Raw genomic sequence first — 226,462 nt, 5'->3', positions numbered from 1 at the left:
CTGAACTTTACAGACAACACTTTTTTGACATTAAGGACTCAATTGTCTACTAATGTTTCTGTTTCGGAACGGAAGAGCTGCTCTTTGCAAGACTGAGAAGTCAAATATTTTGCAGTTCCCATTTAAAAATGATAATGGCCTTCAATTTAAGTACCCAAGTTTGGCATGGTTAGAAGAGAAATGTATTATAGCATTCCCAGCGTCTTGTCAAGAATACATGCTCATCTAAATTGGTAGCTTTACGTGGAATTAATATTTTAGTAGTTGAACTAATCTCTTCTAGAGATACAAAAATCTTATCTTTTGCTCCTTATTGTAGTTCGGCAAACTGAATTTTGAAAAGGAAGTGGAGAGAGAGAAGGTAATTAACTGATGCAATCCAACTCTCTGAACAGAAAACTGCCCCGCAAGCCTTTTGCTCAGTTATTGAACTTGTCCTCCAGGCACAAGTTTATCTGTGGGGACTTTTTTTTTGGGGGGGGGATGTTTTTTTTTTTTTGTACCTCTTGGGAAAATATATTCTCTCCCCTCCTAGTATCTGCCTTTGCTTGCAAGGCTGGGGGAAAAATGCCCAGGATTGAGTTTCCTGATGTACTCTCTTGAACCCTAAAATGGAGAAACTTCCTCATGCTGCTGAATTTGAAGCTTTTTGTTCTGTATACATGGCTTCTGAGCCAGCATATAGAAATTTTTCACCATACACTGAAAACTAATAAGAAAAAGTGTTTAAATTTAAGTATCAAAATAATGGTTAACTCCCAGATTTAATGGCAGAATAACCTCCATTTCCACAACAGTGATCAGCAGAGAAACAGACTGGAAAATAGTCTATCCAAGAACAGGATTATGTACATATACGTTAGCTGGTCAGTGGCATAGTAGTCAGCAATCACAAGGCCAGCAGCTGAAATTTGCAATGCCTACTGTGAAGTAAGAGGCCTTCATCTGGCATTGAGCATCTATCATGAACAAGGAGCTGCCTATTGCTGACAGAAGAGCCCCCTGCCCACGAATGCTATTTTGAGTGTGTAAATGTTGGTATGGATCCCAAGTGAAGCAACGGAATGGAACATATGGTGAAGATGCAAGTGATGATGAATGTCAGCTCATGCACTTTTTCAATAGAGGGTATGTTTATACAGGAAAAAAAAAAGACCTGTGGCAGCGAGTCTCAGAGCACAAATGTCTACACTGCTATTTTTAGCTTGTTTGTGTGAGCCCTTTGAACACAAAAGTTGACCTAGGCTCTTAGACTCGCTGACATGCATTATTATTATTATTATTTTTTTTTTTGGTGCATATGGGTATCCAGAGAAATAATCAACATTTATATCAAGCCTAAACTCCCTCGCAGTTTAATTCTCAAATAAGGGTTTTAGTGCATCATTTAAACAGAAATTTAACAATACCAAACATTAGATGGCTTAGAAAGGGAAGTAGTGAGGATGCAAGAGCCTTCCCCCATTGCACTGTATGTGTAGAGGCTTGCTATAATTGGAGCACAGAAAGCAGACAAGTGTCACTATGATTAAGCTCCCTAAAGGGGATAGAATGAGAGCAGGATTATGCCCTGCCATCTCTCCCTCACATATGCCAGCTAGCAAAGCATGGGTGGATGGAAGATTTGGGTGGGGAGCTGGAAGGGAAGAAGCAGTTGTAAAAGGGGGGGTAGAGTCCCCACTCCCGCACATGCTCCCGTAGAGCACATGGAAAAACTCTGACTACCTCACACCTTTAGGGGAGGATTAAAATGCAGACATTTTTCAAGTGCTCCAGTACATTTATACTGCTTGCCACAAAAATAATTAACTTCCATAATGCCAGGAGCCGAGATTTCTTGGTGAAAAAAGCCAAAAAGACATGTCAGCACCATAGATGTTGTTAATACATGCCACAAACACAGCATACAAGAAAGTTTAATTCAATTTTATTTTCCACTTCAACAGTTTTTAAATGATACATCATGCAGTCTGCCAGTGTATCCATACATCTTTAATAGATAGTAATTTAGAACCAAGATTAAAAGATTTAGCCATGGAAGGGGGAGAGGGGTTCAGATCTGCTGTTAAGAGTTTAATACATTACAGCATTATTTGCTGTAGTGGCAATTTATTCCCCTGGTTACCACCAAAACGTGTCCACAATTTAATTTTTCCTAAAATGAACACTACTGTACAGATACACAGAGCCCAGAAAATACACATCTGCAGTACACATTACACACTTTACAAACTAGACACGTATAATTCTACAGAATGCCTCAGTCCCCATAGTCCTCCTGAAATGAAAAGTATTTCAAATTGACAGACAAAGTTGTTTAAGACAGACTCTAAAGTGTGGTTTCTGTAGTTGTTTAGCAGATATTTGTGTGTTTTTCAGTTCATAAAGTCCTTAAAGCAAAAATATCACAGCAAAGGTCAATTAAGATTATCCTGCTAGTATGATTTAATGATTCCCTTTCTTGTCATGGGTATCTTCTTTATATTATAAAAAGTTATTTTCTGCTCCTTGCTGTCCCCCCCAAAGGAAAATTACATTCACACTATTGTATGAAGCCACAATCCTCAAACACTTATTCCTTTCAGATATATGGAATCCAAAGAGTGATTTGGTTTAGTTAGAGATTTGTTCATATTTAATGAACTAATGAGGATTGCACTCTATTTCACATATTCTACAGTTACAAATCTACCTGAGAATTGCAAGGGTACGTTAATTCCTGGTTCTTCATGAATTGAAGTTTAAAAAAGTCACTCAGAAGTCTGTTGTAGACAGACATTAACGTAGTTAAGAATCTATTTTTAAAAGTTTCCAATACATTCAAGATAATCTATTCTCACCCTTGTTTGGTGAAATACACACTTGGTTGCACCTATCAGCCAGGATCTTTCAAGCTTTTAAAGCATTCCTTACTTTCAGCAAAAACAAAAACACATTTCAATAAATAAAAGATGAATTTGAGGATAAAACACAAGATAATAGAACTCATTAGTAAAAAAAAACAACTGAGCAGAACATGCTGTTAATTAGTAGCAAAATGAAAAATGTGCACTTTAGTTCCGTATTGCAAGTCAATCCATGAAAGCATCTCCATTACCTTAGTAAAACTTGTCCTGTGTGAAGTTTTACATATGAAATTTAATCTAAATTATTTAAATCAGTTTCCTTGCAAACAAACATCTAGAATAAATATGTAATATGACATTCAAAAAGGAAGCACAACAGCATTAATTGAAATAGCAAAATACAGACTTTTGAGCTCTGAGTAGCAGAGGCGTGGTTTCCATTTGTGTATAAAATATGTAAGATACTGTAAAAGTAGTACAAAAATGTTGAATGCAAATTATGTAGGATGAAATTAAACCGTTACCTAAAACAGTCTTAAGAATGGAAGATACTAGCAGCAGCATAAATTATAGCAACACATTCATGAGTTCAAATTATAGAAATTTTCAGTCCTCCATTTTGAGGATTACAGTATAATATACCTCTTCAGCATTTCAGTGATAAAGTTATCAAAGGTAGGATCTGAAAGTTAACTCTGAGGCGCTTAAGTGATCTAAGCTAGATGGACTGACTGGCTGATCAGCACTAGCATGATTATCTAAGAGACATCAGAGTTAACTCATCAATGAAACTGAAGATAACTATCTAAACTGTTATGCATAACAGGATGATTTTGCTTTTTGTTCTGATGTGGAACCTGGGCTTTGTTTTTAAGCTAGAAGCAATTTTTAAATATAGCTGTGTGACAGATTTCAAATCAAGGATACAGGAAAAACATATTCTACAGTAGTCCAGTTATACGACTTCAGCATATGAAGAAACAATACAGAATGTTTGCTGTACAATAAAATGATAGTAATTCATAGTTGGCATTCCACTCAGACAACGGTTTTAGAAACAAAAGAAGAAGAGAGCTGATACTTTGTTAAATATACAAATTTTAGCTATACGCGGCTATTAAGATAGCACAGGGTAACTTTGAAATAGTCCCATTACTGGAAATCGCATATGACAAGTTCACAGTTCATTTTCCTGGTGGTGCCTGTGCACATATTTTAAAGAAAAATAAAAAATGAAACCTAGGAAAATACAAAATAAATTAAATGCAAATTTGCAGTCTTTATTAAATACTTTTAACAAAATGCTCCCCAAAATAGTGCAACATTTAAAAAAAATAAATTAAATCCAACTTACTGTGCTATAATTGAGAGCTTTCTAAATAATTTTTGTAGAAAAAAAAGTCTGAAGTCAATTCAGAATCTTTAGATATTCTCCATAGCAGGTTAAATATTTTTAAATATATGTCTACCAACACACAGGACACATTCAGAACCCCCAAACTAACCCTAACATTAAATAAGAATATACAGCAGCAACCAAGACTAAAGGGGTATACTCTTGCTTTAGTCATCTTGAAATCTATACTGCTTTAAGACAGTTTGATATGCACATGTGAAACAAAAGCAGTAGGCATACAACGTAAGAGCTTTGACTTTGGCATGCTAACCTAGCTTTTCCATGGTGATTCCAGTGCCCCCTGCTGTGAAGATGGAAATTTCATATCTGGCACTAAAAGAGAATCCAAAAAAGGCAAGTAGTCTCATTATTGGTTGAATGAGCTAAAGTTATCCAAAGGCAGACTTGCATATTATCCAGTTCCAGTATGAATTTATTATTTACATTCTTTGCCCCTGCACAATGCTATATTAACATGTTCCATCTTCCTAAATTCTCTTTGCACAGCACAATTGAAGTATGTACCCCCATACTCTCTTAGGAGCACTCAATAGAATTTTCTCTAGGTACCCAAGAGACTATTAGCTCCCATTTCTGAATTCCAACATGAACATATCAGGGCTTGCCAGAAAAATGATGGAGGGGGAAGCATCTCACTTTTTTTCAAAACAAGATTTCTGCAGCATTTTGAAAACTTTCCGAATTTCATGATGAACAATGCTTATAAACTCAATGGCTAGCTATCAAATTCAGGGAATACCCATCTCATCATAGGCAGAATTACAAGCAGATCAGATGTTAAGATAGTTGGTGTGACCACTGAACTTCAAAATGTAATGCTATACTAACAGATTTCTCTCCATTCCATAGTTTGATCTTTAATAGGTATGATAGTAAAGGATATTTTTATACAGGTCCAAAGATTTTACCAGGATATTAAAAATGCTTCTTTGGGGAAATTTACTTCAGAAAATGTGTTTAAACTATTTTAATAATATAGCAGCACATTTTCATCCCCTAAAAATATAAAATAATATGTATATTATACAGTAAATCAGTCATGATAGAACACAATCAACTGCCTTTGATGGCACTTGGTCAATGAATGATTAACTCTTTGATGCCAGAAGTCAGGATTTACTGATGCCACAGAGTACTTCAAACAGCATCAGTGCCAGCAGAGAAGCCCCAACTTAACCAGCGCCAAGGGATAAAATGAAGTCAATGGAAGATATTTTAAATGGCAGACCTTCTATTGTTACTTAGATGGATATGTTACAGATATTGTACATGTTTCCAAAGAAGAGCTGAGCTGAACACACTTCTGTACACATGGACATTCTATGAAGCTCAAATTATTTGAAAAAAAGTGCACTGCAGATGGCTGTAGAAAGTACATGATGAACAGGACGCAGAGCAGGTTGAAGAAGAAGAAAAAAATATCAGTGAATTAATGTCTGTCTTTTAACATGCTACGTGGAGCCTGACCTGTCAAAAGAGGAGAAGAGAGAGAGAAAAAAAAGTTAGTGAACATTTAGGTCAGCAAGGGAACATTTATTGGGTCCAATCCTGTAAACACACTACTCACATAAAGAGCTTTAAGCACGGGAGTAGTCCAGATATCAAATGGAATTACTCATATGCTTGAAGTTAAACATGCGTCTAAGCGTTTGCAGGATGGGGCCTTAGACAGTAAGCTATGAGGGCAGGGAATTTTTTCGTATCTATTTTTAAAGCCCCTAGTTTTGGCACAATTGGCACAATACATTAATATTAATAACCATGGTGAAAATCATTCTTTTCCATCTAAAATGTAATAGGGTGTCCTTATTTAAATATGTCCCATTGGACTATTTACAATCATAGAGTACTTAATTGTTTTTTTCCTCCTTTCCCCTCAACCTTTTAATAGGGCTTTCCCTCTATTGCTAGGTATATGGATATAACAGTAGAGATGTACAATTTCAGAATGGGATATATTTAAAGGTGGTTTTAGGTAGCGAAATATCTTTACTATCAAGCCCATTTGTCTAAATATTATTTAGTAAGGAACATATCTGTATTTGAGTTTGTAACCACAGCAGGATGTGGATAAAGAAAAACAAATCACATCCAAAGGTTCAATGTATGTCTTAACAAAGAGATACTCATCTGCTTGTACAACCTACATCGTTCTTATCCACCACAAATAATGGAAACAAACAATTTTAGGAAACAAAGTTCAAGGTATATAAAACAGCCAAGTACAAGGGGAAGCTACTTAAAGTACATTAAAATAATTTCACAAACAGCAACTTGGAAGAATTTGCTTCCAAGAAAAATATTTGATTTTAAATCATGTCACAGGCTTCCCATTATATATATCTCATCTCAAAATTCCCTGTTTCATTTGCCTATCACTAAACAAATTAATATATTTAATACTTTTCTGCATGGCTGGTTATAACAATAATTGGAGATTAGAGGAAGATCAAAGTCTTGCTGCCAGGCAATCCAATTATTTACTTTTTCTTGTAAGTTTGTTATGGTAAATAAAAAAAGAATAAATGCTGTTATCCAAAACGCAATTAAAAAGTCAATGGAGCCAACATTTATTTTTACTTGTGTTTTCAATACCAAAACACTGAATTTTTTTCTTTAAGTTTGCTTTGAAACAAATGCAGGGACAGTATGTCAGCTTCTACTCACTCTGCTTGTAAATTCTTGCCAACTAACCAGAGCAGTTTTTAATATATGCTTTTTATTGGTTGATTAAATAATGTTCTAGCTTGCGTAAGGATGGGGAGGTGCTGGGAACATACCATAGATTTCAGGATTAGGAAAAGGCACAGATATACATGACTAGCCTATGTTTACACAGTATTTCATTTATACAGATCCCAACACATATTGCTTTCATAATTTCAATAGACCACGAGTGGCATTACTTCTATTGTAAAAGTATTTCCATTTGAATTTCCCCACCTCTTACTAAATAAGGTGTCATGCAAATTTCAGCAAATATCAAGTAAGAGTAGGAGGAGCAGGGAACAAGCCTCTTTGAAGACTGAAACATGAAGACATTCATATATCATCAAGGAAGAACTGAATACATTTGTAGGCTTCCTACCTATCATTGGCTAGTCTGTTTGGTATTTCCACACAGATAATGGGCTCCAAGCACACCAGCTTGCTTATTTGTATATCATTATCTGGATAATGATTTCCAGGTTGCAGGTCAGCATTTCAGAGTAGTGTTGCTGGAGTGCTGGTAGCAAACAAAGTTTTGGGGGATGCTTTTGTGTTCATTAAGCTTCTCTCTAACAAGGTGGTTTGAGAGAGAGAGAGAGAGAGTTGTGAAAGGCTTTGGCTTTCCACACTTGACCCTCCAAGGCTCAGATCCTCAGCTGCACCAGAGCTCTGCTCAGTGTTACTTTTCTGCTCCCCCGATTCCTGGGACTGTGGAGGCAGGTCCAGCCCCAGCTATAATTAGAGCAGGATCACGAATGCTTTAAACTATGCCTGGATGTCACAGCCCCCCAAAAGCCACTGAGCAGCCATGAATGGCCATAGTGCCCACTGCTCTGGGCATGCCCCCAGAACAGGAACTGCTGCATTTTTTTTCTCTTCTTCAGTACCCAGCTCAAAGTCAACAATGTGAATTACTACGGTCACACTTCAAGGATCAGTCAGGCCCTGACTTTGTGTTTTATTTATTCACTTTTCTTAAAAGCTGCTATTAATACAAGTATCAGGGGTAGCCGTGTTAGTCTGTATCCACAAAAACAAAAAGGAGTCCGGTGGCACCTTAAGGACTATCTGATTTATCTGGGCATAAGCTTTCGTGGGTAAAAAACCTCACTTGCATCTGAAGAAGTTTTTTGAAATTCAAAAAACTTGCATCTGAAGAAGTGAGGTTTTTTATCCATGAAAGCTTATGCCCAAATAAATCAGATAGTCCTTAAGGTGCCACCAGACTCCTTGTTGCTTTTATTAATACAAATTATTTTTATAAAACTTAAAAAAAATACATGAAAACAACTCATCTAGGTTTGAGCATTCCCTGCAGTGTTTGCAACTAGACATTTGTATGACAGCATGAAAAGCAGAAAATGAAAACTGACTACTCTATTTGCAATGTCCAAACCGAACAAAATTCAGCAACCTCCTTCTCACCCCCTGCACCATCACTTCTCCTCTTCACCAGATGAATGGTGAAAAATAAATGAGCCATTTGAAATTTGCAGTTTAAAAAGTTTAAGTTGCATTTAGTAACACAAGTTGACTCTTTTCTTTTAAATGTAGTTTTTAACTTGGCCATGTATCTTTACATTCCCTGGCTGAGCATCACAGAAACTAATATGCTCAACCAAATTCTGGTATTTGGGTGTGATTTGCAGCTAGTCAGAAGGAGACTGTGTGTGCGCGCACGGGGAGGAAGAGATTTTTACAGCTAAAACAAAAATCTTCCACCACACACTTTTCTCCAAAAGTCAAAATTTGTAAATTCTAAAAATTTATTTGAAATTCAAAAAATTTTGAACAGCTTTAGTTTATCTACTCTGAGTTTGTAATGATAAGAATTGGTTAAAAACTGGCTAAGTAATTGTGGAACCGAAGTAGAAATTTAGAATTCCTTGATGTTCTGTCTCCATTAGACACTGGCACCAGAGTAACTACATTGATGTACTTACATGTGGGCCAGCTTCTAATGCAGACACAGTTTACTTATGTGAAGTGAAGATGACACTGGTAAGATTTATCTAGTAAATTAATGGAGTAGCCACACCAGCAAAAAACCGCACTTTATATCAGTGCAGCACATCTACATTTGAGGTTTGCACATTTTGCAAATTTCTCTAATGTGGACAGGGCCTAACACTTCTGACATGATGCTTATGAAGCACTTGACAATGGTTAAGCAGCTGATCTGCTATGACTGCTATTTATGCCAATTATTTCCCTGTTCCCTTCTTCTCCTCATTCCCCATCTTTCTTTCCTCCACCTGCTGTCTTGTCATATGCTAAGTTCCCTGAGCTAGAGACGGTCTTTTTACTAGATGTGTACAGCTCCTTGCACAATGGGACCATGATGGGCAATCAAAGTCTTGATTGAGTGACTTGGTTTCTTTGTCTAGATCTAGCTTTTTATATTTACAACTGCTTATCCAAGTCTGTGCACCATTGGAGCTAGTAGAAATGGCAAAAATAGCACTGACTTACTGACAAATGCGTTACCATGTTGTGATTAATAAGTTAACATAAATGACCAGACCAACAGCAATAAAGTGTGAAATGATCAATGGGCTATTAAGATAACTTCCCTCATCATATCATAAAATTTCCATTCTGGAGATAGGGTAGACTACGCCACTTGACAATAAACAGTCCATGTAGGAATCTCATTCCTGTTTCATTGCTGTTGAGAAATTATAAAGAAAGTTCAGCAGGGCACAATTTTATTTCAGGAGTTCTAAAACAATTCAAATGATGGGGTGCAATGGTGATGACTTATTAGCTATGCTGTGAAAATAATCTGTGAGAGTATCTGTGCAAGACACTCCATTTTAATAATACACTGACAGTTATGCAGTGGCTTTCATCCAAAGATCTCAAAGCATTTGGACTACTGTATCTAGCCAGGGATCACTTGCTCAGCCTGGTTGCAGAGTACTGGCCCTTAGCTGCAGGGCCAACGTAATCTCAGAGAGCAAACAATTCAGTAAATTGACCAAGGCATATTAATGGACTAGAGAATGAAGTTGCCCTCCTAGATTTTGGCAACATAATTGAGTTAAAAAGAAAAAAATGTAAAGCATATAGTTATATTCTGAAGTAGCAACTCTAAAAATAGTAACATGAAGTTCCATATTTATTGTCAAAAAGAACAGGAGTACTTGTGGTACCTTAGAGACTAACAAATTTATTAGAGCATAAGCTTTCGTGGGCTACAACCCACTTCTTCGGGTTGTAGCCCACGAAAGCTTATGCTCTAATAAATTTGTTAGTCTCTAAGGTGCCACAAGTACTCCTGTTCTTTTTGAGGATACAGACTAACACGGCTGCTACCCTGAAACCTGCCATATTTATTGTATCAGTGACTTTCAGATCAAAGTTAATCAGCTGACCAATTGTTAACCACCATATTCTAGGATCTGAAATTCAAGTAATGTCTTTTATGGCCGAAGCATAGTGATCAGTAAGAAATATTCCCCATATCAAAAACTACCTTATATTACACACGTACCATTTTTAATAGGGTTGCATAGATGTAACAGAGTGAATTTGGTCCTGCAACTGGAAATTAAATAAAAAAAAAATCTATGGATGATGCAAGTACCAAAACAGAATCCAGCTTATAGCTGTGTTGGTTTTCTGTTCTAGTGGGATTAAAACTTGAAAAAAATTAAGTATATATGACAGGTTTGTCAAAAATGCTGATTTGTTGAACCCAGAATGTTTTGTGAAGACAAACTTTCAAGAATCACCTCAATTTCATGCACAGCTGCTGATCCAGGGGACATGTTTCATTTCAGAAACATCATGTATCAGTGTGTCCGAAATTAAAAAATTTCAGAATCTTTGGTTTGCAGGAAATTTCCAGTTTCAGACAGATTTAGTTCCAAGGTCTGTTGATACAGGGTGTTCAGCAACAGTGTGCTCCTAGAACATGGAAGCAATGAACAGGGTGTCTCTGAGAAGATGATCGCTTCTGCAGTTCTGTTTGTTTGAGGGCTTCCTGCACCTGCTATGTAGCAGATTTATTTTGCCATTTATTATTGTACTTTTGTGCAGATGATTTCCTAAAGGCACACTCAGTATATACGGATACAGTTTATTTTTCCCAGTATATTTCTTGTTGTAAAACTTCTTATATGCCTCTTACTGTACACTTTTCCTTTGTAATTATGTGTAGATGACAATACAATGAAGTTCTTGGGTTATGTTGCTGGCAAGACCAAAAAGCAAACTTCAATTAAGAATGAGCTAATACATGAAAAACCCCAGCAAAGGCTTGCCCAATTCATCTATAGCAAAAATATGCTGCCTGTAGCAACAGGGCTCAAGTCAAACACAAGCAGCAAAAACAACCCACACAGGATATTAAATAGCGTGAATGTGATTAGACGGATTGTTTGCATGCATGTATGACAAGACGCATTCTCAGCAAAAAAACACACAGTATCCAAGAATGCTTAGTGCCTAAAGGAAACAGCAAACTTTCAAAAAAAGAAACCAGAGAAGAGTCACAAAATAGCAGAATAAGAACCATCCTTAAGGGAGGGGAAAAAAGTCAAAATCACTGAAAAGAACATAACCATCCCCCAGCCTCTTTCACCACTGACAGGCACCTGGCTAGAGTCCAAGTCATTTTAGTCAGTGCGATGGAACTGTACAGCTAAGTAAAGCTACTAACTGCCTAAAATAATAATTAGAATTTTAAAATATTGAAGAAAGAAAGCACTTTTAGGAGACAATGAGTTACAAAGTAAATAATACACGAGAGAGGATACATTGCTGGTTCTCCCAGTAGAAGCCGCTTTGCTCATTTGAAATCCTCGTGACTAATTTAAACTGTTAGCTAATAGTTTTTCAATTGAAATCTGCCCGGAAAATGTAGAAAATATAAAAAAGCCAACAATATGTTTACAAAAAACTTCGGTATTAACAGCAACATCAGCATGGAGTTAACCATGTGAAGTCAGCACACTGTTCCAGTGGTAATCCTGGCCACATTTACTAGAGATGATGAATCTGCTGAGAAAGGGGGATAATCAGATGGCTAGGAATTTCCAGCCTTTATAGGAAACAAATTTGTGAAGCAGTCATGCACACAAAAAGGGAGTGTGGGGGCGGGGGGGGCTCCAACCAACCACATTTCCTCCCTTCATGAGCAATTCCTTTAAAAAACAAACATTCTCAGGAGCGTCACACTGGCTCCACCTGGTGCACAAATATTGAAGAACATTCATGGTTCTCACTGCTTGGCAAATATTTTTAACTAGCTTCACATTCAAGGAGCTAATGTAAATCAATAAAGAATGTATGAACAAACTACAAACTATATCAGAGTTGGGATATTTAGCCACAATCTAAATATACAGAGAAAAATTCCTAGATGAGGAAAAAGCCACCGGAACATATCAAAGCTGTACATGGAGCCGATGCTTAGGCAAAGCTGAGAAAACAGAGAGGAGAGGAAACATTTAAAGCCAGCAAACTGATTAAAGGATTAGGCTTCATAGATGCATATATTTTATGGTCAGAAGGGACCACTGTGATCACCTGCTCTGATCTCCTGCATAACACAAGCCATAGGATCTCCCTGAATTAATACCTGCTTCACATCCAATAGCTAGAGTCGAACTAGAGCATATCTTTTAGAAAAGCATCCAGTCTTGATTTAAATATTTCCAGTGATGGAGAATCCACCACAGCCCTTAATTAGTTGTTCCAATAGTTAATTATCCTAGCTGATAAAAATCTGTGCCATATTTCCAGTCTGAATTTATCCAGCTTCAACTTCCAGCCATGGAATCTTAGTATATTTTTGTCTGCTAGAAGGAAAAGACCACTGTTCCCAAATTTCTGTTCCCCAGACAGGTATTCGCAAGACACTGATCAAGTCACCCCTTAATCTATTTAGCCTATCCTAGAAAAGGTTAGGCTAAACAGATTGAGTCTTCTGAATCTACTATAAAGGCAGGTTTGCCAATCCTTTAATAATTCTTATGGCTCTTCTCTGAGCCCTCTCTAATTTTTCAACATTTTTCTTGAATTGTGGACACTAGAAATGGGCACAGTGATCCAATAGCCATCATCAACAATGACAAATGCAGAGGTAATATAACCTTCCCGTGCCTGCTCAGTATTTCTCTGTTTGTACACCCAAGGATTGCACTGTGGAGCAGATAGTGCGTCTCAGTGGACAAGGCACGGGACTAGGACTTGGGCCAGTTACTTCACCTCCTTGCCTCAGTTTCTCGTTCTGTAAACTGGGGATAATGACACTGACCTCCCTTTGTGAAGCACTTTGAGATCTACTAATGAAAAATGCTATGCAAGAGCTAGATATTATTAATATAATTATTAGCAACCTTTTTGGCTAGGGCATCACATTGTGAGCTCATGTTAGCTGATTATCCACCATGACCTCGAACTCTTTTTCGGTCAGTGTTTCCCATGAGAGAGTCCCCCATCCTGTAAGTACGGCCTATACACTTTCTTCCTAGATGCATGATTTTACATTTGACCTTAAAACACAAAATGTTTGCTTGCACCCAGTTTGCCAAGCACTCCAGATTGCTCTGTATCAGTGACCTGTCCTCTTCATTATTCACCACTCCCCCAATATTTGGGTCATCTGCAAACTTCATCAGCAATGATTTTATGTTAGGTAGCATAAGGACAACCAATCTCCGAGGTTGGACACTGCATCTAGAAACACTCAATAATAATTTCTCATTTACTAGAACATGGAGACCTATCAGTTAGCCAGATTTTAATCCACTGGACATGTGTCATGTTGATTTTGTATTGTTCTAGTTTCTTAATCAAAATGTGCATGTTTTATAAATAAATCTGTGCAGATAAACAGTGATGCCTTCAAAACACACACACACACACACACACACACACACACACACACACACACACACACACACACCACAATGAGATGGAGGGAAAAACACATGAAAGAGATGTTCTGATTCTGCAGATAGTGTATTAAAACTATAGTGATGCTTGATGTAGTGTAATTGCCTCTATTGTATATCCTGAATGTTGCTTGTATTGTATGATCCTAGAGGGGGAAAAAGCCTTCCCGAAAGCCAGCTTTGCCATTCACGCCTTTGTTTACAATGCAGTAAGATCTTCACCACCATCAAATATCAATGAAAATCATAATACATGAACTAGAGCTGGGCAGAATTTTTTTTTCTAAACACAACATTGTTTCCATCAGAAAATGACAATTCATCAAAGCAACTTTTTTCACAGGAAAGGGTCGGTTTTAATGAAAAATTTTCAACTTAAAAATTTTGAAGTTATCGAAATGTTTCAATTTGACATTTTCAAAACAAAAATTCTGTTTTTCTGTTCAAAACATCTGCTAATTACAGTAAAAAAAATGGTCAAAATCAATATAATACATTTCAAAACTATCAAAACAAAATGTTTTGATTGACCTAAACCAATTATTTTTTGGATTTTTGGTTTGTGAAAAATTTGCAATTTTGATTTTGCATCCCAAATTTGACATGGGAACATTTTTTTAAATCTCCAACATTTTTGCAAGACTACAAAATTGTTTCCCACCGAGTTCTAATATAAACAACCCAACTCCCTTTTCACTTTCCTAGTAAAAACACAGAGCTAATCTCAACATGTTGGCCAACACTGATTCCTTTCCTCTGGCTAAATGGCAGTGTGGCTGAGGCATCAGCCCACTGACATATTGTTCTTCCTTCTGTTTACTACAACTACCAGTGCTCTTGCTGCTCACGTTATTGAGTTTGGTAGAATGTGGCACAAGAAATTGAACATTGCTGCGTAACAGGCACATTAAGTTATCCAAAGAAAGTTTGCAAGGGCAGCCACTGTGCATGGGGAATCTTCTCCATATAACACAGGTTTTACTTTTGTACATTCCATATTTCAGCCTATATTTGTAACAACAGTTCAGTTTACATTAAAAACATCCACAACGAGAAGGTTGCTTGCAGATTGTTGTAGCTGTGTTGTTCACAGAGAGACAAGTTGGGGGAGGTAATATATTTTATTGGACCAAATTCTGTTGGTGACAGAGACAAGCTTTTGAGCTTCAGGTCTGGATATAATGAAAAAGGACAGATAATCTAAACCAGCAGCTTGCAAAGTGTTCTGACAGTGCATTCCTTCTCACTACAATGGTTATTATTGTTCTTCATAACTAAACCACCAGAAAAATAGATTCCATACAAAAGCCTTCACAGGTTTTCTAGAAACAAGAATGGGATATAAAAAGAGTGAATGTTGAACAGCAACAGATTTAAAAGTCATGTTGAACTCACTTACTGTTTATTTCATGTTCTGGTAGTAACTGGAGTTTGACATTCCTCCTCCTCGGATAACATGAACAGCTGTTGGAGAAGATGCTGGGTAATGGCCGGGACGGATAGGCTTGGCTGTAGCGTGAAAATCAAAACAAAATTTAGCACTCAGAGAAGCAATTGCACCTCACTTTCTGCTCTAGCACCTCACTGTACTGTTATAAAAGTAACGGTTCTAGGCATTTCCTGACATCTACAATAGTTTGGACCAAATTCTGGCTGTGGGCAAAGTGACAACTTCCCTCACCCTGCCCACATACACATGCTGCAAAGGTGATCACTTGCACCTGCTTTCTGCCAGCGATCATCCCTCTATACAACCACCTCATACATTCTGCTTCTGGAAAAAGGACTTCTCAGTGCAGCTGAGTGGGGAAGACTGTACGTGGTGACCACTGCTTGGGTTGGTCACGTGACCCAGGTACCTGCATATGCCCACTTTCCTCCCTCTACTATGGAGGAGATGAGAAGGCATTTTTGGGGGTCTTTCTGGAGGAAGCAGAATGAAAGCATTTACGTATATGTGCTCCCTGCTGCCCCCCTCAGGTTTTCCGGTGTGCTCCACCACAAGATTTGAAAAAAGTTCCACAATGAATTCCACTTTAAACACTACATGGCTGATGTGCAGTCTGTCCAGTGCCCTGGTAGCACCAGACATCCCTAAGCTGCACAGCAATTACATTTTAAAATAAAGTGTGTACAGAAGTGAGAGGATGAGAAAGGGGGCAGAAGAGGGAGGAAGAGCAACAAGGGGAATGGAAGAGACAGTCCAACTTAAGAAAGGTCATTAGAAGTACACAAGACACATTAAGCTATTTAAATCAGTAAACAAATATCTGAGGAGCTTTATCCTTCAGGTGGGTTATGTTCTATAAAAGTGAGGTCCCTGAAGTGGCCATGGGTGTGGTGTGCACACCCTGTTCGGGGAGGCTATCCCCTTGCCCCAGTCCTTCAGTCTGAGGCCCTGCCCCACTCTGCCATAAGCTCCACTCCCACTCCTCCCACCCCCAAGCCTCCCAGCTGGTGCCCAGAGCAACCCAGAGCCCCCCCGGCCAACCTTCTGGTGCCCGGAGCAGTCAAGAGGAGCCCTGAGTCCTGGCCACCCAGAGCAGTCTGAAAGAGTCCCTAGCCTGGGCCACCTGGAGGAGCTGTGAGCCCAGCCATGGCCTGGCCCCAGCATTAGCGGAGGTTTGGAGAGGCTTAGCCTTCCCCAGCCTTCATTACCGGCTGCCCATGGGAGTGTTTTTCCTGTAAGGAAGGGTGCACTGGCAAAACACAGCTGGGAATCAATAGTTTGCCCTGGATGCCTTCTACTATCACAGCACTTTTAAAATGTACACAAAGTTTGTGAACAACCCAATACCTTGTTTGCTTTATGTCCTTACCAATCTGAGCAGAGTGTGCTCTCCTTGCCATGTTCTTGGCTCTTACAGCCTCTTTAATGCGATCTACCTCCTGCTGGTAGCGTTTGCGGTCCCGCATGGCGTTCTCCTTGGCTTCCTTCAGTGCACTCTCCAGAGTCTTAACTCTCTCTGCTGTAGCTCGAAGTCGTTTTTCCAGCTTAGGAAGCTCACAACGAAGATCTGCATTATCACGTACCAACTGTAGTAGGAAGAAGAAGAAATGGTATTACTCCTTTTGCAAAGCCATGTGGTCTAGTGAATAAGCCATCATGTCCTGCAGGGATAGAAGATTTCACTGTCATCCTTACAGAAATGTACTGGGGTGAAACAAATAGGGTTCTGTAAAATTCACTGTAAAGTACACAGGAAAGAGGAGGTTTATTCAACTATAATGATTTAGGAGATGGTATTCCCTTGTTCTTCCACTGAAAACCTGAAAGTTTTGTATGCTGTGTTTTAATAGCCATGTTGGTCCCAGGATACTAGCAAGAGAAGATGGTGAGGTAATATCTTTTATTGGACCTACTTCTGTCACTGAAAGAGAGAGACAGAGACAGACAAGCTTTTGGGCTACACAGTGCTGTTCAAAGAGAAGTCCAGTAATGAAAGTTTTGGATATACAAGGAAAGCAAGAGTCAAACCTCTTTCAGTGACAGCTGTATTTAATTTGTAAACCTCAAACACTGTATTTAGGAAATAAATCTGCCTAAATTGAATTTCAAAGATAAATAAATCCATAGCTTGTTGTCCAGATTCATACAAGATCAAATTAGAGATGCTCTTTGTGTTCCATATGCTTAAACTTCATGCTACTAACAAGACTGCTTCATGTCTTAGACTGCCTTCAGCACTACCTTCTTGAACTATACCATCATTAGTGGTTAAATGCATGTGAAACAGAGCCTCGTCTCCCATTTCCTGTCTCTCTTCCTACTTCAGTAAGGATTTACAGCTTGTTGAATCAGTCTGCTACTGCTGAAACCTCACAAAGGGGAAAAAATGATCAAGCAATAATGAATTCATTAACCCTCAGAACACTGACTACCCACAGATATTTAACATATTGGGGGAAACAGCTAGTTTTCTACAGTTTCAGATGAACTACTGGAAGTGAGTGGGCATTCCCCATCACAGAGGGAAAATGGGTTTCTGGCTGCCAGGAGCTGGGCCAGCATCAGGACGCTTTGGAGGAACCAGTCCTTAACCTGAACAGAGAACCCTACCTCTTCTCTTCCATACTACACTCCACTTCCCCCTGCTGTCAGTTCCCAATTTCTCCCTCAAGCCATGAACCACTGTTGGCAAGAGAGGTCATACCCGCAAACCCGTTTAGAGACAGGAAAGAACAGTCACAGAGATAGCAATAGAGGAGAGCAGGGGGAAACAAAGGGACAGGCCCAATGAGGGATGTGTGTGTTTGTGTGTGCACGCAAAAGGGGGGCTTTATTCATCTCTAGTACCTACATAAAAGGGCACTGAAGATAACTAACAGTTTTGGTTTTTTTAAATGTTGTACAGACACATTGATAAAGTCTTGCCCAAACAATTACCAAAGCACATTAGACTGGCATAAATGTACACAAATGTATATTTATGCCAAGCATCACATGTTCATGACACATGCATTCATTACACAAACATTGTGAGTGCAGGAGACCAACTCAGACTCCGATTTACTCCTGATGCAATGAATTTTAACTGAATATCATGGGTATTTTGGCAATTTAAACATTATTTCAATCAATCTAACAATATCTGAGGTAAATTACCTTCAATAAACTATCCTGGGGGTAATTATATAGCTAATTAGTCTCAATTAAATACAAATTCATCCATCAAAAAGGTCAATTAAAATGTGATTTGGAATAATATAAAATAGTAACAAGTTAACAGGATTCTCCTATGGCTAGAATTTCAGCGAAGACCATGGTTAAAAATTAACTGAAGAAAACAAACTACCAGACTAGCCCACTTTCTTTTTAAAGAGTGTCTGCTAAAATCGAAGCCAGAGGTATTAGTCCCACCTGTTTGTGAACCTTTGTAAGCTGCTCCAGGTTGTTCTCAAGAAAGGAAATTTTCTGCTTCTGAGCAGCACTTCCTCCTCCATCATCGCTGTCCAGTTCAACACTCTGTACAGAGAGCAAATTATAGAATTAGAGCGAAGACTTTGAACCCAGGGAGAGGGAAAAGCTAGGGTTTTGGGGGGTCTTGTAAGCTCCCCAAAGGGAGACTACTTCTCAACAAAAGGTCAAAAAAGACATTGCTTTTTCTGTTCATTTTGTGTTCTCAACAGCTACATTTCCTCAATATGGAAATTAAACAAATAAAAACCTTCACAAAAAAACCTTAAGGATCCAGAAAGGGGAGTGCCATGCAACCTTTTGACTAGCTTTCATGTTGATAAAAATTTCAGTTTGTCTGTGATAAAAAAAATACCTTAAATTCTGCTAAAAATCATATGTCGGAGGTGCACAATGAATTTCTCAAATTTATTTTGCCTGGGGAAAGGATGAGGAGTTTTGAACCATAAAAAAGAACCACAGCCCACAATTACGGCTCAGGTCAGCACAAGTTTTAGGTGTGGGTTTGGGTCAGTTCTGGTTCACTAAACTCTGAGTCAGTAACTGAACTGATAAGTGAGATCAGCCCACTTCACTGAATAACTAGTTAGAGGGAAAAGCCTCAAAAACAGGAGCTGAAACAGAATTCAACTTTCCTAGACAGAGCTGAAAGCACTCCAAATCTCACTCCCCCAAAGTACAACCAGCAAGCTCTCAGGCTCCCAGAAACCAAGGTAATTGGGCATGGTATAAGAACATTGATAAATAAATTACAAGTCTGCTGAATTTATATCAGGAATTATATACACTACGCAATATAATAGCCTGGCAAGATTTTTACTGGGGAAAGGGGGTAGATTGTGTTAAAATAAAATCCAGGTAATATTTGAACTTACTTTTTTGACTCGAGTGGTGAGGTCTTGAACAAAGAGTTTTCGTAGGTTGTGGAGGGTCTGAAGTTCTCTTGCCTGGAAATAGAATTTAAACAAAAAGTCAGTAAAATTTTGCAGACACTGTTGTAAAATTTCTCCTCACATAAGAACATGTAGAGTACATTATCTATAAGTATATATGCAGGTATGCTTGAAAACATACATATATCATTACTGTTTAAGTAACTTTAAATTAATGAATTGCATCAGTTGACAGAAGGGCATGAATTTGGGATGTAATTGGTGTGTGGAAATCTGATGGTTTCACAAAGGTGATTATCTAGTGTGAAACAGTACCTCTATCACACCTCACTTTACTGTCCATAATCATTTCACATCAGCCAAAATTGAACTGATTGTAAAACCGGGGGGTCGGGGGGGGGGGAAAACATCACAATGAGTTAAGGCTTAGTTCATGTGACTAAAGGCAAGCAATTGTAATTAGCAAAAAACCCAAACCCTTGTTTGTATATCTTCTGTCTCATTCAGTCACATCCCCATAGTTCATTGTTTTTGGCTATGCGTCTGCAGTGAAGTTCTCTCTGAAAACACATCTAACACACTGAAGAAAAAAATAAACCAACCAGAAAGACAGTCTCAAAAGCTGGCTGTGGTAACGTCCCCAGCTATTAAATGACACTTAAATCATTGAGCCTTGAATTCATGCTATGACAATTTTGCTGACCAAACCTATGCACTGAAAGATGGTGACATTATATCACAAGGTGATAGGTGCCTTATAAATACCACAGGTTCATTCCTAATCTTTCAACACTACTTAATTTTGCTAAACTTCAGCATAAGAGCCACTTTATTCAAAGAGAAATGCGAGAGGCATAGCACAAAAAGTCTTAATCCTTTGCCCATTCTGTGAAGGGCAGAGAAACCAGTTACAGGAAGGAAATGTGCATAACCATTTGGATAAACAGTGAATTCCAACCCATTCTCTACTTTTTATATGTTGCACTGGTATGAAGGATATGCCCCAAGTTGATAAGTACAACCTTTGCTTTTCTATCTTAGTGTTATCTTCTCACACAGAAATTTGAACTGGCCACTCAATAAATCAGGAGCGATAAGGCTATAAGCTTTTGGACTGCCACTTCTTATCTTTATCACTTAGTGGGGAAAACTAGAAAGCGATTCTGAACCCAAAAAAGGAGGTGCTACTGCAAAAGGACGGATAGAAGTGCTTACTTCCAATTATCCACAGACACCCAAAAAAAAAAAATCTGATGTACAATTATCCACATATACTGTTGTATTCATAACACATACCTTACACTGTTCTAATACAAACATACAGATGCACATTACTACTCTCAGAAGGGAAAATGTAATTTAGAGCTAGACAGAGTTTATTCTCACCCCACAGCTCTTATCCAAAGCAAGGGGCAGCATGAGTCCCAATTCCCTCCCTGGTTCCATCCTGAAACTAAGCCATCTGCTCCTGATTACTTCCCTCACCACACCGGCTCAACTGTGCTGGCAGTCAGTGGGGGGCCAGGTCAAGGCTATGCCCATTCTCCAGCCCTGATGGAGACAGGTCTCCTGCTGGAGACCTACCTGCACAGGACAGGGAAATAGCAACCCCACGGAGACAGCTCTCTCCACCACACAGTGACCTAGGAGGCACACCATGCTTGCAGAGGTTTACACTCCCTTACTTCTCTGTGCACACAAGCAAGCCATGATCTTGGACTAAAATGGCACATGTTGCATGTAATTTGTTTTACTTGATTTTTCCTCCTGCTGCAGTAATTACCGACTGAAATTTTGATCATTGCTAATATTTTAATATAGCTGCAGCAACACCTTCTGAGATGCCATGGGAATGAACAAAAGAGTGCATGAGTGTACAACAGTTTAAGTAGGTCCTTGATTTTAAACAAAAACACCATCTGATATAGTCGGTGCAAAATATCCATGTCCTATTGCTTAAAACTGAGCTCCTTACTCACTGAATAGGACAATATCATCACAGGTTATTCTTAGAATTCATGAGCAGTATAGCTGCAAGAGAACTCATCTGAAATCAGGAGGGTAGTTAAACACTTTTTCTAAAAATCAGGAAATGTTTCTCAAATATATATATTTTATATATGAAATCTGGGTGCCTAAAGTTCAGCTCCAAATAAAAATAGCCTGATTTTTGAGACTGCTCCCAGGGTCAATACAGCTTTAATTTAAAATTATGCTCCATATGAAAAAAATAAATTAACAAAATATGTAAGCAATTATGCTTCTTGATTAACTCTCTGCAAAATATTATATTTTGAATTCAACAACTTATACAGTAACTGGAAGAATTACTAAAAAATGAAGTTCTGAAAAACTTTAAAAGATAACGTTTGAATGTTTTGCTCAAGAAGGTAAAGGAAAAACAAAACTGGCTAGAGCCAGACAAATTGTTGGCAAGGGCTGAACAAGTTTCACCATACAGCTCTGAATAAACACATCTTTCCTGAACTACCTCGGATATTCCAAAGTTGAGCAGAAAAAACTCCCTATTGTGTGGTAGTTTGGGGGCACACACCAATGTCCACCTGGGATTATGAGAAACACCAAATTTATTTTCCCTTCAGATTCCGTTTTCAGAAGTAAAAAGCTAGCATGTTAACCTACCATACAATCTACTCCTCCTTCATAGGCTAATACAAATGTAGGGCAGGAAGGGACCTCAGGAGCCCCATGTTCTGAGGAAGGGCCAAATATATCTAGACCATCCCTGACAGGTGTTTGTCCAACCTGTTCTTAAAAACCTCCAATGATGGGGATTCCACAACCTCCCTTGGAAGCCTATTCCAGAGCTTAACTGTCCTTACAGTTAGAAAGTTTTTCCTAATATAACACCTAAATTTTCCTTGTTGCAGATTAAGCACATTACTTCTTGTCCTATTTTGAGAGGACATGGAGCACAATTGATCATTTCCCTCTTTATCACAGCCCTTAACATATCTGAAGACTTATCAGGTCACCGCCAGTCTTCTGTTCTTAAGACTGAACATACCCAGATTTTTTAACGTTTCCACATACATCAGCTTTTCTAAATCTTTTATCATTTTTGTAGCTCTCCTTGTGACTCTCTACAATTTGTCCATATCTTCTTAAAGTATGGCACCCAAAACTCAACACAGTACTCCACCCAGGGGTGAAACTAGAAATAAGGACTTACCAGTACGGGGCTGCCGGCCCACCCTGTACCGGTAAGTGCCCTCCCTCTCCCCCGGGCCCTTTAAACCGCTGCCTGAGCCCCCGGCTGCTGCTGCTACCCCAGGGCTCTGGCAGCAGGGCTCCAGGGGCTATTTAAAGGGCCCAGGACTCCCCTGCTTCTACCTCCCCTGCCTTTTAAATAGCCCCCGGAGCCCTGGGGTAGCAGCAGCGGGGCTCCGGCAGCTATTTAAAGGGTCCAGGGCAGTAGAGGCAGCAGGAGCCCGGCCCTTTAAATAACCCCCAGAGCCCCACTGCCGTTACCCCATGGCTCCAGCGGCGGGGCTCTGGCAGCCGCTGCTGGGAGCCCCAGGCCCTTTAAATTGCCGCCTGGGGAAGCCGGGCCACCCCGGTACGGTATACCAGCTTACTTTCACCTCTGACTCCACTTAATGCCTCGCCAGTGCCAAGCAGAGTGGGACAATTAATTCACTCATATTGTAATCAAGAAGAAAATCACTATTGTTTCAACCAGCCTTTTTACCTCTTCCAAAAGTCTTGTATATTGCACAAAGTCAAAGTTTTTCACAAGAAGATTTCATAGCATTGATCTGAAGACAGCACTAGTTCTTCAAAAGAAGTGTCCTTTCAGTATGATTGCAGAGCATAATGCATTTTATACAGGATTATGCTGATTGCACAGTGATAAAGTACTAACATCTTTGAGAAACGCAATTTAAATGTATTAATGTAATACATTGGTTATGACATTAAATCATAAATATCAAATATTGAAAAACTTGTAGAATGAGCCATTGAGATGAGTATATGTAGGATGATAAGTAAACAGATCAGTAAAATAGCTTTAGGAAATTTAGAAATAAGGTGTAACCTAGATATGGGCAAAAGTGGGTTCGGTCAGATCCTAAACGTATTCAAATCAAGTTCAAGACAGAAGAAGAGTTTGGAAATATACTACTTTTTAAAACTTATTTCTCACCTAAGCTGGTCATTTTCTTGCAAAAACATTGTAGGCAACAAGCACATACAAAAAGGCTGGCAACAAATCACTGCCTAAGCCCTTGCAAAAAAGCTGATGTTTTAGTTATAACATACCACAGTTTCCTCCAGCCCTTTAAGATCTTCTCTTGCTTGTTCCCTTTTATCATTAAGCAGTCTAAAAAGAGAGACCATTATGTAAGCCAAACAACATACTGAAATCATGAAAATAAAAGAACATAAAACAGAATAGCATCAGTCAAAGTTTTCAGATTTGGATGGAACAGGTGTGCCCACATTCGCACATCTAAATAAATTGCACATGCAATTACCCAACTGCACACATATGTGCAGGCTTTTTCAGCAGTAATGACTGGGCCACCATCTCCATTTTGGCATGCAACTCTTGTAACTGTATTTGAAAATTTAATCTTCTATATTTTCAGGAAAGTCTGAGAAAAAGCCCAAATAAGCAACTAGGTGGTTTTGTTACTGGTGGATTGTTTGTTTTTACAGTACAAAAAGCCAATCTGCAATCTTGCAACGAGCAAGACATTTTCAGTTTATCTCCTTGCACAAGGTAACAAAACTAGAGCTCTGAAAAACTTATTTTGGCACATACTAAAACAACAAAAAACCATGACATAACCAATGTGGTGTGCGCTGTAATTTTTAGGGTAGCCTGGTTATTGGGATGGTGTCTTCTGTATGAGTATTTTGGTGTAAATGCTTCTCACTAGGAGACAATCTGGGATGAGTCAGGCAGGAAGGAAGACATTGCTCAAGATGGTCAGCTTCCACTTAAGAGTTGTTAAGGGACAACACCATAAATATTATCTCTGGTGACTCTGCCATAGTCCTGGACAACCTACAGAACTGGTCTGACCAGGACGGTTCAAAGCTGGCCAAGACTTGAAGTGGCCTTCTGGAAAACAAAGAATCCTTGTAGGGTTAAAAAGGACTCTCTTGAGGATATAAAGGGGGAATCAGACAGACACACACAGTCTATGCAGGTGTCCGAAGAAGCTAGGCCTGCCTCGATTGCCATTATGGGATGGTAATACTTTAGGTAAGATAGACATATTTACACGCTGTTGATTTAAAATCCGCTTTTCTCTAATGCTTTGATCCAATTGTTAAATAAAAATACTTTGTTTTAAGAAGGTTGTTGGTCACTGTGTCACTTGTCCCTGTAAGAAGGAAACAGGTGCCTGAAACCCAAATGGATCTGCTGGGTAATATTCCATCTTCTGTGGTACCTATATGGCCTTCTCCATTCCCATAATATCCAAGCACCTCAGTCTTTAGTGTATTTATCCTCACAACACCCCTGGGAAGTAGGCAAGTGCTATTATCCACATTTTACAGATGGGCAAATGAGGCAACACAGACAAAGTGACTTGTCCAAGGTCACACAAGAAGTCTGTTGGCAGAACAGGGAACTGAATTTATGCCCCCCCACCAAGTCCTAGGCCGGTGTCCTAACCACTAGACCATCCTTCCCCTCTAAGTGGCTGGTATACAAAGGGTAACAATCTCAGAATGGAAGAATTGTGTGATTTCACCCCAAGACAGATAAGGCCTATCACCTGAGCAGGTGCACTCAAAGAGATCAGAAAGGGATCAGAGGTGCAGCTAGCCCGTAAGTATGACAATATACAAGAAACAAAGCTTAAAGAAATCAGAGAAGGAGACTGTAAACTTACATGAGCTTTTCCAGTTTCATTTCTCTTTCCTGATCCTCTATTTTCAATTTATCATAATCAGAGCTCAATTTCTCTTGTTCCAATTGCAGCTTCTGGTTCATACTGAAATGAGAAGGGGAAAAACCTCGCCAGCTTGATACAGACCATTGTAGGTAAAACACTTAGAGAAACCTTCACATTCAGAACAGAGTTACCCACAGAGAATGAACCTGCAGTTCCACTGAGAGATTTTGGTATTTATACTAACCATGAAGGATCATTAACTGGAATAATAGCCTTCATTTAAATATTTTGGGGAAACAAAACATACAAACAGCTCTTGTCCCCTCCCACCACATACCCTTTTTATACCTCAAGGGCACAACCTGTACTTCCAAAACTATTCTGTTTTCACATTTCTCATGTTTCTGTTATCATGTCTTATCCCTTTTATAAATGCAGTGGAAAATGAGCATTACATTGGGATGAGACAGATTTAATTAATTGTTTACAGAACCAAGGGTATAGCAGTAAGGAGCACAGTGCCCCACATTGTACTTTACATCATAATTCTATTGAGAAAGAATTCCAGTGCAGAATCATGCACTAGATGTACAGACTTGGCTTCAGTATGTTTTTGGGGTACTTCATTAACCGATATATACTGAAACTGGTGATGCCAAGAAAACACACCCATAGTACTGTAACAGGAAGCAGCTGGAGTTTACTGGCTAGTAGTTGTTTGAAGAACGAGAAAGGCTGTGGCAGGACCAGTCACCATGACAGGTGTTCAGAGTCTTTATTTTTCCAATTTGTTCTCATCTACTATTTCTATTATCTATAAGCCTTTAGGCATAACATTATTGTGTCTTCCTCCCCTCCACAATTCTTTTTATTGAAGTAGATACATAACAAGGAAAAGGACAGTTTAATCCATAATATTCTATACTTTTCTGTCCCTTTATCTTCAAATCAGTACAGAATAGTTATATAGGGTACCTGTACATGCTGGTTTCTAAGGCCAGCAAGTGCTAGTAGAACTCTGAGATACATAGGTATGGATGGAAGAACAATCTTACAATGTCATTAGAACAGTATAGAAAAGAGCTAAATGACAGGGAAACAATGAGCAAGCATACTCTCTGATTTCATCAATGATTTTCTGCTTCTCTTCAATCTCATCTCGTAGCCTGGACAGCTGTTTCTGGTGGGCTTCCCTGTGACTCTCCATCTGCTGCTCCAGCGCTTTCTGCAGTTTGAAAAACAGAAATGGTGTATTTCAATAGTTTATCTGCTTTTGCTAATGCCTAATCCTCTCTTTTCTGTACATACAAGCTAAGTCAAACCTATAGTTTTAGATTTAAAAAGTAAATCACATCAGAACTTTACTCAATATACTGATTTATATAGACAGCGCGGTACCATCTATTGCACCGAGTGCTAGATTCATGACTATGCATCTGTCTTATGTGGGGAAGCCCTGATTTCTATTTTTGTGGCTTTGCAAGGAACATGTACAGGAAGATGGCAGGTGTGTGTTAGTAAGCATACCCCAAGAATTACAGCTGTTCCTGCCACCTTCTATACCATTGTACCCATCTGTTTACCAGGAAAAAAAATGTTTACTGCTTTAGTTGTGCAGATGAAGAACACCTAAAGGGCGGTAGTGGGGGGGAAGCAGCTTACTCATGACACTACTGCCGAACTCCTAGAGCTAGAGATATTTCAAGTACTTGGGAAAGCTATATTTTTATTCTCTCTTTTTGGCTTGATGTTACATAGGACATTTTTCCCTCACACCAGACATGGAATAATTCTGCATCGCTATTTAATCATTAATTTAGGTTTTTGAATCCGAGGTCAAATTTTTGAAGTTCAGTTACTATCCCTGTTAAACACAGGATTTTCCCCCCACTTCACACAAACTGTAATCCTCATTAAAAAAACATACCAGTTCTCTACATTATTGCTTAATATTTCCTCCTTGCATTCTACTTGCAAACTGGAAGGATAAATATCAGAAAATGTGTTTTGGCTTTATAATTCATTAGGTCATATTTAGGAGGAGGTTCTTTCCAGATGATTGGGCAATTGTTTAAATATGATCTGGCCTTTCCTTATTAAATTCCAGTATAAAAAAATCACATTGATCCATAAGGCCTGATTCACCACTTAAACTAATTTACTTCAATAGATTTCTACTGGTATAAAACTGAAGTAATGCAGGCTGAATGAATCAGGCTCATTTTTATGTGTGTAGGTAAGGAAACCATTTCCAATTAAAAGTACATCTCTACCTCAATATAATGCTGTCCTCGGGAGCCAAAAAATCTTACCGCGTTATAGGTGAAACCGTGTTATATCGAACTTGCTTTGATCCACTGGAGTGCGCAGCCCCACTCCCCCGGAGCGCAGCTTTACCGCGTTATATCCGAATTCATGTTATATCGGGTCGCGTTATATCGGGGTAGAGGTGTACTATATTAGGCACGGAATTTCTCTCCTGGGTTCAAATGAAGAAGTGGATTTACTAAAATCTTTTTGATTAAATTTGTACAAATCTTTCAACTGAATCTTTTCACCTTTTGAAGTTAGCTCAACTTCCAAACCATCCAACCATATTTTGGCTACAATGTACCTTTTTCCCCCACAAATTTACTTTATCAACGTTATCAAGCTCTTCCCTTTCAAATCAGGAAAGTCACTCCTACGTGGCATGTAGGTTTCCCAATGGAAGTTTATGGCTCTGATCGATTATAAAAAGTTTATTAAAAATGATTGGGCAGCACATGTGCATCCGAAAGCAGAATTTAGACCTAATTGTCAGTTTGACAAGTGTTCTTGGTGAGGAAAATCTATAATTGTGGCCTGCAATGCTACCTTCATTTCCTCTGCATCCTGAAGAAGGGTCAGATGCTCCTTCTCTTTATCCTGGAAGCTGACTTCATGCATTTTTTCTGTTAAGAGTTTAAAAAAAAAAAGTTAAGAATTAACCAGAGACTTACTCGACACACTGAATCTGAAACCATTACCAAAAAAAAAAAAAATCACTACAACAGCTTTTTCTTTCCAGAAGCAGACAGAGAACTTCAGCTCTCAATTCAAGAATATCACATTACCCATCTCCGATACATTTTTAATGGTAACAAAATAAATGGGCACACTAACAGTCATTTGTTGAAAGACTCACATATGGCTAGGCAGGGCTCTATCTGAAGTGACATGTGGATAACCCATCCATCACCTTCTCCACTTATCACCAGGCCAGACCCCCCATATGTCTACAACTCCTCCCCATTCCCAGCATCCTCATGTCTACTTGTGACCCTTCCCACTGTCCTTAGGCCTTGGTGACTTCCATCCTTTTCTTCTACCTTTTCAGAGGATCCAAAGCATCTGATGCCACACCTACCCCTAGGAATAGATGGGGAAGCCTGAAGGTGGAGCCAAAGCACAACTTGCCAGAATGTTAAATAATGAATTCTCTGACACAGCCTGCTGCTCCTGGACTACGAAGGGACCCCGAACAAGGAATATGGGGTGATGTTCTGAGTTGGCAGGTGTATGGTGGAAATCAGGACCCACAGTGGCAGTGTGTGCTACAGAGGCTTAAGAACACTAGAGAGAATTGCTCTTTCAATAAATTTTGCATATGTTGTCACAAAAACCTAATTTGCAATCCATAAAACGAAGCCCATGTATTTGGAGGATGTAACGTAGCAGCTACGAAAGAAGCATTTCACCCAGGATCAAACAGGGCACAGTCTCCCCAGTTGTAGAGCAGGCAACCCACAAGGCTTGTATGGGTCAGCAACTAGGGGGATTATTCCAGTTGGACTGGACTCGAAGAATAGTACAATACCAGGAGGGCCTGATGCTCCTTCAACTGCATGAACTAGATTGCTGTGGCTTAACTTTGAGTTTCATAACAAGCACAGTGTGTTCTGCAAGTCACTGAACTGTGTGATATTGACTCAGTTGTACTGTTCTATGACTGAATACTAAGCATGCAGGACAATTTATTAAGAGGATGGGGGAAATCATTTGTTGTAAAGTTTGCACATTCAGGTTTCCCATTAGCTACATCCATGCATCCTCTTCAGAGTTTGCTTTTGCTTCAAAGAGACCCTGAGCAATGCCTAGGATTAGGCAAGTGAATTAAAATCCCGACTATCCAATCTGGCTCAGCCGTGTCATCCTTCTAGTAATGGGAGGAATGAATAGCAGGTCGGCAGGGGCAACCATTATTTGCAATGAAAGCCACAACAAAATACAAGATCCCCAGAAGAGTTGTCAATGTGCCAGTTGGATAGAACTCGATTTTCTAGACTGTAGAGGTAAAAAGTCTAGGACTAGAGGCCCCCCACAATTAATTACCCTATTTTAAGTACAGTACCTTGAGCACGTAACTTGGCCAGCTCTTCATTAAGCGAGTCTTGTGACTCTTCTAGGTGCCTTCTCTTCTGTTCCATATTTTGCATGTAGTCTGTAAGGGACTTAATCTTTGCTTCATGCTTTAAAAAAAGTGAACAATAAGCAGATATAAATGGTAAAGCTTGTAATTTAGAAATTCAGGTGCTCTCTTCCTATAAAGATTAGGGACGTGTGAAAGCTCTCTGCATCCAGAGCTACCTACTAGGTGGACATGCTGTACAAGATCTACAATAGATGTAACACCAACACAATCTTAACTCTTTGTGGCCTGTGGTTAACACTATGCAGCATGACAAGTATTTCCACAATACCATATGGAATGTAGGACCAGCTTGTTATCAACCAGCAGCAATATTTTAAAGTCAAATTAATTTAACATTAGGATGGAATACATAATTGAGTAGCTTCCTGGGCATCTCAAGCTGTACTACTAGGATGCCAGATGTGTTGGTCAATAGCAACACTGATCATTTGCTCCTATTTTTTGTTAGCACGTCTTTAAACAAGAAAGGTCACTTTAATTAATAAAAATAGCAGCTGACACATTTCAAAGGTAAAAAGAACAAAATATATTTTATTTTGAAACAAATTCTATTCCTAATTTCTGAGTTAAGAGGGGCCTGTGTTGGGAGCTATTACAGTTCTACTGATGAGATCATTTCATTTTAAGAAGACCTGCCTCAGCATGGAGAAGAGGTCTAGATTTTTGAGTTCACATTATATTTCCGCATTAAGGGCAAAAGCTTGAAAGGTGCCGAGTACCTCCTAACCTTAATGGGAGTTGAAAGAGTTCAGTACTGAGTCTCAGGACTGAGTTCTCAATGAAAAGTACATGTCAAATGCCACATCTATCATGATGACAGTCTGCTAGATTACTAAGTTTGACAAGAAGCGTTTGGAATGCTCATTCCCCAAAGTGTGGAATTAGAGCAGCACATGGCAGAGATACTCAATTTTAAGGGCTCAATTAAACAGTTCAAACCTCTGTTAACTGTTACTAAGTTTCCTTCTAGGCTTAAATACAGAGGGAACCTCATCATGGTCTTATTCACAGGGCTCCCAGAATGACAAGAAAAAAAGTTCTCATGCTTGAAAGAATTAATCTGGTTGGTTTCCACACAGCACTAAAAGCATTCAAACACCAGAAGAGAGGTGTAGACCATCAGTCTCAGCACAGTAGTGAGTTCCACTCCCACTTCTAATCCCGCCTCATTCAACAGCCTCTGGCAAGCCACTTAACCTTTTTGCCTCAGATTCTCTATCTTTACAGGGATGTGGAGGGGAATAATTAGGTAACATTTGTTAAGTGCTTTGAACATGAAAAGTGCTATGTAACTGTTAAGTATTACCAGACTCCAGTATACAATTTTATTGATTAAAAAAAGCCCTGGGATAAGATCATTCACATGCATGGTTCATTTCACATTTCTGAACAAACGATCTATCCAGCCACAAATTGGTCTAGTGTCTTTCTGGAACATTTAGAAGCATGCTACAACTTCTGCCTTTCCTTATCAAGATCTACAGCAAGTTCAATGGATTGGAGAGCCACAGCAACTGCAAAACTGGGTCTGTCCCGACTTACATTTTAATGATAAACTCCAGTTTTTTCAGATTAAGTGCCATAAAATTACATGTGGTGGACTCTCAATTCCTCCCCACAATCAGGGAACATGGGGACCATGTGGAATCAACAAAACCCCAACATATTGGCAGTAGCTGGTATTCAGCACACTTCCTTTCCTTTTTCCCCTTTAGGATCACAAAAAGTCTGACCCAGAGGGGCATCCTCCAAGCTCTTTTTCTGGTCACACAACAGTCACCAGGAAACCCTGCTGCTCAGAATTATATGGCACCAGTCTCTATAGTGTTAACAGTATCATTTCATATACTATACCAGGGGTCGGCAACCTTTCAGAAGTGGTGTGCCGAGTCTTCATTTATTCACTCTAATTTAAGGTTTCGCGTGTCAGTAATACATTTTAACGTTTTTAGAAGGTATCTTTCTATAAGTCTATATTATATAACTAAACTATTGTATGTAAAGTAAACAAGGTTTTCAAAATGTTTAAGAAGCGTCATTTAAAATTAAATTAAAATGCTGATCTTACGCCACCAGCCTGCTCAGCTCGCTGCCAGCCTGGGATTCTATTAACCGGGACCCAGTCCTGGGGGTGGGGGGTGTTTCAGGGGTCAGGGCAGAGGGCTGGGGGAGGGGGTTCATGGCAGAAGGCTGGGTGTGTGTTGCGGTGTGGGGGGTTCAGGGCAGAGGGCTGGGGAGTGTGGGGGGTGCAGGGCAGAAGGCTGTGTGTGTGTTGGGGTGGGGGGGGTTCAGGGCAGACGGCTGGGGCTGTGGGGGTGCAGGGCAGAGGGATGGGTGTGTGTTGGGGTGGGGGGTGCAGAGCAAAAGGCTGGGATGCTCGGCTCGTGGGGGTGCTCCCAACCCCCTGCCCTGAGCGGCTCAGGGCAGGGGGCTGGAAGGGATATGCCCTGTTCCACCCCCTTCCCCCAAGCTCCGTCCCTACTTCTCTCTGCGTCCTCTACGGAGCAGGGAGCATGCTGCCGCTCTTCCCCCTCCCCCTCGCTAGGGCCATCAGCTGATTGGCCAGGGAAGGAGAGGAGGAGGGGCTGGAAAGCACCACGCTGGGGGAAGAAGTGGGGGAGAGGGGAAGCTTGGCTGCCGCAGAACCAAGCTTCTGCCTCCTGCCCCCGCAGGGGAGAGCGGTGGGCGAGGCGGGGCCGAGTGGGGCTGGGACTGCGGAAGGGAGCTGCGTGCCACTCAGAATTGGCTAGCGTGCCAAACACGGCCGTAGTTTGCCGACCCCTGTACTATACTGTATATTTGCTAATGGGATGAATGCCTCTCCCAACATGTTTTACAAATGAACTGGATATTAATTTTGTTAATTTCATTTGCATGTCATTTTTTAAGTTAAAGGCAGAGTGTTAAAGGTATAGAGTTGCAGAAATAAAGTTGTTTCTTCAACATGTGTGGATAAGCTGTACTTTACAGTATGAGGGAGATAGAAATCTACAGCCAAGCAGGCATGATCTCATCATTGAGAAGTAGCATGTTTAATTAGGTTGGGGGTGGAGGCAGGAGATTTCAAGGAAGAAGAGAGTAAATCAGTGAGACTTCTACCAAAGAGAGGAGGAGGAGGAGGAGGAAAGAGGCATACTTGTGAGATGAGGAGCTGGCAGGCTGCAAGTTCCCTCTCACTGGCATTCATCTTCCTGTTGGAGTCTATCTGGGCACTCTCCAGCTGCTTGCTGCGGTTCACCAGAGATTTCACCTCAGACTTCATCTTACTGATATACAGCCGTGCCATGGTGAACTCTTCCTCGATTACCCCGTTCACATCTGCTAACTAAACACACAAAGAGTTGCATTGCTTAATGCAGGCTTATAAAAGAAAATAGCCAATGCAGAAAACTTTCTACTAGTGAACCAGTTGTCTAGAGCTAGGAGATCTCAGTAATACACAGCACAACTCACAAGTCCTGGGTACAGCAGCTTGGATTTTTTCCCATTTACATTTCAAAATGTCATATCACTCAACCTCTCCGAAACTTCATGGATAAAAGTCAGACAAAGGCCAAAAGTTAAGTCTTCCTGCTCAGATTATAACCACTGATCCAATGACTCAACATTAAAAGTGGGAATAATTTAGAACACTTGCCCTAATTGCAGTGACACATTGCAGAAGAACTTTCCGATGCTGCTGGAGAGGCCACCCTTTTTAAAGTGACATTATAAAGCACCTTCCATTGTTACTTGTTTACACTGAAAACTGGCTTCTTAATTAGTACAAAGCCTCCACTAAATGGTAAACATCTATTTTCAAGTACTGTACCCTTTAATATAATTTCATATATAATTACATGACCACCAGGGGTTCCTGTAACATCTTATGCAAGATTCACTCTTGTACTACTAGGAAAAAAATGGTTAAAAAGAACTTCCAGATCAGATCACATTAATTTGGACAGAGCTCCCTGTAATCTTATATCAACCCTAGATTTACTGACTATTTGTATCAGCCAAAAACTGAAATGGCATGACCATTTATTTTGCTTATTTTAAGATTGCAACAGCTAGATTTCCAGAATTATCAAATACTTTAATATAAACTAATACACTACGGAACATTCAGAACCTGTGGAATCCAATGATAACAGCAGAATTCCAGGAGCCCAATTTTCTCTCAGTTCATTGAGCAAGGAATTCCTCAGCAAGCATGGATTTCCTTTCCCTCCCCTACCCAAACATGCCTTCTAGCAACTCTTAAATGAACAGTTCATACTCCGGGGAATAATGATGCAGGACGTGTCATAAGAAACACATTGCCAGACAGACAAAGATCATGTCCTTTGTAATCAGAGAGGAATTGAGCACTTGCAAATCCCTTTGACTTCAGTGAGAGAGAGGCAAGTGCACAACAACTCTCAGGATCAGGTCCAAGGGGTATATCCTGGACAGAGTATCCAGCGACACATACTTGTTTTTATCCTTGAAGTACGGGGAAAGAGTTTAAAAAGTAAGATGCCAGGTCCAATATTCCAAGTGAAGAAAAAAGGGGAAAGTTAGTACACTAAAAAGACAACATGAAATACTACTTGGAAATAGATTTGTCTCATGCAAACTTGCCGGAGTGGTCTAGCAACTAGACATAACTTTTAGTTTCAAAAGAAAAAAGTGACATGGTCAACAGTGTAAAGAGAATTCGTATCTCACCTACAGTGAATAGTTTGTTCAGTTACCTGATGCACAGTTTTAGCTAATGGCCATTAAAATACCATTTCCAATTGTTAAAATTTCCTTTATCTGTAGTGGGAGAAGTGAAAACCTTGAAGAACTTGGCCAGCTGTCTGTATTCAGAGGAGCCAGTCAGCATGCAAATTTCAAAGCACTGAGTGACGCAAGATTTCAGGTATCTCCAGAAACATTTCCACTCCCAGGGTTCTACTTTGTCAATAGCATTCATTTATTTTCCACTTTGTTATTCCACAGAAGAAGAAACCATCAATAAGTTTCCTCTCCTACATTGGCTATAGTCAGGCGTATGCTACAGCAATGCTGACATTTATGGGGTAATCAGAAAAATTCACCAATGCTGGAAATTGACAGACTTGAGTTTGTCACCAATACCTTGATTTCCCTGAAAATTTGTGAAATTTCTAAATTCAGCCAGTGTTTAAATGATAAGCCACAAACATTTCTCCTCACATGACTCTGTCCTGATCTGGTGAACGGGTGCTAATACAAATCCTTGACTTCTCAAGAACAGAGAGCGCCTATCACAATAGATTGCATAAGCTGCATGGTGGTTTTATGACCTAGAAAAACATCCACCAAAACCAAAACAAATTATTTTAAATTTGTGATCCAAGGAGGATTTAAAGATCAGACTACAGAGGTGAAAGGTTGAGGCTATAAATACCCATACCACCCATCCTCAGAACTACATCTTTATAGTCTTTTGAAAAAAGCAATATAAGATCTGGTTTACCGTTTTAACATCATTGGTACCAATGATTCCTCCAATCTCTCCCAGATCTTTAAGCAGTAAGTTCAAGATCTCTGTAGCTCTCTTTTTCTGATGATTACTGAGTTCCTGCAACTGACCCAGCTCTCGTTGGGTGGCTGTCAAAGCCGTCTGGAAAAGATTTAAGAGATGGGATTACAAACCTGTCCAATGATTCCTTTTATATAGAACAGCAACTATAGTTCAGAAAACTGACAGTTCATACTCTGAACAGAACAAACCCACATAGGTCAGTTTTCCTATTTCTACATTTAAAAGATTGTCTTTATATGGTTGTTTTTATGTCTCCCCTTTGATAGAGGTATAATTGTGACCCCACATTTCATTTTCCCTTGTTTCAGTGTCATTCCATGGTACAGGCTGTTCAATTATGGCTACAGGATTATTTATTTTATTCATCCTTTTGCAGAATTCACTTAGAGTCTGACATCCAAGTTACATATTAAACACACCAACATCTGCATCTTTCTAGTGTTTGTACAGTAATGCCTTCTATCTAACTGCCTGTCCTTATCACCAGTGTCCTCAGCAGACAGCCAGTATGCCTTTTAGCAAATAGCACAGTAAAATGAAAATTGCTAATATAATGTTAAAAATATTACCAACATGAAATCAATATTGTTGGTATCAGTTACAAAATAATGGAAATCAGAACCGGACAATGACCCAAATAGGCATGAATATCACATGCTCCAGAGTCTATCCTGCCTAACCCTTTGGTTAACCCTAGATTAAACCAAATCTAGATTTGAAACTCTTGTAGACTAGGATATAGTAGGTGATGTAATTTGATCACATCCAAGAAGCTAAGGTGTGTGTCATGGGAGAAGAGAATAAGAAATGAGTGAATACAAAATGTTCTTGTAAATATTTGCACTCTTACTTCATCCCCAATGCTAAGTTTTCTCTATTGCAGCCAGAGAAGTCAGGGAAAAGAAACAGTTACGTTACATTCTGGTGGGACTTGTCAAGATGCAGATTATTCCAACCTCCTTGAAGGGAGAGGGGTGAAGGAGGGAGATTTTCACCAACCTGGCAGTTTTAGGGTAGACTTACACTACTAACTGGATAAATTTCAGCTTGAAGCAACATACCCATGCTAGCTCCAATCAAGCTAGAGCCCTAAAAATAGAGTGTAGCTGTAGCAATGTGAGTGGTAGGAGGGGTTAGCTGCCCTGAGTACATACCTAGCATCTTGGATAGGATTGTACTCGGGCAGCTAGCCCATCCCACCACTCCCAACGCTGACCATATTCTTAGAGCACAGGTACCTCAATCAGAGCTAGTGTGAGTATGTCTCCTTGAGCTGGAATTTACACTGCCAGCCTGAAGCTTAGATGTACCCTTAGTGAGTGAGGTTGAGACACTGTAGTGACAAAGTAGATCTACATACCAGAATATTGGAAGAACAAAGAGAGAATAAAGCTAACAGCTGCTGAGAAGAAAGTCTAGTCATTAGAAAGAACATTACTATTGTGCTTTGCTCCTACAAATTACCATTATATTTTGAGTGTGGTATGCAAGTATCTGCCAACAATTACCACGCAGTAGTATCAGAGTCTACCACAATTTTATTCTTCAAGATGGGCGATACAAGAGGTAACTCTTGGCAAATGTTGGCCTTCTAATGTAATATACTTGACTAGAATATTAATAAAAGATTTATAAATTGGTACAGACTAGTGGGTATCTGGAATGCCTCAAAAACTTTTTCATCTCCCTAAAAATCAGTCTTTTTTGACAATGATAAACTGCATGTAAAAAACAGACATCAGATAGAGGAATAACCAGCAATGCTCCTACTGTTTTCTGTGACAGTTCATCAGCCAGCTGTTCATTGGCTCGGGTCTTGTCCTCCACTTCTTGTGATTTCTGGTCATAATTGACAGCTAATTCCTCCAGGGCCTGAAGAACCTCTTTCACCTCATCTTTTGCAGCCTCATTTTCAATCTGAAGACGAGTCAGTTCCTCTTGGATCTTCTCATAATCTCTTCTAGTGGAAGCCAAAAGCTGGAAATAGATGGCAGAGATCACAAGTAGGTCACTGTTCCCCCAAGAACTAGCTCAAAAGATTTAGAACATTGACTACAGGAGACAAGAGACCTTGCCACTCTACCAGAAACAATATAAGCAGCAGGTGGAATGTGCAAATATATCTTTGAAGAAACTAAGCAAAAAACCTTTGGACCTCATGGAAAAGAAAGCTTAATCAAATCCTATTATGCTACAAGATTCAGATAGAAACAAAAACTTATTTTGAGCAATTTCATAGCTTCAAATGCTTTTTCTACTCTGAATTCAATGCTATCCAAGCTAAGAACCAAAATGAAAAAGACTACAAGCCAAAGTGTCACAACTTTGAAGTGAACCACATAATAAGCTGTCTAAAGTAGCTTGGGGTGTCTTGTGGCATTTTGTTATAGGGAATATTTTAACAGGAAAAACAGTGATAAACATTTTAACTTGAGTTAAAAGAAACTATAGACAGACTTCTTTTTTAAAAATTACTCCTATTTGCAGAGATCAACTTAAAATAAGCATTTTTATGCACAAACCGTTGATTAATAAAAAGAACACAGGTTTAGCATAGACTGATGGCTGTCTCTAACCTTCCTGTTATATCCATCTAATCCATTTCATTTTCAAATAAGAAGGGACGTAGGTAAGTTTATAGGATGGCGAAGATTGTGCAGAGGTCAATTTCATATTCTACTCTCATATCCTATTCCATCTTAATAAAAAAAATTAAACCATGGAAAATGCTTCAAAATTCAGATTGCACACTGAACTGGAAAACCTCTCAAGTAAAGTTACCTGTAAGAGAACAGTATCAAAATAAAAGAGAAAACTGAAAAGTATCTCACAATATTTATTGCTAATAATACACTTTTGGAAAGTCACAAGTTGAAAAATCATTGTTTAAAAAAATAAAATAAGGCAAAAAGCAGCACCAAATAAAGACTACAAATTTAATCCATCAATTAAAAGAAGGGGTTATTGATCGGGGTCATCCTAATGGCAACATCCTGGACATTTATTCAGGAGATGCTTTTGTTTTTAAGGGTCTCACTTTATGGGTTGTCTGGAGCTTGAAGTGCTGTAGATGTAGTTCTCCTAGGCTACTCACAGCCCTTAGTGCCAAATTAGTAGTCCTGGTGGGGGCTGAAGAATTAAATCCTGTCCAGTTTAGCCAGAAGGATAATGAACATGCCATGGAAGTGGACGGTTAAAACAATTAAGAAAAAAAGTGGAGCTCTGAAAGATGGTGTGGTAGGCTCTTTTCTCTACTGCCACACTTCATAGGAGTGATAAAAAGTTAGGTAAGTATGTGGTTATCATCAGCCTGAACTACCACTATCCACTACCTCTTCACCCCCAAGCCTTGAGGAAGTTCAGCTCTAGATACAAAACCAGAACTGAGATAGTATCTCTTCTCTTTCAATATATTCAGCATCTAGAGATGTCTAAGAGGAAAGCTGGAAAATAGGAAGTAAGCAGGTTAGTTTCAGGACATTTGCCCCTGCTCCAAAAGTGTGGAAGAGATGATTCACCATTAGGGAAATGCACCCAGCTGGTAATACTGTATCCTCAAAGTGAAGTGTTAGTTAATTTATCAGGACCTAGGGATAGGAGATGATTTAAACAATAATAACCAAACACCTTAAAAGTATTTCTCTGCTAAATTGACATGGACTACTCCTTACAATTTATTTAAAGATATTTTGATGTGCTTACCACTGTGGTTTCACAATACCAAAAATCCATTGGTGCAATATACTACCTAATGTGTAAGTGGCAACACTACCCTTTACTTGATTGCAGGTGAAGGGGGGGTGGGGAATCAAGACTTCAGGAGTTTAGTTATCTCATTCGCTACCGACTGGTTCACAAAGAAGAGATAAGCCTTAATACTGACAGATAGGTGCAAGGAGGAGTTCTCTACCTTAAGGGGTACAGATCTGTGTTTCTGGAATTCTATTCCCCATGTTTCACAACTTTGAGATGTAAGCTTCACTGTGGGGGCTATTAGAAGCAGCGTATTTACTACAGAGGCCAAAGAGAAAAAAATCAGAATATATAGGAGCAAACAAGTTATTGGCAATCCATCCAAAGGACGAATGACTGAAATCTTAGGATGGTTGGAACACTGTGAAAGGTCAATTTATGAACACATACCTAGAAAGAAAGCAGACCAGAACAATTTATCTAGCAATTAAGCTTAATTTAGTACATGGAGTTCTACCCCTCATGTTCTAGTAAAGTTTAGGCATGGCCTTCCTGCGAAGATTCAGAACTTCATCTGAGAATACCATATAGCAGGATGTAGCTCAAGTGTATGTACTTTCACCTGAGAAAGAAATAGTTAACCCATGGCAAAGGAATTCTACTGGTATTATAACAGCATGTGTCCTATCCGTAACATGGTTTATAATAGCATTGAATCTACTAGTTTAATCAGCCAGAAATAAGTGCTCTGGCTAATTAGGGAGAACAGCCACGTTGCATCATATATCAATGAACTAATCACAAGCAGTAGTAGACCGCAGGTGGATCATTTCAATGAGAGCTGTGAGAAGCTCATGAAGTTTACAGACATGAAGTCAAAGCCTCAAAAACCTTAATTTCCTCTTTTAGAGAGTCAAACTAACAAAAATATTGCACTGGCCTCCAGAGGTGACAGACTGCCATCCCCATTAGAAGAGCCAGTAAAGCTTCTAAGCCAGTGGTACAACACTAGCCTCAGGGATTTTGATAATAAAGTTGGTGAAGCAGGAATGAAAGCAAAAAAGAAAGAAAATGGTCACCATGGCAGGGATTAGAGGCCACTGAAAACAAACCAATATTAAATAAGGATCCAGAGGGAGGCAGGAGATGAGCTAGAATACAGGAGACTCCCAAGTAAACAAACATCCAAAAGGAGAGGTTTCAGAGTAGCAGCCGTGTTAGTCTGTATCCGCAAAAAGAAGAACAGGAGTACTTGTGGCACCTTAGAGACTAACAAATTTATTAGAGCATAAGCTTTCGTGGACTACAGCCCACTTCTTCGGATGCATTTATTATGCTCTAATAAATTTGTTAGTCTCTAAGGTGCCACAAGTACTCCTGTTCTTCCTTATCCAAAAGGAGAGTGATACAAATAGCCCAAGAAATAAAGGTAAGAAAATATGCCAGAACCTAGGAGTACAGAAACTATACAAATGGGGAACTAGTGAAAATGAGTGAGATTTGGACACTAAATTAGACTTACAGACATTAGAGCCACAAAGGACTACATTCTTTTATGAAACAGAAGTAGATGGCTTAAAACCCTATAAAGTTAAGAATACACATCAGCAAGTTGTAGAATGTAATTGGAATATTATTGCCAGCAATACGTGAAATGCAACACTAATCAAGACACTCATAAGAATAGCCATACCGGGTCAGACTAATGGTCCACCTATCCCAGTTTCCTGTCTTCTGACAGTAGTCGGTGCCAGATGCTTCAGAGTGAATTAACCGAACAGGACAATTTATCAAGTGATCATTCCCTGTCATCCAGTCCCAGCTTCTGACCATCTTGATTCATAGCCATTGATGGAGCTATCCTCCATAAACTTATCTTATTCTTTTTTGAACATACAACATCCCCTGGCAATGAGTTCCACATGTTGACAGCTGTTCAAAGATGAACAGTCCCAGTCTAATTTCTCCTTGTATGGATGCTGTTCCATACCCCTAATCATTTTTGTTGCCCCTATCTGAACCTTTTCCAATTCTAATACATTATTTTTGAGATGGGATGACCAGAACCACATGCAGTATTCAAGCCGACCATGGCTTCACATAGAGGCATTATGATATTTTCTGTCTAATCAGCTACCCCTTTCCTAATGGTTCCTAATATGGTTAGCTTTTCTGACTGCCGCTACAGATTGAGCAGATGTTCTCAGAGAATACTCTACAATGTCTCCAAGATCTCTTCCTTGAGAGTGGTAGTTGAGATTATGTTTTCCAATGTGTATAATTTCCAATGTGCCATTTTGTTACCCAGTCACCCAGTTTTGTGAGATCCCTTTGTAATTCTTCACAGGCAGCTTTGGGATTAACTATCTTGAGTAATTTTCTATCATCTGCAAGCTTTGCCACCACACTATGTACCCCTTTTTCCAGATCATTTGATGATTATCTGTTCTGTTCATTCCCTCCGAAGCACCTCTCCTTGGCCACTGTGGGAAGACAGGATACTGGGCTAGATGGACCATTGGTCAGGCCCAGTATGGCCGTTCTTATTTTCTTATGTAATATGTTGAAAAGAACTGGTCCCAGTACAGATCCTTCGGGGACCTTCTGAAAACTGACCATTTATTCCTACCCTTTGTTTCCTATATTTTAACCAGTTACTGATTCACGAGAGAACTTTCTCTCCTATCTTCTGACTGCCTACTTTCCTTAAGAGCCTTTAGTGAGGGACCTTGTTAAAGGCTTTCTGAAAGTCCAAGTACACTAAATCCACTGGATCACCCTAGTCCATATGTTTGTTGACCCCCTCAAAGAATTCTAATGGATTGGTGAGACATATTGTGTTCATCTAGGTTTCTGATCATTCTTTTTTTACTATGGCTAACCTAGTGAGGAGGGTTTTAAACTAGATTTGATGGGAGCAGGAGACAAAAGCCCACATGTAAGTCAAAAACATGGAGATCCGGGACAAGGGTCAGAACCTAGGTGGAACATGTGCCATTACAGGAGGAATAAGGGCGAGAAAAGAAAGAACATAGAGGGGAAATCAAATCAGTATCTTAGATGTCTGTATATTGATGTGAGAAATATGGGGAATAACCAGGAAGAACTGTCAAAAAAGAAAAGAGGTGGGTGAAGGGGCAAATTTTGCTCTGTTTAACTGATCTCAGTTCACTTGCTGCACTGGTGTATCGGAGTTACTCTGTATTTACACTACTTTAGCAGCAGAAATTGACCCAAGAAAAGCTTAAAATATTTTTTAAAAGTGGGTCAAACTGCAAAAGAAAGCACAGCAAAAATAGAGAATTTAACTCGCTATGAAACATTTCACCTCCTCCAAATTTTCCGAAAAATACCACAACTACATTTTGGAAGCTCAGTAATAGTGATTTAGCATTTATACAGTACTTTACATCTTCACACAATTACTACTGTATCCTCTTACCATCTCTGTGAGGTAGGTAAGGATCATCCTCATTAAAACACACACACACACACACACACACACACACACACTTCTTTTTCAGACACAGACACTGATATAAAGAGATATTAACTGATTCACTTCAGGCCTCAGAGCACATCAGTGGCAGTGCCAGGATGAAAACTCAAGAAAAACTGGTTCCATTTCCCACATACACTCCACTAAACTATGCAGCCTACCCATCAGTAATGGCCAATCCTGGGCATTACTAATTCACCAGTAGTAATAATTTTTAAAGCGTCAGCATTCCCAAGGAAATCAGGTAATTGGCTAACATCCACCTTGGCTTGCATTTTACAAGACGAACATACTGAAAAATGTTTTACCAGCATTTCTCACTTTCAAAACCCCAGAGCTAGCATCCTCTATATAGGGGGGAGTGGAGAGGGGTGCAAACATTTTGGCCCGAGGGCCACGTCCAGAAACAAAAATTGTATGGTGGGCCATGAATGCTCAACAAAATTGGGGTTGGGGTGCGGGCTCTGGGGTGGGGCTGGGGATGAGGAGTTTGGAGTGTAGGAGGATGGCCTGGGCTGAGACCGAGGGGTTCAGAGGGTGGGTGGGGAATCAGGGCTGGGGCAGGGGTTTGGGGCGTGGGGAGAGGCTCAGGGGTGCAGGATCTGACCGGCGCTTACCTCAAGTGGCTCCTGGAAGCAGTGCCATGTCCCTTCTCCGGCTCCTAAGCAGAGACGCGGCCAGGCGGCTCGGCATGCTGCCCCATCTGCAGGCACCGCCCCTGCAGCTCCCATTGGAGTGCCGGATGGGGCCATTGGAGCATGTAGGAGCCAAAGCAGGGCCATGCCGCGGCTTTCAGGAGCCGGTGGTGCAGCCCCCGACCTTGCGCCCCAACCGGAGCGGGGCCGAGCCACGTGGTGTGGCTCACAAGCCGGCTTAAAATGGCTCGCGGGCTGGATCCAGCCTTCCGGCCATAGTTTGCCCACCCCTGCTCTATATTATGGCCCAGCAATACGGTGTATTTGAATGTGTGCTCATTTAGACTTCAAATTCTCAAGGTGACCAGACTAACAATTTAAAGTTTAAACCCTTCCATCTGTCACATAAGGCAACTGACCTCACACTTGGTAAGGCAACTCGCATCTTTTCGTGTATTTATACCTGCTCCTGTATTTTCCATTCCATGCATGTGATGAAGTGGGTTCTAGCCCACAAAAGCTTATGCCCAAATAAATTTGTTTGTCTCTAAGGTGCCACAGGGACTTGTCATTGTCATAACTGGCTAAAAATCTGTTGGATAAGACATCTAACAGCATAGCTAATACAGTAATGTTAAAAAACAAAAGCTCTCTGTGAAACAAAACTTTTGTAACAAAGGTTCGTTGGATATATTTTTTTACCTCATCTTGATCCAACATTTGTTGTTTTAGTTTCTCAGCCAACTGGCTCTGCTGGTTGATTTCATCATCCTGCAATTTAATAAAAAGATTTATTTCTGTAATTTGGATTTGAACCCTTTTCTTTTTTTTTGCAGGACCTGGACAACAGTAATGCCCCAAGATGCAAATGAAATGAGTATAAATATGGATGAGCAAAAGAAAAAGAATTATAAAGAACAGCTACATTAGTGATTAGATGTCTCAATAAAAATCATAACTTGTAGCTAAGCAGGCTTGCCTCAGATCATGACTAAGACACTGAAATGGCAGTAACTGCATCAAGCAAACAAACCAGTAACAGTCAATTTGTAATTGTATAACACAACAAGATCTTCAGTGCTAAGATTGCAGACTTCAGTTGAGGGCTTTTATATCTCATCTCTCCCTGCTTACACTGAAAGAGTTCCAAAATCTTGACAGTCATGGTGCCCCTAAAATGGAGGTGCTTTTATAGGAAAAGATCAGTCAGCAGTTTTACTGTCATGTTTGACTTTCAAAAGTTTAATTTAGCTGTGATAATATAGATATTATTTTATAAAAATGTCTGCCGCTCTACTCTGAAAGGAAATAGATTAGAAATAGGTTTATTAAACAAGAACTAGGGCTAGCCCTGAACTTCATTAAAAAAAAATACATCATAAAACATGGGATGTGTACACTTTGTTACATTTATATCTTTCCTTCCCTATCAAAGACCTTGAAGGAAACATTATCCACCTTTGTGTGTCTACTGCAACTCTAGGTGTTCAATTCTATTGACATTTCAGGTTTTTAGTTAAGACAATATCCTCAGGGTTAGAAATTGTTGTTGAATGCAGAAGTAGAACAGAGATGTCTGACTCCACTGAATATATTCTCTAAAAGCATGGATTCAGACAGACAGGTCAATCCTGGCAGCTGACAAAGTCACTCTCATCCACTCTTGTGAAAAGGGATGTCTATCTCTAAAGCAACTCAGCATCTAAGTGGCTGCTTTTGTGCCCCATCAAAGTCAATCAGAATTCTGAATTTTCCTGGCAGCCATCCTAAACAATAGATTGATTTCTGATGACAAGGCTAGCTATCAGGTACAGTATATAGGACACTTCACTCCCAACACTTAAAATGGTCTTTCAGATTTCCTATAAACATAAAATGTGGGTTCTTGTGAGTTATAAATGGGAAAGCCTTGTTTTTATACTAGGGAAAATCACCACCCTTCATATTCCCTACAATAGTGTAATAATGGATTGAATTGTGCATTCCTATATTTCCTGGAGAAATAAATCTCAAAAAAGTGCAAGTGACTAGAACAATCTATAGTTAGTCCTTTGAAGAATAATATAGCCTGTGTGGGGTTAGAGGGGACAGGGGGAGAGTAAATAGTTAAGTATTTTATGACTAGAATTTTTACCTCTTGATAAGCTATGTGGAATATCTGCAATTTCACCAAGAGGCTCAGATGGTATTTTGAAAATCAAATCAAAGATTAAAACGCTGCTTGATATTTCTGGGGTCAGACTGTGCATGGTCCTTGTCCAAGAGCACAATGAAAAGCACATGTTCAAGTAGCCCTAACACTCTCTCCCACTTCATTCAGGACTCAGAGACAACTGCACTCCCTGAGCTCTGCTGAGTCCAACAGCTTTTAGCTATCAGCAGATACAGAACCAATGCAGCTTTTTATGCATGATTTTCCATTTGTGTTGGACAATCCTGATGAAAAAATACATGAGTTAAAATGAAGTTTTGGTTCGGGAATATTTTTAAGCAATCAGTTTTTGCCAAAATGTTCTGATCTTTTGGCACTCCTAACATATATACTTACAGTTAAAATCTCCCGAACAGAAGTATTTTCTTTTGTCACCCAAGCCCAACTATTCAGAATGATAGGTGCCCAATAAATTGATCTATCATATATTTGAGAAGTACTGATAATGTATTGGACCTGCACAAGACAAATAAAAGACTCCTGTCCCGAGGTACTTGCATTCTAGGAGACTGACATAGATCAGACAAGATGCATTCATTAGAAGACCTAAAGGATAGTCTTAGATTTTACTTGTTAAATTAAAATCTAATATTTGTATCTCATGCTCTCTTCCCTCCCACCCCTGCCTTCTCCTAAATAATGTTGAGATGAGGTGGTAGATAACTGATGTGGGTTCTGGATCTCCTGGAAAAGGTGAGGGATTCAGGAGGAAGTGGGTCAGAACCTTACAAATTAATCTCAAGCTTTCCCTAGACTTCAATGAGAGCTGTATAGAGACATACATGAAGAGAGTGTGGAGTAAAATAGATGGATACAGCAGATCTGGTGGTGGAACTTTGAATCCTGGGTTGCTTCCTACCCACCCAGAAAGAAAATTCATGGGGCTCAAAATGAAAATATAGAAAATCTGTGACCACACTGAGTAATTATGTAAAATGGTGGATTGGTAGAGGTTTAGTAAGTTTCAATTATATGGCTCTTGTGCCAAAATTCACTAGATGTTAAAAATATATATTATATATATATATATATATATATATATATATATACACACACACATACACATACACATCAAACGGGGCTGGAAGGCTCTCCCCTGTTCTATTTTCATATCAGCTAGTGTGTATTAAATATCAAGCTGTAGGTATCAGATGAGCCTACTGTTTTTAGGATGATTCACCAGTAACGGAAAAGTCGAAGTCTATTTACTGTGCTGTGCAGTTATAGTCACAGTGGGACTGCATAAGGGGAAAAAATAATCCATAAGACCAGTATTTACCATAAACAGGGGCACTCAAGAGTAACAGCAGTGAGAACAAAGTTCCTATACACAACACAGAGAAATCCCTAAAGCAGTTCACAGTTCCACACTACAGTTAGACTGAAAATGAACAACTTAGAGCAAGAAAATTGAAGGCAGTTAGGATATGCTTACAAGCCAAGAATACACACAGAGACTAGTTTAAATAAAAGTATATAGCAGAGAAAACGTTTCTTAAAACTATATAAAAACTGGAGTAAGCCAACAGCCCCCGACCTGTGGGGAGGGGCAGCCTCATAGGTGCCTCTCCCCACTGTGAGGGTAGGCAGCCGTGCGCATCACTCCCAAGCTGTGAAGATGGAGGCAAAGCCTATTCTAAATAGTAAATAGAAAGGACTACAGTTTGAGATTTGGGAAGGATACAGCACTGATAATGCAACAGCTAGGTACATATACCCATTGACTGTTGGGAAGCAGTTTACGTACATAGAGCAGACTCAAAGAAACAATTTCCAGACCTTGTCATCCAGCTGTCTGTACAGACTGGTAATCTCTTCATCGTATTTCTGCTTCTCCTCAGTTGAGATGCTGGCAACAACCGGTGCAATGTTGTCAATGATGGGTGTGTTGTCACATGCCTCCAGATTTTTCTGCTCCTTAGCACTGATCTGCTCATTCTCAGGCACTGCTTCTCCTGCAGTGGCAGAGAGGAAACAGTGACAGGGAGCTGGTCATTAGAATCCATGAGAAATAGAGGCACTTCTGAAAACAAGGGTTAGACAAGAGGCCAGGAACTCAGCTGTCACACTGGTCCCTAGCGCAAGTCATAGGAGCCTGAAAGAAGAGACCATAAAAACAGCTATTCAGCCGGATTCAGGGACGGGATGGCCACACTCCCACACTGGCAATTAGGAGGAGGAGTTATGGTAAGTAAGAGGGGGAAAAAAATCAGACTCATTTTAAAGCGTATTAGACTTAAGTATCTATTTTCCCCATTTTCCTGTTGTCCTCTCCTTCCCACCCCTACGTATTGCTATAGGAATACAAAGATCAAACAGCTGCATGAAAACAGCAAACTTCCAGTACAGTCGCAGAGATTGAAACAGGAAAAAGCAACATGCAATTGTAACTCCGGGCATCAAAAGTGGAATAATTTAGATTGGTATGCAGTGGCAGAATAAAACTAGAAATGATGTTTTTAAACTTTTTTCTTCAGAAGAATTTTCTCTGAAGAATATTTTCTTTACAAAAACATATGTGCGTTCCAATTCCTAGTCTGTTGCAATTCATTGAAAAGGAACAGGCAAGTAGTTAATGCCAAAAATTGACTTGGTGTTCATTATAATCTGGTGGGAACACTCCTCTAGTTGGTAAATACTGTGTGTAATGTGTGGGGAAGGTTAAATTCCACTATTCTGCATGAAGATTTTTTTAAATCTAGAGAATAGCTACAGTTTAAGGCAGAGCCTACCAAATTGTTGTTCCATAGATGAAATAACTAGCAGTCACTCCTGTCAACTGTGCAGGCACTATCCATAACACTGCTAGGTAAAGTAAATAACGCAAATGTAACAAAACAAAAGGAGACATGGTAATTCAACCCTGGGAGAAAGAATAGGGCCTGGGAGTGTAATGATCAATGTTTCCCAGATGTAATCAGACAAAGTTAGTGAGAAAATAAAATTTTCAAGCTTTAAAAAAATTACAAAATTATTAGACATATAACACAAAATCAAGCACCATAGAAATCCTACATTAAAAAAATTCCTTGTCTTCATTGCTGATATCACTTTATACGATTAATACTGAAAATGTTAAATTTAATTTATTTTTCACCATTTATACTATTGATTTAGCTTTTGCATTTCGCTCATATTAAATAATGAAAGCCGATACTTTCTGGCCTTGGGAACTAGAACAGTGCTGTTACATTTGTAAATAACCTGTACAAAAGAAGTTCAAACATTTTAATTTTCTTTTTTCTTTTTAAAAAAGAAAAACTTTTTCATTCATGTTGCTTTGTGTGGAAAAACAACCACCACCAAAATTTGGATCTTAAAACTATATGACATTATCCTTCTTACTGGAACACACAAGTCAAATTCTGTCCTTGGGTACGTGCACACTTAATTGGCGCTGACTGACTGTCCTTGGGATTTGTGCACACATCTTTGTTTCTACTACAGCTTCATTTGGAGAGAAAGTCACCTTTTATGGAGCCTTCCACCAAACAAAGGTCAGACAGCCAGCCAATAATATATTTCTGATTGCAGTTAATCTGCTTGTAGGCCAGGCCAGTGAGACAGAATTGGGTTGAGAAAGTGCATACATTAAAAAAAAGACAGTTTGCTGTAAGAGCTGATTACTCTGCATACAGCCATGCATCTGTGTTCCCTTTTCTAAAATGCTACTGTCCTTCTAGGATGGAAAGGAGATTTGGAAAGTTACATTTAACAAACATAGAATCAAACATACAAGCATATTAGGAGACTATAAATTCCCAGCACTACACAAGACCCAACACCAGACAAACGGTCTCCATGGCAATTTCACTGCACTAATGGAGAAATATTCCCTGCACGGAAGTGGCCTGAGTCTCCAGAGATGGCCCAAGAAAGCTATCATTACAGTCAGTTGACTGTAATAAGGAAGACAACCACAAACAACACCTGGGGAAAGAGAGCATTTATATAAACGGAAAGGTTTGATTTCTCCTGCTTTCAGCAAAATCAAAAGCAGTTGCCTCTTCCCAATGAAGATTTTACATATGATGTTCAGAATAAGTGTAACTGATCTATCTTCGGACCACAAATTCAAAGGTTTTCATATCTGTCCATGCCAAATCACTGGTGTGCATTTACTTCAGATTACCAGCCTTTTTTGTGTGTTGCATACATTAACCTTTCGATTACTAGCTGCAGAAACACACAGGATTTGGCTGAAGTAAAAAAAATGTTTTTGTAATGACCCCATTCAAGTGGTTTTTCCCATAATTACAGTTTATTTTTAATAAGAAAAAAACTGCAGTCAAGTATTAAGTAAAGATAGTCACAGTTAACTATTTGTCGAAATGTCACTACTGTATTTGTCAGAATGCTGGAGTAGATAAAATCCTATAAATTAGCATTTACATGTTGAAATTTCAAACACAAAAACTATACCAAATTACCTTCTCTCCCGCTAAATGAACTGAACCCTATGCAAAGAATGGAATAGCAATTCCACTCTTTGTGCTACTCAGAACAGCACATTTACCGATCTCCACAGAAATTCCATCTGAAAGCCACAGGAGGGCAGGCAGGCAGGCGATCAGATTGACAGTCTCTAATGCAGTTCTAACGGATTGCTTATTCTAATGCCAAACTCACATCTAGGAGATATCCAGCTATACTAGAGGCACCAGAAAGTAGAATTCCATGCTGGAAAATAGTGATTAAAAAAAATAAAAATAAAGGTGAGAAATTAATAAGATCCTTTATAAATGTTTGTATCTCCTACTGTGCCTTCCTGTGACCCTATGTGAATTTTAGTACTTATGAAAGATACTGTAAACTGCTTGCAGTCTTGCCAGCTGAAATTATGGGTCTAGCTCCAAAATTTGCTGTGCAGCTTTTTACTTCCAGAAGCTGTTGATACACTGGAAGAGAACAGAGCTCTGTGCAATTAGTGATAGCAATTCCAGAGGCCAACATCTGCTTTCAGCTGCACCAGTGTAAATCTAAAGCAGCTCACTAACTTCAGTGCAGTTACTCCAGATTTACACTGGTTTAATTGAAAACGGAATTTGGACCTAGATGCCTTATAATAATAGTACGTATTCTTATTATGCTAGTTTAATTATTTTGTAACAAACCACAGTGAAAACCACATTAGAGAAGATCTCTTACAGGAAAAAAAAAATCTTAACATTACATTTTTTTGTTCGTAAATTTCACACTTATTTACCAAGTAAATGCTATATGATTTCATAACTACAACAGCCCAGTTACTCCAGATGTACCTCATTGAACGCCGTAGTAACAAATAAATTACAATATAATTTTCCATTCATTATGCAGTTAGACAAGCAACTGTGTAATTGCAGCTATCATATGACCATTTATGCTCTAGAAAAATTACCTGAAATTGTGTTCACTTGCAGTAAATGAATTCAATTTAGTGGTTAATATAGACAAAATCATTTAATCACAAATTCCTTCATTTCTTTTGAGCAAAGCCATTGGAACACACCGAATTTGCAGGTTAAAATTAAACAAAAGACTATTTTCAGATCTTGCTTCACAAAAAAAATAAAATGAAATAAAATAAAAAAAATCTATACCAATATTTTGCCCAATCTGGGTGTTTTTATCAACTCCAAATGCAGAAAATGATCTTGTCCTAAAAGTTATTACACACAAGCGTGAGCATGAGAGGATGACCAACATGTCCAATTCCAATATTATTAGTATCTGTATATAGGATTTTTTTAAAGCTTTGTTGAAAACTAGGATCTTCCTTGCATCTATGGATTTCCAGCAGCATGAACATTTCATCTGAGTGTTAAAGAGTCAGGAGATTTCTACCATACCAGGAAATGAGCTAAACCAGTGGAGGCTAGACTAGGATGAACCAGACAATGGCAGGCATTACTTTAGGCTTGGCTGCAAGTGGTTATAGCCTGATGGTTGGGTCAACAGTTCCAGTTGCTGTGAGGTGGAAGGTGCCATTAATTAGATGTTTGTTAAGTATGCTAAACTTAAAGCAATATTGATTATTTAGGCTTGGGGTGGTTTTGGTTTTTTATATTTTAAGTTTTAGTTCTCTATTACATATGTTCCTAAAGTGCGCAATAGAGACCTGAAACTTTAAAAAAAAAAAAAAAAACCACGCAGTAATTGATATTGCTTATATAGGCTCCTAAATTGTGGTTCATGGACTCCTCCTCCTAATTTTCTCAACTGCTAAACAGCATTAAGAGACACTAAAAATATATACTTCCTTAATACTACTTTTCCTCATAAGCAATGATGTAGTTGCAACAGACATTATGCGATCATAAATGTGAGGAAACAGCCCACATACTCATGAAGAGGAGGAAGCAGATTGTTCATGAGACTTTCTCTGTAAAATATGGCCCTTACTATGGAAGAGTTTGGGACCTCTGTTTTATCGACTCTGAATTGGATCGGTTTGGGAAAGTGACAAGCCAGCTTTTTAAGAATATTGTCTCCGTCCTCTCTCAAACCCTTCGAAGAGATTGTGACCACTTCTGACACGGAGATAAGCACAGAGGCAGCTGTGGCTGCTGTTCCCCATAAGGGCAATGAAGGCATCTGCGGTCACATAGGGGATGTCTACATTGCAGTTAGACACCCTCGGCTGGCACAGTGTAATTGAGATATAGAAATATGGGCTCGAGCTTCAGCCTGAGCTCTGTGACCCTTTCACCTTGACTCCAGTCTGAGTCAGAATATCTACAATGCAATTCAACAGCCCCTTAGTCCACTAGTCCAGGCTAGCCATGGGTTTTAATTGCAGTGTAGACATATCCCCTAAGGACAAAAGTGATCTAAAGATTCTAAGGAGCGATTAAAATGGCCAACTTTGCAGAGTGGTGATCTTGAAAGGAATTATTCTGCTTTAGCACAATGATTCAAAGTGGTAAGCAACATCAATTAAACAAAGGCAGAAGATACTGCAATACATCAATTAAGCTGCTATGCACATCCATCCCCAAACTCAAAGGCTTTAAAGTTTCTCCAAAGACACTATGGTGAAAGTAGGTACTCATGAAAGTGAGTCTTTAGCACTGTTCTGAGACTAGTACAATGCAGACAGACGCTGTACAAACTCCCTTATACAACTGTCACAACTGTCACTCCAATTCAATCCTGATTTATTACTTCCTATTCCTCTGAGCAAAAAACCTGCTAGTTATGGCAAATAATACAGCAGTTCAGTAGTCTGCAGTCTAATGGTGATGCAACTAATTTTTAGTTATGACAACTCAAACCCAGTCTTCATGAGGTGAGACTAGTGAACTAACTCACTAGGCCACCTTGGTACCCCAATGTTCCATTTTTTCTGATGCTGTAATATATATGGACCTAGTAGACTGAATAATCACTTATCATGGAAGTGTCTTACCAGTTCAACATAGTTCATCAACATTTGGAAATTTTGTATTTTTCTGTGTTGAAAACTTGTATGACTGTTTTGCAATTCAAAGAAAGATTTAAACATCTAGAATGAAAAATAAATACATATTTTGTTTCATCGTTTCTTACCATTTCTCCACCTATTCAGTTCCATCTCCAGATGCTGGATAACATTCTTCAAACTCTTGTTTTTGTCTTTTTCCTTCTCATATTTTTTCTTCCATTCTTCTGCAGTCAGCTCTAGATTCACAGAAACTGTGTTCTTAATAGTCTTGGCTCTGTGCAATAATAGGGAAGGCATGAAAATGTAAGTGATCATTAAATTGTTTTCATCACAATATTTCTCAGTGTAACATAGCAAGGATTCAGATTTAAAAAAACAGAACCAAAACACGAATGCCTGCACCTTAGGAAATAAAGTACAATGCCACAGTTCACTCTTCTCTTAAACACCTTGGCCCCTTGGAGTTTAAATATAAAAATGTTCACATAGCAAATGCAGCAACTGATTAGTAAAGGGATCAAGTCTCAAAAAGCAGAACCACTTTGAGGTAAAGAAGTTAAAAAAAAAATCCCTTTTATATTTAACAAAAAAAAAAAACACACCACAAAAACCATGCTGTGGAAGGTATTCAGCACCAGAAAGTTTTGCCTTGATGTTCTTCAAGTTAGTTAAAACTCATGTCTGTGAAGAATTCTCCCCCACAGCTTGGTTAGAAGAAGGATTCTGCATGTAGAGTTAGGAACAGATTTTCATGTACATTTTGTAATTCACCTTGGACAGTATAAAGTAACACTGTATACCACTTTAGCACAAAAATATTAAATCCAGCTGAATTTGCAGGGAGAGTTTAAGCAGGCAGAATGTAATTACCCAAATTGTAATGTGGTTGGGATGTCATGGCTAACCCTGTTCTCTCAAAAGGAGAGAAAAAAAATCTTTAGTGACCACAGCTAGTAAAAATGGATAACTTTACTTCCCCTTTAAAGATGGCTCCTTCAATGGCATGCTGCTCCCAAAAGCCATAATATGGCACTGTCTCAGAACTGAGTAAGAGTACCACTTACTAAAATCACAGCACAACTACATGAAGAATGCTGACCTTTCCTAGGGTGTCTCCCGTCCAGATTCTGACCAGGGCCAAAACTGCTGAACTTGAGAGATCCTGCCTGATGTGCTCCAAGAGAGATACAGGCCAATAATACTAATAATGTTTAAATTGTTGGTGCTTAATATCCAAAGGCCTTTGTGTGCCTTAGAAAAGCATACACAATTATAAACAAAACCATAAGCCTTATTATACTGCTAGAGTAGAAAGTAAGCAAAACCTTACTACACATATCAACAGTAACAATGAATGAAGTTGATTCAGTTGCAATTATTTTATCCCAGCAGTGATTGCAGTTTTGCACAAAAAATCCCCACAAAACCCACCACCCAAAACATGCAGGACAATTAGCAGGGCATCTGCTTTTGAATATATGTTTTCTAAAAATAAAATGAGTTAGGAATAGAACTGAGCGAATAACTGATTTTTCAGGTTGGGGGCCAAAGTGAAAAATAAAAAAATTGATTTAAACCTAAAATTGAATTTTTAGTTTTTTCCTCACCAGAAGGGGGAAAAATTGTTTTGGTTCAAACAAAATATTTTGTTCAACCATATACAAATGTCAGGGGGGTTTGTTTTATTTTGGATCGTTTTCAGGTGGGGTTGTTGTTGTTTTTTTTGGTTTGTTTGTTTTTAAACTTTAAAAAAAAATCTAAACTTGGAAACAAAATGCCACTTTGAAATGAAAAGTCAAAACATTTCATTTCAAAATTGTCAAAACAAGCAGTTTAGATTTAATAAAAATCCCCCAATATTTTTTTTTAGCTGAAACTATTTATTAAATGCAACTCAAATTAGCAAATAGTTTCAGTGACATGAAAAAAAATGCAGTTTTCAGTGAATTTACTATTACCCACACAAATATCACCAGCTCTAGTTAGGAAAGCTACAGTGTTGACTGCCCTTGGATTGCTCAACTATAGAGCCAACCAGAGTGAAGGCAACACAATCAGGTTAAACAAATTTCAAGCAAAAGAATATTAAGTACACCTAGGACAAGCAATTTAACAATCAAAAGATGCAATGTGTAAAGCACAAATGCAGAAAAGCTGATAAACTACTTTTCTAAATAGATTACTTCCAATGACTAGCCCAGAGACACAGGATAATTATTAGCTGAAAAGCCTGATTATTGTAATGCTTTTAACAAACTTTCTTCATGGCTCCATTAAGTGATTCTAAAAACATGTTTGATAACAAAAAACCCTGAAAACATTATGTCAGCAACCTCCATCTCTCGCACTGCTCCTCCACATCCCAGCCACTACACAATCAATCATTCTCACTGCAATTTTTACTGCATGTTGGATGCAGTAGTTTTATTACTTGCATCTTTGGCACAGAGAACTATCCTCTGCCCTTTTTACTATGGTATGCCTATGAATACTCCAGGGCTGTCTCCGAGCACTGTCTTGTTATTCTTTCAAGCCTATTTCAAATTTCCATTCCTATGGATTGTTCTTCACCCATTACTAGTGTCATACGGTCAATAAAAACAACAAGGAGTCTGGTGGCGCCTTAAAGACTAACAGATTTATTTGGGCATAAGCTTTCGTGGGTAAAAAAAACACTTCTCCAGATGCATGGAGTGAAAATTACAGATGTAGTAATATAATTACTTATTATTATACTGACATGAAGAGAAGGGAGTTACCTCACAAGTGGAGAACCAGTGTTGACAGGGCCAATTCGATCAGGGTGGATGTAGTCCACTCCCAATAATAGATGAGGAGGTGTCAATTCCAGGAGAGACAAAGCTCCTTTTGTAGTGAGCCAGCCACTCCCAGTCCCTATTCAAGCCCAAATTAATGGTGTTAAATTTGCAAATGAATTTTAATTCTGCAGTTTCTTTTTGAAGTCTGTTTCTGAAGTTTTTTTGTTCAAGTATGGCTACTTTTAAATCTGTTATAGAATGTCCAGGAAGATTGAAGTGTTCTACTGGCTTTTCTACCCTACTCAATATTGTAAGATGGATCTAAATAGATGACCTTTAATCCTAGAAAAGTAACCACTTAATGTAAAATGTTTTAAAGGTGGGAAAATGCGGCTTCATCAAGGATCTAACCAAGGCCAGGAGGACCCTCAAGAAGGAAACGTAAAAATTATGATAATCCATAAGCCATAAAATATTCAGCAACTTTCCCTTCATATTTAAAATCTTATCCGTAGCCTAATCTGCAAATAGCCCTACTGGAGGAAAAAGATGCACAACCAAAAAAGCGTTCTCGTTCTGGTTTCCTTGGTGACTGAAGGATAGGGATAGAAAATGTTCACTGTAAATATTAATATTCATTTACTTTCTAGAAAAGCCTTAGAGAATGCAGGGTAAAGATCCTTCTGTTCAGTTGATCTTAACACAATACAGCAGCAAACCTCACATTTGTATCTTATTGTTCACAGTGAACTGCTCCGCATTAGGGCCACTATAGCTCCTGTTTTAGTTCACTTATGCATTATTGGGGTGGGGGCAGTTAGCTGCCATAATGTATCAAGAGAGAGAAGGGCCATCTCTACACTACCACTTATGCGGGCAAAACTTTTATGTCGCTCAGGGGTGAGAAAAAACCACACCCCTGAGCGACATAAAAGTTTTGCCCGCATAAGTGGTAGTGTGCACAGCGCTATATTGGCGGGAGAGCTTCTCTCACTGATCTAGCTACCGCCGCTCGTTGGGGGTGGTTTAATTATGTTGATGAGAGCGCTCTCTCCAGTCATTGGAGGAAGGGAGGAGGAGACAAAAAAATCCTGGGATCAACACAGCTACAACACCACTGATTATAACAAGGGAGTATCCTGCTATTCTCCCAACACCCACAGCTGGGCTGGCATCCTGGCCCTAAATGAGAAACATTATAGATGATAAAAAATAAAACATATCTTGAGATAAAATTGCTTTCCCCCTCCTAGAAAAATACTTAGCATTTTTAGCATGGAACTTTGTTATTTCTAGTTTTACAGATGACATAGTAAGTGAAACAAATTCACAGCACTGCGTCTATTATTCATGCAGCAGCAATCAAGGCTCTCCTTAGCCAAGCTGTGCTGAGTCAGCCAGTTTCTAAAAACTGATTTGCCTTCTGAACAGAAGGTCCATTTTTGAATCCCATAGAGATGAAAATCCAAATACAGAAACTGGACTTCTGATGTTCAATACACTTCGTATAGCGGTATAAAATGAGGTTTTGATACATATATGGCACTATCTACACACAATGAATGTGCAAATCATTTCCAGTAATGTTAGAGGGGATTAAGACATGCTTATGAAGGAAAAGTACCTTTCATGTTCTTATAGCTTTAAAAATGTTACTCTATATTCACCTAAACTGAACTGGAAAATTATATGGTGTCCAACTTGGTGTGTTCTGACCTTTATCTGTACAAACAGGCTGCTCAGTGTTAACCTCATCTAGCCCCCAATCTAATGAAGCATTTACTCACAGGATTAAAGTTAAGCACCTATTTAACTGCTTCACTGGACTGAGGATCTATCCAAAAAGGACCAGGGACAAGCAAATTATTCAGACAGATGGAGCTGGCACAATAGGGACTATTTATTTTGTTATGTTATGAAGAGGTGTAAACCATTCACCAGAAGGAATTGAATTCAAAGTGAAAAAATTACAGCTATGAAGAGGACAGCAATGTGACCCCATCATACTGTTTAACAGTAACTCCCTGCTCCCAACCTCTAACAGTGGGCAGTATGCAAGCCAATAAGCCACAACTACTGACCCATTAGATAGCAATGTTTTTATAATTATTATTATTGCATCCTAATATTTACTCAGTTTCACTACTCAGTTATCAAGTATCAATAAGGAGCAAATGTCTCCAAGAAATGTAATTTAGTTTTGCATGATGATACACATTTAAATGAAAACAAAATTAATGAACAAGAAAATCTTAAATAATAATCCCTCAGTCTAATCACAGAAATGACTATTTCTCCATTTTATAGTGATTTTTGAATTATAATTTTGTCATAACTACAATGGGCCAGATGTTCCACTCCCACCAAAAACCCACAACAAAAGCCCCCATAAAATTCTCCCTGGGGAGTTCTTCCGTATGTTCCTATTCAAAGTGAGCAGTTGATGGTGCCACAGAACAGGAAGGGGACAAAGACTCTTCTCCAATGGCAGCAGAACTCACAGGAAGTCAGTCGTGCTTCCCATAGCTTGTGTCTGTTTTGCCATGTCTGGGTCCTACCTGCCCTGACCGGGTCCTAGCAGATGCCAAGGGCAAGTTAATACTGGAGCAGCATCAGAATGTCCATAAGGGGACCGTGCTGCAGAATGGCTTCACTCACTGTCACCTCTGGCTCCACCCACTAACTACCCCACACACCAAAGCTCCAAATGCATAGAGGGGTGCATTCAGTTGAGCCTTTTCACCTCCTCCTTTGCCCCCTCACCTGCCCCCGCCCCCCCCCCGATATATTGCACTCTTTATGCACCTGTCTATGTGCAAGGAAGGCATCATCATCAGGCACCAATTAAGAAACACAGGTCCCATCCTTCTCCCACTGAAGTCAATAGCAAAACTCCTATTAACTTTAATAGAAGCTGGGATGGGGCCATAATGAATAAAGGGTTGCCAGGTAAAACTTTCCACATTCTTATATCATCCCATGTAAAATGCTCCTTCAGAAGGGTGGGTTTTGTTGCAAATTGTTCATATCAGGAAACATAACCCAATTTCTGACAGATAAATGAGATTCCAATATCTTATACAAATGGTTAAGTAAATAACATTGCAAAGAGCAATTATTAGCACATATTGTTTTATCAGTCATACACTACACAAAGCAAGTAATTTCCAAAAGTATCAGAGACTCCACAGATTATAATAAAAACACTAATTATTTAATGAGTCTGGCATTCCCCCCCACCCCCACCCCGACAAACTCCCACCATGGACTTCATAGAACTGTTTCTTGTGGACCAGTGCGAGAGAAAGATTTTCATTCTGACCATTTCCATTCTTGCCTTCATCTCCAGAAATCTTTAAAAGTGGCAAGATCCCAGTTATGCAAAAAACCTACTGAAATAGACATTACACACAAATCCACATTATACTCCTCCTAAGTAGCGGCAGAAAATGTTTCCTTTGCAGTCCCGTCAGTTACATCAAGGTGTCATTCAAGGAAAAACTAAACCGTAAAAGATTCAAAAGCAGCCTCAAGTGAAAGCTTCCCAGATGAAGCAAAACCAGAAGTTGGCTACTGGGTTAGCTCGGGGATGAAAAAACACAGTGATGTTGCCATTTCCACAACATTTTAAAGTGATGCTACTGTGCTTAGTCCTTCCAGTGACAAGAAGTGGCTTTGAACTCTTGACCAGTGTTGTTTCCTGCCATTGTAACATTTACTTTTTCTTATAATCCAAGGAACAACGATACTACTTATATTTCTGTAGCATCCTTCAGGACAAACTAAAAAACTTTTTAACTGCAGTTTGTACAGAAACTGCAGCCTCCATTTAAAAACCAATTTCCACCTAACATAGTTCTCTTCTAAACACTCTGCAGTTCAGCTTGTTCAGAACATGCTGGCAGGGCAGACAGAAGAAACAACGTCCAGCCCAATGCTGGGACTCACCTTTGTCCAAACATTAGGGTAGACTTGGTTTCTGCTTCATTGAAGATGGAGGGAGAACAGCAAATAACAATGGTAGTTCTGCAGTTCCCACCTAGGGAGTCTTGAAGAATGCGGGTCATTTTGCTGTCTCGGTATGGAACATGGGTTTTCTAATTGAAAGACAGATAAATTACTCTTCAAACAATATTTTTTAATAGGCACATTAGAAAGAGCATGACGTACCAACAATTTAGACTTTACTGAGTTTGCAACGTGTGACATACGTATACTTGTTTTAATTCTATTAAGATGTGTTGTGCCTGCTAATAGTTGAACTGGTAGTCATTAGGAGTTAGTTTTCATTATATTTTCTAAATTAAATAGAAAAAGACAGTGCTATATTAGTTTACAGTTCAAAGCTAATACTCCCCTTTCTCCTTTCTAAGTGGAGATGTCAGCTTATTTCATGTCTCCATGGTAAAGAAAACTGATTGACAAACATACTTATTATTATTATTTAGTAGCACAAAAAGTAAAAAGGATTACTTACAGTTCCCTCTGCCAAGGCTGAGATCACGTTGCCCAGAGCAGACAAAGACTTATTGATATTTTTAGCTTCATCAAGAACAGAGCCCTCTGCTCCAGTTTTGCTGACCTACCAGATAGCAGAAACAAGTCAGACTAAACTGTCAATGAGAGCTTGTGCAAATAATATTACGATAAAGGAAGAGACAATGGAAAAAATAGAGAACCTTGGAAGAGAAAAAATATGTTACCCTCAAACTAAAGAAGTTATTTAAAAATGTATCTAATACTTTTAAAGCATCTTAGAAAAAGTCTATTTAATGGCATTTTCCATCTCTCTCTTGATTCTCTTCCCATTAGCTTAAAGAAGGAACACAGTCTATGGGTGGGTCCTTACTTGGTCAAAGGAGTTCAATGGGAATTTTAAGAAGTATAGGATCTGGCCATATATTTCTTTTTATTGTACCGCTGAAGGTACAATATATGCCTGATATTACTTCTGCATCCAGCCATGGGAAATGGATGCTACCTCACAGACAAGTGAAAAAATTTCCCATCCATGAACCGGCTAGCCTACTGAGAGGCTGCATAATTTCAGGGTTTTTTCTGAATGCCCCCAAACCAATTTAACAAATCTCAAATCTGTGAATTTAAGGATGAAGCGAAGCTAACTGGGAACTCATTTTCCAAACTGCTATAACAATATTCTGAATTCTCTAATAGACATAAAGAAATGTATGCATGAATTTATTTAAAGTGAAAGTGCTTTTTGCTGCCACAACGTAAAGGCAATCTCCAGTGGAATTATCAACCAATATATGAAGAAGGCTATTTTACCAACCACGCAATATACTGCAACACAACATTTATTTTACCCATTTGTCTCTAAAGAGAGAAAAATAAAGTCTATTACCATTATGGAAGAGCCATCTATACTATTTAAGTTTGATTATTTCTCAAATACTTAGTGCGAAGCGTGTGGGTGGAGAGCACGGAGAAATGCAATAGAGTCCTAAATTAGATCTGAAATAATCCTTCTAACCAAGGAATTTTTTATTACTATTTATTTACAGCCAGACATTCTGTCTGACAGCATGTTAAGAACATGCTTTGATGTTCAGATCAATTCTGGGCAACAAAATGGAGATTTGTTCCATTGTAATTCTATTTGGGCTCATTCTTCTGAGTAAAAAGATACAAATTTCATTCTGCTTAACATTTTTTCTGTATCCAAATGAAAGCAAAAATAGCTTACGCCATCAGTGTTATGAAAATTATCTGCAGGGAGCCTCAATAACATCCATGTAGCTTTCAGCTATACCAACTGTATTAAATACTAATGTCTCAACACCCTAATATGCTAAAAAACTGAAGCACTGTCTGAATTAAAATTACAGTAATGGCCCAATATAACATCTTACAGAAAGGTTACATGACCCTCTCCCCCCAAAAAAACAAAAACTGGTGGAAACTCTATACTCATGCCCATAACAGCTTTCTCTAGATGCTAGTGAACAAAACTGGCCTTTCATTACAGCAAACAGGAAGATACATGCTCCGATACAGAATGTGTCAATTTATATGAAAATTATGTTGTTGCAATTCACTCCATTACAAATTAACGACCAACTACAGATGCTGTGTTTTGCATTTCGTTCTAGTTAGTACTACTGACCTGTTGCTTTTCCCCACCTTGAACTCCAAACATGTCACAGATTAAGTTTGAGCCAATATTCTTAGTATCTACATACTAGACTTTTAATAATAAATAAGATATGCTGCGTTTAGTTCCAGAAGTTGCATAAAACTACATCCATAGATTTAAGCTGCACCAAAACACATTCAATTTAGGAATACAATAATACTTCTAAGCCCGGTAAAAATTACTGATAAAAACATACTCATTACCTTCTCACTTCCAGCCAAGTCAACCAGATAAAGCTTTCCACTGAGTTTCTTTTCAGTTTCTACATTCTCTTGTTTAATATTAATCAAGAAGATACTGTGGCTTCTAGAGCTGTGTTCATTCATATCTATAAAGAAATAATACTTAATAGTTTTGTTTAACACTCCCATTTGTAGAGATTTTAAAAATCTGCCAATATATGTTATTTCATTTTATCATAGTTGGCCTGTGATTAGTCAATAAGCATAGAAGCTCCACACAATAGTCTACTCAGAAGTATAAATTTCAGACAACTTCTTGAACCCTCCTGAAAGCAGTTGCCCCTCAAGAGTAGAGACAAACATTTATGCGGTCTAGACTGAGCTTTTATTTTCCATCTACATGGCTAAAAAGTTAGCCAGATTCATGACACATGACATGATCCTGGGGGGATAGGGTGGAAAATATGAAGCATTTCTTTAGAAGGACCCTCATCAAATAATTTTTCATAAACAGCATACACTTTGGGCCTAAATTGAGAATCCTAATTTGTTTTCACTAAAATAAAAAGTCAATGAAAACCCAAGAGATTTAGGAGTACAAAGCAGAATTACAGATGATATTCCTGTGATCAAAAGCACCCCTGTATTCACACCCTACACATTACTGTAATAATCTCTATGCAAAATATACCTTGTCAGGTATAATTTAAAAACTAACACCACACTGATCAATCTTCTTGTGTAACCTAAGTATGAGATGCATATTAAGAGTTATGAACATAAACTGAAATTATGACTACAGTGTGTTTACCAGACAAATCTGGGGAGGGGGTAAACAAAGGACAAGATGATGCCTCTAGCCAGGTGTCGTCAAAGCGGATTGGAAATCGCCGGTCAAGTGGCCATTCTTTGGCAATGAAGGGGGCAGGAACAGATCTATCTGCAGCTTAGCAAACACGGAACCTCTTTCTCTAAGAGACTTCATATTTCTTTTCTCACAGCTGGAATGAACTTTATCTAGGGATAATCCTCAGGAAAATTAATTTCAAAGGGTGACTGGACTATAAAAGTGAGGGGAAAAAACATCCCAAGCTCTCTCTCTCTCTCCTCTTACATAAGATGACAAAGGAACCAGCCCTTGCACTTTGGGATTGACTGATCCTGACATGAGAATTTGATTATCCCTGTTGCTGGGACCATGTAGTAAAGATTTTACCTTAACCAAGTTTAGCTTGTTAAGTTTCAGCTAGTAGGAAGCGTTTTATCTTTATTTTTTATAACCATTTCTAACTTTAATACCTTATACTTGTACTCACTTAAAACTTTTCTTTGTAGTTAAATAAATTTGTCTTATTTTTAATCTAAACTAATCCAGTTACCAAATAAAGTAGCAAACTGTTGAATATTGACTCTTTAGCAAGGGCAACAGAACTTTAATATCTAACCTGTCCAGGAAAGGGCTGGACAGTGCAGAACATGTTTTTGGAAAAATCTGGGACTGGGAGTATTTTAGGATCACCCTGCAAGTAGTAATCCAGGCTGGCGGAAGACACAGTTTGACTAGAGTGTTGCTGACATGCTGCTGGGGTTGGAGTTGCTGGACTAGGGGTGTAGCTGTACACAGACATTCAGGGTGCAGCCTGCGTGTTGTTAGGTTGTTTGTGAGCAGCCCTAGTTGGAAGCTACAATAGCAAAGCATTGTGAGGCATCCAAGGTTGTGGGGCAGATGGTGACACAGCCTCTTGCTAGTCTGGATTGCACTCCTGGAACATGACAATTCCCCTGCTGTGTTTGGTAACAAGTGCATAGCATGTGCACACACCCACACACAGGCTAGAAAATACATTATTAAAAAAACAGTACTGTAACAAGAGAATGAGTATGGTATATTGGAATGGGAAGGAAGTTTGTTAAGGTGTGGAGTGCAAGTGTTTTTGAGAATTATCATGCGAGTCATAAAGCATTTGAATTGAAATGGGTCTGGATGTAATTGTTGCCATGATGTTCATCAGAAACGCACAAGAGAATTTGTATGGGAAATTTAAAGTGATTTTTGTTGCTTTTGTGTCAGAGTGAGAGCCCTGGGGCCTGGAATCCTCAATTATCCACACAATAGGTACAGCATGGTCAGGCGCAGTGCAAGTTTCCATACAACATAAGCTTGGATCTAACCACATTGTGTTGGCGGTTGTAGTGAGATATCTAAGAGAAGATGTCAGACAAGAAACCACCTTCCCCCCCCCATCACCACTGACCTCATTACCATCTTTCTTCTCTCCCAAGCTTGCAATCTTTGTGTTCACTTCAGTTCCACTCTCTCTCTCTCCCCTCACTTTCTCTACAACATTCCCAAAGTTTTTCTCTTCCTCTCCCTACCTTCAACCCAGGCACTAGTTTGTTCTCTGTTGATTCCTCTCTGGACTTCTACGCCTTGGTGTGGGACTGGACATGAAGTTAAGAGTAGATTTGGGTGTTTAATCTAAAGAAAGTAGTAGAAACATGGAAGCATAGACAAAAGAAAGAAAGAAAGAAAGAAAGAAAGAAAGAAAGAAAGAAAGAAAGAAAGAAAGAAAGAAAGAAAGAAAGAAAGAAAGAAAGAAAGAAAGAAAGAAAGAAAGAAAGAAAGAAAGAAAGAAAGAAAGAAAGAAAGAAAGAAAAGCTGTTCTATAGAAGTTATTTAGGTGTGGTAAGAAAGGCAAAGGAAAACCAGAAGAGCACAGTACTTTAAAAATGGAAGGCGGTGAGAGTGTAGGGGAGAATGGTATTATCCACTGAGTAACAGCAAACTGAAGAACAACAAGGATTCAGAAGGAACTGCCAGAATTGTCTAGGAGGTAGTCATTTGCTTTTTTAGGAGAGAAGTTTCCAAGTATACTTGAGTAATGAGATATGTCTGTGCCAAACTCACTAGTTGCATCAAAGGCAGCCTATGCTATAGTCTGGGGACTGGGTCAATGATATCTGTCTTTTTCATCACCATGCCCAGCATAGTATAATGCACCATGATAATAGTTACAGATCTGGTATAGGGTGCAGTAAAAATACAACATAATAAATACATGTTTTAAAAGGTTTATTCGCTTTGAGGCTACTGGAACTCAGTCCAGGCCACTGCTGCAGTAGGATAAGGAAACAATGCAAAAGACAGCAGAATTATTTTGAAGGTCTGTTTAAACAACATTCTGCTGTCTTTATACGTTATTGTGACCAACTGATTCCTCCAGAATTTTGAATTATAGTACAGAAGAGGAAACAATTCTGCTTTTTAAAATCTTATTTGTTATATTCAGGTCTCAAAAATCTGGAATGTAGCCAATGAAATGTATGCATGCAAAGAAGCCCAAAATCAGTAGGATTTAAACACAGCCCCGTTTACTTAGTAAAGCACTTTGTGAATGTTAAGAATCTCATCATCAGCTAGGTAGGAAAGTATTATCTCTACTTTACAGATGAGTAAACTGAGGCAGAGATAAATCATAAAACTAGAACGAATCACAAAATTAGGGCAGGGACATAGTGGGAATATGGACAAAACCTAGAATTCACAAAATAAAACCCTCAGCCTGGAACCCACCAGATGCCTACATTCACATTTTCAAGATATCGGAGGTTTATTGAACAGCAGTAAACTGTGGACAAGCTAAAACATTTTAGAGCTGAAGTTATTAAATCTAGCATTATAATTTGGACTGATTTAAATTAAAATTTAATAGAAATCCCTTGCTCAAAAGTAAAATTACCTATTTTCCCGTGGTAAAAGCTTGGAAATTATTTTTCAGGTATAATTTATCACATCTTATTCAATAGTGACTGACAGAATAAACAAACTATAGTGAGCTATATGTAGTTAGTGCATCCATCCTCTGCTCATTTTCTTAGTGAAACACACATCATAACTAAAGTCAACACTAACAGACTGTCTACACAAGTCACCCACAATATAAAACAGCAATTAACAGTGATTTTAAATAAACCACTAGCTTGACAATATTTCATAACTTTTCATTCTATAACTTTTGTCTGCTAAAATAAATATTATAAAATAGTATTTAAAAATATTTTAATATGTTTTAAGACAATCTTAAAAAACAGTCTCCATGTTATTTTGAAAACAGTATCACACAAGCCATTCTTTAAAAAGTTATACCTTTTATGGCACACACATACAATAGTATATATCGCTGCTAAAAATGTAAGGAATCTCACAAAGCCTATGTCAAGAAATTGCAATGAATGCAATGCATGTTAAACTGAGGTACCAATTCAGCTCCCATTGAAGTCAATAAGAGTTTTCAAATTGTTATCAGTTGGAGCTGGATGAGCCCTAAATGTCTATTTGCACTTGATTTTCCCATTTGCTTTTTAATGGTCTCCAAGAGTCATTTACTGGGCCAAAGTTAAAAGATCTTCTCACATCACAGATCATCATTAAAAAGTCAACATTCACCAACTGTTCTAGCACACTGGTACCTGAGAGTGAGTGAGTAAGTAAAGTACTTAAACACATGCTTAATTGTAAACACACAAGCAATCCTGTTTACTTCAGCAGAATTATCCACGTGCTTTGATGGATTGGGATGTTATTTCCTAATTTAAGCAAGACACAAAATATAGGTACTAAGTGCTATTGTTTCTTTATATACTTCTTTGAGATCACTTACTTGTAACAGCTACATGGCGGTTTGCTTTCCCTTCATCAATGACATCCATAACTTCTTCAGGACTAGAGACAAACCTCTCTGTGCAGCCCTAGAAACACATAAATTCAGTACTTGGAAGTATAGAAAATGTGTCTTTGAACATTTTACATTACTATGAAAAGATTCATCTCTCTCAGGCAAAAATAAATATCCAATATGAACCTTCAAGAGAGAGATGGCCAAAATCTGCCCTCAAATTGATTTCAGTAGGGTTTATGGGGGGGTAACTTGAGAAGATTCTACTCTCAGATTGTATTAAAGGATCAATCAAATCAAACACTCCAAATAAAAGGATTCTATACAATCAGAAAATGCTGAAGTATCAAATAACTTCCATTAGAACGTCTAAATTCTTCTAGATTATTTTCCTCACAATTGCCTACATGTTCAGGGTTTTTATTCTGTAAATTCTATTGCCTTCACATGCACAAAGTGTCATAGGGATAGCCGCGTTTGTCTGTATCCACAAAAACAACGAGGAGTCCGGTGGCACCTTAAAGACTAACAGATTTATTTGGGCATATGCTTTCGTAGGTAAAAAACCCACTTCTAGATCTGAAGAAGTGGGTTTTTTACCCACGAAAGCTTATGCCCAAATAAATCTGTTAGTCTTTAAGGTGCCACCAGACTCCTTCTCCCCCCCCTCCCCCCCCCCCCCCACACAAACAAACTGCATGTTAAGGAAGGTGCAAATGGAAATCCCCACATAAAAGCAGAAGCTGGTTTAAGGTGGGGAGAAGGGGAAAATGAACTAAATCAAACATCTGAAAGTCTTCCTTATACCTTTACATATGGAACTCTGTTTTTATCCTCATGTACTGCAAGGTTCGTCTTTGACACTACAAGAAAGATTACATGTATTAGCAGTATTTCACTTACAAATTCTGTCAATTGTAGGAATGACAAAAGAATAATTTGAACACACTATAACAATTCATTACAAAACTCAGAATGAGGATATTTTTTCCTGTTCCTTACTTTAAAAGAGTTGCCCTCCCCTGAAATTAAGGGTTTTTTTAATCTAAAATGATTTTTATGGCTGAGAGCTTTTGTTGCACGCTCCAATCAATATAAACATGTATTGAAGAAACATGAAACCAACTTGGATTTCCTGAACAAAGCAAATATTTCAAAGGCTTAATAGAGTTCCCAGCCAACTTCACTGCTCTTGTGTTAATATTACAGTTCACCACCACCCCTCATCTCCAGACTAATTGAATAGGTGCAGGCTGGAACAGCAGTTGAAACAATCTATTTTTTTTAATGTTTCCAAATTCTTCTAACCAATAGAAACATAGGTAAAATACTGATTAAATCTTGGTCTATTCTCATACTCTGGGCTAAAATTTAACTATGTAAATCTAACCTAACTTCTGACAAATACTGTATAAAGTCTGCATTTCAATTGCAAACTGGCTGTAAGTCATGAGGTTTACATGTACAGCATGCATGAAAATAATGTTCGTTTGCAGGACTCAGAAGTAGTCTGGTTGGCAAGAAAGTACAAAATCTCAGAAGTCTCTAGCTTATAAGCAAGCTATGAATATCTACACTGGACACAAATGCACCTGTGGCACTTGGATTTTGTACACCACTGAAGCATCCTCATTTACACAGAAAAGCTGTGGCACACAGTGTCTCAACTATTCAAATGCCTCTTCTAATATCATAAAATAAAAGAGCCAGATAATCAGATAACCTAAACCAGTTTAAATAAAATTTAGAAATTCAGTCTTTCAGCTGTAAATGTAATTCAAGCTTTTCAATACAACAGCATTGAATCAATTATAAACAGGAAAGAAACACATTCCCCAAACTCCCCACAACCCAGCCAGTGGGGAACAAAAAAGCATGCTGTTACTTACCATCAAGTAAGTCCCTTATTTTGTCCAAGTAAATTTCAAAGTAAGAAACCTAGTGCAAAACAAGTATTTGTTTTAGATTTATAGCACTGACTCTAAACTATTCTTCTTTACTTGCACTGTCATATCTATGAAAATAAGAGGAGGCAAATGACTCAACTAAAAAAGTGTCCAGTACTACCCAGTGAAGAGTAATTTCACACTGGCCCATCAACAAAATAAGGTGAATAAATCTACCTTTGTTCTTTTCTTTCAGAAGTCTCTTGAGACATGTAGAATTGAAAATGCAAATTGAGATAGCAGAAAATTAACAAGCTCAAATGTTACCTTAGCATATGTAGTATAAGGTATCACTTTGACATTTGTAAAAGCTATATTGATGTACATTACATTACAAGAAGACACTTAGCAGGTTTAGTACAACATCTGTATTAAACTAGTTAATCCAAGTTAAGACCATCCTTAAAGTTAAGCACCTGCATAAGCGCTTTCTGAATTAGGACCAAAAGGAGGAGTGAGCTGAAGAGAAACAAATGCTTTGTTTAAAAATAAAAATTGGGAGAGACAATGTACAAAAACCTCAAAATAAAGGGCGAACTCAGCATTGGCATAAACAAGCAAAACCCCATTTAAGTTAATGGAGTTGTGGCTACTAGTATCTGGATTAAGTTTTGTCCAGTGAATGAGTATTTGTGTAGTTAGGCTCTGTTTTATCTGCATAAATTTTATTTTAAGGAAAAAATAAACTACACTCATAACTCTGTTGCCAATTTGTTTTAGCGTGACAAAAGTTTCTTTATCATTTACTGTAGCAGTGCTGCTGTAGGCAACTAAGGGACAACTTTATATTGTCAACTTATTTTGACATGTAATTATATCTATTGTAGGTCAGCTCCATTACATTTGTAATGGAACAAAATCTTTGTTTTCCTAGAGTTCACAACAAAGGCTAAAATGGTTAAATAGATGGCACTACTAAGTAGATGAGATTTAATAAGGCAATGATTGGCAAGAAAGAAGTCTAGAAGATATGCCATCATTCATTACAGGAGAAGACATGAACAAAGCTCATAGGTCTCAATTACCGTCTCCTCCTGGACACCAAAAAAGTTTCAGACTTACACATTCAAGTCAAGAGATGAAAGAGTGAAAAAAAACAACAGATTTCATCATAAGCAGCTGAGCTGGTTGAAGTTTTTTTGTTTGAAGTAATTTGTCAAAAAGCCCAAGAAAGTACCTACATTAATATTTCCTGTTTATTTTGTCAGCAGCTACACATTCAACTTCGTGTTCTATGGTTGATAAGCCATTAAACCAAATGTGAAGTTTTCAGAATGTGCCTCCTTATTTACTCTGTTTGACGGGATAATACACTACAATCCATTTTGTTAGGGTCTTTTTATTGCAGATCTCATTAATTTTTAAAATTAAATCTCTTTCAAAGTATTAGCTATTCAGGCAGGACAGTCAGGGTAGTTGCGTTATTGGGGAAAAGATTTTAATGGAATAATTCTTATTATTTAATGAAACCAGCGTACTGCATGCATTTTAAAACGAATTTCTGGTATTAACAGCCATTGGAAGATTCCATTCTAGGCCATTCGAAATCCTGTCCAACTCACTTGCTTTAAGGCTTTGCCAACACTAGCAATATTCAAACCCGTAAGTCACAACTCTACCACCTAGCCCACTCCATGCTAGCATTTTCATCATTGCTACCACTGATGGAGAATCACCAGTGATTAACTACAGGTCTACATTTTGTTAATGCAGTTGCACCCAAAGCTACAGGGATCCTACCCATATTTTTATACTATCCTATCACTGTGGCATGCAAGTGACTCTAATCCAACTCTGGCCCAGAATTTAAACTAAATTGACTTCTAGACACATTTCAACAAGAGATTGTTATAGCTTAAACAAACAGATTTAAAACTGAAATTTAGTGGCATGGCTTTAAGTGTCTGGGAATAACAAGAAGATACCTGTTTATATATACACACACACACACACTAGTCACTATGGGCTATGTGACAGCACTCCCTTCTGCAGTCTGCAATCAAGAGGAGTTTTGCCTGAGTAAGGAGAGATGACTATGGCTCCATGCTTTCCAAAGACCATGAGCCTCATGCCTCAAAACATTCACTTATCCCATGTCAAAATAAATAAATACTGATAATTTGCTATTGTATAACACCTATAATCAGGAGGACCTCAAAGCAATCTGCAAACATTAATGCTAATAAATTAATCCTTGTAACTGCACTGTGAGGAGGTAAGAATCCCTGGGTTAAAAAAAGGGAAATGGAAGCACACAAAGCTTAAACTACTTGCTCCAATCAGAGGCAAAGATGGGAGTAAACTTTAGGTTGCGCAAGCCCCGTTCTCCTCATTTTTCAGGCTAGCACTCTAATTGACACCATCAATCTGTTTAATAAATTTTTTACAAGTGATTACTGACATTACTGGGTAACTTGGATCACAAATTTAGGCTTTGAACAATAAAATAAATCAGAAAATAAACTTTTTAAAAAAAACTTTACAGATGTGTTCTCACAATAGTTAAAAGCATTATTTCCGCCCCCTACTTCAATTACTAGAGCAGCGCTCAAAGACAGATTTCTGCCAGTTAAATCTCTCAGACCTGTGATTTACTTAACACATTTACCAGAGTAGTAAGCACTAATACCAAGCTCTTATATTACACTTGTATTCAGTAGAACACAAAGCACTTTATAAAGGAGGTCAGTATCATTATCCCCATTTTACAGATGGGGAAATTGAGGCACAGAGGTGAACAGACTTTGTCCAAGATCATCCAGCAGCCCAGTAGTACAGCTAGGGAAGGGGGGCAGAAAAAGTGTGTTCCGGGCTGGGACCGAAGAGTTCGGTGAGCAGGAGGGGGATTAAGACTGGGGCAGGGTGTTGGGACGCGGGAGGAGGTCAGGGGTGCAGGCTCCAGACGGTGCTTACCTCAAACGGCTCCCGGAAGCAGCAGCATGTGCCCCTCTGGCTCCTAAGAGGAGGCGCGATCAGACGGCTCCATGCACCGCCCCGTCTGCAGGTGCTGCCCCTGCAGCTCCCTGGCCATGGTTCCTGGCCAATGGGAGCTGCAGAGCCGACGCTTGGGCGGGGGCAGCGTGTGGAGACCCCTGGCTGCTCCTATGTTTATGGGTTCCAGGAGCCGCATGGAGCCACAGCACACGCAGAGTGAGGCAAGCCCCCAACCCCGCTCCCCAGCTGCAACAGAGCAAGCCCCCGACCCCACTCCACAGGGGGAACTCGCGGGCCAGATTAAAAGGTCTGATGGGCTGAACGCAGCCCGCGGGCCGTAGTTTGCCTACCCCTGCTCTATAGTCTCTCACTAAAGTGCCATGCATATCAAATTGTTAATAACCAATAACAAGGGCTGATCTGAAACTCCATGTATTTGAGGTAGGGAAGCAATATAGAAAAACAGTGCATTATACTATTACAGAGATCTGAAAGAAATACAAAAAGAAAAAAAACTCAGCAAGGATATTTTCCATAGCCTAACTACAGCAGACACAACTATATCGGATTCCTGTACAAAAACCTATTTTATATTAATGGGTCTTTGAATCACCTAAGGAAAATGAAAAATCCTGCAATGAAATGTTACATTTTGTAACAAGATTGAGTTTTTACCATCCAGTTCCTTGTCTTCCATCTGACCCATTACATAACAAGTCATTTTGCATTTACCTTTATGTGAAACTCCAGGTTTTCATCCATGGAATAGATGTGATCAAAGATGTCATGTGCAATTCTTGGAATTATTCCCATTAACTGATGGTCGTGCAGCTTCCCCTAAAGACACAATGGAAAACTGTAACTTGAAAAGGGTTGTTTGTGTGTCAAAATAGAGAAGGCCTTCCTCAAATAAATCTTCACACAGTGGGCACCTCTGAACACGTCCCCTGCTCTCTAGGGATTTGCTTGATGTAAAACACACATTAAAAGGTGGCAGAGTGACTCAATGTGTTGGCACTCTTCACTCTACAAAGTGCCCACTAGTTTTGTCAGTTGCCGGCATTCTGTGCAGAATGCTCTCCTACTGCCAATCACACCATTCAACTCCGATTTAACTCAGAGAAAACACACAAACAAAACGCACACAGAAAATATGGAATGGTCTTCCTGGTTAAATTGAGATGTATGGAAACCTGCAGAAAAGAAAAACCTCCTGAAGCTGCATTCATCAGACTCTATTCTACCACTTCACTGGTTCAGGCAGCTAAAAAGGAATCTGGGAAGGCGGGTATTTTGGTTACACTGTGGCTTGATTTTGTTGGGCAAGCTGCCAAGATGCACAGTCTTGCAAACAGGACCATTCTCTTAGTGGGCACAGCCAGCTTCCTATGCCCTATCAAGCAGCTCCAAATATTAAGTAAAAACAGTTTCCCCTTTCTGTTGCTTTTCTTTATACAGATGAGTAACTTTAAAAGTGAATTATGATCAGAGCTTGAAACAAAATCTTTCTATGAAAATAGCAGAAAAAGATCTCACACCTTGTGCAGTCATTTACATTCACACATAGTTAAAGAAAGGGCCTGATGATACAATAGAAAGGATTTTTTCCAGTGATTATGAAATATTATTGAAACATATGGACTCAAGAAAGATATGGTCTGCAAAAACAAACCCCATAAAAGTGTTAACATCACTAATAAAAATGGTCAACATCAGAGAAGATGTTGATTTCGGTATCATACCGCTACTTTTAAAAATTGGGTAGATGTCCATGTTGCTATGAATCATGAGAAATCATTTTAAAAATATAGTCAGTAGTCATTTCTATGAGTAAAACCCATTTCAACTGTAAAAGCAACACACAAAAATCAGAGCAAGTTAGGAAGAAAAAACTGCGAATTTACAGACTAGTTATATAGCTTTTTAGACAATGTACAAATTTCTGGATCTTAGTGGTTTGTCACATACAATTGTCCTACCAATCAGTCAGCTATTATTACTGTTTTCAGATACAGTCCCTGTAGACACAACTTGCTGCATTTAAATACACTGGAGCGGGTGAAGTGACAGTCATCTTATAAACATTAAGCCAGTATGACAGAAATTAAACATGAAAACTGGTACGTTCTATATATAGCGGTCTATCTCAAGGATTTTGTTGAAAGTATCCACTAGTTTTCTGCCCTTGAATTACAGATCCTAGGGAAAAATAGAATCAATTATACTGCTACATGCCCCTTCCTAGAAAAGCAGAACTCAGCTATATTTAGACCATGAATAGTCAACTAATGTTAAAATGTGTATATGTTTTGGTATTTATACAAAGTTAACGTTAACCACTATATAGTTTGGCTTGGAAGAATTAGATTTTTACTGGTAAATGTTAGTAAACATGATTTCACCATACAAATACAAACCACTGTAAAAGTATTTCTATCGACAATAATTAAAATTTACAGATAAGCAAGCTAAGAAAAATGCTGCCTGACAACTTTGTGTTTGATTTAATTATATTTACTCTGTATATATTGACAATTTGTGATTTAATGATCATAAAGTTTGCAGTTTTTGAATCTCAATGTCTGTCATTAAATAACTGTCTCATCTCCTCAATTTCTAGGGCCAGGCCCTGTTTCCATTGAGGTCAATAGGAACTTTCCTCAATGGAAGCAATATCATGCTCACAAAGACAACATTTTTCCTCCTGCCGCACAGAAATACTTTTTTCAAGAGGCTCAGCATAGTGGGATTTATTAACATTTGCACATTGTGATGCACTGAAAGAGGAGAAAATTTTATTCTACTTCACTATAAATCGAGTTTCACTAAAATCAGAGTTCACTGAAGCAGGTTCCACTGTATTAGAATTTAAAAAAAAAATTCATATCAATGTTGGAAGGCAAGAGAAACCAAGGTGGCCTAGTCACACAGAAGTTAAAGCTACAAAACTCTCATTGTTCCAGTTGTAACCTCAAGAATGGTTTAGAGGAAAGTTCTACTGTTGCCATCCTGACAGTGCTGTCAGTGAACACACCAAAGCAGCAATGCTTTGCTCATTAAAACCCTTCATTTTAATAAGAACATTATTTCCCACGTTTTAACATGGGCGACAAGCAGCAGCTAGTGAACTGTAACACTGAGACAGTGCTCTTATTTCAGGCCGTTGACACAACAACAAGGACCTATGGCAGACTTGCTTCTGAAGAGTCTAGCGTGAGCTCAAAGCCCATATGAATCAATTGAATATAAACTTACGTGAGATTAGTGGACAAAAGAAAAAGGTACCTCCCTATATATGCAGATTGATACAAGTCTTATCTAGTTCAATGTGGCTTTCTCAGGCTTACAAATGCAAGACATGAGTTTACTAGAGGTCCATTGTACTACTTTGTCCTGTTAAGTGTAACACTGAAATGTGAGATATTTCACGTATATTACAGAAAATCCACCATAAAAGCTTCACCTTAAGGATTTAATATTTCTTCTATGAATTTCCCCCTTTAAAGTATTGTAATGGCATTACAAGAGGATGTTGGGTTAAAAAGAGGGATTAAAGCTGAAAACAGACATGATTCCTCTTTAAATGTGACAGGTGACTTTATTAATTTTTTTTTAAATAAAAAAAAGGGAAGAAAATGCCCCCTTTTCCACAGCAGGCAGTTTTCCTTATCAGAGTCTGTAATTCTGAATATAAATTGACTTGAAGAAATCTTTCCTCATAGTACGTGAAAGCACCAGCTCAAGCCCTGCAGACATTTTGATTTAATTACATTCTGAGCTGGTGGGATGACTGAATAATCCACCATCTGTGTGGATTGAGTTGATGTTTCCTCTCCCCTCCCAGCCCTCAATTTACAAAAGGAAGTAAGGGCAGACTTAATTAGACATGAGCCATCATTGCTCTGTAAAGGAGCAATTGTGGCAAACAAACAGCAATTCTACAAGCACCTGAAAACAAAACAAAAAAATTAAAAAGCTGAAGAAAACGTTACTGGCTTTCTCCCTACACCTTTAGGTTAATTAGGTCACTTGTATTAATTGTTCAGCAAATCTGCTTGATGCTGCTAAACAAGTTTGAGTAAGACTTCTTTCCTGGTTGGAGCTGCTTCTTTCACAGCCTTCTATTTACGGTTTGTAGCTTGAACTGAAAATATGCTGGAAAAAAGTTATCCAGCTTCTTATATACTGACTTTGGGAGGCTCTTGCTGTGAGACAGATCTCAGCCCAACACTCAGACTGCATCACGTGTAAGTAAACCCATCACACAATTAAATGTTTGCAGAGATTCAGAGGATTAGATCAAGAGATCAAAATATCATCTAACTGCCTGTGCTTGTAGGGTACCTTCCCCTTGTTAAGGGTAAGATGCCCTGAGGCTGCAGACCACATTATACTTCTCTATGCTGGAAACATTGATATACTCAGGACTTCAGCCTTTGGCCTTGCATTCCTCTCTTCAAGAGCAATGATTCAAATGCTCAGCTTTTTATACTGCAGCATGCGTGAGTAGAATTCCCGTAAGAGGATTGCAAGTGAGAAAAACAAAAATTGAAGGATGAATTTTCACAATGCTGCATTCAAGATGAGTACACAAACCCTTATTATTGCTTTTGTTTTGTGATTAACAAATCCCATTCTAAACCTCTAAAAATACATACATCTAACCTGGTATGATAAATCTGGAGAATCTGCAGTTTGCACTTGTCATTCACTGTTCCTTATGTCAGCTACTTATCAATAAAAACCCTTGAGAAAATTCTACACTGAAGAAATCTCTACAAGCATTATAAATAAGACATATGTAAGTCTTCTTACGTGCCATTTGTATGCCACAGAAGTACAATTCATTTTTCTAGGCATCCAGATTGTCTGTAGTAACCGATTCCATTTAATTCCCAAATTCCTACTCAATTACAATCAAATATTGCTAGTTTACCTCCATAGTATGTGTTTTTCCCGAAGACGTCTGTCCATAAGCAAAAATTGTTCCATTGTAGCCTTCAAGAACATCTGCAGGAAAGAAGAAAATAATCAAAATCCAAATTGTTGTCTTAAATACTGCATTTTCAGAAAAGTGTTTAGCAAATCACTATTTACATTGATCAAAATTCAATAAGAAAATGAAGAAATTTGTGGAAAGAAACAGAAAAGCACATAGATGTACCAAGTCACTATGTTAATGAAAAAAGTGGGATTTGATTTCTTTACAACAAGATCTAATTTAGATAATTAGAAAATCATTTGTACCCCCTAAATTTATCAAATACTGGAGAGAAAATGAAAAACTCAGATATAAGTTTGATACTACCATTTCCCATACCCATGGCATTGGCAATATTTACAGCTTCATTAATTTTCCAGGGAGTAGTGGGGAGGGGGCAGCCTGAGAGCTGGAGGATTTGGGGTTTATTTTATTCTGATTATATTTGCTGGTGAATATTTATCTGTTAAGGCAGAATAAACAATCCTTTATAATGTGTTATTAGCACTATGTTTTTAATTTATAGAATGGACGCCTATAGAAGTTTTTATAAAAACTAAAAAGAAATTAAAAAATGGAGTAACCAGAAAGTTCTAAACAATGAGTTATCACACAAAAGATAAGCACTCTAAAAACCAGAAACATACCGTAAGTATTAGTTTCTACAAATCTAAATACAGGAATCTGCAAGGAGTGTTAGCCAAGTGAAAGCTGATTTACCCATGAGAGTAGGAAGCTTTCCTGGGCAATGGCCATCTACTTACAGCAGCTTTTATTACAAAACACTAAAATATACACACCACCTATATTTCTAACCCTTATGGCTGCCAGTAAACAAGCAAACCAAATTATTGAATATGAATCGAGTACAACCAAATGTAGTGCTATCTTCCTAGGTCTCTGCAGAGGGACAGCGCCAGAGCCTCTGTGGCTGCTCAGAATTTCCCTATACTACCACAGAGTGAAAAATGAACATCTTCTCAACTTCTATTGCTGTACTTTCATTCAGCAGTTGCAGAGGCAGGCACTGGAGCCAACGTAGCCCACACCCTCTCTGGATAGTACAGACCCGGCATGGACACTGGGTACTCACTCTGCCTGCTAGCCTGCTCTGAAGCTCACACAGAGGTGTCTTCACTGCAGTAGGATTCAAGCTAGCCTGGGTTGGCTCACCTGTGCACAGTTTTTGCTGTGTAGTTATACCCTCAGTGTGGCACGGTGTCCCATTCTGACACACCTCTTGCCACTGAGGAGCAGTATAAAGTATCAGAGACATGCCACCTGCCACTGTAGCAGCCAGGAGGGGAGGGGGAAAGAGAGAACGAGAGAGAGACCGCGTATGTGTACACAAGAAATAAAAATGCTCCCCTACCCTTCTAGCATGCAGAGAAGGCTGAATGGAGACTTCAAATTGGTCAACCAACTATGAGCTGGAGACTGGTTTAAAAAAATAAAACAGAGTCCCAAGCAGGGTCCAGGGACAATAACTTGGTAGGAACTCCAGTACTCGGTCCTTTCTCTGGTGCATACAGGATGAGGGAAAATGAATCCTCACCTCGGCACTGCCCTTTGACAATGGGCCCTCCATCTTTCCTAGCAGTCTTTGGCTTTTAGGTTTAGTCCTCTCTGGCTATTAGGTATCTGATAAGATTTCCAACCTGTTTCTGTGCAGGTTGATGGGTATCAGGAGGGTACATGCATGGAGGGGTCCAGAGAGAAGAAGAGAGAGATTAACAGGAAGGATACATTAGGAGGGAGATGGAGATGAAGAGGGGAAAGTGAGACAAGAAAGAGAAAATACAGGGAGACAGTTGAAAATATAAATGAACAGGAAAGCAGGAAAAAAAAAAGGGAGGGAATAGAGACTGAAGACAACTCAAGCAAAGAGACACCATAATCTGATATACAATAAGATTGAAAAAGGAAAAGGAGCGAAGTTATATTTTTTAAAATATATTAAAAAGAAAGTTGATTGGTACAATGTTATAGTTCAATACAGCACACAACAGTACATAATTGTTTATTTACAATGTAAGCGGGATCTTCAGGCACGGGGGGGGGGGAATATACACAGGTGTTCCTAACACTCATGGATTTTTAAGAACTCAGGCTAGCAGTACTGGATAAATTTTTCAGGTCCTGAAATCAAATAATCAGATAATAATGCAGAGTAACAGAGTATCTGTGCATCAAGGTGATTAAAATACATTTGCACTCAGATCATCTTATCTCCTCTTTCCATATATAAAAATATCACAGAAATAAAATGTAGCTTTCCCCTTCCCTAGCGAGAGAAGGCCTGTAATAAATTCACAAATGGAAAAAGAGTATGAAAAGAAGTCTACTCTGGTATAAACAAACTAGTCCATGAATTCAGCCCAGCCCATTATATTTACCAAGGGGCCTCTAAACAGGTCCGAGTTTCTCTTTATTATTTCACAACATTCATTCAGAATTCCCTTTTGGAAGAAGCATCTTATTGATTTGCAGTTAAATGAAGCGTGAGCTCAGGCAGACAGAAATGCCTATAGCAGTATTAGCCTGAATATTATAGAGACAACAGCCTTCCCAGAGGTCTGGTTGCAGCTAGTTCAATTATTTATAGGCCTTGATTCTGACCACCATTATACCTGCCTACACCAAAACTAAACAAATTCACTTGTAATTTCCTGGGTGCGATTTTAATGCCACTTTTCTAGAAAGCTTGAGGCACATCAGACAAGGTGTTTAGAAGGTCTGATGGTTAGAGGGGGGATTCTCTCATTTAACATTTTCTTAACTTTTGTGGATAATCAAAACTTTAAAATGGCTTGCCCTAGAAACTCAAAATTTGAGTTTCTATCTGTTAGTCTAGGCAACCAACAATGCCTGGGGCAGCCTAGGAGGGCTGTCGTGGGTGGCTGGATAGGGAGGAATGCCTAAAGCAATGAAAATCTGGGAAATATCTGTGGTAGTAGTGATAGGGTTACCATACGTCCGGATTTTCCCGGACGTGTCCAGCTTTTTGGGCTCCAAATCCCCGTCCGGGGGGAAATCCCAAAAAGCCGGACATGTCCGGGAAAATTGGGACATGCGGGGCCAGCGGTGCTGGGCCGGGGGCCGGGCCGGCGGTCGGCGGTGCTGAGCCGGGGGGCCGGGGGCCGGACCGGCAGTGCGGTGCCAGGGGCCGGGCCGGGGACCTGCAGTGCTGGGCGGGCCAGGGGTGCTCGGCCAGGGGCCCGGGCCGGGGACCGGCACCCCAGGGCCCGAGCCGACCCAGGCTGGAGACGCCGGGGGGGCCAGACTGGGTCGCGCCTCCTCCCCCCCACACCCCCCTTACCTGCTTCAGGCTTCCCGCGAATCAAATGTTCACGGGAAGCAGGGGAGGGGGCGGAGTTGGGGCGGGGACTTTGGGGAAGGGGCGGAGTTGGGGCGGGGTGTGTGTGTGGGCGGGGCTGGGGGCGGGGCCCGTGGAGTGTCCTCCTTTTGGAGGCTCAAAATATGGTAACCCTAGGTAGTGAAAGCGGGAGGGAGAACCAGAGTTGACCTTAGGGGTGGGCGACAGCCCAGGGCGCCATAGTTGAGGTGGGGGGTGCCATGGTGAAGAGGCAAGGGCGGCGGGTGAAGCTTCCCCTGGGCCCCACCCACTTGGCCCCCCCAGCCACTGCTCGCAACGTCCCTCGTCTCCTCTCCTCTCTCTCCCAAGGCGGGGGCGGGGGCTCATAGGGAGGAGAGGAAGGAAATGGCAAGGAGGGGGGCCTTGCTGGGGAAGGGGGTGGAAGAGAAATGCAGCGAGCTGCAGAGGTCTCATGGAAAGGGGGTGGAGGAAAAGAGGGTCACACAAGGTATGGCTTGTGAGATATTTAAAAATTCAATTTGCTGAACAATAATATCATGCCAAAATACACATAACATTATCTCTAAAGTTATGAACATAAGCACGTTTCCAAGATAAGTCTGGGGAGAGGCTATGCCAGTTCCTCAGAGACAAAGGGCAAGCTGACGCCTCAGCCAGGTGTGAACAAGGCTGATGGACCATGATGTGCTAAGTGGCCATTTTTTGGCAAGGAAGGGGGCAGGGACAAAAATGTACATCTTAGCAAAAATACTGCATGGAGCTTCCTTTCTTCACCAGACTGCCTCTCCCCTTGACTCCCAGGTAGAACTGCTTCTGAGAGGGAGGGGGGACAAGACTATAAAAAGAAGGGGCAGACAGCCCAAGAGATCCCTCTCTCTCTCTCTCCCTTCCCACCTCATTCTCTTTACCTGTGAAGGACAAAAGGAAACAGCATTGGACTCTGGAGGAGGGGTCCTGACCTGAGAGCTTGGTCAGTAATCTGCTGCAGCATATGGTGGGAAACTTTGCTTGAATCTAATATAGTTTGTCAAGTTCAGCACTAAAAGACATTTTATTTTTATTGTAACCACTTCTGACTTGTATGCCTCATCACTTATACTAAAAATCCGTCTTGTTATAGTTAATAAAACAGTAAAACAAGTTAATCTAATCTATTGTGTTTAAATTGGAGTGTCTGGGTACTCTATTTAAAATAATAAAATAGCATAGTATTCCCTTAAAGGTATAAGGGACTAAATATATTTGTAATGTCCAGGAGAGGGCTGGGCAGTACAGAACATACATTTCTGGGGAACAGCTGGAACTGGGGGTATGTTGGAGTCACCCTGCAGCATAGCCAAGGCTGGTAAGAGCCAAGGCGTGGCTGGCTGCAGCACACAGCCATATCTGGGAGTGACTACGTGCTGGAGGCTGTTTGTTTGTGAGCCGTCCAGGTTGGAGGCTACAGCAGCAAAGCATTATAAGGGGCACCCCAGATTACAGGGCAGGGGTGACACAACTATTCATTAGTCTGGATTGTGCCCCGCTATGTCATAATGGTATATTACACAATTGATATGTAACCTTCACTGGCTCCAAAATTAAATACAGCATTTGCTTCAAGGGGTTGGTCCTGACCACTACAGCCCTGAAAGTTCTAGGTTCAGGTTCTCTCACACCACATTCGGATGGATGTGTGCACATGCATATATACACTTGGTTCTTATCACTTTCTATTTTCTCTCCCTTTCTCTCAATCTGTTTTCTGTCCTTTTGGCTTGTAATCTTCCTCTGCTCTGAGATAGAGCCTAGAACATTTAAGGTTCTGCTGCAATATATAAACAAAGAGGGTTTCACAATGGAAAGCTTTCCACGTAAAATGTCCTCTTCCTTTGTGAGAGAGATTTTTGCTTTGGCCTTTGTCAGTTATATTGCCTTTGGTGACTGCAGCTCCTGCAAAGAGTCATGGAGTGAGAAGTGGTCTGTACACACACACACACACACACACACACACTCGAGTGCCCCTCTTCTGAGTCATCATTAATTCCTGACCCAACCGGTCTCTATAAACACATTTTAAGTGTTATTCTTTTCTTCAAACTCTAAAATCCAAATGAAACTAATCCTTAATCCAGGATATCCCCCTGTACCCACATGCCTGCCCTCCCTGCTTCCCTCGATCGACACAGTGAGCTCAGCCATTCAGCTATTACGGTGTGGTAAATATTAGTACATGCTGACCACTGAGGATCAGGTCATATGGGACCACATTCTCTGGCCCATTTCAGTCATTTTTCTCCTTTGTTATCATTCCTGTCCTTGCTACTTAGCCCTCTCATACTTATACCCTCTCACAGAGTCTGTTTGTTCCTTTCCACAGTTTCTTTTTTTTTTTTAAAGCAGTGTTAAAGAATAGCCTGTAAAAAGAAACACTTAAACTTGAAAATAGGGCCACTTGTGTCCTTAAACCTGTTTGTAGACCCTGTTTGTAGACTCTGTATAATGAAAGTTTTCTTGCATGTGTTTTTAAATTTAAAAAAATTACTTCAGTGCTCCTATTTTCTGTGGAGAATAAATGCTTTCCTCCAGAATTCATGAGCCTTTTTTAATTAAAAAAAAAAAGGGTGGGTGGGTGGGAGGGCTTATTCTGCTCATTCTGTTTAAACAGGTTACTGGTATTTATATCTGATATAAGATCCTAAGGCAAGACTTTTAAACATTAAATATAATCTAAAACAATATACAGTTTTAAAAATATTGTTGAATCAATTATCCTAGAAGTAGGCAGTATAATCCAGTATTTCTCTTCCACCTACAATTCTATAATTAAATATTCAAAAAAGTACACAAGTAACTGAAAGAGATAGTCAATGGGCTATTCAATGAGAACTACCCAAAAAGCAATTACCACAAAGAAATCATTAAAACAATTCATTGTCTCTTCCTCCAAGGCTGCACATACACAGTAAAAATTGCTACAACTAAAAAGCAAAGCCCACTGAATAGCTAGTGTTGGCCATTACATATCGACCACGTAGTTTAACAACGTCTAGTAACCATGGTGTTTAATTCCTTTCAGTCAGCAGTATTCTTCCAATAGGACAGTGCATGAAAGACAAAGACCTCAGACCTAATCATCTCTCTGTATAGGAAAAAAGCTGAAGCCTTTTTTCTGATGATAAAAGACCAGATCAGAGTGGAAGGAACAGGAGGGCAGAAAATAGAGCAAAAGAAAAAAGAATGAATATACGACCCACCATGGCCTATTATAATCCTTCAAAAAAATGGATTTTACAAAAATCACCACACTGGAGAGATTAACAAATGCCTCTAAAATCTAGATTATTATACTACATAGATTGTTTCTGTACAAAAGTGTATGGTTTCATATGGTCCACATACATAGGGATATGAAAATAATTTGGCTTAGCTATTGCTGTTTATTAAAAAGGACTCATTTAGAAAATTCTACTGTCAATGCAATTATTATAACCATAATTTTAGAAACCAGCGGTCAGTCATTAAGACAGCTGGCATTCTCCACAATTATATTAATCACAATGAAACCACTGGGTCCTGTGAGAGTATATTTTGAATAAGGATGCAAGAGAACTATTGGAAAGCTACTTAAACATAAAAACAATGAGTCTGGCACCCAGGATGCCAGCAAGATAACATCAGTAAATATTTTCAATGGAATGCATTCAATCAGTGTTTTCCAAAAGCTTTTGAAAGCTGAGTCCCAGTTGAGGAAAATGAAACAAATCATTCCCCTACTCCTCCAACCCAACTCCCATTGTGTTGTTAAAGGCAGACCCTTCCTAATTTATACAATCCCTATAATTGGGCCCCCTCCTTTGGAAAACATTGGGTGTAGATCTTCATAGCAGGATACTACTTTTTTTAATACCTTGAGCCATGAAATAGTTAATGTTGACATTTAAAACAACATCATTGGCATCGGAGTTAAACCCCATTAAAAAGAATGAGGCAGTTCAGACCTCAGAGCTGTTGTTTCAGGCTCTCTATGAACTCAGGTAGATGGATATCCATCTGTTCAAAACACGAAGTGAGTGTAGATTTCCTTTGCAACCATAACAGCTGAAGACACAGCTTTAATTTTTGGGGGGAGAGGGAGAGGGAGACTCTGGAGAATAACAGAGGTGGGTCCACACTTCCCCAGCCAGCCCTTCACACCCCCAGGAAGCATGCCTCACACTGAGAGTAACACTGCATTAAACAACAAATCGATGCACCTCTGGACAGTTTATAACACCCTAAAGGAGTATTAAAAAGCTTTAAGCAAGGCTGTCACGTGCTTTCAGCATCCAAAAAGTGCAACCATCTGCCTTGGTGTCTTATTTGCCATGATGAAACAGATCTGGGCTGACCCTGAGAGGTCCTGAACAACTACATGGCCACCTGCTATTGCTCAGCCCCTCTGGATCACATCCTTAGAGGGTGTTGAATAAGTTCAGGGTTCTCAAGTTAAAGCATAAAACTGAAATGACTTATAGTAATTTTTTTTTCAGATACTGATGTGCAATCTGACCATCACTAAGGTATGTCTACACTGCAGCTTGGAGCATGACTCCCAGGCCAGACAGACAGACACATGCAAGCTCTACTTGAGTTAGTGTGCTAATGAGCTAGCAAACCAAGCTCAGGCCCCAGGGGTCAGGCATGCTCATAGTTTGGTGGCTAACCCATGCCACTGCCCATGCTTCAAAGTCCACATTGCTATTTTTAGCATACTAGATTAAGCAGAACTAATGCATGTCTGTCTGCCTGGGCTGTGAGGCATGCTCCCAGCAACAATGTAGACGTACGTTTTTTGTGTGTTTAGCTTCCTTTAATGGGTGCTATCTGTGCTCAAAGCAGCAGCAGAATCAAGCCCTTCGTGTTCTCTTCTTAGACCAGGGGTTGGCAATGTTCAGCACGCGGCTCGCCAGGGTAAGCACCCTGGCGGGCCGGGCCAGTTTTATTTACCTGCTGACGCGGCAGGTTCGGCCGATCGCGGCCCCCACTGGCCGCGGTTCACTGTCCCAGGCCAATGGGGGCGGCGAGAAGCGGCACAGGCGAGCGATGTGCTGGCCACGGCTTCTCGCCACTCCCATTGGCCCGGGACGGCGAACCGCAGCCAGTGGGGGCCGCGATCGGCCGAACCTGCTGCATCAGCAGGTAAATAAAACTGGCCCGGCCCGCCAGGGTGCTTACCCTGGCGAGCCGCGTGTCGAACGTCGCCGACCCCTGTCTTAGACAATAAACATCTTTGAAGCCATAAACTATTGTAGTAAAGTACCTCAGCAGCAGCTGATCTTCATCCTTTTAGCAAAACTGAAGTTTCTCATCTTTCTTGAAGCCAGTCTATCATCTTCAGTTGGATAGGTGACCAGGCCCTGTCCTATGGTCCTACCCACATTTAGGAAAGTTTTTAGAAAGCAGTCTCCACTACTGTTTTGTGGGATTTTTTTTTTCTTTTTTCAAAAAAAGGTTCCTGCTAACATGGGTTTAAAACAGTTTCCATAGTCACAGTACAGCAGACAAAAACATGTGAAACCAATCTTAGAAAGCCATTTTCTAGATGAGGTGCTTTCCTATTGTTTTATCTAGTGGAGGAAATAGTTTCTGACAGGGTTTTAAAATGATTCCACACTTACTAAACAAACTGTGTTTAACCCACGTTAGCAGAAATTGTTTTTAAAACACATTTAAAAGCTGGTTCCTACCAGAGGATGAACTCCAATATAAATGGGACAATACAGCTTTTATAGTTAAATCCAGAAAAAAATGTAAGGTTTACATTTGGTGTAATAGAGAGCAATTGTGACATCACTTACCTTTAACAATCTGCTTGGCACAGGCATTATAAACTTGTTCCTGGGTCGTGTTTGGTGGTAACACTCTATCAAAGACATAAGGTTTTGCCTGCTGAAATAATAAAACACAAAGTAATGTTTTAGAAAATGGTAAAAACCTATAGCCAAAGCAGTAAGAAGGCAGAACCCATTTAATAGGCACCCTGATAAAAGGCATGGCTGTTTAAATTAGGGAAGATGTTCAATGCAACAGAAATGATGTATTTCAGTGAACAAACAATGAATAAACGACACATCTGGTGTTGTCTGAAAATCTGTTCCCAGTCATTAGCAAATATGGAGTGGCACATGTTGCCCTCAAATTTCCTATGTATTTAGCTCATTGAATTGGATAAAGTTAAAGAAAGTAGAAGGAAACAATGGGCTAAAATGTGACCAATGTAATCCTGAGCTCTTCCCCATCTCTTCCAGAATTTAAGATAGAAAATCCATATTTCTAATCTATGATTGAAAAGGAATCTGTGTCAAAGTTCATCACAACTTTCTACCATTCTCACTGTAGGGGTAAAGATCACTGAAGACAGACCAAATTAATTCAAATTATCATCAGTTTTAAAAGCCCTGCTTTGCTGTCTAACCAGCCCCATATCAATCTTGAGTGTTGTTAGCATATTTTGATTATTTGGAAAGAAAATAGCTGGGCTTCAGCTAAGTGCTGAAAAAGCAAATAAGTTGAAGCATAGCCGTAACCAAAGAAAAGAAGCCAAGGAGTGGAAGGCCTAACCAGTTAGTAGACTAGTCTTTTACTCAAAGAATTACAAAGATTTTTGGCTTGAACAATATGAATGCTTTTTTGTGCACTAGAAACAAATATGATTACAAAGTGAAGCACATGTTTATGAAATGAAACAAGAACATTTGGCTTAGGGGATTTTATTATTGGGATTTTCTCAGGTTGCAGAGGATGATCTTACCACAGAAACAAAGTTAGCCATGGATTCTAAATACCATGGCAAATGGTGCACTGAAAAGACATGAATAAGTAAGTGGAAAAATGATACATGTGCATTAACGAAGTGGAATCTGCTTTTCTTCTTTCTGGCAGCAACATGGGATTGGTTACAAAGAAATACATGCCAGCTATCCTGAAATAAACCTTTGATGTGGAAGATATTAAAAGGTAAATAATTTTTAAGACAAAAGCTTAGATAGCATCCTTACAGATCAGTAAAAACAAGCAAATGCTAAGCTATCTTCATTTAAAATAAGATTTCTTCAGTTAAATGCCATGAAGAACAGAAGCCAATTCCTCTCTCTCTCTCGTTTTCCACCAAAGAATGCAATACCTCCAATCCAAAATACAATACTTGTTCTGAAACAGCATTACAGGGATTTCCAAGTAACTGATTGATGGCTAAATCTGCCATAATGGTCACACTCTTGTCAATCGTGCAATCACATCTGCCATCTGTAGCCAGCTGTTCAAATATTTGTGCTTGACTCACTATTTTCTTGTTGCACTCTGATTTATTTTAAGCTAACTATGTACCTGACACTTCCGTAACTCTGAACATTCACTTCTTAAACTACAGTAAAACACATACAAGCAAGATAAATATAAAATATATTAGAAAAAGCTCATCCTTAAGATATGAAATACTGTAGATAAGAACATATATTACCAACTTTTTTTTTTTTAAAGTTGGAGGCACATAAAACTATGTACAGTCCTGTTGTAATAAAGCATGTGTGGTATATTCTCAAAGCACAGATCTCAAGTAGCCTATGTGAAATGAATTTAGTTGCCTTCATCCAGTTCCTAGTTAATAGGTTTCCATCTCTCTCTCATGCACATGCATGATCCCCTTTTTTGATATCTTAAGGGCTTGTCTACACTGGGAAGTTATTCTGGAATAGGGTAGGGTGTGAGTTTAAAGTGCTATAGCTATTCTGGAATAATTCCCTGAGTAGAAAAAAGAGCATCTTTTCCCACTTCAATTTAATCCACAATAGCTATCCTGGTTAATTTCCCCATGTAAGGCAAGCCATGAGCAGAAAGCCCAAGGAAGGACTGAATGTACATGGAGCCTGAACTACCCTCTCACCCACAGAGACATTTGCCCCAGGTTAGGGGTGAGGCACATTAGCCAAGCAATACGGCAGACCTTGCACCATATTGTTACCATGTACACAGAGAACTTCAGTCTCCAGGGCAATCAATCCAGATCTTTCATGAGCACTCAACAAGAAAAATGCCAGAGATCTTCAAGAACTCAGGTAGATGATCCATCATAATTCTGTTGTACACAGCTGAAAGGGTAAATTTCACAAGCACTATCTGCAAGTTACAAACATTAAATTGTTTTATTGATCAAACTAAAAAGTAAAAGAGTGTGAGCAAACAGCTCAAAAAATGCCATGTAGGTTAAATTACCTCATACAGTTCTTTTGAAAAAAATACCAGCTAATTTATTTTATATCACTTCTAGCAGTCTCACCACATTAATTTTCAACCCAGATGATCACTTGCATTTTAGAAAGGAGAGCTTCAAAAATGATATACTAATAGCAACAATAACTAACTAAGGAAAATTAGACTGCAAGATTCATCACAGCTGTCTAGAACCATTAACTTCTGACCTTATGAGGCATCCCTGAAATCACACACTAAAATTAGAGATGGACCCAAGGCACAAGTTTGGGCAAGCATTCAAACTCCTAGAGTAGGGAGCTCTTTAGATCCAGGGCTTTGGTATAAAGTAATCTCTAACAAACACTGTTACTGGTAGCCAAATTCTGAAGCTATTAAAGAATGGGTCCCAATATATCCAATTCAATGGACAGTACTCTCTCTAAGAAAAGTTATAATTACATTTAAGGTAGTGTAAACAGGGTTCTCCAACTCCTCTATCCCCCACACACTTGTTCTTTAGGCTACCATCAATCTCCTACCATGAGCTCCTCCCACACCTGTCAGTTTTTCAGGTTTAATCATAATGTTGTTCACACCTGCCTTTATATAATACTTTTAAACATTCCAAACTCTTCACACCTTTGCTTTGTTTTTTCCACATGTGAAAAAAGGTACAAGTAGCAAATGTTTTATAAAATGGACTAACATGAGCTCACTTTAACTTGTAACATCAACATACACACACACACACAAAATCTATGTTAAAGGAACATTAAGACTCCAATACCAAGCACTCAAAAATTAGGAAATGCAAGAATTAAGGTAGTCTACAACCTTAATTCAGACCCTTTATGCATATGCATGACAACACAGTTTTCAATTACATGATCATATATTTTTTGCACAAGATTATTGTGACAATTGGGCTATAACTTGTGCCTGCTTAGGTATTTACCATTGAAAATAGGTTAAGACATTTTCAATAAAGAATGATATAAGCAGGTATAAGAGAACAACACAGAGACTAAATTAGTCCAAAGATCATAGGCCTTGAGCAAATTCAAGGACAGTGTTGAAATCATGCTTATATAAACAGATGGGGAACTGGAAAATAATGAACCAAAACTGGTGTGTCAGACATTAGGCCTAATTTGTTGACAAATAACGAGAGGATGAGCTATTCCAATCACCATCCCCTTTTTGCATCCTTAAAAAATTTTTTGAGGAAGAGAGAAAAGAACAGATATAGGCTACTGAAGCAAGCCTCACCATCATGGCTGCTATCTTCCCCCATCTTCTGAGGCTCAGAACCTTCTTTATCCTAATCCTAAGAAATAACTTGACCAGACCAGGGCAGAGAGGGGGACCCAGATAATATCGCAACCCTCTGCCAACTCCAGATGAATCTCAACCACTAACTTGGGATGAAATGTGATCAGACTAACAGCAACAACAACTGCTCCAGCCCACCTCAAACCTTCTCTTTTCCTCAAAAGGACAGTTATTACCATCCTTGATACCCTCTAAAAGACTGTCAAACAAGGGGGGGTTCCATCTAAAAACTCTCTCCAGCTAAAGGGAAAGGAACAAGGGATGTTGTTAAAATGAAAGCCTTACTTAATATTTTACATTTCAAATGCTGTAACTGGTTTCCCTCCTTTTCTGTATCTTTAATAAAAAGTTAGAAGGATTTTTAATGGTGTCTTTGCCATGGCATTAAGCAGGCTGAGGTCTCTGTATACCAAACCTTCTTTATACTGTTGAACAGTGACTGGGTTATGCAAGGACTTTTGGCCCATTTATTCCATCTAAAATAATACAGCAGGATCCCTCAGATCTTCCTGAAGATGGAAAGTCTGTACTATTTGAAGTACTTGTGCAGGCAGGTCTAAGCTCACCCATAACTAAAGGCCCTCCCCCTCAACTAAGGCAGAGGAACCACTAAGTACAGGTTCCAACTGATTATGGGGGACAAAGGAGAAAACAGGAATGGGAATGAGGTCAAAGGTTGAAAAATAAAGGAACTAGAAGGGGACATCAAGCAGAGAATCATAAACAGTGCCCACCACTCCTGAAAGGTGTCCAAGATGTCAGACACTACCCAGAGGAATTCTGCCAGGATATGCAAGCAGACAAGGGATCAGAAATAGGCCCCGCATCCGCAGAGCGCCCCGTGTGCAGCTTCCTCTTCCTGGATGGAAGTTCATCTTAGTCAATGCCAGGAAGAGATTGACGAGGCGGTCCTGCAATTTTGTAAGGCCACAAATAGGGTGTACATAGATCAGGAGGTGTGGGGAACAGTGAAGCCAGAACCTCAGTAGAAGGTTTTGGAGGAGCCAGAAGAAGGGCTGCAAACTGACACACTAAATAGATGCAGCACAAGGGACGGGTGTCAGGGGAGTTTGTGAATTGCACCAGGTGCACACCCATGTTCAGGGCTCCTTAGAGGAGCCGCCAACTAGTATCCCCAGAGGGCCATAGAACCAGAGTGGAGTACAGGCTGGCCCACTGGGGTTCCTTGTCCTTCTAAGGTGGTAACAGGTCCAGCCGCTTGGTGCTGGGGCAGGACACAAGGGCAAGGAAGTGGATATTATGAAGCATGAGCATATACAGATGTTCTCTGGATTAAGCTCAGAGGCAGACTGGCTGGATGTTGTGCAGGCAGCTCAGGTGGCGTATTGGGTGTGTCCAGGGAAGCTCACAGGGCAGAAGCCCAATGATGAATTTCTGCGGGCTGGAAGTGAGGGGTGTGTGGAGAGCACCCTCCCTCAGGGCCCACTCAAGGAAATCTGGAGAAGCAGTCCCAATCCCAGTCCCCAACCCCACTCCCAACTCATGGTCCCATTTTCCCTCCCCAGTCCCCCTCCCCCAGCTTCCAGACTTAATTTCCGTTCCCCATCCCAGGCTTCTTGTCCCAATTGGTGCTCCTTACTCTCTGCCCTGCAGATCTGGCTTTTGACCCCTCTGTGTTCAAATCAGGCAGCTTCCTCCAGCAAGAAGAGAGAGACTCCCTGCTGTCAGTTCAAGTGCTTGGACCTGACAGTCTGCAGCAGCCCAAAGCTGCAACTGCAGAGAAAGACCCGTTCAGCTCCAGAGTGGGGCATGCCTAGTGCAGACAGAATCTTCAGGGAATTTAGCCCCTAAAATGGAGCATGTGCAAATTGCTATTTTGCTGTTTTCGAGAATGAAGCAAGGGGGAAAGTACAGAGGAAAGTGCCTTTACTGAGAGCTCTCTGCTCCCAGATGTACAAATCTAGAGACTGTGGGCAACAGCAGCACTTCAGCTAATCCAGCATAAAGAGCAAGAACAGGGAAAGAGATGGTTTGTCCAGGACACATGGAAAGATGGATAAGATGCAAGGGATGTGGTTTAGTTAGGCCATGGATCTCAACCTTTCTAAACTACTGTACCCCTTTCAGGAGTCTGATTTGTCTTGCATACCCCCAAGTATCACCTCACTTAAAAATACTTGCTTACAAAATCAAACAACTAAAAAAGTGTCACAGCACACTGCTACTGAAAAATTGCTTACTTTCTCATTTTTACCATATAAATTATAAAAGAAATCAAATAGAATATAAATATTGTACTTACATTTCAGTATATATTATATGGGGCAGTGTAAACAAGTCATTGTCTGTATGAAATTTTAGTTTGTACTGACTTTGCTCGTGCTTTTTATGTAGCCTGTTATAAAACTAGGTAAATATCTAGATGCGTTAATATACCCCCTGAAAGAGCTCTGCGTACCCCCAGGGGTACACATACCATTGGATTAGAACCACTGAATTAGACCACACCTTTAGTAAAAAATAAAAATAAAATAAATTAATGGAGATATCCCATCTCTAGAACTGGAAGGGTCATCAAGTCCAGCCCCCTCCCTTCACTAGCAGGACCAAGTACTGATTTTGCCCCAGATCCCTAAGAGGCCCCCTCAAGGATTAAACTCAGAACCCTGGGTTTAGCAGGCCAATACTCAAACCACTGAGCTATCCCTCCCCCAGCTGGGAACTATCCAGCAGTGAATCATATTGTTCAGGTCATGGTTCTTCCATAATTGCTTCCACCAGGTGGAGGGCTGCCATCAGAGTTTCAAACCTCTCCCTCCAATTGCAGATCCCCAAATTCCAAAGCCCTATCTAAATCCTTCCTTGTTGATGCCCTTATTAACCCTGATAGAGGCTGTCCTTGCAGTAGCCATGACAATGCACAGTGTAGTGTCAACAACTCTGAGGGCAAACCCATGTCAAAGTTAAGTAAACTCCTCCATAATGTAAACCTGAATGTTCAAGATGTTAGTTGCTTTGCAACAAGTAAAACTGGTCAAGAACCAAGGTTCCAGAGATCTAGCTGCCCCCAAATGGCTGGCTGGCTCTGAACACCAACTCTCAAATTTCATCTACCTTGTATTCCTAGTAATTTGAAGAACTGGCAGTTACCACTGTAGACCACTGCCTGCTTTATACTTCAGAATCATGTCTCTCACTCATGACTTCATTCTTGCAGGTAGTCACTGCCATTAGGCTGGGAAAGAGCTCCTGAGAGTTGAGCTACTAATCTGGACATGTGAGGGGACTCAGGCTAGACTCTGGAAGCACAGGATTTAATATACCCTCCCCCATATTTGCAGGAGCCAATGGCTTACTTGAGCATTGACGGCCCTCCCAACTTCCCACTCAGGTGATGGGCCCCCCTCTCCCAGTGACCTCCCACTCACAACCACCAAGGGAGAGGGGACTCTTAAATGGGCCACTACCCTCCTACGCCCCTACCCCCACTAGTCCAGACAATGCCTTTGAGGTGCATTCAGAGATGTGACTCTGATAGTTACTGTCTGTCAATCATTTAGTGGCATCAAATTCTTTTGATTCTCTCAGAGGGGAATACTGCAGAGCTGTTTTAGACCACATAGTCGTCTTTACCAGGTGGATTGCGTGCACTATGACTATTGAGAAAACTTGGTCATTATTCTGCATCATTGATCATTCAGGTCAGAGATTTTTGTTGTTGATGCTAAAATTAATAATGTATAACTGGGTTTAACCTATCAAGCAAAGTACATTCACCAAGATATCGAAAGTACTAACAGACGATCATATGACTTCATTATACATATAATATCTCAGAGCATTCAAATATGCATACTTTAAAAATGACACCATTCACATACAACACAAACAAGAAAAGAATACATGTTGCATGCCTGAAAGGGGACATAAGAACATAAGTTTTATAGAGAGTGGAAAGCAAGGTATTATCGGAGACTGTGGCAAGGTGCTGGTTAAGAAGCCCTTAATGATATCAGCTCCTGCCACTCCAGCCCCAATCAAGGGGAATGGATTGGGGCTGAGTGAATAGCCCGATGCCTGCCCACTAATTGGCCACACCTGCCAGTCTTATTAACCTGGCTATAAAGGCTGGGAGGAAGACAGAGAAGGGGGAAAAAGGGAAAGAGAAAGGTCAAGCACAGAAGGAAGTGGGAGCTCCCTAGTCTGTTGCTGGCCAGGCCTGTTGTAGGCAAAGTAGCTCTGAAGACTGTATATAGTTGGGAACTGGTGGTGGGAAACCTTTTGAGGAAAAAAAAAGAGCATGGGTGTTGCACCAGACTGAAGTGTCCCTGACTCATTGAAGAGGGGGGCCCAGGGGCACAATGTGAACCCTGTTACAGAGGCACGCAATCTAACTCAGCCACCCCATGTCTAGTACTGGTATTATTGCCAAGAAGAGAACAATTATTTCATGTCATCTTCCTAGCCTATATTAATGTCAAAATATTACAGTTGATGCCATCTCAAAATTTTAAGTGTAGGGACAACGTTGATTGCATCATGACTGCTATATCAAATTTGTTCCATTCACAAGTAGAAAGGGCTAACAGCCTTCCCTCCAAAGTCAGCCTGGGATCTGAAAGTCTAAATGGGTTCTTTTTCACCAATAATACAGATTCTACAATTGAATCTTAGTTTACAATTCCTGCTGATGCACAAGAACAAACAGAACCCATCTCACTCTCCCATAGCTATGTTAGCTTCAGAGTGCCAGCAGAATTAAAAAGAAGGTTAAAAATGTATTTGTTCGGAAAGTAAACGAATTTGATTAAATAAAAAGGAAGAGGCCAGTGATTGTACTGAGTAAGGATGTGTCTTTTTTACCCAGGACATTTTCGGACCATAACTGCTCTTTATTTAAAAAAAAATTATTAGAACATGTTAAATACATCTAACATTAAATAAGATTTAAAGACAGGTGTAAGAAAAGGTTTTACAGATAACCAAATTAATTACTCAGCTCATAATCTCTCTGGAATACCACAGTCAATGTAAGCCAACAGCATTTCCCATGAACTATTAAATCCTGATAATAATCCTAATCCTCAACTGAAAAACAAATGAGACCAAGCAATTACGTATGAACAGGCACTGCAGAGCAATTCAAGTCAGGAAATAGCTTGACAGACCACACAGCAGACTTGAGTATTTCGCTGGGGTTGCTGGAATCTTGCACACAGCTGCAGTGCAATTTGTAACTTTCATTCTCCGCGGAAAGAATCTTTAACCTTTTGTAACATGTTCAAAGAGTACAGAAATTTTACACCACAAAATTGTTGATACGGTGGAATAGTTTGCAATCTAGAAATAGAAGTTCTAGAAGTCACTCCTCAGTTTTAGTTTCCCCTGAATTCATGTTAAGGTAATAGACCTGGAAACTGTTCTCTTTGAAAATGCCTTAGAACATTAGGGCATGAACATAAAAAGTCTTCATAATACAATGAAGCCAACTTAAATAGCTAACTGATAAAAATAAATTCTTTAAGTGGCCAACCTTTCCATAAGCCTCTGGTTACAGCAGCAACCGCTAAATGCACTAAGCGAACAGAATACGCAGTCTTCACCATTCGATTAGACACTCGCAAAAGACCTATGCCTGCTGAGTTGGGCTCGCAGGGCTCAGGCTAAGGGGCTGTTTAATTGCGATGTACACATTCGAGCTCAGCCTGGACCCCAGGCTCCAGGACCCTTCGAGATGGGAAGGTCCCAGAACTCGGGCTGCACCCTGAGCCTAAACATCTACACTGCAATTAAACAGCCCCTTAACCCGAGACCCACAAGCCTGAATCAGCTGGCACGGGCCAGCCCTGGGTGTCTAACTGCAGTGTAAACATACCCTCAGCTTTCAGTCTCAGCTTTCCATCATAGCAAGAATGACACTCCATTCAAACACTCACCCCCTCGAAAAAAGAAAAAAACAACAACACTGGAAACAAACAGAAATCAAACAACAAAAGCCCTATACCTCAAGCAGGGATTTTACCCCCTTTTAAATAAATAAATAAATAAATAAATAGAGAGAGAGAGAGAGATTCCATGAAATTCACTCAGGACCTCGCTATCGCTACTGATTTTACATGGAAGGTGCTCAGATACTATGGTGACAGGCAGCAGTACAAAATTCTTATGGTATGTCTACACTGAAGGGGGGGGGGGAAGACATGGCAGCAAATCTCAGAGTTCAAAACAAACTGGCTCAGGCTTGCAGGGCTCGCGCTATGGGGCTAAAATGGTAGCATGGACATTACTGCTCAGGCTGGAGCCCAGGGTCTGAGATCCACCCCCCTTGACAGGCCTCAGAGCCCATGCTTCAGCCTGAGCAGTAGCATTCACACATCTACTTTTAGCTCCATAATGCAAGCCTGAGTGGGTTGGTTTGGTTGTTTTTCGTTGTTTTTTGGGGGGGGTTGGGAGGTGGGAGGAGGGGAAGCGGTTTGCAGTGTAGACGTACCCTTTGAGATAGAACCCATGTTGAAGGAAGGAAGCCCCACATTCCTCTTTAGCAATCTCTCTGTGCAGATGCAAAGAATACTGCTGAGGGGCTCTGCAGGGAGCAATATCCAGCCCTTATTGGCCAGAGGGAGGGTCATGACAGCACTGGACCTTTGAGACTGTTTTGTGGAGCAGGGGAGCCATTCATCCAGTTAAGCCATATAGTCCTGGTTTTCTAAAGTACTGCCCCCTGTTCAGTAGCAATTTAGAACTGGATATGGTTGTCTGGTATTTTCACATGCAGTTGGTGGATGCATGGAGGACCTCATTTTTTCAGAGCGTGCCACCCCCAGCCAGTGTGACCCACCTCACACATCACTCCGGCGAGGCACAATCATGCCATTCCCAGAAGTAGTGGAATGTCTGGTATTCTGGGGATGCTACAGTGCCCATCCTATTATGGAGGAAACAGAAATGTACTGGGAAAGAAGGGGAAATTCCAGGGAAGCCTGAGGAAAGGAATTAACTACATTTTGTAGGATTCCCCAGATAGATGTGTTTGGTGCTTAAAGTGTCACTTATCTGCCCTCATTGTGATATGGTGAGTTCTGAACAGCTTTACTAATTGTATTTTGGTAGAAGGGCAAGTTTATCATTAAAAATTATCAAAGTAAAGCCTCAAATGGATTAATCCAAAAGAATGCTAACAAACACCACCTTTCTACAGTAGAGTAGGATGACTTCTTGCTATCAGATATGATCAGGAATTCTACTGCCTATATTAAGGGCAATAATGGACAAAGAATTAGGATGGGTTGGTAGGGAAGTTACTGGAATGAAGTCAAAAGGTCTGGATTCTAGTCACAGCTCTGTCACAAGTTTGTGACATTGGGCAAGTCACGTAATTTATTTGCACTTTAATTTCTCCTGCTGTAAGAGGGACATAATACTTCCCACTTCACAGGGGTATTGCAAGGATAAATTCATTTTGTAAGATGCTTAGATACTACAGTGATGAGCACCAATACCCGTCAATCAGATAAATGAACTCCCCCTCCCCCGATTTCTTATCTTTGAGAAAGTTTATAATATTTCTCTACATCTTAATTTTGGCCTGAATATAGCAAGCTGCACCATGCAAGGGGACCCCAGTGCCACACAAAACAGCTTGCAGATGGGGGCCTTAATTACTTTTCAATGTATGTAACACCTCACAATCAGTTTCTCTCTCTCTCTCTCTCTCTCTCTCTCACATAGTACTTGATTAATTCACAGCAAACAATGGACATTTGAACAGCAGCATTATCTTTCCGCAGTTTAATTTAAGCTTCATTTTTATTCTTCGCAGAGAAGAAGCCATGCAGAGAAGAAACTATGTTAATAATTAATTGGAAAAAGGATTTCATTTAGACCCTGTATAACACCGATTTAAAATGCACATTCACAACCTCACTGTTTAGGTCATTTACCATGTGCTGTGGAATTAAAATCATGAATTTCCAACTTAAGTTGCTTTCATAAGGTTAAAGGGCTTCCCCCAGCCTTCCTCCCTCTTTTCCCTTTAAATTATATGAATTAAGGCAGAATAAAAAAAAATATTTCAGAACCACAATAAATTAGGCATTTATTCCTAAATCACAGAAAGGCTGCTGCATTAAGAATCCAGATATAGATAAAGGCAGATCAAAAAAAAGGGTAAATTTTTGCCAAAATGAGATTGCAAGGAGAAACCTGTTCTTCACACACTTGAGTTTGAGATGTTAGTTTGCACCCATCTAGAATAGGTGTAAATCTCTCCCATTATATTGTGCCACTATATCACACAGTATGTACCAAATGAACCACTAGCATAAACAGACGCAATTCCAATACGCATCAGTGAATCTGGATTTACTCCTTTACCTAGAGATGCAGTTGAAATAGTACTACAGGAGAGAGCAAGACATTCTGTCCAACCCAATACTTGTTCTCACAGTTTTCCACTAGTTTGTGTTACTGCATTATGGGGGAAAAGCCAGTATTATTTTAGTTTAAAATGCCCTTATTGACATGGAATGTATTTGCAGTCCCATTCAGCACACAGTCACAAACTAACTCATTTTACTACCACAAAACACAGTCAAAGTCAGTCTGAGCTAAACATTTTAAAATGCTGCTTTCCAACTGCTCTTAAGACAAGCCATGCTCTCTCAGACCACATTCGGAAGTCCTTAGGTAAACAAAAGTCACGTAAGGACACTAGACACATTATTCCAGGCCACAATTAACATGTTGACTTTCTTTTCCAACACATTCAATGCTTTCCATCTTCAATGGTGACGTTCCAGGACCAGCAAGATGAGAGGCCCCTTGTAAGCATCCAACTAAAGCATTGCCAAGCAGACTTTTGAATGAAAGATGGGCTCATGATTTTTCCAACAATCCTTTACTCAAGTTTTACTGGGTTTGAGGACAAAAGCCAAGGATAACATGGCTGCTGTCCTGAATCATTGGGTTGTAAAAATTAAAAGATAGGGTTCCAATTCATCTCCCATGTTTGTTTTTGTATGTGTAAAATTAATAACTTGGAGACACTATCAAAACCTAGCTTTACAGAAGGACAAGGGGAAGAGAAGTTACTGTTTGTAATACCCTCCCCTAGAGGCCTGAAACTAACACTCTATGTGCTTCTCTAATAAGCCATCTTTATTCTCCCCTTGCACTTGAAGTGGCAACAGAATTACGTGGCTTTTAATATTCCATTTTTTATAAAAAACACAAAAGAACTCTGCTGCAGAACCACTAGAGAAGAATCAAATATTGTTTAAGTCCCATTTAAAGAAAACTAGAAATTTAAAGATTATATTATACTATTCACAACAACATGGAAATGAATTTATTAATAAGATATTCTGAGCCAGATCATAACAATAGCAACAGATGACACACAATGCCCTCTCAAAAAGTCAATGGAAAATGGTCATATTCAGATGAACCACAGATGGAGCAAAGTCTCTATTTAACGTGAGTTTTTTTTACAAAAGCATTCATACAAGCACAAGAGATAGGCAAACACTATCTGAGAAAAATTAAACATGCTTTTAGGGAAGCACAAATGATAAATGGAGCTGCTGATTATCAACTCTGCATATGGAAGAGAACTGCAGCATCAGTACCATAGTTTGTGACCCCTTCATTGTAACCCCATTTTGGCATCTTGGGTCAAGGTATCACTTACAGATTTATGGGAGATTAGATGGCTCAGGGGATTAGTAATAGGATACAGAGCATTCTAGGTCACAAATTCAAATCCAAGCCAGGTCAGCAGGGGTCATCATGAAATGAGATGGCAGTCTTGGTCCCCATAAACAGTATCCTTCTTGGCCCTCTCAGCAGAGCCAAGGCCTGAATGGGAATGGAGAGCTAAATTAGTTGCTTACTGCTCGAGATGGTCTCTCCAGGTCAGGGTAGACATACATTGGAAGGAAAACATATGGAAGCTTGCACTCCCACTGCCTGTGCTGTACAATACCTGCTCTGTTGGTAGTGGAGTTGAGCCAACAAAACTCACAAGCACATATAAAACTTCCATATTCAAAAAAATAAAAAATAAAAAAGTAAAGGCCCATATATTTCTGCACATGAGATTCATTACTTGTTATCCACACTCACTGATTTCCTCTGCAACGCTAACCTGAAGATATATCCAAGTCAAAGTAACTGAGACACAGATATTTCCACAAACTCTGAGTGTTTAACATCCAGACTACCATAACAATAACAATCCCATTACTGTTAACGTGCAACTACAGATAGTAAATTTTATTAATAGATAAACTGCAACATTTAGCTGTTTTTTTCCCCATCCTACATGAGAAAAAACAGTAGATTCTTAGAAGTCAAAACCAAGTAGTGTTCCAAGGTAGCAGAAAGAGTGTGACAACAGAGCCTGTGATCTAATAGTGGAATGAGTATGTTACTAGGGCCTAGGAACGCCTAAATTCTAGTCCCTGCTGCTTCACTGACTGACTCGCTGTGAGGCCATAAGCAAGTCACTTGAACATACTAACTCATCTGGCACACAAAGTAATTTCCAATCTTAGAGAAGGGTTGAGAGGCTCAATTATTTAATGTTTTTACAACACTCTGAGCATTTATATTATGCTCTAAATCAGGGGTCGGCAACGTTTGGCACGCGGCTCGCCAGGGTAAGCACCCTGGCGGACCGGGCCAGTTTTATTTACCTGCTGACGCGGCAGGTTCGGCCGATCGCGGCCCCCGCTGGCCGCGGTTCGCCGTCCCGGGCCAATGGGAGCGGCGGGAAGCGGCGCAGGCGAGCAATATGCTGGCCGCGGCTTCTCGCCACCCACATTGGCCCGGGACGGCGAACCGCGGCCAGTGGGGGCCGCGATCGGCCGAACCTGCCGCGTCAGCAGGTAAATAAAACTGGCCCGGCCCGACAGGGTGCTTACCCTGGCGATCCGCGTGCCAAACGTTGCCGACCCCTGCTCTAAATTTTAAGTATTACCAGCCTACCTCAGCGGCTTCGCATGTAACACAATTTAAAAGCCCCATTTTAAAAAATACATGGACGTAAAAGACAGCAAGCACTCTGACGGTAGCTTCAGCCTTTAGCCACCAGCATAGCTGCACAAGCACATACTTCTAGCATGCAGCTTACCTGGTTTCAGTCTATTTACATATGGTGTAAATTGTTTATGTAGGGGCTTACACCAATGCAGCTACACCAGGGGCTAAAATCCCATTGTCCAAAAGGCTTTCCAAATCCCAAGTGTCATCAAAGCAGGTACTGCCCTGTCTCTGTAAGTGATCCAAAGACTGGCTGCTCATGGCAGAATCCTCTTTCGAGATGGAGCAAAGACTGCAACCAGAGAGAGATCCTATTACACTTATACATGTGTAAACATTTTGATTATTTATTGCATGCAAGCCGTTTCTCTTTGTAGTGGTACTTCTGAAGATTGCCCTTTATTGACTGTGCAGCAGTCTGATTTCTGCTTTGTGTACAATATTATTACAGCATGGTATAAGCTTGATTAATGTAACTTGTACCTAGAAGCTCACTGTACAAGAGCAAGAGACAAATAAGAAATACACAGGATCTATTTGTTAAAGCTGTATTTTCCATCTCTCTGGTGTAGTGTTCCACATACTGTTGGACATCATGTTCTCACTTCACAATCGCTAAATTCTTGTCACCGTGCAACACTTCTATTTCATTTGTCATTTCCTTAGGGTGACCAGACAGCAAGTGTGAAAAATCAGGACAGAGGGTGGGGGGGGGGGGGGTAAGAGACGCTATATAAGACAAAGACCTAAATGTCAGGACTGTCCCTATAAAAATTAGGACATCTGGTCACCCTACATTTCCTTCAATTCCGTTCTCAGCTAGACTGCTGTGTGCTTCACCCTCCTCCTAACATTTCACACACCATCCATGACCATCTTTTTTAAACAAATCAATTTTCTAATCCAAGGAAGGGAACAGCAGCCCAACCGAAAGGCACAAAGTGGTCACTAATTGAGTCAGTCACTGGAAACTTTGATTCTAACAAGACTACACTGATCAGTGGGGCTCCTGCCCTGTAAAAGGCAGTCAAGACCCTTCTATTCATGATCTTGAATTCCATGAGCTTCTGATGTTCAGTCTGAAGAAATATTTTCCTGGTGAATCTTCTCTCATTAATTTGAGAAAGAAAACAGATCACCTTGATTTTAAGGGTGCGTCATCAGCATTGCCAGCACTCATGATTTTAAACACAGGTCTCACAATATTTGGTGTTGTCTTTAAAGCTCCAACATCTGGAATCAGGTGATTATATTAGAATCTCAGATTCTATATATAAGGTTCCTAGCCCTTGTGGTTCCAGGAAAAAAAGCTTGAAAATCTGAATCCTAAAAGTTCAAAAACTAGATGGCAAATAAAAAGATCCCAACATTTATTTTTTTAAATCTCATACTTTAGGTGGACTAAGTTCCCGCTAAGGTACCACCAAGGGCCGCGCACCTAACTCCTCCAACCCTGGAGCTGCTGTGGCGGGAAGAAAGGCGCCTCTCCCCAGCCCCAGCCCCAGATTGCTGATGCGAGGAGAGGTGCTCTCCCCCGGTCCAGGAGTTGCTTGGGGGGAGGGAGCATCCTTTCTCCCCAGCCCCACCCCAGAGCCTGTAACCCAAACCCTTCATCCCCAGCCCCACCCCAGAGCCTGCACCTCCAGCCAGAGCCCTCACCCCCCACATCTCAACCCTCTTCCCCAGCCCTGAGCCTCCTCCTACACTTCGAACCCCTCAGCCCCAGCCCCGCCGCACATTACATCCATATTGGTGCACATAGCAAAATTCATTCCACACATTGATGGGAAAAATTAAAGGGAACACTGGGGGTGGACCCTGATATAATGGTTGAGTCCTTAGAATGACTCAGTATAACCAACCTTATTTCAAGGAAATAGGGGCAGTCTTCAATTGAAAGTATCAACCTAGAGGTGGGCAGAAACAAAGTTCATGCTTGCAAGAATATTGAAGTACCTTCCTCTCCTAATTTTGAAGCACATGCCATGAAGACAACTAGCATGCCTGAAATAGAACAACATTTTTTCAGTTTTCTGAAACAGAGGGATAGATTATAAAATGTTATGCTTTATATGAAGAACCTGCCCCCTCCCACTCTCCCACCACCACCCAAAAAGCCAAACATACACACACTAGCATTAAGGCAACGTTAAAGCTAAGAAATCAGGAACTCAAACGTCAGGAAATCCAGAGTTGTGTGACTTTATCCAAAATTTGATTGCACTGACTCTGCCTGGCTTAGAGAGACCAGCAGTCGGTACAGAGGTGCCTATGCCAACCCACCTGTCAACATATTTATCTGGGCAGGAAGGGATATATTCTCCTGGGCCTTGTACAATGGGACCCTAATTTCAGCCGGAGCCACTATGCACTACTGTAATCCAAACAGTTATTACATAAACAATATGAATAATTGAAAAATAACATGACTTCACTGCCAGATTGATAAATATTTATGGCGTGGAGCCAATTAGAAATAAAATATACAGTCTAATATTTTCCTATATTGATTGGAATTGTATTTAAAATATTGGGGAGTTGTTTTCTTTTAGAAGTCTTTTTCTTGGGCTTGTTTTTTGTAAATAAAGCAGGAAATGGATCTTTTGGCCTACAATTCCTGTGAATCGGTTACCCACTCAAAATGCAATAAGGCTTACATAGACAATATGTTCATATTTAGGTTCTCTTCTCTTGCTGTGAAGCAATAAGGCTGACATGAAGTTACTGGATATTATCTCGCCCCTTTTTTCCTGCTAAAACTGGTCACACTGAGTAGAATTTCCTGACTTATCCTTCAAACAGTATATAGTCTTGCCATTACAGCCTTTTCTTCTGCAGCTTCTTCTTATACAAAATTAATTAATAGCACCTGGAGTCTTAAGGGCACAAAGGTAGTGGGATGCGGGTAGACAATGTGAACACTGCCTCTGGAACACTAGTTTCAGACTCAAATGAAGGAACAAAGGCTTAATTTCTCACCCTCACTGAAAAAAGCAGTGGAAAAAAGGACCATGTCCACATCAGACAACAAGATCAACCTCCTTATAATCCCAATCATCAAAACAAGGACTATTAACATAGGATCATGGCTAATCCAGGCCTTCTTGCATGTCTTCACCTAACAGAAGGAATCTGCCAGATGGAGGAAGAGGAAAGGATGACACACAATTAACAGTAAACAAATTGGGACAAACGTGCAAGAAGTGGCTAGTCAGCCAAGTTTTCTAGCCAAAGATGTCAGATTCTCAGATGGGGAAATGCTGGTATCCCAAATCTTAGTAACAGGGAGAAAAAAATACCTAAATATGTACTCCCTTAATAAACCCATGAGAGAATGGGTCAACTAGCTGTAATACGTAGCTCCTTAGGGAAGTAGAAGCAACCAAACTAAGAACACAGCATACATAGGATATTCACTGAAGATCTGGATTTCACAATACGGCTACTCAGAACAGCTAGACCACCCAGAGTGCAGGTGGTCATTATGTCAGGTCTCTCACACATTAACCTTCTTCCCAGAGCACGAAGGACCAGGATTGTCAGATAATTTAGCATCTGTGCTCTATTGGCATCATTAAGCTCATCAATCCTGTTTGTACCATCAAGGCATTCTACATAAATCCTTCTCCAAATCATTCTGTCCGGCAGGCATCCCTGGAAAAAGCAGTCACTAAGATCTTTGCATTGAAGAGCCACAAGCAGATGCTCTTTTTATTTGTGACAGAGCCAGGAATTAAACCCAGATCTCCGGAGTACCTGTCCAATGTCTTAATCATAAAACCATTCAACTGCAGAAGTATTGTTAAAGCTAAACAGGTTTTGAGGTGCATCAAGCCAGAACAGCATGTAGAGAATACACCAAAGGACATAAAAATTCTGCATTTCAGCCAAGGTCCAATGTAAACAGGGAGATGGGTTAAAAAGCAGAAATACCATTCTGTGTGGTGCGACATTCACCAATTCTGCTGATGCAATAAAGGTAGCAGGCAAATAAGTGGTTCAGGCTGCAGTTAGAAAACATCCACTTCAATAAGCCTTTCCAAAAATCTAGCACACAGTACTCCTGGGGGAATTCTGCTCCACTGCAGACACACAGAATTAATGTTGCCCGCAGATTATTTTTTTCTCCACAGAAAACAGATTCTGCCAGAGAGGTGCTGCAATTACCCCCTTTGCCCACCAGGGGCTGCTGTGGCACCAGAACAGAGGGCAGCTGGCTCACAGGCCAGAGCAGCCAGCTGCAGAGAGGGAGGAGGAGAGCTGAATTCCTCACAGCACCCTGCCCGTGGAGACAGATGAGGAGACACGGAGTATGGGGGAGACAGACAAAGCAGGGCACACTGGGCTGCTGGGGGGGCACCTCACACAGACTGGAGTTCAGAAGGGGTAGTGGGGGAACAGACTGGGGCAGGGACAGGAGCTAGTGGGGTGACAGCATTGAGCCAGGGGCTGAATGGTAGTGGGGTGCAGGGGCAAATGACTGAATGGGAGAGGCTGGGGTCAGCCAGAGTCTGCATGGGGGAGGTTCCCCAACTCCCTTACAATCTCTCCCCTGGAAAAAAAAAATGTTCCACACTTTCCTCCCCTCACCCTACCCCCCACCCCCGCCCAACACACACACCCAACAACCCTCCAGGTTCACTCCCAGTCTCCTTCCCAGCAATTATTTCCCTCTTCCTCAGCTTCTGTTACCCTCACCTCCCCCAAGCTTTTGCACTGCCCACTGCTTCTGAGGGGTGTGGGAAATAAGTTTCTGTATTGTAATTTAAATGAATTACTCCAAGTTCTGTATTAATATGCCTAGTAAAGAATCGATTCATCAAGAAACATTTCCTGAATCTTTTTTGTTGTCTATATTGTTACAGACATACTTGCTGACAGGTATTTTAAAATAAATTACCAAAATAATTGAAACGGGCGTGATTATTTTGTACTATTTTGACAATATAAAATATGCAGAAATTTGCAGAGTTTAAATTATTGTGTGCAGAATTTTTTATTTTTTGGCACAGAATTCCCCCAGGATTAACAGCAAGTGCCTTGTGGTGCTCCTGATGACAAGGGGAAAGCTTCCCTGTCAGGAAGCGCATTCTGGCAGAGTGATTAACAGATGAGAGGTCTACTGAACACAGCATTTGTTACTGCAGCAAACAAGTTAGCCATTTCTGAATGTGCAGCAGTGTCAGTTTTTACACCAAATTGAATAAACAGCCTTTAAAATGTTTTTGATTAAAGGACAGGGACAGTTCAGACTCACATGCATGTTCCACCACTGTGACAAATGCAGAAAGTCACAGAGCTATTTGGGGGATGTACTGCCTGCCTCAGCAAGATGGTGATAACTCTGATTTTAGATTAACTGGGTATCAATCGCTTACAGGACCGACCTAGAACAACCCACCCTTAACAAGATTATACCATAAGAGAAAAAGTAATGGAAGGCAGTGAAGCATTCTAGTCTAATGCTTAGAGCAGAGAATTGGCAGTCAGTTCATTCCACTCCTAAGTCCCATTCCCAGTTCTGATGTCAGCTTGCAGAGTATCCTGAGGAAAGTCACTCTCTATGCCCTCTTTTCCCTGTCTGTTACTGGAGGATACCACTTCACATGGGAGAGGAGAGGCTTAATTAACGTTTGAAAGGTGCTTTAGGCTCCATGAGAGTAGTAGGCTAAAAAGGCAGGAGCCATTTTTATTCCAAACAATTTTAAAAAATACACACACTCCACATAGTTACTGTTGCTATGTGACAACATTTAGAAGACCTAAGCAGCACTTAAGACCTGCCCTCAGACTCTCTCCAACGAGTTGCATCACTACCAACACAGTCCTGTGCACCAATATTATATACAATGCTTCTCTGCTATTAGCCCTCTCTTGCAGGGCCAGTGAGGAACAGTGGTCTTCCTTTCTTGAGGCCTCTTCACACACTGGGCTCACCTGGCCCTGGTTAGCTGCCCTCTCCCTTCCTGTGTCTTTTATACCCCTCAGCTGCTGTGTGAATTGGCTCATCAGCTCTCCCAGCATGATCAGCTAATTAGCTTTCATATCCTCAGTCAGCCTTCTCCAGGGCAGCTGATTGATCAGAGTGCTGGCTCACCCGCTAGCTCTCAGCACTCTGTCACAATCTGACAAGTAAATTATACAGAATACATTTCTCACTCTTGAATAAGTAAATAAAGTTTAGTTTTGATAAGCAAGTAACTATTGCAAATTTCAATTTTTCCCAAAATTTCCATGGAAAAAGCCAAACCTTCACATTTCCAGAAATTTTGCATCCCTAATTCAGATACTATGAGAGTGGGGACCATGTAAGTACGTAAGAGATAAACAAAGGTGAAGTTGTATTTGTTACCAAAATGCACAAGAAGTCAATTTTACCAAATGCTGGAACCTCCATTTCCTTCTCAAAATTAGCTTGGGCCAGTTCAAAGATTGATAATGATGAAAATTATTTTCTGTTGCCAACTTCTTCCCCTCCACCAGCTTCACTGATAGCAGTTTTCAGAGTAGCAGCCGTGTTAGTCTGTATCCGCAAAAAGAAGAACAGGAGTACTTGTGGCACCTTAGAGACTAACAAATTTATTAGAGCATAAGCTTTGGTGGACTACAGCCCACATCCGAAGAAGTGGGCTGTAGTCCACGAATGCTTATGCTCTAATAAATTTGTTAGTCTCTAAGGTGCCACAAGTACTCCTGTTCTTCTTTTTACTGATAGCAGTGTACCTAGTTTTAAAATAACCAAAATTTTACTGTGCAGTTGAAGATAATCTCTTCCATGAATAGCAAAATTTACTGGTGTTTCAAATTTTGCAGTGCAATAGGATTTCATTCAGCAGACAGAGGGGCACAGAGAAATACTGTAGACACTTTGGATAATATTAGACTCTTTTCTGACATTTTACTTCTCTTACAAAAGAAGCACTCACCCAGTTAAATCATGTGTTTTCAAAAAAGCGTTCTGGTTTTAAATAATCCTGAACCCCAACTAGGTGGTTTTCTTGGAGTTACAAGGAGGACCACAATCAGCCTTCTAAAGTCGACATCCACTTGAAGGATAACATGCACATTCCTCCAAAGCCAGGCCCCATGGCTGCCTCCACCACTGTGGTTTTAGATGAAGTCAGTAGATTTCCATTTCAGGAAGACAGATTTAAAGAGAAGGAAAGGGCCACAATATTTCAGACAGCTATTTCAAAGAGACTTTGATTTCTCCAATAGACAGACTCAACAGGAAAGACATGTGCCTCTGAGCAACAGCTCTTTAAGAAGTCTTAAAGGGGAGAGTTTGGGGTATTTTATGGGCTTGTTTGTTTTTTTAATACACAGCTTTCTCACACTCGAAAACCTGATAATTTGAAGGGAGGTAGAGTCCCCTGCTCACTATATTGTAAAATATTCCCGTGGAGAAGCCATTAATATTCCAACATGGATTTTTCTTTGGAGCTAAGGAAAGCCTTAGGAAAGATACTGCTGAAAGACATGCTCTGAACTTTGCTGCTTCAGACTGCAGTAGTCTGAACAGTTGCTTAATAGAAAATCTACTCTGCATCTATATTCAACTCTACATTCACAATTTCTTCAAGCGATCAGAATGGCATGACTAACACCACTCTGGAATCAAGGTCTCTTCTAGATGTGACCTTTGGGTTTTGAAAAGCTAAAGCAAGATAAAAATGAATGAAGGAAAGGGAAGGGTCTGTAAGAAGCTGCATGGGGTAAATAGGTTGTGTTAGATCTTGTTCTGCTTCACGGAGATGTAGCGTTACAGGCTCAGCTAAGAGATTTAACAAAATGGACACAAAGTACGCGTATGCATTAGGTGTTCTTAATAAGAAAAGTAGTTCTTCTGTTTAGAAAAATTACATTCAATGAAAAGTTGCAACTGAAATTTGCCTGCATTCATACTTAAAAAAAAAAAAAATCCAGACACCAAGAGTTAGCAAACTAAAGGAAATGATAATCAACCAAAACGTTCCAAGCCCTGGAGGCTAAATGGATGGAATTTCAATTATGCACACACCTCACTCCAAAAAGGAGACTAGATCATTCAATTCATCTTTTTCTTCAGTAAAAATATTTCCCCTTCTGCACTCATAAGTAAGTTACGCTTTTGGCCATTTAGAAAGCTATTACAACCACCACTACATAACTTCACTTATGCACATCTAAGTCTTATACATTTCTAAGTCTTTTAAACAAAAAAATATACAAAGATGTGACATCTACTTACAAATGAAACTTTAAACATTATTCACACTGAAGTGGCTCCCTCTTTTCAGCTGTAGACATCTAAATATAGTCAGCTGTTTTAGCAGGCTGATTGCAATACAACTTACACAGCTGAGAAGGTTCATGAATGGCTAGAAACACATGAGATACTACACAAGTCAACATGGAAAAAATAGGAAATCTTTAAGTGACTCACTTTGATGGCTGCTGTTGGCAGGTGATGGTAAGGACATAGGGTGGCCAGTTGTGGTGGGGGTAATGGTAATCAACAGTGCATTTTTACAAGACATTATGAAATTCCAATATTCCTCACACTCAAAACTGAAAAATAAGTCTTGAAAAAATTGTAGGGAAAAAATAAGCATGTTCTTATTGGAAGGTCCACAGTCAGCAGCTCTCGTTTCCTCTTCCATTTTATCATTTGCTACAGCCAATCACTGACAGCCTCACAGTGCTCTGTTAAGCAAGGTCTGAAGCATCTCTGCATTTCTTCCAGTACAAGAGCATCACGTCACTTTCTTAACCAAAACAGCCACTGCTCCCGCATTTACCTCAGGGGGAGTGAAGAACCTCATACAAAGCCTCCTCTGACCATACAAAAAAATCCCGATGGATGGAGCAGTATTCTCTGAAAGCTTCTCTTATGACTGTACTAGAGTGAACAGGAGTCTCCTGAAGTCAATTTCAGCACTACCATCGACTGCCTCCCCGGAGATGTACTAACAACACAATAAGTCTGCCAAACTAGAAAGATATAGGCAAGTCCAGCTGCTGAACACATTGCAAGCAATTAGCATGCCTCTAAATCTTTACATCTACCATTGCTATTAACACTGAGCTTTGGTGCATGTAAACACACAAGATAATATATAATGGGAAAGCCTCCTTGGAAAAATCCATTGAAGCCTCATATTTGCTGGAATAGCTATAACAGCTAAGAAACACTGTCACAAAGCAACAATGAAGCTAACAGAAGTTCTTAATGCAGACAATTTTGTGACTAAAGAATGTGTAAATATATTATTAAATAAGGGAAACATTTAAACTCTTTGACAAAGGTTAAGACACAAATCAGGTCGGTTTTGAAGTAAATATGCATGCCTAACTACCACATTACTAAGGCACAACACGTTTATCTGAAGTATTGGATACATTTTTATCAAGTCAAGACATATGATAAACTAAATGTCAATTGGGGGACTTATTTTCACTTCTATAGGGACACCCTCTAGAGGGCCTCAAAGTGCTTTATAAAAATTAGTTAATCTTCACTTGATAGGTGAGCCACAGGAAAGGTAAGATAGGACTTCTTGAGTTTTATTCCCAGCTCTGCCAAAGACTAAATGCACAGTTTCTTGCCTTCACATCAGTTAGATTTCCTCCTCTTTGCACCAAGAGCGGGGAGAGGGGGGAAGAAAAGAAAAAGCCTGTCATTGGGTAGGCAGGACCATATTGTAGCTACAGAGAGGTTTGCTTTGGGATGCTTCAGACAAACGTATCCAGATCGCCTTCATTGGAAAAGGGTTAATGGACTTGTGGTTGCTAGAAGTCAATGATAATGAGGAACCAAGATTTACTGAAGGTTAGCGTTTCAGCACCTTGCACAGCTCCCATTACGAACAGGCTGCAACATGGGAATTTAGCTCTCTGCCATGGACTCAGGCGCCTTAGCACCACATCTACTCATGTTCAGCATTCACCCAGGATCTGTTTCAAATACTCTTAATGCCAAGCTAAGGAGGTTGATTAGTTTTCTCCATAATGCATGGTTATTCTTTGAGATACCATACTTCCCAAATATCTTCTGAAAGGACACACTCAAGGACAACTGAAGTGATAGCTTTTAACATTACTGACCAGGCAGAAGATGAGACACTAGAAATTGAAAATATGGTAACAATTAAGATGTTCTTGCTATTGGAAAGTTAAGTAATATAAAGGATAGACATAATAAAAAATTATGAACATACCCACACTTATGAACCATAACTCAATCTCCATCTCAGGGATTGACATTATTAGTGCCTATATATAGTGGTTTTTATCTTCAAAGTGCTTTGCAAACATTAATTAATGCAAGCTGGAGTCTGAGAAAGAGAACACACATATCCCACTTTTTATGTTAGATCAGTGGCTTTCCAAACTACTGTACCCCTTTCAGGAGTCTGATTTGTCCTGCGTACCCCAAGTTTCACCTAAAACCTACTTGCTTACAAAATCAGACATAAAAATACAAGAGTGTCACAGCACACTGTTACTGAAAATGTGTTTACTTTCTCATTTTTACCATATAATTATAAAATAAATCCATTGGAATATAAATATTGTACTTACATTTCAGGTATAGAGCAGTATGAAGAAAACATGGTCTGCATGAAATTTTACTTTGTAAAACTAGGCAAAGTCAGTACTACAGTCTACATAAAAAGCACTAGCAAATATCTAAATGACTTGAAGTGCCCCCTGGAAGACCTCTGAGTACCCCCAGGGGTACGCATATCCCTGGTTGAGAACCACAATGTTAGATTAACTTTCAAAGACTCCTCAGTCCCACTTCCTCTAAAATATTTCAATAAAGGTTTCCCCAATTCCTGTCTGGCTACCTCTATTGCCTAGTTTCAAGCTAACTCATGATCATATATTCAAGACAAAGGGAAGCAACCCACATCAGAAATTGGACCATAGACAGAACTATTCCCTGAAGTCAAGGAATCTAAACATCAATGCTGAGACCTTGATTTCAAGATCTTAGATGTGTCCACTTTTAAAAAGAAGCCCTCACCCATCTCTTCTCCCCTCTCCCCCTATAAATTATAAATTTAACCCCTCCCTTACTCACAGGATGACCCTGAGAGACACTTGTCTTCTGTCTACCTTGTGAAATTCTTCACTTGAGGCACTGAATTAAAAATCCATCATCATCTCTTTTCCCAGACTAGAAGACTGTCCATAAGAAAATATATAATTAGACAAAAAAAGTCACAGGGAAAAAGTCATGCCAAATCATATACTTCTATTGATTAAAAAATTCACCCCAATGTGTTTCTCCAAGAGAAAGAAACCATAGAGCAGCTAAAAGAACATGATTGGCCAGGGCACAAGAAATATGTAACCACAACTATTTCTACAATGGTTTTAGAATTTTATAAACCAGGTATCATGTAAAAATAAAAAATCTGAACTTCAAAATTTCAAACCTTTAGCTATAATTCCACACTGTTGACACACATACTGGTGTTTATAGGACATCGGGATTAAAAAATAAAATAAAAGTGGAACAGGGGCTTGGAAAAGACTGCATTCAGAAAACCTACAGTACACAAGGAGGGCTGAAAGGAACTTGCTTCAGTGAAAACAATTAACATTATTATAAGAAACACACATGCTTGAAATGAGTGTAAATGGAAGCTGTTTTTCCATTTCATTTTCCCCCTCGACAAAACACCCACAGGATCACTCCATCCACCACTGAAATGCAAATATGGGTTGAAACATTATTTTTTAATTATCAGCACAACACCTTAGGATAGGACAGGCGTCGGCAATGTTTGGCACCCTGGCGGGCCGGGCCAGTTTTATTTACCTGCTGACGTGGCAGGTTCAGCTGATCACGGCCCCCACTGGCCGCGGTTCGCCATCCCGGGCCAATGGGGGCGGCGACAAGCCGCGGCCAGCACATCGCTCGCCCACACCACTCGCCGCCCCCATTGGCCCGGGACCGCGGCCAGTGGGGGCCGCGATCGGCCGAACCTGCCGCATCAGCAGGTTAATAAAACTGGCCCGGCCCGCCAGGGTGCTTACCCTGGCGAGCCACGTGCCGAACGTTGCCGACCCCTGGGATAGGACATAAAGAATGCTCTTTCCAAATGACTCTCCAGAAGGAATTTTGGCAAGCAGAACATAGTTACCCACACTGAAAACTGGCAATCCACCTATACTTTCTTAGAGTCCCATGGACTCTTTAATAGCCACCATGGTTCATGATGTGGGTTTTGCATCTGAAAGGCAAAGACTTCTGCCTCAAAACTGTGTTAGAGAACTGGTCCTGTACCAGCTCACAGAGTACCAATGGCTAACTCAGCAACAGCAATTCCTGCAGCACCTAAGACTACACCTTCAGGAAACCTCCCACCATTGAGCTTTTGTGGTGGTGCAATCACTGTTAATGAAGTCCAGCCACCAGCATTTGTACCATCACATCATCTAGCCTTGCTCATACACAGTGGTTTAAGATATTACCAATAATCAGTCTATACCAGAACTCCCAGTGCTGCTGCACACAAGGAAAATTTCACAGAAACAGACAAGACCAATATGTTCCTTGTCTACATTGGCAATTAATAGCGCTGCAACTTTCTCGCTCAGGGGTGTGAAAAAACACCCCCCTGCGCACAGCAAGTTGCAGCACTATAAAGCACCAGTGTAAAGAGTGCCCCAGTGCTGGGAGCTATGCCCCTCATTGAGGTGGGTTTTTTTTAAAACCACACAAGGCACATTAAAGCGCTGCTGCGTTGCCAGTGTAGACTAGTCCTTAGAAGTGTCCTCATCATGTACTAACCCAGCCCAGCTTGTGAAATCTGGCAGGATCAGAGATGAGGTGGTTTGAAGGAAAGCAAATTTAAATGTGAGAATACAGAAATGTCTGCAAGAAGCCCTTATCTGTACAAATATATATATGCAGTTAAATCTCTCGTTGCCCTAAATTACAATTGAGAATGCAATATATTAGATTTTTAAATTCATTGGATGGTTGGCTGTTTTTCAAAGAGGGAAGCTGCAAAAATTAATTTCTTAATAAAGAAGGCAGCTGCAGATCCAGCCCTCATGTACTAGACAATTAACTTCTCTGTTAGAACCAGAAACTCTACCACACTAATTATTCCACTGCAGTAAGAACTCCGCCTCCTAAACAGCTTCCCCTTCAATTAATTATTAAACATAACAGTACCTAGAGCAATCTACTCTTTTTAGCAGTTCCAACAATTACTCCCTGGATGGCTACAACTACAGTCCTTAAGTTAGTGAAACATGTTTGTTCTGCACAGGGTCGGCTCTAGGCACCAGCCCTCCAAGCACATGCTTGGGGCAGCACTTTCTAAGAGGCGGCATTCCGGCCTCCCTTTTTTATTTTTATTTTTTTTGCTTGGGGCGGCATTGCCGCGAGCCGGCCCTGGCCCAGCCACTCGCCCTGCCAGCGGGAGCTGGGATCCGTGCCCCCTGCCCAGCCCGGTGGCGCCCTGTACAGTGCTGCCCTGGGGAGACTCGGCGCGGCAGCAGGACCCCATCTCCCTCCCTGCATCCCGGGCGCCGCTTCCCTTCCCCTCCCCCCACTCCGGGAGCCCCTCTCGCGGCCGCTGCAGCCCGGGCTGCGGCGGTGGCTAGAGGGGCTTCCGGAGTGTGTGAGGAGCGGGGCGGGGGGAGGGAAGCGACGCCCGGGATGCAGGGAGGGAGATGGGGTCCTGCTGCCCCTGCCGCGCCGAGTCTTCCCTTCCTCCCCCACCGCTCCTCACACACTCCAGGAGCCCCTCTAGTGAAAGGCCGTGAAAGGGGCTCCCGGAGTGTGTGAGGAGCGTGGAGGGAGAGAAGCAGCGCCCCCTGGAGCCAAGCCCGGGCTGCGGTGGAGGCGAGAGGGGCTCCCAGAGTCAGGGCCACCCGGGGGGGGGGGGGGCAAGTGGGGCAATTTGCCCCAGGCCCCGGGTATGTCCAAGGCTCCCCCCGCCTCCGTCTTCCCCCATCCCCCGGCATCTCAGTCGGTAAGGGGGCGGGGCTGCAAGTTGCGGCCGAGCGGCGGGAACTCAGGTCCCGCTGGAGACACCAGGCGGCTGCAGCGATGTTTGGGAGAGGGGTAAGTGGCATGGTAAGGGGCCGGGGCACCCCCAACCCCATTCCCCACAACCCTGACCCCCAGCGCTGAGCCCAGCCCCTCTGAGCCGGACACCCCCCGACCCCATCTCCCCACAGACCTGAGCCCAGCCTCTGTGAGCCGGGTACCCCCCAACCCAGAGCCCAGCTCCCCACCCAGCCCTGGGCAACAGCAGCACCACCCCCAGGCAGCGACAGCCCATTGGCACCAACCATCACCATCACCCAGCAACAGCCCATTATGTAATTGCAAATGTATACATACCATTAAAACATTTAATGTTTTTAAATAATGTATTTAGTGTATTTTCAAATTATTACAAATTAATTTTTGAATCTATTTCACTAGTTATTTTTTACATTTCCAAATACATAGTATACTATAGTATTGCAACTTTTTTTTTATGGAAGGGGCCCCCGAAATTGCTTTGCCCCAGGCCCCCTGAATTCTCTGGGCAGCCCTGCCCAGAGTTTGTGAGGAGCCGGGGAGGGAGGGAAGTGGGGTCCCCTGGAGCCAAGCCCGGGCTGCGGCGGTGGCGAGAGGGGCTCCCGGAGTGTGTGAAGAGGTGAGTGGCCGGCTGGGCTCGTCGGTGCTGAGCAGGTAGCCCCACAGCCGGAGATCCTCGCCTTCCCGCCCGCCGGGACTGGGCCAGGGCGCGGTGAGGCTGAAGAGCAGCAGGTCCAGGGGGCTCTCCAGGTCCTCGGCTGCCAGCATGTCAGGGCTGAGGGCGGTGAGCACAAACTGATCCACCTTGGCCACCAGCAGCGCCGCAAAGCCCAGGGAGGGGCCGTGTTCTCCGCGCCGCCCCGCAGCCACACTGCCACCTGGAAGTACTCCCACTCCGCGCCGCCCAGCAGCTCCACTCGCATGGGGACAGAGTCACGGCTGGGCCACGGCTTGGCCGCTGTGTGCTGGTAGCGGATCCCACATTTGGGTGGGGGAGCCCAGTGCTGGGGTGGCAGGGGGAGCAGGGGGGGGAAGAGAGAGACCAGTGCTGGGGCGGCAGGGGGTGCGGGTGGGGGGGGGCCACTGGTGGGCTGGGGGGGGCAGCCAAAATTTTTTTTGCTTGGGGCAGCAAAAAACCTAGAGCCGGCCCTGGTTCTGCAGCAGATAGGGAAGCCTTATAAACTGAAAGAAAATGTGGTACTTATACAAGATGTGTCCCATTCACCTTGAGCTAATTCATGGGTTGGAGTAGGAGGGAAATCACCACAGAAATAAAGTGACAGATTTGCCAGCACTCTGCTGTTCCATCTCTAGAAATAATCAGGCATGGAAACAACACAGCCCAACATTACAGGAAAGTTAGCACAGCATGACACATCTTATACATAAAGTAGAAAGATGAAAGGCATCGGGTCAAGCACATGCTTTGTAATTTTTCAATATATGTCATACTGAAGGAAAACCTGCTGGCGTGGGAGGACTTGTCATGTTTTCTAAAAGAGAAGAACCCACCACACATTTGTATCATTTCATGGTGCCTTTGGAGATCATAGGCTTCAAAGATATGATATGTTTATCTCTGCAAGCTGCTTGTACTTCATTACAGGTATCTCAGATGAGCTCTTTTGTGGAAACAATCCTTAAACTTCATGGGAATAAAGAAATTAGGAGGGGGCAGGGAAATGGACTAAAGATGCACCGTTATAACACATTAAAGGTTTCCAGCTTAAGTTTTCCCAGTAGAAACATTGTAACAAAATGTATCACACACCTAATGAATGACTGTACATCAAGTATGTATTGTGTGTGTTTTATAAAAGGAAAGAAAAAATCCCAACAACACATGGCTAAATATATTTTCTCAAAAAAAAATTAATACGTTTAACTGAACTGACAGGTTAGATTTCGCTAATTTAAAATAAAATCAACTTCACTAGCAATACAGACATTCCCACCCCACATCAATCTATGAGAGTATAATTTCTAGGGTGTCTCACATCAAGATATGATAGTCTACCCTTGTGCACTGAGAGGTGGAAATATTGGTGTGGATTTCATTAAAACAGCAACGTGCCATGCAGCATCAAAGAGAACTATCAAATCATGGAAATGACTTTCAACAACCAATGAGGATTTTTATGCCACATTGTCACTGCTCTACCATCCATTTGTTTCAGGAGCTTTTGCTAAATAAGCTAATTAGGCATGAATGATCCAGATAAATAGTCTGCAAAGATATTTAAACAGAAAGAATTGATGGATCTAATTCTCTTCTTACTAGTGCAACTTTCATTAACTTCATTATCATTCCTGCATAAGAGAAAGAGAATAGTCTGACCTGATACTTTAAGGAGAAAATATATTGTCAGTAGTACACAGTCATAATTCTCAGTAGTAAACACATTAGAAAACTAGGTAAAAATAGACATTGTTTCCCTAGAGGAATGGGCTATCATTATTTGCATCTGACAAGTACTGTATATGTTATGCTGTGAACATCATTTGACCTTTTGCTCCCTATATTCCTACATGTTCTGTAGTGTCTGATTAACAAAAGAAAAAATTATTCAATGTCTCTTCACAAAAATGTAGTCACTGAATACAATAAGGAGTCTTTAGAGCAATTCAAGGCTGAAACAATAGATAGTAAGACTTCCCTCTGGGGGGAACAAACTATGTATGCTAGTATAAGGACCCTTAGGCTTGTTCCATTTTTCCTTACTGTTTTTTCTCTCTCCCACTCACACACACTTTGAGGTCCCATATCATAGCCATCATCCTTCTAGTCAAGCACAACTGGCAAGGACTTGCTTCAAAGCCCACCAGTGCCACACTTAGTCAGCTGGAATGAATCCTGTTGAGCAACAACTAAAACCAAACATTCCTCTCCCTCCCTACCCCGACGTTGCCTGCACAACAAGAGATGTGCAAAACTCAGCAGATTCAGTATGCAGAGGTACATGCCAATATTTTGCACTAGTTCAGCCCTAAGTTTCATCTCAAAAAAGGAATGCGAAATCAGAACCAAAGTTAATTTCTGTCTCCTTCCTGGAAATAGAAAACACTGACATTACGACAGCAAGAAATTAGTTCAGGAAATCCACATTGCTAAATATCACAACTAAGACTAAATATATCAGTTTCTGCCTTTCACTAACAGCAAGCTTCAAAATGAGCGGGCACTACATATCCACCTGAAGAACAAAGAATGAACTTTTCCTGCATTTTCCTCAGTTCAGTTCAATTCCTTACTCTTTATTTATTTTTTAAATTTTGGGGGGAAATATATTGTGGGCCCACAAACTTAGCTGGGAAAAAAGTCTTTTTTACATCACAGGCAGCTTATTTCCTCACAGAGTCTCCCTGTGTATTCCTCCCAGTCCCCGATCCTGCAAACACTTAGGCCTTGGCTACACTGGCGCTGTACAGCACAGCAACTTGCTGCGCTCAGGGGTGTGAAAACGCACTCCCCCGAGCGCAGCGGGTGCAGCGCTGTAAAGCGCCAGTGTAATCAGTGCCTGCAGCGCTGCACACTCGCTCGCACCGCTGCAAGCTACTCCCCTCGGAGAGGTGGAGTACTTGCAGCGCTGCAAGAGAGCTCTCGCAGCGCTGGCGGCGCGACTACACTCGCGCTTCACAGCGCAGCCGCGGCAGCGCTGTTAATCCCCAAGTGTAGCCAAGGCCTTAGGCATGTGAGTACAGTAGTTGCAGGTGTTAAGTGTTTTCAGGTCCCCAAGCCAGCAAAATACTTCACTGGCTGAGCTGAGCACTCCACTTAACACTCACAGAATACAAGAAAAAAAAATTGCCAAGGAAAATACATTTGCATCACATCAGGCAAAACCAAATAGCTAACTTCAGGGTACAGAGGAACAAAGGCCACAAACTAAGCAGCAGTCTACTGAAAATCAGTTGTGAAGCTCAATAAGGAATCCAGTAGTTTAGTTAAAAGTGAATTGCAAAAGAAAGTAATTTATTTATTGCTTTTGCCTCTTAGTGCCCTACTATGATCAAGGTCAGTTGGCCATCATGGCAAAAAAAAAAAAAAAAAAAGGGTTAAGTCACAGTAAAAACACAGGAATCATAATCTGAACTTAAAAATAAGTCATGGCACACTAAAATTTTCATTATATTGTTGGCCATGGAAAATTGAGAAAAGTTAATTAGTCTCCAATTTGCAATTAAAAATTGATTAAAGCCATTTAGTTATATTAGTTTATCCATACTAAATGGCACACATGTACAGCCAAATCTGAGAAGATTCATGGAGGAGGCTGGTTCAGGTGACAAAGACCATGGATGAAATCCCACTCCTATTAAAGTCAAAGAGAATTTTGCCATTGAAATGGGGCCAGGATCTGATTGTTTTAGATAAGCAAATTCTGAAAGTCAGAGAATCGTGGATATGATAAATGTACAGCTTTATTCATGATGTACAGAAATAGACTCAAAGATGTCCCAAAAGAAGTTGGGGGAGGAGGAGTCATTTGCCTTTAAAAAAGAAAAAAGAAACAGCAGTAATTACAAGTCTTCCCTTCCTATGGTTGCTGGAGAACCTTCTGAAGCCCATAAAACTATAATAGGAGAGAATAACAGGAGGTGCATGATGTTGACTATTTCACAAAGAAAGCATTTTCCCCCCGTTGTTTGTCAGGAGCTTGAGTTAAGAAAAAAAAATCTCTCTTTAAGGGTTCAGAAGAGTTGGATTAGACATCTTCTTTCCTTTCAGCTATTCAAGTTTCAGTCTTGTCTTTTGTGATGACTGAAAATAGTGGAATTTTGTCTTCTCATAGAAAAATCAGTCATGATATTGCTTAAGAAAAAGATGCTGGACTAACAAAAAACCCACTTATTCAGAAGCAACAAAGGACCATTTGAAATTGTGGTTGATTTCTTTAATTTAGCTTTGCAATTCCATCTTAATAACTTTATGAACGTTAAAGAAAAAGAGCGCTCTTCTAAAATGAAGACCATGCTGGGAATATTTTCTAGCAGAAATGTGATTTTTCTGTGGCTAAGTATTACTAGTTATTGGATCTGAGCATTCAATCTGACACACTAAATAATGAAGATCAATAATACATTCTATTATTAATAGTATATTGCAGTAGTACCCATAGGTTCCAGTTAAGGTCAAGGCCTCAAGCGTGAAAATATTCATATGTATGTTTATAATTCAAAAACTGTAAAGAGATACAGAAAACATCAGCCCCCTCAAGCCAGTATAAACTAGCTGATTTCTCACAGGTATCATGGCAGTGAACCCAACTCAGGAGATACAGTTTTTTCTCTGTTTAATGTGACAGACTTACAACTAAGCAAACCAAGGGCTGATCTACACTACCCTGGGGAGAGGAGGAAAAAAATAGATCTAAATTATGCAACTTCAGCTACGTTATTCACGTAGCTGAAGTCGACATACCTAGATCTACTTACTGCGGTGTCTTCACTGCGTTGTGTCGACGGGAGATGCTCTCCCGTCGATTCCCCTTGTGCTTCTCATTGAGGCAGAGTACCAGAATCGATGCTAGAGTGATTGGTGGTCGATTTATTGCGTCTATACTAGACACTATAAATCGACTCCTGCTAGATCGATAGCTGCCTGTCAATCCGGTCGGTAGTGTAGACAAGCCTCATTGGATGTCACTAGGTCTTCTTCCCAGACCCTGCCTATGTCATGAGAAAGAGAAATGAAGAAGCTGTTCTGGTTGAGACAAGCTTTCCTGGATGATAACTAAAGGTGCTGAAGATTTATCCTGCCAAACCACAAGTTATACACAAGGGTCAAAATACACTTTTACATGTCATAAATTAGAGACTATGCCCTCCAATGCATAAGAACTAGAAAATATCGGTTTTTCCTTTTTGTCTTTGGAGAGAGCAGCTAATGCTTTATAGTGATGTTTGAGCAATTTCTTCAGTTGAATCATTTTAAACTGAACTCAGTGTTTTCCAAAGAACTACAGTATAAGCAGAGAGGCCCTATAACCAGAATTACAATTTGCACATTGTTTCACTTAGTTTAATTAATATACTTTGTGTCGTTTTTAAGATCACTAACATTTGCATGGAAAAATCTCTCCTTCATACGGTTTCATCTCTTTCTGCTAATTATTTCTCCTTCATTCTAAACATTCATGGCCTGAAGTCACAATCCTCTGTTTTTGACATCAGATTAATTGCTGTGGAGATTATGATGATTACAACTCAAGGTGAGGAATGAGAGTTTTATCTGCTCAGAAAGCAAATATCCTGTTTTGATGCAATGCCCTCAATAATTAAAAAGAGAAGAGAAATAGACTTTTCTATAACATTTATCTCAAAACATTTCAGTCTTTCATGAGTCATTTAGCAGCTCTCTAATGAAAAAGTGCTTGTCCTTCCAATAAATTCTGACAATAGCTGTAAGCAGTTGAAATAAGAACCTTGTTATAACCAACTAGCCATTTATGTAGTTTATTATTTATTTATTGATCTCAAGCATTTATTTAAGTATTTGGTTATAAAAATAAACCTTATAATGAGTAACATAAACATGGCTGTGATGACTGCAGACCAAAATACAAAACAAAGCACTAAGGGAAAATAAAATCCAGCAAATCAGACAATTAACCACATACTAGCTCAAGTAGAAATGACCTACATCATGCACTGAAGATAACCAAAGCCCAATATTGGCAGACTGCCAAAGGGAGCCCATTCCAAAGATAAGGGCCCTCAATTGGAAAACTTCAGCTCCAAAAACTCACAGCAAGCACACCCCAGACTATCTTAACTGCCATGATAACCAAACAGTCTGTGGGAGACTTGGGTCCCAGATGTCTTGTTTTTAAAGGGACAGTCCCATATTTAAGCCCTCCTGCAGGTGTCCTGACTTTCTTAAAAACGGGCAAATTGTCCCATATTTTCTGTCTCCCCCCCAAATCTGTACTGGTGCTGATTGGATCCGTGCTTGTCAACCACTCGCCCATCAGCAGGGGGGGCAATGATCAACGATGGGAGTGGGTGTGCAAGGCTGGTGGCAGGACAAAGCTGCAGCATGCACAGCTAGCCACTCCTCCTGCTGGTCCATCAGCACAGCCCCCTGCCCTCCCGTGCAGTGCCGAAAGGCTGCTGCTGGCCACTTGCTGGTGTGAACCCTGGCAGAAATCTGGTGGGGGAGGGCACGTGACCCTGCATGCCGCCCCCATGTGCTGCCTCAGGAAGACGCAGCATCAGGTACCAGAAGAGGCAGGTCCATCCTGGGCGCCCAGCCAAGCATGGAGGGCACCGGGAAAGGAGAGCTGGGTCGGGGGGGGGGGGGGGTGTCTGTGTCTGTGTCACCTCTCCACGAGTGAACCCTAAAGCCTTAAAGATAAGAAGTAAATAAAAAGAATCCAACTGTGCAGTATTTCTTTTTAACAGGGGTTCAGTCAACTTGATGTTAATTTGAACATTTGTACTGCATAGTTCTGATTGATTTTCATTGAACTTGCTTGAATACGAGTAATTTTACCAGGTGTCCCATATTCAGCATACAAAAATATGGTCACCCTAGTCCCAGACCATACAGGGATCCAAATAACCACATAGACTGTTTTTTTAGTGATCATGTTAAATATGCTCTAGTCAGTGATTCCAGAGCCGTTGGTGTTATGAAGGTTACTTCCCAGCGTGATATGCTGGTGGAACAAGAATATTGGCCTGTCCAGAAATCTGTTGTCACTAGGACCTGGAGTAGTGAACTGATGCTTAAATATATATTTTAGACTTTGTGGTAGAAAAACACCATGTGCAGATCTACTTATATAAGGATGAACATTTCAACTGTATCACTAACTTGCCCATGGAATGAGATTTTACTACACTGTGCTCCCAGAAAATTAGAATCAACTATTTGTTCTACTGGAATCTGTAATCGTTTATCAATGTGCCTCTATAAATAATACATAATAAAACGATTGCTTTACATACAAACTATACTCAGCAATTACATACTGCAAAACTATACTTTGATGCCTGCTTCGAACAAACAGATTAGGATTTAATCTCTGCCTCCTGCTTCTCTCTTTGACCTCACATGGCTCTAATGCAAACGCAATGCAAAACAGGTGCGACAGAACTATCATTGCACATTCAGGGAGCACATTCCTGTGTTCCAGAAAACACAGTGAACACGAAGTAACCACGGGCCGGCTGCTCGAGGGTCTCAGAAGCCCGTAAGAACTCCAAGCACTACTCCTCGGCTCGTGTAGAGCGAGAGTGGCGGAAGGCTCTTCGATCCATTCAAGCGAAGAAACTTTCCCGGGAAAGAAGGCGGCTCCAGCGGCTGCCGCAAAGAGCTCTCTCTAGCTATGTGACAGCAAAGGGGCTGAAGGGAACCCAGCAATAACCAGCGCACACGCAGCCCGTACACCTCTCTCCTTCCATCTGCACCGACCGCAGCCTGGCAGGTTTTTACACAGCGCCGCTGGTGAGATGCAGCGGCTGAGCGCAAGCCAAGCCCGGAGGGGGGAGGGGAAGAGAAAGGACTCACACTGAGCTCTGCAATTCTCTCCCGAAATTGTTGTCACCTGCCAATCATTTGAGGTACCCCACGAGCGAGGGAGCGCGTGAGCATGCCCAGTGAACAGAATGACATCAGCTTCATCAATGCTGGGGGCTGGGAGGCAGCAACCCAGGTGGGAATCGAGGCCGACTCCATTCAATTCCTCCCCACCGCAGGTACAAACGAGGGGAGCGCGGCACACGGGCCGCCCTCTGCCCTCCCAGCCTGGCCCCGGGGGCAGCGGAGGCGGTAACTAGTCCCCGGGGGAAAAGTCGGGGTGTGCAGAGCAGGCTAGTGCCATCCACCCCACTCCGAGGAACTTCTCCCCCCTGCCTGGCGTCTGCATCCCCCAGACCCTTCTCATCCCAACAGGGGGCCGCGTGCCCGGGGGTGGGGACAATAAACCCCAAGTCAAAGGATGGAGGGGTGGGAACTGAGAGAAACCCTGGGGGCGTGCCCGAGCCCCTGCCCCCTCCTGGAGGAAGCGGGGTCCCTGCAATTCTGCGGCAGGAGCCTGCCCAGACCCCCGCTAGCTACACCAGAGCCCTGGGATAACCCCTGCCCCCTCCGCCCCCCATCCTGGAGCGGGAACAATGGGCCGCAGCAGGGAGGGAGCCGGGTGCCCAGGGCGCGGGTGCTGCGCGGCGCGCAAAGGGGGGGGGGCGATGGTGCTTTTTGCCAAGGCTGCAGAACCGCGGCCCCAGGATGCTCAGCCCCACGGTGGCTGGGAGCGGGACCTCCCGACGAGACTTACCCCGATCACCACCGTCTCCTCGCCTTTGAACTTGGGGATGAATTTGTCCCCGCGGAGGATCTCCGCCTCGTTGAGGGGCCGGAACCGGCACATCACTTTGATGCTGCATTCAGCGGGGTCCGCCATCTCGGAGGGGTGGGAGGGATGCTGAAGGGCGAGCTGCAACCCGCGTGCCTAATGCATCCAGCCTCCAGCGAGGCAGGGACCGCAAACACCCGGCCCACCTTCAGCAGGTCATGGGGCGGGGGGCTCGAGAATGCAGCGCCCCTGCATTGTCCAGCTTCTCCGGTAAAAAAAAACCAGCCGGCCCGCGGCAGAACCACTTCTGCCGAGCGCCGGGGTGGGGCTCGCACCCCGCGCGGGGGCTGCAGGTGGCTCTCTGCGGGCAGCGAGCAGACAAAGCGGCCGCTCCTTTGCCCCTTTAGCTTCGGCAGCCTCTTGCGAGCCGCCCCCAGAGGCTTTGTGACTTCACCGCATTACATCAACCCCTCCCAAAGCTCGGGCTCGAGGGGAGAGGCGCCAACAAGGCATGCTGGGAGCTGTAGTCCTCCGAGCGGCATACAGGTGGGGGGCTGGACGGTAAAGGGGGAAGGAAAGGGCCGTACCCCACTTTCTTTAGGTGTCTGACTAACTACTGATAGCTGGGGGATGAGGATTGACGGGTGGTGGCGGTGAGCGCTACTTTGAAAGCCGATTACAGCTCCCCAGCTGAGAGGAAATCCGTTTCTAATTAGATCTGGGTGAAATGTTTCAAAGTTTCAGAAATCACACACAACTCAAAAGTGTTTAACAATGACAAACATATTTTCCCCGGTTTCCAATCCATACTGATTTATACCTGCCTCTGGAGATTTCCATTACTTGCATCTGAAGAAGTGAGGTTCTGACCCACGAAAGCTTATGCTCCCAATACTTCTGTTAGTCTCAAAGGTGCCACAGGACCCTCTGTTGCTTTTTATGAAAGATACGATACCCTGCTTATTGTGCAGGATTAATCATGGATCTAACAAACATATGACTACAGCCGTCATGCTCCAAAAGGGCAGTAATGTGCTAAGTTGTTGGGACCCTTCCTGACTGGATTGTTTTTAGGGTGTCATAAGTCGGGCAGTTCTTGAGCCAATCACTTGACACTTGGAACAATTCTACCTTAGGCTCAGATCTGCCCTACCAGTTTTGAGCCTGTTGTGTGTGTTTCTCTCTCTCTCTTTTTTTGTTTTGTTTTTTGTTTTAAAGAAGAGAGATGCAAAAATTAGACTTAGAACATCTGTTGCAACCTTATCTTTAACTATGGAACAACTGTCATTATTCCATAATGATGGAAAGCCATCATCACCACTACAGACTTTTTCAGTCCACTGCAGGATGCAAGCTTCACCAAGTGTCAAACATGGGTATCTCTAGCTAAATATAACCTGTACAGAGTATCAGTTTGTCTCACAATCATTATTGCAAGTGGCCTTCACGGAAGTTGCTATCCATTAGTTTTCGTTGCTACAATCCATATCTTCTTAGGGCATGGCCGAGTCAAAGATGTTTTAGCTTCATTATATTTTATGTAGTGGTTTGTTCTCTGGTAGATGCCAACCCTTCCTTGCTACCTATTCATAAACAATCTACTACTAAACCAAAACTACAGGCCAGTAAGTATGATGTAGTAATTATTATAGCACTTACCTTTCTCTAAAGCACTATATAAACATTAATGAGATCTGACACACACACCCCCACCCAGGGAGATAAATAGGCAGTTTTACCAATCTACAGTAGTTATTTGTTGAGTACCATAAATATGCCAACTACTGTACAAACATAGAAGTCTTGGTCTCAAGCCTAAGGATCTTACAAGTTAATCAGAGATAAGAACATTCAAGTACAAAATGCACATAGGTTTAGAGTCCCATATGTTGGAAGTCCTTTATACATAACATGAAGATTTTGTAGCAGAATTTCAAGTGTAAGGGATAGCATAGAAGAGGACAAAGATATCAGTTGGAAAACATTCAAAGAGATGGGGTAGGAAGGAATTCTCTCTATGCCACTCCAATAGTTTACCACTGTATATCCTACACAGGACTAAGCCATACAATATTTAGCTGTGGTTGCCCACACTAAATGTATTAGAACTACTCTGTCAGTAAAATGGCATATTAACGCTGACCAAAAGCAAAATATATGCACGTGTGTTCCAAAAAAAACTCAGCAGAGATTCAATACCAGAATATGTTTACCATGCTGATTTCTTGAGGGAGAGGGGGAGAGAGAGAGTGTGTGTGAGTGTGTGATATGAAGAATGTAAACCACAATAAACTAGAAAACACCAAACACTCTCTTTATCGCATAGTGTTCATTAATATATTCACATGCACCTAGCCTTGCCTAGGTATCCATCACCAGTATATGAAATTTGTCACATAAAATAACAAGGTGAAGTACTGACCAAAAGAGGCCTAAAACCCTAGAAGTCAATTCCTCCCTTACATAAGTGCATATAATTCTCCTGGATTTCAATAAGAACTGCACATGCTTTTACGAGGGCAAAATTAGGCCCGGAGGAAGAGGAAGGCGGTGGGAGGCTTAAATGAAGTATCTGTGCTAATGTTGGATGCCCGTATGTAACTGCGAGAATATTGATAAGCCTGGTCATTTGCTGTTTAAACAACAGGGCCGCGCAGAGGAGGGGGGCAAGTGGGGCAATTTGCCCCAGGCCCTGCAGGGGCCCCGCGAGCCCTGGCCCGGCGGCGGTCTGGGTCTTCGGCGGCATTTCGGCGGGGGGTCCTTCAGTGCTGCTGAAGACGCGGAGCGAGTGAAGGGCCCCCCACCGCGGAAATGCCCCGCGAACCCTGGCCCGGTGGCGGTCCGGGTCTTCGACGGCATTTCGGTGCGGGGGGCCCTTCAGTCGCTCCGGGTCTTCAGCGGCATTTCGGCGGCGGGTCCTTCAGTCCTGCCGAAGACGCAGAGCGACTGAATGGCCCCCCGCCGCCGAAATGCCGCTGAAGACCAGACCGCCGCCGGGTGAGTACAAGCACTGCAGCTCCCCCGCTTTGCCCCAGACCCCCTGAATCCTCTGGGCGGCCCTGTTAAACAATACTGACAGGGAAGCACCCTTAGGCAATCAGAAGAGGTAAACGAAGCTCAACTTGACAGGGAATGTGTATGGTTACAAAGGCTGGCATTTCAGGCTCTGCCACCTTCAATCTTAGAAAAGCAAACAAGCTTTACAATAATCACAAGCTAAGCAAATTTCTCATACTCAACACCCCACAAAAGGAGCTCGTCATGGCTGCTGAATGCTGTGAGCAAGAATCATTCTTGTCAGCTGGTAAGTAGACGCTGTTACCTAAACCTGTGCATGGCCTCTCAACCTCTGCGGTCAGTTTCCTTCAAACGGAATTCCTACGAGATTGCATTAGTGTGAAGCTGAGTCACATTCATGCAAACAGGGAGATGGGGGGTGGAGGGGGACAGTTCTTTTGCATTTCCTAGGAGATTCGTCTTCATTTCTCTCTTTAGATGGTGGTAACCTCATTATGGTGGGCTGACATCAACTCAGCAGGCAATTTAGGGCGGGCTCCCATACACTTCTGAAAAAAAGCAACTACATCAAAGGTAGTTAGCAATGTTCAGTGTGTGGTAGACTATTACTGTATAGTGTGATTTGTTCCTATAGATTATCAACTAATTAACATGACTCCCCATATACTTCAAGCCTCAGACTGCATATTTACAATTCATGATGAGTGGGTGATGTCTTATGAAAAACTGTTCTAATTTATATTTCCAGTTTCTTCATTACTAAGGAACTATTTTTGAGCAAACTAGAACAGTATTTAGTTTCTCATTAGGAAGGTTGTAGTTCCCACCCCATAATAAGACACACACTCTCCAGAAAACTTTTGTACTATAAAGCTTCCCCACCCCTTCCCTTCCCTTTATATAGTATTGTCACAAAACAGCCAGAGTCCTTGCTAAATCTTACTTCAACATAGTCTCAATAATTTTATTTTCTCCCATGTTCCTACTAGGAAAAAAAATTAGATAAATGGAAGCAGGCCAAACATCCCTGCAGAACTAGTATAGTGCTCTACATTGCTCTAGAACACAAAGTCTGCTATATTCTCCTTTGAACTGCAAACACCCTTAGGAGCATTAGACAGAGCCCCATCTTACAGCATGGGTGCGACCTGTTCTTTCTTTTTTTGTGGGTTATATAAGGGGTTGCTGATACTTATGTTCAATAAGAAGAACAAAGGACTAATCTTGGTATTAGAGAGAGAGTGAGAAGGGAGCACTCCATAAGAAGGGAGCAGCCCAGTCCCTGTTCTGTCACTTCTCACTAAGGCTCAGATCCTGCAGTGAGCTCCACATTGGTAGCCCCAGGCAGCTCCATTCAGTTAGGCTCTGTATGGGGGCAGGGATTTACCCAAATAGATCATCTCACACTGACATGCCTGTCATCTGTCCTACTGGCTTCAGTGGGACTATCAGGGCACATGCCCAATTGTTTGCAGAATCACTTGGCCTACGCCATCAGCAGGAAGGCAGAGCAGCGGTGGCTCTCTGCAGCCACCTTGATAAAGAAGTTCACTGGGGAGGCCTGCTGAGGCAACATGCTTGGACCAGCTTAGAGAGTCAGGGCAAAAGATTGTTCTGCAAACTGGGGCATGGTTGGTAATAGGTCACTCAATTTGTTTTAAACTTTCTTTTATTGTCCGTGGCTATTATGGGCATCTTTCTCCCCCTAGAAGAGCTTTATCTCGGCTGATGCTGATGCTTGCCAGCAGAGAGCCTTGGCTGCTCCAGGTGCAGCTAGTGCGGGCCCAAGCTCTCACTGCTGCAGGCCCTGCCCTAGCAAAGCACATAGTCCCACACTGACATCAATGGGATTGCACCTATGAGTGAAATTAAGCATATAGTAAAACCTCAGCATTACAAACACCAGAGTTACAAACTGACATGGGCAGTGCATCACATAGGCTGGGGCAATCTCTGCCTCCCCACAGAGCTCAGCATGGCCCTGCCCACACTCCTGCCCGAAGCCCTCTCCTGCTTGCCCTTCCCCCTTGGCCCCAGCCCAGGCAGGCTGCTCCTCTTCAGGGGCTGGGGCTGGGGATAGGGCAGCCGGGACTTGAGGTGGCTGGGGCAGCCCAGTGCTGGGGATCCCCCAGGTGTGTGTGGGGGCATACCACCTGGCTCTGGGGAGGGGACTGGAGGCGCTGGGGCTGCCTGCCCTGTGCTTGAGGGGGCTGGGGGTGCTGTGTGGGGGGCCCGCACCACCCACCCAGTGTAAACTCTGAGCCTGCGGGAGCTGTGCGCTGCCTGCCCTCCCGCCCTGAGCTCAGGGGAGACCGCGCATCACCCACCTGCTCGGCAGTCTGAGGCGGGGGCGAGGGGCTCTAGCAGGGGAAGGGGTTGGATCCACGGGTGAGGGCAGGGCTGACCAGAGGCTAGCCTCCCCCAACCAGTGGTTCACCTGCTGCCCATGCAAACTGACCAGTTAACCACACACCTCATTTGGAACCAGAAGTACGCAATCAGGCAACAGCCAAGCCAAGAAAGCAAATACTGTACAGTATTGTGTTCAAGGTAAACTACTAAAAAAATAAAGGGAAAGTTTAAAAAAAAGATGACAAGGAAGGAAACTGTTTCTGTGCTTGTTTCATTTAAATTAAGGTGGTTAAAAGCAGCATTTTTCTTCTGCATAGTAAAGTTTCAAAGCTGTATTAAGTCAGTGTTCAGTTGTAAACTTTTGAAAGAACAACCATAACGTTTTGTTCAGAGTTACAAACATTTCAATTATGAACGACCTCCATTCCCAAGGTGTTAATAACATTCAGGTTCCACTGTGTGTATAAGTAGTTCAGAATTGGGGTCTTTGGATCCTAATCCTGCAATTTGTTCCATGGAGGGAGACCCCTGACCCATGTGGTTTAATGAGGCTGCCTGCAGGCATAGAGGGCTAGCCCTGAATAATATGTTGCAGAACTGATCTATGTTAGGTCAGCTTGTTTTTTTACATTCATTTCCCCTCCCCCATGTCCCCTCTTCCCCCCATTCCCTTGTCTTTGCATGTTATGGTGACTAAAATTAAAGTACAACACATTTATCCAAGTCCCAAAAAAAAAGCCCACAGTCCCTTTGGTGGCCATATGAAAATAAATAGAAACAATGTTCCTTTCCATTCTCACAGAGAGGTGCTGCTAGCTGTTCCTGAAAGCATTTCATACGAGGGGGTGTGAGGCCAATTTGTTTCTTTTTAGTGTATTTCAGAGAGAGGTTTAGTTGAAACAGCCTGAACCCTGCAATTCAGGGCACTGTATCTTAGTAAGAACACTTTCTGTGGTCAAGCATCATGAGCTTGGGCTTCTGCATCAACTATTTAGCAGAAGACTGGATAATGTGCACATGTAAAGAAGGGTAGGCCTGCGCTCATTCCATAGGCTCCATTCCCATATAGAGTATAGCTTTCACTCTAGGTGATAACCCTTTATTTTTATTTCTTTTCTGACATTATGGCCTTTTCTCAGAGCTCCTATAGTGTAGCGCCAAGAAGCACCTTGGCCTCCTGGGAGTTACAATACAGCTAGACCATACTTAGCTTGACTGAGGAAGGAAGCAACAGCATCTTCCTTCCACTAGCATGCTTAGGCCATTCCATGGCTCAGAGCAGGAGTGAGAGGAGGAGGTGGCCCTTGACTTCATTCTTTCCGGTCCCCACTGGAGTAATATGTTTCTGCAGTGACACATGGGTATGCCACACACCCCCACCCAGGCCCCTGCAAACTTCCTCACCAAAAACCCACATAAGTCTCAGTCTGTTTATACAGTGTCTTAATGCCATTTGCTGTATTATTGTGACAGACTGTATCCCGATGTTTACCTTGTTTCAAGACTATGATAAATTTTGTACAAAGTATGCCTTGTGAAGTATCATTAGAAAACTCATAATTTGCTGAGCATTGCCCTGGTAAAATATGTGTGGCAACATTGAATGTAAGGTTATAAAATTCTACTGTATGAGCTTGCTGAAACATATGCCAAATTTAGAAAAGCAGGCACAAACCCGTCCCTCAGAGACAAAAGGCAAACTACCCGGTAGCATTTCAGCCACATGTCAACAAAATCAAATGGACTATCACCGGGTTAAGTGGCTATTCTTTGGCAGAAAAAAGGGTTTGAGTGAGAAATTTATATCTTCGCAAAGAAAACAGCTGCAAGTTCCCATCCCACAGACTTTGTCACCTACATCCCAGCTGGAGCTGAGTCTCAAAGAAGACAATTGCTATAAGAAATGGGGCAAACGCCCTAGATTACCTCCCCCTTCATTTCTACTCACAGCATCAACAACAGCTGACGGACAAAGGAAGCCTCATTGCACTGGGGAGGGATCCTGGCAGAAAGAATCAGCCAGTAAGACTGCTAGAACATGTGGTGAGAGAGACCCTTTTACTTTAAAAGTTCACCTAACTTGTTAAAGTATGTATTAGTTTGTGTTTTATCTTTTATTCCTCATTACTTGTAATCACTTCAAAGTTTATTAATTACAGAAAGATAGATTTTAAGTGTTTGGGAAACTTCATTTGGGATAACAAGATTTGTGCATATCATTTTCTATTCATGAAATAATGGACTTCATAGGAGCTTATGTTGTCCAGGGGGGGCTGGGCAGTACAAGACACACATTTCTGGGGGAAAGTCTGGGACTAGGAGTTTGCTGGTGTTGCCCACAGTGTAATTCATGAGTGGCTGGACATAGCACTCAGCTGGGATGATTTACATGCTGGAGGCTGTGTGGGCAGACCAGGAGTGCTTGCTTTCACAGCAAAGCAGTGTAAAAGGCAGCACCAGGTTGGAGAATTGAAGCGCCACAGCTGTTCATCAGTCTGGATTGTACCATATGTAATGTCACAATTATATATCTGGCTCTGGTACATGCTTCCAGAGATTCATTTTGGGGCCAAGCATGGAGCATTTCAAGCCCAAAGTACTTTATCTGAGAACATAACAAGCACATGAATGGCGGTAGAAGAAGTGGAATATAAATTGGAATTCAGCTTTTCCTTGAAATATGCACCACTCGTTCCCATTTCACCAGAGCATGCCTGACAATTCCCTGGTCTAGGAGCTTGTGTACACTGAGCAGATGAGTGGTGCTTTAAAACATGTTGGTAATTAATAGGTTTTTTTTAATAACACTGTGCACCTAGGGCAGAGACAGACATTTGGCCAAGATCAGTTGGATCATTTCAGGTATTTCTACATTCAATAAAATAAATCTTCACCATTTTTATACTTCATAATTTCATTTATTTACTTTTTATTTTTGCATTTAAACAGTTACTAACAAACCATAAAATGGATTTATGCTGAAACGGGTAATTGCTTGTGTTGGGCTATCTTCCCCAAGTGCCGATGATTTACTACAGTTTATCTCAACAAAGGTTAGTATTGTAGTGGCATTTATCTAGCTATTGAGAATACTTCTACATAGTTAACTGGCGCTGGAAAAAATATTATTTGCATGGATATTCATATGCAATACATGAATAGTGCAATATATGATTTCAGGTGTGTGGTTTCCACTTTATTGTTCTAATACTATTTTTCAACAGTTACTATCAAATGCAAATGTAATTAGAGGATAAAATACTAACAAATACATATTTCATGTGCCTAAGTTTACCAAAATTATACATTTCTGATAAATTTAGTGAAGTGTTTCTCATCTCACTGTAGTCAGCAGGAATTTGGTGAATTAAGAACACTTAATTTTTAAAAATCTCCCATATTTCACCTAGAAACTAGACAACATGCTAACATAAGCCCTGATTCTGTAAACCCTTAGGTTAGCTTTACTACGGTGAGTAGTATCATTGATTTCAATTGTAGTAAAGTTAAGTGTGTCTCTGAGTGTCTGCAGGATCCGAGCCATGATTAGCACAGAATCATGTTTAGTTTTTCTTCCAAGGCCCAGTCCTGTGAGGTGAGCTACACCCTCAACTTTCTCTTATTTCACTGGGCCTGGAGGATGCTCAGCTTCTCTCAGGATGATGTTGAAAGCAGAACAATGGCTCGTTTCAAAAGAGAAATATATAATAAACCCAATTATTGGGGGAGAGTGAAGTCTGCTGGGTAACAGTTTTTGTATTAGTTTAAATTAATTAACATTAATAAACATTCTCTTAAGACATCTTTATGGCCTAGATGTTGGCCAAAACATGCATTTTGAAAATTCCTACCTATTTTGTATGCTTCCTTCAGAGTTAAGGCAGAAGCTCTGTCCCTAACTCACTCCATTGTTCCTGCTCACTATAGTTGATCACTAACAGAGCTCCCAAGAAATGGGAGAGCTGCCATACCTATGATCTGCAATAGTTGTGTACAGTAGAGTGAGTTAATGACACAATTTGAGCCGTTACTCCTAATTTCCTGGATTATATCAATTTAATCTAGGGAGTAGTTACGTTAATGTAATGCCAGTCCTGGGATCAGTACTGCTTTTTAGTGATAAACCGCTTACTCCCTAGCCTCCCTTCCAGATTCGTGCCTTTCCATGGAGGAGGGCTGCATGCTGCTCTTTCCGAAGCCTGAGAACGTTGTTGGATGTGTTTATTATTTACAGAACACCATAAGCATATGTGGCATTTAACAAAGAAAAAAGACCTTGCCCTGAGGCGCTTACAGTCTAATATTAGCATTACACACACAAGGTGCTCCATCCCCCAGGGCAGAGCACATCCAATCCCAGGTCCTCCAAGTTAACAAAAAAACAACCTGGGTCTTGAACTCAAAATTTACCATACTGGATCAAAACAGTGGCCCTTTTAATCCAGTATCTTGCCTCTGTCTATGGCAAGTGCTTTCAGAGTAACGTGTGAGTTAACACAGCAGAACATAGTTGTGAAATAACCTGCTCACAGGAAAAATTTCTGCCTAACCACATAAGGTGTTGCTGTGTTATTTACTTTTTTGTTTCTGAAAGAAGGGTGATAGGTTAGAATTTATCTCTATATCCGAATCACAGGGTGTTTTGATTTGGCTAATACAAAATATTTTAGTTATGTTTAAAACTGTAATCCCATGGAAGGCATAGAGCTGTGCAAGAACCATAACTTGTTTGGCAGTACATCCCAATGATTTTTACACTTGTTTTTGCTCCAAATTGGAATACAACCAAAAAAACTTCCTGAAAAACAAAATTTGCACACAAAAAATTAAAGTAAAATAAAATAAAAGGTTCAAATAAAAGTTTGGGTCCACTGAAACATCCCACTTCAATAAAATTGAAATATTTAATTCAAATTTTGACTTTACTATATAGTATATAAAATAAAAAATGGAAAAAGTAGTTTCAAAACAAAACAAAAAAAATCAAAAATTCTGTTCCAAAATACTTCATGTCAATTTTTTAAAAGAACAAAATGTCATTGAAATCTGTAAAAAGTCAAAGTTTAGATTTCAACAAAATGGAATTTTCCAATAGAAAAATGTTCAGTGAGAAAATTTTTGAGCAGTTCTACTAAGAAGCAAGTTAAGAAAAGCTACTTTTGGCCCTGATTCAGAAAAAAAACACATGCAAGCATGTGCTTAACTTCAAGTTTGAATAAACCCATAAGCAAAGCACATAACTATATGCATAAACCATATTGAATTCAATGGGATTAGCCATGTGTTTAAAATTAAGCATGGCCATATGAGTTTTGCTGAAGTGAGGATTGGTTATGTTGCATCTGCAAATGTGATTGTGCTTATTAAACACAACTGAGTTAGTTTAATTTTACTACTACTAATAATAATCATTTTAGGATAAAACCCATTTAAAAAGTACAAATTTAAGTAATTTCATAAGCACCCCTAATACAATTTTCTTTTAGAGAAGATGTAGAACAGTGGCTCTCAACATTTCCAGACTACTATACCTCTTTCAGGAGTCTGATATATAATTATAAAATAAATCAACTGGAATATAAATATTGTACTTCCATTTCAGTGTATATTATATAGAGCAGTATAAACATCATTGTATGAAATTATAGTGTGTGCTGACATGGCTAGTGCTTTTTATAGAGCCTGTTGTAAAACTAGGCAAATGTCTAGATAAGTTGATGTAACCCCTGGAAGACATCTGCGTTATCCCGGGCTACATGTACCCCTGGTTGAGAACCAGTGACCTAGGAGGTACGAAAGAAGGCTGCCTCCTTTAATTTTCTTTCTAAACTATTCCAAACATTTTCAAGGATTATGCAAAATCCCCTGAGTTTTACTGTGTGGCAAAGTAACACTCTTGTTGCTTTTAGAAAGCAAAGCAAAATCCTTTTGGAGTAATGTCTACAGAGTGAAATACCATTGTGGGTTTATGGTGCCATCTTCTGGTGTCATTTACAAAGCTGCCTCACCTAGTCACATATTTGTCATGCAAGTGCGTGGGATGATGGGTGTTTAAAGGCATTTTACACTGAAAGCAACTTTCAGTGAAAAAAATATGAATTCAGGAATATTCATTCTATTATGGATAATGATAGTGAGAATCAAGCACTAGTGCTTGTGACTTTTCAAGTATTTATCCACAGTGAAACTGTTATTGGGGAAAGAAGAGGGGGGAGAGAGAGAGAGAGAGAGAGAGACTGTAGTCCAGTGGCTAGGGAACCCACATGGAAGACCCTGAGTCCAGTCTCCCTGCTCTAACCACTCTCTTGTTACTTATCCTGCCTGGTTATATGGTTTTAACCATAGTTTTAGTATGCACATGCAACTTTTTAATTAACATCTTAAACCCAAATTAACCTTCATCCCATACAAAGCTAATATTTGCATGTATACCATCATTGGTTCATGTGAGAAATGTTGTGTCATTAAGTGCATTTACTGGGTGCATTATAAATACCTAGATAATTTGATGTGCTAAAGAAACAAAGCCCGTCTCCTATTATTTTGTATGGTATTCCTGCTCTGTCTCCTTGTCCTACATTTTAAAGACAAGTTGGGTCATAACAGCTTGTCAGCTGTATTGCCAGATCTACTGCATGCGTTTCCTTTCCCACTTAGAGACAAATTTGTTTTACTATTAATTGCTATCTAGGAAGAAGGAAAAGGAAGGCTTGCTTTTGCTAACGAGGGCTTCTGAAATAGGAAGAGATGTATTTTCCTTCATACCTTTGAGAGTGGAGCTAAGAATATCTCCGAACAGTCTTGGGCCTATGAATGGAAGAAGCAGGAGTCTACATTTTGAAGACATGCCTCCCCTCCAAGGCTGAACCCAGAGAGCTGGAGATATGGCTGCTCTGGATAAATAGAACCTGTAGTCTTCTGTAGTTATTGGAATGTTTCCTTGGTCAAAGATCCTCCTTATAGCACCTTCCACCATGGGGCTGAGCACGTCCTTCTGAATAATACTGGAATCTAGAAGGTGGTCAGATGGTTTTGAATGGGAGGCCACTGCTGAGCCCACTTTGGAGTAGGCAAGTCACAACTCTTGGAAGGCAGCATCTAGTTGGCAGATATTTCTAGCAAACTGAGAGCCATGTCAGGAATTCATCTTGGAGACTGAGATAGGAGACACCCCTGATGTTCTCTACTAACTCTAGCACAGATGGCAGGGGAAGGGACAACCAGAATAGAAGGCTCAGAGTCAGAGTTCTCTTCTCCTTCCAAAGTGGTCTTCTCTCCTGCAAAGGAAGGAAGGAACAAACCAAAACAAAGAAAGGATTGAGGAAGAGGGCTCATTAAGTGGAAGGAATAGAGCACTGGTTAAATTGTTTTTTGGGTCGGCAGGAAGAAAAAACGCCTACACCAGGAGAAAGAAGTAAGGTTGCATAGCCTTGTCCAACTGAGATGGGGGAGGGGGCCAAAGAAAGACTGGAAATCTCTTAACTGTTTCAGCTTGGAATCAGTCGAGGGGAATCTCTTGTCTGGCTCCACTGATCCAGGGTCAACTCCTGGCCTTTCTGCACAGCAGGGCAGGGACATGCAGTGTGATCACCTTTCAACCCAGTAGTACTTCCACTGCCAGCCAGCTGTTGAGGGCACTCAGTGTAAACAGGCCCCACAACAGGTAGCTGAAGTGGGTTGGAGCAGGAGAAGAAGAGCCTCTTCCTGGTTTCTTCTGCTGCTGCTCTATAAAAAAAATTAGTGACCATCTGAAGCAAAGTCCCAGGGAAGCAGGAAAATAATGGGTAACAAAATCTGGGAAGAGTTATGAGAAAGATTTGGCACCCAGACTTCCTTGATTTGCATACCTTCTTTTCCAAGAAAAAAGAGGAACTTCCACTGTTTGCTCTGGCTTCCCTACCCTGGAATATCTAAGTCAAATACCCATTTAGCTAGTAAATTTCTAGCTTAGTTTATATTATTAAACAGTTGGGATCTTGAAATTTCTGTTCTAAAATCAGCAATATTGGGACAATTGTCCTCATGATCCATTATGAAACTGATTATACTGAGATTCTGATTTGTTAGGTTTTGTTCATGAATCAGCATTTGGTTTGTGGTAGCTATAATCTGTTTCTCACAATGGGATACTTATCGATTGTGAAACTAAAGATCAGGAGGAAAGTCATGACCAGTGCACTTCGTATCATGCATGTGAGAGAGGTTCACAATACATCTCAACCTTATGTGAACATCCGACAAAACAGGTCAGGATCCCGTGTTTGTTTTCACTGTTATCGTCTGTGTCGGTTTTGATCTGCTTTTATTTATTTTTAATTCTGAAGTATAAAGTGGAGGATGCAGAACAGAATCTTTGAAAAAAACCACAAAAGTAGTGAGAATGGGTGGAACATTGCCCTCAGTTGAACAGATGCAGCTCCAGTGAAACTGGCACATAACTGAGGGTGGAATTTAGCCCATTATGTTTAGGTGGTAATCCTCAAACTCCCATACACTATATTTGACATTTTTTGCTGATATGCTCCTTTACCACCTCTCCCTCCTGTTAGAATGAACACACGACTGATTTAGTACAAGTCCTTATTTATAATCTAATTGCTCGCCCCACTATTAGACTCAATTATTTGACAAATCTCATAACGCCGTTTGTAGGGTCAATTTCTGATCATCTTGAACCCAATTTTCAAAAATAATTATTTAGTGCAATTTTAGGGAATGTAATTTTGTCAGGGAGCACAGGTAGTAATTTGAAAAAAATTAACATTAAAATGTATCAAACTGATATATCAATCAGTCAGTCAGTCCTACAGTACTTAACGTATATGGATGGATCTTTAGATTGTGTTCAAAACCCAAAGGAAAAACCTGAAGTTGAATTACATTTGAACTATTTTTTGTTGCCAGACCACATCTTCCTTAGTAACCATTAAAGCACAGAGTTATGCTGAGGATATGTCTTTATGTTCACAATAGATGTCAGAGGTAAGACAGATATTGTATCATTAACACACACTAGATTGCCATCACAGAAATATAACCCAGTCGGTAATCCCTGCTTCATTTAGGCATAAAGAGAAATTAAGAATAGTTTCTGACTAGAGTTCTGATTTAATTTTTTGTAGATGCATGCTGGAATTCAATATTATTCGTTACTTCTTTTTCCAATACTATTTAAAAGATAATGAAAGGGATGAAAATTAACCCAGCCTCTCCCCCGCCCCCCCCATGATTCATCAACATGGTTTTAAACAATTAATATGCATACTGCATATTGATTATGAATGGAGTAATCAATTTCATAATTCTTGGATAGTTTGGCTGCATGTGCTCATATTGGAAAATATTATAGTATTTAGACATATATTTAAAAAGTAATATGCCTAACTGCTGTACAGTTATCTACATGGTCAATTAGTTGAATACTAATTAAACTGACATCCAGAGGACAGTAGAATTTTTCTGGTTACTTTACAATGGACAAAGTGGCTATTAACCCCATTAGTTCCACTGCATGCTTTTAAAAAGTTACATTGTTCCTGCAAAATCTAGAAGCATGTCAAAATGACGTTATAACCGTGTCTATACGATGTCAACTACAGTAGTAGATATTTGGCCTCTGGGTCAAGTTAAACATCTGTGATACCATAGAAATGGTTCTCTCAAATATCTGAACAAAGGCATAAGGATGAGGAATTTCAGTAAAATTGACAGCAGTTTCAGATGGGACTGGAAGATACTGAATTCTGTTTGGCATTTAATGCCACAGCAATTTATGAGCAGTCAGTGAACAGGCTTTTTTTTGGTAGGCTTCTCTTTCACTGTTGGGTGCTAAACCAAAGATAAATGTATTTGTGGGTCCTCTAAGAAGTTTATGGTTGACCTCACAGCAAACTGAAATAAAATTTCATTTTTAACACAGCTCAGGCTATAGCCCTAATAGACTGTATAGCAAGAGTGGCATCTTAGTCAGACAGTTAAAATAATTTAATTATTCACTGCAAACTGTTAACAAGAATAGTGTGATCAGTTCTATTTTACAGTAAAAATACATTACTGCTAATCCTACATGGAACAAACTCCAAAGTGTATAGTATTGCTTATCAAACAGCCTTTGGAGAATATAAAGATGCCCTCTTCGCCACCCCACCAAACACATTTGGCCAGAATGCATTCTAGGTAAAGCTCCATTCAGAGTTTTTTTAAGTAACTAAAGACCAACTCTTCTCTAGAAAGCCACAAAGGGTGACTGCTAGGTAACCAACACATTCTCAGTCTAATTTACCATGAAAATGGTCTAAATTAGTCATTTAAAATAGTTTGAACTAAATATCTTAGTTGTAATCTGCTAAATACAATACTTTCAATCTTCAGCAGGATGGCTTTCATGTGCTCACAATGCTCTGACATTTTTATGAACAAAAGAAGGCCTCTTGGGCTATCTAGACTAGACACAGAGGTCGAAAGGATAGAATTCTCTGTTAGCTATATACAAAACAGAAGACAAATGGTTCTGCAATATGCTCTCTAATAATCTGACCAATAACTCGTGATAAATTTAGCATTTGTACTTCAGACCACATAAGCTGTCTAGCTATTTACAAAAGTAACTCTAGTTCTACACAAAATCCAAAATAATTGTCAAAGGGTATGTATATGTAAAGAACAATTTATCAATCATGCAGGGCACTATAGCAGATCTGGGCTGAATGCGAAGGATGAATACCCTGTGCATTGCCTACCCAAATCCCACATTCATCCTTTACCATTACCATATCCAGTGGTACAGGGTTTCCAGGGTCTGTGGAGGAAATGCTCCTTGAACCCCCCCCCCCCCCCCCAAACCTCACCTCTCTCTTCTTATGGTCCTTATAACTTTTTTAAAAGAGAAAAATGGTACTAGTTATCGGTAACAACAGGGAATACTTCTGGATCGCCTACAGCATCTCAGGCTGCTGGGTAGCTCTCTGATAGACAATATGGAAAATACTTCAAAACAATACCTACTGAATTACCTGTAACAGAATAAAACAGCTAACGGGCGGGAAAAGTGTCTGAAGAAAACAAACAATATATCTTTATGAAACAGCTAAAAAAAGGCATAAATTGATATCATGGCACACAGGAAGAAGAATGACACGTAGACCTTGTTGAAGGAGAAAGCACTATTTACTTTTTTGTGTGTGTTTCTGTGCAAACCTGCAATATGAACTGAAGAACTAATTAAAACCAATCCTGAGAGCAAGGCAGAAGTCTAAGTTCTCATTTTACCTGCTGCTCTACATGCTGGCACTTCAATACACTTCAGCTTCAGTGAGATAGTTATAAAACATCCATGAACTTAGAATAAACTAGATTTAATTGCACGGCTTAACTGTGGATGTCACCCAATCACTCACCTGCTGTAGTAGTACATTTCCAGTAAAATGGTTCTAGTAGGTATGAAGCAACTCTTGCAACACATTAGATGGGAATTATTTCTGGGATTTCTAGTATACTCAAGTCTATGTAACGTATGTACAGCAGAACCCCAGAGTTACAAACACCTCAGGAATGGAGGTTGTTCGTAACTCTGCCATGTTTGTAACTCTGAACAAAATGCTATGGTTGTTCTTTCAAAAATTTATAACTGAACATTGACTTAATATAACTTTGAAACTTTTTGCGGCTTTTAACCATCTTAATTTAAACAAACAAGCACAAACTGTTTCCTTACCTTGTCAAATATTTTTCTAAAAAAAAACCAAAACAAACAAAAAAGTTTAAGTAATTTATGTTTAACACAGTACTGCTCAGTATTTGCTTTATTGGTTTCTGCTGCCTGATTGCGTACTTCTGGTTCCAAATGAGGTATGTTTTTGACTGGTCAGTTTGTAATTCTGAGGCTCTACTGTATATGGTTCCCATTACTCCAGCACTGGAGCACTTCACAATTTTTAATTTAATTCTCCTATTACCACCACCCCTTTGAGATAGTGAAGTGCTATTATCCCCATTTTACAGATGGGGAACTGAGACACAGAAAGAATAAGTGACTTGCACAAGGTCACACAGGAAGTTCTGTGGTGGAAACCCAACAGATTGAACCTGGGTCTCTTGAGTTCCACCACTGGACTATTGTTTCTCTCCTGTTATACTACAAATACATTAAAGACAGGAAACAATCACTTTCTCATAAAAGTGGAAGTTTTAGTGAATATACTTGGATTAAAAACATCTCCGAAGACTACCAGTACCACCTTAACATTCAAATTGTTTTCACATTGTGAAATAAACACATATGCAACATGTCCATGTTTTGATATGTATTTTTATTTCCCTGCAGTTTTCACTTATCAAGAACAAGTAACAGGGAAAGTTGTCTGAACTAGTGCATAAACAAACATTCTGAAACACCACTACACGTATCTAATTTACAAGAACCATATAAAAAAAGTCACTAAAACACTACACTACGAAGGTGTCCAACGCTTACAGTCAGACTTTTTCCAACCCGTTACTTGCCTTGTAGCCACAGGAAAACTCTCCAAAATTGAAAAGACAATCTTGCCACAACCCTCCCCCCTCCCACGACCTGGGATGGCTCGATATCTAGACATCCAATAATTATTGCAATGATATATAATGCAATACATACCTGGTAAAATATCCTTTACGTGGTGTGTTACAGTTTTAAAGCCGGTTAAAATATGCAGTCTTCAGATAAAATGTAATCAGTTGAAAATTTTTCATATCTGCACAGTTTAATGTGTGCTAGATGCATAATTTTTCCTAGTCAGTTTTTTCTGTGTAATTATCTTTTATAAACTGGTATTATAAATAGAAATATACATTCAAAATATATGGAAAAGTGAGTTACTACATTAAATTTGCATGTATCGATCCATCCCTTTCCCCTGCACAGTAATAGAAAATACTATTTTGCCTTGAACTTCATATTTGACAGTGAAATGCCACTAAAGTATTTACCAAAAAGTCCATCTAGTCAAATTGTGAAACAAAATGAACCAAGTGAAAACTTTACATTTCCTTTAGAAAAAAATTACAAGAATTTCATTTCCTAGCTATGAATCTTTTAACTTTTTTTTAGACACAAAGTTGGATTTATTTGTACAAGATACAAAATGTAAACATGGCAAAATAAATAGTTAAAACAAGTGATGCAGGATCTCATTTCATGCTCATGATCCCATTAAAGAATTATTTTTTAAATCCATTCAGTTGCAAATTCAAGTGCAAAAGCATGATGATGAATATCTACTATTCAAGTAACAGAAATAATATTGATGATACAAATAAACTATTTTACAAGGTAGTGATTTTCCCAATTTTACAAAATGTACATTATATATCGACTTAATATACGATATAATGATAGTCCATTTAGGTCCGTTTCAGTTCCCTGTGATCCACAGAGTGTTGTATTTTGCATTCAGTTGGAATATAAATGACTACACCACCAGCACAGGTTAAGCCACTGGTTTGAGGTTATGTCACTTCCATTGCTACTGTTGTCTCTGCTATGCCATTTAAACCAAGTCGTTCTGGTTCGTGGTTCTCTCTGTAATAAAATGGAATATGGAATAGTTACAAGTAGGACATTAATATTTCTGTATAAGATTTCACAGTATTTTTGTTGATATAAGTGTTTCTGCACAGATCTCTTATTCGGGGTATGGAAAGACCATTAAACACATCAAACAAACAGGTAGGAACAGGGAAAATTCTGCTTGAACTTGACCAGACTTCTGTTTGAAAACCAAATATTGTCTTTAGTCCACCAATACCATGATCCTATTCATGCGCTGCCACATTAATAAAGTACTAACAGCTAACTTTGCTGAAGTTGATTGATGATTTCCTGTAAGACAGTACTAAAGCAGTGGTGGGCAACCTGCAGCCCACGAGCTGCATGCAGCTCATCAGGGTAAGCTGATTGCGGGCTCTAAGACATTTTGTGGATGTTGACCGTCTGCAGGCATGGCCCCCTGCAGCTCCTAGTGGCCGCTGTTCGCCGTTCCTTGCCAACGGGAGCTGCGGGAAGCACAACTGTTCCATGCATCCTGGTGTACAAATTACTGTTCTAACATAGCCCATCTTTTTATCAGTTTAGTTAAATACTTTTCAGCACTAGCATAAAGAATTTTAAATTTTGTATCAGTCTTTATATACTGCTCTTTGGGATTTTGCACCTGTTAGAACCACAGGGCTTCTCTAGAGTAGGAATAAAGGTGCTTTTTAAGAGTTAGCTAACATAACTTGAAACAGCTGAGCACCCTAAACTTTCAAAGGGGTGTTTGTAGGATGTTGGGGTTTTGTTGTTGTTTTTGGTTAAAGTACCTTTTCTCTAGTCTAGACATACTTTGACCTATATCCAGTTTTATTTATTAAAAAACAAAAACAAGTAAGGAAGTAAAGGTGTGCAGGTGGGGATCCCTTTGTAGGACCAAAGTCATAGATTTTGAGATCTTTGAAAAAGGGACAATGTCTTACTTAACACACTACTGAGCCAGGTACAGTTATGGAACTATTCATATAATAATACCGGAATTTAAGAAATTCTGCCCCAATATACTTTATACACACCTTGCTATACTGCTGATGGCACTGCTGGGAGTAACCTTTGGCACCCTGTCCATACTGGCAGCAACTGTGGCAAGTTTTAAGGCTGTTGGCGATGGTGCTGAAGTCCTTGCATTGATATGTACATTGACTGGAGAAACAACACTGACATTGTTTAGATGCACTGCATTAGTCAGGCAAGAATTGTTCATGGGAAGTGTTTGAGGGCTGCTTGTGCACAAAGCTGGAATTAAGTGGTTTGTGGTGCTGTGGCCAACTGTCCTTACAAGTTGTACAGCTGAAATCCCTGGGCTGGATGATAAAGCCATGTTGGTGGAGTACAGAGTTTTAGAGGTTCCTGTTAGAAACAAAACATTTCAGTAAAAATTACACAATAAAAACACATGTAATTGTTTAGTTGCAAAACAGAAGTTTAAACATAAGCTTAAGTATAAGGCTGTAATTATCAATAGCAATAATTATCCCATAATCCCACTGCCTAAGTTACAGCTTGGGAACAAAATTACTAAAGTTTATTTTCAGTCACAACTTTTATAGTCTTTTCTGTTCAATGAAGAGGAAAAAAAGTTTGCCTCCAAGTCCCAGTTAGTGTAGGCTCCTCAGAGCATTGCCCTTTCTCTTGTAGAACGTGCTAAGGAATGACCTGATTTACCACAATGGGCTGAGCCACATTTCTCTCCTGGATCAGTTCCAGCATACTGATTTACTATATATTAACTCTCTTCCTCCTCACCAGTGCACAGGTTCTATAAACCCCATTACACCATTAGCTGTTAAACAAAAAACACCATAAAACCCCTCTGATTTATTATCTAAGTCAAATCCTAATGTACTTTTGTCTCCACCAGTAAAACAATAATCCAACCTGTCTGATTTTGTCATGATTGGTTTCTGATAAGTGGAGTTTCACAGAAAAATTGCCAATTTCAGATACATTAGGGCTTTGCAGCTAGGTTCTCTGGAAAAACTGCTCTAGTCTGTGCCAGTATGTACATTTAGGACTTATTCAGAAAAGAATTTAAGCACATACTTAACTTTGGGTACATACTTACATCAATGATGTCGATGGGATAAAGATAAGCATATATGTTCTATCCTGATTTGGGGCTACAGTACTAATTAAAGAATGAAATTTCATAAGACCATAGAACCAATTATGGATTTGAAAGTTTTAAACACCAACTCCCTCCCCATAAAACCATCCAGAAGATCACAAGACACTGAATAATGGCTGTGACAACGTTCCTCCTCTATCTTGGTGGGTCCTGCGCTTATTGGCGGATTTGTTTGCCTCAGAGATTCACCATGTGGGTCAGGGAACAGCCCAGAGACCATCCCCTCTGTTAGAACCCACAGTCTAGGTCAATTCCTCCTGTGTCTGATCAGGAATTGGGAGGTTTGGGGGGGAACCACCCTCTACTCCAGGTTCCAGCCCAGGCCCTGTGGACTGCAGCTGTCTAGAGTGTCTCCTGTAACAGCTGCGCGACAGCTACAACTTCCTGGGCTACTTCCCCATGGTCTCCTCCCAACACCTTCTTTATCCTCACCACAGGACCTCACCACCAGATCCTGGTGTCTGATAATACTTGTACTCTTCAATCCTCCAGCAAGATGCCTTCCCACTCCCAGCTCCTCGCATGCACACTGAAGTGAGGTCCTTTTTAAACTCAGGTGCTCTGATTAACCAGCCTGTCCTAATTGATTCTAGCAGTTTCTTCTTAATTGGCTCCAGGTGTCCTAATTAGCCTGCCTGCCTTAATTGGTTCCAGCAAGTTCCTGCTTGTTCTGGAACTGCCCATGTTACCTTACCCAAGGAAAAGGGATCTACTTAATCTGGGACTAATATATCTGCCTTCAAACACTCTCCTGTAGCCATCTGGCCTGACCCTGTCATATGGCATTTTAAAAAAATTGTGTGAATAGAGTGCACCAATCATAACCAATCCATACTTTACAAAGAGTTTTTATTACTTTGAAAAGAAAATGGAAAAGTTACTGAATTAATGTTCATGATTTAAAGATAGGACATTTTTGTTCTGAAAACGCTGTTAGATCTTCAACATTATCCAAATATAGTTTGTAGTTTACTAACATATCAACATTAGATAAGGCCAGGCCATTATACAAAACTGTATAATTAAAAGAGTAATAAATAAAATCAGCACTGTTATTTATTCAACTCAAATATATTTTTAGAAACTAGAAGTCCTTTGTTCAAAGATTCTGAACTCTCCATTAGACAGCTAACATTAAGAAATCATCACCTGAAGGCTGGACAACACCATTTATATTGTTGTGGCTGGTGTTTTGTTCCTTTGTTACCTCACTGCGACTGGGAGCAGGTGCACTGACCACTGCAGATGCAGCAAAGTGGGCGCTGGCTGAGTCAAGTGTTTTGGACATGCAGTCAGAGGTGCTTGAGCCCTATGGAATTAACCAAATAGTGTTTATAATTCTGCCAGTACTAGCTGACAAAACACATTAAGACAATAACAACAGTACATACCTACTAGTGAATTAAGGGGAAGCATCTTTTGAACCAACATTATAACATGAAATATTTAAAGGTCATGAATCTAGTTTTATGAATCCCTCCCAACAATGGTCGATCTAGACAATTATAAAGAAAGTGGACAGGCTGCATAGGGGAGCTTCTTCAATCTTCAACTGTAAAAGGTCTCATTAAACTGATACACAAAATTCATAGTGTGTTTGACAAATCTTTTGTATCACAGACTTTGGGAGGCTTTTTGAAATCCTGAAGGTTTATTTATTTATTTATTTATTTATTTAACGTATATACATGTCTGTCTAGGCAAGGTCCAAAACGTTATTCTGTCAGGGATTAAATTGCCTCATAGGGATCTTGCCTACTGAGCTCTGGAAGAATGTTTCTTCTACTAATCCAGCCACCTTGGAGACATGATAAGTACTAATATTCATTTTTTCAGCACTTGCCATCTACCCTTTGATACAGTACCCTATTGGTTGTATATGGCAGGGGTTCTCAACCTTTTTCTTTCTGAGGCCTCCCCCCCAAACACACACTATGCTATAAAAACTCCACGGCCCACCTCTGCCACAACCATTTTTCTGCATATAAAAGCCAGGCCTGGCATTACGGGGTAGCAAGCAGGGTAACTGCCCAGAGCCCCATGCCACAGAGGGCCCCACAAAGCTAAGTGGCTTAGGCTTCGGCTTCAGCCCCAGATGGCAGGCTTCGGGGTCCTGGGCTTCACCGTTCTGCCCTGGGCCCCACCAAGTCTAATGCTGGCCCTGCTTGGCGAACCCCCTAAAACCGTCTCGTAGCCCCTATGGGGCCCCAGGTCCCTAGTTGAGAACCACTGGTATATGGCTGCATATTTAATACACAAACTTTTCAATATCTAAACCATCAAATATCATTTTCTCCTCCTAATTAGAATCACCATTCCATATTTTATGGAAATAGACCCAAAAAACTTGGCAACCAATAATATATACAGGAAGATTATGATGAATAGATTCAGAAAATGGTTGGGGGGTGGTGTTCATGTACACCCTGCTCACAATAATATAGGGAAAAGGTTTTTCTAGTAATGTTTAATAAGATTTTTATAAATAAATAAATTAATGGAGATATCCTATCTCCTAGAACTGGAAGGGACCTTAAAAGGTCATCGAGTCCAGCGTCCAGCCCCCTGCGTTCACTAGCAGGACCAAGTACTGATTTTTGCCCTAGATCCCTAAGTGGCCCCCTCAAGGATTCAACTCACAACCCTGGGTTTAGCAGGCCTATATTTTTCTTATTATTTAGCAAAATACTAGCTATGTAAACCTGACAGTAAGTGCATCCTTTGCCCACAGTGGATATTACATTGGAAAAATTAAATTCTCGCAAAAAAAATTCAGAACATAACACATTTAAAAGCTGTTTTTAACTCAATAATTACCAAAGGACTAAGTTGTTCCACTCTTACTCAAACTACCCTACTCCAAAATAAGTCACACTGATTTCAACTAGACTACTCACACAGTACGGTACGACTCAATGACAGTACAGGTGGCAAATTCTAACCCTAAACAAAGTGTATTTAATTTCTAAGAAATTTAAATATGAAAAAGAGAACAGATAATTGTGCAGGCAGTAAGACATCAAACATTTTCATATTCTATTACAGAAATACTTGTTAAGCAAATTTGCTTTAAAATCCAGTTTTGTTGTGTTTGGGGTTTTTTTGCTTTAAAAAAAAATAATAATAATAATAATAAGACAACAGCCAAGACCAACAAAAATACTTTTTAGAGACAGCATAACAATATTTTTCTCCAATAAAAAAATCCCCAGCAATGTTTGCAATCCAAATAGTGCAGCATTGTGCATGAAACCCTGAGTGAAATTGGCAAACTGACAAAGTGAAACTGGTTATTCTGTTGCCTAAGTATTAAAAGTAAAACAAACATAAAAATAGTGAAACTATATTTTTAAAACAAACCATTTGCAACATAAGTAAGAACATTCATACTTTCAAAATACGCACTCATTTAGCAGTGTCCCTTCAAAGTTTATAAGAAATACCACATTCTGAATTACAAGAAAAAATAAAAGCAAAAAAGTTTTGGTACCTAGAGAGTTGTTCAGTTTTCCAAAGCCACACAGAGAAATTTAAAAGGATTTTGGTCAAAATAATTTAAATGCATTTCACACAATCAGTACATTAACAAAAGGTTATCTTAACTTGTGACAAAGACTTCAAAAAAGTGAGCAAGCAGGAGGGGGAAACCTATTGTGGAAGATGATCTTGGCACATCAAAAAGATTTTAAAGGAGTATTACCTGTGCTTTTGGATGCGTCTGTTGTGAGGAATGCTGAGACTGCTGTTTCTGCTGAAGCTGAGCAAGTTGCTGTCTTTGCATTTGAACTAATTGCTGTTGATGTGTCTGAAACTGCTCCTCTGTAATACCCCCTGTTACTGTGGAAGAGAAAAATGAAGCCAGAGTTTCACGTACTTGAAGAAAACAAATGTTTCTAGAACAAAAGTGAAGTACAAAGCAAACTGACATGGGACAATGAAATGTGAAAACAAGATGCATGAAAGGAGGGTACTGAACACTTGCACAGACCACACTATATCTATGTCTGTAAAGGTGAAACCACCAGTGTAAATGCGTACCACTGGCCAATTCCCTTTGAGTATAGAGTCACCTATGAGAAGGATCTGATAGTTCAGAAACAACAGCTTCTTACTAGCACTGAAAAGTGCCTTCAAAGTGTTTCTACTCAGTAGCTCTGGCTATTGTACTAGGTAGGCTACTTTTGGGTAGGCAAATTAAATTGAAACTACATCATAGACACACCCACTAAATGACATCCTTTATGAAGCTACACCATTTCCCAACCAATGGAATCAAAGAATTTTTTCTCCTGGCTTCTGGGAAATGAGGAGGATCTCCCATATCATGGCTGGGACAGGGGAATGGCTAATTCACTTTTCTTTCACTATAACCACTCTCAGCTACTACTCTCTATAGTAGCCTCTTTCTACCTTTCTTCCCCCTGAGATGTGGGGATGTGTTCAGAAGGAGAGCCCCTGGTAGTTCCAGCACCACCTAGTATTTGTGCTATGTGATCAGATCTCCACTCTACCGATATGTATTAGGCAATGTGAGTGGAGCACCATTCAGTGCACTTAAGCAGCAGGTTTAGAGGTGCACCAAAATCTTGAAGACCAAGGAACTGGAGTAGGGTGAGAAAAACTGGCTCCCCAGGTCTAAAATCTAGCATATAGCTCCAATAATTTCATGAAGGATCACAGTCAGTGTTTAAGGTTAATAAGCAATTTCTATCCTGTGATTTTCGAACTGCTCCTGTTATTTCATCCCCTCGTTCTTTTTTAAAGAGTGTTGAAGGAGGACTTGAGCAGCATTTTCTGCAACTAGACAGTATTACATCAAGGCCTTATTAATGGGGGGGGAGGGGGGCAAGAGATTTCAAGTGAAATTAAAGAGTTTGCTGACTAGTAAGAAACACATTGAGGCAAACTTGAAGGATATCACCTTCTCACAGGGCATTAGGAAGGGAAGTGCTGTTTGCCCTAATGTCCATACCTACAAAATGGGGATGGTGGTGGCTATCTTCTTTTTATAATGTGCTTTGAGATGAGTGGGTGAAAACTACTAGAAAAATAACTAAAACTCCCCACATGCTGTTGAATAAAGGCAGGGTGCAGGCTGTCATTATTCCTGAGGTTTTGATGCAGCCATAGGAATAATAATTAACCCAGTGATCAGTTTAATCCAGGGAGAGAAAACAGTTATAAAGGCCATCACCACCCCACTGATTTACTTTCCCCATTGGCTGCTATGACAGCTGCTACCTGTGTACTCATTCAGCCACAAAAGCAAATAAAGATGACATTCCTTATGCTGTTCCCATGGTGGGGAAGGATATGTCCCTCAAGACAGACAGCACCTGCACAGGCCCAGCCTCAGCACAATACAACAAAATGTCATTAATTCTCAATTTAATGAACTCCAAACCTGAAAGTAAAATTTTAGCACAGGATTACATTTAGTGAAGTGCAAGACAGAAGAGGTTCTACTGTACTACAATGCCCACTGACGCAACATAATTGTTAGAAAATCTTAGTACTTCGGAAAGGTTGTCAGTTTTCTTGTAGGCTACCATAACGAAAATATCAGTAGCCCTATGTTATAAAAAATGAATTGACATGACCATAATGAATAGCAAGTTTTTACATTATACCAGCTTTTCACAAGGAGAAAAAACCTCCAACAAGTCTGTTGGGGGAACACATCTTACATTTGTAAAGGAATGGACTTTAATTCTCTCCCATATCCAATTACTGTATATGATCCTATGGCAAAAACTATTGTCTACTTTATTCTCTGAAGACTCATGTAAACAGCTGCATATACAGTAAAAAGCTGTGTTATCTGGTAATTTATCAATCGGAAAGCTTTATTAACCGGCATTTCTGATATCTCCCAATACAAATCTTCAATCTAGTAACCGGGACTAGTATACTGTCCAGGAAGTTATGCAATTACACATTCTGCACTCTACTTTTATGCAAAAGAGGCAGAAGACAAGTAAGCAAGCGGATATCAGGGATTTATTCAAAAAAGCAGCTTCCAGAGTGTCTCATCCAGAGTGTCTCATTCAGGCCAATCTCCTACACCTTCTACAGCTACAATGATAATTGATAATGATGACTGTGAGGCACTGCACAATCCTGAAGTGCCTTCTGAATCAAAGATTAATTTATGTTCAGTATAGTTTTAGTGTTAAGTGTATTTTTAGTGATCTGGTGACCATTTAGTGACCATGCGCTGCCCATAGTGATATGTTGTTTTCGATACAGTAGATTATCTTATGACACTTTACTTGTATACACTTAAGTGCTTCAAGAAACCAACCACTCTGCAGTGCAGTACTACTATTGGATTTGTGAGTACCTGTATACTATTATATACATTTTATTGATTCTAATTTTTTGAAAATTGGTATTCCATTGGTAAGCATAACTCTTAGTTAACTGGAATTTTTGATTAAACAGCACCCCCTAATCCCCGAACGTGCCAGATAACAAAACTTTTACTGTAAATCTGCACTGAACGTTTTGTTAAGCATTTCGTCTGAAATAGTGTTTCAATGCCAAGATATTTTTCTTCAAACCATAATAAGCAGAATTCAACACTCTGAAGGAAAACATAGAGCATACTGAAAGCTAAAAAAATGTAGAAAACATTGGTGTTTAAAGCAAAACTGAGAGGTCAATACAGAATTATAGATCTGGGTGGGAATGGGAGAGAAATAGGGCAGAATGAACTCTCCCCTATTTCTCCTTCCCGTGCAACACACACACACACACATAAACTGAAGATCATTCAAAAGAAGTCAGAGGCCAGAATCTAAGCTATGATTGCAGTAATAACCACATCAGAATTAACACTGCATGAGGTGCATGGTAGAATACTAGCTATTCCTAGGATAACAAAGCAAAACGATGCAAGACTATGCTTATTCTTGGTCATTTACTGGTTCATAGCTATGACAAATATACCAACCATCATTATAAACACTGAATCTATCTCCCCATGTAAGTATTCTCCCACTTCTTATCAAACTGTCTGTACTGGGCTATCTTGATTATCACTTCAAAAGTTTTTCCTCTTACTTAATTGGCCTCTCAGAGTTGGCAAGACAACTCCCACCTTTTCATGCTCTCTGTAGGTGTATATATATCTCCTCAATATATGTTCCATTCTATGCATCCAAAGAAGTGGCCTGTAGCCCACGAAAGCTTATGCTCAAATAAATCTGTTAGTCTCTAAGGTGCCACAAGTACTCCAGTTCTTTTTGCCACCAACTGCGTTACCCTTATCTATTGTTTCCCATATCTAATTTAGACAGAATCCTTATTTCCTCAACCAAATTAATTTAAAATACTGTTAACAGCTTAATGCTACCTGGATTTTATTCAGTCATAGAATTAAGTTCTTTTAGGTGCTGACAAAGAGTGGATTCGATATCCAAAGTTCCTGTTCACTAAACCTTGCAGCATCTCATTCTCAACTATAATTACATATACTCAATGGTATTGCAACCCCAACTTATATCTAGAATCTACATGAATAGTATCTGCTGAATGAAAAAGCACCATGCTAACAATTAAAATATTAACCATTCTACACTTTCAGTGTTGGCTCTAGTTCATCTGCTACTTACATTTTAAGTAAGCAATGGAAGGATGACTTTAGTTACAGTCAAGTCAGACCATACTCAGAAACCAATATGCAAATATTTTCTCATAGTGCTAATTAAGTGGGCTTCCACCATCCCAGGAAAACCGACTTTTCGAGTTAGGTACTAGTGCAATAGTAATTCTTTATGTATTGTTTAGAGGGATGCTGCAAGAAATAGCTGAAACAGGACTATACACGAGAGTAGAATAGTTCATTCTGACTGGTCTTTCTTATTACCCACTCTCAAAACACAGATGTTGGATCATCAGACTAGTAGTTTTTTTTTTTAAAACCAAGATTTTCTTTACATTTACTCCTAATGCGCTAATCTGAGTAAGCAAACAAAATAAATCTTTAGCCAGTTTATTTATTTTTCCCTGGAATGAAATGAGACACCTGTAGTTAAAATATAATGAGTACCAATGTTCACAATTAAATCTTATTAAATTTGCTACACAAAATATTACCCATTTCACAGCAAAATCCTTTTCAAACTACATGGTGTGTGTGTGTGTGTGTGTGTGTCTGTGGTTTAATAAAAAAAGCTCCTTATTAATCTATAGGCATACACTTTATTGAGCTATGCCACCTTCTATAAAGATTGCTAAATCTGACTCAGGTATTCCAGTATACCACTTTCTTATGTTTATTTTTTTATTTGTAAAAGTGTCCCTATTAGTTTACATCCACACGTACACTCTTAAAACACATTAATGAAGCAAATTAATTCAGTTATACATCCATAGACATTGCAGTTAGCTTTTTGGTGGTTTACCAATCTTTCCAACATGGTTTAAAAAAAACTCCACAGTGGTAGTTTATGTTTTTATTTCTGCACGGTTTCTTTTCTCTTTGATTTCCTAAATTCCATACCTTGACTGAATTACTGTTGAAAAGGTATGCACAACAGGTTCAGTCAGTGAACAAAACTTTGTGTGAGAATCAAACACCTCACAACAGTCTTCTAAAATTAGCATAAATGAGGACAGTAAGGCCCAGTAAGGAACTGGGAAGATAAACCTATTGTTTTGTTCTTAAAATTTGGTAGAGTATGATTGTTATTGCCTGATTTTTTTAAAAAATAAACCTAAATGATGCATAATACCTACTTAATTATAATTTATTTTTATTATATGTACTGCAGTAACTCAGGCTCCAATCAAGAAACAGAGCTGCATCTTGCTAGACACTGTACATACATGCTGTAAAAGACAGTCCCCGCCCCAGAGAGCTCACAAATTAGTTAAGTGTTGACCCATACATCAGTTGCACAAATATTCCCAGACAGATTTTTTTTAATTATGTTTGACACATTGTTACAAATATGAAATATTTCAAGGTATGTAGGAGACTACAAAACCTAGGATTTTAGTAACAAACATTGTTAACTATGTCACTGGTATGAATCCTAGCAACATCCGTAGCTATCACCTAATGACTTTTTAGTGGTCAATCTGAAATTAGCTGGTGGTCTTAATCTGACGGTCACATCAAAAGTCACCATCACCTTTAGTATCCTTGTCAGTCTTAGAGCCCAAGAACTGAATGATCTTGCATTGTCACTCTCCGCATCGTAGTTAAAGCAAATTAAGGGGAAATGTGGAAGTTTGCAAAGTTTTAACGATTCCATTGTTTGAGGATTTTAACCTGTAGTGTTGTTATCTATTTTAGGATTTTCTAGGGTTGCCATCACGGTAGCATTTGAGTGCACATATAAATTAAATGTCCAGAGAAAGGTCCACAGTGAAATTAATGGAATCTTCTGCTTTTCTCCCTTCCTCAGTAATAATAATCTCTGCATTAGAGAATGTTATATATCATTCCTGCTATGGTGAGAAAGCTTATCATTATCTAATAAGAGGATTTTTCAGATTGCCCTAAAGATGGGTAGACTTTTCATTAGTCTAACTGCTTCATTCCACAGCCAAAGCACTTATATGAGTGTGAAAAGAACAGGAGTACCTGTGGCACCTTAGAGACTAACAAATTTTACTCCATACGGCTAAATGCAGTGCCTTGCATAATGACAGGTTTCAGAGTAGCAGCCGTGTTAGTCTGTATCCGCGAAAAGAACAGGAGTACTTGTGGCAGTCTCTAAGGTGCCACAAGTACTCCTGTTCTTTTTGCGGATACAGACTAACACGGCTGCTACTCTGAAACCTGTCATTATATGAGTGTGCTTATCTCTGACTCTTACATCTTTCATTAGAATCATTGTCCCAGAGAAACACAACTAGTGTGTGTGTGTGTGTGGGGGGGGGGCACGCAGGAGAGGAGATGGATTGCAGTGCAGTTACTGATGTTCACTGAGTCCTGACTCACTCGTAATTTTAAAGATCAGGCCCAAGGAACTTGAACTAGCAATGAAAGTGGACTGGGAGCCAAGAGCAACCTACTCTGTCCTGCTCAAGAGGTGGACTGCTATACTATGCATAAACTAAAGCCTTTGCTTGGCTTCCACCTTCAGCCCCACAAATAAGAACTTGCAGTTCACCATACATTTATCATCCCTAGACTGGATAAGTTGCCTCATAGTATCTAGCTACACATACCTATTTCTGTTACCCTCATTCAAACATTTCTTCCAATTGTCTGTTATACTAACACTGTTGTATCTTGCCTGAAAGTATACTAAGTTCTTCAGGGCAAAGGTTGTCTTTCAACATCGGTCTGCACAGCACTGAGCACAACCAGACCTCTGGATGCTACAGTGATCATAAATGACAATGGAAACTGCAGGAAGTGGTCACATTTCCTAGCAAACTTGAGGTAGAAGATATTTGTCACCAGCAATGTAACCTAATTGTCTAGGCTTAGCGATGGGTCCAGAAGGGCCATGAAAGTTTGCACCACTTTGATCTGAACGGGCAGATTGCTTCAGTGGAAAACGTCTATGCTAATTCTTCAAACCACTTCCCCCTTTCCAACTGACATAACACGAGAAAGAAAGAAAAAATTAGTTTGAACCAACTGTTCTTTATTCATATGCTGATCTGGCACCTTTTACGAGCACTAGATTCACATATTTATTCTCTTAAAATCAAGTGCTTAGGAACAGACACCCCTCTTCACATATTTGTAAAGTAGCTAGAACATTTTGGGCACCATTGTAATACAAATAAAGCAATGTTATTAATAAAGCAGTAATATTAATAAATAAAATTGTGAGTACAAGGCAGGAGTGTTTTTTTTTCCCCCCACAGATTTCTTATGCACTGAAGATCACAGCAGGTAACCTTAAGACTTATTTTCATTAAGACAATAACCTTTCCAAAAATGGATCTTTACTGGTACTTCATTGTCAGCTCTTTAATGGTAGATTTGTGGTGCAAGTTAAACTCATGCTGTCACACCAACTTGGCTGAAAATTATCTCCTGAATGGAACCACGAACCATGTGGTCCCTGTACCCAATACTGATCGTAAATATGTGGTTTTATTTTTCAAATTCATATATTAGTAATTCTTGTCATTTTATAGATCTAAAATAAATAAATCAAATGCCTACTTCTGTGCTCTATACATTGCAAAATTAAAAATACCATCAGAAACATATTAGGTCAAATGTTTTTTAAAAAATTAGACTCCAGATTTGCTACATTGAAAATTCAGCAAATGTTATTTAGCAAGTGACACAACTGAGAGGTTAAAAAAAATTTCTACATATCACAAGCTGTTGTTTCATTTTTAACAACAAGCGCAAGTAGTCTTCGTCCTTGTCCACACCAGCATAAATGTACGGGTGCAAACCCCTTGAGTAGACAATACTCTGGTGTAACAAGTAACTTGCAATAGCGGTTTCTTTTTCTTTTACACTGTGTTGTCTCCTCCTCATTGGCAGTCAATCATTCTTCTGTTATCTATCAAATTTAGGGTCCAATCCTACACATCCTTGCTAGTGAGGAAGCACGTAATACCTTGAGTTGTCCCATGGGCACTGTGTACTACACTTAGTAGTAAGGGATTGCAGAACTGGGATCTTACATTTTAAAAATTATTCAGACCAGGACTATCTGGTTTAAAAAGTTTCACGTGCCAGGAAAGCCTGTGACACTATCAATACATACAAAAAGTTGTATTAGTACAATGTTAAAGTTGCTATGTTAAATTTATGAAGTCAGAAAATGTAAAAGTTAAGGTTCCTACAGCAACTTTAACTGGGTTGCATTGTACATATGTATGGTCTTTTCAGAGAGAAAGCAAAAAGCTTTGTGATTTATCCTAAGCTTCCATTATTAAAGGTTATTTCATATCTGCATAAGGAAAAGAACATTTTACAAAAATATAACCAGTCTTTGTACACTTTAAGTGATAAATAAAATGGAATTTAGATCTAAAAACACTGTCACAGGTAATGCTGTGTATACAATCTTGTATTACAACTATAAAACATTAAATATGAAATTTAGAACATTTAATAAATATATTAACAATAAATCTTAAAATTGCAAGTACATAGAATTCTCATCACTTTCATCTTTAGAGAAAATAGTTTGTTTCATAAGTATTTGGCAAATAGTAAACGGTCTTAAAATAAAGAAATCCTTCAGTTGTAGTTATTATATGCACAAACTGGAGATTAAGTCCTGAATTTTGAAGTTGCTATAATTTACATATAAGACAACAGACAGATACTAGGGGAGTACAAGGAAACAATGAGCCAATGCTGTTCAGCATGACAGGCAGTGGTTCCAGAACACCAGCAGCCTACATCAAGATTTGTGTAAACATCACGGCAAAGGAAGTTTTAAGTAGGGATTTGAAGGAGGATAATGAAATAGCTTTGCAAATGTTTATCTATAGGCATATACTTTATTGGGCTATGCCTATAGATGGAGAACTCCTCCCAAGCATGAGGGGCAACATGGGATAAAGCATGAAAGTGCTTGTTTGAAAATTTAACAAATGGAGACTGACATAATTGGCAGACTGGAGGCAACAGAGTCAACATTTTGATACTGAATGGGAGGTAGGGTGGGGTTAGGCTGTCAAGAGCTGTGAAAGAAGACCAGCAGCTTTTCTTTGAGCAAATAAAAGAGAGGTGGGGGCAGTTGAATTTAAAATAGGTGACATGGTTAAAGCAATGGTCTCAGAGAACAATCTTTGCAGCAGCATTTTGAATGTACATGAGCAAGCAAGATTGCATTTGTCAAGGTCAGAGAAAAGGATGTTGCAGTAATTGAGATGAGAGCCTGAACAGGAATTCTGACTGTGTGGATGGATAGGAATGGTCATATCTTAGAGATGTTATGCAGAAAGAATCTGCAAGACTTAGACGGTCTACATGACCGCTTACGTCGGCAAAACTTATGTCATTCAGGGGTGTGACACCCCCACGCACCCCGGAGGATATCAGTTTCGCCGACATAAGTAGTAGTGTGCACAGCACTGTGTTGGCTGGAGAGCTTCTCCTGAGACATAGCTATCACTGCTCGTTGAGGTGGTTATATTACGTTGATGGGAGAACTCTCTCCAGTCAGCATAGAGAGGCTATACAAGCTGTGCCCCAGTAAGATCACTAATATAGACATGGCCTTAGTCTGGATGTGATGACCTAGAGAGTAGTCAGAGCTGAAGATGACATTCAGGCCCAATGGTGGTGTGTTGCCCAGAATGATCAAAAAAGGAAGAGAGGGAAAGGTCAAGTGCTGTGTTTTAGACACAGTGAACACGAACTGACGACTAGACACCCAGGAAAAAATGTCAGAGTGGGGCCAAGATTTTAGTTTAGATAGAAGGAAACTGATTTAGAGAAAAGAGGTAGATCGATGAATCATCAGTGTAGAAATAGTTGTTGAATTTATGCTTGTGGATGAGATTACTCAGAGATACAGAAGAGAAGGGGGCCAAGGACTAAGCCCTTTGGAACCCCCTCAGAAAGTTGAAAGGGGGCATGCTGAAGAAGTGATTACAAAGGAAGGAGCAGAACTAGGAAAGGACAGTCATGGATAAGGTTGGACAAGATTGAGCATTGTTGGTGTCAAAGGCTGTTGACACGTCAAGGAGAATGCAGATGGAGTACTGTTTCTAAGGTTGGCTAGGAAGACTTTGGCAAGAGCAGTTTCAGTGGAGTGCAAGGGATAGAAGCCAGACTGGAAAGGTTCTAGGATGGACTTGGAGGAGAAGAACTCCAGAAAGCAATTACATTCAATGAGCTCACAGATGGAGCATTCGCTGGAGAAGCAAGTAAGGTCACAGGTGGGATTTTTTGTTTGTTTTGCTTTTTTTAAAAAAAGATGGAACAGACTAAAGCTACGTGGATTGAGAGGGGAAAAGGGCCAGACGAGAGTGAAGAATAGTAAGTGAGAGGATGAGAATGGGTGCAAGGGAGATCAGGAGGTGGGCATGCAGTCACTGGGGCAAGTGGAGGGGTTAGAGGAGAACAGCAGATGAGAAACTTCTGCATCTGTGACAGTGGAGAAGGAGAAGAGTTGTAGGGGGGAAAGGGAAGGCCATTTGGTCAATCTTCTCTTGGAAGAAATTGGTGAAGTGGATGATGGGGATGAGTCAGGGCTGATCTTGTAATGAGAGTTAAAAGTGGAGGACAGTGATGCAAGAAGAGCAGCGTAGTCAATGGCCCTTTAATGAGTGGGACAACTGGCAAGAGGTGCAGGTCAAATGAAGAGTTGAGACCAAGGAAATATGCAGCTAAGGTGTCAGATGGGTCATGAATGTGGAAGCTGAATATGAGGAGATATGTGGGAGATTGTGAAGAGAGTAAGAGAGAGAGCCAAAAGTCAAAATGAGAGGGGAAAGACTGATGGGGAAGAGTTAGATGAATGGTAGTTGTCAGCAACTTGGAAGGGGAAGAGAGAGGACAGTCAAATGCAGAGCTATTCAAACAAGGCGACAGAATGGGAAGAGGGGAATGTTGGAAGCAGCCCAACACCCTCACCCCAGTCTGATCCAATGTGGAGCGTATGAGACGAGAGACCTCCGTAAGAAAGGGCAGCTGCAGAGGCAGCTTCAGCCAAAGGAATGAAGATCTCTGGAAGAGCCATGAGCTGGAAGGAGTGAGATGTGTCTAGATTGTGATCTTACTAAAGATGAAGTGGTTGTTCCAAAGACAGCAAGAAAAAGGGAGAAGGGATAGGGGGAGAAAAGGGATGGGTGTGAAGTTAGGAATGGTGACATGAAAGGGGCAGAGATGATGACAGCAATGTGCGTAGGATGAGGAGAGAGTGGGCATGGAGAGAGGACCAAAATTAGGGTAAATGTCACCAGAGGTGAGGAGGATGTGCGACCTGGATTTGAGCTAGTGGGAAGTGGGGGGAGAGTGGGGTGGAGAGAGGAAGAAAAAGTAGCAGGCAGAGCTAGTTGAAATAGAGAGCTAGTTGAATTAGAGATGAGTGGCAGATGGACAAGATTACAAAGGTTTTCTCCTGGCTCTGGGGCCAAGTCCTTGCCATCTGGGAAGGGTCCCCTGCTTTGTGCAAAGCTTCCCAATGCAGAGTCGCAGTTCGTGGTGAGGGGGCCACTCTAGGCTGTTTAATTACCATCAGCAGGTTGCTCTATGTTGTTACTTTACAGATCTCAGCTATTGATACATTTCTGAAAAAGACAGAAGATGCTGCCAGTATCTTGTTGGAGTATGCCTTAATGTTTGGAGATAGAAGTTCACCAGCTAATTGATAGCAGGCGGAGATACAATGTATGATTCAATTAGACGAGATGGCTTGACTTTTCAACAAGCCTGCCACAGCCGCAAAGAGGCAGGGAGACTGTCTGAAAGGTAATAAAGCAAGGCTCTGGAAACATCCAAAATAAGTAGCTTCTTCCCTCCCATCGAGGGTAGTATCAGGAAGAAGACTGGCAGGTTGATTGAAGTGAAACTCCAAGATTATCTTAGGGATGAGTTTAGGGTGCAGTCTGAGAATCACTCTGTCCCTATGAAATGAGATACAAGGAGATCCAGACATAAGAGTTTAGAGCTTGCTGACCCTCCACGCTGAGGTAATAGCTCCCAGAAAGCACATCTTAAGGGCAAGGTGATGATGCAGCTATCTGATAGCTTGAATGGAGGTTTCAGGAGGATGGTGTTAAGATCCCATGCAGGAGTCAGGTCTCTAATACGTGTGTATGTATGCAGGAGGTCCTTGAAGAATCTGGATACTGTTGGATGACTGAAGACCAAGTAAGACTGCATCAGAGTGTGACATGTTGATATTGCTGCAAGGTGGACTTTGCGAGAACTAAGAGTCCATCCAGCCTGTTTCAAGTGTGGCATGTAGTTAACAATTTCTGGTATTAACTGGAATTAATTTATGCTGGATTCCCCATAGGAGAACCATTTCCATTTGGAGGGGTAGATTTTCTGGTAGACTATTTCCTGCTTTGTATGGGGTTTTCTTGAACCTGTCAAAAACAGTCTGTCAATAGAGCTCAACCAGCCTACACCCAAGCTGCCATGTGCAACAACTATAGGGATGGGTGCAATATTTGATAGTGGTTCTGAGATATCTAGCACATGAGATTGCTAGTCCAGTAGCGAGGATTTTTAATACCTCTATCTACTTGATGGTAGCACCATGTGCCTGAAGGATAGCTAATGTCATACCTATACTTAAGAAAAGGAAAAAAGAGATCCAGGCAATTACAGATTGGTTAATCTGATCTCAGTGGTATACACAAACTTAAACCAAATTGTGATAGAAAGAATAATTAAATTCATGGAAGTAAATAGAAAAGATGATGTAATGCAACATGGATTTACCAAAGATAGATCATTCTTTAAGAAAATAACTTTTTCTAGATAAGGGAAGAGTAGTAGTGCTAATATACTTGGACTTCAGTAAAGCATTTGACCTGGTAGTTTATGGGAAATTATTAGTTTGGGGGGGGGGGGGGGGAAGAGGAGGATCGGTACAAGAATTATAAGGTGGATAAGGAACTGGATAAAGGGGAGAAGGCAATGAGATGTGATGAAAGGTGATCTATCAGACTGGAAGGAGGTTACTAGTGGAGTTGCTCTTGGGACCAAATCGTATTTAATATTTTTATTAATGACCTTGGCACAGAAAGTAGGAGCATGCTAATGAAGTTTACTGATACAAACCTGGGAGGCAGCATCAATACAGAGGAGGATTGGAACATTATACAAGAAGATCTAGTTTACCCTGAAGGCTGGAATGACAGAAATGGGATGAAATTCAATAGTACAAAGTGCAAGGTCATGCACTCAGGGTCTAATAAGAATTTCTGCTAGAAGCTGCAGGGTCATAAGTAAGACACAACGGAGGAGGAGAGAGACTTGGGTATGTGGGTCAATCACAGGATGATTCTGAGCCATCCATGTGATGCAGCTGTGAAAAAGGCAAATGTGATGTTAGAATGCATCAGGTCCGGCATTTCTAGTGGAGACAGAGAAGTGTTAATGCCATTCTACAAGGCACTGATAAAACCTCATTTGGAATACTGTGTACAATTCTGGTTCCCCAGGTTCAAGAAAGATTAATTCAGCCTGGAACCAATGCAGAGAACAGCTACTAGGATGATTAAGGGATGGAGGACACTGGAGAAGCTTGGCTTGTTTAGTCTAGCAAAAAGAAGAGAGGGGATAGGACTCCTCTCTATAAATACATTAAGGGGGTAATACCAGGGATGGTGAAGAGCGATTGAAGCAAAAGGACAATGTTGGTACAACAACAAATGGATATAAACTGGCCATGAACATATTCAGACTGGAAACTAGAAGGTGGTTTCTAACCATCAGTGGGGTGAGGTTCTGGAACAGCCTCCCAGTAGGAGTTGTGAGGGCAAACAAACTTAAAACTTACTAAGAGCGAGCTAGACAAACATATGAGTGTGTCTATATGACTGGGTACCTTGTGGTGGTAGACGGTGGACTCAGCTGCTCTGGGACTCACTTCCAGTTTACATCTTTTAGTAATAAAAGCTCATGCTTCATGGTTTTAGCTGGCCACCTGCAGGGGTCAGAAAGAGACTCCTCTCCACAATACATTCTGTTTTTTGTTTTTATTTTAAAATCTCCTTCCTCTGAAGCATCAGTTATGGAAATGGGAGATTGGACAGGAAGGACCAGGGCTCTGAGGTGGCAGCTAGAACTCTCTCTCTCTCTCTCTCTCTCTCAGGTGGCTGTTTCTTGCTCAGGGGTCTAACTGATCACCATATGTGGAGACGGATGGAATTTTCCCTCATACCAGACTGGCAGTGACTTCACTGGGGGGCTTTTACCTTCCTCAGCACCATATGGATGCAAGTCACTTGCCAGGATTATGTGTGTGTATATATCTCATTTAATCATCTCCCTGCCATTGCACGGGGCTTGGGCACGAATATACCTCTGTCCTTTCTATCCTCAGCCTGTGGCAGATTATTAGTCTAGTATAGTCTCCTGTGGGCAGAAATACTTTGGTCTAATTGTGGTTGCTGGGTTTAGTGTGCATGTGCTGGGTGGTGTTGGGGGTCAGACTAGATGATTTGATGGTCCCTTCTGGCTTTAAACTGACTCTGTATCATGTCTGGGCAGATGGGGGAAAAGACAGGAGATGGAACAAATACATACAGGAAGTCTGACACCAAAAATTTCCTCTGCCAGTAGGGAGCTATTAGGATCAAGATGGCTTTGTCCAGGCTGATTTCTGAGATCACCTTCAGGATCAGGAACACTGGGATGGAGGGAAGGGAAGATCTGCAGACACTGTAGTAGGAAGGTGTCTGGAAAGGAGTCTGAGCTAATACCCTCCCTGGAGCGGAAGTCTGGGAACTTGCTGTTGCCCTCTGCGATGAACAGATCTATTGTGGGAGTTCCCCACTGGTGCAATACGACAGACGTCTGCATTGACCATTCACAGTTGGTTACTGTATGCCTGCTTAAGAAATCCACCAGATTGTAACTGGTTCCAGGAAAGTGTAAATCCAGAGGGGTTATCCAGTGACACCAGGTCCACAGCCTGATGACCTCCTGGTAGAGGGGTTATGACCGAGCACACCTATCTTGTTTATATAATGCACTGTTGATGCATTGTCTGTCAAAATCTGTGCTATGCAAGTTGAGAGCCACAAACCAAATCTTGATCTCGAAGACATGGAAAGATGGGAGGCAAGCATTACCACCTTCAACCTAAGATGGCGTAAGTACTTGCTGAGTCTTCTCAGGTCTAGGATAGGACAAAGACCGCCCTTTTCTTCTTCAGAATTAAGAAACTCCAGGAATACAGGCCTCTTCCCCTGAATTCTGGTGGCACCTCCTCTATGGCTCCTAGGCAAAGCAACAAGGCCACCTCTGCTTTTTACAGGCTCTTGTGCAAAGGGTCCCTGATAGGGGAAGGAGGGTGGATACAGGTAAAAAGTAGAATTGGATGGGTAGCCATGGGCAATGATCTCCAACATCCATTTGTCCAACATTTTGGCAGGCCACACCCATGGGGTGAGGTGGCTGCTGAAGTTCATGCTCTCTGGACTAGATGGGATGTGGCTCCCAAACATCCTGTCAAATTTGCTGACATGCTGTAGAAGCACGATGCATTGCCAGGCATGGTACTCAAGTTGCTAGGAATGACAGGCTGGCACCTGTTGTCTTGATGGGGGTTGAGGGTGATACAGCTTATGGTACAGGGTTGGGATGTAAAACCCAGGGAGTGCAGGATGGCCTTTGAGTCTCTGAAAGAGTGCAAAGCACTGTCCATTCACTCACTAAGTAGTTCCATGCCCTCAAAAGGTAAGTCCTGGATTGTGACCTGAATCTCCCTAGGGATGCCCAATGCTTTGAGCCAGGATTCTCTGCTCATCGTCATTGCTGTGACCATAGATCTGCCTGTGGTGTTGACAATATCCACAGGAGCCTGTATGGCCATCTTGGTCAGCAACTGGCCTTCCCTGATTATTTCTGAGCCTCTCCCAGTTGTCATGTGGGAGTTTTGAGAGAAAGGGTGTCGCTCTACCCCGGTCAAAAAGTCATACCTGGACAGTAGGGACTGGCAATTTGCCACTTGCAGTTGTAATGAGGCAGATTCTTCTCCATGATGCCATGTCCTTACTTGGCTTTGTCTTCTCCATTCTTGTCTTTGATGTCACCTATCTGCTAGACAATGTGTCAGATGAAGCTAGCTTTTAACCTCCTCTGGGTTTGAAGAGACCTCTATATGTTGCTCCAGAAGATGAAGTTTCAATCGGGCGTCTCATAACTTACATATTCTTGCAGAAAATGGTAGGCACACCAACATATGGGATTCTCCTTAACAGAAGACGTACCTATGGGTGTCTATCTTTCAATGGAAATCAGTCCATCATAAGACAGGCAGGGCTTGAAGCCCCCAGTTTTCAAATCTGCCATGTTGAGGAGCCCAGTACAGGAAAGTGTGTGCAGGGGGGAATCCGTTCATCAATAGTCAGCACAGATGGGTAAGTATTATTCATGGTGGTCATATGTAAGTGAATCAGAAGAGTACTGAAGATTTTTTGAAGAATTTAAGATATTTTAGCCCAAGTTAAAAGCTAGTAGGTCAGACGCTCACCATGTTCTGTCTTGCTGTCACAGGCAACAAGACAGAATTGAGGGAGGGTCAGAGTTGCCCCACCCTTTATGCTGCCCTTGTAAGGTAGCATAAAGAGGCACAGGACACTTGCGCAGCTCTGACAGACTGTTATTCAGATGACATGTGCTTGAGGTGCACTGGCACCTACACAGAAGGATCTGGATGACAACTCAAAAAACTAAAAGTTACATCTAGGTACTGGATGCCATTTATACATGTTAAAGTTTGGGGTGGGGTGGGGAGATTTAAAACAGAAGAAAGAATTCCTAAATAGTCAATAATTGCACACAGAATGTCCCATCAAAGACTACTTCACCAAAGTTAGTTATACAAAATGATGACCTTCCACAAAAGCCATAAACAAACTGTCGCTTCATGGGATGAAAATAATGCATCTGTTACTCATGACTATCATCAAGATACCACTGACAACTCTTCTCCTGTAGCTAATGAGTGACAGTCACACTGTGGTACATGTAGCTATATTATACTTCAAGAACTGGTATTCCCTCAAACAAATTTCCCACTACACATATACATTAATGGAGTCAATACACACACATAAAAATAGTTATTGCACTGCTATTACACCACCAGTGCTTTATATCAACATATTTTTGCTGCTTTCTCTCTCCTTCAGCAGGATATGAAAGCCAAATGAATAAGCCCTTTAAAATAAATGCTGTTTTGCACTTACAAGGAGTATTTTTCCTTCCTTACACAGTGGTTCAGCTAACAAGATACGTTCAAAACTCTCAATCTCAGCAACAGGAGGCGTAGCGCAGCAGCACTGAAACACAGGTAATTCCTGACTTTTTGATCCATGAATACCCAAATCTGCATTATCTAACACATTATCTGGCCTTTATCTACCCATTTTATTTTTTTTTACAGAAACTTTAAGTTGGTTTTTGTGCATCTCAAACCTTCAAAATGACTAGTTTTTACCTGTACTTGTTCGGTCACATATCCCCACTGATGACGTTGTCAGCCCAATCCCAGGGATAACATAGGAGATGTAAATGTCAAGTTCCACAACAATTCAAATCCTTGCCTACCTGATATGCCATTCTTGCTGGTGTTCAATAAAGCTACAGATGCTGCAGAAACTCTTTTATTATTCACAGTCTGCCCTGGTTTCCTTGAGGTACATTCTTCACTATCACTGTCCTGTAAATTTAGTAGCCTTGGCTGGAAACACTGCAGTCGACATGATCTGATATTGCTTAGTATTTCAGAAAGGGACAGTCTGTTTTCACAATGTTTATTGGAAGCATTGGTCCGTGAGAAATTAGAAGAAAAGTCTACAGTTTGGGAAGAGCTTGAAAAACTATTTAGCATTTCAGGGTCTATCTGTTTCAGGACAGGATCGTGTTCTGTAGATATTCGGTCCATTATAACCCTGATTTTAAAAGAAAAAAACAAAAAACAATTTAATAGACATTAGTTATGTGATCTCTTTTTAAAGGATGGGAAGGTTAAAAGGGCCAAAAGAATCAACGCAATGCCACTCTACCTTCCTCCCCTGCCAATTCGCCTTCTTGCAAATCCTATGCATCTTCTTGGGACCGTAAGGGTTGTGAGGCAATGCCTGTACCTCAGCTTGTCCAATTCTGCCAGTTCCGAATTCTCACATGAATAATTAGTTTGGTCCAAACGAGGCTGCGGAGGAGAAGAAAATTCAATTTTGCACAAATTTATGGCATATGTTTGGGTCAAGAAAACTATGAATGTATAATACCATTTCTTAAAAGTATCTTACAACATTACCTATGACTGACACAGGGAGGAATGCTCTCAGTATAACTGGGTTCAAAAAAAGAACTAGGTAAGTTCATGGAGGATAGGTCCATCAATCACTATTAGCCAAGATGGTCAGGGATGCAACTCCATGCTCGGGGCGACCGTAAACCTCTGACTACCAGCTGGGAATGGAAGACAGGGCTGGATCATTTCATAATTGCCTTGTTCAGTACATCCCCCCTGAAACTCTAGTACAGGCCACTGTCAGAGACAGGATACTGGGTAAGATGAACCACGGTCTGACTCACTTTGTCAACTCTTGTGTTTTCACTCTAGCAAAAGTTCAGAACTCAAAACTAAGGGGTCAGACAACTCTTTCTGCGGGGGGAAAACGTATGCCTGTGCGACAAGGAGGTGGGAATTTTGTTGGGGGGAGGAGTGCTCACAATATAGCCCCTTTCTTGATTGCACCAGAAAAAAAAAGTGTCATCAAAAATCATTCATTTTGCTGTTGGAAGAGCTGAGGAGGAGGAAAGCTGCAGCTAAATCTCTAGGGCTGAGTGGATCTAATGACTAAATTAGTGGCCAACCAGGGATGGCACTTGCTGCCAGCACTCAGAAAATTCAGCAAAACTGAAGAACAAACACTAGGGAACCGGAGCTAGATGCAAATGTACAAGCCAACAGCCTGATCAATGGTAAGTATCTGCAAAGTAGAAGAGCACTAGAGTAATAACATCTGATAAGCCATAGGAACCTGGAAATCACTAAGATACACCTGAGGCTACAGAACCATAAGATGCACTTAAGAAAACCTATGGGGGAAAAAAGAGGAACAAATACAGAAAGCTTCATGACCCACAGTGTCCAAAGAAGGAACCAAGTCACTTGTGACACTGCTGGGATACTTGCAGACAAGACAGCACATCTGATCTACTTAGTCGAGACCTAAGATCCTCCAGTAGACTTTTAAGGAGTACATATTCTACATTCTGGGTATTGTATAAAAATTTTTTTGTCCTCTGCACCAACCAACCTAGTTCATTACAGAGAAGTTAATGTGATTAAAAATGATGTTTTTTTAATTAAATATGTCGTCTTTTAAATACTTGTTGTATTTTAAGATTAAGCTTACAAAAAGGATTGTGTGTCACTACCAGCCTCTTATGTCTCAGTGCAGCAAGCAAAGAGAATGGATCACTCTGAAGGTATGGTGACAGCTTGCCTGTGGTTTTCTCTGCAGTAGACACCTCACCAATGTCTGAGCAGCTGTTTGGTGAGTTCTCAATGCCACTGGATCTAAGACGATATGGCACTACAGGGTTAGTCTCAATCCAGTTCCACTATATGCATTCATGGCTGATTTTGACAGTGTTAAGCATCTACAGCTACCACTGATTTCAAAAAGGAGTTTTAGGTGATCAACACTTATGACCAATGAAGCTATCAGTGTCAGATAAACGGAGAGGACTAAAGATCTCCCCCACTGCCACAGTTTCAAAACCAAGACATCTGTCTCAAGTTCAGAGGACTGAGTCAGCCAGTTTCCAAATCACATTGACCTCACATTTTCCCTCTGATGCAGTAGCCTGTGCATAGAGCAGGAAGAAAAGTGCAAAAAATTTCAGAGTAAAGCTTACTTCTTAAGATTGACAAAAGCATACAGAGCTTATGTAAAATAAATGCTTTCATACGTTAAGGCTCAGGTTTTTCTTTTCTCGATATTTCAAGCCAATAAAAGCATAACAGAATTGTATTATCTTACTAATCTCCTTACTAAAATCCAGACTATCTAGAAAATCACAGAAGTATGCTTTGATAAAAGATATGCTATACAAAACAAGTGAATTTCTGTAGGCAAAAAAGAATTTCAGGACCTGAAAAATAAAATATATTTTAGCAGACGTTTCTTTAGTTTGTGCTGATGAGTATTTTAAATTCTAATTATGTCACTTATTTCTTCTTCTCCTATCCCTACACTATTGAGCTGGTATGGCAACACTTATGGTTGGACATTTTGCTAAACTGCTTCAAGTTTGAAGGCTGAAGCACCACCATGTCTGCAAGGTTATATTACACCTTCAAAGAATTTTGTACTCTTCTTTAAGAATCTGGATGATCTCAAAGGATATTCACTTTCACTAAGTATTAATACATTTTGCTGTAACACAAGAATGTACAAAAGGCATTTTTATAAACATATAAAAATGAATAAGTGTCTTTCTTGGGATGATAATTTTTCTGATGAATTTCACTTAATTTTTTTTTAAATAGTCCTCTTACAGCTCATTTGATGTGGGCCCCTCGAGGATGGGGAGAGAAAGACTGTAATTTAAGCTTGCCCAATTACTGGATCATTCTGGGTGATCAAGAATTTGAGGCATAGTAATCTTCCTCTAAGTAAATTATCTGGTGCCTGAACTGAGCCAATTTTCACACTGTTTATTCTAAACAGTTAAAAGATCTTTTACATAAAGTTTTTGATATTTCCATTTAGAATGTACATCAAAGACCTTTCAAAGGTAGTCTAGTTGCCTTCTGTATTTTAAAATTAAATTATTTCAAGCAAAAAAAAGAGCTTAACTGATGAAACTGCACATACAGATTTTAGATTAGCATTCAAGAAAGACCTCTGGTATAAAGGCAAAGTACTCTATTTTAAGTACTCACTGTAATCTATTTAAGCAGCATCTTGATATAAAAAATAAATCTCTATTAACCCTAAGTTCTTTGACTCAACAAGTATATTTATATAGCAGTTACAACAAATATTCTTTTTAGTAACTTCTGCATTTTACACTTAATGACTCTCCATGGTTTCAGTTTAAATCTCTTTAGTTGTTCTAAATACTAATAGATTTAACCCACTGTTTCTTGGGGCTTGTCTACACAAACATTTAAGTGGCATTTGAAACAGGTCTAGACCAAAGCACATTAAACTATCAGTGCACATCAGCAGAGTCCACATGGACAGTTAGAACACAGCAGGCTACTACAAGATAGATTCACATCCCACCTTGTTTGTGCAGACAAGCACTTAATTAAATCATCATATTACATATCCAGGTTTATGTGCCACCTCAGAACCCTTATTATTTGTGCCAGAACATGAAGGCGGAGGGGAAAAAGGAGCTGGGAGAACTAGAAAAGCAGTACTCCCTGTTTCCTAGCAGTGATGGTTGATTTGACTAGCTGGAAGTGCTATAGATTATCTTGAAGCACTCACTCAATCTACAGTAAGAAAAGAGGAAAAAAGATAGGGAAGAAAAACAAACCCAAAATGAAAGGTTGTTGTGAAGATTTTCTTTGGATTGAACAAACAGCCTAATTCCTTATCTCAGATAGAGACACTCCTCTTAATATTAGCATGCTGCCAGTACGCTATTAAAAAACAGCAACAAAAATTCTTACAGCATAATACTGGCATCCCGCTCTTCTTCTGAAAGCGCAAGGTCCATCGGGATCATTTTCTTCTTCAGGTTCTGATACTGGTGAGGGTACCTAAAGCACAAGCAAATTCACTCTCAATAATCATACTATCCACAATTTAGAGATACTTCATGGCCTCTTTAAAGCCACTAATAATTAAATATAGGTCATAAGCAATTAACTCTTTTTGACTGTATACTGAGTAATGCTACTCTGCATTTATGTAGTGCTTTGTATTCAGAGATTTTCAAATAGCTTATAAAGATGGATAAAAAATTTTAACTGTTGGGGGGGAGGGGGAAAATGAAGCACAGAAAGGTAAAGTAACATCCCCTGGGTCATACAATAAATCAGTGGGAGAATCAGCAATAAAACCAGATCTCCTGACTCCCAGTCTTGTGCTTAATCCACTGAACCACAGCTGTCGAAACTGCCATCCCAAGTTATCTATTTAACACTTAAAATTGAGAAAATCATACCAGAAATATCGGGGGGGGGGGGGAATCTAGGACTGATGAGAAAGCGTTTCCAATATAATTTATAATATGCTATTTTGGTAGCAGCATTTGTCAGAGAAACAGATGGTGGAAGACGGTCCTCTAAAATGCAGGTGTACAAACATCCACATTGATTTCACTAAAATGCAGTGTATTTGAGATAAAAACTTGATGGCCACATAAGGGATTCACATACTTGGCATTTATACAGCTTTTCTTCAATGGATCTCAGAGCTCTTTAGGAAGTTGGGTAAGTATTATTAATCCATTTTACAAACAGTGTCAGGAATATAACCACTATCTACCTCCCAGCCCCCTCCTCTAATTGCTAAGCCCCTCTATCTTTGTCAAAATAACAGAACCAACCTCAATTATTTTAGAAGACTATGCTATATAAGCGTTTGTCTCAACCCAACTATTCAACATCTCTTATCAGGAGAACCATATACCCACTTTTGAGGTTAGATCACCTAAACTCAAGTCAATTTTGATTTTTTTCCCCAGTTATAAGTAACTACTTGTATTTTATTTTAGTTAAAAATTACCTGTGGGAATTCATCTTCATCTGAACTGTGGAAGTCATACTGTTTAATGTCACTCTTACTGATAACAGGTAATGGCTCAGTAGTGGGCTGCTGAGGAGTTATTACACTCTCTATTTTAGGCTTCTTTGGATACTTCTTCTTTTGACGGACAACGTCTGACACGTCTTCCTTTAGAGATGGGTGGTGAGGATGCTGTTTGTAAAGAAGGTTTTTTTGGACAAGAGAAAGAAAACTTAATATTCCTTAATTCATTAAAACTACTCTCCTCTTTTCCTGAAACATACATTTGGGAAGCCATTATTGTTTGCAATCTCAGAGCTAAACAAAAGGAACACTGAAATATCTCTTTTATATTGAACAAATATCTTTTTTAGACTACAGAGGGAGTTGTGGTTTTTTGGACCAATCAATTCAATATCCTGTAGCTGAAAAACCCATTCTGGTTATTTTCAAAACTCAGTTTCCTAAGCCACAAGACGTGCAATTCTCTTAAATGTTTTAAATTTGCTTGGGATATGGAATGAAGAACGATGATTTGGGTTTATTCCATTTATTTCTCATTTCATCACTTTTCATTTTGTTTAGAATCCAGTGCTAATGGTTATTAATATTTCATCTTAGTAGCTTACTTCAGCAAGATTAATCTACAGTATGAAGCCTGATCAGAATTAAATCAAAAACTTTACTCAAGAATAAATGCTTATCAGCAACAGTTAAGCTTCAAAACTCTCAAGATACTTTAAAACTTTAACGGATGCTTATCCTCACTCTACTTTTCTGTTACAAGTAAGACACAGTTTGGCTGCTGAGGAAGCTACAAGTTTTTCTAAGAATTTAACTTGTCAGCACCAATGTTGGATTGTAGCTAATGCAAGAAATGGAAGTAATTTTAATAACTGAAATTTGGTCACCCTTTCTAGAATGCTCAGGAGGGCTCCCTAGCTAGAAAAACAGAATCATTAGCCAGGATCTTTGAATAATTAACCTGATCCTACGCAAGTAAAAGATGTACTATGTTTATGTTTTACTGTAACTTTGCCTTAATTAAAAAAACAAACACCACACACACACACAGTACAAGGCAAGTAAGTTCTTGTAACAGAATAAAGGTAACTGCCTGCAACTAACTTAACTAACCAGTAGGTGTCACCAGTGTTAAATAAAAACTGTAATTCATAGTCATAATGCTATAAAATCATATTCTGGAATGAATCTAGGAAGCAAAAGGGCAAACAACTTACAAATATCGTAAGTTCCTGCAATATGCTTTTGTCAATTCAATTTTTAAATGCTGTTTCATTATTATAAAATTGAAGTGTGCACATGACCTATATACTTTTACAAAAGTATATGTCTCTCTGACAGACATATTTCTTTCTTAACAGAAAAAAAAACAGTTAAATGGTGGCAGCAAGCTACCCCCCTTAGTCTCCTCCCCACACTTAAAAAAACCCTGAAAACAGATGTTGTATTCTACTATATTTTAAATGTGTGGATTCTGATGTCTGCCACTGCTTAATTTTTCTCTTTCTTGATGTGTCATTTCCTCTCAGAGCTCAGCAAGAGGAGAACCATCTGTCCAAATAACATTCAGCGCACAGTTCTGATTCTGCTTTGTCCCAAGTGGAAACAATAAAGCAAAAAGGAATTCCCATTTCCTTCCTCCCTCTGCTTTCACCTCTTTTCTTTCCCTGGCTTTGACTGAGGCTCCTCATAGGGGCCAACCACAGTTTCAGGAATTCAGAGTTGCTCCTGTTACAATGATTGTTTTGTTGTTGTTTTTTAAATCAGGCACATAGGCAATAGAAATCCTCACGGTCTTCCCTGCTTTTTTATACTGATCTTCATACTTTACTGTATTTAATTCTGTGCTTCACAATCATTAACAGTGATTTGGGACCAGAAGGACTTCTGGATTAAGAGGAAATATTAACAGCTTCATCCTCTCCTGCATTACAATGGTGTGCTTCATACAAAGACTGTCCCCAAGAGAACTGAGAATTGTTTAGCTTGGTTAAGTGGGAAGAGGTAAAGACATAACCATATACAATTATTTGAAGAGTGTGAGCATCAAGAAGGGACGAATTATTTAGGAACTGTTTTACCTCTTGATGAGATCCATTAGGTTCTGGAACAGACTCCCAATGGTGGAAGTCCCATCATATGGTAAGTTTAAAACTAGACTAGACAAACCATTCAAAACCTACAGTACATACTTTTGAACATACTGACCTAATTGCCATTTCAATTTAAGTTAGAGTTACAGATGCTCAGCACCAATCAGCATTTGACACAGGACAAGGGGGGGGGAAATTTACTTTTTTTTCTCATCTGAAAACAAGGATAGCGCTCTTTTCTTGAAGTAGTAAGACAACATTGTGCAGGAATATCTGAATCTCTCATTCTATTCATGGAGTAGCCCTGAAGAACTGTGTTTACTTTAGGTCCTTCTGTACTAAGTATTTTACTTCTATTGTGCACAAAAGGTCAAAACTATCCTCTAATGGAATATTCCGATAATTATTCTACAATCTTTTGGTGTTTTTTGAATACCTAATTTTTATTCATCTATTTTGAGCAGTCCAATACAAAGGAGAGAGAGAACTCTACAGGATTTTTTTCCCCTTGTTTTTTGAGCTCTGAGAATGTATTTTTCAGGAAGCACTAAGGAAAAGGGAAGGATAAAGGTAAGCACTAGGTAAAAAATGATCAGTGTAGGATGGATGTTTGGATCTAACTCCACTACCTCTTAGGCAATTTTGATTTGATGATCTGGCTAGATTACACCTCGACTCTTGATACGTTTCTTCTCTTCTGATGTATCAGGACCAGGAGTTTTAAAATGTTTATTTGTTAGAGAGCATTTATTTGGTGGAGCTTCTCCCACTAATGATTTAAATAGAGAGATCTCAAAAAGATTAATTATTTCATCTATTGCCTGAGTTTACAAAAAACTGTGCAGTGTGACCAGTTTGAAGGTGTCCAAAATTTCTAGCTATGGATGTTTCTAGCTATATAACATCTACTTTTCCGATGTTACAAACACTCCCAAGTTCAGTAGGTATAAAAATAAAACTAGACTAACTGTGGTTCAGCATAGACAGAAGGAAGTTAAGGAACAACACTCTTCTGCAAATAAAGGATAACATTTCACAAAATTTGGCAGCCCACAGCTCTCCCGATCTCAGCCTGTCAAAATAATTAATGTGCACATGACAAATAGAGTAAGTCTTCCAGATCTCTCCCTCCTAGTAGCTTGTGGTGCCTATGTAGAATTAAAAGGCTCACACCTTGTCTGCATTGTTTTCCCACTAACAACACAGTTTCTGATTCTATCACACTGTCAATAGAGGGAGGAAATCAGAATCACTGCTAGTTGATATCGACAATGCACAGCTCTCAATAATGTCAGACTACTGACACACAACCCCAGGAGTTTCTTGAAAATTTTAGTCGCTCAGTTTTCACTAAGCATTGACATAATACAAAATAAATAGTAAAGCTTGTATTCTTGGGCTAGCTAGCTACCTGGAAATGTTAACGGGCCTTGATCTTGGATGCATAATCCCTAGTTTATGCCAACCCCTAGAATTCTGTAGCTCTTTCATTGCCTTTTACTGACACCCCACATATCTCTAATATTCTCATCTTTGTGTCGTGGAATGATTCTGTCCAAAGCTATCAGTATTCCTGGACTGTGCTGCTGAAAAAAGTTCAAAGCTCTACTCCCCAAAGGAAGGCAAGAGAAGTAGTTCACTATACGTCTCAGTATATGGTATAGGCCCTTACATTCACATTTAAGTGTTTATGTATGTATCTCCTTACAACTAAAAGAGAGGGTAGTGAGAAAGATAGGAACGAAGAATACTATATTATTCTTATTTAAAGAAAAAACTGTGATGTCAGGTGTCACTGATACCTAGACATCTGAACCATGCTAAGATTATACGCTTTTCAGGCTAGGGAGAGTCTTTTACTCTCTTTCCCAACCCAAGCACCTGCTCTGCACATTAGATTGACTAGCCAACCCAACTACAAGAGCTGTTCAAAGCAACAAGATGTCTCATTGTGGACAAAAACAAGTTTACCTTAACTTTACATTCTTGAATTTTGTGGTGGTTTCCATTATGAAGAGTTGCTGGAGTGGTGCTCATCTCTTTGTCAGGTCTATTAAGCTTGACTTCATTAAGGATTTCACCTCCATAATCACCCAAGTGGTACCTGAAAGTTATAAAAGGGGAACATTATACATTTTAATGGGAACACCATATTATCAAAAAAATAAACTGCACAACAAACACAATTTTCAGTTTTATGAAGTTGACAGTGAGATTTAAGCCTTCAACTAAGCAAAAAAGTTCAAAAGTCATGTATACATACAGGAGCAGTAGCTTAATTTGCAAAATATGTTACTATGCATCTGAGATAGAAGGAAACACCTTTATTTAATGCAGTATTTTATACATATTTAAAGTGGGGCTCTCATAGTTAATGTTGGATGGCAACTTTACCTTTTTTCCACAACTTCTAATGTTAAATGCAACAACTCCCGTTTTGTTTTCTCTCTTCTCTTAATCATCTCCAAAATTGTTATGGCTCTGCTAAACTCTCTTCTTAATTTCAACATCTTCTCATAAGAGGCTTCATCATTCTTTCGATTCTATTGAAAATGGATGGAATATTAGTCAGAGCATAAATCAAAAGCAAAATCTGGAAGATTTAAATTGCATCATTTTAGCAAAATATTATACATTGCAGGCTTGTGGTCGGAAAGCAGAATCTGACCATGTGAATCGTAGCATAAACCTTTCACAAGAATAAACTATTCAGTGCACCAAACCGTAAGTATGATTACAAGAAAGGAAGAGCAATATCTCTGTAAAGTCAAATCCTACGCTAATTTTTTCTTCAAAAAAGCTCCAATCAAGTCAATGGAAGTTTGTATAAATAAAGAGCTGAGGATTTGGCCCCAAAATATTTTGCTTACCTAGATTCTGCAAGTGATGAGTTTTGCTATACTAAAGCTTTAAGGATGATATCAAATTATGGAAAATTTAAGACTGTACAGTTCCAGCTATAACCAACTTAAGCTAGTGATTAGCAACTCAAACAGCTGATCTGTATTGTGGTGTTCCTCTGTCTCCCACAAAGAGGTTCAAGTAAATTGTTGTACAAATCAGATATAAAGTCATTATTAGGTTGGTTTGACACAATTTGGTCTTGACAAATCCATGCTGACAGCTACTTATCACCTTATTATCTGCTACATGTTTGGAAATTGATTGCTTAATTATTTGCTCCGTTTTGTTTCCAGGTACCGCAGTTAAGCTGACTGGTCTGTAATTCCCTGGGTTGTTCTTATTTCCCTTTCGGTACTATATTTGCCCTGTCCAGTCCTCTGGAATCTCTCCTGTCTTCCATGACTTTTCAAATATAATTGCTAATGGCTCAAATATTTCCTCAAACAGCTCCTTGAGTATTCTAGGATGTATTTCAACAGACATTTAACTTGTCCAAGGGTATGTCTACACAGATGACTTTAAAGCACTGCTGCAGCGCTCTCCAGCGCTGGGAGAGCGCTCTCCCGGCACTGTAATAAAACCACCTCTATGAGGAGAATAGATACCAGCGCTATCTTCACTGCCACTTTACAGCGCTGAAACCTGCATTGCTCAGGGGTGTGTTTTTTCCCCTATTTTAGTCTCTGATCCTGCCTCATTTTCATTGGACATCTAACATGCCAGTGAATGCCAATCACTACCAACTTTTTTCGTAAAAACCGAAATAAAATCATCCTGCCTTCTGAGGCATTTTAAGGTATAATTCTGTGGCAGCTTTGAGTAATTTTTTTTTTTTAGTGGAGATGGGTTTTTTTAGTTAAATAAGAAAATAAATGCTACAATCTGTGCAGTATTCTACTCTAATATTAAATATAATTTATTTTACACTCCCCCTTAAATTTTCAATGCATTATAAATTTTTGTACTGAAAATGCTTAGCTACATTGCTGAAGTTGTCTGGAGGAAGATGGATGTTAGTGGAAGATGGATGTTTAGGAACAGTTGGAGCCTTCGGCATCCAAGGATGAATAGGATATTGTTTGGGCTGTTTGGCACCCTGTGATGAGGCAGCTACCCCTCACTGGCAGAAAAGGGGTTAAAAGCAGCCCTAGGAGGCAGCCAGTTAGAGAGGGGCTGCAAGCAGCAGCCAATCATGGCCCAGCAAGCCCATGTAAGAAGGGCTGCAGGGCAGAGCAGAGTTGATTAGTTGACTGGAACTAGAGGAGAGAAGAGCAGGCTCCTAGCATGGGGAAAAAGCCCCAGCACCTGGGACAATTCAGTGCTGCAAGCAGGGACTGGGGAGCTAGAGAGAGCTCCTGGCTGGCTGGTAGGGCCTGCAGACTGAGGCTCTGAGGTAAGAGCAGTAGAGAGTGCTGGAGCTGCATGGGAAGCGGCCCTGGAACAATGGTCTGCAGTTGCCATTGAGGGAAATGGCTGGGCGGAGATTGCAGGTCCTCCAGAGGGGAAGAACACAGAGTATGACACAGCTGGAGGGCAGTGTCATGAAGAGGATGCTGCAGTCCTGGGAATGACGGGTCCAAAAGCAGAGGTGACATTGGGCGAGATGCCACCAGAAGAGGGTGCAGTGCTAATTCCCAAGATAGCCAGTAGGAAGCGCCACAGTGGTGAGTCACACCCCATCACACACCCAAGAAGCAGTTGAGAGGATGCATCGCCCCTTTCCCTCCCACTTGTGGCCTGGACAAGGAGGAGACTTAATACTCTTTTCTTCAGCTCAACTACCAGTTCCATCATAACCCTCTACCACTGCATCCAACAACAATGGATAAGCATGCTAAAGACATTTCTACTAAAATGATCAGGTGCTGCACAGGAAACTGATTGTAAAACCACAGTAGCAGGAGTCTGACCTTTAGCTACTTTTATTATTAGAAAACAGGCTAGATTACAATTTACTGTGTCAGTTTAACAAGGTTTAAATTTACTCAGGACATTAGACAGACACTGTAACGATGAATGTAGTACAAAAAGACTAGTTGATAGATAACAAATTTAGGCATATTACAGAGTTATCCTACAAAGTACTGAGCACTCTGGTCTTTGCTGGATTGGGACCACAGTGCTTAGCATGCTACAGGATCCAGTCCTACATTCACAAATTACCTTTCGAGTCTGCATTTTCTCAGTTCTCCTCCGAAAGGCAACGTAAGGGTCATTGTTGGTGGAGCCGTCCCTTTTTTCTTGTTTGATTTGAGGGATAAGGGATGGCCCCCTGCAGTTCTTACGTTTTCTCACCCAGTAGTCATAGACAGCTTTAATAAGGTAATCATCCTCATTTAGCAGCAATTTAGCTTCCTGAAGTGTTACAAGCTGAAAAAAACACAAAGATGTAGTTCAGTAAGAACAGCAATGAGAAAGTCATTTACAATCTTCATTCATCCTTCTTTCTAAAGCTTCTAGATAAACCCAGTAATTCTCTTGCATTGAAAGGATTGATTTGCACTGTAACATGAAGGTCATGTACGCAGCCTCAAAAGGAGTTCTGTGGCAGTGGCATACGAGGTAGTATTAAGCCTACCATCCACGCTAAAGTAAAAGAACATGATAAACATCAGCAGTGGAATATTTTTTTTAAGTTATAAAATAAGTGATATCTCCACAGTAACCACTGTCACTTAGCACTAACACAGTAATTTTGTCTATTCTGACTGGAATGAGTACTAGCTATGTAATCTATAGTAGTGCAAGCAGAGCAATAGCAAAAAAAGGGAAGTCAGCAATTCTGTCCTTACACTACTATTATTCCCACAACACCAATATAGTAGTTTTGTGTCCATTCTGCCTGGAATGAATACTAGCCTTAGTGGCCACACGCACCTGCTCACATGCCCATACAGTATCTACAGAGAAAAGTATATATACTTCATTTATATACAAATATATATACTACACTTTCAAAAAAAAAAAAAAAAAAAAAAAAAAAAAAAAAAAAAAGCAGCCACTCTGTCCATTACTATGAATAACATTTTAGAAATTCTAAAATATTCAGTTTTTCTTCCTTTGGTTTTCTTTATGAAGGAATATTTTTAAAATATCAATTCTGCACTGGGAACAGGATTCATTATTTAATTTTGTTCTCTCTGTAAAGGAAAGTGGACTTTTGGCCAACCCTACCTGCTAATTATATTCCCACAAGGGGCTCTATTAATATGGACTCCAAGGGGCAAGACGGGTTGTCCTTTTGCTTACTTAGGTAGCTCCTCAAATTGACTGACAGGGTCATTTGGCATCTTTCTTCTCTTCAGCTAGCAACTGACCATCACTGAACAGCTTTTAACTTCATCAGCAGAACCCACATTCCAAATAAAACTAAAATACAAACTATGTACAAAGTAAGATTCTTAGGTGGATTCCAGAGTTTTGGAAGCCCTTACAGAAAAGCAATTTACAGGTGGGATCAAACTTGTTTCTGCTTGTGGGGATCCAACAATCTAGAAATTGTTTTTTGCCCAGTGGTTCCTAACACTCAGATTCAGTATTCTGAATCCTATACCCCAAAGTATCAGCAGAAGCTCCAGCATCCACAAAATGGTCCATGAAGTTATGTAGAGAGCACCAAAAAGCTGCCTGACATTTTCTCGACGCAGACACTCCCCACGAAGCAGTCACATTATAATCAGCAATTCCTAATGCCTCCATAGGACACACAAAACCCTCTGATATATATGCTTCCTTAACACGTACTCAGATCCATTTAGCAAGGACCAACAGAAAATGAATTGTTCTTTCTTGGCAAGAACACAAGAAAAACAAGAAGTCTGAAGCACTGACTTCTTTGACTTTGTGTAGGTAAGTTTTCAGGACCCCAGTGGCATCTAGGAAATGCCAAGCTCTTTCATTATCAGAAGACAATAGGGGCCTAAAGGGAAAGAGAGTAATCTCTATATTCCTGTGCAACTCAGCATTCATCTTCAACGTAAAGCTGAGAACCAAGAGATGTGTTACTTTAACGCTGTGAAAAACTGGAAAGAGGAATCACCACGAGAGGACTGCAATTTCATCCTAATTACGGTCACCAGAAAGGTCATTTTAATTGAGAGCCAAAATAAGAGTAACCAATGCCAGTGTTTTACAAGAGATAAATATTCACTGTTTGAAGCACTACAGTGGCCAAGGAGAAACAATTATTTGTTTAGCCAAAACCTGTTCCAACTGCTCTGAAAAAATCTGGCTACTAAGGGATGCAAACCTACCCAGTGTCTCTCCACAGCTCTCTCACTACTGAACCCACATAGGGAACAGAGCACGACTTTGATCTTTTGCCTCCTAGCACTGGTGCAAACCAAAAGAGTATTCCAAGTGAAGCTGTGGACCATTGATGTAGACAACTTTCTTAACCTCAGCTAAGTGTCTGCCTCACTTTGAGAGAGAGCCCCAGACGTTTCAAGGTTTGCTTCTCACACACCAATCCTTTCAATGTAGTTTTCCTTCGGCAGTAAAATGAAATGGCCCTGGAGACGTCAAATCCAAAAAGAGAGGGCCCTTGTTGATTAGATCATTAGTTAACTAGCTTGAATTGTAAGGCCAGGCAAGAGACACTAGAATCAATATTCCTTCATCTCCCTTTACTTTTTAACACAATCCTTGGGGGATCCACTTCATTTCCCTCCAAATCAAACTCATCAAGACTAATAGCTTTACAACTCAGTTAATCGCTTGCAAATTGAAGGCTCCTACCAGGACAGTTATTCTTAAGGCTCTGAGATTCTTCCCCATTTATTCTAAGAGAACATTCTTCTCTGACTCAGGTTCTATTCCTGGTGAGCATCTGGCACATAATAAACAAGACCACCATAGTTTTGTTAAATGAAGGACTGACTAGCTTGGAGACTGTCTCCTAGAACAACATTAATGCTAGTCTCACTGCTCTAAGCTCAAGGACTGACATATGCATCCCTTTCTTGCCTGGGCCATGTCTCCTGGGCTTTTCCCCAATTTCAAAAACTGGTGTTGCTGGTGATGACTTCCCTGTGAGGGGCTTTCAGTAAAATTCTCTGGGAATTCCCACAGGCAGAGATTTGTCTGATCATGTTGCCAAGAACAGACGCATGCAGCTCTCCTAACTGAGCCCCCTGAGAGTCAGGAAAGCACTTAGGAGATGACAAGAGTGCTTCCAGGCCCGTCGCACCAGTTCTATGAACAAAATCATAACTTAATACTTGTTCAACTTATGGAAACTTTCTTCCTGGACTTCCTTACTTTTTCACTCTCCTGTACAGAGTACTAATGGCAGTACTAAAGAGAGCCCCTCAGTATAATTTACTGAGGTGGCATGAACTGTATTCAGATCCAGCTGTGAAAGGTACAGAGGCTCCTCCTTTCCCTACCATGTTTCTCACTGTGGTTGGCCTCAGCTTCCCAGCAAGATCCAGCACCAGCTGGAGATCCTAGCCACTGTCTACCCAAGAGTGGAAAAGGGTGATGTGATCACTGTAGGCTATTCTGCTCCCTGGAAAGGATACACACAGTCGATTCCACACAAGGAGCACCTCTTGAGTGTCCTCTTCTGAGGCTCCATCTTTAACCAGCTAAGAGATTAATTGAAGCATCTTATCCATGGCAAACATAGAAAAGAGACTGGTTAATGAAGACATGTTGCTAACTGAAGAGAAAAAGGAGCCAAAATCTTCCTTCGGTCCTTTGGTGGAGCTATCCAACTAAGCAAAAAAGGAAGAGCAACCCAACTTCCCATTTGCTGGAACCCCCGTGACAAGGTGTAAAAGCACTCTGGCATGAGAGAGGTGATGATCTAGCCAGAGTTATAAAAGAAAAGCAGAAGCTGGTGCAAAAGAGGGAATTATAGAGGAAGAGCATGTTCTTTCTCCAACCAACTGGCTGAAGTGGAAAAGATCACGTGTTTATTACCAAGTAGTTTAAGTTGATTTGTTCCTGTTTTGAGTTTTATTTTTTGAAATTAAGCATGCCTGAAAAATGGAATGTGAAGTGACCAGTCACTGGGATTTTTATTTTTCCCTTTCCTGATTTGTAAGTCTTCACATCGTCTTACACTCCCTACAAACAGAAAAGTAATTTGTGTCTACAACCTGCAAGATGTGAGGGTTTAAAAAAAATTAAAAAAAAAAAAATTTAAAAAGAGAAAGATGTATCTCAGTAACAGATTAGTTTATTCACCCATCACACCATCAGATTATATATAGTTTATTATTGTTAAGGTTAACAATGTCAGCAGAATTACCTTTCATAATTATAGTGTAATACAGAGAAACTATTTAAGAAATACACGTTTTGCATATTTAGGGCAAAACATTAAAATAGTAAATCATTAAGGAATTTTTATAAAAGACACAGCTCAAATTAGAATCCAAACTCAGAGCTGGAGGGTTGTGCACCACCAAGTACTGAGCACTCAACTCCAACTGAAGTCTATGATTTCCACTGAAGTCAACAGAAAGAGTGCTCCCCAATTCGCAGGATCAGGAACTAGGTTTGGAAAGTAAACTAAAGCGACTAAAGATCAGCCTGTAACAACAACAGAAAAATCCTCGGTTTAGCTTGTTTTGGTTTTCTTTTTAAATTACAATACAAATTTAAAATGTCAGATATTTTTTTTTTTCAAAGTAATAGAATTTAAGGCTAAAAGGGACCACTAGAGGATCTAGTCTGACCTCCTGGATATCACTGGCCACCACCACCACCCGCACACCAAACCCAAAATTAGACCAAAGAAAAGGAACGCTAAGGAAAATCAGGATATGCAAGCAAAAAACTGTCAGCCTACTAAAGCTGATATCTCTTTAACGCTGATATTGACAAAATAGGATGATAGCCGTCCTCTTCTATTGCACTAAATTCTGGAGTTCAATGAGGACATTCAAAAAAACAAAAACACTATTTCACTTACCATTTTCATTCTAGGTAATTAAACATTTAGTGACTCTACCTGCCTAATAGATAAAGAGGAGTACTGTGGTTTTATGAATACACACTATGCATCTGGGGTTGTGTTTTTCAAACAACTAGTGGGATGCAAATTAATGATACTCAAAGGTTAAGAAAAATATTAAAAGATTAAATAGAAGTGAAACAAAATCAAAACATTAATGAGAATATTATCAGTAAAAGAAGAGGATTATTTTTTAAAAGAGTGCAATACCTGATTCGAACTGGCTTTTTCAAGCCTGTCAATCATAATTTCAAACTGTAGCGGCTTGATTTCCATCTTCCGATTGAGTCTGTTTAATAACGTCTCATCTTCAGAGTCCATATCATAATCTGGTTGTTCATTGTCCAGATTAAAGGCTGAAACAGAAACATGTATAAAAGCTGCTTTTAGTTACAGAAGTCACTTATTTATGTTAAGGATTCCAAATTAAGATATTACAGTAACGTATCAGAAAACAAACAAATCACCATTTTTAGCTGCAAATTAACACCCTTCAAACTAGCTGACCTCTGTTATGTCTTTTAAGTGTGCAAGTTTCTCATTATCTGTTAATTTTAATGTTTTCCAATATTCTTATATATTTAATTTAAATTAAAACCTACTTTTCTTTAGTATATATTCAGCAAAAGAGAAAAGGTCAGAGCCAAGTTATATTAATATCAGATGCTGAATTATTAAGAGATTGAGTCACTTTATACATCAGTCACCATAGGATTTACAAAAAAATATATATATATATCTAATTTAAAATTTGCATTAAAAATCAGAGTTATTTAACATTTTACCCAGGCCAACTTAACTAGTCTCCCTCCAACCCACAAAAGCAAAAAAATTTCAAGTGGCAGCTAAAATTCTGTCGATAAACTCACGTGCAAATTTTTCTGAAAGATTAAATTGTTATAATTTTCAGATGCAACCCTTACTCAGACACAACAAGGCACATGAAAAATAGAGCTCCAATGTAATTTTTAATTTACTATTTTTCCTATTTGAGATGACTTAGATAATTAGCATATGTAATATATTGTGGGGTTTTTGTTTTTAATTTTTGTATTGTGTTTATAAAAGTGCTCGATCAATACCAATGGAAATTAAGGCACTATTAATGCCAAAAACAGGTACAGCATAGGAGGAATAAAAAAGCAGCCAAGTCTCTTTTCCCCTTCTCTCCCCAACAATACTGCCCTGATGACATGCCCAAGCCTTGACCTGGAAACACTGTTTCTCTAGAACTTAGAGCATAACTTCAGCTTCCATGCATATTAAATCTTTGTCTCTGTCAGTTAAGATGTAATCCAGACAGGACAAGTATTGGGTAGATAATGCAGCAATGCCAATTCATTTCAGATAGATGATTAAAGTCCCAACAACTGCAAGAACTTTCAATTAATGCTAACATTCAATTAGTGAATGTTTCAAGCTAGGAACCTAAAAGGTTGAAAATGGGATAAGGAGTCTTTCAGTTCCCCAAATCATTTAATTTTCATGATTACTGCAGTAGAACCATTGAAGGCGTATGTTAAAAGAAATTTATTTACCTTAGGGTAACAAATCCATTCAAAAAACTTTATTATTTAATTCAGAACTGAATATAGGCTCTGTGCTATAAATACATAGATGATAATGAATAATATTTATTAAATACTGAATCACTGAAATTGTATTAAAAAATAGCTCCATGATGTGTGTCAAAAGTTTACGCAAGATTTTATTTAGATGGAAATCTGATAATCAATAGAATGTATTACTTAGAAAAAGACTTGTGAGGATGTTACAACTCACAACACTAGGTCCTAGTTTCTCAATGAAAGTCTATAGGACTCCATCAATGTCCATAGATTGAAAAGATGAAAACAGAACCATGAATTTTTAAAATATTATAGAAAATGGTACTTATAAAAACTTGCAAACCTGCACCTTCGTTCATCCACACTAAAATAAAAACAGTTTAAATAAAAAGCCAGCAGTCTTTCCCGTTTAGAGTTTTAGAATTGCAGTGGTGATACTTCACGTTACCAAGATTTCATTATTTTAAATGTGTATTACAGATTTTGAAGAAATCGTAAAAGATATGTAGGAAATTTCTACTGCGAATTAGCTGGGTCTAGAGTTGTTGGAGGGAAAAAAAGCCATGTTTTCAGTGTTGCCAACTCCAGAAATTTTATCATGAGTGCTGTGGTATTTTATGTTTTCCCTTAAATACCTAGCCCCTGGAGATGTATGTTTACAAGAGACTCTCAACTCTCATGAAAGAAGTGTGTAGCCCTCATGGATGCAGAAAAAACCTGAAAACACAAACCCTAATGGTTCAGACATCAGAAGGCAAATAAAAAGAATAAAAAATTTATAATCTTATGATTTTTAAGACGCAATTTCTTACTCGGGGGGCTGATGTATACATTTTGAACTGTTGGGGCTGATAATGCTCGGGTCTAAATTAGGGCTGTCGATTAATCGCAGTCAACTCACGCGAATAATTTAAAAAAATTAATCGAGATTTAAAAAATTAATCGTGATTAATCACATTGTTAAATAATAGAATATCAACTGAAATTTATTAAATATGTTTGGATGTTTTTCTACGTTTTCAAATATATTGATTTCTATTACAACACAGAATATAAAGTGTACAGTGCTCACTTTATATTATTATTACTACAAATATTTGCACTGTAAAAATGATAAACAAAGATAGTATTTTTCAATTCACCTCATACAAGTACTGAAGTGCAATCTCTATCATGAAAGTGCAACTTACAAATGTTGATTTATTTTGTTACATAACTACACAAAAAATAACGTAAAACTTTAGAGAGTCTACAAGTCCATTCAGTCCTACTTCTTGTGCAGCCAATCGCTAAGACAAACAAGTTTGTTTACATTTACGGGACATAATGCTGCCCGCTTCTTATTTACGTCACCTGAAAGTGAGAACAGGTATTTGCATGGCACTTTTGTAGCCGGCATTAAAAGGTATAAACATTCGTATGCCTATTCATGCTTCCGCCACCATTCCAGAGGACATGCTTCCATGCTGATGATGCTTGTTTAAAAAAAAAAAAAAAAAATACATTCATTACATTTGTGACTGAACTCCTTGGGGGAGAATTGCATGTCTCTTGCTCTGTTTTACCCACTTTCTGCCATAAATTTCATGTTATAGCAATCTTGGATGATGACACAGCACGTTGTTCATTTTAAGAATACTTTCACTTCAGATTTGACAAAACGCAAAGAAGATATCAATGTGAGATTTCTAAAGATAGCTACAGCACTCGACCCAATGTTTAAGATTCTGAAGTGCCGTCCAAAATCTGAGTGGGGTGAGGTGAGAAGTCTTAAAAGAGCAACACTCCGATGCAGAAACTAGAGAACTGAACCACTAAAAAAGAAAATCAACCTTCTGCTGGTGGCATCTGACTCAAATGATGAAAATGAATTTGCATCGGCCTGCACTGCTTTGGATCATTATTGAGGAGAACCCGTCATTGGCATGGACGCATGTCCTCTGGAAGGGTGGTTGAAGCATGAAGGGACATATGAATCTTCAGCGCATCTGGCACGTAAATATCTTGCGACGAGGGCTACAACAGTGCCATGCAAACACCTGTTATCAATTTCAGGTGACATTGTAAACAAGAAGCAGGTAGCATTATCTCCTGCAAATGTAAACAAACTTGTTTGTCTTAGCGATTGGCTGCACAAGTAGTAGGACTGAATGGACTTGTAGGCTCTAAAGATTTACATTGTTTTATTTTTGGAGTACAGTTATGTTTTTGTACATAATTCTACATTTGTAAGTTCAACTTTCATGATAAAAAGATTGTTCTACAGTACTTGTATTAGCTTAATTGAAAAATACTATTTCTTTTGTTTTTTACTGTGCAAATATTTGTAATAAAAATAACCATATAAAGTGAGCACTGTACACTTTGTATTCTGTGTGGTAATTGAAATCAATATATTTTAAAATGTAGAAAACATCCAAAAATATTTAAATAAATGCTATTCTATTATTCTTTAACAGTGCAATTAATTTTTTTAATTGCTTGACAGCCCTAGTCTAAATGTTTCATTTATTTTTAATTTGGGGAAGGAGTACTGTACTTGCAAGAAAAAAAGAAAATACTGATTTATTCACTACACTTAATGAGGGGCGTCTAAAAATATGCCTTAACATGGTCTTAATCACATTAATAGGTTTTTTTTGTAATAGATTAATTGCAATGGATTTAAAATTTTGTGGGTTTAGTTAGAATCTAATTTTGAAATGCCTTTATTTTATTTAAAAAATAAACTGGGGTTGCTGGGAAAGAAATGCTATTGTACCAGGATACCTTTTCTCACACCAACGAATCAGAAATTAACAAAAGGGACCTTACTTCTATTGTGCTAAAAGTAATGGATTATACTTAACACAGTGAGCCTCGGGGCTGAAATTTAGTAAAAACCCCTTGCCTTTTAATTTTAATAGATTAATGTTTTTCACAATATACAAATTAGATTATCCACTTTTTTTAGAAGACTGATTCCAGACCCAAGAATTCTATTAAGACTATGTTCCTTTCTTCATCTTTACTGTTCAAAACATTAATATCTAAACAAAGACATAGTAGTGGTGTAAGAGTGCCACTACAGGTACGATTACATCATAGTATCTTTCTAAATCATCGAACAACAACATGCTTAGTCAGATTTCTTTGAAATCTCTTATGCCTCAGAAGGGTGCAGGGTAGGCTTAGTGAAACAATCATTGGTGCTAGGGGTTCCGGAGAGATGAACCCCACCATCGCCTGCCATTTAAAAAAAAAAAAACTTTCTAGGTGCCACCTCCCTCCCCAAGGAGAGATCAATCTATATGATGTGAGTCAAAATGGTGTCAATCTGTTGAATTTTATTCAAGGTTGTTCATAGAATCAGAGAAATATAGGACTGGAAGGAAACTCAATTAGTCATCTAGTCCAGTCTCCAGCACCAAGGCCGAGCTAAGTATTATCTAGACCTTCACTGACAGGTGTTTGTCTAAATTGTTCTTAAGAACCTCCAACCACAAAGATTCCATAACCTCCCTACGTAATTAATTTGTTCCAGTGTTTAACTACCCTTACAGTTAGGAAGTCTTTCCTAATATCTAACCTAACTCTCCCTTGGTGCAACTTAAGCCCATTACTTTTTGTCCTGACCTCAGTGGTTAAGGAGAACAATTTATCACCCTCCTCTTTATAACAACCTTTTATGAATTTGAAGACTGTTATGCACCCTCAGTCTTCTCTTCTCCAGACTAAACTAAGTTTTTTCAGGCTTTCCTTGCAGGTCATGTTTTCTAGACCTTTATTCATTTTTGTTGCTCTTCTCTAGACTTTCTCCAATTTATCCACATCTTTCCCACAGTGTGGTGCCCAGAATTGGGCACAATACTCCAGTTGAGGCCTTATCAGTGTGAAGTAGAGTGGAAAAACTACTTCTTGTGCATTGTTTACAATACTCTTGCTAATATGTGCAGGATGATGTTCACCTTTTTTGCAACAGTATTACACTGTTTAGTTTGTGATCCACTGTAACCCCCAGCTCCTTTTCTGCAGTTTTCCTTCCTAGGCAGTCATTTCCTAGCGTGTATTTGTAGTACTTTGCCTTTGTCCTTATTGAACTTCATCCTATTTTATTCAGACCTTTTCTCCAGTTTGTCAAGATCATTTTGAATTCTAATCCTATCCTCCAACATGCCTGCAACCCCTCCCAGATTGGATTTGTCCACAAACTTTATAAGTGTACTCTCTATGCCATTGTCCAAGTCATTTACGAAGATATGGACCCAGGACATATCAATATGAACTATTGATAGCTACTCTGACTACTCTTTTCCAGCCAGTTGTGCACCTACCTTACAGTAGGTTCATCTAGGCTATATTTCTCTAGGTTATTTTGTTTTGTTTTGTTTTTTTAAAACAGAAGGTCAAGTGAGACAGTGTCAAAAGCCTCACTAAAGTCATCCACTGCTTCCCCCCATCCATAATGCTCGTTACCCTGTCAAAGAAAGATATTAGCTTGGGTTGACATGATTTGTTCTTGACAAATCCATGTTGACTGTTAATTACCTTATTTTCTTGTAAATGCTTACAAATTACTGTATATACTCGATCAAACCAGTTCATTTATAAGCTGATCCCCCCAAGATGGATAAGTAAAAATGGAAAATTTTTATAACCCGTTCATAAGACGACCCTATAATTCAGAGGTCAGCAAACTTTGGTTCCCGGGCCATCAGGATAAGCCACTGGTGGGCTGAGATGGTTTGTTTACCTTGAGCATCCTCAGGCACAGAGGTAACTCTAAGTAACAAAGTGTCCTTGTAGGCCGGGACAGCAACTGGTGGGGAAACTTTTTGGGGGGGGGGGGGGGGGTGAGAAGCTGGGAGTCAGGGGAGTAACTCCTGTGACCACCCCCCACGACCCCACCCCTAACCCGGGACTCCCACACTCTCCCCATCCCATCCCACCCCACCTTATCTGGGGAGGATGTCTCTGGCCTGGCTGGAGCTGCTCCGGCAGGCTGGGCAATGCAGCCGCAGTCTACTCCAGCGGGCCATACCGAGTGGCGCGGCTGCAGCATGTTCCAGCGGGCTGGGTCGGGTGGCATGGCCACAGCGTGCTCCAGTGGGCCAGGTGGCACGGCCACATCCTGCTCTGAGGGGCGGGGCCGAGCGGCACGGCTGCAGCCTGCCAGCCCTGGAGCTGCAGCTGCTTCGGAGGCTGGGGGAAGAGCAGCATGGCAAGAAGCGGAGAGACACTGGCCCCGCCTCTTCCCTTCTGGCTCTGCTAGCTGTGCTGCCTCTCCTTGCTCCCTCTGTTGGGGGGAGGGGCTGTGTCCCACCTCTCCCTCTCTATACCCGTTCATAAGCCGCCCCCCTTCTCTGGTGCTTCCCTTTTTTACTAAAAAAAAAAATTTAAAAAAAAAAAATCGGCTTATGAGAGAGTATATATGGTAATTGTTTGATTCATTATCTTTCCAGGTACCAAAGTTAAGCTGACTGGTCTATAATTACCTAGGTTGTCTTTATTCCCCTTTTTATAGATAAATACTATAGTTGCCTTTTTCCAATTCTTTGGGATCTCTCCCCTTCTCAAATTCTCAAAATAATTTCTAATGGTTCGAAGATCTCTTAAGCAAGTTCCTTAAGTAATCTAAGATGTATTTCATCATGGTCTGCTGACTTGAAGGCATCTAATTCTTTTCCTATTTCAGCCTCAGATCCTATCCTATTAACAATTATGTTCCCTATGTAGTCATAAAAATCACTGTTACCTTTTTTGGTGACACTTTAGCCATTATGGTGTTTTCTGTTACTGTCTTTCGCTCCTCATCGAGTAAAGGGTCTAACCTCAACTTGGTCTTCCTCTTGCTTCTCACGTATTTGTAAAATATTTTCTTGTTACCTTTTACATTCCTAGCTAGTTTAATCTCGTTTTGTGCCTTGGCCTTTTTAATTTTGACCCTACATGCTAGTGTTGTTTTTTTATATTCATCCTTCATAATTTGACCTAGTTTCTACTTTTTGTATGACTCTTCTTGGAGTTTCAGGTCATTGAAGATTTCCTGATTGAGCCAGGGTGGTCTCATCTTTCCTACGCACTGAAATAGTTTGCTCTTGTGCCCCTAATAATGTATCTTTAAAAAACTACCAACTCTTCTGAACTCTTTTTTCGCTTAAACTTACTTCCCACGGGATCTTACCTACCAGTTCTCCGAGTTTGGTCAAGTCTGCCTTCTTGAAGTCCATTTTCTTTATTCTGCTATCATTCCTTAGAGTCAAGAACGCTATCATTGCATGATCACTTTCATCCAAGCGCCTTCTACCTTCAGATTCTCAACTAGTTCCTCCCTGTTTGTCAGAATCAAATCCAGAATAGCCTCTCCCCTAGTCACCTTCTGTAATAAAAAGATGTCTCCAATATGTTCCAAGAACTTCTTGGATAATCTGTGCCCTGCTGTATTATTTTCCAAATAGATGTCAGCGTAGTTGAAGTCCCCCATCACCAACAAGGAGGTAATCCACCTCCTAGAGAGAAACAGTAGCTAGGTTGACGGAATAATTCTTTTATCAACCTAGCACTGTCTACACTGGGGGTTAGGTCAACTTAACTATGTGACTCAGGGATGTGGATTTTTCAAACCCCTGAGCAACATAATTAAGCAGGCTTAATTTTCTAGTATAGTCCAGGCCTAAGTGAGAGTCTGGGGTGGCAATTTCATTTTGGAAGGAAAATAATCAAAGTATTTGTGGGGAAAATATTCTTGGGAAGGGAGAGGTATTAGGGGATGGGGGAACTAGAGGAAGGGAGTTTGGGGCTGCAGCAAAAAGAGGGTGGTTAATGGAGATGGAGGGTAGGGGAGGAAAGAGGTTGGGGCTCAGGTGAGGGAGGCATGGCACCCTCAGCCTTGTCTATGCACTGAACCCCCCTGCACCCTACAGCTCTGCCAGTGCAACCCAACGCTGCATGAAAGCTAATAGTAAGTATTGGAAGAACATTAATTGGGAAATTGGAGGGTTCATGGCTGACTGGAAACGATGTACTGTATGGCACTGAAACATTATAAGCTCTGAAACCTCAGTGTTTCTCGGAGATGGGATACATCTATTGGACAGGGGGTCTAACTGCCAGTCCTTTGGAACGGAAACCCACGCCAACCCTACCACAAACGGCACCCTCCAACCATTGTGAAACGAAACTAGGACACTATTTCTCTGTAATACAGTTGTCTTTCACTCCAGGTACTACATGCGAGTCGGTTATAGGAGGGGAGGTATAAGAGAATAATGGCAACAGAAACATTTGTATACCAGGGAGTGAAGATTTCAAGGAGATTTGTCACCTGCTTGGTGGGGGGAGGTGTGAGTACAATAGTGGGGATGAGGCCAGCTTGGAGGAAGGACAAGGTGAATGGGTCAGGGGGATGTCTGGGGAGGTCTGAAAGCAAAGCAAGTGGGGTGCTTGTGCACAAGGGGAGAGAGGAGCCGCACTGGCTGAGTTTGCTAATTGCAAGACATTATATGTACACCTGCCTAAATGATTACTAACTCTGAACAACGACATATCTATTCCTGTTCAAAAAACTAATAAATTCAATGGCAAAAAAGTATGTTAACGCACAGTTAAGATTGCTCGATGGTACACCTTCCCATTGCAGAACGCTGAGTTGCACAGAGCTCAAACTTCTGAAAAATCAGGAAATGCAGAGTTACGGTTGCCTTAACTCTGTCCTCTTTCAGCAATGTCCCAATATGTCTCATTAACACATACCCTTTACTCTGCCAACCCCCAAGCTGCTGAAATGTACCATCTCTTCACCTTCTACAACCTATTTACTCTCACCCACAAGATTCCATTTAACACTATTAAAAGGACAAAAAGGAAAAAGATTTTCCAGCCACCTTCTTTTTATCCTCTTTGAGCAATGCTTCAATATGCACATACTCACACTAGCCCTTCTCACTACAAGATTCGGATCCTGGCATACACTCACATACTTAGCCAAATACAAAGAAACATTTTATACATATGGTATTCTAAGAGTCACTTTACAACCTTTTACAACTCCTTTACCCTGAGGATACATCTACATTTGAGCTGGGAGGTGTGACTCCCACCAAACACAGATGTACCCATGCTAGCTCTGCTCGAGCTAGCATGCTAAAAAAGCAGCAGCGTACCCAGGGTAGCACAGGCAGTGATTTGAGCTATCCTCCCAAGTATCTGGCAAGTAGCACAAGCCACCACTCGTGCTACTCCAGTGCTATACTGATATCTTTAGCATACTAGCTCAAGCAAAGCGTGTGTGTGTGTGTGCGCGCGCATCTGGGAATAACCCCTCTTAGCTCAAAGGTAGATGTCTCAACCTATGTGTTCACTTAACCATCATTAAAGCATTAGAATTATTTCATATTTCACCTCACTACTGACAATATCCTTTGTAATAAAAGCCCCACCACTGGCAATCTCCACAATGCAGTATAGAAATTATAAATACTGCATCCTGAAATACATCTATTTCCTTTCCTCATACATGAGAGGGTGCAAAACATAGACCTCTTCATATCACAACCACAGCTCTGTCACACACCTCAAAGTAATCCACAGATCTCACACACACACACACACACACACACCTCTACCAAGCAGAGCTAACTACTGTCAGCACCATTCAGTTCAGCAACACCTGATACTGACCACACTCATTTTACCTGGAGCGCATGCAGATAATAAATGCTCAGGCTGCTCTCATACCCCAGCTCCCTATGGACAAAACCCTTTGTAATAAAACCCCTGTGCCCTACTAGTTATATAAATGTGCATAACTCTGCACTGAAATGATGCATGCTGGATCCCATAGGTACACATGCAGCTGTTCCCTTTGCTCACATACAAAAAGGAAACCTAGAGCCACACATGCCCTCAAAGTAATCCATACATGTCCTCATCTCACAAACACACCTTTAGCAAGCAGGCCCAATTACTACCTCTCCCATTTAGTGCTGGTAACCCTAACACACTGACTGCACCTGTAATGTATGAACATAATTCCCACAGGCTATTGAAAGCTCCAAAGGAACAAAGGAAAAGTGGCATGGGCAGTCTTCTTCTCCCCCTCCTTCTTCTCCTGTTTGTTCTTTAATAGTGTTATGTGAAATCCTGCAGGTGACAGAGAATACTTTGTAAAAGGAGGTGGCACATTTCAGCAGCGGGGGCATTGGCAGAATAAAATTATGTGTATTAACAGGGCATGTTGGTGCACTGCCTAGCTTTCAAAAGTTTGAGTGGTGCTCAACTCAGCATTCTGCAAGGAGACATCATACACCTCTACCCAGATATAACGCTGTCCTCGGGAGCCAAAAAATCTTATCGCGTTATAGGTGAAACCGCGTTATATCGAACTTGCTTTGATCCGCCGGAGTGCTGCTTTACTGCCTTATATCCGAATTCGTGTTATATCGGGTCACGTTACATCAGGGTAGTAGAGGTGTACCACCAAACAACCCTAACTCTGCATTAACGTAGTTTTTTTTACCACTGATTCTCTTTTACATTTAGGCCTGGTATACACTTAAAACTTGAATCAACAGACATAACTACAGTGCTCAGGGGTGTGAAAAATCCACATCGCTGAACCACATAGCTATGTCGACCTAACCTCCAGTATAGATGCAGCTAGGTCAACAGAAGAATGCTTCTGTCAATAAGCTGCTGTTGCTCAGGGAGGTAGAGTTCCCACAGCAACAAAACAAAAACAAAAAAAAACCCTTTCATGCTGTATTCTGCATCTACACTACAGGATTACAGAGATGTAGTTACAGTGCCCGTAGCATAAACATGACCTTAGTCTGTTCACCCTATCCAAACTAAGTCACAGCTCAAGATTTATTAAACCATAATTCACTATCATAAGAGCAATCGTAATATGAATGGATTTCTACTTAAAATAAACATAATTGGTTAATGTCGATACATTTAACAAGTCACAAAAGAGAATCAAAGTTCATTTTTCTATGAACTGCTTGCTGACAGTATAAACCATATGGATCTGAGTAGCCGCCCCTTGCAATAAGGATGGTCTATGAACAGTTTTTTGTACCTATATAACTATTTTGGTTAGGCATGTGATTTTTTAATTTAATTTTATTTAAACCAAAAGGATTTTATTGATACTATTTCCTTTGGCTGCTTCCTCACACTACTAGCATCATCTCGGTCTTATCCAAAAGGGAGCTTCAGCCAACTCACCTTCACACAACTCCCAATTTTGGAAAAATACTATGAAAGACAAGAAAATACACCACCCAGGTGCAATGAAACAGAAACAGAGGACCGCATCAGCAGCATGCAGATGACACAATTCAAAAACTAATTAACAGTACTCTTTGGGTTCTCCCCATGAGAAAAAAAAAAAAGACACATTCAAATTAAGTCCATCTCCACCTATATACATAGACAGCTCAATGACACCTTGTAAACAACAGATTCATGGAGGCTGAAACATCTTCAAAGATGAAACACAAAGAATCAATAGAGGATCTATATCTGGCACAGGATGCAGATCAACAAAATTAACATAGTATGTATCATAAACAAGCCTAACAAATGGAGTCAAGGAGATCAGAGGACTCCTATATTATTCAAGACACTTCAACGTAACTTTGCCAATAATCCTTCCAAAACTTTTTTTTTTTTTTAAATAAAAAGAGGATCAGGAGGTCAGTGGCAAGAAAGGATTTCTTGGAGTATTGGCTTAACAATCAACCATTTGAAAAGTGCTTAGTTTCTTGCCTTCCCAAAAAGGCATTGATAAATTCCACCAATAAGTAGACCCAGTGTCTTACCACAAAATTTTATTATTATTTTGATTTATTTGTAGTGTGGTAGTGACAAGGAGCCCCAGTCACAGACTAGCACCCCACTGTACTAAGTGTTACACAAACACAGAACCTAAAGATGGTCTATGCCCAAAGAGTTTACAATAATACAACAAGTGGGATGAGTCCAGTTTACAAACTGCCAACCTAAATACCTCAGAGAACATGACTAATCAAAAACAAAGCAAACAGTGACCTTACATTTGTTTCCCCCTAAAATGCATCTATTACCACACAGGCAGTCAATCCCATCCAAATCAGGGCAGTCTCAGGTATGACAAACTGAAAATTTTTGCAGTAATAAATACGCAATTCTACATTTTCACAAAACCTACACATATTCACCAAAATTACCTGTAGCTCAGAATATTTCTGCAAGTTGGAACTCCACATACACTACAGTGAAGAGCCCATTCTTTACCTCCAACACAATCTCAGCATAAAGTTTCAAAATCTTTTCATGCTACAATCAGGTGACCAGATACAATGATTTCCACTACAGATATTCTCCTATTTAATCTATCTTCTTGCTAAGGTGATCTGCGAGTAGAGATAAGGGGCACTCAGGAACCACAGCATCAAAAACTGATGACAAAGAAACAATCATCACAGACAACTTTTAGTATGGCTCCTTCAGTTATTCCATCTCAGAGTTAGGAAATCAAATGGATTCTATGATGGTGTGCTCAACACAACAGATAACTAGTAGGATTTGTCCTTTGGTTACTGTCTATCTTAAGCACATACAAAACGTCAATATGGGAATCCACAAGCCAGCCATACAAATAATACCTTCCTCTCTCCCTCAATCCCCAAATCCTCCTGGCTACTTCAAAGGAGAAACAAGGACTTAGCTACTTTAACTATTACACCTCTACCTTGATATAACGCCAAAAAAATCTTACCACATTATAGGTGAAACCGTGTTATATCAAACTTGCTTTGATCCACTGGAGTGCACAGCCCCGCCCCCCCGGAGCGCTGCTTTACCGCGTTATATCCGAATTCGTGTTATATCAGGTTACATTATCAGGATAGAGGTGTACCAGGTTTTTTGCGGGTCCTTCCACCTACCCTATGAATACTTTTATAATTTTGCCTCTGCAATCATTAAGAACTTTCCCAAGTTAACTTAAAAGAAGACAGACCAACATATCCATGAACTTACGTTGAATGTGAATGAACTGCTTTGGTTGTTTAAACTCTCCTTTGTACAGACGATTGTAATAGTTGACATTGCTCTCTGCCTCAGGAACTGGGATAACCATGCTCTCTTTCTTTTCTCTAAAGACTTGCTGTGCCGAAATAGCTCGTTGTAAATGGTGTTCCTGAAAGAGGAAAAGTTTAGAATTTATTTAGATGACAGTATTTATTTTTTTAAATATAAAAAAATGAATAAAGTTAGTCTATTTTCCTAGCAATAGTGTTCTAAAGTGTCATGAGAAGATCCTAGTAAAATTTTATTTATTTTGCTTCCAGGCCAGCAGGGTACAGTAATGGGAGAGAAAGAGTCCTCTGCATTTAACACCAAGTCCTAGGCAAATTCAGCTGTTGACAGGTTCCAAATAAGGAAAAAAATCTCAAGCCTCCATTAATGATATGGGGGACTCTAGATGGAAGAAAAAAATCTTCTAAGCATACCCACAAACCTTTTTTTAAAATCAGAAAAACAGACAGTAGGTGATCCAAGTTAAACAAAATAATCTAAAAGCGGGTATAGAAAGTGTCATGGCTCAAAACCAGCAATGTATGCACATTAATTCCTTATAGTATGGGAAGCCCATGGTTCAAATCAAGATCATGAACAAACTTAATCCACTGCCAAATGCAAAATAATACCATGTTTTTATTTAAGATTTAGGCACCGGCCAGTTTTCAGAATGGAGAGTGGGCAACAAAAAATGATTAAGGGTATGGAACAGCTTCCATGTAAGGAAAGATTAAAAAGACTGGGACCATTAAGCTTGGAAAAGAGACAACTAAGGGGGATATGACAGAGGTCTATAAAATCATGAATGGTATGGAGAAAGTGAATAAGGAAATGTTATTTATCCTTTCACATAACACAAGAACCAGGGGTCACCTAATGAAATCAATAGGCAGCAGGTTTAAAACAAACAAAAGGAAGTACTTCTTCACACAACACACAGTTAACCTGTGGACTTTGTTGCCAGGGGAGTTTGTGAAGGCCAAAACTATAAGTGAGTTCTAAAAAGAATTAGATAAGTTCATGGAGTAAAGGTCCATCAATGGCTATTAGCCAAGATGGTCAGGGATGCAATCCCATGCTCTGGCTGTCACTAAGACTCTGACTGCTAGATGTTGGGACTAGACGACAGGGGCTGAATCACTTGATAATTGCCCTGCTCTGTTCATTCGCTTTGGGGCACCTGGCATTGGCCACTGTTGGAAGACAGGTTGCTGGGCTAGATGGACCATTGGTCTGACCCAGTATGGCCGTTATTATGTTAATTTGTTACCTGCTTCTGTTTTTACGTTTTTTTATAATACTATAATAGGCAAAAGTAACAGGCACATATATTTCCCCACAGAAGAACACACAGAATATTTGTGGAACTCCAGTTCCTCAAATATGCAACAGTGTTCATTATACTTTGTATTCTTACCCTACTGGAGACAGAATAACCACCCCCAAGTCACAGGAAGTATGAATTACACTATCCCTTCATTAGGTTATAAGAATTCTTTAGCATCCATATATCTTACTAGTTATTTTGGTGCAAATCCAACCACACATGTGGATTAGCATAGGATAATTGTGACTTTTCTCCTGCAATGGATTTTGTAAGACGTTCACACTATAATCCATGAGACAAAGAAAGAAATCTGCTAGAAAACATAATATACAATTATATTTGCAGTGTAACTTTGCTTCAACAATTGTTTATGCAACCAAGGCTGGAAAAATGTATGAAACCTACTAATCAGAGATTAAACCTCCTAGCAATAAAAGGTAAGTGGTGAACCCCACTAGCAAGACCCAGAGAAAATGCCAAATGAACAGTCCCCACACACCAGATTTGCAGCTGCTGAGAATGGAGAGGATGATATACTACGGTCCTGCCATTGAACCTTCTTGGGGACTTCATCTTTCATATCAGGCTAACAGGATTATGATAAACTTGAAGCCAAATTCTCTCTTGCTGCCGTAAGGGAATTTTTCATCTCTCTGCTTCCACCACTGCTTTGCTGTAAGGGGCTCAGATTCTCTATTCTACCTATTTCCTCACACTCCTAGCTATTGGAAGAAGGGGTGAACGGAAAAAATCCCTCATTACTCTCTTCCTTTCCCAGTATCTGGGGTTTGGGTGGTCTTCCCTCCCACGAACAACTCCAATGTCTGTCTCTTGTGCTCATAATTTCACCAAGCAGCGACACTGTGAAAATGACAATTACACATCTATGAAGAAGCGTTTTATTCTTTTAAATTTCATTTGATGCAGGTTGGCAGATGCAAGAAAAGTACTCCGCATTGGTTTATATTTGGTAAACTCTCTAAACAACCAAAAGGAATAGAGGTTTCTCTCTTTTTAATTCTGCAAAAATCAGTTTTCATTCATCTGCCTTTTCTTGTTGAAACAATGGATATTTCAAAACATGCATATTTATTTAATAAATATTTTATTTTTAATTCAAGTTATTTCAGCAATGGGAAGAAAGTATCCACTACTAAAACAAACTGCAACGGCAAACTACAGACTTCACCAACTCTAGAAGAGGAGGACTAGGCATCTCCAACAGAAATAAAGTCAAAATTAATTGATTAATCAGGCTCCCAAGACTTAAGTGCAATGCTGTAGCTCAGACCAGAGAGTGTACATTTAAATATAATAATTTCAGAAAAATACACCAGATATCTTGTGCACATCTAATACTTCATCGTGTAAGTCTCTTTTTAAAAATAAAGATGAACAATGCTATTTTGAGCAATTTAACTAAGAAAATTACAGTTACTCAGTTCGTTTCTAGATTTCTTACTAGCTGTCAAACGGCCCCATAGTAGTCCCTAATTGATATCAATACAACACATCAAGTGGACCAGAAGACTGATCTACAACTGAGGTGGGAAAATACCAAGTTTTTTTCTGCCATTCCTTGTCCTCAGATAGGCCACTGAAACTATGATTCCTGCATTTTATTCTAAAAACATAAATTTCTAGTATCCTTGCTCTTTCCTGAGTCTGTAGGACATGCCCTTATTTTACTTCTTCAAAATCTTCTTCGTCCAGACCACTATTTTCATTGTCAGCACACCCTGAAGAATGTATCTCTCTCCTTACCTGGAGGTTATAACTCCTGTTTCCCTAAACATACTTAGAGAGAACTTTTTGTTTTAATTTATATGGATTGCAACATGCATCAATATCAAAATCTGGCTCAAATGAAAAGATCAATACAGGAGACTATCAAACTACATTAAAAATTTCACTCAAGTTTGGGAAGTAGAAGTAGAAGTAGAAGATTGGATAGTAAAGATAAACTGTCTAGTTCTCCTCCCAGATGAACACCCTATGTAAACTGGTGCCTAATCCCAAGTGCTTGATGAAGTGGCAAGGGTATTAAATTGCTCTTTATTGAGAATCCATGACCTTGGGAGTTTCTTATTGCAGACACAGCTTTGAAGTAGGCCTGGGATGATAGGATGACCACACACAGTCAGATTCTGGGTTTAAATTATAGTAACAGGCACCTTGAGAAACCCTAGTTTTCAAGGATTCCATGCACTGATCTTATTCCGATTGACACCACTTCATCTGTAATCCAAGATTACAACTTTCTTGATGTACTTACTACCAATGCAGCCATTACTATTTCTCCTGTACTGCGAAGTAACAAGGATCTTATTGCATTTTATGGCCTAGCACAGCTTCCAGAAACCACTTGTTTGACTGACATGTAAATTTCTCCTATTCAGACCTTAATTGGATTTCTAGTCATTCCCAAGGCACTTGCTTTTCCCTCCTACACTGAACTTCCTGTGCTAACATTTCATACTTTCAGAAGCCATATAATTAATTAGATTTAGCAAGTTTTCCTCAGAGATTTTGTTTTAATACCTTTAGTTAAATTCTCTTGCACCTTTTTTCAGTAAACATACTCCAGTGTCAAAGATTTGCTCAATCTGTGCAATACGAATGTGCAAGGTCAAACTTTGTCATGCAAAAGAATTCCTGTTCCTTTTTCAATTTGACATGTTATCCAAAGTAACTATAAATTTCTATTAAAAAGACTATAAAATAGTTGCTGAATAAAGTGCTCTGAAATCCTTATAGGCAACACGCCTCAAGCTATTTTAGAAGTGCCATACCACAGATTAAATCACTTACATTTTAAAAACAAACTTTTTGAAAATAAGATAAAGTAACCCAATTTGTATAGAATCGTAGAATATCAGGGTTGGAAGGGACCTCAGGAGGTCATCTAGTCCAACCCCCTGCTCAAAGCAGGACCAATCCCCAGGCAGATTTTTACCCCAGATCCCTAAATGGCCCCCTCAAGGATTGAACTCACAACCCTGGGTTTAGCAGGCCAATAAAGTAAGGAATAAAAATGTACTGATTGATGAAGGGATAGAGAAATTTGATCTGTTTGAAAGGGAAGGCATATAACAATTGAGATTCAGGAAACCTTCTTTTGCTCTAGAAATATTTCTATATTTTATTTAATAATGGAAATAAATTCACATTTTCTTAATCTTAAGAAATACTACAAATAAGAAATAAAGTATACAAAGCGAGTTTATAAAAACTGAGAGGTAATTAAGGATTTCAGTCTTAATGAAAATAAACAAACATGAATTCTCAACTATAACCAAAAAAAACACAGTACTGAAACATACGATGATTTTCTGAAACAATTGTTCTTTATTTCAAGGGTCACAGACTAAGCAACAGGCTATCAAAATCTTTTAAAAATTCAAAACTTCATGAAAAAAAATCTATACAAGCTAAATGTTAATTCCTACAACTGAAATTCTGTTTGCTATATTAAAGACTTTCATATTAGACTCGATCTACTAAAAGGGATACAGCAAACTTGAAATATGATCAGTTTTCAAAAGGAGTTAAAAGTAGTCTTGGACATCCTAAGACTAAGTAGTCTTGAGTACATTGCCTAAGATTTCTGCCATTTTTTATGGTTTTACAAATCAGAATATCATATTTTTACAAGTATTTATCTCCCCTGTTGGTGTATGAAAGGCCCATACAAACAACTAACTGAATTACTATAAAGACAAAACAGTGAAACTGAACACGCAAGTGCTGCCAAATGAACAAAGAAAGAAACTAAAAGGTAGAGACATTTTTCCCATTTCTAATGTCTCAAAAAATTCAGACAAATGTGATTTATACTGATATATCACTTTAATGCTAAAAACAAAAGCTGAACGTTCAAATCAAAAATAGCTGAGTTTAATACAAATTATTCTTGCAGTTTAAGCATATTTTGTAATATCCAAATGAATCACAATTTTCCTAAGTGAGAGTTATATATTTATGTAAACATTCAATTAAGCAATTAGTGTAGATTTAATTCATAGCATTAAAATACAGTCACAACACTGATGAAAGATTACAAATAATATAGCTCAGGGTCATTCACTTTAGTTACTAAAGTAGACATATTAATGGTACACCCGCAGAGCAGACTCTTATAAAAAATAAATTGGAATGGAAGAGTAATAGATCTAATTTGATATAATCTTCACATTGAGAGGAAAGGTAGGTAAGAACAACTATTACAACAATCATCATCAAAAAGTGAAAACGGGTTAAATAAGGATATTCTGTTATCTATTCATCCTATAAATAATTAATTCGCACATAAAAACTGTTGAACAGGAGTTAACTACATATAAGTAATTTAAAGGTAAAACATATTATAGAAATGTTGAAATTATCCCAAAAGGATATTTTACAGACCCAAGAAATTTTAGCAGGTAAGCAATTAGCTAGCAAAGACATACCACAGAAAAGCTACGTGAAAGTGCTACCGCAGCAGCGCTTTAATGTGGCTGTGTAGTTGTGGCACTAGTGCTGGGAAAGAGCTCTCCCAGTGCAGTAAAAAAAAACCACCCCCATGAGGGGAGTAGCTACCAGCGCTGAAAGGCCTTGTCTACACCGCCACTTTGCAGTGCTGAAACTTGCAGCGCTCGGGGTGTGTTTTTTCACATCCCTGAGCGAGAAAGTTGCAGCGCTGTAAAGTGGCAGTGTAGGCAAGACCTCACAGGTCACCACAGTACTTCCCCAAAACTCTAGATAAATCTGTCTAGGAATTCTCTGTAATCAGATGAAATCTCTTCCAGGCCCACCCAGAGGTAAGCAGTAGTCTGCTCTATTTCCAAACCAAAACAAAATTAAGAGGAGAAAGAGGGAATCCATAAAAAAAGGTTACTACACTAAAGCTTGGATGTCCTACTGGGTGAACGCTACATCTACTGAATTTAGGACATTAAAGCTATAGGTTGAGATTTTCAAACCTGATTTGGGGACTTAGATTCACAACTCCAATTCAATTTTAATGGGAGTTGTGTCAAATTCCCTTGTCAACTCTGAAAATCTCAACCACAGATTTTAAAGAAAGTGTGTAGAACACTGCAGTAACACCTCTGCACAACACTAACAAGATCCCTAATAGTTATGGAATCCAATGACAACCCTGGTCAATTGGTCTTTAATCTTTTCAGGGCTAGGCCAATTTGCTTTCTTACAGATTTCCAAGATGCAAACATGAATCTATTTGACAATTGTAGAAAAGTCAATTTTAGTAAATTGCATTTCTGGTCTTCAAAAAAAAACAGAAAAGGAACACCTTTTGTTTTCTCCTGTGGTTAGTCCATACCTTCTGTAATTGCACTGAATAGTGCAATTCATCTGCTCAGCCAGTCTGCTATTTGGTTGATCTTTTTTCACAATATGGAAGGCTACAATGGAGACTGGATTCCTCTCTGTCCAACAGGATATGACAGTTTCTCTTGGGAAGGCCTTGTTTTGTGCTCCCCTGATTTATGCAGATGCATTCTCTCTTTTGGAAATAACATACTTCCCGTGCCTGCATTATTTTCCCACCCTAAAAGTATCTATCACTTCATGTTTTATAGAAGACCTGTCAGAATTCTCTTTGTGGAAAGAGCATAACTATAGTATTTCCATCAGCACCATACAGAGCCTCTGCACTGGCCCAAGTGAACTAGTAGCTAGGATTCTCCATCCCAAGAGATTTGGCCTCCCTTAGAATTCCAACAGAGGGAACTGACTGAAATAAGGAAGTCAGATACAGGACAGGAAGCATGCTTGAAGGCTGTCTCTTAATAGCTGAATACCGGGGGGGGGGGGGGTTGGGGCGCGGCGGATCATCTTAAAGTTTAATGGCTTGGTTTGCTTTTTGAAAGGCAAGTGTTTTCGTGCATTAAAGTATTATAAATATAACTAATGTTTTTCAAGGAATCTAGGAAAAAAATTTCCCCTAGGATTTTAAGGGATTGAGGTCCCTTCTTGACATTTGGTCCTTTAAAAGGTAATATTAGATATGCAGTTACATGGAGGATAGTCCAAACAACAAGAAATGCATTTAAAAGATTTCAACTCAATTTGGATAGAAAGTTGCCAACATCCAAGATCCTCCTTCATGAAGGGATTAGATTGGATTCAAAACTCTGATCTAGATGTCTCTGATTCCTATTGGTAGAAGCCAGAGAAAGACAGGTGGCAATGGCCATGGCTCCTGCCTCTAGGGTAAGAAAGGACTGGTGGAAATAGTCCTTAGTTTCACTTCTAGACTCACCATATTCTTCAAGTATAATTAGCCCATTTCAGAAGGCCTTAGGAGGGAAAACTCAACCATTTCTACTGCTACTGACTGTTCATATGGACCATGACTATCTAGAGCAGTGGTTCTCAAAGCCAGTCCGCCGCTTGTCCAAGGAAAGCCCCTGGCAGGCCAGACCGGTTTGTTTACCTGCTGCGTCCGCAGGTTCGGCCAATCGCGGCTCCCACTGGCCGTGGTTCACTGCTTCAGGCCAATGGGGGATGCAGGAAGGGCGGCCAGCACATCCCTCGGTCCACGCCGCTTCCCGCAGTCCCCATTGGCCTGGAGCGGCGAACCACGGCCAGTGGGAGCCACGATCGGCCGAACCTGCGGACGCGGCAGATAAACAAACCGGCCCACCAGGGGCTTTCACTGAACAAGCAGCAGACCAGCTTTGAGATCCACTGATCTAGAGGGCACCAGAAAGCGTGGTCTTGGCTATACAGAAGAACTACCACCTCAGGAGAATCAAAAGAGCTAGGCATTTGGGGCAACCTTTTTTCCCTTCAGTCCTATTTTTACCACTAGAGAATGGCTAAAGGGAAGAAATATTTTGTCAATGGCAGAATGAGCTACGCCATTCTGTTGCATAACTCAGCAGAACATCGACAGTAAGGTGGCAGAGGAGTGTTAGAATAAGCTATGCCACTCCAATCCACTCACTGTGTATGTAACAAAGCTAGTGGCTGGCTGTTCAGCGCAGGAGCAGGCAAGGAGTTGAATGCTACTAATAGTGGGTAAAGATTTAGAAAAACCTTGGGTGCTAAGGGTATATGTCCAATGTATTATACTTCATTTAAAATTGCAAGATTCCTTGGGGAAAATGGATCAGCCAACCAAAATAATCTATTCTCCCGTGTCTGCTTTTTTGGGGGGGGGAGGGTGCGAGGGGAGAAAGAGAGAGACACAAGATGGGGATAGAAGAGAAGAAACATACTTTGCCAATGGGAGAGAGCTCTCCCATTGCCATAATTAAACAACAAGTGGTGGAAGCTATATTGGTGGAATAGCACTCCCGCCGATAAGGCTGTCCACACCGGTGTTTCTGTCAGTATAATTTCTGTCGCTCAGAGAGATGTTTTTTCCCACACCACTGAGCAGCATAAGTTATACCGACAACAGTGCTTGTGTAAACATGCCATTAGGGCCACTAGCTTCAACATAGCTGTGACTATTTACACCAGCTGACGATCTGCCACTAGGGAATAACCATTCAAAACACAGAAATCCAGCAGAATGAAGAAAAATCTGTATTTTCAGTAGTAAATGTGAAGAAGCCATAGGAGCGATAATTAGGGCCCTTCTAAAGTCATGGTCCATTTTGGACAATTTCACGGTCATAGGATTTAAAAAATCGTAAATTTCATGATTTCAGCTATTTAAATCTGAAATTTCACAGTGTTGTAATTGTAGGGGTCCTGATCCAAAAAGGAGTTGTGAGGGGGTTGCAAGGTTATTGTAGAGGGGGTTGCGGTACTGCTACCCTTACTTCTGCGCTACTGCTGCCAGCAGTGCTGCTTTCAGAGATGGGTGCCCAGCCAACAGCCACCTCTCTCTGAAGGCAGCACAGAAGTAAGGATAGCAATACTGCAACCCCCTAAAATAACCTTGCGACCCCCCTGCAACTGCCTTTTGAATCAGGACCCCCAATTTGAGAAATGCTGGTCTCCCTCATGAAATCTATATAGTATAGAGTAAAAGCACCCAAAAGTCCAGATTTCACCAGAAGGCGAGAAGGGGCACCAGATTTCATGGTCCATGATGTGTTTTTCGTGGCCATGAATTTTGTAGGGTCCTAGCGATAATGGACACCAAATTAAAAACATGAGTCTGCAGAACAATGTGACAGCAAATTCATCATACGGAGGCATTTACAAAGCAGAGAGACAGTAGTCCCTCTCTTTGTGGCTTTGGTACAACCACATCTGGAGTAGTGTGCTGAATTTCAGGAATCAAATAGCCAGAAAGATAAATTGGAGGGCCTTCAAAGAGAAGTAGTAAAACTGATCAGAAGCTGAAGGAACTGAATTATAAGGAAAAATGAAGAGAGTCGGCCATATATGCTCACGGCATGACTGGAGCAGGAGGGAGCAAGAGAACATAATTAATATTTGACCAACATAAATATGAACATTTAGATGGGCATAATGAGATAAAGTTAAGAGAGGAAAAATTTGCTGTTCATCATGAAAAACTTTCAAGAACTATATTTAGCAAACTGGAAAATAGCCTCTCAAGGTAGAAATCCTAATGATTGTCAACAGTGATAAAACACTAGAAAACACACTGCTGGGGAAAATTCTATAGTAGTAGAAAGATGGCCTGGACATTGTATAAAGTATGCCAAAGTTGAGCCAAAAGAACAGTTAGTTCCTTAATCACAAGCAGCACAATTCCGCCCTCACAGAGATGCAACTTGTGTTAACTGGGGGAAGATAGTCCTCTTTCCTCTTCAATTTTTGGATTTCTTTAAGAGCAGATGACTCTATCAGATGACCTATTATATCCACCTTTATTATATTTTAGACAGGCAGTTTTAAACAGAGAGCTATTTATACTCCAGAAGCCTAAAGCTCTTTCACTCTCTGCCAGCTCTCGGCAGCTTACTTCTGGCAAAAGCAGATATAGGAAAAGGGCAGATATAATGAAGTTGTCTCTCTTTTTATTTTACATGGTTAGGCATCCTGTCAGTGTATATGCATTCATTACATATTCCCACAGATTTCAATGGGACTTGCACCTGTGTAAGTGAGGGAAGAATTTAACTCAAGATTTTTACCCTGGAATTGCTGACTTTGTACTCAACTTTATACCAATGCTGCTGAATATGAGTACCGTATTTTTGGTTACAGCCTCAGTAACAATATAATATGGTTTTTACAAATTAAATAATTAAAATGTGCACTGAATACCATTTTAAAGTTTGTGAAGCACCAGGAGCATGAGATTTGGCACTATACAATCCCCCGTCTCCCCCTTAAAAGTCAACTTGTCTGAGGAATCTCCTTCCATGGTTTCATTAAGATTAAAGACAAGGAAGCTTTAGTACATATGTTTGGGAAGCTCCAGTGTACTGAGGTAAGGATTTAAACTGGGCACAGAGAATCAGATTTTCAAATAGTTTCTTAAACTTTCACCATAGAATTAACCCTCAGCTTGAGTTAAGCCTGTGTTCTCGTTCAACAGCACTTTCCTGACAATACCAGCAGTTAGGTTTGTGTGATTCTATCTATTCAGTTTTAAGCCTACAATGCCAGTACCAACAGGAAATCATAATGCACAAGTGAACTGAAAGGTCATTTCTTCTGCTGTGAAGATGCTCTGCAGGTGGAAGACAAACCACTGGAAGACAAGAGAATGTTTGTTGATAACAGGACTGAAGTCTGGGAAAAGGGGATAAATGCTAGGTGCTTGGGAGGAGAACAAGATGCAATGAAATAAAACCTCCCTCCTTATGAGAGCATGGACGGGGGGAGGGGGGGAGAGAGGGAGAAGGATGGGAGAAAGCTCTTACAAATAGACAAAACTGGAATTAAAAATCCTGTGAAGGATTGTCATTAACAAGTAAATTTTAAAAGTCAATGTACAAAGCAGTGTTACGCTGTCTAGTGTTTGCCAAGCTTCAGTAACACAAGCAATTTCAGAACACTGTATATACAAACTAAATGGCAAAAAATAAATTGTTAATACAAAGTTAAGGTTGCCCAGTGAGATCTTATGCCCTTCCAGAACAGAGAGTTCTGCAAAACTCAAAACTTCTGAAAACCAGAAAATACAGTGTTAAAATAAATGCCCACACATTTTCTGCCCCCCTGCAGCTGGGAATAGCCAGTGGGAATTATCTACATGCACTCCAGCTGCATTCACTGGGTTAGGTGTAGTTGTACTGAATGGTGGAGGAATAAGTAAGAGCAGCTTAGAAGAGCTGTGATTATGATACATGTGCTCCCTGACTTATGCAAACGTTTCGTTCCAGAACACCTTGCGTAAGTCGAATTTTGCGTAAGTCGGGGACGTATACCTGACAATTACGCGCAAAATCAACAACCACAACAAAACCAGCTCAACTTTTTCTGTGAATGTCTGTATGAGGTGATCTGGGTCTGAGTCGTCCCCCCCCCCCCCATGCCTGTTACCAAAGGAAGATAATCCAGCAGAAGATATTACCTCACCTGCCTTGTCTCATAAAGGAAAGAGGTGCAGAAGTACCTGGAGGTTCCTGTCTGCATCATTTCAATACAAAATTGTGTAAATCGTGTTAGTAGGAGGGCACTGGGGTCCTTTTGCCATGGGTATTGTCAGTAGTGTGTAGGGATATGAGAACAATCTGTGAATTTAATAATGGGTAGGGGAAAGTATAGGCTTAGATAGTATTCTGTGTGCCAGTGTGAAGGGGTTCTACAAGGGTATGAAGTGATTGTTAAATTGTACAACTATGGTATTCTGTTGGGGGAGCAGCTTCAGTGTTAGAGTAGGGCAAGTGCAGGTAGCACCTGTCCATTACAGTGAAAAGGGAGAGTGCAAGTATGTGTGTGATGGGCACTGTGGAGCATCACTCAAAGAGGGTAGAATTAAGACTTCATGGATGTTTATCTTAACTCTGTATTTCCTGGTTTTCAGGAGTTTGAGTCTTGCTGAACTGGATGTTGTGGATGGGTACAAACTATCATAAAGCAGAGTTAAGATTGCACTAATTTTTTTTGGCATTTTTTAAACAGAAATGTTTGTGGGTAGGGGTTAATGGTCATTCAGGCAGTTGTAGTTCTCACCTAACAATAATCAAGAGATCTAGCTTTTTTTTTTTTTAGATTGGTAGATCTCAAATGAACTTTACATCACTGTCCCCATTTTAGAGATGGAAAACTGAGGCACTGCGAAGTGAAATGACTTGCCTAGGGTCAACCAGCAGGCCATGGCAGAGCTAAGAACAGTCCCAGACCAGTGGTCTTTCCTGGCATCTATGTGATTCCTCAGTGCTCCTACCCCTCCAATACATTTTGTTATAGCAGTACACGGATAATAGTCATGCTTTGAAATGGGTAGCTGCTAACATTGCCAGTGAGAGAAATCTCACCCATGGTCTATGTCCCAAAACCATGATAGTTTTATTAGATGGATGTTATAGTAACTTTAATCGTATGAGGGAAGACTGCTGTGTCACTTTCCTTCTCTACCCCCTACAACATAAAGCCCCTCCTGACAACATTTCCAGCTCTCCCTCCCCTTTCCATTAAGCCACTAGTTGGCACCATAGAGAAGCACTAAATGTAAGAAGTTAGTCCTTGCTGTCTCCTACCCTATGCTTCTGTGTTCACATACCACGGGCAGCAGCTTACTAGGTTGCACGATACCTTGGTTATGTAGCCCTAGCTGTTCACTGAGCTATCCCCTCACTCCCACCTCCAGCTGGGAATGCTGCTGCTGCTTCAGTCAGGTTTACCCAGTCTATCCACTCTCTGGCTCACTCCCACATCCCACACAGGGGGTAATGTGTATCTTAATCATTTATTTTCTGGATTTCAGATGTTTAAATTTGCATTGCCTTCAGTCCACCCAACCGAGATCCAAGTTCACTTTGAGGGGCAAAAAGGGGGGCTCAGACACCCCAAGAACAACAGGGTCCCCCAGATTCCAGAAAATATAGCAAGCAGGAAAAGGGGCTCAGACCCCTGCAGAGGAATAGGGCTCCCAACACACACAGAAGATTTCAGGGCTGACTGACCCCCCACACTCCTAAACCCCCAACTTCCTCTGCTACCCCCATATCCCCAACCTCTCCTGTCTTCTCCCCTACCACTCCCCCCTTACCTGAGCCCCTCCAAACCCTATTCTCTCCCCTACCAAACATTCCCATTTATTCTCTCCTCACAATATCCCCTTCACTCACTGCAGACCCAAACCCCTCTTCCAATATTACCACCTACTCTTGCACCCCTAATCATCTCTCCTCTCTTCCAGTTAACATTTGCATGTATAATTTATTTTCTTTTCAAAAACTGTTTCAGCACCGTCCAAATATTCTGCAACACACACACACTTCATTCTCAGATTTCAGCCAGGCTGAGTTTCAAAAACTTTAAAGTTGCTAGAATCTGTGAACAATGAAATGTTTTTTTTCCCACCTAGGGGCTGTTTCTTAAGAACTGCTTGCTCAAAAGGCCCACTAATTTGGATCACTGACTATATTCTGTGTCCCCGAGATGGGCACCAAATTTCAAGGCAATTAGGTTAACAGTACGGACTTTGGAGCACTTAGAACTGAGCTTTAAACAGAAAGCTGGACTTGACCTTAACTACGGCAAAGCTATGCTCTATACTCAACTATGGCAGTGTTGAACTGCTATAGTACTGTTTGAAATTAGAGGGAGAATTAGAATTAGAGGGGCTCTACATACCCATCAGCAGGATAACAGGCTCAGAGGGGTGTGAAGTGGCCCATGTGTCTCAATGGAGATGCTCTTAGATGAAAGAATACCCAATAGAGATAAATACAGTCTGAACCAATAGCTCTGAAACGTATTAATTGTTCCATTTATGTCAGTTGGTGATCTCTTCTGCCCTCCCCAGTGCTGGAGAGTTTCTGGTATGTGTCAAGCAAACCCATTCTCAGCTTTTCAACCAGTCTCACAAGTGCTTTCTTGGTGCATGCTCTGAGCATGCCTGTTTTAAGTTTCCCACCCAGAGGGGTAGCACTTCCCCAGATCCTGGCACAAACACAGGTGCAGGAAGCAGGCCTCAGGTCTGGTCTACACTACGAAGTTAGGTCAACGTAACCCACTTTATGTCACCCTAATTGTGCATATATCTACACTTAAATTTGTCTCTCACCAATGAGGGATAGCTCAGTGGTTTGAGCATTGGCCTGCTAAACCCAGGGTTGTGAGTTCAATCCTTGAGGGGGCCACTTAGGGATCTGGGGCAAAAATCAGTACTTAGTCCTGCTAGTGAAGGCAGGGGGCTGGACTCGATGACCTTTCAAGGTCCCTTCCAGTTCTAGGAGATGGGATATCTCCATTAATTTAATTTATGTAAGTTCTCCATTACACCACCTCACTGCGTGGCACTGAACCACTATTGATGTATTGAAGTCAACAAAGCACAAATGTAGATACTGCATTACCTATGTCAACCCTAACAGTCCTCCAGCAGTTGTTCCACAACACCGACCACCCTAGTCACAATTGTGAACTCCACTGCCCAGAAGTCAGAGAATGGAAAGTGCACCAGGCCCTTTAAAACCCCATGAATTTTTGAAATGCCTTTTCCTCATTGTCCAGCTTGGTGAGCACACCTAGCAGCTCTTCGGTGTTGACTGCAAGTGCCGAGGTGATCATGCTGGCTATACCAGATACACTCCAGCCTAGAGTACATAAGAGATGTTGGATCTGCTGGGCTTGTGGGGAGAATAGACTGTGCAAGTATAGGTATGGACCAGTTGTAGAAACATGGACAACTCCAAGCAGATAGCAGGGGGATGCAGGAGAAGCAGTACAACAAGGATCACTAGCAGTGCCATGTAAAGCCAAAGGAACAGTGGCAAGCACACCAGAAGGCCAAGGAAGCCAACAGTTAATCTGATGCTGAACTGCAGACCTACTGCTTTTAAAAAGACCTGCATGCCATACTTGACGGAAACACTACCACTCCCCTGCACACCACTGTGGATACTTCCAAGGAGCCAGAGGTCCCAAGCCTGAACAACAAGGTGGTGGTGAAGGAGGAAGAGGAGTGCCATGTGACTCGGGGGCAAGGGAGAGAAGAGTTCCAGCTCTGCCACGAACCAGGACCTGTTTGAGACTCCATTGCAATCCAGTCAGTCTCAGCAGTCTAGCATGACAGGGGAAGGAACTTCAAGTAAGTTTGCACATTTATTTCCCATGTCAGTGATGGCACTCCCAACTACACAGATCATAGATATTGATTTTGCATTCATTTACTTGTACCAGAAGAGGAATCATTACAACAACATTACCTCTCTTTGTTATCTGCTTTTCATTCCCCTGTAGAGTTGGAAGGAGGGCAGGGATGCAGAGCAGTTTGTCCCTTGAATTCTCCTGAGAGATCTTGATGAAATTTTCATGGAAGTACCCTGCAATCCTCTCCTGAAAGTTTCTAGGGATGACTTCCTTATTTCTTTCTCCTTGGTAAGAGGCTTTCCCATGCCAGTTGTTGATAACTTCGGCAAGCACCATTGCAGTAGACAAGCTAGCAAACATACAGGCCCGGACAGCTTTGGGACGCCAGCAGCTGCTGTGTTCTCTATGCCTTTGTTAGCCTCAGAAATAACACTGCCTGTAGAAAAGTGTGTCTGTATTCAGTGCCACTGCCCTGTACTCATGGCTTCATGCAACTAAGGCCGTGGCTACACTCAAAACTTCAAAGCGCTGCTGCGGGAACTCTCCCAGCGCTGCAGGTACTCCACCTCCACGAGGGGATTAGCTCACAGCACTGGGAGCACGGCTCCCAAAGCTGAGGCACTGTTTACACTGACGCTTTACAGCGCTGTAACTTGCTGCGCTCAGGGGGGTGTTTTTTCACACCCCTGAGTAAGAAAGTTACAGCGCTGTAAAGCACCAGTGTAGCCATAGCCGAAATAATTCCCTGCTCACTTCCCTCACCCCTGGTGGGCCATACTCACCTGGCTGGAGCTATGAATGGCACCGTGCCTCCAAAGCAGGAGAGTCAATAAACCTGTCTTGTTTAAAACGTTAGGGGATAGCTCAGTGGTTTGAGCACTGGCCTGCTAAACCCAGGGTTGCGAGTTCAATCTTTGAGGGGGCCATTTAGGGATCTGGGGCAAAAATCTATCTGGGGATTGGTCCTGCTTTGAGCAGGGGGTTGGACTAGATGGCCTCCTGAGGTCCCTTCCAACCCTGATATTCAATGAACTTCTAAGGAAAGGGAGTTCTGAATCTTTATTTTTGCTTTCCATTGTGACTATACTGACATTATAACCTCTGTGTTTTATCTGTAGCTACTGCCATTGCTGCTTTGAGGGGTTCCCCTCCACACTCACAGAACACCTGAGCCAGATAAGGAGGTGGAAGAAAAGAACTCCGGATGATATATTCAGCAAGGTCCTGCAAGACAGTGCTGAATCAGAGGGCTTGGAGGATGAATACTGCAGATTGTATGGAGAAGGAAAAAGCAGACAAAGAGGAGATGCACCAGGATATAATGGGGCTTCTCCAGCAGCAAACACATATGCTGCAGACTCTTGTGGACCTACAACTCGCCTATCTTGCAGTTCATGGAGAACTCCAGCATAGCACGTCCCTACACGAGCCCCTCAACATTCCACATGGTATCAGGGGCCACATCCCTACCGCTACCACTCCATTTCAGGAACATTAAGGAAAACCACAGCTTAACATACTTCAACAATGGCTCTCACAGGTCACTGTATGTGCCGCTAAAATGGACATGAATGCTCTTTAAGCTCCATTCCATAAATATGTTAAGGTTTTCATGTATTTGCTTTTAATTTGCACAGAATTTTTTGAAGTGTTTTTGTTACTCAATCAAACTCTATTGTTTGGAAAATAATTCATCTTTATTATTTCTCAACATATACTGCAGAATGCCTGCCGATACTGAAAGCACCCACTTGTTAGCGTACACTTTGACACAACTTTTAGGATCATTGACTAACAGTGTAATAATCGAAGATTTACAGCAAGGACTATAAAATTAATAGATGCATTGTCGGTGTTATATTCATAGATGTGCACACAATTCCTAACAGCCCCCAAACTGTAGGGCCAGGGTACAGTACGCCACAACGCATTACTGTGACTAGCTGTTAAAGTCCTCTTTCAAAACCTCCCTGAACCATATAGCATCGCACTGATAGCCCTTATATCTGACTATTCAAACTGAAAAGAGAACTGATATACCTCCGCCCTCAATCATGGCAGCAATTTCCCCCTCTTTGCTTCACAGATCTTATGCAGGACACAGCAAGCACTAAAACCATTTGGGATATTTTTCTCACTGAGATTCAGTCTGGTGAGTAAACAAGGCTAGTGCTCCTCCAATCTACCAAAAGCACATTCAACTGTCATTCTGCACCTGCTGAGCCGGTAGCTGAATCTTTCCTTGGTGCTACCAAGGTAACCAGTGTTCAGCTTCACGAGCCAGGGAAATAAGGGGCAGACTGGGTCCCCCACAATAACTATTGGCATTTCAACATTACCAATGGTCATCTGCCCGTCGGGAAAGAAAGTCCCTATTTGTATCTTTCTGAATAGTCCTGTGCTCTTAAAGATGCAAGCGTCATGCACCTTCCCTGACCAGCCCACACTGATGGTGAAATGTTCCCAGTAATCCACTAGTGCCTGCATAACCATAGAAAAATAGCCCTTTCTGTTGATGTACTCCGTGGCAAAGTGGTTTAGTGTTAAAACACGTATATGCTTGCCACCTCTTGCTCCATCGCAGTTCAGGAACTCCACTGATGCAAATACATCCATTACGTCCTGAACATTGCCAAGAGTCACAGTCCTGAATAAGAGGAGACGATTAATGGTCCTACATGCTTGCATGACAACTCCAAAATGATTTCCCACTGACCAGCAGCAATCTGGTATTAGAAGTTTCTGTAGTGCGATCACCACTCGCTTTTCCACTACAAGTGTGACTCTCAGTTTGGTGTCCCTGTGCTGGAAGACTGAGGCAAGCATGGAGCACAGATACAGGAATGAGGCCTTGAACAGCTGAAAGTTCTATAAACACTGCTCATCTTCCCATGCCTGCATTAAAATGCGATCCAACCAGTCAGTGCTTGTTTCTCAGGCCCAGAAGTGGTGCTCCACATCTGCATCTGCTTCATGAATGCCAACAACCTTGAATTGGTTCTCACTCGGACTCACAACAATTTGACCTCCAGGAAATAGTGTCACAATCATAGAATCGTAGGACTGGACGTCAAGAGATCATCTAATCCAGTCTCCTGTACTCATGGCAGCACTAAATATGATCTAGACCACCCCGACAGGTGTTTGTCTAACATGCTCTTAAAAATCGCCAATGATGGAGATTCCACACTGTCCCTAGGCAATTTTATTCCAGTGCTTAATCAGCCTGACAGTTAGGAAGTTTTTCCTAATGTCCAACCTAAACTGCTCTTAGTTCAATTTAAGCTCATTGCTTCTTGTCCTATCCTCAGAGGTTAAGAACAGCATCTTTTCTCCCTTCTCCTTGTAACAACCTTTCATATACTTGAAAACTGTTATGATGTCCCCTCTCAGTCTTCTCCAGGCTAAAGAAACCCAATTTTTTCAATCTTCCCTCATAGGCCATACGTTCTAGACCTTTAATCCTTTTGTTGCTCTTCTCTGGACTTTCTCCAATTTGTCCACATCTTTCCTGAAATATGGCACCCAGAACTGGACACAATACTCCAGTTGAGGCTTAATCAGCGCGGAAGAATTATTTCTCATGTCTTGCTTACAACACTCCTGCTAATACATCCCAGAATGATTTGGGGGGTTTTTTTTGCAACAGTGTTACACTATTGACTCATATTTAGTTTGTGATCCACTATGACCCCCGGATCCCTTTCTGCAGTACTCTTTCCTAGGCAGTCATTTCAGTATGTAACTCACTGTTCCTTCCTAAGTGGAGTACTTTGCATTTGTCCTTATTGAATTTCATCCTATTTACTTCAGACCATTTCTCCAGTTTGTCCAGATCATTTTGAATTTTAATCCTATCCTCCAAAGCACTTGCAATCCCTCCCAGCTTGGTATCGTTCACAAACTTTGTAAGTGTTCTCTCTATGCCATTATCTAAATCACTGATGAAGATATTGCACAGAACTGAACCCAGAACTGATCCCTGTGAGACCCCACGAGATATGCCCTTCCAGCATGACTATGAACCACGGATAACTACTCTCTGTGAATGATTTTCCAACCAGTTATGCACCCATCTCATAATAGCTGTATCTAGGTTGTATTTTCCTAGTTTGTTTAAGAGACAGTCATGTAAGACAGTATCAAAAGCCTTACTAAAGTCAAGCTATACCACAGCTAACGCTTCCCCCCATCCACCAGGCTTGTTACCATATCAAAGAAAGCTATCATGTTCCCTGAGGCTCTGTAAATACCAGTGAATTGTGCATCCCGTGCAATGCTCATGACAATAGTGCAGAGCTGTGCAGGCTCCATGCTTCTGCCAGAGATGGCAAACAGCGACAAGTTCCACGCAGGTTTGTGGGATTTTCAAAATAGGTGCAAAAATTTTGGGATAGAGGTAGCATTATGTGATGCAGAAACCTGCACAACTGACCCCGCAGTCCCAGTCACCCCTGCATGACTTGTTTCTGCCTCACCACACATTGCCAAAACTTACCAAATGACAGTGCACTGGACGGAGAGTTGCATGCTGGGATACCTACCCATAGCACACAGCACTGTGCATCGCAACCAGTGCTCCTAGTGAGTACACACAGCACTGAAGTAAGGAGTCAAGTATGCATACACACAAGCAATATTCTCTCTGTGACAGCTTTATGTTGACAAAATTTGTAGGATAAACACGCCCCCAGACAACCCCAGGGGTTAAGATCCCATGATGGGGTTAAGGAGTGGGACTCACATAGCCCCAGATAGGAAAACTGCCTCCAGGCTCACATAAGGCTCTCCTGAGGGGGGCAAGGAAGGGGGTCCATACCTTTGTAGATTGGCTGTGGCTCCCCAGATCACTTACTGCGTTATAGGTAAAACCACGTTATATCGAACTTGCTTTGATCCACCAGAGCGCGCAGCCCTGTCCCCCCGGAGCGCTGCTTTACCGCATTATGTCTGAATTCGTGTTATATCGGGGTAGAGGTGTATCCATCAAAATAAAAAATAAAAATAGAATTCTCCCAAGCCTATCTATACCTTTGCACAAACTCCACTCTCTTGAGATACCAGACCTAGAATCACTCGTTCCCAAGTTCTGACCTACAGAATTTTGCATTGACATTTGGGTCTACTCTTCTTAAGTCCCTCCCATGGAAATGACTTTGGTGGATTCAGCTGCATTTCATCAGTGCATTTCCAACACGTGAAACTTTCAACTTAAAACAATCTCTCTGGAACAGTAGGCCCTTACAGGGGGAAAAAAATTCTTTTATTTATACAGGCCTAAAGCTATAAGGGCACTGACTGATTTGATTACGCTCTGCCCCCAATATTTCCAAACTGCACCACGTAACACTTACCAAAAAAAAAATTACCATGACAATCTCTTTGCATATATATTTTCAACAAATCCTCATCTTACAAGGAGCAGTAGACTAAAACCTGCTGACAGTAATTACACTTTTTATATTAATTAGTATCCAATACTATGAAGAATAGGAGTTAGATTTGTAGAGTATCTCATCTAACACTTCATTCCCATATACTGTAAAATAAAAATTAATAAAAAAGTCGAGGCAGTTTATTTTTCACATAATTCAAGCTCTGCAGAAACAACACAATTAGATAGGAGATATCAATATCTACATTAAGCCAATAATGTATACTTTTTTAAAGAAATTTTGTTTTACTTATTCCTGATATTACATGCACTTGGTAAAACTAATCTCGCTCTCTCTCTCGCTCTCTCTCTCTCTCTCTCACACACACACACTTTACTGAGGGAGAGGCATATTTATAGAAAGGACAACAGGCACTTTAATATAAAAAGCACCAATGGTGTGCAGCACCTGGTATATATCCTAGTTAGCTGAAGAATGACTAAAAGAAGCTGCTTATCACCTTACTTATTGAAAAAAGTTTATCAAGTTGTAAATGTAATATTAAGCATTCCTTATTAAAATCCAGAAGCCTGAACACTACATACGATATAAGCCAAACACCTATGAAATGTTTCCTTCAGTTGTGTATTGAAAGGGCAAGGGGCGGGGAGGGGAGGAAGAGATCCTATATATCAGGGGTCGGCAACTTTCGGCACGCAGCTCGCCAGGGTAAGCACCCTGGCGGGCCGGGCCAGTTTATTTACCTGCTGACGCGGCAGGTTCGGCCGATCGCGGCCCCCACTGGCTGCAGTTCGCAGTCCCGGGCCAATGGGGGCGGCGGGAAGCCGCGGCCAGCACATCGCTTGCCCGCACCGCTTCTCGCCACCCCCATTGGCCCGGGACGGCGAACCGCGGCCAGTGGGGGCCGCGATCGGCCGAACCTGCCGCGTCAGCAGGTAAATAAACTGGCCCGGCCCGCCAGGGTGCTTACCCTGGCGAGCCGCGTGCCGAACGTTGCCAACCCCTGCTATATATGGTTAGGAAATCATAATTTCGTATAGACAAAAAAGTACATATACATTATGTTCAAGTATGAGTACCAACTTTTGTATACAAGAAGCAACTCTTGGTAAGATATAGTTTTGTTGTTATAAAGACATTAAATAAATTACACTTATATAGCAACTTTCATACAAAAATATCAAAGTGTTTTCCAAACATTAATTTAGCCTCACAACACAGCTGTTAAGTATCAGCATCCCCATTTTACGAATGCAGAAATGGAGGAAGAGAGGCATTAAGTGACTTGCCCCAAATCATACAAGTCAACACAGTTCCAAACAAATATGGAACTTGGTGTCATAAACAAAGAGACGACTAAAGGGGGATATGATAGAGGTCTATAAAATCATGACTGGTGTGGTCATAAGGAAATGTTATTTACTCCCTCTAATAACACAAAAACTAGAGGTCATCAAATGAAATTAATAGGCAGCAGGTTTAACAAACAACTAAAGGAAGTATTTTTTCACACAATGCACAGTCAACCTGTGGAACTCCTTGACAGAGAATGTTGTGAAGGCCAAGACTATAACAGGGTTCAAAAAAGAACTAGATAAGTTCATGGAGGATAGATCCATCAATAGCTATTAGCCAGGATGGGCAGGGATGGTGTCCCTAGCCTCTGTTTGCCAGAAGCTGGGAATGGGTGACAGGGGATGGATCACTGGATGATTACTTGTTTTTCCATAGTGTAAAGATGGAATCTCAGCCTTGAAGGCCTTGTGTCGTGGTCATTACCTTGCATCCCATAAAGCAGTGTTTCCCTAAATTTGGAACATGCACTCCTGGAAATGCACAAAAGGACACCTGGGGGAGCTGTACCTCCAAAGTCTCAGCTTTATTGTAAAAAGGAAAAAAAAAGGCCCTATACCTGTTATGGGTACAAAAAAACTAAACAAACTTCAAAATGAGAAGTGAGCATACTAGATGCAGAAATATTTGCTTGAATTTGCAGAGAGCCTGAAAATTAGCTCTGAGCTGCCAGTGAGGATACTTTAAGTATCAGTATTGTTGACTATTTCACTGATCAAAGCACATAAGAAAATAATCTCCATAATAGGATACTACTTTAACACTACTATTTCCCAAAGTGGAGTGAAGGGTTGTGAAGAACTAGCAGGCATCATGTATAAATTAACCTGACGACAAGGACTTTAACAACATATGCAGGCATTAAAGGGAGAGAGGCATGACTGTTTTCATTTTCCTGAGGAGAGACTCAGTTTTCAAAAGTTTGGGAAACATTCCCCAAAGGAACAGGTACAACTATCTTTAAAACCCATCAATGCCATTCATTAAAGCACTGCAGTCAAATGGAAATCTGGTCAATTTCAAAACATGAGTTAAAAAGTAGTTTAATGCTGCCTTTGACCCTACCACCAATGCTGGTGGTTATATGCTTTCACCACCACCATATGAAAAACCCACACAAACAAAAGAGGAAAAATGACTATTGGCTCTGATCCTGCAACTGAATCTACAGAGAACTACACTCACTTCAGTGGAACTCTACCTCAGGTGGACCCTTATGCCTGAGCAATATATGTCTAGGATTGGGACCTAACTATATAAATAAATAAAAAGATGAAGAGACAAGTGGAAATGTTTATACAGGGAGTACTGTCAAATACCAAAGACAAACAAGAGGAAAAATATTTTTCTACGTCTTTTTTGGTTATAGTAGTCTTCACTGTTGCTTGTAATAACAAAAATGTTCAGAATTAGGGAAGAAGTGTAATTTGTGCAAAATGAAAGCACTCTAGACCAGCGTTTTTCAAAGTTCGGGTCATGACCCAATACTGGGTCATTAGTGCCTACTTGTTCCAACACCGTGCTGCGCCCCGGAAGCAGCCAACAGCGGATCCGGCTTCTAGGTAGAGGGCCATGGGGCACCATGCACTGCCCCCGCCCTAAGCACCAGCTCCACACTCCCATTGGCCAGGAATTGGCCAATGGGAGCTGGAGGGAGGGAGCGAGCGGTGCTTGCAGGCAAGAGCTGTGCAGAGCCATTTGTGTACCTCCGCCTAGGAGCCGGGCCTGCTGCTGGCCGCTTCAGGCGCAGCATGGTCTGCAGTGCCAGGACAGGTGGGAAGCCTGCCTCTGCACCCCAGCTGCATCACTGACCGGGAGCCGCTGGAGGTAAGTCCGCACCCCAAACCTCTGCCCCAGCCCTGAGCCCCCCCCAAAACCCAGAGCCCTTCCTGCACCCCAAACCCCTCATCCCCAGCCCCACCCCAGAGAGTGCACCCCCATCCCTAATCCCCTCCGACACCCCAATCACCTCCCCCCCAAACCCAGAGCCCCTCATTCCCAGCTCCACCCTGCAGTCCTCACCCCCACACCTCAACCCTCTGCCCCAGCTCTGAGCCCCTCGCACACCCCAAACCCATCATCCCCAGCTCTGTTGGGTCACGGGCATCAACAATTTTCTTCAACTGGGTCCCCAGAAAAAAAGTTTGAAAACCACTGCTCTAGACCAATTGCCTCAGCTGGGGAACACGTGTGCTGCTTTGGAAGTACGACCAGTTCCAGGCAGCTAGGAAGTAAGATGATGAACTGAAATCAGGTTTCCAACATTGCAACGGAAGTAGAGAATGGAGAAAAAGACAAAAAAAAAAAAAGACATAATACAGAGACCAAGGGAATTCAATTTACACTGCCAACACCCAAAATTACATGATGGTTTAAATGAGTACTGAAAGGAGTATCCTCAAATGACTGAATCAAAGACTTAAAAATGAAATGTACCCATTTCAGTTTTAAGATTTCCCCCCCCATGCGTTCATTAAAAATATTGTGCATTTTAGCACCGTCTGACAATAGCCTTACCTTGCTACTCTTTATAACCGTTGACTTTTAATATGAAGTCATGCCTAGTTATAAATGAACGAATGCTCATATCTAAATTTCTGAGTTAAATCTCTAATAGCACTTCAACTGCCCAGTCACAACTATCAATTACTGTGATGTATTTGTGTCTGTAACTACACAAAGGAAGTCAAATCCACCTCTTAAAACCTTCCATTACTCTTGATTTTGGCTCATCTTGTTATTAAAAATTAATTTTTACCTTAAGGTGTAACACAATAGCCTCTGATAATATGTATTTTAATTCAGATTTGATAGTTAAGTGCTAGGAAATACATCAAGTACTAGTGTACTGTACTGTTTTCTGAATTAAGATTATTAAGTAGCTTTTCAATATAGCATCTGAGGAATTTGACAATACTCCCCTTCTCCGCACCTTCTAATACTAAACACACACAAAAAAGAGAGAAGTTCTGTTGTCACTTATGGCATCATAAATCCAGATTTGTTCCATTTAAATCAAAATAGTTTCTCCATATTTATGTAATTTTAACTGAGAGCAGGATGTGGCCCAATAGGTCAATTCAAGATTAAAATTGTGAACATCAGTAGATTCAGATCCTGAAGTGCAATCCTACATTCCCTGCACACACAGAACTCCCATGAAAATTACAGATACATGGAAACACAACATTGGGCCCCCAGTTTGTATAATGTCATATCAGCAAGGGTACAAGCCTATTAGTAAAATACTGAAAATGGCAAGATATTTCCAGAATTTATTTGAAGATTCACTGGTAAAATGGTAATATTAAGGGTCAGATTGTGATACTGCTCCGTGTAAGGGTACCTTACTACACAAATTTTTCCCACTGAATTCAATGGGATTGCTTTTTGTGTTAAGTATTTTTCAACGTAAATGGCATAACAATCTGGACTAAGTGTAGTAGTAAGACATTATAATATAATGTAGGAGTAGTAGAAATGAACAGTAAAATTTTAATAAAAAATTTAAACCTCCCATTCTAATCACAATATAGTATTTGTTATGTGAGAAGAATCTAATACTTCAAAATTATCAGAATAAAACACACACAGAGAATTTATGTAGAAAAATACCCACAAACCTTTCTTCATTACGGGTTAACAGTTTTATTTGAACCTCAGTTTTTGTTATGATGATAATAGTATAAAAAAATTGAGATGCTATGAAACATGTTATTTTTGGTGCAAATTAAGGTTCAGAGAAGTTCAGTGGCTTCTTATGAGCCAAAACCACACAACTTATTGCACACAAGAGGACCTCTGCACGCACATGGGTCCCACTAACTTCACTGAGGCGTCATACAAGGGAAGGGGTTCACATGCAAGAATGAAGCCAGAGAAACATCTCAGTTTGCTTGTCTGTACAGTGAATTTAACTATCAAGCTGTCCTACTCCAGCTCTTTTCAGTGTATTTCTTTGTAGGGGTAGCTTAGTACCTTTCCCAAACCTGAAGAACTCTGTGTAGCTTGAAAACTTGTCTATCTCACCAACAAAAATTGGTCCAATAAAATATACTGGATATCACCCACTCTCTATAATCTCTCAGTAATTAAACACAGAGTGAATAACAGGCTTAACTGTCAAGTCAAAAAAAAAAAAAAAAAAGCTGCATAAAGTAGATCTCTCTCTCTCACACACACACACACACTAGTAAAAACTGTTGCAAATGTAGTGACAATAATCTTAATTTAACATTAGACCTTGGAATTCAACCAGAAATTATGTTTGAAGTGGCTAGCATTTACGCTTGTATATTAAGCCATAACAATCTCAGTATGAAATGACCTTAGAATTGAAAAGTATACCAAACCCAGCCACATTTTTAGTGCAGTGGGGACACAAATTTTGCTCATAAAATAGAGATTGTATTATTTTAGTAGAACATTTAGTAGATCATTTACATATAAAAAGGGATTTTACAATGCAGAAATTAGCCCAATACTCCCCCCCCCCCCACTGATTTAACTGGAACACAGGCAATTTATTTCTTTCCCCCTCAATCACAGACTACAGAATTCAGAAAATGTATATCTGACTTTTACTTACTTAAAGTGTAATTTAACAAGTCACACTCTGAAAGTTAGAATATTCTAAGAGACATATTTAAAAAAAAAAAAAAGACTGCCACATATTTTTTTTAAATATAAATCAGGAGTCATGTTTGCCATTTTAAGAATTCCCATACTCCACAAACAATCAATATGTCACACGGTCTACTAATGGGTCTTTTAAATTACGTTTTACTGCAAGGAAAAGAAAGATGTATCACCTCCAAGTTTGCTTTGTTAACATTAATGTTATATTGCTGTCTGTTTAAAATTACACACACACATTCCAGGGCTCTAAGATCAAAATACAGTAGAGCATTGTAAGTGCTGAGCACCATACATTATAATTTGTAATACAAGAGAAATACAATGAGGTCAGAACCATGAGTAACCAATGGAAGACACAAAAGATTTCTTTCAATATTAATAGTTAAATGAGAAAGCCAATCAGAGAGAGTTGGAGCCTTCTTTTGACAGCCAGAACCTCTGAAAAGCCAATCCACAAACATAGTGGGCTGGCTACAAGACGGAGACAGAGATTCATTGAAGAAATTCTTATGGGTGCATTTACTCTCAATTCTGCATAAGTACAGCCACACGAGGGGACATCCTGTGTGCCTGCAGTGAGCCGGATGCAAATCTAACAGTGCAAGTGTCAGTCTTTAAGAAGGACAGTGACAAGTTCAGACAAGCAGCACTGCAATCATGGACAGCAAGTATTCACAGTGCTGTCCTAATGCTCACAAGACTCATCTTAAAATTACCTTCTAGTAAAGATACAGACAATAATGTATCCTACCTACAGTACTGCAGAAATGGACAGCAAGCATTCTACAGGCAATACGTTTCCTAATACTGACTAGCTTACTTAAAATCATCTTAACACTAAACAGCATGGTGTACACTGTAAAATCTAGATCTAGTTATAGATCCAGCTATGCTGTAACAGCAGGAATTTTACATGCACAACTGAACACCACTAACTCCTAGTTACTGTGTTTCTTAAACATTCATGTACAAAGCATTCTTATAGCAGTTATATTTCCAACTATAGGATCTGCAACAGCAGACAGCTGGTATTCTATTTGCAACATTTACAAAGCCCTTCCTCAAGAGTGCAGTAATGCAGGCTGCACCAGAGTGTGTATATGTTTTGCAGGCTGCAATATCACTCCAGTTTCAGCAATGAACAGATAACGCAGCTCCCAGCAGGTTATTTAAAAATCTTGAACTACAAAGCACAAAAGCTTTCCAGTATGATGCACACAGCAGTGTATCTTCAGTTACAGCACCGCAGCAATGGACAGCTGAGCTACTACATGGCATGCATACTCCCTACATCGGATGCAACAGTTAACAACCAAACTCAGAACATAAGAGCAGTCTGTCTTTATATTTCCAGCTGTCAATGTGGGAATGGGGGTCTTCCCCCCCCCCCATCCTATTTCATTCTCGTTTAGTGTCAGTCCCATTACCCCCCATGGTAGGACAGTATAAAAGCAGGACGTTCCTATTTTACAATGCAAAGCCTTCCTGGTTGCACGGAAAGAGCACAGCGCACACAGCCCCCTCCACTCCCCTGCTGCCTTGGAGTCCCACATACACAACAGTGAAGAGTGCAGCAGCACAGGCACGCTACGCCAAGAGCGGCTGGCGCGCACACTCCCCCATTCAAGAATGCCTCTTGCGCCTACTTCTCTCTTACGCTAGCGTAAGAGCCTCCCCCGGCTAATCAAAACACTCGCGAGTCGGGACGCAAAGAAGATGGCGGAGCAGGGCCCGCTTACGGCGTCGGAGGGGAGTTTACGCTGCGCTACTTGCGCAGGACCCATAAGGAACATGCAAGGCTGCGGCGTAGAGCGTGCGTAGCGCGCTTGGTGAATACCAATGGCCTATTTCCCGGGAGGGGAGGGGGTGTCTGATAAACAATGGTGCCCCCCCTGCGCAGCTTCCTTACCGATTCCTCCTCCTTCTCCATGCCCGTGGGCATCTGCGGCACGGCCCGGTTGATGGAGACGCAGTCGTTGAGATCGGGCATGTCCTTGCCGCGGTAGATGGGCAGCGGTTTGGCGGCGTCTAGCGCCCGGGCTCGGAAGGAGAGTTTGCTCATTGTCTCCCCCTCACAATAACACCCCGGGGCCGGGCGGGCGGGGGGCCCCTCACTGCGGCCGCGCCGCCGCCTCCCAGCCGCTCCCGCACCCGGCCCGCAACACCATGGAGGGCCCCGCCGCCCCGGCACAGCTCCCCGCAGAGCCGCCCGCAGCTCGCAGCGCACGCCCCGCAGCCCTAGTTCCGCGCCGGGCTCGCTCGATCCGCTCCCTGCGCCATGGCAAACATGGCGGACATTAACCAAAGCGGCCAGCGATCCCGGCAGCCAACGCGAGAGCTGGCGGGGTGTGGGGGGGGAGAATGGAGAGGGAGTGAGAGGGGGCGCCGGGCTGCGCGCGCAACCAGGCCGTGGGGACAGAGAGCGAGCGCGGCGCAGGCAGCGCGACCCGGGCTGTGGGGTGTGAGGGCCGGGCAGGCGGCCGGGGACTCTGGCCCGCGGCGCAGCGGCTCGGCCACATCGACCCTAGCGGCTTGGCGGCGGGAGTTCGTGCCCAGGGCCGAACAAATGCGTTCACCCGAACCCTAAGCACCTACGCTGGTGTGTGTACACACGCCTGCGCCCACGTGCGCAAATACACCTTCGCACATGTACAGCTGCACTACTGCACACACCACCCAGCGCACCCACCCACCCATCTAAACACCTGCAGTTTGCAGCAGTTAATGTAGAGGAGTTGGGG

At 40.5% G+C, this 226,462-nt stretch overlaps 2 protein-coding genes across 6 annotated transcripts; both read right to left on the bottom strand.

Annotated features, from left to right (window-relative positions):
• Positions 1 to 1,911: 1,911 nt before the first annotated feature.
• Positions 1,912 to 124,332, bottom strand: KIF5C (kinesin family member 5C). Of its 2 annotated transcripts, none has more exons than XM_008171434.4 (26): positions 123,833 to 124,332; positions 85,789 to 85,879; positions 76,588 to 76,661; positions 72,384 to 72,488; positions 68,661 to 68,709; positions 67,579 to 67,634; positions 66,757 to 66,844; positions 62,117 to 62,241; positions 60,234 to 60,338; positions 59,705 to 59,853; positions 53,123 to 53,271; positions 47,372 to 47,547; positions 44,083 to 44,151; positions 37,324 to 37,530; positions 35,485 to 35,631; positions 33,154 to 33,342; positions 29,937 to 30,054; positions 28,421 to 28,497; positions 26,680 to 26,789; positions 25,562 to 25,663; positions 23,973 to 24,033; positions 19,671 to 19,742; positions 18,739 to 18,843; positions 16,697 to 16,913; positions 15,277 to 15,386; positions 1,912 to 5,730 (listed from the first exon to the last, which is right to left on the bottom strand). In XM_008171434.4, exons 1-25 carry the CDS (start codon positions 123,956 to 123,958, stop codon positions 15,280 to 15,282), a joined length of 2,874 nt encoding a protein of 957 aa, XP_008169656.2. In that variant the 5' UTR covers positions 123,959 to 124,332; the 3' UTR covers positions 1,912 to 5,730; positions 15,277 to 15,279. The 2 variants fall into 2 exon arrangements, with proteins under 2 accessions (XP_008169656.2, XP_008169657.2); XM_008171435.4 differs by lacking the exon at positions 1,912 to 5,730 and adding an exon at positions 9,562 to 9,640.
• Positions 124,333 to 141,509: 17,177 nt separating this feature from the next.
• On the bottom strand, positions 141,510 to 226,045 carry EPC2 (enhancer of polycomb homolog 2). Of its 4 annotated transcripts, none has more exons than XR_010591561.1 (15): positions 225,631 to 225,922; positions 196,818 to 196,977; positions 183,454 to 183,599; positions 178,443 to 178,649; positions 175,770 to 175,918; positions 175,347 to 175,479; positions 171,259 to 171,450; positions 170,199 to 170,288; positions 166,561 to 166,706; positions 166,103 to 166,446; positions 148,616 to 148,752; positions 146,065 to 146,224; positions 144,853 to 144,915; positions 143,804 to 144,137; positions 141,510 to 142,778 (listed from the first exon to the last, which is right to left on the bottom strand). XR_010591561.1 is itself a non-coding variant. In XM_065561645.1 (15 exons), the coding sequence occupies exons 3-15, from the start codon at positions 196,915 to 196,917 to the stop codon at positions 142,706 to 142,708; spliced, it is 2,211 nt and encodes a 736-aa protein (XP_065417717.1). In that variant the 5' UTR covers positions 196,918 to 196,977; positions 198,377 to 198,468; positions 225,631 to 225,746; the 3' UTR covers positions 141,510 to 142,705. The 4 variants fall into 4 exon arrangements, 2 of the variants coding, with proteins under 2 accessions (XP_065417717.1, XP_005296494.1); XM_065561645.1 differs by lacking the exon at positions 144,853 to 144,915 and adding an exon at positions 198,377 to 198,468 and having other exon boundaries at positions 225,631 to 225,746; XM_005296437.5 differs by lacking the exon at positions 144,853 to 144,915 and having other exon boundaries at positions 225,631 to 226,045.
• Positions 226,046 to 226,462: the final 417 nt, after the last annotated feature.

The sequence above is a fragment of the Chrysemys picta genome, chromosome 11 (genome assembly GCF_011386835.1).
Source record: "Chrysemys picta bellii isolate R12L10 chromosome 11, ASM1138683v2, whole genome shotgun sequence".
Taxonomy (NCBI): domain Eukaryota; kingdom Metazoa; phylum Chordata; order Testudines; family Emydidae; genus Chrysemys; species Chrysemys picta.
Note: the sequence above shows the minus strand (reverse complement) of the source record. Positions and strands in the feature narration are given on the sequence as shown.

Bases quoted from the DNA above. Each gene is read 5' to 3' on its own strand.
- KIF5C (XM_008171434.4), bottom strand. From the start codon at position 123,958: ATGGCGGACCCCGCTGAATGCAGCATCAAAGTGATGTGCCGGTTCCGG. The intron at 19,743-23,972 runs GTATGTTATAAC...TTCTATTTCCAG, and splicing joins AAGGGCTGGAGGAAACTGTG to GCAAGAGAACTTCAGACCCT. The intron at 15,387-16,696 runs GTAAGGACATAA...TTCACGCTACAG, and splicing joins AGCACACTCTGCTCAGATTG to CCAAGCCTATCCGTCCCGGC.
- EPC2 (XM_005296437.5), bottom strand. From the start codon at position 225,783: ATGAGCAAACTCTCCTTCCGAGCCCGGGCGCTAGACGCCGCCAAACCG. The intron at 175,919-178,442 runs GTAATTTGTGAA...CATTTTCAATAG, and splicing joins AGAAAATGCAGACTCGAAAG to AATCGAAAGAATGATGAAGC. The intron at 175,480-175,769 runs GTAAAGTTGCCA...TATAACTTTCAG, and splicing joins TTAGAAGTTGTGGAAAAAAG to GTACCACTTGGGTGATTATG.